The 288,358-nt window shown below is 39.5% G+C and overlaps 2 protein-coding genes across 2 annotated transcripts in view; both read left to right on the top strand.

The window, feature by feature from the left end:
- The window catches only part of CLDN1 (claudin 1), a 15,973-nt gene extending 1,512 nt beyond the window's left edge, over positions 1 to 14,461 (top strand). The window contains exons 2-4 of the mRNA XM_026496536.4: positions 7,580 to 7,744; positions 9,972 to 10,056; positions 11,765 to 14,461. Of these exons, the coding sequence (XP_026352321.1) occupies positions 7,580 to 7,744; positions 9,972 to 10,056; positions 11,765 to 11,927 (413 nt within the window). The 3' untranslated portion in view covers positions 11,928 to 14,461. The remainder of the gene's footprint in view (positions 1 to 7,579; positions 7,745 to 9,971; positions 10,057 to 11,764) is intronic.
- A 117,363-nt stretch (positions 14,462 to 131,824) lies between these two features.
- P3H2 (prolyl 3-hydroxylase 2) lies at positions 131,825 to 287,530 on the top strand. The gene is made up of 15 exons (XM_026496551.4): positions 131,825 to 132,476; positions 254,313 to 254,465; positions 255,418 to 255,607; positions 261,582 to 261,713; positions 263,979 to 264,121; positions 264,456 to 264,545; positions 266,287 to 266,327; positions 267,418 to 267,512; positions 274,329 to 274,456; positions 275,009 to 275,104; positions 275,671 to 275,821; positions 276,667 to 276,784; positions 277,722 to 277,797; positions 281,929 to 282,069; positions 286,546 to 287,530. Exons 1-15 carry the CDS (start codon positions 132,009 to 132,011, stop codon positions 286,636 to 286,638), a joined length of 2,115 nt encoding a protein of 704 aa, XP_026352336.2. The 5' UTR covers positions 131,825 to 132,008; the 3' UTR covers positions 286,639 to 287,530.
- The last annotated feature ends 828 nt before the right edge of the window (positions 287,531 to 288,358 follow it).

Raw genomic sequence — 288,358 nt, 5'->3', positions numbered from 1 at the left:
GGAGGAAGGATGATAGGATGGCCTTTTTACTTTTATTTTTTTAGGTAAAAGGTTGTGAGTGCCTTTTTAGAAACTCATTAAATTCCCACTTACTTAGGTCATACTAATTCATGGCTGGAGTACCTTCCTGGAGATACTGTGTTAGTTGTCCTGCACCTTTGTCTCTCATGCCCTCAAACTAACTTGAGAAAAGCTTCCTTAGTCTTTGCCTGGACAAACCAGCCTGTCCACCAGCCCATCTTGTGTGCTGAGGGTGAGCCATGTTGCCATTGCTCAAGCTTCCTTCAGTCACTCTGTCCACCTCCAGCCTGTGGTTTTTTCAAAAACCATACAGCTTAGAGTTTTAAAATCTGTTCTGAATCTGTTTAAACAGCTTGCACACCTGTGGGATTTGGTTAGTCAATGGTGGTTTGAGTGTTGTCGCTCCAACTTTTCAAAGCTCCCATATTAGGATCCCCTTTATACCAAATATAAGAAGTGTATTAAATACACCCCTCTATACAATCATTGAATCTCCCCATGAAAAGACAAAGGCATGTGAGAAAATGGTATTGGGCATTTTGGGTGTCATGTCGAGGACTTGGCAGATGGAGAGGTTTTAAGAGCAATTCCAGAGCATTCTCTGATTCTTCTGATCAAAACAGTTCATTTTCAATATGTTTAAATAGGTTTCCTTTTACTTCCGTACACGACCAAATAGAATCCATGACCAAGTTGATCCACTGCAACAGGTCATCGCTATGCATGATAATGTGTTAAAATGTTTTAATTTCATTTGTTCCTAGTTACTATAGTTGTTACAGGTTTTGAAGGTGTAGTGGAAGAACTAAACAATACCCCCTCCCCCATACAGATTTTAGAGCTCTCTTCCAGATGATTTTTTTTTTTAACTCCAGATCAGATTCCTCTTTTTGTTTTGGTTAAAACCAGGGTTTATTCAAGGTGGAGCTGAGGCCTTTCTCTCAAAACTGATTCCCAGAAGAGGTAGCCTTGACTCACAGGTGCTCTCCCAACCTGCCACTGACTCACTGGGTGCCTTTGAACAGAGACCAGGGAGCCATTTCTCTGCCTGGGCAGTGGTCCTCACTCTCCTCTGATGGAGAGACCTGGGGTGGTGATTCATTGGCTGGTTTTGGTGTAATTTTGTGATGTCTAGAAGAGAACAGGATTATCCTAGATGTGAGTAGCTTTCCTTGTAAAGGGTTGCATTCCAGGAAGTACTTTTAGCTTACAGCTTGGCTAGAAGTTTCCTGAAATCCTATCTTCTTCTCTTTGCCAGTGGATCTCACTTGGCATCTTAGAGTGAAGATATAGAAATCTATCAAGGCTTGTAGCACTAGTTGTGTTAAAAGCCCTTGATCCCCTGCTCTAACTAGTGTCAGCTATAAAAACCACATGACATTAATAAAATATGTAAAGAGTTATAGGGTGTTTAAACCAATATAAGAAATGAGATTCAACAGGGCTTCTTTTAGGTGGTTCTTGCAGAACAATTTCTGAAAATGTAACTGAGAAGCTTCCCTGGGGGGAATAATGTTACACTGTGTATTGTGGTTTACTATGGCTGAGATAATTTCAATTCCATCGCAAATATGAGATGTTTATTGAGGCTGATGACTCCTGCAGCTGAGAGTTGGCACATACAAAGGGCAGTGCCAGGTACAGCTGCAGTCGACTTTGTCTGGATTAAACAGTACATCTTGCCTTGTGTTGATCCAATTCTCAAACTTTTGGCAAGCTTGCGCCTATTTTAGGTACTTAGTTAATTGTTTCTTCTTGCTTGGTTTTAATAGCTAAAGCTGACCAAAGATTGGGCTGTCCTGGGAGGTTGCATTGTGGGAGGTGTGCAAGCAGAGAAGTAAGCATTTTGTAGGAATGCTGTAGGGAAAATCCAAGCACCAGACAAATGGAAGGTTAGGCTAGACTCTCTCTAAGTCTCATCTAACCTTGGGATTCTGTAATTTGTTTATAAGCTCCTCTAGCCTGTTCAACTTGCTTTGCATGAATCCACATGTGTGTAGGTGTGCTTAATGAGTATTGGCTGTCAGTGAGGTTTCCCAGCACTCTCCCCATGATGTCAGGCTCAGTCAAAGAGACGAAATCACTGACTTGGATTTTAAAGTCTTGAAAGTCTTGAAAGCATAGGTGGAGAAAAAGGTACCTACTTATACTTCCCCAGACTGCATAATGCCTCCTACATCCCATGGGTGTTCAAGGAGCCACTGGTGTTCAAATCTGTTTCATGAATTAGTTCTGACTCTTGGAATGATGGAAATAGGGGGAAAAAAAATCCAAGCCTGAGATCAGAAGTTCTCAATTCTGACCCTGGATTTGCACTCACTAGCTATGTATATTATGGTAAGCCACTTGATTTCTCTGGGCTGAAAAGAAATAAAATGGGGCTTATTTTTATAAGCCTTACTTGTAAAATAGGGCAGAGTAAGAGGAATGGGGAGATGAATCCACGATTCATTCATCCACTTAACAAATGTGAGCCAGGCCCTATTTGTGCTTCCAGGGATAACAGCTAAGATGATTTATAAGGTGCCAATGTTGAATCCTTCCAGTGTCAACATTCTTTGTTACCACCTGCCATGATGGAAAACAAAGAAGCAAGTGGCATAGTTTAGGTTTCCTTGATTGGAGTTATGGGTAAGTGGAATATAGAAGCATAAATTTAATCATGAGGCAATTTCTTTGAGAAACAAGCAAAAAGATAGCAAAGCTACTGAGGACATCCTGAAAAGTGGTAAGTCCTGCCTCATCCCAGACCACTTCAGTTACTGACTGGGGTGCTGTACTGAGGTCCTACCGAGTGGCCCCCAGCTTATGTACTAATAAACTGGAAATCCTAACAATGACTCTCCTGAGAAACTGAACTTGAGTGCAAGTGAAAAAGCCATGGGAGTATAGTTTGCGACAGTCTCTGATGAGCTCATTCAGCTGCAGAGAAGAGAACATTTTTGTTCTAATGGTCAGTTCATTTACTTGTCTAATACTTATTAAGCAACCACTCATGCAAAGGGGACTATAAGAGGATGCAGATTTAATTAAAATCAGTTTTGTTTGATCCAAGAATATAAGCCATATGGCCAGTAAGTAACATAAACAATGCCAGGTATTTATAGGAGATCCTGCTGCTTGTATAGTTAGACTTTTACAAACCTTTAGAAGAAAAAAAAATGACATACTTGCCTGTGCTTGTCTTTCTACACTTATGTTGATTAACCCAACTGTAGTAGATCAGTAACTTCTCACTCATTTCTTGTCTTGTAAGTAGAGATCTTTGTAAGTATTTTTTCAAATTATACTTTCAGGTTGAAAGTGGTGAGAACTCCTTAGGGGGTCTTTAATCTCAAGATTATCGGTCTAGCTAAATGTAATTAAAAGACTGCCTCCTCTATCCACTGCTGAATAATGATGGGAAACAATAGTGTAACTTTTTGAATGTTTGCTAACCATTTTCTCCACAGACAACTTTAGTCAGTGATAATGATATTGTAACAATATCTCCAAATTTAAAGGGCCAGGCAAGGAACGTATATGCTTCTAGAGTTGATCCAATTAGACCAGCTCAGAGTTAATGATTCAAGGCTGTCCTGTATCTCTCTGGTCCAAAATGTTATTTTGTGGCTTTCAAATATTTCTCAACTTCTCTCCTCTGCTGATCATCCTTCCACTAGGGAGAAAAACTTTATCTCGGAACCTCATTCAATGCAGAATTTTACAATTTTTGAAAATTAAAAAAAAAATCAAGTTAAGCAAAAAGTATGATTTGTTCCCTTCTTGTCTAAGTTTCTGGCTTTCAATGATTACAACTAAGTTTGGCTTTATATAGCAAAATGTTATTATCTGCAGGCTCACTAGGGAGGCATTTCTCAGTAGTATATCAAAGATTAAGCTAACCACAAGAGATTAAGTATTTTTCCCTATCATATTAGTGCAATTTTGAAAAAATAAAAACATGTGCTAATTTGAATTAATTGAACACAGATTGAATAATTCATGTAGCCTGCCAGGTACTGTTCTGAGTGTTTTAGACTGAAAAATTTCTGGCCCAAGACATCAAGGAGCTCACAATTACATATTTTAGATCTCTGACTTAAAAGGCTTCCATAAGACCTTAATTTGAAGGATTCATCTGGTTCCAGCTTAAAACTGTGCAATTTAGATTCTATCTCCACATAAAACCCTCATAACTTGTAACACAACACTTGCTTACTCTGACTTTGTAATCCATTGTTACATATACCTGACTAGTGAGTTTTCATGTTGTTATGATTCTCACCCTGTTTTTTTTTCTTTAGCATCCCCTCACCCCACCCCTACATATCACTATAGTTAAGAATTCATCCAGCTGTCTCCACTGGAGCAAGATGAGATTTTTGTGTTTGATGCCCATTCAGTATTGTAAAATACAAAGAAATTTTCTAAGTCGGTGGATGCCAAGATGTAGATGAGAAATATTGCTTTGCAAAATAATGCTCTTGCTTGGGGCACCTGGGTGGTTCAGTCAGTTAAGCAGCTGCCTTTGGCTTGGGTCATGATCCCCGGGTTCTGGAATCCAGCCCCGAACTGGGCTCCTTGCTCAGCGGGGAGTCTACTTCTCTCTCTGCCTGCCGCTCCCCCTGCTTGTGCTGTCTCTCTCTCTGACAAACAAACAAACAAACAAATAAATAAATAAATAAGTAAATAAAATCTTTTAAAAAATAATGTTCTTGCTTTATCAGATTTTTAAAAATAAAACACGATCCCCTGCTCTAAATGGCTTCTATGGCTCCTAAGAATTCTTTCCCCATATCCTCCATTATTTTTTGTACATTATTCAAATAAGTCATGATTCTGTAAAGAAATAAAACATAGGGGGGTTTCGTCAGTGAACAGAACAAAATATCTGCCTCGTCCCCTTTAGAAACTTTGTGAAAGAGGTGGAAAAAATAAAATGGGTATGGCATACATCACGTGTGCTTTCCTGGAGAATTTGAAGGGGAAAAACTCAGAGATGAAAACTCTGAATGTTAGATCATTCCAGGTGAGCCCGGATGGAGCCAGGAGTAGTTTATCTGTGTGTGCTCCCTGCCTGGGTGGTTTTATGCAAGTCTGACTCATGAGACTGAGAGGCCCAGTCGACTCCTCGTGAAGAATACCTTGTGATCCAAGTGCTGGGACCTGCTGGGCTGGTGGCCTGCTGTTTTTCCGTGAAGTGCACATCAGAATGATTGTTATAGGAGCTGGGTCAGGTTAGGGGCCCTACAACTGAAACAAAGTGGAAAACTTGGAGAGAGATCAGAGATTCACAATAAAGGTGATTAAGAAAGGTTGGAAAATTGAGTGTTTATGAGAAAAACAAAAGTGGCTGAGAGATGTGGAAGGCTATGTGTATTTGAAGGGTTAGCATAGGAAGACTGTTTACTAATTGTGCTCTCTGTACTGAAGGTAAAAACCTTGCCACCCCTTCTTTAAAACCCTACAATGACTTCTGATTACACTTAGAATAAACACCGAACACCTTACCCTAGCTTGCCAAGCCCTGCAGGATCTAAGCTTTCTGACCATCACGCTAAACGCACCTCCGTTTTTGTCATATTCTCTCATCCTTCAGTAGAGTGACCAGCTGTCCCCATTTGTTCAGGATTCAGGTCCTTCTTAGGAGGTGGGACTTGCAGTCTTAAAACCAAGACAGTGCCAGGCAAACAGACGGCCAGTCATCCTATCCTCCTGGCATGGGGATTATCTTTGTGATTTTTAACATCTCTCCTTCCAGCATTCTTTTGCCTGCAATGCCTTTCTTCTGAGTGGCATTGAGGACCAAATCTGAAATTTGTGCTGTGTGTAAGAACTTAGTTATTTTACTTTTCAGTTTCCTGTCGCATAATGATTGTCTTGGCAAAAACTCTTGGTAAATCAGAAGGAGGGACACACCGTAATGGTGGATTCCTTGGTACTTTCCTCTTCTTGCCACAGTATTGTTTGTGATCCAAGGAAGAAGTTTTATGCTAATCCTATAAGCAGCTTCAGTTCCTGGGAAACCCAAGGTCCATGGAACATGTGTTTTGATTCAGCAATTCTTACACTCCCCTGGAATCTTATGAGAAGTGTGTGGGTAGAGTGCATGTGTGCCCCACATGTTTACAAGGAACTGGATATGTAAGGGGTGTGTCTCCGTTTTGCTGTTTACTTAAATCAAGTAAAAATGTATCTTGGCTTCCAAAATCTCTCTCAGATACAGTAAAAAAATACTTTTGATTCTTCTTAGAAAGAGGTTATTGTGATTTTAGCAGAGATTGTCTGGTTATGGCAAGGATATATGTATTAACAAATTGCAATTGAATGTTTTAGAAATCTCTGGAGTTAATTATGATTGGTACTGTAAGTTTTCAACCGTGAACATCATAAGACTGAGCTTAGGTATCAATGTGGTAGTGAGATACAGAACCCTGCCATCATGTCAGCCACTTTTGAAGACTGTCAAGAAGTAAATTGTTCCAACTCCCTGGTTAGAGATATCATCATTCACACTTTACATAATAGAAACATGGTCCCAAAGAATAATAAGTAGCTCACCCAAGATAACATGGTTTGTTACAATGTAAATACTATTTATATGTGGAAAAATAATTGTCACATGTAAAAACTGTCAATAAGATAATGATCTTTACCCGAAGGAGGAATTAACTCTAGAATTAATCAAACTCATTTAACCCACAGTAGTTTCAGCTCATTTTTTTAAATCTGTGCCTTTATACCACAATGATATTGTCATGTTTTTATTCTTTAAGAAACATACTGGCATATCTCCCAAAGCTGACTGTATCATGATTTAGTACACCAATGACAATAATAGGAAATGAGAAAATTAGTGGAATCTTGAGAAATACTACATTAAATTATTGTCTGCTATTTTACAACATGACAGTTTAATAGTTTTGAACACTGGTGATATCTCTGAATATGAAACTACCATGTTCCAAAGTAACATCTCAAAGGTTATTTTGTTTGGTTCTAAGAAAATGGCATTTATATCCCCCACCCCCAGACCAGTCACTGGAGATACAAATGTTACTTATCCAGCCGTGGTAATCTTGGAGAAATTCATTACTTCTCTTCCAAATTCACCTGTTTTTTTTCTGAAGCTTGATGACTGGAGTATAAAGCTGTTGACTATTACCAAAGTATATTGTAAGCCATTTTAATTATAACTGGTTTAACATTAAGGATAATACATATGATTGTTATTTCAGAATTAAAATACTCTGTTAGTGAGGATTAACAATGTATTAGTTCTGCTAAACCTATTCAACCAGATCATTAATTATTTTTCCAGAGGATTTGAAGTTCATATTGAAAACATAAAAAGTGAGAGCTGGAGGGCTTCTTATTCGCATCCAGCCAGGCGTTCGTTTTCCTGGAGTGGAAACTGTGTTGGTTACCTGCAGAAACATCATTGGAACTGGGGTCTCGTGACTCCTAGTTCATTTTTATCTTTTCCACACAGTATCGAAATATTCATGGTCTTCAATCACTCTTCTCTTGTGGGCCTAAGCGTGATTTTTACGTGTTCTAAAATATTTCCCACCAGGTACTTTGCAAGCAACCCGTGCTTTGATGGTGATTGGCATCCTGCTGGGACTTATAGCCATCTTTGTGGCCACTGTTGGCATGAAGTGTATGAAGTGCCTGGAAGACGATGAGGTGCAGAAGATGCGGATGGCTGTCATTGGGGGTGTGATATTTCTTATTGCAGGTAAGAGAGGCCCTGCCCCCGTGACCTTACTAATCTGTCTCCGGCGTGGGTAAAGACCTAGCTTTGAGTTTCCTTAGATTTTGTTGGATTTGTTGTACTTGGATTGATTCTTTCAGTTCCTTTAAAATCTTGAAGGCATAGAAACCTTATGTCTAGTTGACTTAAATGTTCTCAAATAGGATCCAAATGAAATTTTGAGATCTGTGCTCATGGTGGGCAGGTCTATTCACTGAGGTTCCAGGTGCCAACTGGTTTGCTAGAACCAGTGTCCCAGGCAAAGAGAGAGATTTTCTATTTAGCAAGCATTAAGGAACAATTCTATAAAATTAGAAAATTTCTGGAGTGTCTCCATAGACATTACGTGGCAAAGATGAGGAGTTATGACAGAGAATGTGAAGAATGTGTGAATCATACAGGTCTGTGAGAAATGGACGGAATTGGGATTCTTGAAGAAAAATGAGGACAGCATTCCAGATAGATCTGATTCCAGAATAAACAGGATGTGCTATAGATAAGTGAAGACCAAGGCCAAATGGAATGGACGTAGAGGTTGGAATGGCAGGAAATTAGGTTAGATGAGTTAATAAAGAGAAAACCTTGATGAAGGAATGAAGTTATGTTTTCCATAGAAAACACATATGCGTTTGTTGCTTTATTCAAGTGTCGTTTGAGGAGTTTCACATGTGACCTTTGAGAAAATGAGTACCAGGAAAAGACACGGATGGTTCCATTATAAAACCCTATAATAAGGATTATATTAAATAAGATAATATGTATGTGTGCATATAAAACAGTAGGTGTGTGTGTAAATACATAAAATAATAGACTACTATATACACTATATACAGTGTATATACATCATATAGTATATGCAGTCTATTATTTTTGAAAATGAGACCAGTGATATAATCTACCATTAGGAAGAGCTAGAATTAGAATTTCTTTTCTCATTTTCTCTTTGGAAAAAGATTTTCTAGGAGCCTTTATCCCAGCATCATATGCGTATTTAACCAATAATGAAGAAAAGAGTGTCTGTGGCTTTACTAAGGATTTGGTTAAAGGCATCAGTCTTTCAGTTTATTCAAAATAGCTCCTGTCAGAAAAAGCATGAATGGCATTTTATTCCCAATGGTTTGATCCCAAAGGCTATGAATAAATATACTGCATAGCACCCTTCCTTTGCTTGCTTTCTTGTAACTCCTATAAGTGACTGTAGCACTCCCCACTTCTGTTTCAGGGACTTCCTAGGGAGTAAGGGTGGTAAGTTCCAGAACATTCTCATGGTGTATCTGATTAGCCAAAAGCAATAAGCAATAGTGTTTTCTGTCAAGTATTAGAGGCAATTGGATTGGACCAGATGTTGTGGGGGGGGGGGGCAACCCGGGAGAGAAAGAGGAAGTAGCATGGAAATATTTAATCTGTTTATATTGATGGTTTTGTATAATGACTATACAAAGAAGTTATTTAATTTCTTTGAATAAGAAATATTGAGATATTTTATACTTCTTATAAATGATAGAAGTAATTATGTTGACTAGTTTCCCTGGTATTACTGAAATATGAAACGCATGGGAAATTGAAAGGATGCTGTGTAAATTGATCTGGTGTAGGACCTCAGCAAATCTCCAGACATGACATGTCTGGCCAGTGGGGCGGTAGGATTTGGGTGGTCTGGTCCATACTGAGACAGGTCCTGTTCTTCCCTGCTATCTAGTTGTTTCCTTCCCTTTTGGTCCTGCAGAAATGTAAATTCTGAATTTTGGTCAAGAAAAATGTAGAAGGGCTTTCATCTTCCCTTTTGCAAGTGACTCTGTGTATACTAATAAGGACATTGGTTTTATCAAAAGTAGTGTAGTACACTAATGTGTAGCAATATCTTTGAAGGAGTTCTTAACTGACAACAACCTGTTGAATTGTTTCAAAAAAAAGCATTATGTGTGCCCGTGACCTTGGACTATTTAAGTGAATAAGGTGACATGAAGAGTATAAACCATGCCCAACTTCAACCTAATATTTTTGCCTGTCTTAACAGAATATTTGGAATAAATCATGTCTGAATCTTTAATTTCCCTAAGTTAAAATTGTCTAAATTAAAACTGACTAAATTAAAAATATCAGCACTATTGATGAGATTTAATTCTTATAAAATGCTTATAAATTTAATGGGCTGTATATCTATGCTCGTTGTTTCATAATGATTAATAGTCTTTGTTTTGAATTTCTGTAGGTCTGGCTGTTTTAGTTGCCACAGCATGGTACGGCAACAGAATTGTTCAAGAATTTTATGACCCCATGACCCCAGTCAATGCCAGGTAATGCTATTCATGTGTAAAATGATTTGCTCTCTGAGAAAATACCCTGTTTATCTCCTTCAAAGTCCAGCTAGTACCATAACTTCTCAGATTTACTTTCTAGAACTTTGTGAAATTTTAGTCAAACTTGAAAATAATCTGAAAGGCCTGTGACTCATGTTAAAATGAGTTTGACAATTGCTTTAACGACCTATATTGATGACAAAATGCACTTGAAAGGAGAAAATTCCCAAGCTCTGTACTTTCCAACTATATACTGTACCTTTTTTCTGGTTCATTTTTTTTTATGTCAATAAAGATGTTAACATATTTAAAATGTCCTCTTTGAGGTATGTCCCAATACGTCCAACACTTGATTGATTGAGTGAGTTTTTGTAACAACACATGGTTTATGATTGATTGAAAAAAATAGTACTACTATAGGGGTTAATGAATAATACTTCATTCCCAATAGTTTAATTTTATTTAGGAAAACACAATTTAACTTATTTATGAAAAAATAAGTTGAGATACCACTTTGAAATTTTATGTTCCATCACAACCATAAAATTGGCTTTGCTAAAGTCATTTTTATTTATATTGTGAGTTATAGAAATAAAAGAGCTGATTCTGGGCTCTCATGTAACAACACTCTTTGATCAGGGTCAAGGCTCTTTGTCTCACTGTGTTCACATCATTAAAGCTTAATAACTTCATTCAGAGTCAGGATGTTAAGGCATAATTATTGTTTGCCGAGTGCTAGCATGAATGGATACAGAATCCCCGTGGTCAGAGAGATAAGGTGTGCTTCTCTTCATATAATCACCTACACTAGGAGAATATAAACTGCAGTGATCATGATCGTGTTGGAGCCTTAGATCTATAAGACTTACAACGTAGGGACAGAAACTGAGAGCAGTCAACAGGCTTAATTTTTACCAGTAATGGATGTGAAAGCACTTTATAAATTGCTTGTTTAACTGTCTATGTATTATTTACATTGTTTCCCATGATCCTGAAAGCAATCTAGTGAGGCAGGGGGGATTTAAGAGAAGCAGAAATTTAAGGTTGGGGGGTAAAGTTACTAGCCAGGAGTGCAACAGTACAGAATTTACATCAGGACTCAAGGCCAGCCCTGCTCTGCCCTATGTCCGCCATCATTCACAGAGCCTCTCCCCAGGAGTCCGGCTCCATACACCCAGCTGTATCAGCTTAATCTAGAATGGTCCATGGATTTTTTAGAAGTCTTTTTTACGAAACCATACATTTCTGATTTCAGTTTATAGAGGTACCTAGGATCAACTATTGAAAATTCTAATAGTCTCCCTCACTTGCCAGCAATTTCTTTATAGAATATGGTTGCTACTTGGAAATAGCATAATTGTTAAGTCTTAGCCTGGGAATCACGGTCCAAACCCAACTTCTAAATTACATAAACGTGCTTCACAATTTTCCTACATGTAGTAATGTCTTTGGAAATATTTGTGTGATTAACCTGGTGTTGCAGGCCATATTGCCTGAGCTAGTATTGCAAAGTGCCTACAACTGCAGTGTAAACATTCTGGTGTGTCTGTGTTCACGAATCTTAGAGTAATTCCCCCAGGGGATCAGGGGGAATTTTTTTCCCAGTGGAAAAAAATATAATGAATATGATATTGAAATCCTTCCTTAATTATATTACAAAAGTTCCCAATGATTTATTGACTAAACTAATGCATTGTCTTTTCAGGTATGAATTTGGTCAGGCTCTCTTCACTGGCTGGGCTGCTGCCTCTCTCTGCCTTCTGGGAGGTGCCCTACTTTGTTGCTCCTGTCCCCGAAAAACAACATCTTACCCAACACCACGGCCCTATCCAAAACCTGCACCTTCCAGTGGGAAGGACTACGTGTGACACAGAAGTAAAAGGAGACAACACTGTTGGAACAAATAGAAAATGGACATTGAAATACTGTCATTGGCATTAGGACCTTAGACTTTCAACTAGTCTGAACTGTGATATTGCAAAAAACAACAACAACAAACAAATGCAAAAACAAAAAAAAATTTTTTTTTTTAAATTTGCATTGCTAAAAATGGCTTAGTCTTATTTTATCTCTTTTCCTCAATACAAGAGGGAAGCCTTTTCCATTTTTATTACTGCTTCCCACTGAGTAATCATCTCAAATGTGGGGAGGGGGAGCTCCTTAAATATGTATAGATATGTACATATACATGTTTTTCTATAAAAAGCTAGATAGCAAGAACTCTTATCATTATGTCGGTACCAGTATACTTAAAATATATCTAAAAAAAGAAAAATATATTTAATTCTATATTGATTAAAAAAGCAGTTTATTTGGTATATTTTTCTTCTTCTATATGGACACATATATAATAGGTGAAATATCATTTTCCCTCTTTCATCAGCTTTTAGCATCTTTGAAAGAAGACCTAACCTGCTTTACCAAGTATAAATTTTTTACTTCTTCACATGTGCCCTTTTCACGTGCTTCTTTTATATTATTTTGATTATGATCTTATAGAATGTGGTTTCATCATCCTTAATGCTTTTTTTTTTTATGAGGTTGAGCTTAAATCTTGAATCTGATAACACATTTCATATGCCTACACTATAATTCCTTGAGTCAGGAAGAATCTCTTACAAATCAGAACTTTGGGAGACTGTCTTTCTGCAAAACCAGATGATATACTCCTGTTGACCTTCCCACACGATTTCTGTACTCTGACCTACAACGCTCTTATTTGCTTTGAAAATATTTGTCTGATTGAGTTGCTGTGTGCTACTTTCCCAAGTGTTGTAACACAATTTTATTGATCAAATTTTTAAGCTACTTATTCACAGTTGTATATCCCCTCAAACTATATTTTCTCCCCCAATCCCTCTCAACTGTGTTGTTTCCTCATATGTAATTATCGTATAGTTTACCTCTTTTTAGAGAAAAAAAATGGCTCATATGTCTATTTGTCTGAATGAAGTACTAGACTTCCTGTAGTGATAATCTGATGACAAATATCCTCTCTCTAGCTGTAAGCGAGTCACTTAATCTTTCTCCTCTTTTCCCATCTGTCAAATTGAGATAATGATACTTAACCAGCTGGTAGAGGTGGTGTGAGTATTAATTAGTAGGGATTATGCTCATTCTTTGAACATGAACTATGCTTAAGTAGTGTTTTTATTTGCTCAATTGGCTGTTAAGTCACTGAATCAAACCTATGCACACATTTTTACATCGTTCAGCACCTTCCTTTCTTCATTGGACCATTGCCTTTCTATGAGCTGTGTCTAACATGCCATTGGTTCTCTGTTCCATTTTAACAATTGCTCTTAGTTTTCCTGTCTGAGGAATTGCTACTTCACTTGAGCGAGATGATGTAATGGAAAGGTGTTGGCTCTGGTGTCTGGAGACCTGATTTGAGTCTTGGTGCTATCAATTACTGTGTGAGTTTGGGCAAGGCACTTGGCTGCCCTAGATTTAGTGCCTCATCTGTAAGAAGGAGATTGTAATTCCTGACCTGCCTTCCTCACAGGGCTGTTGTGGGGATGCAGTAAGATGGGATACATGTAAATGTGGTTTTATAAGGTTAAAAAAAGTGTGTACTGTACTGGGGAAAGAATTAAGGATTTAAGTGCATTGGTTTTGGATTGCTTTTCAAATCCCTGAGAAGAGAGAAATTCTAAGAAATGGGTTTCTTGCCTTAATCTCTCACACGATGAGATACTAAAGTGAAATTCAGCTTACTGAATGAAAAAGATTCTAAGGAAGTCTTAGTTTCTTTGATCAGTATAGCCTGATGCTTTTTGTATCTAAGCTTTCTCCTTTCAGTAATGCAGACTTGACCTAGGACAAGTTTGCAGATGTAATGGGTGAAACAGAAGTGTAAGCATCAGCAAAGCCAAAGTACGGAAGATTTTTTTTTTGAATTATGATAATTTGCAAGGGTATACAGGTGAGTTTCTATTAAGATTCTATCAGAAGTGTTGCCATTAGCTGGCAGCTAGCACTGCTCAAATAGGTAGTTTGAGAATGGTAATCCATAGTGAAACCACATCGGGGGAGTTATCCAAAGGACTGCATCATATGAAGGTATGCACCAGTAAAGCTTAGTATGTCTTCCAAACCTGAAACTCTGTGTTCTTAGAAGGTATAATTAAGAGCCTTTGCTACATACAAAGGTTCTAATGATGTCTGAGTGTAAATGCATGGTGGTTACTGGTTGCTAAACTCTACAGAGAAATTGGTAGTCCAAAATGGCCAACAGAATCGGTACACCAGAATTTATCCAATTTTGATATTTTTGTACTCTGCTTCTGTGCCTGGAAACAGACAAATAGATATTATGGAGTTTTGTAATGGGAATTTGTATAAAGCATTACTCTTTTTCAACAAATCGTGGGTTTTTTTTTAATAAAAAAATAAATCCTTAGCTTGTTTTCCTAATTATTTATTTCAAGATGGCCGTGCTTGGAAGATGATATGGTTTGGGATAGGACCTGACTCACTGTATGTTCCTGGGAAAGCGCTATTGTGCCTCTAGGCCATCTGTCAAGTAACTGAGTGACTCTGCCCACTTGAATGTCCTTTTTCTCTCAAACTGAGTTTTTTCCTCATCAAGGCTGGTGATAGAAGAGAATGCCAAGAGAAGTTACCTTATTTTCCTCATCCACAAACAAGGGATATGCTACAAAGGATGACTAAATGGTAAAATAGCCTGCTGGAAAGTATTGTCCAAGCTTAAGGTGGTTGCGTTCCTCAAAAGGTGGAAGAGGGACAGACGGTAGGCTAGAAATCCATTATCGTTTTTACAATGACTATTATCAAAACTACCTTTGAGGAAAGCAAGTGATGAAACACATTCACTCATTATCTGAAAATATCAATAATTGATAAAGCCTTAATTGTAGCCTCTCCCTGGGCAATTTTCATATTAAAGAGATAGGCTTGTCAACAAATGATTGCAGCTCTGTGTGGAATTTTAGACCTCAGCAAGATGAGTGAGAGACTAAGGTCAGTTTGATCTGAACTAATTAAGCACAAGCATCAGAATCCACACTCTTTCTGCAGAATTTGAATCTCTAGGGGTGGAGTCCAGGCCCATGACATTGGAGAGGAAATAAAATGCCTAGGTGCTCCTGACAAGAACTCTTAAGGGAAAAGCCTGGATTGTAAATCATACCAAGTAGACATCCACTTCTGTGTGAGGTCATCCTTGTTGGATGGCATTATTCTGCAAACCATGCTGTTTCCCCTTTCCTCATGTAGCACTTCCTATGTGGCTATGTGGCCCGGTTCAGGGAAAATTCCATGCCATTTTTATATTCCCCATTTTTAAGCTTGTTGCTAATCTTAATATAATCTGGTAGTGAATTCTTTCCCTTCTCCTCGCATGTGGCAGAGGGGTAAGATTTCCCAGTACCCCTCTCTCCTACCCCAGATGCATTCCATGTGCCCCCAGCCTGCACTAAAATCTCTACAATTAGCTGATACCATGGAAACTGACAGAAGTCATTACAGATTCTAGGGTGGTGGGGAGACAGCTTGTTGAGTCCAAAAGTAATCAAAAACACTCTCAATGCTCTAAGCCTCTGCAAACCTCATGGCATTTTGTATACTCAACTTCCATTGACAGGTTTTTCCAACATGGCCGGTATTGGCAATTGGACAGGAGATAGGAATTTATTCTATTAATATTTACTGAACATCTATGATAGGTCCAGTGCCATTAAATGCAGACAAGGCTAAATGATGTAGGAAATGAGTTTGACCCTTTCCTGGGCCTGCGCAGGGTGAATGATGTTGAGTGGGAAGAGAACTGAACTTGGAATCTGGCAACAGTTGGGCTATTGGTCCGCACAGTGAGCTGTGGAAATCTCCATCCATTGTTTTTTTTAATCTGTAAAATGAGGAGCTTGGCCCCATGTGGCGGTTCTTATCCATAACAAAATCAGAATCACCTATGAAGTTTTGATAGGTTCACGGCAACTAGGACCTCTAAGAGGAAGGTCCCTCCCTGGTGGTAGCTTCCCAAGAGATTCCATAATACATGATCTGGACTATAAACCAGTGGGCTTTGTCAACCTTCAAGATCAATGGTGCACAAAAATTTTTCTGGCTAAACACATACCCAAGTACTTCATAGATTACACTGTTGTCTAATTACCCTTTCTCTAATGCTTTGGTTTTATTTTCTGGAATTAGGGTTTTTTGTTGTTGTTTTTCGTTTATTTTGGTGAGAGGAGGGAAGGAGTTAAAGGGAGGTGGTTTTCAGAGACTATTGTCATCTTTTTTAGTAAATAGCTTCTTTTCTTGTCATTTTCTATAATTTTAAATCACCCCCCCAAAATAGTCATTAATAAAAAGCAAATTGTTTTAAAAAACAGCCTTCTATTTAACAAATAATATTATCTTAAGAGGACAAGGGATTATAAAGCCAAGTCTGAGTTATTTTCCTCTGTTATATGAAATTTTCAGCAAAGTCCTTAGCCAAATCATAATGTTGATATATTTATTTTTAATTAATTAGTGATTTTATTTCATTGATTTCATCATCTCTATGACATATTGTTTTGATTATCTCCCCCCCCGCAAAAAAAGAAAAAGTGAACACACACACACACACACACACACACATTTGGGAAAGGTAAAATTTGAAAACTGGACAAGTATTTCTTAATTAAGTTGACCTGAGCTAAAGCACTTTATTCTCCCAAAGGGGCTTTGTTTTTTTTTCTTAACTTAGCACAAAAATTAATTCCATATGGACTAAGGACTTGAATATGAAAGCCAAAACTCAAAAAAATTCATAAGGAAAAAAATAGGAGAACATTCATTTACCATGAATTACAGAATTTTTTTTATTAAATAAAACACAAAAGCAAGCAATTTTCTAGAAAAAGTTATATACAACTCCATCAAAATGAAGAACTTCTGTTCATCAAAAGCATAATAGGGACATACAAAGACAGTCCATAATTAGGAGGAGATATCACCACACAGCATGTAATAAAAATTTAATATCCAGAATATAAAAAGAACACCAATAAATCAGTTTAAAATATACAACTCAATAGAAAAATAAGAAAAGGTCATAAAAAGACATTTCACAAAAGATGAATGATGTATGGTCATTAAGATATGAAAATATGCTCACTTCATTAATAGCTTTAATAATAAAACCTTATCAATAAAATTAATGAAATACCAATAGGCATATTCCATAGATTGGCAAAATTTAAGAAGTCTGATAATATAAATGTGGAAGGGGATGTGGATCAATGGTGGTGGCTCTCTCAACTGGCCCAACAATATTTGAAATATTGCTATACTGTAAGTTTAAACATACAAACTCACATAAAAATGCACTACTGGAGAAACTCTTACATATATACTGGGACACATGAACACAAATGACCACTGTAGTAACTATAACAGCAAGAAAACTGGAATCCTTTAAAATGTTCCTTGATGATAGAATAATAAATTGTGGTGCATTCATACAATGGAATATCCTGTAGCAGTGAAAATGAATAAAGTATAGCTATACATAAAATAAATCATTTTATTTATTCAATGACTATGTTATTTAGAAATGTAAATTTGAGTGATAAAACAAAACAAGTCCCACAGGGACACACTGAGCATAATATCATTTTTATAAAACTCTAAACTAAGTAATATATTGTTAAGGCATATAGATGTTAAAGATAAAACTATGAAAAAAGAAAAGCATGGGAATGATAAACACAAGATTCAATAGTTTACCCTTGGAAGAAGACACGTGGTGGGATAGGTGAAGAACTTAGAGGCATATGGATGTTGTTGGTTATGTTCCAGTCCTGGGTTAGGTAGAGGGTTCACAGGTATTCATTATATGTAATTATTATTCTTTAAAACTTGCATATGTTATGTATTTTTTGTTTGTATCCAATAGTGTATTAGGAAAGACAATGAACATTGGGGTGCATGTGCCCATAGGGGAAGGGAAGGGAATCTGAAGGGGGAGAAATCAGAGAGGGAGACGAACCATGATAGACTATGGACTCCCGGAAACAGACTGGGAGTTTCAGAGGGGAGGGGGTAACAGGGTGATGGGTGTTAAGGAGGGCACGTGTTGTGATGAGCACTGGGTGTTATATGTAACCAATGAATCATTGAACACTACATCAAAAACTAATGATGTATTAAACAGTGGCTAACTGAACATAATTTTCAAAAAGTAAAAAAAAAAATAAATGAAATAAAAGCCAAATTAAAAAAAAAGACAATGAAGAAATATGTTATAAAACAAAGAAATGTCAGTAGGCTTTCACTTTTATGTCTCATTGGATAGAATGGTGTTCCCACGGCCACATTCCATAGCAAGTTGGGAAGTTGAGTTGAACAGACGAGCACATTGCTGCCCATCGATATCAGATTTTGCTTGCCTCATTAGTTATGTCAGCTCAGCCAACTTACTAATGTGTCTCAGCCTCAGTAATAATTTGTGTGTGACTTAACCCACAGAGTTTTAGTAGAAATCAAATGGCATGATGTATGCGAATGTCCTTTATAAACCAAAAACACTGAACAAATGTAAGGGATTATAGTTCACAGGAATAATTCTCTTGGTAAAATGAAAGCCATTACCTTGACAATTTCAAGAGTACAGTTGATTGGACAGGGTCTTTTCTCTGATTTCATATATTAACCTACCTCTGTGTCTGTCTTCCAGAATAATACACGGACTCAGAATTGAGAGACCCACATTACAGAATTAAAAAGCCAGGTTACCATTTAAGGCACATTTCCTGATGATATGACTTTTAAAAGATGATAAAACAGAAAATGCACATATAATAAAAATGTCTAGATGTAGCCACTTTACTATTTTACTTCTTCATGAGACGTTGGAAGGGAAGCAATTTTGCTGAAATGTTATCAGTGAAACTATCCTCTCCTCAATTTACTGCTTATTCTGTGCCAACTCCTGATCCAAACAGAAAGTAGAGAGATGAGTAAAACATAGTCTTTGCCTCAGGACCACCTTTTTTTGGGCAAAAACCCAGAATGACACCATTCTCAACGTGGTCTATATGAATGATGTCCCCCAGAGGTTTTTGCAATGGCTAGCCCAAAAGCCCACACCAAGGACCCTAAAAATAGAAATTGTGAGAAAAATAGAAAAAAAATTAATCAACGAGGATACGAATCAGGTTGTGAGAAAAATCTTGAATGACCACTAATAATCAGAGAAAGACAATTTCCTATTCTTCGGAGTGGTAAAAGTCTTAAAACCTAAAAATACCAAGTGTTGGCTGGGATATAAAGAAATGGGTTCTCATCCTCATTTACAAGCATAAATTGTTCACCACTCTATAGAGAACCAATTTTGAAATATCTAAGGAAATCCATCCTCTCACTGTGATCCGGCAATGAGAGTAGCAAACGCACACGCATATCGTGGTGGCATGTATGGTGGAGGTGAGACTATCAATGTTGAGTGTTAAGGGAAGCCCAGAGGCAGGGAGCAGGGAAGAGCCTTACGGAGACCAAGAAAGCTGATAGAGAGGGAAGCACTTGACTGAGGCATGGTCAGGCATCTACCAGGTGGACAAAGGAAAGAAAGGTATTCCCAGTGGAGACCAGGGTGTGCAGACGTAAAGGGTTTATGCAGTGCAGTGAACGAAAAGAGGGAGTTATGCTAAGTGACCCAGAATACTAGAAGCAAAAGCAGAAAAGAAAGTGTAATACAGATGAGGCCTATGCAAAGATTCAAACTTCAGAGGAAGGAATTTGGGTAAACACTTGACTATCTGCAAAGATTTAAATAACTTTTTTTCTGAAAATTAATGGGAAGATATGACACAAGCTTTAGAGTTTAAGAAAATTTTACAGTAGACATTTTTTGATACTAGATACCTTTAGCGATTTTTTGTTAAATGTCTAGTATTCACTCCCCCTTCTAATAAAAGCGCTATGGTTTGTTTCAGAGAAATATCCTACATTACCCTCTGTAGGTATGGTTCAGGTGGCCCGTCCTACGACCCAGCAGGATAGGAACATTGGTGTATAAATATTTATGATTCTTTGGAACATCAGTATATTTCATATTCTTGGCAGAGCTGTGATGAATATTATTATAGAATATAGAAGAAAAATAGCCAAGACTCCCTTAGACATGCATATCCAATTTTCCATCTCCATTTCATCCCTAGGAAGATTGGTGCATCTGGTGGATTCTTCTTATTTTGTGATTCTTGGTCTTTCTCTTGAAGAAAGATACTTAATCCATTAGTGAACCCTATCAACCCTACCTTCAAAATTCATCCCGAATCAGACCATTTCTCTCCATCTGCTATTGTAGTCCAAACCACAATTCTCTCCTCCCAACCACTGGGATAACCTCCCAAATGATTCCCTGATTCCAGCCCTGTGCCCTAGAGTTTATTCTCCAAATAGTAGAAAGATTGATCTTTTGAAAATGTAAGTTGGCTAATTCTCCTGTCTTTTCTCTTCACAATCCTCCAGAATTCCCAAATAAGGTAATATAAAATCTGACACTAGCTATCTTCCCATCCTTGTAACTTACCGCTGTCCTCCTAAATCATTCTGTTCCAACCGCTGGTCTCCTAGCCAACCCTGTGACACAACAAGCAAGCATCTACAATTTATTGTTTCTCTCCCAGGTTCTCTTTTCTCCTGGAAGAATCACGAATGTCACCATATCAGAAAAGCCATGTCTAATCACCCTATATAAAAAAGTGCCCTATCACTCTCTAGTCCCTTGTCCTGCTTCATTTTTCCTAACATGACAAGAATGGCAGAATATTATACTGTATATTTATTCATGTGTTAGTATATTGCATCCCTCTCCCTCTGATTAAATACTCGGTGAAAGCAGGAGATTTATATATTTATATGCTTGTTCACCACTATATCACAGATGTCTAGGACCACAGTGCCTAGCCCACGGTAGACCTCAAGTAGTTATTAGTAAATAAATTAATTAAACAAGTGAATAGTGACTATTTTAAGGCAGAGACTATGAACCAAGTTGAACCAATGAGACTTCATTCTTGTTTTACTCTTATAATTATTAGGAGGAAAAAAAACCTCTCTTTTTCCTAGAATTTGCTAGGTGAAGAAAGAAAAACCTAGGGCCAAAATAATAATAATAATAATAATAATAATAATAATAATAAATAAGGCCCTATCTCTGAGAAAAGCAGCAGTGCAGGATGGAGGGGAACAGTGCCTAATAACACAATTCCAGCTCCTCCATGCATCCGTCCTGAAGTTAGCTGTTAACGCTGGACTTTTCAGTTATGGGCACTGGTAAATTTCTTATTTTCTTAATGCTATTGACTTAAATTTCTGTTATTCACTTCTGAAAGTGTCCTGACGAATATAATCACCAACCTCTTCATATACAAATAGATCAAGGTGGGGGGGGCATTCACCAAATTCCCAAAATTAATGATGAAGCCCAGACTTAGGCTTAGAATGTCTGAGTCCAAACCCTGGTCTTTTTCCACTCTATTGCTTAGCTGACTGCACAAACAGATTCAAACCTCCCCCCCGCATGATCTCAGGTTGTTGGACATTTATAAAACAGCCTAGTATTTGGGCCAAGAATCCTAGGAAATTAAGTAGATTGAGATGAAGTTCCTTGTGTTATTTAATCTTTTACAATTTAAACTGCTACCTCACTGTGGGGGAGTCTAGCTCAGAAAAAAGAAAAAAAATTCCTTTAAAAAAAATATCAGGTTTAATCCTCTCAGTCAAACGTAAGCTATAGGTTCCTGAAAGAAAGGAAAATCACTTTTATAAAGACGTGTTTTTCCTCAGAAACTTGTCACATTCATGCTTTTTTTTTTCTTCCCCTGGGTTTATTGCACGTCATAAATCTTTTAATTCCCTGCATTCAGATGAATGTAACTGAATCATTGTTTCTGGGCACTACTGTGGACCTGCCAACCCCCACAAGTTCAACCTTGGGGCCGTCTGAGAATCTAAGAATATGTCCAGCTCAGTACCCAGCACGTAGTAGGCATTTGATGCCTTCTGTTCTTTAAAAATGGACACGAATGTGTAATTTCCACAGTGATGAGGAAGTTTGCAGGGCAGTTTTCCTAATTTTTTTGTAATTTTCAAATTCTGAAACAATCACTTCTTTTGGAGCTCCACGGTTTTCATATATATTAGAAGAGGATTAAAATAAAGCTAGAAAAGAGCAATCCCCACATTATGTTTAGATTTTACTGGATAAGAGAAAACATGGAATTTTGTAGATTTTATATAGAATTCCTTTGTAGAATTTTGATAGACTTTATGTTTTAATCCTCATTACTTTCTTATTGAATTTTTAAGACATTTTTAAAAACTCTACTTAACCCCATTTTTATAAATAATGCAGTTTCTGGTTTATATTCAACTACTTAATATAGTAGGAGCAATGTAAGTAACACATGAATCTGTCAGAACCAATGACTTGGTTGTTGGGATAAAATTAGGTTAAAGAATGTTGTTCTTCAGATGGAGTTTAGAGTTGATCGTTTTAAAATAAGGCATAAAAGTAATGTTTATTGAATATATCATTTGTATGAATATACCAATTTGTATGAAAGTACCAATTTTTTAACTCCCCAAGGAGATTTTTTAAATAATATTTATTTTGTTATATTAGTCACCATACAGTACATCCCCAGTTCTTGATGCAATGTTCCATGATTCATTACTTGCATATAACACCCAGTGCACCATGCAATACGTGCCCTCCTTAATACCCATCACCAGCCTATCCCAATCCCCCACCCCCCTCCCCTCTGAAGTCCTCAGCTTGTTTCCCAGAGTCCACAGTCTCTCATGGTTCATTCCCCCTTCTGTTTACCCCCCTTCATTCCTCCCCTCCCTCTCCCACCAATCCTTCAAAGGAGATTATTTAATCAATTGTCTAAACAGGGTGCACTGAAATGTTTTTACTACTAATGGCTTTTTAAACTCTTTTTATCCAGAAAGCAAAAAATATTACTGAATTAATTCTCATTCTGCATTGAGATTTTGTAGCTCATGTATTCACTTTATTAATATATTGTACTTTTATACTAATCAGCCTTTTTTATTCAACCAAAATTATCAATTAAGTGCCCACAACAAACCATATATGGTGTGCTCTGAGCACTTACCTAACACTAATAAATTATTATTTTTTAAAAATTGAGCTGTCTGCTCTGACATAGTCATAAAACCAGAACTTCCCTATGTAAAGATTATGAGACATGGTTTTAGACTTCAAGTAGCTTAGAGGGTAGTGTTTTCAGTTAAAAAACAAAAAACAAAAAAAAACTGCCCTAGCTGAAAAATCCTCCAGAGTGGGGTAAATCTGAACAGGAAACAACTCTCAAAACTACTCATCCTTTTTTGGTTTCTCCTTCATGATTTGCTGTCAATTCCCTCTCTAAAACGATCTGAAGTTTAAGACTCCAGACTCAATTTGTTTCAAAAACTCCAAACTTGATATACAAGTTACTTGCTCAAAACATCTCCGCCAGGAGTCTAATGGGAATCTCAAACAAAATATGGGCAAAAACATATTCTTGATACCAAAGCAAACCAAATGACAACTTGAGACGGTCTCTCCCTTTTCGGTTTAAGTGTGACTGCTTCTTCAGTGCTCTGGGCCAAAGTCTTTTTTTTTAATTTTTTTTATAATAATTTTTTTATTATATTATGTTAGTCACTATACAGTACATCCCTGGTTTTTGATGTAAAGTTCAGTGATTCATTAGTTGCGTATAATACCCAGTGCACCATGCAATACGTGCCCTCCTTACTACCCATCACCAGCCTATCCCATTCCCCCACCCCCCTCCCCTCTGAAGCCCTCAGTTTGTTTCTCAGAGTCCATGTCTCTCATGTTTCATTCCCCCTTCTGATTACCCCCCTTTCTTTATCCCTTTCTTCTCCTACTGATCTTCCTAGTTCTTATGTTCCATAGATGAGAGAAACCATATAATTGTCTTTCTCTGCTTGACTTATTTCACTTAGGCTTCACTTTCACTCCTCCGGTGCCGTCCTTGTTGCAGCAAATGTTGAGAAATTGTTCTTTTTGATAGCTGAGTAATATTCCATCGTATATATGGACCACATCTTCTTAATCCAGTCATCTGTTGAAGGGCATCTCGGCTCCTTCCATGATTTAGCTATTGTGGACAATGCTGCTATGAACATTGGGGTGCATATGGCCCTCCTCTTCACTACGTCTGTATCTTTGGGGTAAATACCCAGTAGTGCAATTGCTGGATCATAGGGTAGCTCAATTTTTAACTTTTTTAAGGGACCTCCACACTGTTTTCCAGAGTGGCTGTACCAACTTGCATTCCCACCAACAATGTAGGAGGGATCCCCTTTCCCCACATCCTCTCCAACAATTGTTGTTTCTTGCCTTGTCAATTTTTGCCATTCTAACTGGCGTAAGGTGGTATCTTAGTGTGGTTTTGATTTGAATTTCCCTGATGGCTAATGATTTTGAACATTTTTTCATGTCTCTGTTAGCCATTTGTATGTCTTCATTAGAAAAGTGTCTGTTCATATCTTCTGCCCATTTTATGATTTGTTTATTTGTTTCTTGTGTATTGAGTTTGAAAAGTTCTTTGTAGATCTTGGATACCAGCCTTTTATCTGTAGTGTCATTTGCAAGTATATTCTCCCATTCCGTGGGCTGCCTCTTAGTTTTTTTGACTGTTTCCTTGGCTGTGCAGAAGCTTTTTATCTTGATGAAGTCTTAACTATACCTTTGACTGCATTCTTTTACTCACACAGTACATTCAATCCATTATTGAATCCTGTCAAATTCTATCTCAAATCTCACTATCTCTCACCACCTGACTCCAAGACCCATAATCTCTCGTTTGGATTACGGATGTTTCATTAGACCTTTTCATTGCTCACTGGGCTTCAATCCTCATCTACTTGTGGTCTAATTTCTAGGCAGCAGCATGATTATCTTGAAACCCAATTCATATCATGTCATTCTCCTCAAAACCCTCCACAGATTTTACATCTTGCTCAGAATAAAATTCCAATCCCATACCTTGACCCATCGCCTATAAGGCCCCATATAGTCTATGACCTTTGTTTCCCTCTCTGATATCATCTTCTCCCCCTGGCTCACTCTCTCTGAATCAGAAATACCCTCCCATTGAAAAACCATATTCCCAACTCATACATTTGCATTTGCCATATCATCTGACAGCATAGCTCCTCCCTCACAGAGCCGTTAATTCATCCCTCGTTACACTCAAGTTTTTGCTCAAATGTCACCTTGTTCAAAAAGCCAACCTAAACACAACAACATGTAACCCAGACCCCCATCACTGTCTAACATCTCACCTGCTTTTTATCCGTAATTCTTACCACAAACAGATATGTTACATACATACTTGTGTGCGTATCTTTCATCTCTCCAGCCAAATGTGAGCTACATAAAAGTGGAGGATTTTCTGTTTTGTTCACTGCAATATGTCTGGCTTCTACGACTGTGCCTGGCCCAGAGCAGGTATTCAATAATTTCTTAATTAATTAGTAATTAACTTTTCTTCTTTTCCTTTAACATTGTCATATAGTTTGTTCTGTGGATTCTTAACAAAGAAGAACTGTAATAATTCTTTATGTCTGATTTTTTCCATACCCCTTGTATACCATGTAGTGTTACATTTCTGTTTTAAGATACTCATTGTGAGATAGTCGAGGTATGGAATAAAAGATGAAATGAAATATCCTGCCTAGTTATATGTTTGTAAAATTCCAGGGATAAACTGACTACCAGGAAGGGAGTGTATGGAGATGACAATGACAAGGAGGAAGGCAATATGTTTCCTTTGGTCAAAATGCTCCTCCACCTAAGCCTGAATGAGATCTTAGAGTGGTACAACCTAGGTGAGGCTGAATCCTCCTTCCAGCCTCCTACACACGTGGTCATCCCTTTTGCCTCCAAAGGCAAGAAACTCACTGAAGTGCAGGGCCATGGGTGTTACAAGTCAGAAACTTCTCCCGAGTAAGCTCTGTCCTCTGGAGTACCTTTTCACACATTATGAGGTCATACTCTATTTGTCACTAGAGATTTTCTCCCGCCAAGTTCCCCCAAAACTACCTTCCAGATCCTCTGTCAGTCATGATCCCTAACCAAGTGTCAAAACTGTCCGCATTTCTGAAGTTCAACAACAGGCCCTTCTCTCTTCACCCAGCCTCGAGGCCTTGCGGCGATGTTGCCAGGCTTTCTGTAACTTTGACTCAGCTCCTAGATCACAGGGAAGAGACACTGGTGTCTGAGAACCTCCTGGGAGAGACTCTTTTGCCATGAATGTACACGAGGGCTCGATTATGGGAGTCTTGTCAGTGCCAGTGAATAGTAATGCCGGTCACAGTTCAAAGAATGAGGAGCCACCTACTTTGACAGGAGCCTTCTTAACTCTCTCTAACCAGCTCTGGAATCCACAATAACACTTAAATAGCTTTATGATTAAGTCTTTTTCATTTACTATTCTGTGACCTTGGTGAGGTTATTAACCTTCTCAAAGCATCAACTTCCTCAGCTTTCATTGGGAATTATGAGTACCTAATTTATTGAGTTGATCTTAGTATTAAATAGTTATACTTCGTGCTCATAATAGTCACTCTAGGAACCTTATCTACTATTAGTTATTCTTTTCTTTATAATGGCATGGGGAAAACACTATGTAGGTTTATCTTCTAGTATTCTTTGCTATTGGTTCAGTGAAAGTTCCTACTTAGGAGTAACTAAAAGGTAAGATCTGTCAGAAGTTGTAAAAAAAAATTGAATTATTGATCATTCAGATAGAGTTTTTATATTTTGCAAATATATTGTTCTATTAAAAGGTAATCAAGTACTTGAAGACATTCCACTTAATAAATAGTATCATAATCACAAAAGACATTTTATTCAATTATTTAGACAGTTTGATAACTTTCATTTACATTTATCTTTTCTTGGCATTATTATTAACATTTACTCTCCATGGTAACACTGGGTCTCTCAGATATAATGAGATTGGATTTTTGCACAAGTGGGATTGTCCTGTCAATGTGTTACAGAAAATCATAAAATTAAGGTCTTTTCCAGTTCTGAAGCACAATCACCCCCCAATTCTTAGGTTTTCAAAGTTTGATGTTCAGTCTTCTGGAGGACCCTGAGACTTGTTCAGGGATTTTCTGAAGTCAAAACTAGTATGCTTTTTTTGACGATGGTGTGAAACTTCCAGTGTATGAGCATGGATCAAAGCTTTGACATCAAACTGTATTCGTAGTCACTGTATTCTTCTCTGCCACGTCAGTTTCATCCATGCATTGAAGAATATCCTTCAGGAAGTGCTAGGGATTATTGATTTTGTTAAACCTCAACCCTTGGCAACATGCCTAGTTAACATTCTGTGTGATGAAATGAGAAGTATGCATAAGGCACCTCTACTGCATACCAAAGTATGATAGCTGTCTCAAGGAAAAGCATTTGTATGGTTATTTGAGTTGAAAACTGAACCAGCTGCTTTTTTCATGGAACACCACTTTTACTGGAAAGAATGACTCAAAGTCAAGCTATGGTTATTGAAACTTGGGTATTAGGCAAACATTTTCTTGAAAATAAGTGAAGTGAGAATGTCACTTCACAGAAAACAACTAAGAGTATTTGTTGGCAATGAAAACATTTGCACTCTCAAATGAAACTGTATATCCATTTGCAATTTGTAAAATGTGTATCTGCCTCCAAGAGATTGACTACTTACCAATACCTAGACTTTCCTGATGAGATTGGTGGTATTAACCAAGATGAGTTGTCAATATTGTGGAATGACATGTACCATCCCTTTAGATGATAACTTAGTGATCTTGGTTATCTACATAACCACTGTATTTTCCATCATGGCTGTGCCAATTTACATTTCCACCAACAGTATGTCAGGGTTCTCTTTTCTCTACTTCCTGGACTAATTGCTGGGGTTAGGACTTCCAGAATTATGTTAAATAGAAGTGATGAGAGTGGGCATCCATGTCTTGTTCCTGATTTTAGAGGAAACGTTTTCAACCATTCACTATTGAGTTTGATGTTCACTCTGGGCTTGTCATTTACAGCCTTTACTATGTTGAGGTACATTCTTTCTATACATAATTTGTCGAGAGGTTTTTTTTTTTTTTTGGTATCATGAAAGGGTGTCGAATTCTGTCAAATGCTTTTTTTGCATCTATTCAGATGATCATAAGATTTTTACCCTTCATTTTGTTAATGCGGTGGCCATATTTATGGTTTTGTATATGTTGACCTATCCTTGCATTCCACAGATAAATCTTAGTTGCTCGTAGTGTATGACCATTTTAATGTGCTGTTGAATTTGGTTTGCTAGCACTTTATTGAGGATTTTTGCATTTATGTCTTTTCTGGTTTTTCTTGAAGGTGGTAATCATATCCCTGTTCTACCTAGACCAGAAAAAAATTAAGTCATGTCCCAGTCCTCTGGTATAAATAAAAATATCAGCTTTTTGCTGTAAAGTTTGATTATAAAATACCTAATCAAGAACATCTTGAGCCCAGAAAAACATCCTATTTCTACCCCGTAGAATTGATTTATGTACCTAGTCATAGGCAGTGAAGTTGAAAAATGTTAGGAATTCTCTGCAGAGGTAGGGCCTGTCCCAGGATGCTAACCCATAGGAGGGTGCTACAGAAAAGAATGCCTGAAGCCTGAGCCTTGGCCAGGACCCAGAAAAGAGAAAAATCTAGATTTTACAGGTGCAATGACCTCTTTACCCCAAATTACCAATCGGATAAATCACCCATCTCTCATGGGTAAGGATGAATGAGGGAAATGGAGACAAGGCAGGCTTCCCCCCCCCCCCCAATTCCAACATGATAGTTCTTTTATGAGCTGCTGCAGAAAAGCAAGCCAACAGAAAGATGCTTACCATAATATCGTCCAGTATCTGTCCATGGACAGATAATTTTTTTTATTACTGTCACCAGAATATACCTTTAATTTAGTGTTCTGTTTATTTCATTCAACATTGTTTGTATTAATAGTTTTTCATCATTCTGCTTAGTTTCCATAATCATTACTTTATCACCTAATGTTATCCATTAAAAATGAGACATATTTTACTTAAATATTCTCTTACAACTGTACATTTTAATTGTTTCCCATTTTCAATTTGGTGATGATCTTCCTGCATATAGCCCTTTTCCTACTTTTAAATTTTCTTTGCTACATTTACATAAATGGGATTACTGATTATTTTCATAGTACTTCATATGTATTACCAAACTGCCGTCTAATGGATGATACACAAATGCCAGACTTTGGCTTAAACATCACAAGGTAGAGGGCTTCAAATTTGAAAATGATGGTTTTCTAAGACTTTAAAATCCCCTTTCGACTTCATAAATATTCTATACCTTTCCTTCTGTTATATTCCTCCTCCCATTGACCAGTTTGCCAAAGCTCCAAAACAGATGACATCCCTTAGCCTTTTATGGAGTTGAATAAAGCTGAAAACCCAAGGCCAAAGTCAAGGAATTTTCCAGAGAAAGGGAATTGAACATTACTCTGAATCTACTCAGAAACCTTACCCTTTCCTCTTTTCCTCTCCTGCCTCATTGTCCAATAAATCCTTTTGATTTGAGGACCTGCTTCTTACTTGCTTAGAATGTCAAAATTCTGATTGGACTCTGGGATAGTAAGTATCAAGTATCTTGGACAAGTCCTGGTTCTATCTGTAAATCTTTTTGTTATCTTCCAGCATAACTCTATTGTTTTTGTACCTGTAGAATGAGAGTTAGATGTTAATACCATCCACAAAATCAAGGATCTCAATCTCAGTAGTTTGGTCAATTTGCCCTTCATATATTTTCTATTAAGACATTTGTACCCTGCTCTTCAGGTTCTCAGCACTGACAAGTCACCTGATTTCCTAACTGGTTTTCGATTATTTTCCTTTGAAGATCATCCAATTATTTTTTATTATTACTCCTAGTACAAAAATATATCTCCTATAATTATCTTATTGGTCTTTAAAGATCCTGTGCAGGTCAAGATAGCATTTTGGAGCTTTTCTGACGTGACTAACTAGTTTAATATCTCTTTTGTCTTTCTCAAACTTCTCATTCATTCTAGTTTGACAATATCCACATTATAATTATCTATTCGAATCCTGCAGGCTATATACATACATTAACTTTTTCTTATTCAAAAATTCATAGATTCATAAATGTTTTTTTCCCATGCATGTGGATAGAAGTGTCCGTAAATATGAGATCTCAATGTGTACCAGGAAGGTGAATTTGCTGGGAATTCAGTGTTGTTAGAGCTAATAAATTATGTTACTAAAATTAAAAGTGAAAGGATTTTGTTGTAACTGTGCTGAAATTTGCCCTATATTTCTTTGTAGTCCTTTCAGGAGCTAGCATAAAAAGTTCTGCATAGGGTAAACACTAAATAATGTTTCCTTAGTGGGCCTTTCTCATTATATACTCAGATTATTCTTAATAAAATTGTTTCAATTCTATTTTGCTCACACTGTTACTAAAGTTAAAAATTTATAAAATAATAGTAATGGAAGCATCTCATGTCAGGTTTCTGGCTCTCTGCTGAGGACTTAGCAGGCAATAGCTGCCGACAGTGGGTCTAGAAACCAGTGAGCTCTCCTGTCCACTCCACTTCATCTCCCTTAAATGCAGGGACAGAGGCATGGAACAAGTCTGCAGCCGTTTGTGTTTTGATCCATGAATCTCTTAGCCACACCTTAGTCTCCACCTTTGTTCTGACACCTTGAACTTAAAACTTTATTTTTGGACTGCTTAATTGGCCCTTTATAGCAATTCCCAAGGTATTTTCAAGTACTTAATACACACACACACTCTCTCTCTCTCTGTCTCTCTCTCTCTCTGTCTCTCCTGGGAATTACCATAACTGCTTGTTATGGTATCCTTCTCATTTTTTGAGTTGGTCATTGTAACTAGTAAAATAATACTGCTTTTCAATCTAAAGAGATATCCAGGAGATGCATTATTCTGCAAATCCTCTGTTCCTTGGTTATATAACTTGCTGTTCTCTTCTATGGCTTCTGATAGCAATAACCAATGACAATAACTGTGGTAAGCCCAGCAGTAGCCAATCTTCTTTCTCTGTGGTCCAACCAATTGCTGACCCCCTTTTCTTGCTTGTTAATAATCAGAGGAACAATGTGGCTAATCACTCAGGGATTTTTCTGAGTGGCAGCCTTATAGTTCTGCAGAAACTACAAAACAAACCCAGTCAATGAACATGGTTGAAGTCATTCACAACCCTTTTTTCCCTTAATTCTCAATCTAGTCTGTCACTAAGTCATGTTTTTTTTCTCATATATATACTTCAAACCATCTATTTTTTTCCCCACTTCTCTGCCACTACCTTAGTCTAAGCCACTGAACTATTTAAATACCTCCAAATATGTGACCCCCTCACCCGTCTGTTCCCACCTCCTTTGCCAATCCCCTTAGATCAGTCCCTCCCTCTTCCCATGTACTGCTTGACATTGCAGGAAGCTGACCCTTGCAGATCATGATAACCAGGCTATGTGTCAGCTGGCTTCCTACTGGTTCTGCCAATAGGAGATAGTGGCAGGAGATTGGAGGATGAAAGAAAGAAGAAACTAGCTATTTCCCTCTTCCTTCCCTACCATGGGCAGCCTCTCTGGCACTCTCTCTTCTGTGATCTAGTTCCCATTTCCCATGGCTCCAGCTTCTGCCAGGAGACCCTGGACCCTAGACACCAGTTTAACCAACACTTGCTTCTTTGGTCCTTTCAGCCTTCATGTGTTAGAGACTTCTAGCTGTTGCTAACTCTGCGTTACCTTGTTGTCACCTGTTGACTTTAAGAAACTAAAAAATATATATTATTATTATCATTATTATAATTATTTTAGAGAGAGAGCCTGTGAGCGGGGAGGGGCAGAGGGAGAGAGTAAATCTTAGGCAGGATCCATGCCCAGAGTGGAGTCCAATGCAGGGTTCCATGTCACAACCCTGACATGATGTCCTGAGCCAAAATCAACAGCCAGATGTTAACCACCTGAGTCACACAGGTGCCCTATTACCTGTTGACTTTTAGTCCACTTCATCAACTGCCAATTGTCAACAGACTCTTCCCAGACTGAAACTGTCTGACGACTATAGTCTAGCACTGTTGTCCTACTTGTTAACTCCAGTGGCACAAAGTAACAAAGCTATTACCATGAGATACATCAAGAGCCAAGACTACAAACCTACTCCTGAAACTGAACAAAGTCACCAGTTAGAAGGAAAAATCACCAGCAACATACCCCCCCAAAAAAACCACCAAAAACTGACTTTGAACTGTTTACTCCCCACATAGACCACTAATAATTGTTTGTCATGTGGCTTCTCTCTGGCATTTAACTCTTTCTCTTTGAATAGGATGATTGGTGGGAGCATCTGCATCTGGCTAGATGGACTACATGAAGGTCGATGCAGAAACAGCAGTACACCAATGGTGCTAAGATGAAAGTCTCTGGTGAGCAGGGTCTTTTTGTTCTGTTGTTTGTACAATTACTGAGCAAAGAGTACCAGTATGGGCTTCATCTTTAATTGCCAGACTCCTCTGCAGTGCACACAATTCCCTTTCTGCAACCTTAGCAGTTTCTCGGCAATGTTGGTGGTCAAAAAACTCTGTACTGTTCAAACACTTTGGACCACTGCATAATTTTAAAATGTACAGGCTTTTATATTTATATCCCATGGAAATCATACTTTGAACCTGGCTAGGTCTTCTTTCCCCATAGACTTAATTTCCTATAAACTCATTGCAGTGAAATTGGAAAGAAGCAAAAAGGCCGGAAACGACACCCAGTCAGATGCAATGTAATGTTTATAGTTTGATAATTATGAGTGGGAGACATCGTGGTCTCCTTCCACTGGGGCTCTCACTCCATGACTCCCTGTCTTTAAGCTGAGTTTTTCAGAAAAAGGAATATATAAATATTTGGAAGACACAGTCCAGTCCTTCAGAAGTTCGAAATTAGACAGTTGCACAAATGATGATGCCCAATTATTTTTTTAAATACAAACTTACACAAGAAATAAATGTGTTATGTTGTTGCAAATAATTAAAAGAGATCGCATCTTGTTAGAAAATTTGGAAAAGATTTCATGAGGAGCCTTGAAAGATAATTACGGTTTCATCATGAAAAGATAAGAACAGCAAAAACAAAGACATCCTAGGAATGTCAGAGGTATTTGTGGGGAGCACAGGATAGTCCATTGTCTTAGGCTTCTCCTGAGTAGAGGCAATTAGTAGCTAAAAGGGAGAAAGGGGTTGGGGCCATTTTGTGGAAAGTTTAGAATATCAGAATGAACAATGTACATCCTATCTGATAGCCAATAAAGAAATTTGTAAGGCAAGATAGGAGTTTTTACCATTGTATTTTTGTATCTTGCCGCTTACTTTGCTGCCTAGGTTCAAATTCTAGAATACTTAGACATGAAATACAGCAACACTCAAAATCCAAGAATAAGATCCAGCCAGTTCTTTAACTTAAAATACAAACATCTGTATTATTGCTTGAAGATTTAAGCAACTGGTGCTTTTTGTGTTTTAAATTCTTTGGGCACAAAAATAAATATATTCATACCTGTATGTTTGCATATTTGCTTAGTTTCATTACAAGCCATAAGGCATGTCAGAATAGCTGAAGTCACATTCTCTGCCTATTGTAAACATAAAGAGAAATTCAAGTGTTTTAGTTCAATTCTCTTGATAGAGAATTGGGAAATTCCTGTCTTTTTATGGAACTTCAAGGAGGAAAAGAAGATTGTGTTCTGTATTATATGTTAGAACATTCAGGGAAGATAAAAACTTATTTTTTTAAATCAGCAATTGAAAATTTTATGAGGAGTATCATAAATCCAGCTGCTATAGTGAATTCCTAAGGAAACAGTCGATTATTTATAAACTGCTTTGCAAAAACAAATACAGCATTTGCTAGCCCACTTTTGCAAAGACTGCCCATGGTAACAATCTTTTCTTCACTCTACCTTTCCTCCCTCTTTCCAGTCATTAAAGTAAAACAAATCTATTTTCCTTCTTGTCTCTCTCTTCCCTTGCTAATCTCACCAAGGATTAGCAATTTTATTAATTTTTTTCCAACAACCAACATTTGTTGTTGCTTTTGGATCCTCTCTACAGTATAATTGTTTCTTATTTCATCGATCTCTGTACTCTCTATCTTTTCTAACTCATTTGGATTTAACTTGTTATTTTTTAAGAAAAACAACTTCTTGAGATAGGTGAGTTAGGGTTCATTGATTTCCTGCTTTTTTCTTTCCTAATATGTAAATTTAAAGATACAAATTTACCTCTAAGCACAGCTTTCCCTGAAACATCTAGGTTTTGAAACAGTACTTTTGTTATCATTCAGTTAAACTTATGTTGTAACGGTTCTTTTTTATTTCATTGCTCCATGGGTTAATTTGAAGCTCCCTTTTTTTTTTTTTTTGAGACCCATTACAACAAAAGTAATGTAATTGAGAAAAAAAATGTATAGGACACTATTGTAACCTGTAGTCACCAAGCTGTGTGTTAGATCTCCAGAAGGTAGTCATCCTATATAACAAAAACTTTGTGCCCTTGACCAATGTCTCTCATTCCGACTACACCTCATCCCATCTCTATAAGTATCATTTGTCTCTTTCTTTTATAAGTTCGGCTTTTTTAGATTCCACACATAAGTGAGATCATACAGGATTTGTCTTTCTGTGTCTGGCTTACTTAGCATAAAGTACTCCAGGTCTATCCATGTTGTCACAAATAGCAAGATTTCCTTCTTTTTTTAGACTAAGCAGTATTTCCTCATATGTATATACCACATTTTCTTTATTCATTCATCTCTCAATGGGCACTTGGGCTCCACATCTTGGCTATGGTGAATAGTGCCGCTGTAGGAACGCAGGTATCTCTTTAAGATCCTGATTAATTCTTTTGAACAAAAACTCAAAAGTAGATTTGCCAGATCATATGGTAGGTAGTTCTATTTTTAATGTTTTGTCATACTGTTTTCCATAATAGCTGTACCATGAAGTTCATTTTTAAATTTTTAAAAAATGTGACAATTTTTTTTACCTATCTCCCTTTTAAATCATTAATTTTTATTTTAGTTGCATTTTGGTCAAAGGATATACACTGCAATGTCAATCCATTGAAATTTGCTAAGATTTACTTTATGATACAGAATATAATCAATTACTATAAATGTTCTTTCCGTGATTAAAAAGAATGCACTGTTCGAAGTTTGGAATATAATATTTTATGTGTGTTAATTAGATCAAGTTTTTATCTATATTTTTCAAATATTCATAGAGGAATTTTTACTGTTTTGTTGAATAGCTTTTATTTTATCTTATATAACTTGAGTCTGTGTTTTTAGTACAATGTGTGTTTTTGTGTATGAACTTATATTTATTATATCTTCTTTGTGAATTAAATCTTTCATCATTTTGAAGTGACTGTTTTCATCTTTAGAAATGTTTTCTTTTTTTGCCTTAAAAGTCTATTTATCTGATATCACAATAGCTACACCAACTTTCTTTTGGTTAATATTTGCATGGTATATATTTTCCATCCTTTGACTTTCATTCTTTCTATATTTTTATGTTTTAATTGTGTCTGTTGTGAACAGTATAAAAGTTTTATTTATCCAGTTTAATAGTCATTCTTTTTTAATTACAATATTTAGACTCCAATTAGATTTAATTTAAATTTAATTTTGCTTGTTACATCTGCCAAAGATTATGAGTCTTTCAGTATGATTGTCATTTTATGTAATTCTAAATTTTTACCCTATATGTCATTCTAATGTTATTCTATCATAAAGGTTCTGTCTATTTAGTGTGGGTTAAATATTTTTCAACATAAAATGATGATTTTGATCCAATATTCTTTTTGCCATGAATTGTCATTATTTTTATTATTATTGTCACCTCCCCTCTTGTTTGCCTTGTGTGATTTATTTATTATCATTTTCATCCTTTTATTTTTAACCTTTGTATAGCAGTTTGCTATAAGTTGGTCTCTTGTATAGTTAGACTTTATTTTATTTTTGAGTCTTTGTTTTATCATAAGGGACCTAACCTACTTATGTTTTTTATTCTTGCAAAGGCACAATATTTCTGCATAATGCTAAATCATCAATGGGCTATGAAAAGTAATGTGTTCTCAAATATCACCTGCTCCTTTCAAAATGGGAAAAGCTAAATTACTTGATATATAAGTATCAGTACTATCTTATACACAGAAATATTTCTATATATTTGTATAGTAATTCATAATTTATAATGTATTTGTGTAAACATTATATTAATTATTATATAGAAAGCATCCAGAAAAATGTTTGTTAAATAATACATGTTAATACATTCTGTATTAGCCAATTTCTTATAACATTGCTTTGAGTCGTATTTTAAGTTCTTCCTAAAATCTTGTGAGTAAGCAGGACACATCTTCTTATCTGATTATATAGAAGAAACTGGTCACAGAAATGGTATGATTTGTACAGAAATGCACATCTTTGGGGTGCCTGGGTGGGGTGGCTCAGTCGTTAAGCGTCTGCCTTTGGCCAAGGGCGTGATCCCAGATCCCTGGGATTGAGCCCCACATCGGGCTCCCTGTTCCGTTGGGAGCCTGCTTCTTCGTCTCCCACTCTCCCTGCTTGTGTTCCCTCTCTCGCTGGCTGTCTCTCTCTCTCTGTCAAATAAATAAATAAAATCTTTAAAAAAGAAAGAAAGAAAAAGAAATGCACATCTTTTAATAAGGAGGACTAGAACTCAAACCCAATTCCAAAAATTTCAGCTACATTGCTTTGACCTTGAGCTCTAAGTTTCAGTTCTATTTTTGTAGTTTTTATTAATTCATTCTTTATCTTTTAGTTGTCATTGCATAACAATATGCTCATCAAAGTGTCCTCATTCAAATAAAAAAATGATTGTTTCGATAACACTGTCTACTGTTCAGAGGCGCAGATAAAACTCATATTGTTTGTTAAACTTCTATGAAGATAGATAAAATTAAGCTGTATTATTTTCTAGTTTTTATCCCTCTCAATTGAATGATTCTACTGTATTCTAACATGTATGGAAGAGTGGCAATGAGTTCACAGAAGTCAGATTTTTTTTTTTTAAAAAAGGACCTTTCTGAGCTGCAGACTTAGTCAGGCTTTTTAGGGGGGTGACTGGCATCAGCCAGCCTGTTCCATGGGGTTGGACAGGAGCTGGCCTTGGCTTTTCTGAAGGGTTAGTAACAAGGTGGCAAGCTTTACTAAGACACAGAAAGGAGTTCCTAATTACATTTACTATAATTTTTATGGATGAGACATGCACAAAATCATTTTCTAAAAGTGATGAGGTAGAGAAAACTCTCAGTACTATGGGTTTCAGATAGCTTCAGTACCACTCTGTGTTGAACACATGAAGAAGCAGATGTTTTGGTTGGAATATTTAAATACTTAAATGCATTGAAAGCCTCTTCCTTTTTAGTTTAGTGCTATTTTTAAAACCAACCTTCTCTGTGACAACTGGTCAGATATATGGAGAAAGAAATCTTAGCTATAAAAAGGGAGGCAGAGCTGGAAAATTTCAATGCATCATAATTGTTGCTAATTCTGAATGCATGGTGCCTATCGCTCTGTTCTAATAGTATTTTCTCAAAGGTCCTTGAGGGAATGCTAATAGGTGTTATTATAAAACAATGATGAGAGAAATATTTCTCAGCATGCAGCCTGTCACTGGATTCAATCTCATGACCTGAGATCATGACCTGAGCAGAAATCAAGAGTTGGATGCTCGACCAACTGAGCCACCCAGGTGCCCCTGTATCCTCTTATTATTAGAAAATGCGATGTCTTTTATGTTTATCTTGAATACCTACATTATACAGAAATAGATTCTGTGGCTAAGAGGAGAAAACTTAAAAAAAATCTTGAGGTTCTCAAACGGTGACCAAATGGAATAAACAAAAATCAGATTTCCCCAAATTCAAATTAAGCAACAAGAGACTTTGTTGGTGGCTGGTGGGGGCGGGGGCAGGGGAGGATGATGGGGTTAGTGATAGTCTTTCCAAGAGGTATCAATGATGTTTGAAAAAGCTTAATTCAAGTCTATCAGCTTGTTGCTAAGTACTTCGTTTTTCTTCTCTTTACTGTGGTGGATATGTATAAAATAGGATTTTCATATTGAGTGGTACTCAAATAAACATAAAATAATTTGAATTCTCTCTTTTCCTTTGTTATAAGGTTGAAGGGAACACATTTGAAAATAAATTTTTATCATTTATTCCAACAAGTCAGTTGTGAAATCATTTTAGTATCTACTGTATTCAAAGTATTTGTTATAGCTCATGCTTCTCTGTTGGGTTTCTATCAATACGTTATAACATTAAAAGTATTTCTGTGGTCTGATTAGTTAGGAAAATGTACCTAATATGTTAGGAAGAATTTATATAGGAAAGAAAGAAAAAAAAAGTATACATATGTTTATGTATGTCCCCACACATACACATACACACACACACACACACACGCACACACACTTTGGGATGAGACAGTCCTGGGCTTTAATTTTAGTTCTGCTAACTAGCCGTATGACCTTGGACAAATACATTAACTTACCCAAGGACCTTTATCATTGCAAGGAACACAGAGATGCTACAAGTGGGAGCACTCCCATGGACTCTCAGGATTGGAAGGAACATCAAGATAACTCTTTCAACACTTTGATCCTGGAATTTTTTTTATAACATCTACACTTCAAGCAATGTTGCTTGACGTTCACTGATAGGCCAAGCAAAAACCAATTGAAAGAGATGTAAAGAAGAGAATATCTCTGTGTCCCAGAGTAAGATAGTTATTCAATGTATTATCATATTATTCAACTTTCACAAAAATGATAATATCTTATTATTATTCTGCCTTTAGGCTCAAGAAAACTAGATGACCTGACCTAAATCATAAAAGTGAGAGAGTGAATATACAAATGGACAATAGCCAGACCATACATAAAAACAGACCTCCTGATCCACAACCTGCAGCAACTTGCCCAGGAAATCAACTTATAATCTACAATAAACAGCCAAAAAAGCCAACCTGCTACAATGAAGGCTTGTAGGAAGCCAGATTTTTTATTTCTAGTAATAATCCAGGAAGTGAAACAATAACTCTTGTAATAATTGACCCCAAGTGACGAAGACTCCATTATTAATTGACAGCTTCCTTCCTTTTTCCCACTTCCACCTTACCACCAACCAGAGAAAGTCAAATATGCACCCCTAACCCATCACATAGGATGCCTTGCTCCTAGTTAGCCCACGTATAGCTTCTGCAGGACAATAACCTACAATCATGGTACACATGAAACCTTCCATTTTTTCCACTATAAAGCTCCCCCACTCTGCGTGCCTTTGAGTCTCTATCAGAATGCAAGCGATGGTGGCTGACTCCCTTACTATAACAAACTATCAGTAAATAGGTTTTGCTTTTCTTATTCAGTTGGTCTTCATGTATTTGCTTCATTATTAAGTTAATAAAAAGTAGGATTTAAGAAATTATTGCATATGTACTATAGGCTACCTAAATAAGAACATTCATTGTGACATAGTTTATAATAGACAAATGTCCATCAATAAAAGACAAATAAATTGTGGTACAGCTATACACTGGAAAACCTTACAATCATAAAAAGTGAACAAACTACAAATATAGACAGCAACGTGGATGACTCTTTCAGAGAAGGTGCATTTGTGATTATTAGGAAGACACATATAGGGGGATTGCAACATACCAGCATCTGCAATTTATTGACCTGGCTGGAGGTTTCATGAGACTTTCTTCATTCTCAATCCAGACTCCTTGGCTAGAATATATGCCGTTCCTAGGATAAAATTCACAATTATTTATTAAACTTGCAGTTTGGGTACAAAGGAAAGGAACACTCCAACTACTGGGAGATAGGTTCTTGTTTTATGCTGAGGAAAAAAAATTTTTCTGGGAGCACCAACTCTCTTTAAACTCTATTCCTAAATTCCAGTCTCAAGGCAGATTTGTGCATTTCCCACAGCCAGAGTTTTCTACTCTGCCACTGCTGGCAAAGAATGACCACTTAGCAAACTTGCTCTGGGACTCAACTGGATTCCTGAAGGAATTTTAACCCATGTATGCAGCAGGCAAGGAGGGACGAGCCATTTCTTAGAGTGTGACTAGGTTTCTATTGCTTACCTAGGCTCCTTCTTAGCTCATCCCATTAGGAATGGGAAAAAAATAGCTCTGAAATTGTATAGAATTTTAAAACTCTGTTGTATAATTGCTCCTCCCAAAGAGTTATGGGTGAAAGAACAGCTGGTTCCTGGTGGGGTGTTGCTGAAGTTTTCATGGAGATGTCACGCTGACTTAGGCCTTCAAGTCATAAAAAGTTCCTTTGTTTAATCTTTTTAACATGTCATATGGCCTTTTCTAGCCTTTGCCTTTTCCTTTTTCCTATTTTGAAATAATTTTAGACTTACAGGAAAGTTGCAAAAATAGGGTGGAGATTTCCCACATATCTCCCCCCAGCATCCCCCCGATGTTAACATTTTAGAAATATATGTATATGTATTGACCAAGCATGTACATACCTATGTGTTTACATTTCTGTATCTCTGTGTGTGTATGAACCCCAGGTTCCATGTTGATATCTCTGATCCGATTTCAACACCACAAGCTTCGTTCTGATCAAGGGTAAGATTTTGACGGCAGATCTTTTTATATGAATGCAAACAAAAACATAAAGGTTCAAAAACCTTAACTCTGCTGAAGGCCAGATTTTGCATGGATCAGGAGGCAAGAGGAGAGTCGTACTGTGAAAAGTGCTGCCAACAGATGGGCAAGGGAAGGGAAGAACTGAGGCTCATACAGGCACAAGTATAAGGCAGGGCCACACAATGAAACCAATATAAAACATTTGTTTCATTTATCATTGAACAAAGGACTCCAGCATAAATCTACATTCTAATGAGTACTTCTTGCCTTATTAGGAATTCTGTCTCTATAATGAAGGAATTCTCTCCTCTTCATGTATTTTTCTCATCTCCCAAGTCTACGTTCTCTGAACACTCAGAAATGCATGATATTGCTTCCTGAAAGTTAGAATCAGCTAGGTTAAAATCGATTTCCTCTCTCATGGTCTTGGCGGCATCTGGGATGTTCTCTGCCAAAATTTCAGGCAGCTGTGTAAAACATGGTGCTTGGGAATGAACAGACATGTGAATTAAGTGTGTGGGTGCTATTGTTTGGTGAAAATTTATAGGTTTCCCTTTTGAGTTTCAGATTTATAAACAGCATGAATAATAATGTGCTTGGTATAAAATTGTAATTTTATTCAAAAATGCACATCTAACACTGCAAAATATTATTATGCTTTTGTATTATGTAAGTGTCTTCTATGACTTATGCAACTATTACACATAGGAATATTCACTGATTCTGGTGATTAACTTAATTATACCAGTTTCTTGATGTGTAGGATGGTTTGTCCCTTTCTGTTGACTCAACACTAATGCTTTACAATCTTGTGAGCTTTCACTCTGTTCTGGGTATAAGCTAAATGCAAAGTTCAATAAGGTATAGCACATATATGCCTCTTTCGTAAAGACATTCATTGTACACCCAGCAACTTCTGGCTTCAGCTCTGGCAATGTAAAGAACTTAGAAGTCATTTCTCCTGTCCTTACGACAACAACAAAAAGATGGACAAATTGAAAATCGATTATTTTTCTTGGACTCGCCAGAAAGAGAGATCACCAGGAAAACTACTGCCCTGGAAAGACAGATAAATTCAGAGAGAAGCAACTGAGCCTCTTACCTGAAGTGGAAGGTACTAAACTAGTAGGAACACTTAAATGATGATTTTAATGAATTGCTAGAGGCTGAATATAAACTAGCATGAGAATGAGAAAATCCTGGGGGCCGCAGTCTTAGGGAGATTCCTACATCTTTGTAGGTTTTACTTCCAGGTACCCCACCAGGTTCTTAAGTTGAAGATCCAAGAGAGATGCTCTCATGTCTCTGGCAGCGGGAGGGGAAGTATAATCATTGTGAAATATACAAACATTCCCCAGTAACAAAGGCCTACTGGCAAGGAAAAAAGACTACCAGAACCTTATTCTAGTTGAGGGAGGTCATTCTTCCCACTTCAGTCCCCTCTAGCCTTCCTGTATCACCTGAGTGGGTGAAAACTATATCACTGAAGAAACTCTTATGAAGGTCATGGCCAGAAACAAAGACCCATTAAAAGATTGAGATTTAATCATAGGATTACAGAGTGCTTCCCTTCCCCCACACTTTGCCACCAACAAACTCCAGCACAATAACAGTGGATTAGAGCTGAAATAGTTACAAGACACAGACTTCCTCTGAGGAAGAGTACTTGGAGCCCAAAGTCAAGACAGGAGACAAAACAGAGACAGATGGGAATTGGAAACCTCTGGCATTTACAATTGCAACAAGCATTAAAAACAGTCTAATTCCAAGGCAGGTTAGCATAAATCCCTAAACTAAAGTGCTATTTACCTCACTTCCTATTATGTGATACATGATATTCTGCTTTAAACAAAAAATTATAAGATATGCCAAAAGGCAAAAAATATACAGGCTAAAGAGGTAAAACAAGTATCAGAACCAGACTCAGACATAACCCAGATGTTGAAAGCATCAAAGAACTTAAAATAACTATGATTAATATGTTAGACTTTCATGGAAAAAGTGGACAACATGAGAAAAACAGATGGGTAATGTAATCAGAAATATGGAAATTCTAAAAAAAGAATCAAAAGTAATAGAAGTCAAAAATGCTGTTACAGAAATGAAGAATGCCCTTGATGGTCCTACCAGAGACTGGACATGGATGAGGGAAGAATCAGTGAGCTTAGAGATAGATCAATAGAAACTTCCCACTTTGAAAAGCAAAGAGAAAAAAAGAAGAAGAAGAAGAAGAAGAAGAAGAAGAAGAAGAAGAAGAAGAAGAAAAATAAAACAACAACCCCGCAACACTCAAGAACTGAGAACAATTTCAAACAGTGTAACATATGCACAATTGCAATACCTCAAGGAGAAGTAAGAGAGATGATGAGTAGTTTATGTCTGAGGAAAGATATCAAGATCCGCTCTGAGGGCATGGAAGAGACCACATTGCCTTAGTGAAACAGAAACAGAATATAACAGATCACAAATGGGATAAACAGATGAGACGAGATTTCTTTATTTTTCAGTCCATTCCAGAATTTGCATTTTTTTTCAGCTGGTTGACTGCAGGGGCCTGCTATAGTAAGAGTCAGAGGCTGTCATCATGATATCTAAGGGTCAGCCCAGACAGGTTGAGCCACAGCTTTACAGTTTTGTTTGTGCAAACACCTGCCATCTGCAGCATTCCGCTCTGTTGCCCCTTGTTTTTCCCTATCACACCAACCTTCTCCAGAGACAGAATCATAGCAGGAATGAGGAATAAAAGAAGGTACAGCAACAAATACCTTGTCTGGTCCTTTCTCAAGCACCTTTGATATCCTTTGTATATATAATGCAATCCTTAGGTATACAGTTGAGAAGAAAGCATGAGTTTTTCCAATATTATTATATCCCATATTAAAAATTTCCTTATCCAGATCCCTGGCCTGGCTTTTGAGGCTCACTAGGCTAGGTTATTATCTAGCATAAATTAAAGGCTTTTTAGCAACCTTGTTCAGAGTGGCTTTTCAGGAGATAAGCCTGGCAGCAGAGCAAATAGGAAATATAGAAGGAATTCCTATGAAGATGAGGAGGGCCTGAACTAAGACAGTGGATGTTGAGGAAGAGTAGACTGATGAGGGAGAGAGGCCATGGAGCCAGAATGAACACTGAGCAGAGATAGAAAAAGAAGCTTACATTTGAGGACTTTGTAAACAAACTATATTCCCTAGCAAAGACACATTAGTATTATTGTTTATAGGAAACAGGACTTACAAACACTAGTGGAACAAGGATGAAGTAAGCCTAATGGGAATCAAGTCTGTATTTTAAAGAGTCAGAGAAAAGTTTGCCAAAGGTTAAGGGCAGCAGGTTATGAAAAGCCACACAGGTTTGATGTATTTGAACCTGATGCCACAGACAGGAAGGAGCCAATGGAGATGCTTGAATGACATCAGGCAGCCATTTGAAGGATGAGTGGGAGGGGGGAAGGTTGGAAGTAGAGATCAAAAAGCCTTTGCAGGATCTCGGGCTTGGAGGGAGCAGCAGTAAAACCAGGTAGAGGGAAAAGGGAAGTTGGAGAAGACTCCAGAGTGATCAAAGGCACGTGACATACACCTTTAGACCTCAGTTTCTCAACTTTAAAGAAGAGTGGTAATCTGACTACATCGTTACTGCAAAGCTCAGAGCACCCGTGCAGCAGAACGGATGTGAGTACACAGTAGAAACCAGACTTTGTGGGTTAAAATCCCAACTCTGCTACTTAACTAGCTGAACATCCTTGTGCAAGTTGCTGACCCTCATGCACCTCCATTTCCTCATTTGTGGAATGGAACTTAAAACAATACCTACTCCATGGGCTTGTGTGAAGAGACTCCTACACAAAGAACTCCATTCAGTGCATAGTAAATGCTATGTAAGTGTTGGCTTAATTATATATAGAGAGTACCTTGCGAGTACCTAATTCACTGCTCAATAAATGATATAACTTATATTTTTAAAAATATAATAGTTGGAAAAAAGTATAATAGGTGAGGACTTAAAGGCCACTAATTCAATTTCTCCTGAGACTCTGCCTCTAAGACTCCCCTTACAGCATCCTTGTCTCACATATGTCTAGCCTCTGCTTGAACAATTCCAATAGGAAGGAGCTCAGAAAGAAATTTCACGGAACTCCAGGGTAAGATTTGTTCCCTGCCTCAACCTTTTCTGGCTTCTGGCTAATAACCCTGAGTTATTGCCCAGTTACTCTCATTAGGGATCATAAAACCAAGGCCGACCACTAAAGGACCCTGCCCTTCCACCAATGGTTGCAGCCCTATTTTCTTTAGTTTGTGGTTCTCCTAGGGTCTGAAAGGATCCGCCTCCCTTTTCGCTGTGCAGGTCTCTTGGACATTGAGTGTGATCCTCTGTCTTCTATCACAGCCCTATGAAAAGTATAGACTTCCATATCCTTGTCTAGTTAAGCAACTTCCTGCTGTACTAAGTGGGGATGATATATGTAAAAAACCTAGAACTTGATAATTAAAACAATTCAACATATACTTATTGAGCATATACCAAATATTAGGTGCTGAGTTACAAGATGAGACTAGAATTAAATCAAATGTCAATCTTTCCTTCTAGGACCTCAACTCTTCTTGGAAAGAGAGACTCCTATGAATAAATAAACTGTAGGGCAGAGTTTGAAATCAATTTGATAGTAAGAGGCCTTAGAATTTCCCTTCTGAGACTCTTGATGTTTACTTCTCTTGCCTTATTCTGACAGTGGTCACTCAAATCCTGAAAGAGGTAAAAATAATAAGATTTGTCTGAGAATGTGAATATTGGCAAGAATATCCACTGTGGTTCTCAGCTTGGAGCATTAGAAATACAATTATAAAAATGATAGAAAATAAATGGTTGCAATGACATTAGAAAAAATTATGGGTTTCTTTTGGGGAAAAGTTTACCATGAATTTGAAAGCTTCACTGAATACCTAAAACCATTTCTTCTACCATCTTATTTAACTTGTGAGAAAGTTGAAACCAAGACCAACGGAGAGACTCACCTACATGTGTATAGGTGTATGCCAAAGTAAGAAGAGTAATGAATTGATGATGGGGCATCTACCAAAAGATGTGTTACAAACATTTGGAAATCTGCAACTAGTGTATAGTTCAGGGCAAACAGAGATTATGATGGTGTCTCGTGGGCGCTGAGGTACCTAAAATTCTGCCAGTGAATTAAATCTCTACAGGCTGTTTAGAGAGAGAAGATGAGAGCCAAAGTCTGTGTTACGTGGTAAATAATCATGGCTTGGTGAAAGAAGGAAGAGAGACTTACAAAGTAGAAAAACAAAACTGCCTGTAAAGTAGAAGGGAACGGGAAGAGAATACTTTCATAGAACCTCCGAGATACCATATCTCTGGGTTTCAGAAAGAAATGAATTGTCAACAAATCCAGTCATCTGAATAGGTCAGGGAAATTGTTGACTGAGAATTGACCAAATGAGGTCTCTAAGAACATTTGGAAGTCATTTCAGAAGAGTAGTGACTGCAGATGCCAGAATCCAAGGTACTAAATTGGGGATTGAGGCTTGCCTTTCATATTAGCAAGTGTTATCACTCATCTCTTTGGGCAGTGACTGGGAAGACTGGAGCAGGACCCTTGACCTGCTGCCAGCATGGAATGACTCTTCTTCACCTCAAAGGGAGAGCTTCAGAATTTATAGAGCTTGATGCTGCTCTCTGCTACCAGATTGCATGGCCCCTTTATTTTAAAAGATCCTTGATTGCTATACCTAAAATTAATGTGTATTCTTTTTTCTGGAAGTTTCCAGCTGGACCCATATGTTCTACCACCAACATGGTGGTATTTTCTAGATCCGGGTTACTTCTTAATCCATGCTGTTATATTCAGTTAATAGCCTTATGCTGAGTTCTGTGTGTTAGGCCCAATGCCATTGTATGCCACTAAAAGTATAGAATTTAATAAGGCATAACCCCTGACCTGTGGGGAAAAGATGAACAACAAATATCCAATGAGTTTGTACAGATGAATGTAAAGTATTGAGAGAACAAAGAAGATAGAGATGAATTGCCTGAAGGTTTGTCAACAGAAATTGTATTTTCTTCAGAGAAGCTCCCAGTCTGGGGCCTCTTGCTCCCTTTCCCCTCTCCCTTCCTATCCACACCAAGCTGTAGCACTTCATGGGTAGCAAGTGTTCCTATACAGGTGGAAAGACATCATTTCAGGAACGTGTTCCTGATTTTCTTGACTTGCCAGTTAATGCACCATGTGACTCATGGTGCCACAGGTATTTATTGCTCAACAAGCCAGGTGTGATAGCTCCGGCAGATCCAAGTCCCACAGCCATAATAAAGGGTAGCATTTTCATTTAGTAAACAACTTGGTCTGTAATTTTGGTTTTGTTTTCTTACTTGATTGAGCTGTTGCCTAAAAATATAGCCTTTTCAAAGCACATATTTTATTATAAATTTATTTCTAAAAAGTCTGCCGGCTTAACTGCAAAATTTGGAATACATTTTCCTTCTCTATTTTCTTGAATGTTTAATTAGATGCAGTGTTTCTTAGAATCCTCTAATATCTGCATAGGAGTGAACCTTCAAATGAGATAATCTGGGCCTCCTATCTGATTCTTGAATCAGCTCTTCATCATTTCTACCATGTGGACATCTGGCCTTCCAGTCACTCAGCAGTGGGTGGCATGTAACTAGCCTTATGATCAGTCCTTAATACTGGGCTCTCTTTATGAAATGGCCTATTACTTATTTTGTGTGTTATGTTTGCTGGATTTTAGAGCAGATGCCTCATCATAACAATCCTATTATCTTAATGTTGCACAATTTTCAAATTGCTTTCACTGGCATTTCCTCATATCATTCTTACATTACTGTGAAGGGGACAGAACTAGTTTTATCACCATATCACCAGGAAAACAGTCTCACAGGTCCCCAGTCCTACTTTATGTGTACTACCTCACACTATGATGACTGTCAAGATCCTTTTCAACATACCCACATGACAGTCTCAAGGACCTTTATCAGCCCTCAGTTTATGCTATTACAGATTCCTCAGGGACAAATGTATCATGCCCTTGTGTTCGAATTAACTTGATGTTCCTCAGTGTGGTATGGAGTTCACTAGGGGAAAGAAAGAATTATATACTCACGCTATTGCGCTTCACCATCACTGTGAGAAAAAGAACACTATTGATTTTTCACTTGGGGATACATTTGGATCCTTCAAGAGGTCAGACCTTTTAAAGAGTTGCCAGAGTTTAGGCCAGGAGTCATGTCAAATAATAGCCACTGTGGACTTAGTGCCTACTGTGGGGCAGTCACTGCACCAAGTTCTCTGTACCCATGACCTCCCTTCAAGGTGAGCTAATGACCACTCTGCATTAAGTGTCATTAATTCTATTTTAGAGTTGAGAAAACCAAAGCTTAAGCAGTTTGAACAACTCACCCAATGATGGATAGCAAGGGATTTCAGGTTCTGGGATTTAAATCTAGACTTACCTAGCTTAAAATCCTGAACTCTTAGATGCTAGGTTGGCATTTCTTAAAATGTGCTGCCAAGACCATGTGCCTTGGATTTCCTGAGATATCTGTCAACGAATCCGTCCCCTGGACCTTTTCTCAAGGCTACCGAATGGGAATTTCTGGAGAGATGGCCCAGGCATCTTCACTTGGAACACTAAGGTTTGAGAACCATTACATTCTGCGATCCTCCCTTTCAGACGCTTTTACAAAGGGGAGGAAAGGGTGTGGAGAAGCTTTGGCTTCATTGTACACATGAGTGCTGCCACATTGTAGTGATTGTGACCACTGTTTACTGGGTTTGTGCCCATCAAAGGGTTTGTACCTGGCTATTTTGACACTGCACAGGATGGCATGAATAAAGTATTTGGAATTGGAAAGTGGAGAGTTTTTGCTGCTTTCCACACCCCTATGTTTAGAGACAACAAGGATAGATGAAAACTTAAAAATCCCAGAACTTTCTGTTTTGTAGAAAGACTGCACAAATTTTTAAATAGCATCTCTTCTTCTTGTTCCAAAGCCTCTTCAAAAATGCCGTTCCCATCTTCCTGGGCTATTCCTGCCACAGTGCTTTCTCCAAAAATGGGGAAAAGAGTGAGTATACCTCACAGAACCATTGAAGAGTGTTTACGGAAGAGAGAGTCGCCAGGAAGAAAATTGTCATTTGCATTTGTTAGGAAGGTAGTGCAATGTAGAGAACACGACTCCTCTAAAACTTAATGAAATGTACAGAAGGAGATGCCTATGGGATGAGAAATAGGATGCCACAGTGTCTTCAGGGTTTAGAAACGCATCCGATATTATACATGAGGAGCCTTCATAATTAAATTATCAGTGTGAGTTTGCACATTAATATTGCTCCTTCCTGCCTGACTCTTGTGTGTAGGTTTTGCTTCTTTCTTTTTTTTTAAGACCTTTCTTTTTAAAAATATTTTATTTATATGAGAGAGAGCGAGCATGACCAGGGTGAGGGGCAGAGGGAGAAGCAGATTCCCTGCTGAGCAGGGAGCCCTATGTGGGGCTCAATCCCAGAACTAGACTCCAGGATTCTATCCTGGGATTCCAGGATCATGACCTGAGCTGAAAGCAGACACTTAACAGACTGAGCCACCCAGGTACCCCTGTAGGTTCTGCTTCTCCAGGGATCCCATACGCCATACTTCTTTGTGACTCCGCTAAGCCTTAGTGCAGTGAAATACACCCATTTGGTAGTTTTGTTAATGTTGATCATGAAAACCCAATTGTAATTTTGGGACAGTGCACTTTATTTTTTTGTATTATGTTCAGTTAACCAACATATAGTACATCATTAGTTTTTGATATAAAGTGGAGAATCTTGATTTTCAAAAGTTGATGCAAAAGTAAGATATTACTTTTCTGGATGTATACATGGATCTCTCTATCTATTATCTATCTGATTAGCCAGTCAGGAGGGCTGCCTTGTATAGGGGGTATACACCTCATTTTTACTGATGAGAAAGCATGGCTCTGAGTCATGAAGGTAATTGCCCAAAGTGATAGACCTAAAGCCAGAGTTAAAACAGTAATTTAAGTCACTCCAAACCGAGGGCATTTTTGTCTTCAAGAAACTTCCAGGGGAAAAAAATAATTCTTCAAAGGAGGATGGAAAGTATAAATTACTATTGTTATTGCTGTACACTCCTGATATTAATAAGCCTCATGTTGACTTAGCTTCACTCCTTCTCAAACGCTAATGCCTGTGCCAGGGACTTCATGATAATAAACTGTAAAAGATTTCCTGCTTCTGAATGTTTTGAGATTAAAAGTGCAAAACCTGCTTGCGGGGCTAGGTATTGTTTTCATTTCTTTTCCGCGTGGGTGGTCTGCTGTGATTCCCAAGACCACCACTACTGCGGGGCTGGAACACTAGCTGATGGTGCACTAGGGAATTAGGAACTGTTGTTTTGTCTTCCAAAACAACCCCTGAACTAGCCAGGCCCAGGTCAACATGCACACACACACACACACACACACACACACACAGGCACACAAACACACACACCTGCATAAAGAGATTAGCCTCCAGCTTCAACTCCACCCACTCAATCCCTTCATCAAAAGGAGCTTCCTCTGCCTTTCCAAGGCTCCCACTCCCATCTGTGGACATCTAGAAATATATTCGTGCTGATATCATGACACTAGGGACAGGTTTACAAAAGGAAACCCCAATTCAGTGACCGAGATTTCACAAACAGCAGCCTGAGCATAGGGTCAGGGAATTTACATTTCTTGAGGTAGAAAATGCAACTACCCCAGAACTGCATTTACCCCAATTTCTGCTTTTCTGCCCTGCAATTCCTTGTATGCATTAAGCACAAAAAACAATTCCCCACTCATCATAATATGCTGCCATTGGGCTATGTGACATGCATCAGGCGTACGCAGCAAATCAGGCGCAGGCCTGGAGTCTGCCCAGCTTCTGGACTCTAATTTTTCATATTTCAATTTACTGTCTGTGCAGCTCTTTGGAGAAAAGCTCTACCACTAACTACCCATAGAACTTTTACAGTGTGTAGCTTTACAGCAATGTTCTTGTTAAATAATGCTGTGCAGTCCCCAGAGGAGATGCCAGGTTGCTGTGGGAGTCAGCCATATTTCAACATTCCGAGTGAGGGAGAACTAACCGAAGGCCAGTGGAAGTACCTCTGACATGTTGGTTTTAGAGAAACTTGAATTGAAAAAATGCAGTTGTATTTTCCCTTCTTTTGTTTGCCCCAGTGAACTTTTGTTCCATTAGAACTGTTCTTTCTTCAGAATCTGGCATCTGCTGTTCAAACCACCCACTCATGCTCAGACATGTTTATGAACTTTTCTCAGAAAGTTCTGACGTTACTTCTCTGGGAAATTTTGTCAGAAGCTTTTCCATGAGGCCAGGCTTTAATGAATTCACAATGACTCTTCTAGCTACTCAGAGCCTCCCTCAGAAGCTGCAGTGAATGGGGTCAAGGTGCTCAATCTCCACCATTTACAAAGAGAAATGGAGGAACAATAATAATCTCAAAAGATCAGTCTCGGGCTCATTCCTAGGATACTCTCCCGTGAAAGGTGCAGCTTGGGACCTACATAACCTCACCCTAGGTTCAGAAATTCCTCTGGGAATGGGGAGAAGAGATGAGTAGCCTCAAAAGGTCATAATAGAGGCTAAGGGAAGAGGGAGGTAAAGATAGAAAGGATCATAGTTGAGCGCCTGGGTGGCTTAGGCAGTTAAGTGTCTGACTCTTAATTTCAGATCAGGTCATGATCTCAGGGTTGTGAGATGGAGCCCCGCATTGGGGCTTAAGATTCTCTGTCTCCCTTTCAGGGAAAAAAAAAAAAAGGGATCATAGCAAAGAGGAACAGAAGGGAATATTTTGGAAGAAAGTCGGCAATGGGGGTAGCATTGTACAAAAGGAAGAAAACTCATGCCTGTTAAATAGCTATTATGACTTAGGTCCCTAGAAAAGCACTTTAAGCATTGAATCTAATCTAATTCTCATAAGGAAGATTGAGTTGTTTCATATCACCCACCCCCCAAGTTCACATGCTGACGTCCTAACTCCCAGTATCTCAGAATGGGACCTTACTTGGAAATAGGGTTATTGCAGATGTAATTAGTTAAGGTGAGGTTATTTGGGTGGATCCCAATCCAGTATGACTGGTGATCTTACATAAAGGAGAAATTTGGTCCCAGACGCTCCAAGAAGGAAGACAGTGTGAAGTGACACAGGGAGAGGACAACCATCTACAAGCTAAGGAGACAGACTTGGAACAGATCCTTCCCTCACAGCCCTTGGAAGAAACCAACCCTCCTGAAAACTTGATTTTGGACTTCTTGCCTCTAGAACTATGAGGCAGTATATCTGTGTTGTTAAAGCTGCTATTTGTGGTACTTTGTTATTGCAAACCTAGCAAACTAATACAGAAGGTGTAGGGGTCAAGGGCAGGTCACCCCAAGATGAGCCACTTCGGCATGAAGATTATTTTGAGTTAAAAGCAGTCAAAACCCAGCAGCTTCAGAAAAAGCTCTTCACCATCCTCACAACCGCCTGAAAAGAATTGAGATCGAGGACCTGCTCATTCTGCCTGACTGTCTTTGGAATTTCCATATCTGTGTGGATTCCTTGTGTGTACAAAACTAAATTTGATTTTCTCCTGTATATCTATTTCATGTCGATTTGATTCTTGGTCCAACAAGAAGGACCTTGAAGTGCAGAGAAATTTCGTCCTCCCTTCCACCCTGTTATCATTTCACATAAGAGGAAAGTAAGGCTTGAAGAGGTTACTCAGGCTCACTCATAACAAATGAGTTGGAGCTTGAACACAGATATGCTTGAAGCCAAAGTCCAGTACTTTTTCCTGTCACCCAATTAGAACTTGTTGCTAGAATGAAATATGGCCTCCTTTGAAAAGAACATGATAATTCTGTGGTTTTCAAACATTTTGTCTGGAGATGCCTTTGTTCCCAGTGTAATGAAGAAGTTCTGTGCACTAAAACTGCAGTGGGTGACTGATGTCAGACTCCTGTGACTGTCTCCAGTAACCTCAAGGAGAAATAAAAAACAGGAAGAACTGGAAAACCAGTTCAACAGATGCAGAAGCAATATTTTTAAATAGTCAGAAGTGATAGAAACATAATATTATGTTCAGATGACCTAAGGGTCCTTCGCCTGTCTATGTGGTGAAGCAAATTATTAGAACCGTAACGAATTAGATCTTCTTGTAATGTGCAAGTATTTGGAGAACTGCTTGTAAACACATATACCCCTTTCCCTTTTCATATGTATAATCCCCTGTAGCTAACAAGCTTCGAAGCAGTTCCTCAGAGCAATCCGAAAGGCTGTCTCCTGGGACATCGACCCCAGTAAGACAACAAAGAAAGCGTTTACTAACCTGCTTTGGGGTTGGTTTTCCTTCAGCTGGCACTTCACTATGTAAAGCAGATAATGGCAATGATGTTCCAGTTGGAGTGGGGTTGGTGCCTATGGTCTGACCTATTCATCCTTCTCCCCATCACCACACGATGATGGTCCTTCAGAGGCCCATGAAACCCAGCATTCGAGAACACTGCTTGAAAACCACCTTATATAAAGGGACACTAGGTGAACACTAACGTAGTACCAAAATTAGGCATACCAGAAGGAGAAGAAATGGTCATTATTAAATGTTATGAAATGTACCATATAAAATAAGACATCATACCCTCTCTTCCAGCATACATAAAGGATGTAAAGCCTTAAAAACATCTCGACATCAGATGGATGGATTATGTCAGAGAAGAAAGAGCACGAGACAGGAGGAAACATGTCACTTACTAGCAATGAGATGCAGGGCAAGCTCTTTCCTCTCTGACTCTGTTTCCCTGCCTGTAAGGCCTAGGTTATTGTGTATGACCTGTGTACCTCCCACACTCAGAGAAATGACTAATGATGTGAGAAGAGCCTTGCAAATCATGGAACAAAGTACCCCACCATGATGAAGATTACTCTTTTGGTGAATTCTCTAAGCATAAAGAAATTCTGTTAAGGAAGATCGATACTCGGTTAGTTAAATATGCTGAGGAATCAAGGAGGGACCTTGGGGTGACGGCTCCTGATTCCCAAACCAAACCAGTACGAGTTGGGCTGAACACCATGTCTGGAAAGTCAGCACACCGTGAAATTATGAAGTGTGATCGTTAACCGGACCATTCTGCACAGACCTTCATCTTCGCATTCAGTGTTCTCTTTGAAGTCCCTGACCTTCTATGTGTCACTGAACTGCTGAATGACTACTCAGAACTGAATTGAGCATCCCAGCCCACCCTGCTGATGCAATCAGACAAGGTTCACCCCGCACAGCCAGAGTCCCTGGTCTGCATTCAGCCTAGCAATTCAAGTGGAGCGCGTCGGGGCTATTAAAACGTGTAAGACCTGCATTCAGGCATAAGCCACCGACTTCAGGAATAAGAACGACCAACGTAGGGTTCGTTTTTGTTCTTCTAGTCCTATTGGAAACTCTTGGAGATTCATTTATTTTTAATGGGGAGTTCAACTAATACTCCGCTGATAACAAGGGAAGGGCACCATTTCACTTTATAGCTAGATTTCAAAAATTCCAGAATTTAAGAGGAAGGGAACTTAGAGGTCACTTGGCCCAAATCTCTCATTTTATGGCTGGACGAACTAAGTTCCCTCAGTGGGTAAGCAGGAGAGCAAGCTTTAGAACTCACATCAATGATCTCCCAACCTCATGTTGTATTTATGGACTACCAGAGGATGGGCATAGTAGCATCACGGGGCTGCTCAGGAGGTTGAGAAGGTGAGATCTCATTTGTACAACATATTTGGAGCCTCAACAACACAAATTGTATAAAGTGCCTAAGTGCGTGGCTCTGTGCTGGGCATAGAAATTGTTGTGTTAGCTAATGGTACTTGTGAAATAATGTTTTGGATATATATTTCGAGTAGATGCATGTATCAATAAGGTCAATGTAAAATATTACACAGTTCAATATCGGTACATATATTTTCATAAATAGCCATCTGATGACTTAGTTGGTGATTTCCAAACTTTGATAAATCACATAAGAACAGCTTCCAAGACATCACAGGCATTCTAAATGAGTTCTATAAAAACGCAGCTCCTCACTGGAATGAATAATAGCTTCTCTATGTAGGTATGTATTCTCTAGGTATGTATCCAGGTATCTATAGAATACACCTCAGTAGCACTTTAGGAAAATCTTTATTAAATACAGTTTCACTTCTTCACATTTTATTCCAAGAAACTGAGAAGGGAAATGATTCATCTAGTTCTCACACTTGCTCGCTACAGAAATATGGGCAGATGCCTGAACTCATCTGTGCCTTAATTTCCTCCTGTATAAAATGGGGACAGTAGCTCTACCTGCCTCACAGGATTGTGCTAAGTGAAATAATGTGTGTAGAGCACTCATTAGGGATGAACTCCGTTTATCACTATGTGGTCAGTTCACACAGAGCAGAAGCTGTGCAGCTAAGACAAGAATCTGTGGTTTCTGACTCCAGTTTCTCTGCCTTTCCATCTTCTTCTTTCCCTTTTCATCTTTGCCCCACTGAAATGTTCTGAATTCTCAGTAGTGTGTGGCTACGTCTTCCCTCGGAGAACTTCTTCCCCTCAATTTGGGACACCAATTCCTCCGCATTTCCATTTTATTTTAAATTAGACTTCATTTTAGAACTAATTGAAACTTTTCTAAACATCTAAATAATTAAATGTAGGTATTGCTAACTCTCATTGAGCAGTTATAAATTGATAATGTGAACTCTTGTCTTTTTGAAGGAAATAACACTTCACTGTTTTAGAGTACATTACCAAGATAAGATGCTTTCATACTCATTATTTAATGTGATTTTCAAAAGAACCCTGTGAACTATGTACAGCACACATTTGATGGTTGAGGACCTGAGGCCCAGAAAAGTTAAACAACTGCAAAGTCTCAAACAATCGTAAGTGGCAGAGTGAAGACTAGAATCTAGTTCAAGTGCCAAGAACTCAAATTCCTATAAAGTCTGGACGGGAACAATACAACAGGGAATCGTGAAGTCTGTGGAAAAGCAGAGCGCTCCAAACATAGAAATGTTGTCTCAATATTCCCTGGCCTTCTGATTTTTAAAGAGAAGCCAGAAGTATTTTTATTTGAGATCCAATTTTTAAAACATTTTGAATTCCAAATAAAACATATCCTTGGGCCACCAGAATGCAACTCTTGATCTAGACTGATAAATTCCTCTCCACATATGCCTCTTTCTCCTTCCTGGACTGAATTTATTTCAGAAGAGATTATGCTTATCAAAATGTTTCTTTTTCTCTCAGGCTAGAACAAGCCAAGTCAACTTTTTCTAAACTCAAAACCTAGATTCGGACGTCTAACACCTGAGTCAAACTTAACATAGTCCTCTGAATGATTCTACCACCACCCAGGTGCTCACACGGAGACCCTAGGAGTCATCCTTGATGACTTGATGACCCTGTCCTACCCTCACATCCCACATGCAACAGATAAGAAAGTTCTGTTATTTGTCTCTGAAACTAAGCCCTAGTCCAACTCTTGTCTTGTCATGACACCGCTGCAAACTACATTCCAGCTACACTTAGTTCTACTCATCCTGTGACAGCAACATTCCAACTGCTGACTCTGCCTCACTTTTGTCCCCGAGATTTCATCCTCTATACAGCAGAGGGACCATTTAAAAACAAAAGGCAGATAGCATCACACACATCTTTGCTTAAAACCTCTTCAAGGCTTCCTATCGTAAGCAGAATAAAGCCCTAAGCTGCCCTACACTATAGGGTTTCACCCTAGCTCTTTTTTTTTTTTAAGATTTTATTTATTTATTTTACAGACAGAGAGAGAGCACAAGCAGGGGAAATGGCAGAGAGAGAGGGGGAGAAGCAGGCTCCCACTGAGCAAGGAGACCAATGCGGGGCTCCATCCCAGGACCCTGGGATCATGACCCGAGCCAAAGGCAGATGCTCAACCAACTGAGCCGCCCAGGTGCCCCCACCCTAGCTCTTTTGCTTCTTCTTCTCTCCCAGTTGGTTGCTCGGCATCAGCCACATTGACCTTCTTTTGCTCTCTCAAACACACCATACTCATTGTCTTCTAAGACCTTCACTACTTCTATTTTTTCTTCCTAGAATATACTACCAGGCCAGCTTACTGAGTGATGCTATCCATGGCAGAAGAGGGCAGGCTCTGGTGCTGGGCTTCTTCAGATTCCAGCTCTGTCACGTCGGGCAAGTGGTTTCGTGTCTCCATGCTTCAGTATGCTCATATGTGTAATATGGAGATAACAAATAATATTACCTCCCTCATAAGGGTTGCCATGAAGCTTGAGTTAGCTAATAACTGTGGAGAGCTCACAGTCCTTGCACACAGTAGGAAGCCGGGTTATACTCAGATGTTGTCTCTACATCACTGACTGACTTCCTCTTACTCAGTTCTCAATTAAAATAGCACCTCCTCAGAGAAGCCTTCACTGATTGCCTCCTAAAAGAGCCCCCTCTCAGTCTCTTTCACATTATTCTTTTTTTTAATAACACTTATCAGCAGCTGACATTTTCTTATTTACTTATATATCTACATGTTTATAGAACATCTCTCCCCATTAGAATGTAGGTATGTTCCAAGAGGATAGGGATTCTCCTTTTTTTTTTTTTTTAAGATTTTATGTTTAAGTAATTTCTATACCCAACATGAGGCTCGAACTCACAACCCTGAGATCAAGAGTCACACCAAGAGACTTAGCAAGCCAGGCACCCAGGGATTTTATTTTGATAAGCACCTGGAACACTAAATTCAAAATGCCCCCATACTAACAAGAGTGCCTGATACATGTTGGGTGCCTGATAAAGATGCTCCCCAACATCGTTGACACACGGGGTGCTTAGTGAGGATTTGCTCAACTAAACGGCACTGAATCCTTCTCAGCATGCTTTCCCACGTCAGAGGAAACTGACACCTTCAGAACTTTAGAGCAGTCTGGTCCTGATTCCCTAATAAAGCATGATCATCCCATTAGAATTTTATCCTTCTTTCCATAGTCAAGTCTGGAACAAAACAAAATGCTAAGCTTTTTCACACATTAGACACAATTGCACCCTGAGTGTTTTATGCTATGAAGAATTCTATGTAAGAAGTTTGTTCTTAGGCTTTCCCACTTTAGGTTACAGGACTCTAGTTTTCCATAGACTTCAAAGAGAAATGCTGAAGGGGGGCGCCTGGGTAGCGCAGTCCTTAAGCGTCTGCCTTCCGCTCAGGGCGTGATCCCAGCGTTCTGGGATCAAGCCCCACATCAGGCTCCTCCCCTGGGAGCCTGCTTCTTCCTCTTCCACTCCCCCTGCTTGTGTTCCCTCTCTCACTGGCTGTCTCTCTGTCAAATAAATAAATAAAATATTAAAAAAAAAGAAATGCTGAAGCACTCATTATTAAAATATTAGCAATGGAAAATCTTTGTCAAATAAAACCTCTCCATCCACAATTGCTACTACCCAGAGGTGTTCTAAATTGTATTTGAGGGCAGTAGCTTGCTTTTAAAAGTGACAGTTACTGTATCTGGTTCTAATAACATTGTGTATGAGGACATTCAACACAGGATTACAGAAGAAAGGATGTTGGTCTAACCCCTCATTTAGCATAGGAGCAAATTAAGCCTGGAGAGGGCACTACTTGGAGTCAAGAGCAGACTCAGGCGGTTTTGTTCCCATTCCAGAAGTTTCTCCACTATCTAAACTGAATTTACATATTCTTTTTTTTTTTCCTTTTTGCCGCCCCATTTTTTTACTATAAAAATGTTCAAGCAAATGAATAAAAGGAAAAACAACAGTGTAATGAATACTTTTATGTCCATAATCTAGGCTGAACAATTGTTAATATTTTGTTAAATATACATTATTAATTTTTTTGACTGAAGTGGTTTAAAGTAAATTATCCATAGCACAGCATTTTGTCTCTGTGATACGTGTCTAAAAATAAGGATATTTCCTCATATAACCACAATATAATATCCTACCTAACAAAATTTAGGATAATTCCTTAACATCATCTAATACCCAAATCACATTCAAATTCTTCCAAGTGCTGCCATAACTTCACGTACAGCTGGTTTGTCTAACTGGGATCCAATCAAAGCATTGCCTCTGATAGTTGTTTCTTAACTCTTTTTTAGTTTAAAATATTCTCCCTTTTAATGTCATAACATGATTCAGTTTATTATTTTGATTTTCTAAATATTGACTTGTTGAAAAGACAGACAAATTAGTCTATAAAATGTCCACCCTCTAGTGCCTGAATGGCTCAGTCAGTCAAGCCTCAGCCTTGGGCTCAGGTCATGATCCCAGGGTCCTGGGATTGAGACTCATAGGGGGCTCCTTGCTCAGTCGGAAGCCTGCTTCTCCCTCTCCCTCTGCCCCTCTTCCCCACTCGTGTTCTCTCTTTCACTTGCTCTCTCTCAAGTAAATAAATAAAATCTTTTTAAAAAATTTTTTTAATTAAAAAAAACAAAACGTCCACCCTCTCAGTTAGTATAAATTCTCCCTTATTGGTGTTTGATTTCTTCTTCTATCCTCCATATTTCTTATGAATTGGAACTAAGATCTAAAGACTTGATTAGATTAACATCAGAGTGCCTCTATTTTTGAAGCTATAAATTAGCAGCCATTTCTCTATTATAATTAATTGAACCAAACCCTGAAATTGACTTACAAAGAATAACAGGAAAGGCCAGCAGGTGGTGTGGAGGAGAATATCCCAATTATATCACTGCATTTCAGGATCTGGTATTTAGCTGTGGTCCTCAGAACCTGAATGGATTTAAAGGGACACACAAAGGGAATGAAATGCAAACCAGAATGTTACCTTTATGAATTGTCCTGAGATATGTAAGCATTAAACCTACTGGAATATTACCATTTAGGTAAGACTAGTGCATTTCCCCTTCTTGGCAGTGGTTTTGGAGCCTACTTGCATATCAGAATCATCTAGGACTCTTAAAAAAAATACCACCATCATAGATTCTGATTTAATTGGACTTGGAAGACTGTGCATTGATATTTTTTTAAAATGTCCCGAGGTGGTTCCACAATGTTACCAGTGCTGGGAAACACCGCTGTAGGTAGGTCTAAACCAGAAGCCAAATTGTTATCAGAAAGTTGTTTTGGAAATATAAAAGCAGAATTTGGGATGTTAGTGATACGAATAAAGTCTGAAGAGACAATATCAATAGGTGGTATTCCAACATGGAGCACAGAAGAGTCATTGGAATATGCTTACATTAAAAACAAACAAACAAACAAAAAACCCAGAAAGCTGGATCCCTGCTTTCCACTTCATTCTCGTCTTCCCCATCCACTAGGGTGGGTCCCCAGATGCTGCTTTGGCAAACAACAAAGGTGATTCTGATGTAGGTAATCCATGGTCCCCGCACGAAGGAATGCCAGTCTGTATCCTCTGGGATACACTTGCTCTGAGGAGTAGATAAGACCAGTGTTGTTCTCCAACTTAAGCTGCCTCAGAAGGAATTGCAAGGCATGTTGAAACACACCTCTCTCCCCTAGCTTCTGATTCAGTAGGTTTGGGGTGGAGCCCACAGTTTGCATTTCTAACAAATTTAAGGAAATCATTCCCAGCCAGGGAGATTTTGCCTTCCAGGGGGCTTTTGGCAGTTACTGGAGGCATTTTTTTTAAGACTTAATTTTTTAGAGCAGCTTGAGGTGCATAACAAAACTGTGTAGCAGGTACAGAGATTTTTCCCTGTACCCGTGCCCCACACATGCATGATCTCCCCCATTATAGTTACTCCACCAGCAATATTTTGTCATTTCCCAGCAATATTTTGTCATTTCAAGCTCCTCCTAATTTTTTTCATCTACCCTTTAAATCTCAGGCTGTTGGAGACTTCTTCAAAGAACATTCCTCCATTTCTTCCTTTTTGGAATCCTTTACAGAGCTTTTACATGTGAAGAGATTTGTGTTTCGGTACCTACTCTTGAAACCCATCTCCCTTGTAAGTCATGAAATAATTGCCGGTTTTGCTCAGAAGTGTTTGGAATGCTTTCATCTATATAGCAGTATAAAAAAGAACTTAAAATATAATTATTTGGAGACCATAATAGTATTTATAATAATATTTATTCTTTTAATTTTCATGATTTTTCTTCATATACCCCTTGTGCCAAAATACTGATTTCTTAAAGATAAAAAAAAAAATCTTCTTAAAGTCTGGTGCACATATCTATGTTATGTTAGAGTATGATATTAGGTTTCATAAAATGAGAAAGGGTGGAACCTCTTTTTGAAGTGAAGAGCTCTTTTCACGGAGGCTGGAGAACTCGTCCTGCAGGTTTGAAGACAGCCTCTGGGGCACAGAGGCAACCTCAAAGGACCACAGGGCTTGAGGGTTATAATCATGACATGCTTATTCCCAAGTGCAGGAGCGAGGCCTGACGTTTCTTTTTCAACCTTGAGTCAGATATTCTCATTATGATCTATTATTGTTCTGATTTACTACTAATGCTGATTTATTGTTGCACCCACACTTTCCATAATGGATAAGAAATAGATATTATGAGCGCTTGTAAAATCACACCAAGAAACACACCATCTAGTGAAGCAGACTGATAGGTGCTCAGTAGGAGAGCCCGAGCATTATCCAAAGAACTTTAAAACAGAAAACCCAAGGGTTCAAGTAGACACAAGTTATCACCTGTGGTTATATTTGATTTGAGTGATCAGAGGAGCCTTCGAGGAAGGAATTGTCTTGAAAGGTGCTGGGATTTGAAAACGTAGAGCTGGTGAAGAATACTTGAGGCTGAAAGAACACTCCAAGCAAAGATCTTTGGATATCTGAAGCTAGATAGTGCCACAGTACAAGAATTAAATGCATCTCGCATAGCTGCGGGGCTCCAGTGATGAATACGGAGGCTTAGTGGAGAAGACAATGGAATTTCTCATTGACATGAACTTAACAGAAGCAGTCATCTGACTATTAGAGCTCATTGTAAGGATGGCTCTGAGTCTGGCTACTTTAGTGAGGATCTTGGTGGGTCTGTTGGTTTAAGGGTCTCTAGAAACTGTTGCTATTTTTTGTGCTGCATCCCTAGGGTAGAAAGGAAGGGGGTGAGATATTGCAGGCCCTGGTGTCTCCGTCCTGGAAATGGAGTTGAGCTCACTCTTAAGGAACACAGTTAAAGCCTCACCTCTGGGTAAGACTACAGTTCGCACACTTGTTACGCCAGGAAGTGTCAAAACACAGGCTTCCTGTCTTCATTATTCACTGGATTTTTCATTTTGGGGTTGTCTTCTCTAAATCTTTTGCTCACCTATGCATATTACATTAAGTGGAATGTAGCTAAGCCTCCAGTTCTCAGCTGTAAATAAATCACTGTTGCCGAAACTTTTCAAACCTCTGCCTGCTTCCTTCTATCCCAAACATGCTTTCTGTGACAGGATTGGGAATCTGTTCAGAAAGATAAAGCAGAAGGACATCCAGTCATATTTTTTAAGAACCCTTTAGTAAGCAATTGAATTAGGCCTTCAACGTAAGCAGACTTATGCTCCCGGTAGCCACTCTGAGGCAACCGAAAGAGGCCTAGTCAGCCACTGGGGCTGAGCAATCCCAGGGGTGGAGCCCTGTTAACAGTGGTATTCTGATGATGGAATCAGCTGAGAATGAGCTCCCTGAAAGATCCCAGAAAGTCTGATGTCATTTAAGATCTCAATTATCCAAGTAAAAGATGAAGAATGTGAAGTGGGAATTTCCCCTGTCAGCTCCTTGGCACAGACCCCAAAGGTTGAATGTGCTGCCAGAGGAAGCCGTTCTTCCTCTAATTCTGTGATGACTCCTTCATCAGGCACGGTGATGTGAGTGCCGTACCTTAGATTTATTCGTGGATCTTTAAGTCAGAAAGGATGGCTGGAGGTCAGATCTGGTTTCAGCATAGGTCCTCATATAAAATATTCGGGAGCCCTCAGATGGAACAGAGGAGGTCTGTGATGGGCGAAGCACAGACTTTGGAATCAGAAAGTTGATGTTGAAATCCCTCAGCCACCACACCTAGCCATGTGACTCTGGCTTACCTTCTCTGAGTTTCACTGGAAAATGGAGTTTGGGGAGGGCAAGGTATGGCGGCCGTTTGTAACAGCATGGTCTCAAGAATCCAATGACATAATGTATCTGAAAGAGCTCCACGGGGTAGTGCGTCTCAAACTTTAGTATGCATACAGATCACCCAGAATCTTGTTAAAATGCAGACTTTGATTCAGTAGGTCTAAGGCAGGGCTGGGGAATCTAGCATTTCTACCAAGTTCCCAGGTGGGGCTTGTCCATAGCACATTTTGAATAGAGAGTAAAGTGGCAGATAAACTTTGATTATTTTAGCCTATTTTAACAAGTTTTCTAAGAAGGGTATTCTTTAGTCTTTACATTTTAACTTTTTCCCCTTCTTCCCCACTCTTACCCCAACCGTGTACATTAACCCACACACTAGTAATTATACAAACGCTTGCTTAATAGAGGGAATCTTGCTCAAAATGATAACCAACAGTTTCGCTGAAGAGTAGGCTTAGGGGAAATCTGTTTTTTCACGAGGTATTTATGTACAATAATTCACAGTTATCTCTGTGTACACAAATATTTGGGAATTATGATGAGGACAAAAACATTTTTTAACAAGTGTTTGGTAAGTGGCTGAAGAGACTTGGAGGGGATTGTACGAAAAGGATCCCTTGGAAATCATTCTATAATATTTGTATATCATGTATATTTGTATAATCTGTACATTTGTGTAATATTTAACCATTTTCAGGACACTTTCTCATATGTGGCCTCTAATCTTCACAAAATGGTAAGATGGGCAGGTATCATTAGGCCCATTTTACAGATGACAAAACTAGAAGTCGGAGAGATGAAACGAGTTGCTCAAGGTTATGCTCAGACAGTTGCTACAACACTAAGACAAAGTCCCATTCTTCTGATTCTGAATCCGGACCTCTCTCCTTTGTGGCCCTGTCCACAGCACTTAGCATCCCGACCTAAGAAAGTTATGGTTTGGCTTGTTGAACGCTGCTTATGAGTCAGGCTCTGGGGAGTAGAATGTGAAAGGTGTCAGACATCACAGATTTGGTTACCGCATGTACACCCTCAGCAGGGAGCCCGGGAACATGGGTAACTTGCATGGGAATCACATGAGAACCTACTCCAACCCTGCATTTGCAGATGATTCATTTGCTTGTTTCATTTGCAGCCAAGAATGCAATGTCCTTTTCGTTTTGGAATGTTTACAGATGAGAGTTAGAGCTTGGGGGTGGAGGACAACTTGATTATTACAATCATCTCAAATGGTGCCTGGTTTTCTACTCTTCCAAAATATTCTTCTTACCTCCTCTCTGATATGCCCCTGACTACTCAAACTCTTTTCCCCTGTTCCTATGAATTCTGTTGTGAGTAACACCTAGAAGGCAGTCGGCATCGCATGCTGATACGTTGCTTGTGGTGATGTTTTACTCCGGGGTGTGTGTGTGTGTGTGTGTGTGTGTGTGTGTGTTTCTATTTCCTTGCCAAATGAAACTGAGAGTTCTTTGAGAGCAGGGACAAATATTTTCATGTTTCATCATGTTCACCTTATATTGAATGATGAAAATAAGAAATGGAGATACATGGTGAAAACTGTATTGAATGTGGAATCAGATCATCTGGGTCAACTACTCATTAGCTATGGAATACTGAAAAGGACACCGAAACTCTGAACTTTTGCTGCCTCTTGTAGAATATGAGAATATTAGTACCTATCTCATACTATTGTCATGAAAAGTAAGTGAAATAATCTATGCGAAGTACTTCGCAAACTCATTAGGAGCTGTGCAAATGTCAATAATGTGTTTGTACTTACTTTTAGAAAAATGTGCCTTAAATAGGAGGAGTCTGCTGGGGCCACCAGTCATATAAAATGCATTTGCTTCCTCCCAGAACACTTCACAATTTTATGTCCTGCTATGCAAAGATATATAGCCACATGAAAATAATATTATTAATTTGCTTTTGCAAAAGTGGGAAAGATAAAAGATCTATAATTCAAAGAAAGATGATATAATCCAGATACCAAAAATGTTCATTAAGAGCTGTCAACATTGTCGTTTCATGGAACCCAGATCCTAGAAGTCTGGCTTTCACTTAGGAAATTCCATTCTATTTTATTTTATTTTATTTTATTTTATTTTATTTTATTTTATTTTATTTTATTTATTTTTATTTTTTTAAAGATGTAATTATTTATTTGAGAGAGAGAGAGAGTTCGTGAGTCAAGGGAGGGGCAGTGGGGGAGGGAGAGAGAGAATCTCAAGCAGACTCCCTGATGAGCACAGAGCCGAATGTGGGGCTTGATCTCAGGACCCTGAAATCATGACCTGAGCCAAACTCAAGAGTCAGACACCTAACTGACTGGTTCCAGGTGTCCCTGGAAATTACCATTTAACTTCCCAGTATTTTGTGGGAATATTAAGAGAAATGGCATAACTACCAAAACCTCTGGGGGGGTGGAAAATTTGTCACTTTCTAGAATGGGGATACTAATATAAGCAGAACACACATACCTACCAGCTCCCTGAAAGTGATTCTAAAAACCCAAACCCAACCTTCCCTTCCTACTTATCCACTTTCTGTTGGTATCAAAATGCTTCCTGTTTCTGTCCCTGAGACCATTCCATAGCATTCCGTCTCCTCTCTCACCCCACCATTCATTCAATGACAGTTGCCACATATTGAATACCTACTAAATGTCATGAGCCACACTGATGATCTTCATATCTGAAATCTTCAAATATATCTTACAATAAGGTTCTCATTGTTCCGGTGTTGTAGAAATCAAGAGCCCAAGAATCACGTACCTCATTTACAGTCCTTTGTGGGTCAGGTAGGGCCAGAATTCCAACTGGGTCCCTTTGTCCTTGTTCTAACTCACCATACCCATGAATTTGCAAATTTAGGACCATTTTTTCTTAATTTGAAATTTACAGCGTAACTTAAAAATGTTTTTCCCTATACCCCAAATCCTATATATCAACTGTATACAAATCACACTTTGGGAAACATTTTCCAAAGGCTACTGGTGCCCCACAAGCACACCTGTCCTCACAACCGAGAAGACAAAGGCAGCCTGTGAGGGAAAGTCCAGGGAGGATGAAGCCCGCACCCTGTCTGCCTTCACTCTCCACCTCCTGATTTCCTTTCAACACCTGCCCAACTCACCAGCTCTACCCATCTACTCCATTCTGGAAATTTCCACCACCACCCAGCCTCACCTTTCAGAATCCTTTTCTGTGTTCTGTGTGTGGACAATTCCCTTTCATGTCCAAACACATCAAAGACAAAAAAACACATGAAGTAGTAACTTTATTTATTTATTTTGGGGGGTTTGGGGGTGGGGGGAAGTAGCAACTTTAAAAAGCATAGGGCTTTAGTTGTGCCCAGTCCATAGTCTACTTGAAGAAGAAGATATTTTCTTTTTTTTAATTTTTTAAAAGATTTATTTATTTGACAGAGAGAACATAAGTAGGAAGAGCAGCAGGAAGAGGGAGAGGGAGAATCAGACTCCCTACTGAGCAGAGAGCCCGATGCGGGGCTCAACCCCAGGACCCTGGGATCATGACTAGAGCCAAAGGCAGGCGCTTAACTGACTGAGCCACCCAGATGCTCCAAGAAGATACTTTCTTATGTGGATGGCATATTCTTCTCCCGGACGTCAGAACACCCTAAACTGTTCATTCTAGAATTCACTGAAGCCATTCTGGCCTTGGGTCTCTGAGCAGCACGGTGTGGACCAAGACCTCATTTCCTCTTTCTGGTTGCTTGGTTGTATGACGGAACAAACACTGAGCTGGTTGCAGTGCTCGGTCTACCACAAAGTGGCCCCGTGTCAACGAACAAGTGATCTCACAGCTTTATGCCCCAGTTATTTACAGGTAAAATGGGGAAACAATTTCTACAAGTGGTTTTTGTGATATTTAAATGGGATAACATGGGTAAAACACTTAGCCTATCATTTGGTAGAGTTCTTATCAAATGTCATTTCCACTTTGAGTATCTGAAACATAGTCACTATCTGACTATGATTGCTGGTTCCACACTGCAGGAATACTTGTCTTCTTTAGTTACATTTCAACTTTCTTTCTAAGCTCCAGTGAAGATCTCTCTACATTATGTCAGCTTCCTTGGTAAGGCCTTCATGCCAAATATCTGACTTCTGAAGGACTTGAAATTTTGTTTCTGTTTTTGGCCTGTAGGCAGCTAATTTAAAAGCAGAATTTATTTGACTTACCATGAATGTTTAAGCCCTTTCTGGCTTGAAAATCCATAATTCCGGGGCGCCTGGGTGGCTCAGTCGTTAAGCATCTGCCTTCTGCTCAGGGTGCGATCCCGGCGTTCTGGGATTGAGCCCTGCATCAGGCTCCTCTGCTGAGAGTCTGCTTCTTTCTCTCCCACTCCCCCTGCTTGTGTTCCCTCTCTTGCTGGCTGTCTCTCTCTGTCAAATAAATAAATAAAATCTTTAAAAATAAATAAACAAATAAATATCCATAATTCCTTCCTGATAACCTATTCAAGTACATACCAACACTCACGAGAGACAAAATAATTCACATGTTAGGTATCGATAACACATATTGACACATAAATATTTGACAATATTTGTCAAAATGTTAATATTTATCAACAGGAATATAATGGGCACATGGAAGTTCATGATACCACTCTACTCTGATGTAGGTTTGAAAATTTCCCTAGTAACATGTAAAAGAATGATTTTCTTTAAAAGTTTCTAAATTACTACTTGAACCCCTCTAAAACTACAAGTGTTTCTCCTACCTCTTACCTCCGACTGTCTCCAAAATACCTCGCTTTACTCCAACTCCCATCCTTTATTCTGACCAGAAAACTCATTTACCTTCCTACATCAATGGAACAGTTGATAAGTCTCTAGAGCTTACACATATTCTTTCTCTTTTGCATGACATGCTGCCCACATTCCTGGCCAATGAGTGGAACCACTTCTCTTCTGAACACTGCTAATGGTGGTTTCTTCCATGAAGGTTTTCCACTGCATCCTATGGTTTGAGTCTATCTCTGTGTGGTCACGATGTATAAGGATGTGTGCAATGTTTCTATGACAACTTCTACCTTCTTTGTTTTTCCAAAGGGGTTAGTTTCACCTTCACTTTAGTTTTAAATTCCTCAAGAACAAAAATGATGTTTTCCGCTTCCCTAAGAATTTGCCACAAAATCAAATGCAGTATATTAGCAGCATGAGCCCTCAAGAAGTGTAAATTCAGAAATTTTTGTTTTCCTGTTTGGAGATTTGAAGAAATCTATGACTTCTCCAGGAAACCAAAGTGACAAATTTCCATATAATTAAGACCGGGGTAGACGTGATGTTGGGGGTCTGATGTTTGGACAGCTTATACGAGAAAGGCCATTTTCTGACTTTATCTCTCCTTTTACTTTAAATGTGAGAATTTGCTTTTGATCCTATCTCATTACTACAGTCACCCTTCGTTCCTTTTTTGTTCCCTTCCTACTGATTTAATAGCTGAAGAGAAGAAGAGAAATATTTAATATAAAATGATAGTACTTTGAAGGTGCTTAGGAAGTATTTGCTGAGCAAAGAATTGAATTACCGTTACCAGTACCCCACACAATACTCTTCTTTTTTTTTTTCCCCCTTTGAGGAAAGGGGAGTCTTGTGTAAGGGCATTGAGAGGTAAGCTAGGTTTAGTATATCGAACTTAAAGAGAAGAACACTCTCTCTCGAGAGGGCAAGAGGCAGTAGAGCTGTACAGGAAAGAAAGAAACTTCTTTTCAGGCTCCTGCTACAAGCCTAGTCAACAGGGAAAGTCAGATTTCTGATGAACCCTGAAATCCCTCAGACTTTGGTCCCCAAAATCCAGGCAGGAGAGACTAGAGTAGAATATCACAAGGATCCCTTCAAATATAAAACTCTGAGTCTCATATTTTAGCATAAAAATATATTTCAGTAATTTTTCTTTATCATTATTATGAAGGAAGAAGGGAGAGAGAGAGAAGGAACATTTGGAGAAAGAAACAAGGAAAGAAAAAACTGAAAGAGAAAGAAGTAACCGAAGACTGGTAAAGAGAAATTGGCTTCTCTGTTAAAGAGAAAAAAGACTGAGAGAGAGAGAAAGAGAGGGAAAGAGAAATGTAGCTGCTTGAGGATGATTTAAGGTTAAATAAATAATTAAATGAAGTAATTCCAGAAGTTATGTTCATGTGTCTCCTCCTACAGGCGCGAAGATTGTCTTTCAGATCCTTAGTCACCCAGGCCTTTCAAGTAACAGTTGGTTTCTGACAGTGTAAGCCTTGGAGCAGAGCTGAGAGCGTTATATCCTCCCAGGAAAACGTGTTACGTACTACCCCGAATAATGAGATGAACTACTTAGCTTATAAATATTGGAGATCTGTGAAATCACTACTGATTTTATTTTTAAAAGCTACATTAAAAGACCTTGTATTATTGAGACACTGTAATAAAAATTTAACAAGACCACACACTCTAGAGGCCATATTAAAATACAATTTTTGTTATGATTTCTTTGGAGTCCATTTTCAGCCGTGCTGGAAATAACCAATAACCATAAATATTTATAACAAAATAACATCTTTTATAGAATGAAGATTTTATGAAGCCATTTTTTATTAGTTAATCCTTTGAGTAGGGCAGAATTACAACATGGCTGTCCTTTCAAATGAATAAATGTCAAAACCAAGACACAAAGAGAGACCATAACACTAATTTGAATGCAAATTAGTGGCCTAGGTTCAGGTATCACACTGACGTGGAGCTGAAGGACTCCCTGTTGAAGAATCAATCCCCTTACTTGCATGAAAGTTGCTGAAATGTTTTTCTCCCATTTCTGGTCTTGAAAATTGCAATGATACATCAAAGCGCAGAGCAGTTACAGCCTTTCCATCATATTCCCTGATTTTTAGACTCAGGAAGTAACATTTTTTTCGATTCCGTATTCCTATCACGGTTTACCTATACCTCTTTTATGATCCATTTAATATTTACATGTGATGATTTTTGGATTTATATCTATTCTGTGATCTCCTTGTGGGCAAGAACCACATGTTCTTATTTCTTGGCTGTCCCAAATTTTCACTAGGATGAAAAGGAGTTATCATTAACTAACTACAGGCTAGTTACTTCATTTACGAAGCATTACATAACTGTCTCTCTTCTGTTTCATCTTTCAAGTGTTTGTTACATGGTTAACCAACTTGATAATAAACTCATGTTTTACATTTTTTCTCTGTCTACTGTATCAGTCAGTGTTCTCTAAAGAAACATAGCCAATAAAATGTGTGTATGTGTGTGTGTGTGTGTGTGTGTACATACATACTGGAGGAGGAGGGAAGAAGAGGGGGAAAGGAGAAGAGATTTAAAGGATTCACTTGTGTAATTGTGCAGGTTGGCAAGTTTGAAATTTGTAGAACAGTCCAGAAGGCTGGAAACTATGCTGGATTTCTCCGTTACAGTCTGGAGGCCGAATTTCTTCAGGAAATCTCAGCTTTTGCTCCTAAGGCTTTTGACTGATTGGATGAGCCCCACCCGCAGGTAATCTCCCTTCAAGTCAACTGACTGTAAAAAGTTAACCACATCTACAAAATACCTTAAAAGCAACATCTAGACCAGTATTTGACCAAATAATAGGCACTATAGCCTACCCTAATTGACACATAAAATTAACCATCATATCTACCTTTTCTCAGACTCTGGTTTTAGAAGAAGCCAGGCTCAGAATGTGGTAATTAATAGGAAAAGAAACCCATTATCCTGGGTTATGTGATTTTTCTCCGGCAATAGGAGGCCAAGGACCTGGCAGATGAGAACTTCGAATGTCGCCTTGGATACCGAAGGCCTCAAGAATAAATCTTTCTATGCAGAGAAAGGATGGATGGTTTAGAGCATAGGCTCTGGAGCTAGACTATAGGGGTTCAAATGCCCGTTTGCCACTTACAAGCTATGACACTCAAAGCAAGTGGTTACCGCCAATCAGAATGATTTTGTTTTGTTTTGTTTTTTCAAAATGGGGATATTAGTGATGTCTGCCTCATTGGTTTTTGTGAGAACTGCATTAAAACACGTAAAATGCTTACGACAGTCTGTTATGGACTAAGTGCTAAGGTTGTGATCTGTGACAGTAATGATGAAAATGAGCATGATGTCGATGGTGATGTCGTCGATGGTGATGATGACGATTGGCACAGTAAGGGGAGAGAGTAATTCAGAAGGTAGAGCTTTCCGTGAATAAGGCCAGGACATGATAGTTTTGTGGAAGCCTTGTGAATGACAGAGACAGATGGTATGAGCCTGAGAGGAGCTGAAGTTCTGAAGAAGGAAGAGGAAATCTTTAAGTTACAGTTGTTGGGAGGAGGCAGGGAAAACACTTGTCTTCACCTGAGCTTCCTAGAAAACATACCAAGGAAATACTTTAGTGTCGAGATAAATAGGAATGTGAGGTGTGTTGAAATTAACCCAGATTATATTTCAGAAAAAGAGATATTAGATCAAGTGTGTAGCATTTGGAGAACTTCAGAATGATTGCTCTTACTTAAAGCTTTATCTGTGGTTGGGGTTGCCTGGGTGGCTCAGTCAGTTACACGACTGACTCGATTTTGGTTCAGGTCATGGTCTCAGGGTCGTGAAATCGAGACACCCCCCCCGCCCCGCCACAACTTCAGACTCCGGGTGCAGGATGGAGTCTGCTTGAGATTCTCTCCTTCTCCCTCTGCCCCTCACTCCCACCCCCCCAACTCTCCCTCTCTTAAAAAAAAATCAATAAAGCTTTCTTTCTGTTGCCATTATAAGGAAGTGAAAATAGGGGATAGGATGGTATGGGATAGAAACTGTGTGTGTGTGTGTGTGTGTGTGTGTGTGTGTGTGTGTGTGTGTGTTAGGGAGTGAGAGGGCAAGCCACATGTACAGGAGCATAAAGTAATGACTCGGTCTCGAGTAATTATTATATTTTTAAAATGAAATTGAAATAATATTTTCATTTTTAAATCTTGCCTTTTTCATTTACTATTACATCTTGATAATTTCATTATGCCATTAAATATTCTTCAAATTTATTATTTTATTGAGGATGTTATATTATACCAATGTTTCATAAGGTCTTTAAACGATTTAGATATTTTTCCCATTTTAAATCATATAATTGATGATAAATAAATAAATTCTGATCATATTTACAGGGTAATTTTCTTCAGTAGTTTAAATTGTTTCCAATGTTTTAGGTTAAAAAATATCTTATTTTTTATTCAGTTTTGATTATTAGGGAGATCGAAATTTTATTTCATATGTTTAATTGGTAAGTCATACTTCTTTTCTGTGTGTTTGTATCCTTTGCTTATTATTCAGTTGGAGAGCTAGAGTATTTCTTCTTGATATAAATGAGTTTTTGTGTATTGATTATATGGACATTTCACCTGTCATATGTATTGCAAATATTCATTCCTAGCCTGTATTTTTCTTTTCAATATCATTTATGAAGTTTTGATACCAGTCTTTCAATTGTCTGTCCAAATTGTCTGTGATACTTTCACATGCTGATTTAATTTATTACTTTCTATTTAGTAGAGCCTCCTCTATCCTGTAAGGGTAGAGTCAGAAGTAATTGTGAAAGATGAGTAAAGATAATTTTTAAGATGCATTTTAATGTTATAGTAATTAGAATAGTGTGATATTTTTATAAGACCTTAATATATCACTCAGACCTTAGTCTGAAGATTTGACTGCTGTGAAAAGAAGTGTAATTTCTGGTGTGTAATTGTCATTTATCAAGTTTTTTCCCCTAAATTTTCTGGCTTCTCATGTTGGGTTATTTCTATTTGTGCAGGGGGTATACATTCTTGGAAAATGTGGAACAAAATAATTATTATGTTTCAATTGAGTAATGCAGTCTTTTTTTTAAAGAAAAACTATAGTATTGCATTTGAACTGGACCACACCTGTTGGTTCAGGGGTTCGATACTTTACTGAAGGTATAATGGTCCACCTTCTATTCATTTCTGTCTCTGAAAGTACGACATTTCTGTTTGTGTCAACTTGAAATTAATGTGGAAAATACAGTATCAGTTAGGGACCTAGAACATTGTCTTAACACTGCACCTCATAAAGCTGTGTAGTGACTTCTTTATAACCCAGAAATGGCTTTATTGTTTCTATGCGGCAGAAGCTCTGTAGCTCCGCGGAGGCAGGGGGAAGGGTCCTGAAATTTCTGACCGTTTTCTTACTTGACTTTGTTATTTTGTTTTATCGACATCGTTTTAACTGCTGCTGCTACTAATACTCAACACCAAAAGCATTACAGAATTCAAACACAAATAAAAATTTACTCTGCTTTTGTAAATTTCCATCTTGCTCTTTTATTTTGATAAACGTGGACACATAAACACATGCCATATCGTAAAAACAGCCATTCTCCTTTTCCCTTTGACAAATAATATCTGTTGAGATGCCTCTCCCTGGAATTTTAAAAAAAATATTTATTTATTTATTTGAGAGAGAGAGAGAGGGAGAGCAGGGAGAGGAGCAGAGGGAGAGAGAGAGGGAGAAAGAGAATCCCAAGCAGACTCCCTGCTGAGCACGGAGCCCAATGTGGTGCTTGATCTCACAACCCTAAGATCATGACCTGAGCTGAAATTAAGACTGACGCTTAACTGACTGAGCCACCCAGGCCCCCATCTCTCCGGTATTAAAAAAAAAAAAAAAAAAAAAAAAAAAAAAAGATTTCAAGAACTAGCTAAGGGCTACTTTATGTAATCTTTAAGAAACTTTCTAAAATATGATTTAATAAATGATATCTAAGTTACTAAAGAAGGAATGCCCAGTGTCAGACTTCTTTTAAAATACCTAGTAAATCTCAAATATCATGATATTCTATTAGAAGAGCTGCTGGTCAAGTACTAAGTCATCCGTGGCTCTTCATGCTGCCGGACAAACACTTATAACCTAATGGTCACAGTGGTGGCTGTGGCGGTGCATTTGGAAAGATACTTTCTGTCTGTGGGATTCTACTTCTCTTATGTGTGAGCTGAGTCTATGTCTACCCATGGTTCTTCACCAAAAAATGGGAAAGAAAAATGAGATAATATCTGTGTGTTAAATATCTAGAACTCACTGTTCAATAAGTATAGAAGAGATCATTAGGCATGCAAGATAAAATAAAAACAATTTTTGCTTTTTAATCAATGAGGCAAAGGGGAGAACAAAGGGACAGAGCATTTACTTCCATTCATTTATTCATTTATTAATTCATCCAAATGTCTTTGAGACCTACTCTATCCCAGGAGTGTATAGGGACTGAAAAGTTGAAAGTGGTATAGTCCTTTAAGGAACCATCTAGTGGGAGGAACTGATACAGGTGCAAAGAGCTGTAACAGAACTCATGACATGATGAGATTGAAAGTGACTATCACCAGGAAGGGGGAGGAAAATAGCAGTTGTATAAAGGGAAAAGGGAAGTAGGAGTTTGTTGAAACTGACTTGTAGTATGTAAAGCTATTGGCAATATTCTACTATATTTATGAACCGCTCTAAGAAAAAAGATTAAAAGATGATACCAGCACTATAATATCAGAGTTTGCTAGTATTTCTCTTAATTTTTATTAATTTTAATTAATTTTCCTTAACTGACATATGAAATTTAACCAATATTTTAAGTATACAAAAACAATATTTTAAGTATTTTAAGTATACAAATATTTAAGAACGTGAATCTGTTATTCCATGGCCCCCAGCCACTAATTCTCCATCCTTCCTCAGGGTACCCACCGTGGAGGCTTTGTGCAAATTCTTGTGGTCTCCCTCTATGAATTTATGTGCATATACAAATATATTAAATACATATTTCAAAGATAAATGAGAAGTATTGCTAAGAAACTTTTTTTCCCCAGTTATGATCATTTCTTGGAAATTTCTGCATCCTTTCATCATCTTTTTAAATCACCATTGCATAGAATACTACAATACGATTTATCTTTAGAATAGGGCATGGATGTCTGAATACCCAGGGTGGCTTATAGGTTTTCCAAGAATGTATGGGAATGGAGGAAGGAAATGATTTCCAGATCTTTGACTTTCAAATGAACTTTTCCCTGAAATTGATTTGCCTGAGAATGATCCTATTGTCTGAAAGTCTTCCTTTCCTGTCTCCACTTTTGCAATCAATCAATGAACAATCAATCATCATTCACCTATTTAACAGTAGAAAAGCACACTTCTCCCTAATCTTTATTGGATCACTGTGATGCAATTGCCTCAAGATAGAAATGATTTGGGGGTGCAAATCAAAAGACAGTTGGAGAATGCATAGCTTCTAGGGGGAAGGGAACAGGAAGAACAAGGCACAGAAAGTTTAACAGATTGAGAGAAAACATCGATTTTATCATGCAATTGGAATAGCTTAGAATTGGAAATGAGATGGTTGTCCCAGGTACTTACATGCTATTTGAACTGAAAATGAAGTAAAATATTTTTGACACAAATAAAAGAACTATCATTGCTATCATTTGGATTATATGGCAGACAGTTTTCATAAATTGAATGAGTGAATTTATAGCACCTAGATTTAGATGAAAATATATTTAAAGCATGTGCACCATATTAAAAACATCAGAAATCATATATTTTGCAATAAAACATTATTTTCTGAAAGATTTTATTTATTTATTTATTTATTTATTTATTTATTTATTTATTTATTTTGGGGGGTGGAGGGAAAGAGAAAGAGAATCACCAGCAGACTCCGCCCTGAGCACCAATCCGGGGCTCAGTCTCAGGACCCTGAGATCATGACCTGAGCTGAACCCAAGAGTCAGATGCTTAGCAGACTGAGCCACCCAGGCACCCCACAATAAAACATCATGATTAAAATAAAGTAGATGTCATAGTTTCTCAAAGGCCATTTGAGGAACAGGTGAACAAAATTTTAAAGATCACTGTCTTATGCTACTCTCCTATTGGTAGACTTCCATCAGTCCTTCAATCAGCAGATCCTTACAGACCACCTATTGCATGCCCAACAACTATTTTAAGAGCTGGAGATACATGAGTGAATAATAATAAACAGAATTACCCAACTAGCTCAACAAAAAACCCAGTTAAAAACGTTGGAGAAGGCAGAAAATAAATACACATATTTGTAAAGCATAAAATACACACTATGTCAGATGGTAATGACGAGTGTGCGATTTTAAATAGGGTGGTCAGGAGAGGTTCAGTGAGAAGGTGACATTTGAGTAAGGGCTTGAAATAGGTCAGGGACCAAGTGAAGAAATACAGGCAGAGGGAACAGGAAGTGAATAGGCCCTATGCCAAGGTTTTATCTGGAGCTCGAAGATTTGAAAGGAGGGCAAAGTGTCTTGAGTAGGGTGAGCCAGGAGGGAGTGTTGGTGGGGGGTGGATGGGGAGGGGAGAAAGTCAATGACAGGGAGTGCTGGGAGGAGAGGAAATGATGCTGAGGTAAGGTTTACATGACTTTGTAAAAATGCTGGCTTTTACTATGAGCAAGGTGGGGAATTCTAAGCAGGAGAGAAACAGGATCTGATTTTCATTTTATAAGAATCATTCTATCTGCTCTGTTAAAAGTAGACCACAGTAGGGAATGGAACTCTAGAGACCAGTTAGGAGGCCGGTTCAGTCATTCAGTTAGGAGATGGTAGTGGCTCAGACCAGAGTCCTTAGAATGGAGGAGGTGCGTGGTGTTTGGAATCTTCGTATGTCTTTAGACTACAGACAAAGTAGGGCGTTATGAATCTCTGGCAAATTGAATAGAGGATATGAGGGAAAGTGTTTCAAATATGGCTTCTAGAATTTTGGCTTGAGCTCCTGGAATGATGACATTTCTATTTACTGAGATCTAGGAGATGGAGGCAAGGACAGGTTTGGAAGAGAAGATCAAGAATTTGTTTATCAAGTTATGTGTGGGATGCATATAAGATACAGAAAAGGAGATGTCAGCAGGCATCTGGAGGTCAGAGGAGGAGTAAACTACCTAGAAGCATAAGTTGTCAAGTGGAGAGTAGCAGATGCCGAATCAGAACCAAGAGGCCAGAGGAGGTCACCAAAGAAATGAGGATAGATGGAAAGGAATCCTGGGGAACTGTGATGCGAGGAGTCAGAGGAGATGAACAGGAACAAGTCTCAGTGAGCACGGAGGAAGGGAGAGAGCCAGGAGAGCACCAAGTTTTGGAAAGCCAGAGAAGTTAGTTTGCTTTACCGTGTTTCCCATTTTTCATTACTATTTTTTAAAAAATGAAGCAACGAACATAAATCTTCGCGAACATATGTGACTATTTCCTGAGGATTCATTCCAGAAGTAGAACTGCCATGTCAAAAATATGTACATTTAGAAATCTTATAGATTCTGCCAAACCGCCTTCCAAATCTGCTTTACCAGTTGCTCACTCTTCTAGAGTGTTTGAGAGTGCTCATTTCCGTGTGTTATTACACATTCCGAGTATTTCCAAACTTAAAAAATAAGTAAAAATACCTGATTTTGATTTGCGTGTTTCTGATCCGTGTTAAGTGTGAGCATCTTTTTTATCGGTTTGTTGTCCATTTGTATTTCTTCAGTGAATCCCGGTCCAAATCATTTGCCCATTTTTTTATGGACTCGTTTTCTTATTGATGTATACATGCTGAAGCACTTTTATATCCTGAATGTAACTTCCAGCCTGTCACTTGTTGTTTAACTTTGTTTATGGTGTCTGTCATCACAGAGAAATTGAAAATTCTTATGTAGTTAAGTGTGTCAAACCTTTTCTTTATGGCTCTGGGGTTGCGCTTTGCTTGGATTTTCCCCACCATCTGGTTATAAAAATTACCCTGCATTTTCTCCTTAACACTTTTATAGTTTTGTTTGTTTTTACACTTACCTCTCTAGGCCATAAGGCATTTATACAGATATACGGCTTGAAGTTGAAAATAATTATTTTGTTCTGAATGCACATTTTGGAAACGCTGTTCATTGAATATTTGCTCTCTTTCTCCCACCGATTCAAAATGTCTCTTTAATCATCAGCTTCATTTCAGTATTTTCCATGATTCTGTTTCTGGCCTCTGTGTACTGTTCAGTTGGCCTACAGATCTATTTCTGCACAATTTTACATCTTTTAATAACTACTATTTTATGATACCATTTTTACATTTTGTTGTCTATTTAAAAATTTATTTTATTTATTTTTTTATTTAAATTCAAGTAATTAACATAGAGTGTATTTACATTTTAAACAAGTTCTTTATCTTATCTTTTGGGGGGTTATTGTTTCACATTTTCCCTTTCATTTAAACATTGGAACCAATTTGTAATGTTCCAATATTCAAACAAATAAAAATCTTCTGGGACTTCCCTGGGGTTTTGTTTGATTTATAGCTAAATTTGGGGAAAGTGTGCCTATTTATAATAGTGAATCTTCCTTCAATAAGCACAGCATACCTTTTCATTCTTCCTTGTTCCTTGATAGGGTTTTAGAATTTTCTTCACGAATGTCTTATCCATTGAATGTTAGGCATATTCCTAGTTAACTTACAGTTTCTCCTAGAATTTTATGAGGAGGAATATTTTGAAAAGGTCCCAATATCAACTGTAAGAGGAGGGTCACCTCAGGTTTTCAGATCTCCTATTGACTCGCTTTTAATATTCACATGGCATTTACAATAATTAAAATGTGTCTTTGGGTAAATTTTCTGGTTTTTCCAGTCCAGTACTTGTCAACTTAAGCTGACAGTGTAATAAAACAGACCACTAGATGGCAGAATAAGCCATCTTTCCCAGACTGGTGTAAACCATTCTTGACAAGAAAGGGATTCAAAACCCCGCTGAGAATAAATTATTTTAGAGTCCACAATGCACCAGCATACAGTGGTGATTTATAAAAAAATCAATATAAAATAGATCCCCAGTGATTCCTGACTCCAATACAATTGCCATAAGTTGTACTTTATTAAAGTCCTCAAATAAACGTTGTTGTTGTTGTTTTTAACCTTGAATTCATCTTTCTCACTCCACTGCAGAACAGTGGGTATTTTGTAGAGTTTATTGTTTTACTTCCTGCTTTATTCTGTTTTTTTTTTTCCTCCCTGCAAATAACTTAACTACTACAGAGTCTCAAGCATCATCTCTCTGCCCAGAACCCCCAAACTGCATTCATGACTCCGCACTCGCTTTCATCCTCAGGTGTCATAGTTTTAATAATGGACCATTATTAGGTTGCTAGTATTTATCTTCCTCCAGGGACCTCTTGGCCAATACTTTTCAAGAAACAGGTTGTATCTCATTAGTAGGTTGGCAAATTAATTTAGTTAACTGCATCTAGCATCATAAAAAATGAAATAGAGTAGAAAAATATTAGAGTGTGAGGACCATAGGAAGGGAAAATATTCCTTCTGTCAGATATTTGTGTTAGCTGAGTATATGCATCTATGTGAGTATGTGTACCAGATGGTGATAAAAATGTATTTTTTACTGTGGGTCACAGTCAAAAAAGTCTGAAGAAGATAAAAAGAAATCCTACTAGATCTCTCAGATTTTACCTTAAGTAATATAATGGAGGAACCCAAAGCTCCACTTTCTGGACTGTAACAGGTCACTTCATGTCTAGCCCTTCAGTCTTTGCACAAATATTAAACTCCTGTACTATGCCTTCAGGTGCAGGGGACCAGGAAATCTACCTAGAGGTCCTGCTATAGTTTTAGAGGTCCTCGCCTCTCCACAGATGCTCAGGTGTGTCAAGTTCTCCCACCTCTCCTGCTGTAATTAGCTTCAGAGTTCCGCCAGGCTGTCCTCTAAGCTCTGCCCTAGGCTATCTCCTTGCCTGACTATTTTGCCAGAGTGAGTCTAAACCCTATTCATGCTGCAATCCCATTGGACATTCACGTATATGTCTTACTGTCACTTAAAAGTGAACACATTTGAATCATTTTTTTTTAAGATTTTATTTATTTCTTCAACAGAGATAGAGACAGCCAGCGAGAGAGGGAACACAAGCAGGGGGAGTGGGAGAGGAAGAAGCAGGCTCCCAGCGGAGGAGCCTGACGTGGGGCTCGATCCCATAACGCCGGGATCACGCCCTGAGCCGAAGGCAGACGCTTAACCGCTGTGCCACCCAGGCGCCCCAACACATTTGAATCTTAATTCATTTTATTTGTCCTAGATCAGCTCATATCTTGATTTTTACAGTATTAACAGCTTCATCTATCTGGTGATCACTTAGGCTTGAGATCTTAAAATGACTATTAGGTTAGATGTTAAGAACATTATCTTTGGACTTGGAAGAATCTGTCTTTGGGGTGCCTGGCTGGTTCAGTTGGTTCAGCGACTGACTCTTTTTATTTTTATTTTTTTAAGATTTTATTTATTTATTTGAGAGAGAGAGACAGCGAGAGAGGGAACACAAGCAAGGGGAGTGTGAGAGGGAGAAGCAGGCTTCCCACCAAGCAGGGAGCCCGATGCGATGCGGGGCTTGATCCCAGGACCCTGGGATCATGACCTGAGCCAAAGGCAGACACTTAACGGCTAAGCCACTCAGGTGCCTGCAGGAACTGAACTCTTGATTTCAGCTCAGGTCCTGGTCTCTTTCAGGTGGTGGGATCAAGCCCCACCTCAGGCTCAGGCTCAGTGCTTCGCACTCAGCATAGAGTCTGCTTGAGATTCTGTCCCCCTCTGCCCCCCCATAAATAAATAAATAAATAAATAGAATCTTCCTTTGAATAGCAGCTTACCGCTTTTTCTCTGTGTGTCTGTATGCAGGTTACTTAGCCTCCCCAATTCTCTGACGTTCACATTTATGCACTGGCAATGATGATGGTGCCTATGTTATAGAGGCATTGAGAAGACCAATGCTACAACGCTTCCATAGCTCTTAACACTGTGTGTGGCAAATAGAGAGAATGCAGTAAACGTGAATTATTATTTTTAATAGTAGTAGTGATGATAGTAAAGCAGCAATCCTGAAAAAACTCAATAGAATCTTTCATTCACTTTGGTATGATCTGAATTCCCTTCTTTAAAATCTGAATTCTTTTGAGTTTTTGATCCGGTATAGTAAGTAGCTTAATGTCTACTGCATGGAATGCATTCAGTAGTAAGGTATGCTTGTGATATATATTTTTTTTAATTTTAATATTCTCTAATTATTCATTTTATGTAACTAATCTTTTAATAGTATTTTTCTCAAGTACTTATTTTTGTCTTACATATTAGAGAATTATTTTTTTCTCAAAGTGTTGTTTACATTCCACAATTTTGTAGTGAAAATTGTGAGGTATTAGTGTTGTTTCTTTAACAAAAAAAAAAAAGGAGAAATATGTATATATGGCTTGTGTTTATAGAGATGAGATTAATAAAATCCACTTCTTCTCATTATGAAGTTCATGTTTTAAATGTAAAATGAGAAGAGTCAGAGCCTAAATGTTGGAAAACCACTCTCAAATGACTTAGAAGTCTTTTTTCCCCCCAAATACTTGATGTAGTTTGAACATTTTAAATTATCTGGTTCCTTGACATTCTCAAGATATTCTGGCAAGAATATGCCGTCATTGTCGCCAAAAAAGAAGTAAGATCCTTGGAGACACTTTGTTCCCTACGACACCCCTACATGTAATCCAGTTCCTGGCACGGTGCTCAACAATATTTACTGAAGGAATGAGTAAATAAGTAAAAGCAATCTCATCCCGAACTTGCTAATTAATATCCCGACAGTAGTCAAGTTATTAACCTCTGGAACATAATTTCAGTCTTCCTAAAACGGGAGAAAGACTACGTTACAGGTCTAGCATCATGTGCAAGGGCTGTAGGAAAATGTATGGCAGATAGTAAATGTATCATTAGTTTCCTCCTCCCTTTTATTGATGGAACGACAAAACTGATGGCCAGGTTAGTCCTGTTAATAGAGGTTTCATTGTTTTGGTAAGCCTATAAATGTTTAGGATCAACTGTAATTCAAGACTGCAGTTTAAGCACTGAATACTACTGCTGGCTCTAGAAAGGATTTCAGGCCATCTAATCCTATTTCTTCATTTCATAGATGAGGGAACTGAGGCACAGAGAGGTGGGGGTATCTCTTTCCCAGATGCCTGCAGTAAGTTAATGGTCTCAGTGGACCTACGTTCCAGATATCTTCATTCCCCTTCAACACAAGATAATCTTCTCTCTCAGTCTTTCTCTCCTTCCCTCTCTCCCTCCCTCTCTCTCTCCCCCCCCCCTTTCTCTCTCTCTGTTTCTCGCTTTCATTTCTCCATCCCTCCCTTTAGCAGGCGGCTTTCCAGTGTTGGTGTCAGATGATCATCGGCCAAGAGGGACCCACGAGAAAAGCCCTTAAGACCGCAGGCAAAGTCAAGACACGGCATCTGTTAATGTTTTATTCTCATGTTAAACATCAGCTAGAAACTTAGGAAGCGCTCTCTGGGGTGGCCAGGGTTCTGCAGCTCACGTGCAGCCCATGCCATCCACCCTGGCCTTTGAGACTCTGCAGCACTGATGGGAAGCTACAGGGAAAAGCTGCTCCATATGTTGCCGGCACCTGTGTTCAATAAATGTTTGGGCCTTGCATTCACGAAGTGCTTAGATATTTCATTAGCTGCTTTTTCTTCAAAATACTTCTTATTTACTTGTATTTATGTCCATTATTTTAACTACATGTCCCTATATTATACATTAAAAATGTTTTTGTCATAAAAATAGTCTCTAAGAAATAAGTAATTATTTCTATTCATTGAAAACGTTGTCTTTGTATAATTGCATTGATCTTTTCATTGAAATATGTTTTGCTTATGTAACCATTTCCCTTCTTCAGATTTTTTTTTTTAAAGATTTTATTTTTATTTATTTGACAGAGAGAGACAGTGAGAGAGGGAACACAAGCAAGGGGAGTGGGAGAGGAAGAAGCAGGCTTCCCGCGGAGCAGGGAGGCCGATGCGGGGCTTGATCCCAGGACTCTGGGATCATGACCTGAGCCGAAGGCAGACGCTTAATGGTTGGGCCACCCAGGCGTGCCTTCTTCAGATTTTTTTTTAAAAAATCATTGGCTTCTGTAAAGAAGATGTTTGTAAAAAAATATAGTTGATATCATCTTTAAATTTTAACTTTTCTATTTAAAAATCAATAAATTATCATTCATTTTAATAACTAACAAGTAGGTAAAATCAGCACCATCATTTTGAGAATTTTTAACTTCTTTAGGAACTGAAATTTGACCTACGAAAGTGGCATTAATTATATTTTTAAACGCCAATCATTTAGTCACTCTAAGGGTTATTGAGCATTTCCTGTTTTCCAGGCCCATGCTAGCGCATCTGTTACTGTATCGCTTGTTACACAAAGGCTTCATAGTAGGTATTATTGGCTCTGCGTTCCAGATGAGTAAACTGACATTTGAAGAGGTCCAAATCATATGATTAATGAGAGGCAGGGTAAGATTCAAATACAGGGTATTTGGGGCTTCTTTGATTGTCCCATGAAGTCTCAATCAACTAAAAACAGTCCACATTTATTTAGCAGTGACCATGTGCTAGATATCATTGTAGGTATCCTCTGTCTTCCTCACACCACTTCACACACAGCTAGGCATTATAACAATCTGAAACAGGATCTCAAAAAGCTCAAATCTCCTTTCTGTAGGGATATGTTGACCATTTGAATCTCAGTCTGATTCTAAATACTCCATACTTCCTGGTAGTTCTTAGGGATGTGAGATAGAATTCAAAAGGTCCATTAACCTGGATCAGAAAAAAAGTCCTCATTTTCATACAAATTTTTAATAAAATTTAACAGTCATCAACTATGAATGATAACAAAAAAAAAATGACAGTATTATTGGATGTCCATGGTAGCCGACTGTGTCTAGCATGTAAAAATGATTAAGATTCAAAAACTTCCAGCCTGGCTTTCAAAAAAGTCATTATGCCCAGCATTGGGCTTCATGAATCAACAGAAAAACTTAAAACAGTGAGCTCAGAGCCTTGCGAAGGACGTAGACATGCGAACATTAAACATATACAGAGCGCTTAGGGGCTGTAATGGAGCTGGTCAGACAAGGTAAAATCACCAACTTTATCCCAGACAGCTCTTTAGGAATAGAGGCAACCAGGAGGCATTTCTTTTTTCTTTTCTTTTCTTTTTTTTTTTTAAGATTTTATTTATTTATTTGAGGGAGAGGGAGAGAGAGAGAGCACGAGCTGGGTCGGAGGAGGGAGGAGGAGCAGAGAGAGGGAGAGGGAGAAACAGACTCCCCCCTGAACATGGAGCCCTGCTCGGTGCTTGATCCCAGGACCCTGGAATCATTACCTGAGCCAAAGGCAGATGCTTAACAGACTGAGCCACCCAGGTGCCCTCCAGGAGGCATTTCTTAAAAGAAGGGTTTCTTGAGCTCCGTCTTTGAGAAGAATAACAACTCACCTTGCAGCAACAGTTCAGACAATGAGCGCGAAATCTTGGTAAAAAGAACAACCTGCGGGATGCCTGGGTGGCTCAGTCAGTTAAGCATCTGCCTTCACCTCAGGTCATGACCCCAGGGTCCTGGGATCCAGACCCACATCAGGCTCCTTGCTCACTGGGGAGCCTGCTTCTCCCTCTGCCTGCTGCTCCCCTTGTTCGTGCTCTCTCTCCCTCTCTCTGACAAATTAACTAATTAAAAAAAAAAAAAAAGAACAACTTGTGCAAAATAACTAAATGTGAGCGGCAAGGCGTGTTTGGAGAACTGAACACAGTGTAGGACGAGTGGGCTGTAAGATGCATGTGAGGCTGTAAAGCCAGGCAGGGACCGGTCATGCTAATCACTCTGCCTTAATATAGTGCCGAGTTCCTGGAAGAGGAAAAGCTTTGAGAAATATCTATTTCTCATGAGAATTACCAGTATGTTTAACAAATAAGTGATCAGGGCTGATCTCTACAGGTCTTTATCATTCCCTGACTACAAGCACTGCTTGGCCTCAAACCCACCTCGAGTTTCAGGTGCTTGATTTCTCAGAGACACAGCAGAGACAGCTGAGGTTGACAAGATGCCCCTGAGAGAGAAAGAGGGAGCAGGGTCCTCTTAGTGTGGGGTCTTGGGCTCCGGAATGTTAACCAGATGTTCCAACAGAGCTGCAGTTTGTTTTCCTTCTGACCATAGTTCTCCCTTTATCTGGAAACAGAGGCTGGAAATGAGGGGGCTTGCAGGAGCGCTAGGAGCCATAAAAAGGGGGAAGAGGAAAGCCTTGGCTCTTTAAATCTTGACTTCCGTTCCAGATAGTGGTGCAGATCTTCCTGCACGGCTCCGAAAGCAGTCCACAGCTTCAGTTGGAAAAATAACATTTTCCAAAGCTTTTGAGCAGCACGGATGGGACCCAAGTTGGGACAGAATGGGCTTGTGCACCAGTAGGGGCCAGAGATAAAATTTATTGCAGTAACAGCCCTTTCTATGTGTCAACCACTATGCTAAACATTTTACAAACATTAGGTCATTCTTTTTCCTCACAGTAATTCCATGAGGTAGGTATTACTTTTCCTAGTTTGCTGATTAGAAAGCTATGCTTTGAGAGGTTAAGTGGTTTCTCAGACTTCACCCTCCAGGTTGCCTGTGTGAGAGCCAAGATTTAGACTCAGGTCTGGCTGACTCCAAAGCCCATGCTCTGTACATAGAGAGGCAGGTTTACAATGTGAAAAGAGCACTTTTTAAGGAGTCCGTCTGGATCTAACTTCTCACTCTGCCACTTAATTTGCTGTGAAATCTGGGTTAAGCCATTTACTCTTTCTCTTGGCTTCCTCATATGCAAAATGGGATTAATAATAATTTTATTTACCGCAGATACTTCTTGTGAAAATCAACTGAATTCATGTGTATAAAAGAACTTTTGATGTTGTCAACTCCTATGTAAAAAAAGTTTACACATTTTTAATTTCTTTCAGAGCGTCAGTTTTCTTACCTATAAATTTGGAATAATACCGGTGCTGCGTATCTCGCATGAATGTTGGACGAAACAACCAAGATGATCTATGAGGAAGTACTTTATAAGCTGTAAAGTATTATACAAATGAGGTAATGTGCAAGCAATCACCTTATAATTCTAATAGGCTGTAAGGGATTATAGTGATTACTGTCAGTTCCTCTGAGACTAATAACATGTATCACTAGTTAATATTCTCTCACTTTTATTAAGTTCCTTCGATTGCTGTGGCATATATATGTTCCAAGTAACTTGGCATAGAACTTCCTCCTATCCAGTTCTCCCCCTCCCAGCCGCTCTGCCGCTGTGAAACAAGATGACGCCATTATGAAAGCAGCAGCCTGTTCTTTGAATGACCTGCCCAAGTCAGAGCCTCATGTATTACATATCCTAAGATCTGCACATGCATTAATACTATAAAAGAGGTTTTGTGCAAGAGACAAATACAAACACCATGAGGTCACTTCTTCCAGAGTATAACAGGATGCAGACTCTTGGAAGAAAATAGTATAAATGTCCTTTTGGAAAATTTTGTCTCTGAGCTCAGAACACATTATAAATTTTTCCAGAACCCTCCAACATAAAGTACATCAAACAGAGTGCCTTTTCTTTTCTTTCCTTGATTTCTTTCTCTTTTTAAGTACTATTTTGAGAGAAATGAGGAAAAGCCGGGAGGAGCTTTAATGGCTAATGATTTCCAATGTCAGTTTCTGCTCTTAGGGCCCCACAGGGTTTGCAGAGGGAACTCTGTAGTGGGTCCAGAATCAAGGTCCCAGTCCCACTTTCCCAGCTGGGTGAATAGTTCAATTTTTCAGCCCTCTTCATGTGCCAAGGAGGTCAGTGTGACATGCCGTTAAGTAAATATTGAGGTAGAAATCAAGAGAGCTGGCTCTATTAAATAATTCTACAAATAATTGTAGTATGACAAAATAACTACTTTTAATGAGGTCTGCTAAGTTTCTGACACCACTTGGCAGAAGCTTAATAAACAGTGTTGAATGATGAAAAAATATATATAATAACATAAAATAGTAAACGGTGAGCAAAATTTCAATGCAGGCATTCTGATCACTGTACTTCTAGATTTCTGGCAGCTCTGGCTATAGCATATGACTTGTTTTTGGAAGAAGAGGTGACTCCAGAGAGGACGTGAGACCCATGAGTTGAACTTTGGCTGGTTACCTCCACTATGCTGTGCTGCCTCCCTGGTGAGTGAATTACCTTCTCTGAACTTCAATTTCCCCATCTATAAATGAATCTAGATAATCTAGCTTACATCCAGCTCTGGAAGATCACTTCCAGCTCTGTGAACCTACTTCTCCCGTACAACATATAACGATTCAACCCTAGACCTCGAATATTCAGTAAGCACTCAAAGCTAAGTCCCCACTCCAGGAAGAGACATCAAACACACAAGAAGTTGTATACTCTCTCCTGACAGAGCGTCATCATTTCTTCTGGTGTCTTGTTTAAGAATTTGGCCACTTGGTTAACTGTTGACTCCTTATCCAGAAACACTAAGTAGCAAGTTGAAGCCTTTTGCTTTCATTTCACACCTTGAGTAATTTATTTTTATTAATTAGCATTAATAATTAATTGATTATTTTCAATGAATAATTAATTATTAAATTTTATTAAAAGATTCAAAAACTGTAATTGTTGAACTTCAGACTTTTCTCTCTAGACCAGTGGTTTTTATTCATGATTGCACATTAATGTTATGCAGCTTTTAAAATAGAAGGATTGGGAGGGGCATCTGGGTGGCGCAGTCGGTTGAGACTCAATTTCGACTCAGGTCATGGTCTCAGGGTCCTGCGATTGAGCCCTGTGTCAGGCTCCTTACTCATGGCAAAGTCTGGTTGGGATTCTCTCTCCCTCTCCCTCTGCCCTCCTCCTTCTGCCCCTGCTTGTGCGTGTGCTCTCTCTCTTTCTCTCAAATAAATCAATTATTTAAAAAGAAGAAGAATTTGGGGCGTATTCAGTGAGACTCGGATTTCATTGGTCTGTTTTAATCAGGGTGGATTCCAGGCACTTTTTTTTTTAAGACTATTCAAGTGATTCTACTATGTAGCCAGGGTTGAGTACTACACTAGAGCAGTGGCCCTTAAATTTTAATGGACAAATGAATCACTTGGGAATCTTGATCAAGTGAAGATTCCGATTCTATAGGCATGAAGCAGTGTCTGAGATTCTATATTTCTAATAAATTCCCAGGTGATGTTGATGCTTTGTCCCCTGCCACTAGCAGTGTGGTCCATGGACCAGCAGCATTAGCATCATCTAGAAAGATGTTAGAATGCAGAATCTCAGGCTCCATCCCAGATCTACTGTATTAGGGTTAGCCAAAGGAACAGAACCAACAGGAGAAATATACAGATAAAGAGATTTCTCTATAAGGAATTAGCTCATATGACTTTGGAGGCTGAGAGATCCCAAAACCAGGAGAGCCAATGATGAAGTTCTAGTCTGAGTCTGAAGGTCTAAGAACCAGGAAAGTTAATGGTACAGTGCTTCTAGTCTAAAGGCCAGCAGGCTGAGGCTTGGAGGAAAATGTTTCAGTTTGACTTAGAAGGCAGGAAAAACCAATGTCCCAGCTCAAGACAGTCAAGGCTGGAAGAATTCCCTCTTACTCTAGGGAGGATAAGTCTTATTATTCTCTTCAAACTTAAATGATTGGATGAGGGCCACCCACATTAAGGGAGGGCAATCTACTTTACCTTGTCTAAGAATTCAAGTGCTAATCATATCCAGAAACACCTCATAGAAACACCCAGTATTATATTTGATCAAATACCTGTCCAAACCTTGGCCCCGTCCAGTTGCCAAATAAAATTAACCATCACATCTACTGAATCAGAGTATGTGTTTTAACATATTATGCATATGCATACATACAATGCACAAATGAAATATGAGAAACACTGCACTATAATAACAATTCTCGGCTTTTTGTTCCATTGACTCCTTTACACTCTTAAAACTTATTGCCGATCCCAAAGTACTTTTGTCTACATGGTTATATCTATTGATATTTCCTATATGAGAAATTAAAACTGAGCATTTTTTAAATTACCTATTTATTCATGAGTTTTAAATAACCACAACCTATACTTATATGCTGACATAAATAACACATTTTAATGAAAAATAACCATATTTTTGAAAATCAAAAACTTGCGAGTAGAGGAGCGTTGTTATACATTTTTGCAAATCTCTTTAATGTCTGGTTTAATAGAAAGCAGCTGGATACTTGTACCGGCTACTTGCTTCTGAATTTAATATGTGGCAATATTATACATTATGTAGTCTCTGGAAAACTGCAGTCTACTCCCACAAAATAATGAGCGAAAAAAGACAAATAATACCGTAATATTTATTGTAAAAATCGTTTTAATCTTGAATATTTCCTGAAAATGTCTCTGGGGCTTCCAGGGTTCACAGGATGACACTGTGAAATTGCCGCCAGAGACAATCTAGAGAACTTACGTAACTCCTTCCAAAACAGTCAGCCTTGGATCTCATCAGCAAACTTGCCACCATTCTACTGAAATCTGGGGCAATTACAGCATTTTCTAGAGGAAGCCAGCCCCTTTTTCCACCAGCAAATTACACAGTACTGCGAGCAGTCTGAAAGACCAAAGATTAGAATGTCAGTTTTGCAAGCTTACTAACCCCTCATTGTACACAAAGTTTTCTCAACCTCAGTGCTGTTGATATTTTGAGTCAAAAAATGCTCTGTTGTTGGGGGCTGTCCTATGTATTGTGGAACGTTTAACAGCGTCCTTGGCCTCACCACCATTTCCCTATTGTGATAACCAAAAATGTCTGCAGACATCACTATATGTCTGTCCCCTGGATGGCACTATTATGCCTACCTGAGAAGCACCGCATAGACTAAGGAAAACAGAGGGGTTTTCCTCCAGAGGGAGGGGTAGGGTAGGAGACAAGGTTTGGGGCTCTAATGTTGTCTTCTGCGGGGGGTGGAGGAGCCTTTAACTGAAATAGGGAATAGAGGGGAAAGAAAAGTCTTGAGAGGAAAGACAACAAATTCAAGTTTGTGGTGTTGATTCTGAAATACCGAAGGGCTCTCTCTGCATGGTTAGAACATGAATAGAGTTATCAGAGGAACTGCTACCAAAAGACTAGGAGGAGAGGTTCTCCAGAGTCACAATGTAACTTTCAGAGAACGTCCTGTGATCGAGTTTAAAAAAGAAATTCCTTTCATTTTTTTATTATGTTCCAGGTGATTCATAAGATCTCTTATAAATAGCTGTTATTCTAGCTAGTCTGGCCCTTTTACTGATGAGAAACTGTGATTGAGAGAAATTGAGTAACTATTCAAAGTAAAAAATGCATAAGTCTGATTCTGGGATCTTAGGGCTTTCTGTAACCCCTTTCTTTCCTCTCTCTCTCTTCTTTCTTTCATTCACCAAATATAAATGGCTGCCATGTTCCAGGAGATATGTATGCTTCTGGTACACACTAGAGTAATGGAAAGATACAGTCTTTGTCCATTATGGAACTTTCAATCTAACAGCAAAGACAGAAAATTAAACAAGGGTTAGTAAAATGTGTTAATTACTATTGTCGAGAAATCACAGTGCCATAGGATCCTGTGGCAAGACCACTTAGTCCAGTCTCCAAAAGGGACAAGGTCAGAAAAGGCTCCCTATAGGAAGTGACATTTAAGATAAAATCTTAATGTTGAGTAAGAATTAGAAAAAGAGGAGGGGAATGAGTATTTGAATCTGAGTGAATACTATGGTGAAGGATGGCTCTCAATTTTTTGCCATTAATTTTTAAGTCTAAATTCTTCTATTTTCTTTAATCTTTTAGTCCAATAACATTAATAGCATTTTGTTAATATGTAAGATAAATATGTGACTGTACTTATTGAAAGTACCCTCCTCTGAATTTCCATTAAATTATAACAGGAAAAGCAGTATGGAGTGGTGAAGCTTTGAAGCCTAGATTCAAATCTCAGATCTATAACAATGAGGCATTCAGTAAGACATTTCCCTCTGAAATTTTCACTTGTAAAATGGCAATGGGCTATTGTAAAGACCATATAAAATAATATATGTGGAGATGCTTTTGCAAATGGAGGCTTTTATTAATAACTGGACTATGATTCTGCCGGGCCGAAGGATCAACATGAGGAAAGTCATGAAATGTGAACACAAAAGCCATATTTGAGAAAAAGCAAATAATTCACATTAGCTGGAGCCTTGAGGTTTCATGCAAGAAAAGACTGAAAAGCAAGTTTAATCAGTCTGGTTGTGGGTCTTAAATATCAGAAGGCTTACTAAATTTAATAGGCAATTTATCCCATATAGATTATCACTCTTTATTGCTTTGACACCAGAGCAAGAGCCAATATTCTCTGGGGAACTTTATTGCATCTGGCCGTATCTATAAAGCTTTTATAAATAACAATATATTATATGCTGTCATTTTCACAACTGATTCAGAAGCAGTGTAAATATTTCTTCAATTTCCAAGCATGCTTGATTTGAAGTTGGGCTCTAGAAAACTGTCCAGCCGATGCAATAACATTTCTAGGGTACAGAAAGAGAAATATAAATAGTAGGCTAAATTTAGAAATATTTTAAGATTTTTCCAGACTGTGATATGTACTTGTCCAGCCAAGCTGCTTGTGTGTGCGTGTGGGGCCCTGGGGGTGAGAGGGTCACAACAACCAGAGTCTCAAGGACCAAGAATGTGGCCTCGGTGAAGTTGCGCTGATATAATGGAGGACACTGAGGTGAGCACAGGTGAAGATCTGGAGAAAGCAGCAGTGAATTGAGAGTCCTCAGAGAGAGGAAACCTAGAGGCCATAGAATGTTCTGGTCTCAGACACAAAGAGAGGATCTCACTGAAAAAACCTTTAAAAAGTTATATAGTCCAGGAGACCAGGAATGCATCTAGTACTGTATAAAGAACCCAGATCCCGTAGGCAGAACACATGCTTCTGAGGCCCAGCCAGTAACTATGAGCTGGAATCTTCTACAAGTCATTTCACCATCCTGAGACTTATTTTCACCATCTGTAAAATGGAACAAAATTAGAGCCTGATACATAAGGTTGTTGTGAGAAAGAAATAATATTACATCTTCAAAGACTTCCCTGCATTTGAGGTATTATATAAAATATAAGTTGCAGACCAGAGAACTCAATAAATAACATTATTAAAAACAGGAAATGATTAATTTTATCTTAACTTTTTTAATAGTATATATATATATATTTTTTATATTTGGAGCACGTTGGTTTCTTAGGCTCTAAGCTACCCAAATTTTATTGTAAACACGTATAGTTTCTTTCCAACAAAATTAAAAGAAAATTGCCACTCGAAAAGTATAATAACTCAAATAAAAATTAATTTAGTAATTAAAAAAAGAGGAGCATGAATTGATGTCTCATACTATATATTGAGCCAAACGTAGAGTTAAAAATGCTCAACGTATGGTCCTTGCACAAAGTGTTGTTTAGACTTCAGAATTCTTTTTCTAATGAGAGAGAAGAAGAGCCTAAAGTTCAGAAAGTATTTAAAATTAACTTTAGAAGACCTTTCTATTCCAGCGATGTACATTCATTGCTGTACCTCCTTCACTGTGAAATGAGTTTCTGGGACAGTCAGAACATGGGGCCATAATATTTTCCATCAAGAAACTAAATGTCTGGAAGTGAATCTTCTGAGACATATGGTATGAGACATTTATTAAAGTTTTACATGCATAGTCATACTGCTCACTAGAAAGCTTTGACTATTTTAAAGTCTCATTATTCCTAGAGAATGTCCATTTCCTCACTGCCTTTCCAACATGGAACATTAAAAATCTTTCATTAAATTTTAAAATTCTACTAGAGTATAAACAGATTCTTACTATTATATTTTGCATTTCGTTGAAACTAAGTGAACTTTTAGTCTTAAGAATTTTGTTCAATGTTGTGAATAAAACTATTTGGTCAGTAGGTATTAATATTCTTCACTTATAAGATATTTACAAATCTTTCCTCACCCTTTTGCAAATAATGTGAAAGTGTCCATTTTCATGCATCCTGAGTATTATGTTTTCCAATCTTCACCTCAAATCTTAAAAACAAAATCTTATAAGAAAAAATGGTTTAATTTCTTTCATTAGTACGTATTTGAATGAAATTTGGACAAACATTTCTATAAGCTAACTTATGAGAAATAAAAGGGGAAGGAATTAGACTGTCTGCAGAATGAATTCGTGCCTGGGATGGATAGAATGAAGGTAGATATAGACAGGAATTCAAGGGGAATTTAAAAGTCAGAACTTTTTATTTTTTTTCTTTTTCCACATCTTTAATATTCTTAGGGTAAATTTTTTATTGCTTTTTTAGTTATTATGTTCTATTAAACCAAGATACGGATCATACAGATCAAATACTAATACAAGAAGTAGAAATAGGGAAATACGAAAGTAGAATTAGGAAAAACAATAAAATGAACCATCTACAATTTGTTCCACGTCCTGGATGACCAATAAAAGAAAGGTACTATATTCCAGTACTAGATTCCAGGACCTTTTCTTCTTTCATGATCTGGCGCTATGCCACTTTCCATTTTGCACTTAACCCTTGATTTCATTTCCATCTTACGACCTCTCTTCTGCCCTTAGGACTTGGCATGGGAACTTGGATTCCTTGGCTTTGAACTTTGACTGAAGACTTTGACTCATACCCACCTTTCCAATTCCATGCTCTTGGATTCCTCGGGTAATGTTCTTTGGGTCATAACTTTGCCCTTATTTTAGGTCACAAAGTTCATGTACAGCACTCACACTGGGCTGCTGTAAGAGTTTATCTGGAGAGTTTGGGTAAAAGAGGTAGTGATAGGTAAAAGGTATGGGCCTTGTTGATGGAGAAGATTACCTGAGCCTTGCCTCTTTTCTTCATTTGTACTCATGTATATAGACCACAATGACTCTTAATAATAGTAATTATCTCTCATAATCCGTAAGCATGACTCTGTATCTTTATCACATGGGATTCCAAATGCAAACAAAGGCCTTCAACTACACGTTTACTCCACTAGATCCTTCAAGATATAGCTCGAATATTACCTCCTTTACGAAGACTTACTTGATTCACCCAGACTGTTAATTGTTCTCTTCTTTGCCCTTCTATAGTTGTTTAAAGAAGTGAATAGGAAGTGCTGTGTTATTTTGCAATGTTTCCAATTAAATATGCCTCTCCACAGCAATGCTACAAATTCCTTCTGCTTCACCAAACCTAGCCAACGGCCCTGCATACTGTAAGCCCTAGGTAAATCCTTCCTAAATAAATATTGAGTGATGCCAGTGATGAAAGCAAAACAAGAACTATCATCTGCATTCCATAGACTGGATGAAGTAATTGACGTGTAAGAGACAGAGAGGCCTGCCCCAGGGTCACCCTGCTAGGCAACATCAAATCTTAGACTCAAGTCCAAAGTCTCTGAAACTAATCTTGGGAATTTTTTTTCCCCTTCACAATACAATCTTCAAATTGAAATGGAATAATAGACCACTTAAACAGAGTAGTCCTAAAGAACTAGTGGCCAAAAGCTCAGACATGCTGCATCAGGGCATGAAAAATGCACTGTGTTTCTGTTCCCAAAGCAAATGTTTCTAAGGTTAACATTTTTCTTGCATTTAATTACATATGAGAAAATATTATATTCTCCCCTGAGCTTATGCTGAGGGATGAAGTACTAAACACTCAGTTTGTAAAACCCAGGACTTGTGGCTTCAAAGAAGTTCCCGACTGGAGAAAAGATTCAAAGATTAGCAATCTTTTTCTTTTTTTTAAGTTTTGCAAGTCTGTTGTTATGCATTTATGGCTATGGTCAGTGTGCATAATGTTTTATTTGTATTTTAAATGGAAATTCCTTAGGGAAGCTGTACAAAGAAGGTTAACCTCATATTTTTCCCCCTTCACAAATTAAGAAAAAAATGCAGAGGTTATAGAACAATTCAGGGGCAGAGTCTTCATGTTCTGACCTTTCCTTGGCTCACTGAACTGGATAATGGGACAAAGAGCTGTTTTACGACTATGCCTCCCCTTCACTCCACGGTGCTTTGCAGGCTCTTACTCTATGCAGTGGAGCAAATGCACTTAGAAATGGCTGTGCAACATTCACATTGGAGCTGGTGTTCTCACAGCATGCCTTTGAAGAGCAGCAGACCTCCAGCCTTCAAACAACATCCCCACATTGAGATTAAAGCTCTGTCACTGATCTCTCACCTACTGCTGTCCACTCCCTGACCCCCACCACTATCCCTCTGCGTCTCTTAAATTTCCTCTCAGTGAACCCATACCCATAAGTGTCCCAAGACTCAACTTAGTACCATCTTGGTCTTATTTTCCACCCTACATCCAATATTACATCAATCCTGTTGCTTCTCAGCACTTAGCCTCTTGAAGCATCCTTTCTTCCTTCTCCACTGTGACTTGGGTCAGGTCACAGTGCTTCTGTTGAGCCTCCCCACCTCCATTCTTATCGCAGTCCCATCAGTTCTACACAGTCCAGCCAGACTAACAGAAATAAGACCATGGCTATCTTGATGCTCTAAACCTCTTCAGCTCTTTCTGGCTGACACTCACCCCTCTCCTCCTACCTCACTGGAATTTCTTTCACCCATCCTCTAGAATAAATTTCAGACACCTTAATATGGTTCAGGAGGCCTTCATGATTTGTCCCTGTGTCTCATCACCTTCATTTTTCCGCAGTGCTTGGTGTATTCTGTGATCCATCCAGACCGAACAACTCACAGCCCCATGCAAGCACCTTGCAGCTATTCCACCCAGTTCTCTGGCCCGTGTAAATGCATCTTCCTCTACTTGGAACATCCTTTTATCTTATTCCCCATCCCGTCCCTTCTCCTTGCACCTTTAGCCTGAATAACTCCTTGTGTTTCTGACCTCGGCTAACAAACCAATTCCTTCAGGAAGCCTGCTAAGTTCTAAAAGCTGAGTTGGGGTTCATGTGCTGGGCTGATAGCCAACTGATGTTTATTCCTAGTGAATACAAATGGCATTGTTAAAACTGCACGTTGTTTGCTTTATTATACTATCAGCAATTTGAGTCCAAAGACTATGCCTTTTCTTTGGGTAAGTCCACAATAGTTAGCATCATTGCACATAGTAGGCCTTCAATAAATATTAGTTGAACAAATAAAGGATCTCACCAGTGAATAAAGGATTGATATCAAGGAGGTCTCAGTAAATTGAAGTTGTGTTGAAGTTATGTATATAATCTAGGAGGATTGACATATCTAGAAGGATTGATACCTCCCTAGCCCTCGCCTAGCACGTATCAGTATCACAGGATAGGGGAAATTGATCACATTGTAGAACCTTTGCAAATGTTTATTTTTGCTGTTTTTCATTGGGAGTAGAGCTGAAGACCACAGTGGAACTGTGATGAACAAAGCAGCTTAAAAACAATTCTTGGCATTTTCTCAGTTTCACCAATGCTCAGGTTTTACTCTGACTTTGTCTTTAGATATTATCAACCAGTGGAACCCCTGGCCAAAGTGTTTTGGCACTGGTTAAATAACCACATGTTTATTAAATGAAAAATGAGTCAGAGTCTATAAATTAGTTTCTGGTAATGGTTTAGGGATATGCTTCTCCAGCTTTAGCATGCATGAGAATTCTGGAGAAGCCTGGAGATTCCCGAGTCCCCACACTCAGATATTTGAGATATGTCTCATGAATTTTTATTTCTAACAAGCTCTCAAGGAAAGCAGATGCTAGCAGTTCACAGACCATTGCCTAGAACTGGTTAGGCGACAATCAACAGTTATTTATGGAGGGCTTACAGTGTGAGAGACACAAGTAAGGCAAGATCCTGCCAAAAGGGTATCCAATCAATTCCACAAATATTTATTGTCTACTGTGCCACCAAGTGCTGGCTTACACACCGGATTCAGACATAAATAAGAAGCCATCTCTGCTCTCTAAGGGCTCCCAGTGCAGTGACAGAAACTGACACTGGTTAATGAGATTCTGATACAGACTATGGTTGGTGAGATAAGTAGTTTGGCTTCAGTAGAGCTTGGGCTAAATGTATATAATGGGCAAAAATAGAAAAGGGGGTTTCAGACCAGAGCAGGAAGGGCTTCGAATCTCATTTTAAGGAACATGTTCATGCTTTTGCTTGCCATGGGGAAAACAAGATCTCTTCTTAAAAAGGGGGAGTCATATTAACAGTTTCTTGGAACACTGACAGTAATTTCTAATAGCAATCTGCATGGTTATATGGACAGACTGAGGATAGAGACAGACACTAGTGAGGAGAGGATTGCTATTGCTGCAGCAAGAAGTAATGAAAACATAGAGTGGGGAATGGTGGTAAAATTGCCATTTGAATACAAATATATAGCCCCCTTCGGGAACAATGATAGAGCTCCTGGAGCTTTCTTACTCCTCAAGAATATTTCAGGCCCTACGAAGGCCTTATAAATCAATTTATTGGCTCTTTCTTCACGCTGAAATAAAGGGAGAAATCAAATCCGTTTTGTTTATTAATGTATTCCCAGCACATAATAAAGTTCCTGGAGTGTACCGGTGCTAAATAAATATATACCGACTGATGGCCAAGCTGGAAAAGGCCCTAAGTTCGCCTAAACTTATTCATTTATTATTTGTTCATAAATGGCAAAACTGAGACCAAAAAAGAGGAATTGACTAAAATCATACATCTGGTTACCAGTAAAAGCAGGACTAGAACCCACGTGTCTTGACTTCTAGTTCAGTGATTTTGAACATCACACCAAGCACCAATCAGGCTTCTATTAAGATCGATACTGTGTTAGGGATAATGAGTTACTCCTGCATGACCTCATTGTTTTCTGTTTGTCTGCCACATGCTGTGGTCTGGCAGACAGCAGCTCATCTAAGTCATCTGCTTCCAGCCAATGGCATTCGTGGCTAAAACAATAAAATGTGTTTTTCTCCAATCTGTATCCCACTTCAAGTGGTTTGTTTTTCTCTACTCAGTATTTCACTACAAGTCATTGCAACTTAATTCCACAAGCCTTTCAAACGGAGAAAATAAAGTGATTTAACAACCAAGAACTGCTGAGAGATATTAAATTCTCAAACCACATCTTCAGTGCAAAAATGTATCACATGGACAGTGCACTGGAGTCTCTTGGCCAAACCTTGTAAAATGCCTCTGTCGTGAATGTCCCCAGCCCTGTCCTCAATAAAACCCTTCAATAAACGTACCGCCCTCCCTCACCGTGTATGTTCTGGAGAGAATAAAGAGGAAGGGGGCAGTAGTACTGGAACTCCCAAGGAAAAATTGGCCAGTTTCCTACCATTTGCATTTCTCCATCTGTTCAATGCTATGGTTATGTATATGCTTCACAGTAGTACAGAGCTTCTCATATCTAAGATAAGAAAAAGCACTGAGTTATCATTCCGAAGTCAGAGATGTTGGTCACTACTCACAGAGTGTGCGGCCTCAAATGTACTTTAACTCTGAGTTCATTTCTTCGTATGTTAAAGCAAACAGTAATATCTCACTGATTCACTAAGAACATTTTGGAAGAAAATGTATATGAAATACTTGGGAAGTTTTGAAACAGTCATGTGTTTAAACATTTACTAAGACAATCAATGTCTGGGATGCCTGGGTGACTCAGTCTGTTAAGCATCTGCCTTTGGCTCAGGTCATGAACCCCAAGGTCCTGGGATTGAGCCCCGCACTGGGCTCCATGCTCAGCGGGGAGGCTGCTTCTCCATCTGCCTGCCGCTCCTCCTGCCTGTACGCTCTCTTTCTGACAAATATATGAATAAAACCTTAAAAAAAAAAAGAAAAGAAAAATCAATGTCCACCTGGATCATTTCTATGTGGTCTTATCATTGATGGTAGGGTATGAAGAGGGATGATCTTTTGAGTAGTTTGTCCAAGGCTTTCTAGTATCACTAACCTACATGCTTATATTTCCTTTTAACTAAGTGTTTAGTGCCATAAGATTCCCTTTAAATATTGCTTTAGTGGCATCCTGCAAATTTTGAGGATGTTTTTGTTTTTATTCAATTCAAAATACTTTCTAATTTCCTTTTTGAAATCTTTGACTCCTATAGGCTATTTGGAAGTGTAGCATTTAGTTTCCAAATACAAAGGACTTCTGCAGATATCTTTTGCTGATTAATATCTAATTTAATTCCATATTAAATTTAATTTCATTCCATATTAACATACACTATAAGATGTGAATCCTTTTAAATTTGTTCATATTTGTTTTATGACCCAGAATATAGTCTATCTTGGCAAATTTTTTGTGTACAGGATTGTTACATCCTCTTGATTAATTGAATCTTTGTCATCATGAAATGGCCTTCATTTTTCCTGGTAATATTCTTTGCTCTGAAATCTTTGTCTGGTATTGATATAGACATTACAATTTTCTTCAGATTTGGTATTAGCTTGTTGTATATATTTCTGTCATTTTATATTTATATTTAAAGTTAGTTTCTTTTAGGCAGCATATAGTTGGCACTTACTTTTTATCTAGTTTGACAATCTTTGCCTTTTAGTTGGTATGTTTAGACTATTTACACTTAATGAGATTGTTAATATTTTCAAGCTTAAGTTTTTCATCTTGCTTTTTGTTCTCTATTCATCTCATCTCTTCTTTGTCCCTTTCCCTTCATTTTTCTGCCTTCTTTCTGGCATTTATTATGATTCTATGTTCTCTCATTTGTTGTCTTGTTAATTACAACTCTTTAGTTTGTTATTCCAGCCATTTCTTTACCTTATCACAATCTACACCTCCCAGTGATATTATACCATTTTATAGATGAGAATGTTATAAAAGTATACTTCCATTTCTCCTGGCCTTTACGTTATTGTTGCCATATACGTTATTTATATACATATTATAAACACCAAGCTACATTGATGATATTTTTGTTTAAAAAGCTAATTACCTTTTAACTAGAATTAAGAGATAATTTCACAAAATCACATGTATTTAACTCATAGAGTTACCATTTCCAGGCTTCTTAATTCCTTTCTTTTCATCTAGTATCATTTTTTTTTTCTTCTTGAAGAACTTACTCTAACATTTCTTATGCAAGTCCACTGGCAATGAATTCTTTAGGGTTTTGTATGTTTCAAAAAGCCTTAACTTTGCCTTGATTTTGAAAGATATTTTCACTAGTGATAAAATTTTAGGTTGACATTTTTTTCTCTAAATACAATCAAGATGCTACAACATTGTTGTCCTCTTTGCATTGTTCCCCACAAGAAATTTTCCATTATCCTTTGTTCCTTTGTACATAACCCATCCTTTTTGTCTGGATTTTTCTTTTTCGAGGTTTTACTTATTTATTTGTCAGAGAGAGAGACAGAGCACAAGGAGGGGAAGTGGCAGGCAGAGGGAAAAGCAGGTTCCCTGCTGAGCAAGGAGCCCAATGTAGGGCTCCATCCCAGGACCCTGGTATCATGACCTGAGCCAAAGGCAGAGACTTAACTAACTGAGCCACCCAAGTATCCCTTTTCCTCTGGATTTTAAGAAAATTTTCTTTTGTTACTGGTTTGGAGGAATTTGATTATTATGTTTCCTGGTGTGGCTGTCTTCATGATTCTTATGTTTGAGGTTTACTGAGCTTATTGAATCTGTAAACTTATAGCTTTCATCACATTAGAAAAAGTTTGGTTATTATGTCCTCAAACATTCTTTTTTGTCCTGCCTTTTCCCTCTTTCAGTTCCTTGAGTTATACGTAAATTCAGTAGCCTGACATTCTCCTACAGCCCACTGATGCTGTGTATTTTTAAAATTTTTTTCTTTTTTTCATTTCATTTTGATAGGGTCTATTCTTTGGCCTGGAATTCACTAATATTTCCTCTGCCATATCTAATCTGTCATTAATCTGTACAATGTATTTTTCATTGCAGACATTGTAATTTTATCTCTAGAAATTCAATTTGGGTCTTTTAAAAATAACTTCTATGACTCTACCTAATAAAACCAGGATTTCCTCTAGGTTTTGAACACACAAAACACAATTATAATTGTTTTAATGTCCTTTTTAATAATTTCAAAACCTGTGTCAGTTCTGGTTTGGTTTTGACCCATAAGTTTTTCTCTTCATTACAGATCATATTTTCCTATTTTATTTTGTTTTGTTTTGCATGCCAGGTAATTTTTGACTGGATGCCAGACATTATAAATTTTATACTGTTAAGTATGTGTTATGAGTTTGTGTTCCCCCAAAGAGATATGTTTAAGTTCTAATCCCCAGTACCTTAGGATGTGACCTTATTTAGAAAAATATTTACAGAGACATCAAGTTAAAATGAGGTCTTTAGAGTGAACCCTAATGCAATATGACTGATGTCCTTAGAAAAAGAAATTTGAACACAAAGACAGAAATGCACAGAGAGAGACAATGTGCAGAAATGAAGGGAGAACACCATATGAAGACAATGGGCTGAAGTGACACATCTTCAAGCCAAAGCACACCCAAGGCTACCAGAAGAGGAGAGAGAGGCGGAGAATAATTTCTTCTCTATCACCTTCAGAGAGAGCACAATCCTGCTGATGCCTTGATTTCAGACTTCTAGCCCCTAGAAGTGTGAGACAATAAATTTCTCTTGTTTTAAGCCCCACATTTTGGCCCTTTGTTACGGAAGCTCTAGGAAATGAATACAGTGCTCAATAGTTTGTGTCCCTTGAGCTTTGTTCTGGTATGTTGAGTTACTTAGAAATAGTTTGATTTTTTGAGTCTTTCAAGTGTTTCTAAGAGAGAGCAGAGCAGTATTTATTCTAGAGCTAATTTTACCCTACTACCGAGATAAGACCTGTCTTCTGAGCACTCCACCCAGTGCCCCATAAATTAGGAGTTTTCCTAGTCTGGCTATGTGGAAAATGGCACTCTTCTTGCCTTCTGTGAGCTCCAAGCACTATTATTGTTAATCCTTTCAGGTGGTTGTTTCGCTGGCCTCAGGCCATTTTCTCATAACCATTCATTTATTATACTCTGCTGAATACTTGAGGGAGACTCTGCAGATCTCTGGTGTTATCTTCGTGTACAGCTGTCCGCTTCCTGGCTCTCTGCCATGCAAACTCTACTGACAGTGTCTTCCCAGACTTTCAGCTTGGTCTCCTCAGTCATTGAGCCTGTAGGCTCCTGCATCCTGAAACTCTCTCAAGGCAGTAAGCTGGGGCAATTGTAACGCTCATTTGCTTCCCGGTGATCGCTGCTCCTTGTTGCTTGAAGTCCAGTGTGTTGAAAACAATCGTTTCACTTTTTTTTTTTTGGTCATTTTGTCCAGATGTTTAGTTATTTCAGATGTATGTGGTAGAGGGAGGAAAAGTAAATTTAGTCTTTGTAACTACACTCGCTAGAGGCAGAATGCAATCTTTGCTCTAGCATGATTGATCAAACTTTGTTTTCATTATCGAGTTTTAAGAAATTTCTTTCAACTTTTTAACTCAGTATTGGGTGTCAATACATAAGGACAATTCAAGGACATATCAGGCTTTTGAAATTGCCTGATATGTTGCACTAGGTTACATAATTGTATGATCAAATAAGTACTATATTACATATACTGACTTATTGATGGAAAAATGTAGGAGATTTGTCAGAGGAACACTTTTTGCTTCAAGCCATTTTTCTGGGTCAAAGGCAATTTTGCATGCTTTTTCATCTGGAAGCTCCAGACTTGTCAGGGCAAAGTGAAGCAGAAATGCTAAGACATGATCCCATATGTTGGGATATATCACATGAATATTCACTCACAGATGTACTTGCTATTGTAGTACTGCTACAGATTGACCCCACTGTATACAGATATTGTATGACATTCTATTTTTGCACAGTTCCTAATCAAATTTTTAACAAAAGATGATGTTTATAATCACATATCCTCTAATATTAGGTATATGTATATATATTTTTATATTAGATATATTTCTGTAAGGAGAAATTTCCTCTTCAGGTGTTGAGGAGAACTTGAATATCTGTTGTATTTTACACATCTGATGTCTGGAAGAATTTCCTACTCACTATCTTCTGGATCAGTGCATTTCAGACCTTGTATTGCCTTCCACTAACCCATATGCCATGTGCTGGGTGTTACAGGATGCATTTTTATGATAATATGAGCTTTGGTCCTGCATCTTTATTCTTCATTGCTGCATGGGTAGACATAGGGGTTGTAGGAGTATGCCTGAAAATTATTCCAAAGGAAATATTAGCACTAGCTTACTTTTTCTTTTAAATCTTTTAATTTGAAAACAACTTTAAATTTACAAAGAAGTTTCAAAATGAAAATTGTAAAAGAACAATTGTATTTACCCTATACCCAAATTCCCTTACTGCTAACATTTTACTTCTGTTGCTTTATTATTTTTCAGGCTTTCTCTCTTTTTCTCCAATTATTTACTTATTTATTATCATGTGAACTCATGAATTTCTTGAATCCATATTCCTACGTGTCCTTGTACATGACCCTATACCTTTTTTTTTTAGTACTCTACTTTCAGGACTAACAAACTGTTCATCCAGCTCACTTTGACCTGCCCCGACACTGGTCCATCCATAATTTTGACAGTGCTGATTCCTACCAGTGGAGATAGTGTTAGAGGCCAAGATCTGTGTGCTGGGTGTGCTCATTGCTAATGGTATGTAGCACTGGAACGCTTTTAACTGAAGTAATTCCATGACGCATACATATATTCCACTGAACCCAAACTAACTGTGTCCCCAACTCAAATTCCTTGTAGCCACTCTAATGCCACACTTCATGAATGGATGTGTAACAGAAGGAAGTAGAGTGAAAATAAAATTTTGTAACCTTTTTAGCAACATAAGACCATAGGGTTACAATGCATGGGCTTCTCCCAAGCTTCAGGAAGAGTCTGTAGAAAGTTTACCTTCATAAGCTACATGGTAAATCTTCCTTGATCTGCTGAAAAGTTGATTTCATCTCTTACTATATAGGGAAGGAAGGCATCAAAATAAGAAGACTTGAAAAATCAATAAAATTAGATTCACCAATCTAATTTTTATTCCACACTTGTGGATTGCTCTAAACTCTTCGGTGGCTTCTTACTGTTCACCATCTTATCTTTTCCTAATGGATTACTTTTCATCCAGTGTTTTATTGACTCTTGCATGTTCAAAATTCCTAAGAGAAGATAAATAACTTGAAGTTATTTCATATCAACCCCATTACGCAAATATATGCTTTTATGAAGTTTATGGTGACAAGAGCATAGGCTTTGGGACCAAACAGAGCTTTGAACTATTGTTAAATAACTACAGCTAATTGGAAGTAAGTAGTTCAAGGCCTAGGGTGCATGGCTAAGATGTCCATCACTTTGCTCTCTACAGCCTTCCAGATGATAGGTATTGCCATTGTTACTCTGTCAAAATGCTGTGCAATGAATACAGGAATTGAGGGCAAATGTTTAAAGACATTGCACAGCATTTTGACAGAGTGATTTCATGCCTTCTGGAGGTATGATAAAGCAGGGGGACTATATTTTGTATATCTTCTTTCTAGACATTCATTTTGATTTTGTTTTTCTCAAAGTATCAGTATTTGACAAATGGGTGGTGGGTTGAAACAACCAAAAATGTGGTCCTTTCCAGAGAAACACAGGGCCAAATGGTCCCCAAAGAGCCTTTTTTGTTCTAATATATTCTACCACTTTACTACTCTAAGAAGCTTCGTTATAAAAACAGCAATTGTCCAACTCTCACTTCCCTCTCAACTAAGCAATTTTTAGGTGCAGGGGAAAACACAGCTTTCGCCAAAGTTCTTGCCATTTGCCAACCAATTTTGATTATGAAAGGCTGTCTGGGCTCTAGTCATGTAGTAGCTAATTTGGACCTGTCCAGACAAAATCAGAAAAGGAATTATGAGGCTGGTTTTGGTACAAAGCAATGAATAGAACACGTGCTATGTTTCCAGTTATTTTAGGAGAAAACTTTCTTTAATTCTAATTCAGGAAGCAATGCCAAATTTCCAAAGGGATCTGCTCATTAGTGTTTAATGCAGAAATAGTGGAAATATATTCTTGACTAAATATAAGAGACTAAGTTGCTCACATGCTCTAGCATTCAAGAAATTAAAAGTGTATGGATGTTTATACCTTTATGGTGCCTACTCTGAATTCCATACAAAATAATCTTATTCTAGTGTGTAAATAATCTGCAGACTTCTGGTTGGCGGAGGTATTACTTAACAGAAAAATCACCAGACTGAAATTTAGAAAACCAATTCTAGCTCCATTTCTGTCAATGATACTCAATCATTTACCTCTCCAGGATACAGAGGAAACATACGTTAAATGAGGGAATTGAACAGGTCAATCTAAAATGTCTCCATTTCTAATGATCTGTGTTCCAAAAGTATCTTATTTTCTGTTTCTAAAAGGGAACATTTTATCCTAACTTTTTGTTAGACATTAACAGGTAATTGACCCATATGCCATTAGAAAATAAGCAATTAATACAACAACAAAAATAGCTTAATCATTCTATTTTTAATTTTTTCTAAACTGAACCCCTCCCCCAAAAATGCCCCAAAGTGGCCCATTTTTGTGATTAATGATGATGTTACTAACCATTGCTCATAGATTGCAGCTCATTCTTCTTTTTTTTAAGATTTATTTCTTTATTTTAGAGAGAGAGTGGAGAGACGGTGTGTCAGCAAAGGGAGGGGGAGGGAGTGAGAGAGGAGGAGAGAGAGCGTGAGAGAGAGAGACACACACACACACAGACAGACAGACAGAAGCAGGCTCCCCACTGAGCAGGGAGCCTGACAGGGGGCTCAATCCCACAACCCGAAGATCATGACCTGAACCGAAATCAAGAGTCAGACACTCAACCAGCCGAGCCACCTAGACACCCCTGAATGCTCATTCTTATAGTAGAAATGCATTCATACAGATGTCAGAACAGATGCCAGCCAAGCATGTAACTTGTCCCTGCAATTCTTCAGGAAGCCCAAAAGGACCAGAGAGTCCACCACACAATGATGGCAGAGTCACCAGGTGCCATGCTCTCAGATCCTTTGGGATCAGTTGAGCTACACCCATCTTCATCTAATTGGGCCTTGAATGACTGCTCTTTGCCAATCCCTGTAAAGATGGGAGACCCTGTACAAGTGGATCATCATGCCCCTCAAAGGCTAGAAGGCGTACAGGAATGTTTTTGAAACCACTTCAAAAACACGGCACACCCTTTACCTGAATTAATGGAAGGGATTTGAAGAAGGACACTGAATCAACAAGTTGAGCCGAGCTGCTAAGTAATACGCTTACTGTATTCCATGCTCCCAGACCAAGCTACAATTAGAGAAATAAAACTTATTTTTAGATGAGGGCCCCAGAACCCAGAGAGGTGAATCACGTTTATTAATAATTCATGGGATTAAAAAAAAGTCACTAAGGCAAGCTCAAAGACCCCTGACACCCAGAGTAGTGTTCTTTCTACAGTGTGGGGAGAGGAGGGTGGGGGCCAAAGAGAAAAATCTGCCTCAGCCAAAATGTCACTCCAATAAGTACTAATATCACTCAAACAAGTGCTTTCAGGGTCCTTGATTGTTTATTGCAAATCCTCAATTTTCCTGTGAAGGAGCCAATCTGTGTTACTACTCCAGCCAAGGCGACCCACCCTTTGGCAGGTTCACCAGAATCTTAAGGGTGCAGCTACAAAGGGCTCCTGTTTACAGTAGAACCATTCAAGAAATCTGGTTTTACTTTCACAAACAAATAAAACTCTTTTTGCCTAGAGAGTGTGGATTAAATATGTATTTATTCGTTATAAATGAGAAATAGTCAACAGAAAGCTTTCTCTACTGTGTGAAGAGCAACTTTGTGCTCTACTTTTCTGGTTATTTTGAGCCTCTATATTGACCTCTTGATGGGGTTGCCACGAACAGGCTGAGCTTCCCACCTCTGACCTTCAGTTCACCTCTGAGGTCCTGAGGCTGTATTTATAGTGTCTGACGTGGCAGTGAATCTATCTAAATACTGTCCATCATCCGGTAATGTATAGTGATTATCTATTATTTGGATTCTTACAATCCTTCCTCCAGATTAACATCAATTCAATCTATCTTCCATATCACCAATATTATTTTACTGAAATGTACCTTTGTACCCAAACTTCTTAGTAAGATATTCTGGACTCTTTACTAAGTAGCCCCAATTTCTAGGTCCATTTCCTGCCTTTTCCCTCTACAATCCATACGATTCGATAACACAATACTAAGCATTGGTATTAAAAATGTCTTCATGTTTTATATCTCTACGCCTTTTTTTCACACATTACTTCCTTTGCCTGCTATAAAAACTACTTTTCCTAGTGGCCAATGCAAAATGTTCTATCTACACTGTAGTTTTTTTACTCCCCTTCCTTAATGAAAGTAAGTATCTCCTTCATGTGTATTTCCGTAAGAGTTTATATTTACCTTTTTAAGTGTGTATGTGTGTGTTCTTTAGATACCGTGAACTCCCCGGGAGCAGGAGCTAAATCTTGTTGTCTCTGATGTCCTCAATGTCCTATACGGTATTTGAGAAATTGAATTAATAAAATTCACCAACTATTGTGAAGAGCGTCTTGTGGTTGATCTTTTTGTTCGCATACGTATTTTTGGTTGGTTTAAGATCAGTAGAGCAAAAGAAAATATAAACAACACCCATGAGCCTACCAAACTGATAATAATGCTCCGGATTTTTAAAAACAAAATTTTGCACATCAAGCTGTAATACCATCCCAAACCTCAGGTCTCTCTCCAGAAGCAGTTGTTCTTGTGGATTGGGCGTATGTGCAATTTACATGTTCATATCTTTTCTAAATATATACATGTATCAATATATGAAATATATCATTCTTCTACATGTTTCTAAAAGCATATATAAATACTACCATACTGCACGTATCCTCTTTCAACTTGGTTTTTCAATTATTACCTGTAAATGCCATTTCTTACAGTCTAAGATGTTTATTTTGACATGTGGTATTCTCTCACATAAATGTATCATAATTAATTTGGTGATTCCTCAGCTATTGGGACTCTTTCTCACTTTTCTCTTTTACAATCAACATTTTAATGAGTATCCTTGTAAATGTCTTCTTGTGGACATAGGTAAGAATTTCTCTAGGAGTTATACCTAGAAGTGAAATTCTTAGGTCACTTCTGACGCCCATTTGCTCCTCCAGGGAATTTTATAAACTAGCAGTATATGACATAGTTGTGTCTCTATAATCTTGCCACACCAGTATTTGCCTTATTGTTGTTTTATGTATTTTTGGTCAGTATTATGGGTTATCTTCCTTTCTACCTTTCCTGGCTCCTAAGTAGTAACTCCATGGATCTGATACCATGAGATCCCTCCCTGACAACGACTCTCTGACATATTCTTTATTCACTTGGTCTCAACAAGTTTCGTTTTTGTTTTTGTCTTGGTAACTCTGAAGAATTATTCTTTCCCATTTGCTGCTACTTCTCCTCTATTCCAGACTAGCTATGGTTGGTCATCACGTAACATCTTTATAGTTCTACTTTTGTCAGGTAGCCTGAGACCAAACATCACCAACAGCTATCCCTGGACTGAATTCTTTTTCTTCCCTGCTAAAAGGTGACCAGATTCTTTCTGACACTTTTCCTAGTGCCTCATCTCCACTTCCCGCTCTGCTTGCTCTCCCCACCCGGATTACCACGAGATACCTATCTACATTCCCGTCACAGTTCTTCTGTGCCCTAATAGGTCGCTAGCCATTCTCCCACTTCTCCATTCCCCTGATGATTCTCATAGCCTCTTCCTGACCATAATCTGGCACTCCTACAATGGTTAGCTGATTCATAAACTTTTCAATGTCTGTTTTTTGGAGCCTCTGGGCCATGGCCCAGGAACAACAAGCTTCCCTCTGCTGCCTCCACCCACTTTTAGTCATCAACAGCAACCATGGCTCTTGGTTTATCCAGCCTACACAGGCTCCTGACACTCATGTCCTGGCAGTTTAACCCCCTATGGCTTCCAGGGGTGTTGGCTTTTTAACACCTGGATAAAAAATGTGGGTGGAGTGCACATACTGTGGTTCATCTCAGACCAGGCACTCCCTAGGGATGACAAATACCTCTAGGAGACTCCAGTTACCTGCCCCACCCACAGTCTCTAGAAGGAGCAATCTTTTATTTCACATATCCCAGCTTCTTCCCCCTCTCCTCCCCCCCCACCCCCACCCCTACCACAGATGGATATCTGCTCAAACATGGCAAAACCACTTGGTGGCCAGATACATATAATTTCTGTGGCCTGGTTTCTAAAGATTATCTAAGTCATTGGTTTACTACCCTGGCTGAACATTAGAATCACCTAGGAAATTTTATAAATTTACCAATGCCCAAATACCATTCCTAAAGATAAATGCTTAATGTCCCAATGTGGGATAAAGTATACATATTTAATAACCTCCCTCCTCCAAGTGATTCTAAAAACAGCCAGCACTGAGAACAGAAAACCATCTAAAACATACAGTTTACTGTCTAAATTAACATAACTTTAGGGAAGTCCAACCCAGGAAGATGAAGTTCCAGATGATTTTATTGTTTGTTTCAAGAACTATCCCCCAAATCCATTTATTTGAACAACAGACTACTCAACCAGCTCTCCTTACTTCTTCTTAGGACAATAGGTAACTTCATTAAGTTTATCAGAAAATTGTTTATTCAACACTCTTAGAAACCCTTGCCCCTCTATGTCTACCAACCCTAAACTGTTACATCACAAACTTTTTAATCTCAAGTTAGCTTCAGCATTGAAAGATTGACCTTAAACTAGACCTCCAAATCCTCATATATATCCTACCCTTGCCATCTCTCTCTATGAGATGCTATTGACACTGCCAAAATATGAGTCCCCCTTATTGTGTTAAGCAATAAACACTGGTCTCTTTTTTCAAGAGGTTACTTTGGTGGTCAACAGGTTATCTTGGAGTGTTTCCAGGGAGTTGACAGTAGATAGATCACTCTCTAGGGCAATTTATTGTCTTTCTAATCTAAGAGACCCAGATACTATGGTCAGCTGAAGGTAGGTGCTAGACCCAAGGGGTATAGCCAAGGATCATGGTCACAGCAGATTATGTGCAGGATGAATATGCCGAGGAAGCTGGTAATAAAGAGGAGAATTGAGCAAAAACATGCAGAGAGAAAAAGCAATGGGAAGAAGAGTGTGGCCCCTGAGAGATGGTCTTCTCAGTATCTGGCATTCTGCTGTGTGTGAGGCCTGACCATAACACTTTATTTCCTCACTTGGAAATCTGGTTACGTGATTGTGGTATTACGACAGGACAGGTAACTGCCCATGTATGTATTTACTGATTTTTGCTACTTTACCAAGAAGTCCCAATTATCAATTATTGATGTATCAAGAAGGGAGAAAAAAAAATGTCCCTCTCCCTTGCTTACAGATGAAAAAGAATTACAAGTTTTCGTATATCAAATGAGTGTGCCTATATCTGCTGAGTCAAGGGGTAAGTACCTCTGAGCTGGACTGGAATACATTAGTATATCCCAAGCTGAGAAAGGGGTGAGGGGAACCACCCCCTCCCACCATGAAGACTATTGCCCACCTACCCTTTGATTTGAACTAGTTTTTGTTCCTTGCAATCAAAATCTATTATTAGTATAATAATCTTATTGTTATAGGGTATGCAGAAATTTCTAAGGCACTTAATAAAGATTGACTTTAAACTTGAAAATAACCCTAGGAAGTAAATGTAGTCATCTCCAATTTACCAATAATTAAATGGATGTCCCATTTTATAACTTAAGTTGAGCTTGAATAACTTGGCGCGAAGTCAGATAGCAAGGTGAAGGCAGAGTAAGTCTAACCAATTCCCCAGTCCCCATATTATCATCCACACCTTCTCTGGCTGCTCAGGATACGAGGAATGAAGCGGGCAGGACAGCAGTTCCACAAGGGGACCCAAAGTTCCAGCCTGCCTTCCACAGCAGTTCGTACAGCCATGCTCTGAACAGGAATGCATGGAGAATTATGACGGTTAATAGAACTTTTTTGCTCATGGCTTCAAACATCCCCAAATTTTCAGATCCGATGAAACTAAATAAATGGAATATTTTGGCTTAAAAAGAAAAAAAAAGAGTGAAAAACTTCTTCACTATTACTTTCTCTTAATAATGACTACTGTTTTTAGCAGCTGCCTCTACAACTGCACGAAGTATCCATTTGAAAAAATAATTCAGTTGTTTTTGAGTGTCAAGGAGAGCAATTTTTTTCTGTTAGGGTGCCTTTCAGTCCCAGTTAACTATATTAACATAATTAATTATATTCTTTTTAAAGAATTAATGTAATACTAAGACTTCTTTATGAATCAAAAGAAAAAAAAACTATAATTGCACTACAGTCAACTCTTCTGTAGTCTTTTATCCATAGTCATTATAAGTACTATAAGGTAATTATAATTAGAGATTATTTCTAATTTTATACCTTTTGATGTTAATACTCAACGATGTGATCAATTGTGAATTTCCATTTTCTCTCTTCGAGGTTTAAAGCATAATGGTCAGCTAGAATTATCTAATAGCGATGGGGAGCCATGGTTACCTCCATTTTTTACACTGATATTGTTTCAATAAATTACCCACATGGAATGATTATAAAGATGTTTGCTTTTCTTTCTGAACACAGCCCGGTATCATTAAACAACTAGTAGAATCCAATGTTTCCTTAGTCTGTTTTTGTTACAAATTCTTATGGCTTTAATAGGAAAATATTGGCGCAGTCATGTGTAAACTGTGCATATTTCTGTGCTCTTTTAGAGCTTTCAGAGACTTGTTTGCTATTCGGGCTTTATCCGTTCATTCATCTACCTCAGCGAAGTTGGTCATCTACTGACACTATTTATTTTTGAGTGTCTAGCCATCCTATCTGTCCTGTCCATTTGTTCATCCATCAAACGTGCTTGGGAAACAAAATAAATAGAACTCCCTGGCTTGAAGAGTTAAAGGGGAAGACATGCACATAAACACCTATTTGTAAGAACATGATACATGAATTTGAGAACACAAAGAGACAGAATTCACCTACAGTATTTTGGAAATACTGGGGAAGACATGCTTAATACTGACAGGATACATTAAGGAAAATTTGTTAGGGAAATGTTGGTCAAGTTGAATTTTTCTTTTTTTAGGTCTTATTTTTTTTTACTGAGGTATAATTAGCATGTAACAATATATTAGTTTCATGTCTATAACATAATGACTTGACATTTGTATATATTGCAAAATGATCACCAAAGTCAGTCTAGTAAACATCTGTCATCCTATATAGTTACACAATTTTATTTTCTTGTGGTGAGAACTTCTGAGATCTCTCTTAACAACTTTCAAGCATGCCATACCATATTATGAACTACAGTCACCATGCTGCACATTACTTCCCCATGACTTATTTATTTTCTAGCTGGAAGTTGGGAAGAGAAATAATAACAGTTAACATTTACTGAGTTCTTAGGACAAGCCAGATAGGTTTTAAGACTTAACACGTACTAACTCATTTAATCATCTGCACGACCCTATGATTTAAGTAGTAGTATTGTCCCATTACCTCATTTAATCTATATTTTAAATGTGGGGAGATCACACAGTAGTTAAACAGTTGACCTTTGTCACCTGGCCAGGTAGCACAGGAAATTAGAATGGGATTTTCCCTGCTTCATTTTGACGAAGGGGCCAATAAGATAAATATGAGTTACCAAAGTATAAAACAAATCCCTTCCTATCAATTCATTTTATTTTTACATGAAATGATACCTGGGCTATGGAATCTCTTGGACAGAGCAAAAATAAAAATACTGGAAGAGAAGGTGCAATCATGGGATTTGTAGACTTTTCTTTGGAAATATGTTGTTGGGCTCTAAATCTTCATCCCATCCATTTGGTGTAGGGAGTCTGTGAACTCCTTACTGCAAACATAGGGGGAGGGATTTCAAGACAATAACTAAAAGAGCTTTAGAATGTGTTCTCAAAAATTGGGCATTACAAAGCACTGTGCCTGTCTCTCTCCTGAGAAAGCATTACCGGGCTGTAAACTAGGAATTCTAAAGAACAAAAGCAGGCCTGGCTTTGGGGGTAGGGCCTGGAGAGGGCCTCTGCCCTGTGATCCATCACTGCCCAATGGTTAAAGGATGCTTGAATTTTTCCAAGGGTCAGATAAGGGTCACATGAAAGAAAGCCAGCAAAGAATCTGTCCAAAGCGTCCTGTCCAAAAGGGTTGCCTGGAGGAGGGAGAGGCACGAAACTATATGTGTCGCCCTGGATAACCAGGTGCAGAAGAAAGAATTCCAGATAACAATCTGCAATAAAGGTGTCCAGGGAATTTAAGAGAACGATCCAGCAAAGAATTGCCACAGAACTCACAAAAGCTTCATCAAGAGAAAGATTTGAATCTTATCATTCATATCCATGGAGCAGAAAACCACCGTATCAAGTAAAAAAAATATCCTACTTGTAATCTTTCCTTTTTTTCTTGCTTAGATTCCAGTAGGAAAAGAAAACCGGAAGCAGCTAGTTAGTGAAAAAGTCAGAACAGGAGGACCTTGTCACCCTCATCCCCTTCCCCACCGCAGGCCTCCAGCCTGAACTAGAGCGGAACTTGGCCAGGAGAGCAATCAGCTGTTCCATCAGGTGCAGAAATTTGGCCAGTATCTTGGACAGACAGTATAGCATCTGAATTCAGACTGTGTTTATACCGAAAATAACCATAAAACTGTAACCTAAGAATTGAAGCCAGGGGCCTATGGATGTTCATCCCAGACCTGGGAAGAGTTACTCTACTGACTAAAATTTTAAAAATAGTGGGAGACACACATACAGTTATATTTCATTGATGTCATGAGTTCAATAAGCAAGAGCTACTAGTAAATGTTAAAGTCGTTGTTTCCAACTGTCTTGGTCCCTGGAAAAGAGACCGATCTCCAGATGTTCATAAAGGCAACATCAAATGGTAACTCTTGATGAATTTCCATGTTTCTGCAAGTCTGGCTTTTCTATCTAAAAATTATTTCTATCAGAGAAGGAATATTGAACACTGAACTAGGATTAGAGCAACTTCGGTTAAGCCTCTGGTTATACATCTTGTATATCTTATCTGTAAAGTAGGACAAAAATCACTGTCTTGCCTACCTTATAGTATTATTTTGAAGAGCAAATGACAATAAAGTTTGGTAGTTTACACAATGCAATGATGTGTGTGTGTGTGTGTGTGTGTGTGTGTACCTATACGGATAAAACTTAAAATAGAATTTGAAATAAAAATGAAGTGCAGAACAATATGAAGAAGATAAAATTATATATAAATTTAAGTATCCCCCTGACACAAAAGAACACTATCTATGTATTGTTCATGGAGAGATATGTGCATATACGTACATAAATGTGCATAGATTCAAGATACGTGTGTGAATGTGGATGAGGAAAATAGTCAAAGAGGACTTAATTTTAGCCAGAGGGTGTTCATTCCTTTCTTATAAAAATGACAAAATGTTAACAGTTATTAATACCAGGCTGTGAGAACTCAGAAATGTATGTTTTTCTTTGTACTTTTTTGCATTTTTTGGAAACTTTTTTTTTTAATAAAATCCAGAATCACAAACATACACATGAAGAATGAATTAGGAAACAGATGTGACAGTGGTGGGCAAACTGTAAAAAGGTTTAAAAACCTAAAGTAATGTTCCAGATACATTGTAACTTAAGAAAACATTTTTCTTATTTATGTAAGTATAGTTGACATACAATGTTATATTAGTTTCAGGTGTACAATATAGTGATCCGATAATTCTATATGGTACACAGTACTCACCATGATAACTATAGTCACCATCTGTCATCATGCAATGTTATTACAATATTATTGACTATATTCCCTATGTTGTGCTTTTCATCTCCATAGCATAAGTTTTTTTTTTTTTTTTTTTTTTTTTTTTTTTTTTTTAAAGATTTTATTTATTTATTCGACAGAGATAGAGACAGCCAGCGAGAGAGGGAACACAAGCAGGGGGAATGGGAGAGGAAGAAGCAGGCTCATAGCAGAAGAGCCTGATGTGGGGCTCGATCCCACAACGCCAGGATCACGCCCTGAGCCGAAGGCAGGCGCTTAACCGCTGTGCCACCCAGGCGCCCCCATAGCATAAGTTTTAATTTTGAGATTTAAATGGTGTCTAAGGCTCTTTTTACATCCCATTGTAAGAAATAACAAATAATAGGAAAAACCCTACAATACATGCTTAAGTGACTAGTCGACAATTTGAGTGAAAAGTATTTTCTTTTAATTGCAAAGGTTAATATATCATCTGTGACTTAAAGGAGTCTGGGAGTCTGTGCCATGCAAATATTAGACAAATGTCTAAGCATGGGCCTCTATTTTTGAAAGCTCTTTTCTGAGCTCAAATCATGAGAAAAATTTGAAATTTTATAATTACATAGCATGCCCTTTCTTCTGTTTGTAAAAGTAATGCAAGATGTGTGGAAGATTCTTAAAACACAGGAGCGAAGTTCTAAAAAATTAAAATAACCCATAAGTCACTTTCCAGAGACAATAAGTTCCTTCAAGTATTTTTTCTATAAATATACAGTTGGTATTGTTTCAGACATGCTTATGTGTTTTGTTCTTATGTCAGCTCTGACACCTCTCATTCAATTTCCTCGAAAGCATGCTCTTACTATGGTATTCCACTGAATGTTGACGCCATCATTTATCTGACATTCTCCTCTTGATGAACAGACAGGTTAGTTTCAATTTCTTAATATTAGGTATAACATTCCAATGAATATCCTTACTTATAAATAGTTCTGCATGTTATTGGCCACTTCTCCTTAGAATAAGCTCCGAAGTGTATTAATATTAAGGAAATGTAAAACCTTTCTAAGATATTGGAAGTATCTGACAAATTGTTCTTCTCCCCAAAATTAAAGTCCAGGTCCACAATCCCTTATCTATAGAGTTATGTATGTTTTGGAATTTAGAAATTTGGGGATTTTAGAATGATAATAGTTTGCATTAACTGTATGGTAGGTACCATCCTTCCTCGGGTATAGAGAACTACATGAAATCAAACACATTAATATTTCCTTAGCAAAATGCATTTGTTCTCATTAAGTAGAATACATCAAAACTATAAGTAGCTTCTTATCAGTTCCAGTCTGTTTTGCTACCAAAAGGCTATGAAAAACTTTTAAACGTTGGAAATGTAGATAAGGGATTGCAGATCCATACCAATTTATACTTTTTTCCTATGTGAATGAGAATAGTAATTCATAGAATTTTTAGTCACTATGATTTTTAAATTTACAATTTGAAAAGCAAAAATAGACTATTTTAAACATTTCAACACTTTTTAAAATGTTATTCATCTGCATTGTCTTTCTTTTGGTATTCCTATTATGTCTTTCGGTCTTTTACAGTTGAAGCATTCATCTTACCGATTTACAGGGACTCTCTATATTAAAGATAATGATACTTTGTATGTGATGCACATTGAAATTTTTCACAGTTGATTATATAGATTTAATTTTAACATTTAAAAGTATACAGTTAGGGGCGCCTGGGTAGCGCAGCGGTTAAGCGTCTGCCTTCGGCTCAGGGCGTGATCCCGGCGTTCTGGGATCGAGCCCCACATCGGGCTCCTCCGCTGGGAGCCTGCTTCTTCCTCTCCCACTCCCCCTGCTTGTGTTCCCTCTCTCGCTGGCTGTCTCTATCTCTGTCGAATAAATAAATAAAATCTTTAAAAATAAATAAATAAATAAAAAATAAATAAAAGTATACAGTTAAATCTGATCTCTTACTTTATTTTTTTTTTTTTAAGATTTTATTTATTTATTTATTTGACAGAGATAGAGACAGCCAGCGAGAGAGGGAACACAAGCAGGGGGAGTGGGAGAGGAAGAAGCAGGCTCCCAGCGGAGGAGCCCGATGTGGGGCTCGATCCCAGAACGCCGGGATCACGCCCTGAGCCGAAGGCAGGCACTTAACCGCTGTGCCACCCAGGCACCCCTGGTCTCTTACTTTAACTTAGTTTCTTTTATGTTTCTGAAATTCCTCCCCACTTACAGATCAAATACTGACTTATTTTTTTTCTTGTTCTCCTTTCGGCTATAGATTTTATTTTTAACTTTGATTCTGTTGGAATTTTATTTGGTATATGTTTGATAAAAGGGAGGGATTTTATGTTCTCATTAAAAATGGAGCTATTTCAGAAGATCTTCGGAATTCAATCTTAGGCTGTATTAGTATGTGTGTAAACCAGAGCCCTCAGGTGTCTGATTTTTAATTGGCTTAATGGAAGAAGAATGTTCAACAACAAAACTTGAATGCACAGATGTAAAATATTTGCAGATGTAAAATTCTCACAATTTGGCATCATTTACAAATACTTGTATGTCTTAATTCAAATTACACTTTATGTTTTGCATGGATTTGATTCAACTAAGTATGGATAATAATAAAAATTCCAACTCCACACAAAATGTCAAAAATCAATTTGATCCTTTCCTTCCAACTCTTACTCTCAGCTTGCCCTAATTTTTGCGTTTTCTATTATCTTTAATATAATCTAACTTAGGTTGAGTTTTCCCAGAAATAGTCTCTGAATCAAAGATGTGAGTACAAGGAGCATATTTGAGAGGTGATTCTAGGAAGAACTGGAAGGGAAGTGGGGAAGGGAAACAGCAAAGGGAAGGAAGCCAGTGAAGGATGTGTTCTGGAGCATGTTCCTGCGGTGGCCAGTTGAGGCTCAGTTCTACTGGAGGCATCTCACAAAATGGAGAACATACCTGAGTTTTATCACAACCAAGAGCTAATTTTGCTCCTCTTTCCTTCCCTTCATCACATCCTACTTTTCGTCTGTAGTACCATTTTCTAAGCAATTGCAGTAACTATCTCAGTAATATCTCCTCTTCCAGGGGTCCAGGGTCTCCCTACTTAAAACAATAGCTTTTCGTGCTCCAGTCTAGTCTTTTAAATGCACAACTGCCACGTGCGAGGGCTTCAAATGATGGCCATTCCCTATAAACAGAATATAAACCTTCAGAATCAATGGTCTCCAAAAATTACTGTCATCTCTCCTTTTTAGCTATATCTTACTGCTTCTCATAACATATGGTCCAAGAAAACTGGGCTCCTTTCTATTTCCAAAGTATGCTCCATGTTTTCTAAAAATGTACATCTCGTCATACTCTTTTATCTCCTTAGAATGTTGTTATCTCTCCCTCATATTGCTGTATTGAAATCTTACCTATCCCAGGCAGTTCTGCTCAAGTATTCTCTCTTTCATGAAGTTCTCTGGTAATCCTTAGCTGAAATAATATGGTCTTTTGGAATTTCTTAAAACACAAGTCATCTTTTACTTTGAACTGTTTGCTTTTATGACTCCTAGGTTGTCTTTTTTTGGGGGACAGGGTCTATTATGTATTCTTTCTCCATTAAATCAAGAAACAGACACATAAGAGATATATATTAAAACCATGCAGTTATTATGAATCTTGCTAAAGATGAAAGAACTCAGAAACAACAATAATTGTTTTCAAATATCATCAGAGATGTCAAGCCAATGGACATAACTTTTTTGTCATAAGGATGATGAAAACAAATTGATGGAAGTGGCAGGGGCCATACATATTGGAAAAGGGGTTTTTCGTCAGTTTTTTAGGGTATATATCAGCTGAATATCTGTTACCTTTTTATTTATTGATTGGTTGATTGGCTCCTTCAATTAATTAGTCAATTGACAGCATTAATATATGTTAAGCACTGTTCTAGTTTCTGGGTATATAGTGGTGAACAAAATATCTGGTTCCTGCCTTTGGGGAGCTTGTGATTTACTAAAGGAGAAACATGAAAACCAAACAAGGGCATGTACATTGTGGTCAGTGCCATGAAGAAAAGTGGTAGTGTCCTTTGCAATAGATTATGACAGGGATTTAGTATTAAAAGGGGATGAGGTGACTGGGTGATGGGCATTGGGGAGGGTACATAATATGATGAGCACTGGGTATTGTGTCCAACTGATAAATCAATCATCAAACACTACATCAAAAACTAATGATGTACTATGTATTGGCTAATAGAATTTAAATTAAAAAAAGATAATTAAGATTAATTTTATTGTGAGGAAAAAAAGAATACATTCTGGCAAATGGGAGGGAAAAAAGGAAACAAAAATCCATCTGAGAAAGTAACATTTAAGATGATAACCAGGAACGGGGGAGAATTCCAAAGAGAGAGAGAGAGAGTTTCATGGGGAAAGCACCTGAGATCTGGACAAGGTTAAGAAAACAAAAGGTGTCCTGTAAAAATAGAATAGTAAATAGGAAAAATTCTGCAAGAGGTAAGGCTGAGTTTGGCATTGGCTAGGTCATGCATAACCTTGTAGAAAAATCAAGGATTTTGTATTTTACTCAACTATGGTGGGAAATCATTGAAGAATATTAAGCTGGGGAATGACATGATCATAGTTACATTATTTTAACAGATCATTTTAGCTGTTGTGTGGAGAACAAATTGGAGGTGGACAATCATGGAAGCTGGAGACCAGAAAGAAGGCCATTGTAATTTACCAAGTGAGAGATCATGGTGGTTTGCTCTAGCGTTGTGGCCTGGACTAAAGAGAAAAGGGGAGAATTAAAGATATATTTTTAATTTTGAATGGACAAAGCTGAGTGATTAGCTATTGAGTATGAAGAAAAGTAGATCTCAAGAATAATTATAAGTTTTTTTGATTTGAGCAATTAGGTGGGTATTGGTGGATTTAATGATATAAAGAAGATGAAAGAATTCAAATGAGATTGAGAGTAGAGACTTGAGATAAAGAGATACTTCCTCTTTTCTCTGGGGTTCCAAAAACAGCTCAGATCTACCCAGTGGCTCTGTCTCTGCTGTCTCAAGTTTCTCCAGTCTGCCTTCTGAGTCCACCCCTGACCCTTTGTTGAATTTCCACTGTGTTTAGACCCATCTTCAGACTCTACAGGACTGCTGGATTCAGATTCAGATCCTTTGTTCATCTTGACCTGTAGCCTAAAAGTAAACAGTATCTTCTCCCATGGAAATATGAGTATACCATAAGTGAAATGGAGAGTAAAAGCAAAGCAACTTCTAACGTCTTGAGCAGTTGAACGATACTGATATTTTCATCTCTGAACCTTGAGAAATTTTGTATATGTTTTCTTTGTCCTCAAGAACGTCTTCTGCCTGCATCTCTGCTGGACTTTCATGAGGATATATTGGTTGAAAGTGTGGCATATTTGAAGTTAAGGTTTTTCAAAATTTCAAAGCTGTAGTGTTGTTGTTGGTTTTTTTTTTTTTTTTTTTCTAATGCCTTATGTGCAAATACACTCCAAGAGCTCTGGCTGAAGTGGTAGCAGGGTTTCTAAAAATCTCAGGGATTATACAGCACCTGTAAAGATTTCACAAATTGCAGTTCAATCATACTTTTAAGGAAATCAACAAGGAAGAGTTCAAAACTCAGCATTGATAAGGTCATTAGCCCCAGAAAAAAGCCTTGGCTACAAAAGCATTGTTTTCATGCTAGTTCACTCACCAAATCTCTATATGCTTGGATACTAACATGTCAATTTTCAGTCTAGGCCTGTAGGTTTCAGCTGAATCAGGGATCTGCACTGAAGGATTTTAAAATGTTCTCTCAACCTAGAACATCCTGTGAGTTTAACGATGCACGTTTGTCTCTGATTCATGCTCATGATACCTTCTTCAATTTTCCTTTTAAGTATAAGTCAGTGTGCGGTTGCAAGGGGAGGGGGAGGTGGTGGGAAGTTTGTATATGCATGGTAGTAGGAGGCTGTGTGATTTGGCTCACCACATCAGAAAGCTAGGCACCGAAATCTCATTCGCTGATTTAGTTTTGGGTTTACTGTGGGGTTGAGGAGAAGGCAAATCCTCAGCTCTTGATCCGTTTCATTATCAGTAAAATTTGAGAAGTTTTGATCTACATTCATGGGGAAAAGAACAGAGATTTTGGGTAAATGCATAATTTCTCCTCATTGTTCTGTCCTTAGAATGTCAGATGAGAAGGCCTCCTAAGAAGATATCACCGTAGGAAAAAAAATGAATGAATGAAAAAACTTATCCCTGGGACTTAATATCTTCAAGGCTTGTCAGAAAGCCTTAGTATTATGGCATAATTTCCCAAGAAAAGGATATGGGTTTTGCCAATTAAATGAGACAGCTAATGTAATGCAAGGATTAACTCGTGTTTTCATCTGTTATCCTACAATAATACAGAAGCAGATCCCTGGAGAATTTCAAATTCTGTGTGATAAAATCTGAGGTCTGGCGGTCTTTTCAATGGAGAGTGTAGAAGTTAGTTGGTCTTGTTTTCCTGTGGGTAGATGAGGAATGAAGTGAGGGGAAAAATAGAGGAAAGGGACATTCAACGGAAAGTCTTTCATATATCCCCAAATTTGAGAATTGTTTTGGTTAAGTTTATCTCTCAAAGTGCAGCAATACCTCTAGAAAGTTAAATATATTGCTTTAATCAAATTGTTTCCCTCTTAGCTTAAGTTTTGAATACTGAGGGGTATCTGATGGGTTTGTGGGAAAAGGGGAGGGACCTTTAAGTTTAAATATCTAGTCCCTGGGTATGGGTGAGCCGGTTGTCTTTGGTTTGCTTAAAGCTATTCTGGGGGTGAGTGAGATCTTGAATCTTCCACTTACATAAGCCAAAGCCCTTATATAGGGAATGCCCTGGAGTCCAGACCAGGTGGGGAGACAATATCTATCATCCTACATGTGTGGAAGGGCTTTTAAAATGATGAAGTGTTACAAAAATTAAAGTGATATTATTTTCTGAAAAACAGTGATTATTATTGTCGATGAAATGACCACTCTTGGATCAAAAGGAACACCTCTGACTCCTTAGAAGATTGGCTTCCGTCACTGCAATATTTTTAATAAGGGGGATTCTACATCTTTTGAGAGTACATTTGACTTCAGGAAACATCTATGCCACCTGAAGTTGAATCCGGGAAATAGGTTAAGGAAGGGTTTTTTTTTTGTTAAAAATTCAGTTTTGATTATAAAATAATATGCAAAATTATCTCTGCAAGTCTTTCCCAAAGCATTGGTGTCAAAATGGGATCAGCATTTGGCATCCCATGGTGTCTCCTTTGAAGGAAGTTGACTATACAATTTCTTTTATGTTTATTTTAACAACTCAACCTATGATTATAGTTTGTGTGGTAGAGCCCGAGGTCTGGCAGTCTTTCAGATGCCAAATGCAAGTTAGCAGCCCATGTTTTCTTGTGGATATATTAAGATTGAAGTTAGGGGAAAAAAGGAAGATTTTTATTTATACAACTTGCATCATCAAGTAAGAGGAAGGAGTTATCTAAAAAGTTTTTAAGCATATATGTGTGTATTTGTACTGTAACTGGAAAGTATTAAAAGTGTGAAAGTGGTTTGAAGATAATGTTAATTTTTAAACATAAATCATCCCATCCTCCGAAAGTAAATCGGTCCAGGTCAGTTTACTACTTACATTCTGAACTCTACATGGTGGTAAAGGAGTCAGATTCAGTGCAAAAAAGGACTTAAGATATCCGTTTGACTAATTATTTATTAAGTTTTTTTTTTTCACTTGAGCTACTGCATCACCGCGTATGTGTCTTACCTTCTCCATTTACCAAGTGGTGTGGGAAATTAGGGTAGCTCTCCTTCTACTCCTTATTTTCCCTCAATCCTGGATTCTCTTCATGGTTCCTTCCTACAGGTAAAGACAGAGGGCAGAAGGAGAATACACGTGCTGGGCAGACTGAGCGGGAGGCTCCCCAGGGAGCTGGGGCATCTGGGTCAACTCTGCAGTGCCTGGAATCGTTACTACGCTACGGGTTGTCTCAAAACAATAACGCCAGTCTCCTGCCCTACTGGCTGAGGCTGGCTGATATTTCTAGGCAAAATCAACAAGCTCTCAGTAAGCTGACACTTTTAATGACCCCCAGGGAGCTTGGAAATTTGCTTGGGAACCAAAGTTTAACTTTCTCCCAGAAATAGATGTGGGGAGAGGGGAAGAAATACTTTGGGGGACTATGAGAAATGTGATGACATTGTATTTTTACAGTGAAAGAAGCAGAGCATACTTAGAGCTGAAAGGGATTCCAGAGGTCTTGTTCTATGCCTTCCTTCACTGATGGGGGTAAAAGAGGCCCACGATATCACAATTAGTTCATGGCAGAGCCATAAGGAGATGGGGGGTATTCTGAATTCCTGTGCAGGGTTATTTTATGTGCATGTCTCTTTTGAAATACAAATTCGTTCATTTTGTTCACTCATCCAAACAGCATTTTCTAAAACACAGACATGGTGTTGAGATTTAGTAAATCTCTTTCTTCCCAGGAGACTAAGAGGATGATGATCGTGAGATACCTCTTTTTTTTTTTTTTTTTTTTTTGGCTTAGGATTTTCTTTCTTCCTTTTTTTTTAATTTTTTTTATTATATTATGTTAGTCACCATACAGTACATCCCTGGTTTCTGATGTAAAGTTCGATGATTCATTAGTTGTGTATAACACCCAGTGCACCATGCAATACGTGCCCTCCTTAACACCCATCACCAGTCTATCCCATTCCCGCCCCCCCCCTGAGGCCCTCAGTTTGTTTCTCATAGTCCATAGTCTCTCATGCTTCATTCCCCCTTCTGATTACCCCCCCCCTTTCTTTATCCCTTTCTTCCCCATGAGATACCTCTTTGAATAAGTTTCCATTTGGGCAATCTGAACATGGTCAGCTACTGCAAATGCAAGGTAATTTGGAAGTGAACACAGCAGGAGTGGGCTGGAGATGGGACAGCATGGTTGAAGAAACCCAGGAAGGCACCCAGCCAGGCTGGTGAGGAGAAACAGGTGGTCAGGTAATCAGGAAGCTGGAATCTATTTCAGGGGAGTTAAAATGAGTAGTGAAGTCAGAATCTAAAGTATTCAGGCATGGTGAGTGACAAGTTCTCCAGCAGACGCACATTGTTGATTTTATAAGGGTATTGTCAATGTTTTTGAAGGAATTCCTTAAAATCACTATGACAAGCAAAATAATCAATTTTAAGATATAGTTTTGGTATTTTAGCTTTGATAATTTTATATTGATTACCAATTTTTTTGAACATGAAAGTTTCTGTGGGAACAATTTCTTGATTCAAAAATAAAGTAAAACTATTTTTCTCTTTCCAAACTTTTTCTCAAATACATATATATGAGAAAATATACACATATGCATACATATACATACATGTATACACATATATACATACATATATGCATACATACATATGCAGCTTTCTCTCTAATTTCCTTTTACTCTATAGTTGATAGTAAATCAGATGGGTTATTAATCTCTGTGTCTACAAATGAGATTTTGGTAAAAGATGGCGCCCTGATTTTTATATATATTTAAACTAAAAAAAGTATATATGATATCCTTCTATTATCTCACAAGCAATTTATCCTAGATATGCCAAGGCAAGGCCATCAATGAGACGCTGAGATTTCTGGGGCTAACTTGGGGAAGGACTATATATCTTCTTGAGACTTAGAGAGACCTTATCCTACAGCAGGCTGGATGGGCTGCTAGAACCTATCAGATACTAGAGAACAGAACAGAAGAGGCTCAACAGTCCTGGGGGAGGCACAGCTAGATGCTATCCAGAGAAGCGGGGACGCTAGCGTGTAGGGGACCACAGGTCTGACCAGTCATGATGTAGACATTGTTGGAAATGTCCTAAAAGAAGGAAATGGTGGTGTGGACACAACAGACTAGAATAATAAGAGAGACAGGCACCTAGCTCTAGAATGAGGAGCTCTTAATAGCTCAAGCTTTATTGCCCTAATATTCAGCTCTTTTTATTTCCCTGTGATCCCAAAAGAAGATGATCTGGAGTCTAACAGAAGGTTGAAGTTGGCTAGAACAAAGCTGCTGTTGACAGGTGCTAAGAAGAATTCATGGATCATGAGGAAAGTGGGCTCTGGATTCGGATTCAAATCCCGCCTCTGTAACTTATTTCCTCTGTGGACTTCTTTTTTTTTTTTTAAACAAACAATTGAAAACAACAAAAAGCCAACTTTGCCTACCCAAATTTCTTTGTATAGTTCACATAGTATTATATCCTTAGTTTCTCCCCATCGCCTAACTCCAAGGATCAAATAAAACCACAAAATGTACCCAGCTCAGAACCCTCAATTGGTATTAGTTGAACCTGAACAAGGATGAAAGTCTAATGCTATCAGGGAATTTAGTGTAGATTCCTTACCACCTAAGTAAAATCTTTATGTTTCTTCCGGTATGTTCTGTATTCAACTTTCTCTCTAGTTCCGCAGCAGCCTGTGTTTTTGTTGGAAACGGGTACCAGGTACGATTGAATGTGAAGTGGTCTTGTCTATTGTTTCCCCATGAAGCTGAGGCCAGAGAGATGAGAACACCAACAGCTCTGCTGTAGCCAGGATGGGCCCCAGCACAGAGCTTCTACTTGGCGGCCACTAAGAGCGAGGTAGACCAGATCCGGAAGGAAGGTCCTGACAAGTGGTCAGAAGCACTTTGGTGGACCAGAAACAGGGACACAGAATCAGCAAGCAAGAGAGGAAATTCAGCCAGGTGACCAGGAGCAAAGCAGCCATCATCAGGGGTGGCTGTAAGACGAGACAGAGGGCACCGCAGAGGGGAAATGTAGCTCATTCCCCAGGATTCTGTCAATAAGAATGAGGTGCTGGTTGAGGCAGGTTACTAGCATTAGTGATGTGTGACAGCTGGAGACAGGGGCTTGGTTTAGGAAGAATCCAGTTACAGAGAGCAGAAGCAAGGTGGGGCCCATTTCAGAGGAAATAGGCTGATCATTATTCTACTTAGACAAGTAGAATGTTGGAGGTGAGCCCCTATTTTCCTCATTTGACTTGCTGCAGGCACTTCTAGAATAGTGCTTCAGAAGTTTCCTAGCTGAGAGTAGGCAGGGAGGCTTGATTGGAGGGTGTGGGTGGCAAAAGTAATAGAAAGACCACTTACCGCCTATCAAAACCCATAGTCTCCAAACCTGCTTTTCAGCGATAGAGGTAATATTTGGGTTTTTATTGCTTCCATTTCTGCATCTACTCAAGTGGTTCTAAAATTGAAGTTGGAGAATTGATTAATCATCAACCCTAATATCTCAACATCAGAAGACATGAGTTCAGTTTCCAACCTAGATTTCAAGGGCACAGCAGGCCAGGAGGAGAAAGTGGGACTGACTTTTTCATGGGAGAAAACCTTCTTGGATTACTGCATGACTGGGCCCAGACTTTGTCTCAAGAGCTTGCAGCAGGGCTGAGCCTGAAAGGTGGGATCAGGGAGCCCCTGCTACGGAGAACTCAGAGAAGGAGATAGGAAGGGGGTCTCAACGATAGGCAGGACATGAGGATAATCTCAGAATAATGGATCCCCCATACATACACAGTAATCTCTCACAGAATTTCTCACGAGTAAGTTTTTCTTCGTGTCCCTAAACAATAATTTGGGAACCTGGCATGTCTTCGGTAAGAATGAATTAAGACCTATTGACTCTCATGGTCATGACAGTTGCTACATGCATTGTGTCATCTGTCAAGTTGAGTTCAGGGTCATATTCAGCCTCTGTCTAATACATTAGGTTTTACACACACACACACACACACACACACATACACACACACACTGTCCATATTTATTTTGCAAAAAAAAATTGTATGAGTCTGTGACTCTAGCTGAATGAGGAACATACAACAAAGTTGGTGACTAAAGAAAAAAATGTGCTTTGTACAGTTTAACTAAAGCAGAATTTTGATGGAGCCATGAAGATTTTTGAGGAGTAGGGACAGGCAACACCAGCAGGGGAGATAATAAATAGGCTTCAACCCTGGCCCTGTAACTTGTAAACTGGCAGCCTTTGGCAAACCATTCTTCTTTTATAAGTTCCATTTTTCTCACTGGTAAAATTATAATACTAATGTCTTACTCAAAAAGAGCCTTGAAAGTGACATGTCTAAATGTTTGTGAAAAGAACTGGCATAACCCAGCACACAGGATATACCCAAGTCTCTTGATTTCAGTCTGAATTGTATTTTTAGCTAAAATTATTTTGGGGAATAATTAGCATTCTTACTTCACTTTTTTCTTGTTCAACTAAAATGCGAGTCTCCCGAGGAATGAATTTAGAATGCCTCCATGACAGGAGTGCAGGGACCAAGTGTTTGCAGCGTTTTGTTTGATTTGGAATTGTAGAGCTCAATTAGGAATTAAGGTAAGCACAGGGACAGAGCTATTAAGGAAATTGGAAGGGAACAGACAGTCCTGGAATGTGGCAACTCCTGTTTGATTTTAAATGTAAGTTAAATATTAATTTTTCTAAAAAAAAAACCCATGGAGGCCTTTCTTTTTCCCTTAAACTGATAGATTGTTGGTGGCTTGCCTCTCACACTAACTTATTTGGAGGGGAAAAAAAAAAGTCTTCAGATGATCCTATTTGAGTAAGAAAAAAGTCTTCCAAACAGCTCCCTTGTCGCCAGCGTCAACAGCAGCTGAACAGGGTTGGGTTGTTGCATAGTGAGAATTATTCCTTTCATTTTAAAGGAATCAAAGATGTTTGGGGCAAGCAAGAGCCCTGGTTACACATGATGAAAATAAGCAAATATTAGATTTGCTTATGGAAACTGTTGATTAAGCCTCCTGCTGAAGTCTGAGGACACTTTTTATTGTTCCGTCAGGATTTTGAAGGAAAGAGAGAAGTCAGCTTTGAAAAACCTTGCTGATTTGGAGAAAATAAGAAGCATCTAAGGATCTCCTCTTTTCCGAATTCCTTCCTGCTGCTGGAGGTTCCCTAAAGCAAGTGGGTACGATGATGCTGTGGACTTGCAAACAGAAGTCAAAAGGAAACTCAAGCTTCTGTTGAGATTCATTCCAAATATAATAAAAAAGGAAGTGACTGAATCCCTTTTAAAGCTTTTGGATGGATTCTCTTGTGCTTTGGCTGTTCTCTGACTTTGTAAAGAATGGGGAACAAAAGCACAATCGCACTCTTCATACCCATCTTAGCAGACACTCCAACATCTGCCACTTCCAATGGCTCCATTTTCCACATCATCTTTTTTTCTTACTTTCCTGCATTTTTCTTCCGTTTCCTTTTTAAAAAAAAAAAAAAATTCACAATGCTACCATCATCTGGTACTCCATGACACAAAGCATGCATGTTTTACATTTCAGCCTATAAAATGAATCATGCTACTCCCACCACTGCCTATCTGTGGGACCTGTGAGCCTAGGCTTTCTCATTTGTAATATAAGAAAGTTGAATAAGATTTGCAGTGTTTAAGCTATGTTCTAGCACAACGTTTCTCAACTTGGGCACTGTTGATACTTTAGGCTGGGTAATTGTTATAGGAGACTCTCCGGTTCATTGTGGGATGGTTAGCGTCATGCCCGGCCTCTATCTGTTAGATGCCAGTAGTACAACTGTATCCTCTGTCCCAGTTGTGGCAACCAATAAGGTCTCCTGGGGGGGGGGATTACTAACTAAAGCAATGGTTCTCAAACCGGTGAATATAGACCCCCTGGGGAACGTGGTAGAAACATGAAGGTCCATACATGATTCTACTTCAAGAAGCCAGGGCCTCTGTGCCTTTTACTAATATTTGGATACACAACAAAATTGGAGAACAACTGTTTATGAGGAACTGTATTGATGAAGTGCCTCTCAGACTATGATTTTGCACAAAGAGCCTCAGGAACTTGTTAAGAGTTCAAGGAAGGAAGGAAAGAACCAATCATCAAAGGATTTGTTAGAAATGCACATATTTCGGCTCCATCCCACACTTGGTGAGTCAGAAATGCTGAGATGCAACTAAGTTGTCTAAGAAATGGCCCGGGTAAACAAAAGTACATTCTTGGTACACCCAGCAAGATGTAAAGACGTACAGATGTATGAGAGACCCAGAGAGGACTGCCTTTCTCAACACAGGTTGATGCCATTGGGCAGAGCATTGCCTGGAATCAACTTCTCCATCCTGCATAGCTCTTATCACCTTATGGTCATGAACATTTGTTCTGATCCAGCCTTACAAGGTAGATCAGATTGTCCTCCTTGGGGAGCAGGTATCTGAGGGGTGGCATATCTTAGACTCATCAATCCTCCATAGCACTTGGGAGTCCTGACCCATAGACTTACTCTTTGGACTATGGTATTCACTCTACTGGTGGTTCTCAATCTTGGTTTCATCTTAGAATCATTTAAGGAACTTAAAACAAACAAACACACAAACAAAACCCCCAAAACTCAATGCTGAGGCCATACCCCAAACCAATTAAATCAGAATCTCTCTGAGAGCCAGATGGCAGTATTTTTGCCCTTCTCAGGTGATTCCAACATTCAAGCAATTTCGAGGTGTCAGTGAAACGCTTCCTATAAAGTCACATAGGATTTGTGTAGAGGGAAATAAGGCAGAAATGTATGTAAAAGGTTTGAAAACACATGGCCAGTTTGGCAGATCAGTAGGATGTCTGGTATGGCTACAGACTCTATTTGGTTCTATGCCAATACTGGTGCTTCCCCTTAGTTTTCCTGGATTCTTCCACTAGAAGCTATCTTTGCAGGTTCTGCATTTCTACAGTACTTTGAATCGAATATAACACGTACCACATTCTACTGTCGCAGGGTTCTCATCTCACAGATTTGAAGAATGAGTCTCTTGAACACAAAAGGGTGAAGTAAAGTGAAAGTTTATTAAGTGAAGGTGAGAACAGAAAGGAAAGAAAAAAAAAAAAAAGCCCTGGAGTGAGAGGTATCCTGAAAGGGATGCCACTGAGGGCTTTTATGGTCTGTCTTTTACAGAAAACTGAGGAGGGAACTTGGCAAATTTCTTGTCAATATCATGGTGGATTTGTGAATATCATGAGCATTTCCTGTCTATATTTAGAACCAACTGGCTGACTTACTATATCATGAGAACAAACAAGGTGTTCCCTTCCCTCTGGTTAATATCTTGTCTGTAACATTTCTCCACATCTGGGATTTCTGTGAGCCTCCTTAAGTAGACCCCTGCAGGAGCCTAGTCATGTAGCCCCCTACCTGTCTCTCCTTACCTAGTCTTTCCTGTCCCTTACTCACTACCTTGGATTATAGTCCCATATAGGAAGTTTGTCTCCTATACAACATTGTGAGTTTCAGGGATATGAACCCTGGCTTATTCAACTCCCCTTCCCCTAGAATACCTAATTGAGAGTAGGCATCCAAAGATAGGAATTTAATTGACATTTATGTGGAAATGACACAGAATGCAGGGATAATATATACCAAAGCCTCCTGGCACTTTATCCCCAGTCACACAGGAGGACTTCCTAGCCTGGTGTGCTTCAAAACCTTCCACAAGTACACTGATAACTCTGGACTCTGAGTCTTAATCTGAAAAGAGAGACAATCCCTAGAGAAAAAATCTGGGCAGATGACCCAAGTGCAAATTCTGGCATACTGAACATTCAAAGCATTCAGGACACACTCAGGTCCAAACTGGAACTTTTCCACCAGTGGGATGAGCCAAAATGAGTGAGGTTTGGTGGAAAAAAATAATAACAGCACCATTCTTTGGTGTCCCTTGAAATTACAAAGCCAAGCCTGTTCATGGTCAGAGTGGTCAACCCAACAAAATGAATGAAGGAATGAGCATAAAACTGGCAACTTCCTTAGCATAGTGGGGATTCCACACGAAAGACTTTTTTTGAACATTCATTATCAACTACATGGTATGTGTGGCTCTTTCCCATCCCCCTTCTCTCTTGCTCACCATCCCAGTGGCCAAGAAAACTTTGGGGAAATTGCCACAGGCGCTAGAACACAGGAATGCCTTCAGGAGGTAGGCTGGAGGAGTCAAGGGTCCAGTGAGTAAGCTCTCTGGAATCTCTGTGCGAGTTTGGAGCCAAGGAACAGGAAAGAGGGGAACACCGTGGCTCAGAAGGTATTTATGGGAGAGTAGAAGCAGAGGAACAGGAAAGCCTCTAGCGAAAGTTGCGTTGGAGTTTGGCAGCCGTTTCTTTCAGCTTTCTCATCCCTAGATTGATGTTCATTGCTTAAGTCCTAGGGGTAGTGGGTTTTTAAACTGGCTCTTTGTTCAACCCTTAGAATAAGAATTTATATCTGAAAACCATTTGATGTGTTGGGACATTTGTCTGTTGTAGGAGATGAGGAAACGGAGGTCAGTTACACAAGGTCACACAGTTGGTACACTAACGGACAGACTATAAGGACAGTCTCACTTTCCTCCAGGTTCTCTAGGTGCTGTGATACCGCCTATGCACAGAAAGGTGGGCGATTTTGCTTCTCTCTTGCCCCTACCCCTGCTTCAGTGCAGACACACACCCCTGCAAAGTGGGATGAGAAGGCACGGGAGGGACCTAGGGAACTAGCAGTAAGCTTTTGATTCCATAGGCCCAGGATTGAATAGTTTCTTTTGCCTTTTCACAGTTCTATACATTTGATCTCATCGCCTTTCTCCTCAAGCCTCCGCACCTGGGCCGTCCCCTGGTGCTTTCCTCCCAGTCTGAGATGGAGCTTTAGGGCTTCCTCTGAAGGTGAAGGACTCTGCAAACTGCGAGGTCATGCACAAATTCCAGAAATTGATAGAGTCCTAACCTTCATAAGCCGGATTTCCCTCCTCTCTTTAAAGGGAGTATTCCCATCCATTCTGCCACGCGCAAGGGAGCCCACGTGGAAAGCTCTCGTCCTGGGCTGCCTCAAGCGGTGCCCGCTCTCTGGCTGGCACCGGGCAGTGCGGCGTCTGGCGTGCGGGCGGCGCGGTACGGGCCTGCAGGGCGCGCGCTGAGCGCCGGCGGGCGGCTCGCGGAGGCTCGGGCAGCAGGAGGAGCGTGTGAGCTGTGGGCGTCCCTTTAAGAGCGGCCGGCCGACCCGGCCTCCGCCTCTCAGTCCGCTGAGCGCCGGCGGTCACCTGGGGCTCGCGGGGCAGCCGGATTGCGGCGGGGCCGGCGCTCTCACCGCGAAGGTGGGAGACGGCGCCCTAACGCCAGGTGCCGGGAGCCGTCTGGGAGCGTGGCCGTCCCGCGCCTCTCCGCGCCAGAGGATGCGGGAGCCCATCTGGGCGCCGCTGCCGCTGCTGCTGCTGCTGCTCCCGCCGCAGCTGTGGGGCGGCCCCCCGGACAGCCCGCGCCCGGAGCCGCAGCGCGAGCCCGGGCCTCTGCAGCCCTTCGACTTGCTCTACGCCAGCGGCGTGGCCGCCTACTACAGTGAGGACTACGAGCAAGCGGTGCGCGACTTGGAAGCGGCGCTGCGCAGCCACCGGCGCCTGCGGGAGGTCCGAGCGCGCTGCGCCCGCCACTGCGCCGCGCGCCGCCCGCTTGCGCCCCCCGTTGCTGGCCCCGCGGCGGAGCTGCCCTTCTTCCGCGCGCTGCTGGAGCGGGCGCGCTGCTACCGGAGCTGCCAGAGCCAGCGCCTCGGGGGCCCCGCGTCCCGCCACCGCGTCAGCGAGGATGTGCGCAGCGACTTCCAGCGCAGAGTGCCCTACAACTACCTGCAGCGGGCCTACATCAAGGTACGCAGAGCGCACAGCTAACGCCCCCTGCGACTCCGGGACGCGCTCTCGAGCCCTCCCCACCACCCCAGCCCCCGAGCCGGCGCTCTGCTCCTTAACCTTTCAGTGTGGGTCTCCTTGAACCTGCCTGCCCCCTGTTTGTGTATCTAGGTATCTGATGGCCCAGGCTCTGTAACTAACATTAGGTGGAACCTGCACAAGCCATTAGCTCCTTGGGCATCAGCTTGTCTGTGGAAAAGAGGACTGCATCAATGAGATGTTGAAAGTACCCTTTCAGCACTAATTTCAGAGGCTTTGGCAGAGCTGGGTCTAGTATAAAGTCTCTCGCTTCATTTCTCGGTCTAACCTCACCCCCGTTTCTCTTCCTTCTCCACTCCGTCATCCCTCTTACACTTCAGTCTGCACCTTTTCTCTGAAATTTACAAGAAAACATCCCCATAAAGCAGAGTTAAATGTTGACTTGCTCTGGAACAAATTAGCTATCCTCTATTCTCTGCACCTACAAAACAAAGATCAAAAGTTAAAGAAAATCGTGCGGTGGGAGAGGTGGACCTGTGTGGAGCAATCTCACTGAAAGTAATACCCGCAGTGCTGACTCTGCGTCCTTTAGTAGAGGGCTTCCGATTTCTGGAGGTAAGCATTGGAGTGACTTATTTGACTGCAGATGCCCAGTACTCTCCTTCGGATTTTGTGTGTGGGTGGGTGGATTCATCCCGCTTGAAGTTAGTGTCAGGAGGAATACGGTCTATATGGGCATTTAATGCACATCCGCAATTTTGAAGATCCATCTGGATGCGTCAGCAGAGAGAATTTAGTCTGTGTTTCTGGAAACCCACCCCCTTGCAATCCATGCTGTTCTGAATTTACACTTTCTCCCTCCAGCCTTCCGCTTTCTGGCTTTTTATGTCCGTGCATCAGTGTCTCCTCTACACCTGCCGAAGTGGCAGCTTTGTGGGTTGGCCTCCCGTAGCTTTAGCCAATAGGACAGGCTGCATTTCTAGCCTGGCAAAAATACACACCATGTACAGATCCACGTGCGGGAAGTGTGGGAAGGACACTCTAGACATGTGCAGTTGTTTGTGGAGTTCAGGAAATCACAACTGAGAAGAACCCTTAAGTCCCAGTGCTATGGCTGAGAGGCTGGGGTTCACTAGACTAATATCTTGGGTAAGAAATAAGGCTCAAGTCTGAATCCTTTCCAGGATTTGTCTTTTGCTTGCTTTTGCCCCTTGATGAATTTGCTAAACCAAGCAGTAAGTATAAATCTGATTTTTTTTTTTTTTTGATGAGTGGCCTAATTTTTGGTGGTCTTAGAGAAATCAGTTGATAGCAGAGAGGAAGGAGACCTTAAGTACCTGGCAGCCCAAGATATCCTGAGCCAGTTCCCAGAATAGAATGTGGGTGGTTGCTTTTGGTCCCCATCGTACAGTCTTCCCAGGAGTCTCAGATGTGAGGTTGGCAGCCCTGCTGATAGTTCTGTCACACATCTTGGGGAGATTTTCCTTTCTCATTCCTCTCCAGTCTTATAAAAGTAAATAACCATGAGGTTAACTCTTAAAATGTAGGTTTCTTTAGTTCTGTAATTAAGCTTGCATCACTGCTAAGGTTATGTTGATCAGTCAGTCGGCTTCAGTCCCCCAGTCGGAGGTCCAAGAAGGTGAAGCTGTAGGTTTGAGATGCCTCACATTTTTGCAGTGGATTGGTTATAGGAATTAGTCACTCATGGGCACCACTGTTGGGTGTGATGTGATGAACCAATGTAGTTTAAGAAGTTTGGCTCCCAGTGTGTGAACCCATGTGCTAATTTCTGTTTGGCCAGCAGTGTTTCTGAGAACAGAGTGCGTATCTTCTCCCTACTCACCTCTACTCTAATAAGCAAAGCTTCTTGTATCTACATAATTGGTAGTCTCTTCAGGAGGAGATATTTGTATTTGGAAATTCGTTTTTGATGGGTGAGTTTGTAGGAGTGCCTCTGTGAACGTGTAATAAGGTGTACCATGGTTCCCCCCCCGCCAAGAACGCCACAATTTCCGTCTTTGCTTGGCTTCCTGGGAATTTTAATCATAAACACATGCGGGCACGCTCGCACCCATGCATGCAGTCACCATCCTTTGAGAGTAAAATGAAACTCTCAAATAACAACAGAGTACTGTCAGGCTCGGACAAGTATGGATTCGGAAGTGTTTACTCCCTGGTGATAAAAGGTCTTGGTCCCCGGATGTGCTCGGGGATGAGCATAGCTCCTCATATTGTTGAATTACTTTTGACCTCAGGGATCCAGTTTGCCCTTGAAAAGGATGACCCTGGGCCACACTGAATTCAACGAGGACTTTACAGCCAGAATTGGAGAACTGTGATTCCTATAATACAGTCAGAACCAGTGCGCTTCCTCGGGATAAGGAAGCACAGTTATGAGCATGTCAGGATCTACCAACCGTAGAAGCTCTCGGGAGCCTGCTCCTCCACTGTATCCCAGTTAGGGAGCCGCGGATGGAAGCAGGTCCTTTCTACTGGTGTGTTAGAGAGGAAGATGTATTGAGAATTACGAAATCCGAGTCCCAGCAAGCCCAGTTTCTCGTTTCACTGAGGAGGAAAGGAAGAGCCGGAGAGGGAAAGGGGCTCATTCAGTGTAACATATTTAATGGCAGAGCCAACATGATTTGATGAAATGAGCACAGGACTGACAGTCGGGAATCTGGCCTTTGCCAGTAACTGATGCCCATGCCTGCGCTGTGCCCTCTGCCCCCACTGGGTCTCCTCAGGTCCCAGGGACTGCTGCAGTCCCCAGGGCTATCCTTCTGCCAGATTTGGACAGCTCCGGGGATGAGTAGGTCCTTGTCCTGTGGTGTAACAGATACTCACTGCATTTATCTTAAGCTCTGCTCCATAGAATATTCCTCGAGAACTGGCATGTTGGGAATTTGTCTGCACAGCTATGAGGCAGAAGTTCCATTTGGTTCCTAAGCCACGCCTTTCTGATTAAATGCAGGGTGAGACTCTTCAAGCCTCGATTTTTACCATTTCAGATTGTGAGATCTAACTCATGATTCATAGCCTGAAGCCTAAGATAGAACTTTCTTCATAGTATTCTCTGCTCAGAAACCTTTAGCGGTTTCTCCTTGCTGCCTTATAAAGCCACATAGTTGAATGCAGCATCCACAGCCTGGCTCCCCCTTAACCTTCCTGGCGCTGTCTCCCCCACTCTCACCCTCCAGCCAGAGGGGACAATGGTGGCTTGGTCTTCTCCATCTGATACTTTTGCACCCCTGGGCTTTGTTTATTCTCTAGGAGGCAGGTGGGCTCTGCCGTGGGAGAGATCTAGAATTGAAATTTACCTCCTGAATCTCTGGCTGTGTGACCGTGAACAAATCACATGAACTTTCTGAGGTTTGCTTTCTCCATGTGCAGCATGGGGAGATAATAGGCCTTACCTGATTGGTTTAGGTTAGATTTAAGAGAACATTGATGTAGGTACTCGGGACAGGGCCTATTTCTCAAAACACAATGGAGACTTGTTTCTTCTTATTATTAGTTATAATAGCTTTTTCCTTCTCCTTTTTTTTTTTTAAAGATTTTATTTATTTATTCGACAGAGAGAGAGACAGCCAGCGAGAGAGGGAACACAAGCAGGGGGAGTGGGAGAGGAAGAAGCAGGCTCCTAGCGGAGGAGCCTGATGTGGGGCTCGATCCCACAACGCCGGGATCACGCCCTGAGCCGAAGGCAGACGCTTCACCGCTGTGCCACCCAGGCGCCCCAGCTTTTTACTTCTCCTTCTGTACACGTTCAAATGGTAACTGTCCCAACACAGATATACCTGTTTCTGTGAGGCCCTCCTTCACGCCCTCTGCCACTCCCAAGAGAACACCTTTTCTGCCTCCTTTGAATGTCCACAGCAAGGAATTCCTTCCTCTCATAACATGTTTCATTTTTAACTTTGTTTTTTGAGAATTCATGTACTTGCCTATCACTTACGAGAGCTCCTTGACATCAAAGAACTGTCTTTGTCATTTTCGTAAATCTCCTAAAGTGGGAGTTTCCAGATCTGGATAATTATTAGATGAATGATTATTATTAATCATCTGCACGTTAAAAATATGATTTAAAATTAGAGATTTAGGTACCATAGGTCTGGGTTGGTCCTCAGCATCTATACCCCCCCCAAATATCTAAAACAGAGGTCAGTAGCAATAAGTGCTCAGTGTATGTTTGTTGAATGAAGGATAGCTTGGTTTCTTGTGTGTGAAATATTGTGGGGAAAGGTCTCTGAGTGGCAGCAGGAGGTGTTCTCACACTAGTTATTTGGTTTCCTTGCTGGTCAGATGCTGGAGAAAGTTACAGAAAGGCTAGATTCCTTGACTTCTTACTCTCTTCTACTTGTAAGCTCCGGCTAATGTTGCAGAACTCTGTTCCTTTCCCCTCCATCGTTCTTTCCTAATTTAATTATTACTTAAAGCTATGGTTCAGAAAGCCCTTGACACGTTGTGCCGGCTTTACGTACATTTGTTGCATTTCAACAGATTTAAGAAAATCGTTCTTTCCCTTATCTCTGTGCTTGGTCATCAGGAATACTTTGACAGTGACTCTTTTTCTCCCACTGTTCCCAGCCATTCAATAAAAAAACAAAAAACAAACAGAAAAAACTAGTGGCGCTTATTTATTTTTTTTTACTTAAAACAAGCTTGCCCCCGCCTGTTTTGTTTCTGAGTTGGTGCTTTGGGCCATTTGACCTTTGTTTTTCTTCTCAGGATTAAAGGGGGGGTGGGGGGGAAGGAAATAGCAATTAAGTTAGGCAATCCTATCTCCCTCCTGAAGTCATCTCCCTAAACTCCCTTTTTCTTGACCATAATCTATTTTATTAGTGGTTTCTAGAAAAGAAAAAAAAGAAAAGAAAAGAAAACTCAAGGAACTTTTTCCACTTTTAATCTGCTTTATCAACTTTTTTTTCTTTCTAGATGAATGCCTTAACAAAACAAACAAAAAATGGAAACCCTAGGTCACAACTGTTAGTTCAGAATAAAAATCTTTTTTGTATCCCATTTTAAAATCTTTTTTTTTTTTTTACCGATATGTAGACTATGTACATTTTGTCCCCAAATTATTTCAAATCGGCAGTTGACTTTATGTCTTCTTGAAAGAGCTTTTCTGAAATTGTCTTAGGGATTTTTTCCTCTGGGGGTGAGGCCTTTTTTTTTTTTTTGGTCTCACAATTGAGCTTTTTTAATGCTTGAGTCATCAAAATCCACTAGTACCATCTTTCTGTCCCATTTCTTGGGAAGGAAACATGGGAGGTTGTTTGTCTAGCAGCTTTTAGGCCCTGTGAGCCAAGGAATCAGAATCTTAGTCATCTCCCGGAGGGCGCTGGCCATTTGGAGGCCCTGCTATCTCTTCAGCGGTCCTCCACTGAGATTACAAATGGTAAGTGCCACAGAGGCTTTAAAATTCAATTCGATGAGAGTAGCAGCTGCTTACAAATTTTCTCCTTAGTCCTGTGAATCAGGGATTCCTTCACAGGTTTTAATAAAGGAAAGCAATAAACTGCTTGTCTCTCTTCACAGACCCCATCTCTGAGAATCGAATGTGTTCTGTCACTAATAGCATTTGCTCACTGATAAACTCCGAAGGGATAGCTGTGTGGAATTCTTTTGGGAAAGTTTAATAAAATGTCAGCTTGCTTCGTGGGGTAAGCTTGACTCATTCTGAAGGGCGGGCGGGTTCACCTAAAATGAAAATTTGCTATAATGGTCCCTTTGTATTGCCAAGGAATTAAATAAACTGGATTTCTTTGAATCACTTACAGATCTTAGAGCTGGGGGAGAGGGCTAAGTATTTTACTCAAGCAGTGTGGTTTAGCAAGGGCAACAGGTACTATTGAGCGGAACTATATAATGCTACAGCTTGAAGGACCTTTAGCAATCATGAAGTCTGTCCCTACTTAATAACTGATGACACTGACCTCAGAGTTCCCATGACAAATCAGGAAGGGTCAGTAGGTGGAGCTGGGTGGAGAGTGTTGGTGTTCTAATCTATGGCCAGTGCTCTTTCCAGACTCTATGTAATGGGCATGGCGACCTCCCGAAGGGCGGTCTGGTGAATCGGTGGTGCAGCTGAGACCTGCAATGGACCTGTTGTCTTCAGAGGCAAAGCAGACACAGGGCAGAACTTCCTGGGCAGCCCTGCCCACCCTGCATTTTCATTCACATGATACGTAGGCCACTCAGCCAAGAGTCATAGTTGTCTGGTGGAAAATTTTGCATTTCTCATTAGGAAAAATAATTTCTCCTGTCTTTTTTTCCATTCAGCTTTTCTCCTATAATTCTTTTGCTGTCCTTTTATCCATCCCTCCTTTGCTGCTGTCTGACTTCCTAGCTATGTAATTTCCATGAGAGCTAACCCTCATTTGCCAAATGGCCCAAACACATTTTTTGAAAAGTGATTTGATGCGCTTTAGTGCTGAGTGTATGATTTTTGGTTTTCAGGACTGAAGAGGGTTGCAGACTATTGTCGGAAGAAGCTGACCTGACCACACCCCTTTCTGCTTTACTTTTTTTTCTATACTTAGTTCTCTCTTTCTGCCTCTCCTCCCTGATTCCTTTTCCTGTCAGTGATCCACACAGTGCAATCACATCTGAAAAGGAGAAGGTTGAGGGGGTTGATAGAGAGAAAAGCAGGTAGTGGTAGAGTCAATGTCTGGTTTCTGGCTCCAATGAAATGAAGGCCATAGAGCCTCTTGTTTAATTTCATACACAGACATTGGCATCTACTTCCATGAAACTTTTTTTATGTCTCTTTCCCCCATATTCCTCGTGCAGGTCTTGGGCGTATGTTGGGAAGATGTTCCCTTCCCCTTCCAGCTCCCCATCTTTCTGCAGGGGCTTACTGCCACATTCATGGAACATCAGTGTTCCAACCATCCCATTTTACAGATGGGAAAATAGAGCCTGAAGGAGAATCAGGTTGTCCAAATTTATCCAGCAATTTAATGGAAGAGCCAGGATTAGAATCCAAGAACCTCGAGTCCTACTTCTGTGACATTGCCGATGACCACTGTTTGTAAGACTCACACTGAAAACACAAACTCAACCAAATTAAAGTGAAACATACCGTTTGCTAAATGGAATAAACCCGGAAAATAAAAGCTCCCTTAAGTAATGTTATTCCCTGAACTATTATTCTGCCCACTTCTAAGAAAAACTCGGGAATGGGGACCTGGGTTAGTGATCTTCCCCAATACGCCTAATGAAAATGAATGAGGCAAAGCCTCTTCTTTGGAAGGGAAATGAAGGACTAGAGCCAGAGAGAGAGAGAGAGAGACTCAAGATGTCAGATTTTCCAGGCGTTCAGGGGTATCAGAATGATCCTACTGGAATTCATTATCTGCAAAGAGTGGATTCAGTTTTTGTGCAAGTAATGGGATACTGCGGAGGATTGCAGTGTAATTAGACTGGAACTCAGGAAGGGACTGGAGAAAAGCAAGCGATATAATGAAATAAACAAATCCAAAGCAAAACAGAAAAACTGTTAACAAGCCTTCAATCACAGAAACGTTAAGTGAGCCAATTCTGATTTATTTTTCCTGCTTGAATACTAAATTTTTAGCTCTTACTCTGCCAAGATCAATAGGCTTGCATGAAGAAATCAACACATAATCAGGACTCCAGACACAGTGAATTACCTTAATACCAGATTTGGCTGTTTTTAAAAGAATGACCTCAAATTATAGGATCAAAGACTAACCCAGAAGACCATACTAATTATTTCCCCACTGAAGCAAGAGCAGTTTCTTAATAATATTTTTTAGATTGAATCCAGGATCAACAATCAGCATTTGATTCTAGTACATGGCATTTAGAAATGGCATCAGGGACAGAGACCTTCACAGTCAATCATTGTTTCTATAGGATTGCCAAGGACTCGCTTGTGCAGTGGAGTCTGCAAGGTTTCAGTAGGCATTTAAGCTGGAGTTTCCAAATCTTGGCTTACTGATATTTTGGGGTGAGTAACTCTTTGTTGCGATGGGCTGTCCTGTGCATTTTGGGACAGTTGGCAGCGTCCCTGGTCCTTGCCTACTAGGTAGCAGTAGCGACACATTCAAGCCCTCCCAGCTGTGACCAAAAAAAAAGAGAAAAAAAAGTCTTCATACATTGCAAAGTGTTTCTTGGGGGTCAAAATCACTACACACTGAGAACCACTGATTTAAATATTTAGCCATATTTAAGATAGGTGCACATTAAGGTGAGACAAGTCTAAATCAAGTTTTTGACAATACAGGTTAGTAAGCAATGTGCTCACTGATCATGATATTTATGAAAATGAAAATGTTTGGCTATAATTTGACACCTTTTATGAGGGGAAACCCATTGGAAATAGAATTGCTTTCTCCAAGATGCAAATCACTGGGCTCATATCCTATAGCTGGCCCTCCCTTGTGGGCACACTAATTCAGCTTGTATGAAAGAGCAGAGGTTCTGGCTTCTCTCTACTTATCAACTGAACGTGATAGGACAGATTGCTTTAACAGTACAAACTAACACTTTTTAGTTCTAAACTCCAGACTCCAGAATTAACTTATGGCTCTTTCTACTTGGAGTGTACCCAAACTCAATCATTTAAAAGTAATTCCCTGCAACTCTTAGTTTTCTTGGGGTTAGCTCTGTGTCATGCGTAATCTTAGAGAACAGCTTGATTCAAACGCTAAACAGAAGAAGTCTGAAAAGTGGGGACTATAAATAAGAAGGTGTCCTGGGAGAGAAGAAATAACATAGAGACTGAGACAGAGAGAGAGTTAGAGGGTGCCCTAGTCTGTTCGGGCTGGTGCAACAGGGTTGCGTGGCTTATAAACAGCAAAGATTTCTCTCTCCGGGTTCTGGAGGCTGCGAGGCCAAGGTCATGGCACCCACTGATTGGGCTGGTGTCTGGTGAGAGTCCTGCTTTGCTGTAACCAAGCGGCCAGGAAGCTTTCTAGCGTCACTAATACAAGGTCACTAATCCCATACAGGAGGACTCTGCCTTCACGACCTAATCGCTACCCAAATGCCCGCCTCCTGATACCATCACCTTGGGGACTAGGTTTCAACATAGGAGTTTCAGGAGGATACAAACATTCAGAACCCACCAAAGGGAGATACAGAAATAAAAGGAGAAAGATGGGGAGAGGATAGAAACAATTAAGTAAAGGAAAACAAGAGCAATGAAATCAAAAGTCCAGGCAGGGTCCCCCCACGTGAAAGGGTGCTGCATGAAGCAACATGTGGGCGTCACACGCTGACATCCATGTCTGTCCCCAAACCAATCATTCGGAAGCCCATACTGGTTTTTCTTCAGTCCTGCGTTCTCAGTAAAGATGTTTCTGCTTTGAGAGAGCCTGGGGTAGCAGGGCCACTCAGTTTCCTCAGTGACACAGAGAAGGAAGGCGTCCCCCTGGGAGAGATGCTACATGAACAGCATGAATGACCAGATGATATGATCCCCTTCAAATCAATAAATGCTGCAGGAAACCAAACAAAAAAGAGAGTCTTAGTAAAAATGTTCAGTTTTAATTTACATGAAACTATACTACCTTCCCAATCAGCAGTTAAAGAATTTTCCAAGCTCTTTTAGGAGATGGGAAGATGGGGAAAACATTTTCTCGACCTTCAAGTGGGTTGTAGATCATTGCGGGAGATGAGTGTGTGTCCAGTTATAATGTGAATCCATCCGATGAGAAACGTAACCCTTCTATGTGAGTATGTGGGAGCAGTGCAGGGATGTCCTGTATCAGAGCGATGGAATTAGATAGGGAAAAAGGCAGAACGTAAAAGATTTGTGGCATGTGAGGAATACCATTTAAGAATACTGGTAGTTTTAAACTTTGAGATAAGAAAACAGGACTACAAGAGAACTATTGGAAGCTGGTGGAAAAGCTGGAGAATTAATTGAATCCAGAGTACAGGTTGTTTTAAGAGTACATTTGATTGATCATAGGTTTTAAAAGAATGTGTGCTAGTCTGAGGCTTGGAAAAAGTCAATATACGATAGTATATGAAATGCTACCTTTTAGGAAATTTTACTAATAATTAACAGGATTAAAATATACTGCCTCAAAGCTAAGTGCAAGTGAATTGTGGTTTCGGTGACTTTTTAAGTTTGTTAAGGGAAATGTCATTTTGCCGCTTGAGGTTTCTTTGAAATCCTGAGTAGCTGAACCTTCCATTTTATGCTGTGCCGAGTTACTCACCGTCTTGATGATTACGTGTCTATCTCTGTGGAAAGATAATAAAATTACCTTAAAAAAAAAAACGAAAAAAACAGGGAAACCAAACATCGGACTTAGCTTTGAAGCAGTGTATTTTATAACTATAATTGTAGTAATAATAGATGTTATTTATTTACTGTTACTTTGTTTCAAGTATTATGCTAAAAGCTTTACAAAAACTTTCCCATCCAGTTCTCATAATAACCCTAATACATATCTCAGTACAGTTGACCCTTGAAGAACACGGTGGTTCAGTGCGCCGACCCCCACTCGGTTGAAAATCCTCATACAACTTTTGACCCCCTCAGCAACTTAACTATGAATAGTTTACTGTTGTCTTGAAGACTTACCAATAGCTTAAATAGTCAAGTAGCACATATTTTGTATGTCACATGTATTATGTATTGTATTCTTACAATAAAGTAAGCTAGAGAAAATGTTATTGAGAAAATCATGAGGAAGAGGGGTGGGTTAAGGGGTGGCTCACGGGGTTAAGCGTCTGACTCTTGATTTCTGCTCAGGTCATGATCTCAGGGTCCTGAGACTGAGCCTACGTGGGGCTCCATGCTCAGCGGGAAGTCTGCTCAGGATTTTCCCTCTCATTTGCCCCTCTCCCGGCATGCATGCGTGCTTTCTCTCTCTCTCTCTCTCAAATAAATAAATCTTCAAAAAAAGTGAAATTACTAAGAAGGAGAGAATACATTTATAGCACTGTGCTGTTTTTACTGAAAAGTAATCTTTGTGTAAGTGGACTTGCGCGTTCAAAACTGTGTTCTTCAGTGGGTAAGTGTATAATTGTCATTTTGCTACAGGGACCGTGAAGCTAAAAAGTTAAATAACATGTCTGAGAATATACAACTAGTACAGCATAATCGAGTCAGAATCTGAACACAGGTTTTTCTGAGGACAAAATCTGAGTTCTCATGTACTTGTCACGGCCGGTGTGTTGGCATCCAAAGGACATGTATTCAAAAAGTCCTGCCTTTTATGTGTTGTGTGACCCAGGGAAAGCTCACGTATATGAACCTGAGTTTCTTATCTGGAAAATAGGATAGACATACCTATTTACTGGGTTCTCATGAGAAGTTATTGACAAGTTTGTGGGCTCACCTAGGTTGGCACTGACGCAAACGTACTTATCTTTGCCTCTTGGCATCTGGGCACAAGGCAAACTTGTGAGGAAAAGTGAAAGACAAAAGGAAAGTTAAGCCACTAGATCATGATAAACTGAGAGGACAATTACACATGCAGTACGTTCAGAAAACTTTGGGGCACAGAAAACCAGAACCGGACCTGCTCAGCTGGAGCTGGTGGCTTCAAGATCAATTCTCTATACAGTGGAGCACCTCCTTTCACCACTGGGCTGAAACAAAAATCATCCTCTGACTGGACACTTGGGACTGTGTTGCAAAAAGTCCTTTTGCTCTGTTCTCCACTATATTTTTCTGACCCTTTGGTTTCACAATTTCCTTGAGATTGTGGCCTCTTCTTTGTATTTTTCCAAAAATATTGACTCTGTTCAAACACATTCCAAACCTTCTCTGTTTCCTATTAGGGGATAAAATCTCTTCCCACAGACCAACACATCTTGGGAATTTTAAGCCCCTGTAAGCCTCTTCCCCACCCCGATCTTGAGTACCCCTGGGGATGGCCTAGGTTTGGGAATCCAAGAAAACATCTCTTTATCACAGACACCAAAAATGTGACCGCCTTTTATGTAACAGGTAAGTGGGCGAGTGGCTCAAGTAACAATGGGCAGGGTGATTAGTCTAGGGTCAAGCAATTTAGGCTCTGTCTCTAGGTGGTTTTTTTTTTTTTTAAGATTTTACTTAAAAATCTTAAAATTTAAGCAGAAAGAGAAAGAGCACAAGCAGGAGGAGGGGCAGAGACTCCCCACCGAGAGGAGCCCTATGTGGGGCTCAGGTCTCAGGACCCTGAGATCATGACCTGAGCCAAAGTCAGATGCTCAGCTGACTGAGCCACCCAGGTACCCAGACTCTATCTCTAGTTTTATCACTAATGTTTCTCTCTAGGCCTTGAGGTGTCCTTTTGGACAAAGGGAACATTGGACCAGATGGCTTATGAGAGCTGGTTTCTCTTTGTCAGCTGGAGATTCTAAAATACTTCAGTGGACTGGTACAGTGATTCAGCCATCTACCCGTGGAAAAGAAGAAAGTGATGAGATTCTTTTTTTTTTTTTTAAGATTTTATTTATTTATTCGACAGAGATAGAGACAGCCAGCGAGAGAGGGAACACAAGCAGGGGGAGTGGGAGAGGAAGAAGCAGGCTCCCAGCGGAGGAGCCTGACGTGGGGCTCGATCCCAGAACGCCGGGATCACGCCCTGAGCCGAAGGTAGACGCTTAACCGCTGTGCCACCCAGGCGCCCCAAGTGATGAGATTCTAATGGAATACAAAGGAGAATGAGATCCCAGAAGTTTGAAAGGTCACAGGAAAGGAAGTCCTTCCAGGGTGTCTGATGCTATCCTCATCTTTAGATGGTCAATCACTGCAAAGCCGAACCTGAAAGAAGGTCACACAAGTATTAATTCGGTGGTACTTTAGGGGGTATTAGATAAAGTTGGGTATGTTCAGGAAGGAAAAAGATAAAAGACTCAAAACTATGTTTTGTAAGAAAAAAGTTGAATAGGGTTGAAAAGACTAAAGAAAAAGGTTTTAAAAAGATTATCTGCGACCGTCATCGTTGATCTTTATGGCACTGAGGAACTGAAGAACTAGGCCCACGTAACAGAAGTTGCAGAGAACTAGATCTTGGCTCAAACACGGGAGACTTTCCTAACTAAGAGCTATTCAGATCTCATCGGGAACCCCAGGAGAAGGTGTTTGAACACAAGTCTGACACATGCTTCATAGGAAGGCTGCATTTAAGAGTCAATCACTGAAGTGATACTAAGATAAAATTTAATGTTTTTTTTTTCCAATCCACAGTTAATAAGATTCCACAAGCTTATGAAATGAAAATCTGTCTTATACCCACAGATGGGCGATCATTAAATACTTTTTCATTAGAAAAGTCCTACATCCCTTTTTCTGTCCTGCTTTTTAAGTATGGTTAATGTAATCTTTTTTTTTTTTTTTAAAGATTTTATTTATTTATTTGACAGAGATAGAGACAGCCAGCGAGAGAGGGAACACAAGCAGGGGGAGCGGGAGAGGAAGAAGCAGGCTCATAGCAGAGGAGCCTGATGTGGGGCTCCATCCCATAACGCCGGGATCACGCCCTGAGCCAAAGGCAAACGCTTAACCGCTGTGCCACCCAGGCGCCCCTGGTTAATGTAATCTTAGGCCAGGGTGACCAGCACATTCCGTATACATAACTTACATAATGTGAAAAAGGAAAGAGAAAAAACAAAACAGTACTAAGCCTTAAAACACCCACAGGAACTCACCCTCGTGGACTGTTCAGCAGTAACAGTATCCGCTTGGATAGTCCACGCCAGTCCTCTGATTTCTGCCTCATGTGTCTCTGAGGTAACATCCAAAGAGGATTGAGTCGCAGTTACAGACTACCACTGAAAGTTTTTAAATGAGGTGTATAACAATGGATCAGAACATCCCTGCTTAAGAATTGAAGATGGGCACCCCTGTCTTAGCAAGCGCATCACAGTGTATTTGGAAAACCCAGTTTCATTTAGAGACTTTGTCGTGCTGTTCTAACTTGCTTCACTTGCATGCTGTCCAGAGGCCTGTCTGAAAACCTGGCCATATTCCACACTGTACTTTCAGTTCCCAGACCTTTGCCAGTGTTACTTCTCATCAGTTTCCTATGTCGGTTGCTAGGGGGTCTGTCCAGGACTGCTTATTTAAGAATACCTAAAGGATGTGAAGTATTCTGAAATATTTATAGAATCCCTTTATCTGCCTCCCTCCTCTCTAGATGGGAGGGGAAGTCATGCCTGCTACTCCTGGGGAAGTGGAGTGGAAGTCCAGGCTCTCTGCTCAACCAGCTGACCAGCGAGGGGTGGCCATGGTTTCTTCCCCTTGTGTTTGGCTGGAGTAGGACACTTACTGTCACAGACATTTCTATTCTGTTATACCTAACCTCGCTGGTCCTTTAAAGTGACAGAGCATGCTTTTGGGGGGCCTTTTTTTGTCTGCCTTCATTGGCATTTCCAGGTTGTAGGCTTTTCCAAAGTCCAATCTGGGATATTCGAGAGACAAAGAGACAATCTGGAAAATTTACTATTAGGTTCAAGTGCTGGATCCCTAGCCAGTCCACCTTCTTCTCCCACCTTTCAGTCTTCCTGTGTTGGTTCGTTATGGTATGTCCAGAGTTTTTAGGTGTAGTTAAGGGGAGATCTACGGAGAAATGAGTTTATTTCATCTTGTTCAGAACCAGAAGTTTCCATGCAGACTCTTAAAGTGATCTTTAAATTATCATGATGATGATGAATACAATTTGGAACAGGCCTGATGTCAAGACTCTGGCAGAGCTGTTACCAATGCTTTCCTACAAGAAGCTGTGGAAAAGTCTTTCTGATCGCTGACAAACGGCTTTAGTCAACCTTCCACCAACACCAAATCAAACCTAAGTAAATCAGCTGGGCTGTGCCACTGTTCATTGTACTCATAGGAGTATTCTTTCCTACTCCTGCTTTCAAAAGTCCTGCTCATAAGGAAGTCCCAGCACTTTTGGTGAGTTTCCACTAGCCTGCCCTTTCACTTGTTTATGGGTCCCTAGAGGAGACCCCTCTGGAACCCCGTGATTTTACTCTTCACAAATATGTAAATATTTGACCATCCTGGTCTGTTTTCCCACTAGGATACCTAATAAAGATTTGCCTATTATGTTATGTATGGGAAACCAATTTACATAGGACTTAAAATAAGAAAAAAAATGCTCCTAAGTGATGATTCTCTCTTCTCTTTCCCATTGTCCCAGAGTGAATATTACATTGCCATAATCAACCCCTGCCTCGTTCTACAGATTGTTACATGTGAGTCTTTGACCTAGACATTGACGCATAGCTGATATTACTGTTTGATTGTACTTGGTCCAACTTTATACATCAGTTTAAGATTAACGACATGAAAAAAAGATTAATAACATGAAGCTGGGTGTGATAGTTTGGAAACAGAACTAGAGGAAGGATTTGGAAAGCTCTGGGTCTATAAGATGCCACGTGGCTATATGATGATGAACTTCCCCCTTCTTGGCCTCAGTTTCTTCATGTATAAAATGAGGTGATTGAAATGTATAACCTTGAAATCTCTGCCAGCTTTAGTATATCTTAGTGTTTGGCAGGATATTTCCTCTGATAAACAAAGTCATTAAGTGTTACTAAATTGTGAAACCTCCAGCAATTAGTTGTTTGGTCCTTGATTTGGTCTTAATAAATCTTGGCATCTTACTCTCAACGTGAAAAACGTTGATATTTTGTCACTTAGATGGTAGGCTTAGGCAATATAAAATACTGAATATATTACAGAGGAAAGTCAAATGGACATGCCCTTTGGAATCATAGAAATAAGCCTTTGTAATAGCATCAGCGTCCTGAAGAAATAGTTGGACCTTATCACTCAGCTCAAAAACTGTATCTCTCTTCTCTAACTCCAGTATTAGAAAAAATGTCGTATTTGCTGCACAGTTCTATAGACTGCCCTCTGAAATTCTGTAAGCTAATAGTTAAGATTCAATTTTATTTAAAATTCTCAGTTAATTAGTAGCTTGAGCTTAACTCGACCCTAGGATCATTTAAAACCTTAAATGGCACATAGTCTGATTATAACCATACACTAATTCCACAGATCCCTGAAAAAGACTTTAACTTCTTTGAAACTCAGTTTCCCTTTCTGTAAAATGGGGATAATACTAATATTATTCTGTCTGTGGATCCGATTTACTGTTAGGGTTGAGGAAAGTATTTTGAAAATGTCCATATACAAATGTACAAGCAAGGTCATTTTTATTTTCTTTTTAAAGATTTTATTTATTTGACAGAGGGAGACACAGCGAGAGAGGGAACACAAGCAGGGGAAGTGGGAGAGGGAGAAGCAGGCTTTCCGCTGAGCAGGAAGCCTGATGCGGGGCTCGATCCCAGGATCATGGGATCATGACCTGAGCCAGAAGGCAGACGATTAACGACTGAGCCACCCAGGCGCCCCAAGCAAGGTCATTTTTTATTCATAAAAGAATATGTGCAGCTTATAAAATTGTTGTACCGTGTAAAATTGCTATTGCTATAATAATAAAAGTTTTGGTTTGTTTTTCACCACACCAAATTGCTCATGGTTACTTGGACAATGGCAATATCCATCCTGGCCATAAAGCTCAATAATATGGCCTTAAAGTATCTTTCCAAATGCCTTCAAGCTTACATAAATCAAATATGGATAGTGCAGACATGAGAGAACATATGTAGAGATTTCTTTTGTCCTTGACATTTTTAAGATCTCTGACTTCCTTTAACGCATTCCAGACCCATGCATGCCTTTAGCCCTGGGAGGTGGGGAGTGGGGAGTGGACGCTTTTGCTTAAAACAATACTTGGAGCAGGAATTGTTTGATAAGGCCAGTGGTTAGAATATTTGCAGCTTCTTGTTTTGAATTCCTGTGATAACATCAGCTCCCAAAGATTGTCTGGCAATTTGTGGGAGATGGAGCAGCAATAAAAATTGGGCCTTCAAGTAAGACTTTCTAGATACGATACATGAGGTAGAAAGAGAGGAAAGAATGTGGACTCGTGAGGGTGGTCTAGTTGGCCCCGTAGTTTAGCAAGTGTGTGCTTGGGGGGTATCTCATTATTTCAAGTCATAACTGGCATGATCCTAGAGCTGAAGTTCTGTCAGTGCTGTGCTTTCTTAGGGTTTTTTGTTTGCTTTTGTTTTTTTTATCAATAGCTTGTTTGTTTTTTATGAGTCATTCCCTTATTGACTTCTTTATTGAACTGGACGTGAGAAACTGGCACCATTAGCAGAGCAATTCCGTCCTTGAAGGCAGGCAGCATATTGTGACAGAGTCAGGACATGCTTGATAGGTCCCAGCGCTTAGCTTCCTCAACTGGTTGTCCTTGCTTTTGAGTGGTGTGAATTACCATAGAAATGAAGAGAATCCTGTCTCCTGTTTGCATCATGCCTGGAAATTTGGGAAGTACATTCACATGCATGTCACCACTTCCTCAGGGGGGCCCTGTGAGAAAGCTGAGATTCTTGGGTTTGTCCAGTCAGACACTGAGAGAATGGCAGTGTGACTCAGTGGAGGTCGTCTCACTCCAACGCCAGTGTTCCTGCCAACATATCACAGCTGCTGTCTGTTGAGATTTGAAGCATTCTTTGTAGCCACAAAGCTATAAACTCTAATTAAAGTTTCCATTTCAAGGCTCTCATGATGCCATTCTTCTGTGTCTTTATCTTTTGTGATATGTGGTATTTCCAAGCCAAAGAGACTATAATTCAGTCATTTGTCTCTTTCCTAAATATATGGGAACTTTTGGCCCCATTGGGTGTCTGTGCTCACAGATCTATGACAGCATGAGAAGGGGCTGGGTGTGAGAATGCTCTTTCTAGCCAGCAGCTAGCATGATGGCACAGATGAATGTGGGATCACCAGAAGTTTTTCCCATCGGAGGTGGAATCCATACCACCCTCTTTCTTTCTGGAGCCCTCTGGGTAATACTCCCAGTTGTCCATTTCACATAAATGAAATGACCTTTATATAGACCTAGATTACGTGACCAGTCCTTGGGGTATGTTTGTGTTCCTTTTCTAAAATCGAACGAAACATTCTATTTGTGTTTGGTATACGCACCGATAGACAGTGCTAGATCGCCTTCTGTGATCAGCTGAAGGATATAGAATTTTCAGAATCTAAGGCAGTACATTGAAAAAGATGGTTTACAATTACACGTTTTTGTTGTTTTGATTTCGCTTTTGCCTTTTATTCTATATTTACATGTCTTTCCCTTGACTTGCAGAGTTAGAATTATGACTTGTTTTTGCTTTTCAGTTTTCCCCTAAGTTGACATATCTTCATGAACTTAGCCCTCTCTTGTTGTTGCCACCATGTGACCCAAGAGGAATTTCAACTTAAATCTCTACTCTGAAACTTTTGGATGGAATTCGTGCTTTCATGTTGGGGAATTATGAGCAAAATGTTGAAGACCGTATCGTTCTGAGGAATAATTCTTCATATTTAATGGACTTTGAGAGAGTTTGGCTCTGAGAAACAGTTCATTATTATTTATTTATTATTATTACCATTTTTTAAAGTAATCTCTGCACCCACTGTAGGGTTCGAACTCATGACCCCAAGATCAAGAGTCTCATGCTCTACCAACTGAGCCAGCCAGGTGCCCTGAGACACAGTTCAACTTCAAGCTCGTATGTATATCTTTGTAGCTTTGGGCAAGTTATTTTATAATATAGTTATGAATCTGTTTTATCATCTGGCACATGAGCATAATAATAAATCTGGGTTGTTTTGTCTGTAAAATGAGCAGCTTCTAGAAGTATTATGAATATTAAGTGAGTTAATTCATATGAAGTACTTAAAGATGTCCAGGAAGTCATAAGCATGAAGTACACACTAACTTTTCTGCTAACACTAATGGACCACACTGTGGGAAATACGGATTCTATTCTCTTAGTAAGTTTTCAAACTTGTGATATTGATAGGTTTGGGCCAGCTGGTAGAATTGTCCTGATACAACCAACCAGTTGTGGTGGGTATATTGTACTCAAGTACAACCAAACTGTTTGTTACATCAGGGCTGGTGACCTTGAATCAGCCTTTCTGAGGCCACTGTTGTCCCAGCGCGTATGGAACTATGCCTGGGTCCCATGGATATTGCAGGGAAAATGTGAAAGGCTGTTTTGCTTGGCTGCTAAATTTGGTTTCATAAATTAGGACATATCTGTCTAGAATGGTTCTTGTTGCCACCAGCAACCAGGGTCATAGAATTGAAGGACATCAGATATGCAAGAGAAATGGAAAATAACTTCCCAAAGTAATGCTTTCTGTAAGAATCCCAAGGCTAGTTGCAATGCTGAAGAGAGCTAAATAGGAAACGTAGCCTGAGGCTTGAGATTTCCTGCTTGTAACTCAAAATGGATGTGGAAACAGACGTGAGGATGTGGTCCATGATTTTCCTTCCTGGGTGGAAGGAATAGCATCAGTATTAGGTTGCTGATTAGCATTTTTTGCAATGTATGTAGTCCCACAGTTGCAGGCAGTAGAACAGAGATTAATTTCCAGATCAGCTCATTCTCAAGTCTGGTTACAAAGCATACCAGATTGTTAGCCATTGCTCTGATCAATGTTTGTGAAATTCTCAGAATGCATCAAAATTATTTTGGCTTATGCTACACAGTACCATTTGTCTTCTTGGAAGTAGAGATGAAAATGGAGAAAGGATGTGAGTTTTTTGTCATGGAAAAGGAAACATAAATAACTTCATTGGAATCGTTCAGTAAACAATATATAAATTTACAACATTTGATCTTCAATTTTCCTGGAATTTTCAGTAAAGATTATTATGGTGAGTTTTGCCAAACTTAAACAAAGGCCATGAGCTTTTCAATCATTTCCAGTGTATCTACTGTTAATCCTGGTGACAATGATATTAAACCGAGCCCAAAGCAAGCAGACAGGCACTCCTTTTTGTACAGCCACTTACTCTAACTCCCACCCCCTGTCACATTGTGCCCAGTGCCACTACTGATCCCCCTCTGGGCCCCCAGACATCTTCCTCGAAGACTTCAGCTTCTGGCTCTGGAAGTTTCGGCATGTTCCTGGCTTTGTGGCAGCTCTCCAACTCCCAACCTCTGAATTCAACAACCATGAGGACATTGCTTTGATAAGTTTCCTTTAATCTGGTCAAATTTCTTTATCTGATTTTGCCCTTCCTAGTTACCTAGTATTTCAGAACTTCCCTTGATGCCTTCACGTCCTATCTTTATTTACCATTCTGTCCAAACCATCTCCCTGGCCAGCCTCTTTAAATATTCACTGGTGTAGAGAGAGGCAGGTGGGCATTTGCACTGCAATAAAGATTGACTGTCTCTCGTTCTCTGACCCTCTCTCTTGTCAAGCTTTTGAAGTAGTTCAGCCCTCAGCAGTGACAGAGGAGTGTCACACAGCCAGGCCTTTGGGGTCTACCACTTATTGTCACCATGCACTCACTGCTAGGGCTCCGGTGTTGTTTGGGGGCTTTCCGCTGTTCCTCAGTATTTTTTCTCAGAGCTGATGTTCAGAATCATTTTAAGTCCCAAATCTGTAGTTCTTCATTCTCTGCATGACTTTATTTCCTACATTATTAAGGCAAGTTTTAATAAGGGACAGAATTTAGGATGGTATATTGGGAAAGGAGAAGAGAGGGCATGTGTATGAGTCCCTAAGAAGGTGAAATTAACAGGCGTTTGTATCTTTTTTTTATGGAGAAGAAACGAAATGTTAAAAGAGGAGGATCAGAATTGACCCAGCAGTTTGGAGCCTAGGGGACTGATGGATTGTGATTCATGAACAAAAATAAGAAATATAAGAAAGAAAGTGGGGGAAGGACGTGATTTTCCTTGCCATTTCTGTTCCTCTTTGTCCTTTAAAAAGTCTAATTATTTGTGTTTAATAACCTTAAATAAAACAGAAAAAAATTATTGCTTGAAATGAATGAGCTTTCAAAATAAAAGGGCACATACCAGAAACCAAATAGAGTTCAAGCCCTTGCTTCCAGAAAGAATAATCCTCTTAATAAGTCAGGTTTAAGCCTGCTAATGTTAGATAACTAGGACAGTATCCTGCCTTTGGAAAAATGCCATAAATCCTTTGCCCTTCCTAAAAGGGAAAAAAAAAAAAGCCATATAAGTGAGATACAGCTCTTAATGGGACTACTTTCTAGATTTTATATCTTGCCTTAAGCACCAGCTATTCTGCTAAACTGACTGTCTCCTCTGAGGGTTTTGTTTTTTAGCAAGTCAGAGATTGACAGAGTTGGTGAGGAAGTGACACATGGTACAGGGGTTATTTTTGTAGCAACTTGGCCAGAATATCTGCATGGCCCTTGTGTACGATTTCAGCTGAGACATTTCCTCTTTGATAGAAATACAGTTTGGCTAAGACCTCCTGGAACACGTGACTGCACATCCTTAGTGATACGTTAGGAGCATGAGGGATCCAGATGGTTCCTACCATGACGCTTAGGTTAGGTTCTCTCTTCGCTTTCTCTAGTGTTTTCCTTAATATTCCAGCTTCTTTTTATCTTATCTTCCTCACTTCACAGAGTATGTCAAAACGTAAGAAACAGATACTGAGTTTCCAGCATCTCTTTGCTCTCATACTGTCAGAATGCTGTTTTCCTCTGCCAGCCTGTAGATTCTGTAGAAAGGTCATTTGACATCATTGTGTTCAGTATTATCCGAGTGGTCTATTTGCCAGGGGTCTGGCTTCTGCCATTGTGCCTTTTAAACTTTTATAGACTGATAATTTAAAAAAAAAACAAACTTTCTGGCATACGGATCATAAGGTACATATACTAGTGGCCGATACCTGTGTAATGTGCATCTCTTCCTAACCAGTTGTCAGTGGAGATGCACGCATGTTATAATCACATTTCCTTTCTTTTCTTAAACTAGGACTTAGCCTGGGACAGCCTATTATGTTCTTGCATTAACCGTGAATTAGGGAGAAGCACGACGTTGAGGGAATGTGTTCGTTAAATTAAATCACTGTTATGTTCACTTTGTGTTTCCACATAGCAGATGTGACCCCTAGAACCACTTCCATCAACCTGAAAATTTTATTTCAGGCCGGAAGGCATTCAACAGATTTAAGCTTAACATTGTCTCTAATTTACCTAGAAGGTAAATTTGTGTCTTCAAATCAGAATTAATATGAAAGCCAACAGGCATAATCTTTGGATTACCTGTTTTTTAATTTATTTGTGGCCAATATTCCTCTTCATTTGTATTATAAAAACTTGCTTTCATATTTAATTCATTTACAGAACAAATATCGTATACTGAACATGACAGAATCCCTGTCTTCAAGGTTCATAGTTTTGGGAGAGGCTAGGCAAACACATTTGTCAAGTTTTAAATACAGTCTGTGAAAAGGACCATGAAAACACTGATTGCAGAAAGAACAACTCCGGGCGAGTCAAGGAAAGCTTCTCTGGGAGGTTGACATTGAAGTTGTGCCTTTCCAATGAATGAGGGTTGCCCAGATCGGAAGCAGGGCTGGGTCCTCCAAATCAGAGGAGTGACCTGGTTAAAGACTTGGTGGTAGTTAATTGCTTCGTAAGGAATTTTGCTGGGAGTATAGTCTTTTTTTTAAGGTAGTTCGTAAGGTTTTCTGAGTCTATAATCTGCTCAGTGAATTGTAGGAATAGATCTATAATAAAATGTTTGCCTATTTACGAGATCAACATTTTATTTTCAGTAAGCACTTTACCCAACATATTTTTTAAAAAAGATTTTATTTATTTATTTTAGAGAGAGGGCGAGCGAGGGAAAGAGCAGGGGTGGGGGAAGGAGAGGGAGAGGGAGATCATTTCCAGCAGACTCTGTCCTGGGCTGGGAGCTGGTCCAGCAGCTAGATCCCATGACCCTGAGATCATGACCTGAGCCCTAATCAAGAGCTGGAGGTTTAACCAACTGAGCCACCCAGGCGCCCCTTTACTCAAATGTATTTTTTTAGTGCCTATGATCTAGTAGACCCCAGAAGGGAAAAGAAAAGAAAATAAATGCTGTCTTCTAAAAAAAAGACCCAATTATTTGAGGACGTAACCATATTTATTTAAGTGAGAAACTTGTTTGACCTGATGCATAAGGAGAAATGAAAAGATGCTGTTGGGCACAGAGGAGGGAGCAGTTCTCAAGACTTCCATGCAGCCCAGATCACCTACCTACAGAGAGGATTCATTGACTTCACATTCTTTCCACTTTATGGCACAGACAGCAGACCGCAAGCTTTACCTCACCAACCACTGACACTCTGCCAGGCCCAGAAAGCCTTCCCCACAAAGGCCCCATTCATCATTTCTTCACTCTGTGATTGAAATGTGATGTGGTATCAGGCAATACTAGAGCTAAATATGGGATCGAAAACCCAAATTGCACTAGGGTGGTAGCTTTGTGGTTTCCAAGTCTTTTTTAGCAGACCTCACAAATTGGACACCCATCTTGTTCTGCCCAGATGATTATGACTCCATGGGCTGGGAAGGCCCAGCATGACAACCAGCACTTGTCTCCCAGTTTCTGACGTGCTTCCCCTCACATGGCTCAGAGCCTCCATGGCTTATTCCTACAAGTGCTGCATCACTGTACGGGTAAGATCCAGAAAGAAGGCAGGTAGAGGATGGGGACTAAGGTGAGCCTTCTTGACGGCCTTGTAGAGTCTGGAGAGACCATCCAACTTGTCCTGCCTCTGGTTAGGAGGACAGAGCAGAAGGTCACAAGGAAGGAGAGATTAAGCAGTTCTTAATAATCTGGTCTCAGGTCCTGGAGACGCATCCTGCATGCTCTTGTTTCAGATGGCTACTTTGAAATTTTTAATGAACTTCAACATCTGATTCACTCTGTTGGGAGCTTACTTGGTCATTTTGTATGAATGGGGGTGGCAGGGGGCCTGGAAGATAAAGAGAAAGAGCACGTGGCGTGATTGTGGGGCTCCTGGGGACACTGCCTGGGGACACTGCAGGGGCTGTGGGGAAGAATTCTAACTAAATTAGGTCTACTTCTTGCTCCCTCTGGCTCTGGTGCGTGCAGAATACTCACAGTATTGTATGTAGGGGACCAGTAGGGTGGTAGGGGTGAGAGCCAAATATCACACATTCCATGGGTAGGAGGTTCATTCCTGAACATTCCCAAGTATTACAGGGACTGTTGTCATGGCAGTCATATATATATAAATGCTATGTAAAATTTTTCATTTTAATAAAAATGCATCATATATATTTTTTTAAATTTTTTTTTTTTTTTTTAGTTTCTTATTTTTTTTAAAGTGAGAAAATATCCAAGCCCAGGGATTATTCTTTGGATCAGTATTTGATGTTCTTACAGGTCCGTAGCTGTTACTCAGGGAAGAAAAACCAATTTCCCTTTACCCCTAATTAACGTAAACTTTAACTTATTCATGCATATGAGTAGTAGTAAGTAAATTCGCAATCTCTGTAGGATAACCCATGCTATTGACTCTCTTGAAAACTCTGCAAACTCTTACCCATCTACCCAGACCCAGTTAAAGTTGTCTCTTATGAGGTCACAGCCTTACAAATGCCACCAGGTAGAACAGTTTCCTTCCTATGCATGTTTACAACACTTCTTATTTATCTCTATACAAATACTTTTCAAATTTGATAATTGCTGTTTAAACATTTCTATCACCTGCTACAGTTTAAGATCCTTCAGGGAAAGGTCAATGTTTCATCAGTCTACACTCTTCTTTAATGTAAATTAAAGACCTTAGTACACTGGAGGAACTCAATGCTTGATGAAAAAGAGATTAGTAATTCCAATTCAGATTTGTGAACTTCCATAATCCCCCTAATTTTTGTGGGTTTTGTTAATTTTGTTTTTTGTGAAGATTTTTGGGTAGGGAGGAAGTAGGAAGAAAGGGCAGAGGAGTGAAAGAAAAAAGACAAAGACAAAAATTGTCTGGATTGTTGTAAATTAAAGACAGAGTTGACCATCCCGCAGTTTCAGAGATAACTAACCTGAAAGATGCCTTATTATATTTCACACATCTAACAAATATTAGAAAGACAGACATCAGTCCAAGTTTTTAAGAAGTTCTTAAAGTGAATGCCTTCTAACTCCTCAACACATGAATTGTACCGTGAAAGTCAATTTGATTTTATTCAAAGTAAGTTTAACAGACACCAAACATAAAATTTCCTATGGGACACATGGAAATAATCTTCATTTCAATAGATCTAAAGTCTCACTAATTGATGAACATAAAATTTAATGTCATTTTTAAAAAAGTTCTTTCTTGGGTCCTTAAAATGAATATTTCCTTCAAAAATTTTTGGAATCACAAAAAAATGTTATTTCCTTAAAACATAAATGTACCTAATATTACATCTGGATAATCGTGCTAGGGGGTAAAATCTCTGAGCAAGATGGAGTGAAATAACTGTCTTGGACCACATTGAAAGCTGCTGAGATGTCTTGGGAGGAAGGGAGAGAAGGTAGATTATTCATTCAGCCCAAAAGTTCCATATTTCTTTGCTGATCTGAAAAGTGATGTGAACTAAGCCTGTGCTTCTTTGTACACTGCTGTCTAAAAACAAAAACAAACAAAAAACATGTGGGTCTCCCTTGTGCCTGGACTGTAAACAAAATCAGTAGAGTTGGAATGGAAGGATAAAAATTACATCTAATACCGTATTTTTATCTTGGCTCATACTTGGTAACTGCAGTTTGGGGGTAAAAATCAACACAATGTAAGATACCAGATCAGGGGTAATTAGTTAAAAACTTGGACTGATGTGTGTCTTTCTAATATTTGTTAGATGTGTGAAATATAATAAGGCATCTTTCAGGTTAGTTATCTCTGAAACTGTGGGATGGTCAACTCTGTCTTTAATTTACAACAATCCAGACAATTTTTGTCTTTGTCTTTTTTCTTTTACTCCTCTGCCCTTTCTTCCTACTTCCTCCCTACCCACAAATCATCACAAAAAACAAAATTAACAAAACCCACAAAAATTAGGGGGATTATGGAAGTTCACAGATCTGAATTTGGAATTACTAATCTCTTTTTCATCAAGCATTGAGTTCCTCCAGTGTACTAAGGTCTTTAATTTATATTAAAGAAGAGTGTAGTTTGATGAAACATTGACCTTTCCCTGAAGGATCTGCTTTTTTTATTGTTATTATGATATGTCAGTCACCATACAGTACATCATTAGTTTTTGATATAGTGTTCCATGATTCATTGTTTGCGTATAACACCCAGTGCTCCATGCAATACATGCCCTCCTTAATACCCTTCCCCAGGCTAGCCCATCCCCTGCCCCTCAGCCATCAGAAAGAATGATTACCCAGCATTTGCATCAACATGGATGGGACTGTAGGAGATTATGCTAAGTGAAATAAGTCAAGCAGAGAAAGACAGTTATCATATGGTTTCACTCATTTGTGGAACATAAGGAATAGCAGAGAGATTGTTAGGAGATGGAAGGGAAAGATGAAGGGGGGTAAACAGAGGGGGAAATGAACCAGGAGAGACTATGGACTCCCTGAAGGATCTTAAACTGTAGCAGGTGATAGAAATGTTTAAACAGCAATTATCAAATTTGAAAAGTATTTGTATAGAGATAAATAAGAAGTGTTGTAAACATGCATAGGAAGGAATCTGTTCTACCTGGTGGTATTTGTAAGGCTGTGACCTCATAAAACGCAACTTTAACTGGGTCTGGGTAAATGGGTAAGGGTTTGCGGAGTTTTCAGGAGAGTCAATAGCATGGGTTATCCTATAGGGATTGCAAATTTACTTATTATTACTCATATGCATGAATAAGTTAGGGCTTACGTTCCATAGGTCTAACCTTCCTCATAAACATCCATCCTACTGAATAGTGGGCCAGGGGCTGGACTGGGGAGCAGGACTTTAACTTGTCAATTAATTACATTTTATCCCCTTCTGTGTTTTTCTGTTTTGAATGGCTCAATCTCTTTGGGAAAACGCTCCGTCTTTCAGATTTCCTCTCTCTTCCCATTCTCCTTTCCAGGATAATAGAATTTTTTTTTCTGGATATTTGAGAGATTTTATGTGACTTCTTGGTAGCCGGGAAGAAGATTTGTCCGGATTCTCATGGAGTCTTTATATCTGGCCCCTGGACTGGTGTTCCCTGAGGTACTGTTGGTCCCACTTGACTTTATGCGGAGAAGAGTTTGGATTCATAATTTCCCTGGTCTTCAACATTTATGAAACTGTGGAATGCCCACTGCAGTCTTGTTCCATGACTGCTCGGCTCTGCACAACCATGATTGTGTCAATTCTGGAGTTTCTTCTGTGCAGGCAGGACTACTAGATCCTTTCTGGCTGTATGCAGGTGGGAGGCAACCAGGAGCACTGTTGCATGGTAGGAGTAGAAGGACAACTGGGTATCTGGAGGCCAGCAGTGTACCCTGGTGACTCCCACGGAAACTAACACCTCATATTGTGCTACTTAGGTTCTTTCATAGATACCTGGTTCTTTCTCCACAAGTTTCCCTGAGCTGTCCTTCTTCTTTGCTCTTCCAGGGAGAGACTGTTCAGCAACACTGTGTCAGAGATAATGAAGTACTAAAATAAGACAGGGATTTTGAGGAATAAGAGGAAATAGTGAGCTCAAGACACATTTAGGTTAGAGTCCAACAGATTTTGTTTGAATTTGGGGGATGAATAGTTCAAGGTGACCTCAACATTTGTTGCTTCGGTGATGGTGATGGTGTTGTTAGTGTTGCCATTGGTCAGAAGAAACAGTATATACTATAATGAGTTTGGGAGTTAATTTAGTGAGGCTAGTTTTGGTGATTGTCTTAGTCTGTTTGGGCTCCTCTAACAGAATGCTATAGATTGGGTGGCTTATAAACAACAGACATTTATTTCTGACAGTTTTGGAAGGTGGGGAAGTCCAAGGTCAAGGCACCAACAAACTATGAGTCTGGTGAGAGCCTACTTCCTGGTTCTTCGATGGCGATCTTCTTGCTGTGTCCTCACATGGTAGAAGCAACAAGGGAGCTTTCTGGGGTCTCTTTTATGCCACTGATGCCAGTGATGAGGGGCTCCACCCTCATGACCTAATCACCTTCCAAAGGCCCTACCTCCAAATACCATCATATTGGTAATTAGGTTTCACCACAGGGATTTTTTGTCAGGAAGGGGCACAAACATTAAGAATAAGCAGTAATGGAGGCACCTGGGTGGCTCAGTTGGTTAAGCATCTGCCTTTTGGCTCAGGTCGTGATCCCAGGGTTCTGAGATCGAGCCCCAGTTTGGGCTCCTTGCTCAGTGGGAAGCCTGCTTCTCCCTCTCCCTCTGCCTGCCACCCCCCCCTGCTTATGCTCCCTCTTTCTCTTTCTCTCTTTCTCCCACTCAAATAAATAAAATCTTTAAAAAAATAAGCAGTAATGAATAATGAATTTTATTTAAATCTTTTCAGTATACTTTGCTGTACTCCACGGAACATTCTCATCTCTTTTTGCCTGTCCAGTGAAAAGTATTACCCTGGACATTTAAAGACCAGACCGTTACATAGTATTGATTTGGTAAAATTACTGGGAATATATAGAAGTGTGGAGTTTTAAATTTAAGATGAAAGTAAGGTAAAGAGAACGTTATCAGCAAAGTAAAAGTATACTGCATTTCTGTAATCTGTGGAAATGAATGCAGGGAGGACATCCGCAAATATAACAAATATGCCAATAATTCAAAAGTTATTTTTGCATATAAATGTTATTATTTTCTCCATCTAGGTTTTCTGACCTGTTTCAAACAAAGGGTTAAAAGTAATTGCTATTACACAATAAAAAATATGCTACACTAGGTAAAAATGTAGTCAGCCCCAATAAGAGTAATAATTCCACAGAGTCATTCGTTGGCAAGGGGCAGGTTTAATCTGTTAGACAGTGTGGAGCTGCAAACGATTAGATGATTTGTGCAAGCACCTTTCTAGCAGTTGGGAAATTAATCATCTTCCTGCTGTGGAAACGCTTCCATTCTCCATTCAAAAGCCTGTGTATTTACCTGCATATATCCAGAGACCTGTAACATCTCAGGGCGTTAGCTATCTTTAAGGATGTCTGTATCAACAAACAAGAGTATGTCCTCATTTTGGCCCTCTTGATTAATGTCATAGTTACACTAAAAACGCTCAATCAAAACAGTAGACAGCACAAGTGACTGCATCATTAGATGGTGCTGGGGGCAGGAAGAGCACAGGGTTCTAGCTCTCTCTCCTCCCCATGATTTACTGTGACCCAGCAAAAAACACCCTTTTTCTCTGGGCCTCAGCTGTTACAACTGTGAAATGAGGGAATTTCACCAGGAGCAACGGAATAATAATCCAGTATCTGCTCCAAGAACAAGTCTTTTTTTTTTTTTTAATATTTTATTTATTTATTTGAGAGAGAGAAAGCGCACACTCAGGGATGAGCGTGGGAGCTGCGAGGGTGGAGGAGGGGCAGAGAGAAAGGGAGAAGCAGCCTCCCCCCTGAGCAGGGGGCAGAAGTGGAACTCAATCAGGACTCCGAGGTCATGACCTGAGCCAAAGGCAGATGCTTAACAGACTGAGCCACCCAGGTGCCCCCAAAACAAGTCTTTTTTTTTTTTTTTTTTTTTTTATTAATGTTTAAAACAAGTCTTTAAACCAAGTCCACATACACTCTCTAATTCAGTATTTGGGGTTAATGTAATCCTAATTTTTTTCTCCAAAAACTATGTTGTTGTTATTGTTGATGTTGTTGTTGTTGTTTAATCTCAATAAAAGCTGTGAGAGGTATTACTTCTATTCTAGGATTGAGGAGACTGTGACTCAGAAAGTTCAGTTGAGAAAAGATTAGAGCTGAGGTCTGTCTGATCCCAAAGCTTGTGTGCTTTGCATTGTTTCATATTGTCTTGCAGAAAGAAAAATAAAGAAATGGAATAAAGGCATTTCACAGAGTTGGCATGTTTTTATATATTCATATTTTTTAACATTTAACGGGATTCTGAAGCTGCAAGACCATTGGTTAGAATAGCAGTTTTACTTTAAGCGTCCATAGCTATTCATTTATTCAGTTGACATTTGGATTTTATAGAGTCTTCACAGTGGGGCTTCTTTCCCTTTCCAGTATGCTCTTAGGACTTATAAATAATGTGACTAGGATTCTAGGTATGTCTCCTGGCCAAGAGATGGAGAAAATTAAGACAGCTTTCTGAATAATTTAGACTAAAATAATTTAGATGTAAAATAATTTAGGCACAATAATTGAGACACAAAATTTGTAAAATGTAGTTTAAAGGCTGTTTTAAATGATGGGGAAGTTTGGTTAAAAACTCATGATATTAATTGCCATCCAGATTCCCTTTTGGTAGCAGAGACTTCTTATTTCTGTCCTCTTCCTATTCTGAAGCTTGTTGGCTGCAAACACATGGTGGAGGTCTTGGCGCAGGATGGAGGAGGGGAGCGGTGAGGGATTATTCGGGAATTCTAGCCCTATACTCAGTGTGCATAGTATACACAATCAGCTTATTTGAGTCCTGACCTTCTCATGGGTTGATTCAAATGCCAGCTCTGCTCCTTAAGAGCTGTTTGACCTGGGCTGAGTCATTGAGGGGGTACAACACTCTTTAAATCTCCTTTTCATTAACAACTCAGGTTGCTTTGACAGATACCTATTGAATTGGAGACAAATTCTTTCTTCAAAATAATGAGCATGGAGCACATTAAATAGGCCCTTCACCCATCAATTGTTACTCTAACAAAAACATCCACATTTTCATTGTAAAAACTCAGCCAAGTTTGTGGTTATTGTGTATTTGTTCGTTTTTAAACAAGCTAGTTAGCTATTTTGTCTGAACGTTGCTACAGGCCCAGTGGGAGGGACAAGGCAGGATTCTCTTTTTCGGAGCCCAGGGTTGCTCTTGGGTGCAATTGGCAAAGGGGAAGAAAGGTTTGATGCTAATCCAAAATGTTTCTGAAAGGCTATACATGATTTGAGAATGGATTAGATCTCTATGGATGCCTAGGGAATTTTTATACTCCGTTAATTTTAGAAAGAACTTTTATTTAGAGCTGTTTTTATGCCTGTGATGGGGCAGTCCACACCACAATTACACATTTTTAGAAGGGTGGATCCTTTGATGACAGATATAATTTCTACCCCCTCATTTCTCCCCAGTTGAAAGATTACCATTTAAAAATCCTTTGAAAAATGGTGTGATCCTTTTTGCACATGCAGATTTTTTTTTTTCCAGTCTTGAGATTTATGTAGGCTATAGTTTTTAGTCGAAAAGGACACACCAGGGAGTTGAATCCTTTCCTTATCCAAAATAGAAAGGGCGTGGGTTTTCTTCCTTGGATGTGGACGAAGCACACCTCCTCCCTAACACTTCTAATGATTGTAGTGTTTTCTGCTGCTGGGACTTTACCCTGAGCATCCCATCTTTTCTCCCTGTCTTTCCCTTCAAATACACAACATGCTTTTGTACGACGCATGGCAAATATGATTTCGGAAAAATTATGCTGAAGAAGCAAGGCTGCAAAATGATTTTCATAATTGGGTTTTCACATTTTCAGAAAATCAGTTTTCTCCTAAGAAAAAGGCCTGGATGTCCTTATTCACTAGTTGGTTTTTATGACTTCAGGTGATGGCGGGTAAGTTCCATGATTTTCTGTGCTATGGGATTCTGGTTATATATACATAGTCACTTACTTAAACTTGGAATATTGTGTTCTTTACCAAAATATGATGATAGTAAAACTTCAGTTTTTGTTAAAAAATATGTGTGCGCATGTAATCTTTCCTTTAAAGCGCTTCTCCATTTATCCTAATGATATACTGCTACCAGTAGTGGTAATTAATTGGTCTTGAGTATTTATTCTATGCAGAGGGCTCGGCTAAGTACATCTCCTGTATAAACTCACTTATTCCTCATAAGAATCGTGATGTAGGCATTATTATTCTTATTATCATCTTTTTAGAGATGAGGAAACCAAGACTTCTTCTGCATATTCATATAGTTAGGAGAAGGCAAATTCAAGATTTACATCCGGGTTCATTACACAAGGTCAGTGTTTCAGCCATTAATTTGTTTAGCCTTTTGGCTGAAGGCCTTGAATTGGATGTCTCGAAAGCCTTAGCAATTCAGAGCATTTTTGTACCCCATGAACTGTAATTTTGTTAGAATGAGTGAGTGGCTGAGTATTGTCACATTACTCTTGCTACTGCACTGGTCCTGTCACTGACTCTTTGAGTCACTTCAGCTTTTCTGCGTTTCACATTATAACTTAGTTTATGTTCTAAAATAGAATTGGCTTAAATTTGTCCTTTTAAGATTTTGAGGCAAACAGCACAGGGCAAGGTGATGGTACCTAGGGCAGACATATGGCCGATGTGCCTTTTCTCCAGTCTAGACTCGTGGGCTGGGGAAGGGCTCCTTGTTCTTGAAGGCCCGAAAAAGAGAAAATGGTCAAACTAGGTGATAGTTCACTTCAGCAGTCAAACTCATTTCCCTGAAAAAAGTTTGAGGCCCTTTCCCTTTCTTCCAGTCATTCTTTTTCATTCCATTTGTATTCAATTTCAATTTTGTAAAGATATAGCATACAACTTAGTGTAGAAAGCCGTATATTATAGCCACTTATTTTGGGGTCAATGGTAGTATGAATAGCTATATGTTTCTTACATAGTCATTATATACTAAGATAAGAAAAACAGATCAGATAAAATCTTAAAGACTGCTATTGAAATGTATATTATTGTAATCTCAATTTTTAGTCTTTTATATGTCAGAACAGCTCATGGACATGAACTTACAATGATAATAAATGATGCCGTAAAACATACAGAGATTTTATAATTTACAGATTGATTTTTATTCATCATATTATTTGAGAATTTGTACAGCTTTGTGAAAAAGATAGGAACACTTACGATTTCCCTGTTTGGCACGTGGAGAAACTGCCAGTTGTTTGTTTGGAGACATTATAATCAGTAGGTAGTCTAACTGGGTGTGAGTGTTAACCAGAGCTGTAAGCTTGGTAATCCAAACCCTAAACTTCTTTTCAGGTAAATTATTGTTTATGTGGGGATGAAACATCAGCATGTTTCTTTTTACTTAATTAAGAGGTTCTAGAAGGTATCTGTGAATTCAACAGATGGGAAGGCCATTATTTTTATTCCATCACAGAAGTTGCCTGGATAAGTGTTCTTTCTTTCTTTCTTTCTTTTTTTTTTTATAAATGATTTTCCCCTTGAGTTTCACAGAGATCATTTAGAGTAGAGTTAGAAAAATTGCCCAAATCTCAATCTCTTTCAGCTTTGCCAACAAGATCCTCTAAGGACAATGAGATAAAGACTAAAACTCTTATCACGGTACCCAAAGTCCTTCATGCAATGCAGCCTTGCTCCCTGTAGCCTCAGTGCCCACTACTTACACCCCGTAACTTCTTCTGCAGCTTGAATCAGAGTGTTGGCATTGTCTGGATTCATTCTGCTCACTTATGTATCTGTGATTTTATTTATGCTCTTCTTTGCTTGCCTGGCAGGTCCTAACGCTCACTCCCTGAACTGATTTTTCCAGACTGTATAGTCACTTCCCTAACCCATCCGTGCTTGTGAATTCTCTTACTATTTGTTTTGTCTGCCTTTACTGTAAGCATAATATATAAACTGCCTTTCCCTGCTATGTTGTAAACCCTGCGAAGTTGTTTACTGAATCGTTTTATAGTCTAAGCACCGTCCTAATTACTTTTCATGCGTTATCTCATGGCCTATCATATATCTCTGAAATTGCTAGTAACACTCTCTGCCATAGATGGGAAAACTGAGCACTGGCAGGCTGACTCTCTAGGTCACACGGGTAGTAAGTAACAGACAGCATTTTGAATTCAGATCTGTCTGCTTTAAAGCCAAGGCTTTTTACCATTAAAACAAACTGTCTCAAGTCAGTGAATTAACGAAGTTCAGTGTCTTACTTACTTCTCTGCACCAGTTCCTAGCAACCAATGGATGATGTTGGTGGATAGTCAGTGAAGCAGGTGGAAAGTGTGATGCAAACTGGGGGAGTGTCTTTCTGTGTCTTTTTTTTTTTTTCCAGAGAGAATGTGCATGCGAGCAGGGAAGGGAGAGGGAGAGGGAGAGAGAGAACCTTAAGCAGACTCCACGCCTAGTGTGGAGCTTGACATGGGGCTCAGTTTCACGACCCTGAAATCATGACCTGAGCCGAAGTCAAGAGTCAGTTGCTTAATCGATGGAAATATCCAGGTGCTCCGAGTCTCTTTGTGTCTCTGGGACGTTAGTGGACTCCCAATCTCAGGAAGATCCATTATTAAGGAAAGAAGGTATTATGAGCTGTAGCATATATCTAAAGGGATGCTGCCAAATCATATTCTACTAAAAATATAATTTAAATGTGTTTATTGCTCATTAGTTGCTTATTTATTGTTCAATTTATGGTTTATTATTTATGTATTAATTCTCAAAATAATTCCTGTGGTAGGTACTATTATGTCCCGCTTTACAGATACGGATGATTGAGGCACAGGGGGCTTAAGGTGATGTCCATGGTTACATAGATAGTGAGTGACTGAGCTACGACTGGAACATGGTGGACATTCAGGCTCCAGAGCCCAGGCCCCCCACCACTGTGCCTACAGCTTCCATGCAAAGAGCCCTCCCACCCCTGTGCCAACGAGCAAAGGGCCCATGGGAGCTGTCTGACCACTCTTGCATCTTTTGACTAAAAAAAAAACAAAACAAAAAACCCCCCCAAACCCCCAATGTGTACCTACTGGTTTCTTTGCAGCTTGCCCAGAAGAGCAGAAGCAGAGTCTTGGTTTCAGGAAGAAAGTGATAATCTTATCGAGAATAAATAAAAATAAACAAATGAAAAGTTTCAACATGCACTCAGAGTGGAGGGAACTGTGCCTATTTTTTCTTTTCTGTGAAATCAAGAGTGAGGAGAGTAACACTGGAAATTGATGTTGCCCTTTCTAGTTTGTGAAAACGGATGTCATTTGGTCTTAAAATATGTTTCCCTGTCAGTGGGACTGTTATTGCTCATAGCTCTCCTTTGCTGGATTATCAGGCTCCTTGTATGTGAACCCTCTAACCACTTGCCTTTAATAGGTGATAATGAATGATGGTTGCATTAGATAGTGGAAGAGCAAACCCCACCTTCCATTTATTGAGATCTTACAAGGGCCAAATGATTGACACACATTTTCTGGTTTTTCTATTAGTAGTAATCATATTAATTTTAGTCAATGATAAATGTAATCAAAACTGCTAAAGTGAGCAGTTCGATAGCTCTGACTACAGACTTTTTCCATCTTTCAACAAATGTCTTTTGAAAGGTTACCAAATACTAGAGCCTGGTCTAAGCAGGGAAAATGATAACTAAAAAAAACTAAGACAAAACAAATACTTAAATAAGAGAACCCAAGATCTCTGGATTCATGGAGCTAGCTGACAGTCCAGGGACTTCAGGAGCTAAGTTCTGCTCCCTCTTAGGTGTTTCTGCACTCTGCCTACCTCCAAACTCCAGTTATACTCTAGTCTGTCTGAGGAAGAGAATTGAAGAAAGGGTTTAGGGGAGCTCCCTACCCATGTCGGAGGCAGTTGGAAGGGTCCTTGATTGATTTGCCTTGGGCCAACAGGAGCAGTTTTGAGTCATCTGAAAATTGTTAGATTTAATGACGTTTTGCTTTTCCTGGTCTCATATTTCCATAAGTTGCAGTCGGTACTTGAAATTTGGATGAAGAGAGGATAAATGCTAATCATGTTATGACTGGAGTTTGGTCTTCGGTGAATGACTACTGGTTTTTCCACGTTTCCTCCTTGTTTTTCTTTCTAAATGTGTGTCTAAAGCATATTTCCTCTGCTTACTGTTAAAATTAATACCGTTCACATAGTAACTAAAATCTTTGTTTCGAAACTGTTTATCATTCATTCTATCTTTTGAGCCTCGCAGTAATGACGTGAGGTGGATATTTGCCAACCCCTTTCACATGATGAGGTATCCAAAGAGGTGAAGCAGTATTCCTAAGTTCACCATTAGGCAAGGAACATTCCATGTTTTTTGTACTAGACAATATTGCCATCACTCAGGATAGTTTTCAAGACCATTCTGTTTGCTGGTGTGTGTGTGTGTGTGTGTGTGTGTGTGTGTGTGTGTGTGCGCGCGTGTATGTGGAGAGAGAGAGAGAAAGAGAGAGAGACAGACAGAAAAGAGAAGGGAGAAAAGGGTGGTGGTGGGGAGAGAGAGAGATCTAGGATGGGAAAGAAAAAATTCAATCTCAGCTGATTTTCCAGATCTGGATCCAGACCTCAGACCCCTTTGCTGGCATAGGAGGATTTTCCTCTGTCTGGACAGGGGATGAGAGAAGGACAACCATGAAAAAGAGCCAATTGCTACAGATGACTAGGCAGAGAAAATGTTGAGAGTTGCTAGGAGACCAGTTGTGCTGTCAGGCTCAGGAATGAGAACATGTCGGATGGAGGGCACTGGGCTGGAATTCGTGTTATACACAAAACGTTCAATCACGCATGCCAGTGGGACTGAGTCAGACTCGACCAGAGCTAAAAACAGTCAAGAAAGTTTTCCTACCTCTTTTTTGTTTTTCTCTTTTTTGTATTTGTATATTTTTCAGAGACAGACCCCTAGTTAAAGATTCCACGGTGGCTATGGGATGCTTAGAAAATGTTAGTGCCTCTCTGAGGTAGACAGTACTGTGTTTCAAACCACCATTCAGAATGAGAAAATGTCTCCAAAAATAGTAAGGCAAACGGGAGTTTTAGCTTGCCTTTCTTCAGAGTTCCTTTGAGGTAGTTGCAATTATTGATCAAGTGAATCATCATGGCGGAGTTAAAGTCAAGGCGGCTCATACTGTTCAGAAGAAAAGACCAACATGGTGTGTCCTTACCTGTACTTGGAGGAGCTCATTGCTGATTTCGGTGCTCTCACCAAGCAGCCAGTGCAGCCCTGAGCTTGTCATCTTTTCTCTGCAGCTTTCCTTCTCCTCAGATAAATGAGGAGGGAATTGTGCTTGACAACACCTTATGAAATATTCAGCTTTATTTGATTCCAGGACCACAGACACGTATCAGTCACTGGAACAGCTTATGTTCATCCCACATACCTGGTTCACAAGCTCAACTTGGAACGGGAGGATACGTGCATCTGGGAGCGGACACTCACTTTGTAAGAGTATATCCCTCTTAGCGTGTTTATTCTTTTCTACCTTGCATGGCAGTAGCTTCTTTCATGTTCTAGGTCATGTTGCTGGAGCTATGATAGCTGCCTCATCTTTGTACGATTAAGGGAGCACGTCACTGTATTGTAGAATTGCCCCACATTCCATTTCCAAGAGCCAGGAAAGAACATCAGGGAATGTTCCGGCTTCTGATAGTTTACGATCGAACACATCCTCTTTCTTGTCAAAATTCCAGGAAGCAGGGAGCACTTGGCTCTTGAAATCCAGAGTGTGCTCGTGCCAAAATATCTCAAAATTAAGGACACTTTCCTTAATTACTTCAGTTTTAGTGTGTGTTTGTGTGTGTGTGTACACACACGCATATATATGTATATATGTTTATATACATATATACGTATACGTATATTTATATTTATATATAACCATATTTCAAAATGGCTGGACACCACCACTGCTGGCATTGAAGTTTAAGCCCAGGAAGAATAAACTCAAAGTTGTCTAAGAACTATGGACTGAACAGATGAAATACAATCTGCTCAATTCACGTCTAATAATACCGTGCGGAGCAACAGTTTATGTGACCATGAGCAGTACAAGACCAAGCTGGGATTAAGTATCCCTGGGGGATTTTCTCTGAAACTTACCTGATACAACTTCAGATACTTTAGTTTTGGGAAGTTCAACTATGCATCATCACAAAGTACAGATTCAGTCATATTATTCCTCTCATCTAAAATCTGTAACAATCCCTCTATAGTATAAAGAGCCTGCCTGCCTTAGTCTGGAATTCAATGCTCTCGAGGTTTGTCTGACCCATCCTATCATTCAGCCCGATCTTCCACTGCTTCTTTTCGGGGACCTTAAGTACCAACCCAGAGTCACTCCTCCTTGTCTCTTCCTTGGTACCCTCCCTTTTATCCCCACATGTGTACATCCTGGCCTTTTTGCAGATCCGTTCAGGAAGCTTTTTCTGACCCCTGCAGTTTGGAAGGATGCTTTCCCTCTGTGTGTTTATCCTCTCAGTGACTTTATCCTTTCCTACCCTGGAGGACCGTAATTTGTTTCACGTTCTGGTTGTCACTCCCAGGCTGTGAGCTCCTTGAGAACAGAGATCCTCTCTGTTTTCCGTCTGCATTAGGTACTAGTAAGTGATAGTGGAGTGGGTGAGCCCTATCTGGAGAAAGGGCTGTTTGTCAAGTGTCCTCCTTCAGGGTGAGTGGAGAGCAGCTTATGCAAAGTTGGAGGGAGGGGAGTTTTAGAAAGAAGTGATTGTAGTCAGAGCCGTTCTGATTGTCCAAGAGTTGGAGCCTCTGTGTGTGTTCTTCTCGCTATTGTGCTGGCCAGGTCTTTCCTTTCTTCATTTTCGAGAGGTCCTAAGAGGATGCATGAGGAGGAGAGAGAAATAGACATGAAACAGTAGTTGACAATTGAAATAGATGCTGGGTAAGGAGACACTAGCTTGCCTTCTTCCCTGGTGCCCCACCCTCTGTGTCTTGTTATCTTTCCCCCGTGGCTGTAAGGAGCTGGGATTGGTTCTGTAATATTCATACAAACACAGCTTTTGTAAATGTGAGAGTAAAATTGTGTTTGAAATAGTGAGACGTCTCTTTCCTCTTTACAGAGAAGCCTTAACTGCGAGATTATACATTTAGAATCATCGTGCTTAGATTTAGATCTGGACTCACTGGAATAAATGAGATTTTATGATGAAGTGGTCGATTTGCACTTCAGTGAATAAATTCAAATAGTACAAGGTGGAATGTTTCCGTTAGAGTCATATAGCTTTTTGTATGCAGACTCAAGAGTAAACGCATTTGTCCGGACTTGCAGGTCAAGTGTCCTGTCTTCTGTTTGTGCAGTAGTATTTCTTAGTTTTTTGGTAAATCATTCATTTTATAGTCTGTTTCAACAGCTGATCCATCCACAAAAAGTAAACTGTGCTTGAAACTATTCTTTGTAAGTTCTGTGTGTCATGTTAAAAATTCGGGCAAGCTTCATACAGCTGCAGACATGATACACCACACCGTCTTATTTGCAGCTCATGTGAGCTATGGGCTTGGTTCAAAAAGAGCAGAAGTTTTGGGTTGCGCTTCAATGGTCTGTTTCCACCACCACAAGCATCTCTTCCTTCAGCTCTCCTTCGTGGGGCATCCATACACCCCTGGCTTTGAAACAGAAATTCAGCTTGCCTGGTATCAGCCCAGCTGTAGACATTCTGGCCCCACTCTTTGCATGTGTCCTCCCTCTGTTGACCGCACTGCAGTGTCTGGGAACGCTGCTGTCATCGTCCTTCCGTCCCTGCCCCCCGAGCTGTGTGGGCAGCTGCGGTTCTCAGGCCAGATGAAGGAGTGCCTGGGGGCTCTCTGTGCTTGACGATCTTCTCACCGTCTACACGCACGCGTGCCTGTAGTCCATTAGCTCAGACTTGCCTGGAAATTGAAAAAAGGCAGATGGTCTGTGGTTTCTTTTGAAAAATAAGGTTTTATCAAAACTGCTTGACAGTGGAATGACATCCAAGTCATTGTAGCCTCTCTTCTCTGTGTAGCCCCGAAGAAGTGGGCTGAGAGGTTAGAGCGAATGACCCCGCGGGCTTCCTTCTAGCTCTGCTGCAAGTCTGCACCGAGAGAGCCAGCATTCAATGGCTGCAGTAATTTTTCATCTTTTTCACTGAAGCATCACATCCACAGAGAGAAGCGCACAGCTCCTAAGTCGCCTTGTATGCACCCACTTCCGAAGACCACTTACATCACCCGCAGTCCATTCAGAGCTCTAGATAAGATCTCTCCGCCCAGTAGTGCCAAATTCTGATCATCAGTGCTTTCTCAGGGCTGATTATAGGCTACTGTTTATGTTATCTCCATGTTTTTGATGTGATTTTGTTTTTGCTCTTTGCAGAGTGATAGAAGTGTGGTTTAAAAATAGTATGAGACTGTTCACAATAGTGGTTTAGGAATAATATTTAGTGAATACATTGAAATAGTACAAGTACTAAAAAATAGTACAGGAAAACAGTAACTCTGTTACAATAGTGGTTTAGGAATAATATTTACTTTTTCTGAAATAATACATGTTCGTTGCAGTCCATTTGCAACAGACCATAAAAAATTAAGCAATCAGTGCTCACTCAACATCATCTCCCAGACCTAGCCATTCATAACACCTTAATGTGCACCATTTCAGATACACCCCCGCTAGACATATATGTCTACTTAAACAAAACTTGAATCATATGGTGCATATTGTTCTCTAAGTTGTATTAATTAAAAAGGTATAAAATGAAATCTGTTACATTTTTAAATGGCTGTAGTGTAACTATCCTATAAATATATTTTAATCTATTTAACAAACACGTGTTCTACTTCTTTGAGCTGGGTACAGTTTTGTGCTCTCACAAAGATTACTGGATGCTATCGCTTTATTGAAATATTCATTTCCCCTCATTTCATTAAGGCATTCCTTAGGGGTAGACTTGCTAAATCAAATAGTTATGCACACTTTAAGACATTTCAAATATATTGCCACATCACCCTTGAGGAAGCTGGCACCACTTAATACTCTAAACAGAGGCAGATGAGAATCAAATGTTTTCTCGAGCCACTGCCACTTTTCTAGATTATACTTAAGTAAAGGAAACTATGATAATTTGATGGATACAAAATTCATCGTGTCTTAACATGCATTTTTTTTGATTATCAGTATGAAAAATCTTTAAAAATATGTTTACTGATGAATGGTCATGTCTTTTGTCCATTTTATGGAGGTATTGATTATTTTTCTTATTGCTATGTAGGATTTATTTTATGGGTAAGGATATTAATCCTGCACATATTTTTCCTAATTCATCATTGTTCCTTGAATTATTACCCAAACTCAAACCTGAGATCAGAAGATTTACCCAGAATTAATCTGAAATTAATCTCAATACTGAAAAGGTAAGTTATCTTTTTAATTACTGTCAGATGACTTTTTCAAGTTTATAACTGTGAAACTGTTTGTTTCCACATGCATGTGCCTAGACAGACCCATGAATACTACAAGAAGATAATGACTGTAATCTTTCCTGGAATGGGAAGTAGGGAAGTAACCCAACAGTGCTTTTAAAATTCTCACTGGGATAATTTGGAGTAAATTTAAATTGTCCTGTATTTGACCTCTCTAATAAAAATTCATAGTGGCTGTCAATCAACATTTGCCCATTGATTAGTGTAATGCAGGATCAATTAGGAATTATAGAAGTAGACTGGACTTACATGTCCTTAGAACTGCGCGCAGATTTAACTGGTTTACCAGGAAAAAAAACAAACTTACTGAATGTTTTAAGTTTAATTTGATATTTCTAGGTGTCAGATTCCTTTTAGGGACTGGTACTAAAAAAAGCCTGTTTGTGTGTGTGTGTGTGTGTGTGTGTGTGTGTGTGTGGTTTATAATTAGAAACCTCAGAATTAATATAAGCCTTTCAAAGGATTCTTATTTCAGCATTTACCTAGTAAACATGTGGATTCTGTCTGGATGCCCAAAACAAATCATGAAAGCTAAAGTCAGTGTCATGGGATTTTGCTGAGTTCATGAATTTCAGTGCAACTATGTCATTCTGGAACATGTTAGAATTTATTGAGGAAATTAGGTACTTAGATTTGATGTATCTCTTGGAAACTAGTGGGAAAAAAAAAATGTTCTAGAATCCAGAATTAAAGCCAAAATAATCTTACTGTCTAAAATTTCTCTAATAAAATTTTTTCCTTGATTTAATTTATTTTGCTTTTAAATCACTTAAAAAGATCTCGTGCAGTCTGTACATAGTTTGATTGTGATGTTCTGCTCTGGCCAGTTTAACGACGAGAATTTTAGACTCACTTAACAGAAGTTAAAGAAGTGAGGGCAACATAAAAGCGTGAAACATAAAGCTATGGCAAAAGGTGGAATTTGAGCAAGTTTGAGGTAATGGAAATCCCCACTTCAGGCAGACAACGTGTTTTTACTAAAGATAACTTCTTGAGAAGTCTGGCTGTTAATATGGCTTGTTAGAAATAAGAGTGTTTAATGTGGGAAGGAGAAGTGGCTATGTATATAATCAAGATTACTGTCCTATAAACTCTTGCCTCCTTGCTGTAAGTGTGAATCCTCGCTCCTTGGTTACAGTTCCTCGTTCTGCTGAAGAGGAAAGGGGAGGCAGCGTGATTAAGGCAAGTCCTGCAGACTCCTTCAATTAATGTTTGTGCCTTCGGGAACTCCCTTGACATTCCTAGAACTTAGTTACCCCAAATGCAAGACGAAAAAAGTTGAACCAGATAATTTTTAGATCCCCTCCTACACCTTGTCATGTATTATGACTTCTAAGAAAACGAGATAGATGTCATTAGATGAGCACAATTTCATATTCTCACCACCAATTCCTCCAGCCCACCAGCTTCTGAAGATAGGTAAATATGCTGCTGGTTCCCTTCTATCTCAGTAACATCAATAATAATGTGAAATAAATACAATAAAGGTAAATAAATCTGTATAAAGATCAATATGCTACTAGAATTTTTGACTAGTACTTTGGGTCTAGTTTATTTCCTGTAGCTTTCCAAAGAAGTTCATGCTTGCAATTCTTCTCTTCCTCCTCTTCCTCCTCCTTCTTCTTCTTTTTTTTTTTCCTCTTGCATCATCACTGTCTCTCAGTAGCTACTGGATGATTGCCATCAGCTCACAAAACTTCATTAAAGCACCTCTCTTAAAACAAATAAACCTCCTCAGACCTCAGTTTTTCTCCAAAACTTCGTCCGGACTTGCTGTCTCTTCCACCTCTTCTCGCCTTGTCTCCACAACTCATGCTAACTGGGTTTCCTGTCTGCACCACTGCATTACTATGGTGCTCATAAATGTCCTCGGTGGTCCACAGCCTGCTACAGCCAGTGGTCAGTTTTGTGCCTCCAGCTTTCTTGACCTCTCAGCAGTATTTCACTCTCCTGACATTGCATCTGGAACCCTTCCTTCTCTAGGCTTCCCTTCTCTTACTCTTGCTAGATTTCCTTCTTTTAACAGGCTGTTTTCTATCTCCTTTGTGGGCTCTTCCTTTTTTACTAGACCTCTGAGTGCAATGCCACACCATTTCAGTCACTGAAGAGAGAAGCAGAATTTTTTTTTGATTTATAATTTTTTATTATGTTATGTTAGTCACCATACAGTACATCCCTAGTTTTTGATGTAGTGTTCCATGATTCATTGTTTGCATATAACACCCAGTGCACCATGCAATATGTGCCCTCATTAATACCCATCACCGGCCTATCCCATCCCCCCCCCCAATGCCCTCAGTTTGTTTCCCAGAGTCCATAGTCTCTCATGGTTCATTCCCCCTTCTGTTTACCCCCCTTCCTTCTTCCTTCCTTCTCCTACCGGTCTTCCTGTTTCTTATGTTCCACAAATGAGTGAAACCATATGATAATTGTCTTTCTCTACTTGACTTATTTCACTTAGCATCATCTCCTCCAGTCCCGTCCATGTTGCTACAAATGTTGGGTGATTGTTCTTTCTGATGGCTGAGTAATATTCCATCGTATATATGGACCACATGAGAAGCGGAATTTTAGCACACAGGGATGAAGACTGGGAAAGCAGGAAAGGTGAACTGGTTACAAATTTTACAGGGAAGAAGTTCTGTCTGATTGGACCTTAGGGTAGGTGAAGAGATTTATTTACAGAAGGATCTCAAAATGTCCCCTCAAGTATATATCTATGTTGACATTAGGAACAGATTTCTAGGGACTGTGATCCCTCAATTTTTTCTAGCCTTGACATCACTGAAAAGTCAAAGGGTGCAAACTCAGTGAGGTCGGTGAGCTAATTAGGCCCCATATTGAAGGTGGCAATTTCCTTTTATTGGAAACCAGTCTTAGCAGTGTCCCAGAAGAGAAGCCAGGAGTGTATCACCATAGACTTGCTTGTTCTTCTTGGTATACTTTCTCCAGAGGATACTACTCTAGGGTCTGGGGCCAATCCACATGGCAGCTGACATTCATTCCGTAATTCCCCAAGTATTTATTGAGCTTCTGTTATTTGGAAGGCACTGATGGGTGAGGCTGTCTTAGATAAATATACCGGAGAATAGAATTTTTTTTTTTAAGATTTTTTATTTATTTATTTGACAGAGATAGACAGCCAGCGAGAGAGGGAACACAAGCAGGGGGAGTGGGGGAGGAAGAAGCAGGCTCCCAGTGGAGGAGCCTGATGTGGGACTCGATCCTGGACCGCCGGGATCACGCCCTGAGCCGAAGGCAGACGCCCAATGACTGCGCTACCCAGGCGCCCCCGGAGAATAGAATTTTTATTGTAACTAATTAAAGTGCCACCTATGAAAATACTGACCTCTTTACTATGAAGTACCTTTTCCATGTTTTCTCAGGACACCACCGGGCATGGGATGGTTTATATAGCAAGCGTTTAGAAGTTACAATAGGGGAGTAAATCAATGGATTTTCAAAAAAAATATTTGCCACTTCTTTCTTGATAAAAGTCTTAGAAATTATACTTTAATTTCAATTTTTGGATGTGAAAACATCCATAAATAAGAGAACTGAAAATTATTGCTAAAGAAAAAAATATACATTATTCTGATCAGTAAATATCAGACTGAGCAAAATAGGTGATCCTTTTAAGTGATAATTCCTCTCATTCATGAAGTTGCAATTTGGCTTCTCTAAAACTGCCCCGTCTGTGCCTCCATCTTCTTCCAGGAATATTGCATTGATCAAGCAATAGTTTTCCAAAGAAAATGAATCTCCTACATAGTATTACTCTATGTGGCTTTGCCAGGTCTTGAGAAATGTTAAAAAATAGGAAACAGTTCAGTTTTGACATCAGTAGAGTTTAGAGTGAGCCCGGTTTACCAAATCTGGCATTTCTAAGACTCAACTTCCGTGAAAGAAAAAAAATGGGGCTAACTTCCCACCAACATCTGTGTGCGTCCAGTAGAGCTAGACCACCCCAGTGTGGCCAGACTACCAGGGAACCTACAGAGTGACCAGTGGGGGGTCGGTTGTCGTACTAGAGTTTTATAATGTTTTGAAGGATGGGACGAGGTTGTCCCCTTTCTTTCCAGTTCTTGTATTTCGCTGTTGCTTTAGTTTTAATTGTTTGTTGCGTCTCCCCTAGGCTCATTTCCTTCTTAAAGTCCTTCCAGAATGAGAAAAGATTTTATAAGCGATTTATAAAATTTACCTTTGCTTTCATAAATAATTTTTTTAAAAACCTCGTTATCAGCTACTTTGGGGTGGGAAGAATCGTAAGTATATGCTTATGGTAGTTAAATGTGGCAGCCCCACGTGTAAACTAACATTGAGTACCGGCGAGTAACACAAAACCATTACTTATCCAAAAGAAAAACCCTAGAGAAATTGAGATGACAGAGAATGGTGGGAAGGGCCTGAGGATCTCTCACTGGGAGTTTTTGTGTCACTGTTTCTTTTTTATTTATTTGTGTAGGGGAGGAAAATAATTAGTGAAATGTATATGAAAATCACACAGGATTTTTGTCTTTGCTTCTAAGGAAGAGACATGGAGGTCAAGTTTCTAGAGGGTAGAAGAGAATCTCACAATAATTCATGTTTCTTCTTCCTCCTTCTCTTTTCTCTTCCTTTATATTTTGTTCAATAAATATTTCTTGAATGCCATATGTTAGGCATGGGACTAGGTAAAAAGATGGATCAGACTCCAATCATAACTACTAAGAGCTAAGAATCTGATAGTGGAGATATCTACCAACACACACACACACACACACACACACATGCATACACACACACAAATTATAGTTAAATGTAAAGATAAACCATTTGTGAATATCGTGGAAAGAATTACTGTTCAGCTAGTGACTGTCAGAGAGCTTTATCCAGAAGGTGACACGTGAAAGGTTAGAAGGGAAGACATTCAGAAGACATTCTAGACAAGAGGAATGCCAGGAACAAAAGCACAGATGGGAGATGAGGGGCTCTCTAGTTTTTTTTTTTTTTTTAAAGATTTTATTTATTTATTTGAAAGAGGGAGAATGAGAGAGAGAGAGAGAGCATGAGAGGGGGAGGATCAGAGGGAAAAGCAGACGCCCTGCTGAGCAGGGAGTGCTATGCGGGACTCCATCCAGGGACTCTAGGATCATGACTTATGCCGAAGGCAGTCCCTTAACCAACTGAGTCACCCAAGCGCCCCCACTCTTTCCTTCCTTCTTTCTCCCTTCCTTCCTTCTCTTTCTTTCTTTCTTTCTTTCTTTCTTTCTTTCTTTCTCCCCTCCCCTCCCCTCCCCTCCCCTCCCCTCCCCTCCCCTCTCCTCCCCTCCCCTCCCCTCTCCTCTCCTCTCCATAGACAAAGCCAGAGATGTAGGTTGGAGCCAGATTGAGAATGAGCTTGAAGGCATATTAAGAAATTTATATTGTAGATGGTAAGTCTTAAATGATTTAAGCAGAGGAATTTTATTGTCAGATTTCTTTCCTAAAATTATGTAGACAGCAGATTGCAGGAGGACAGACTGATGGAAGACGGACAGAGGCTACTGTAGTAACCCAGAAAGGCTTTTTCATATCATGGTGACAAAAACAGATATGACAACCAAATATTGCACTTTATATAAAATTAAGGAAATGGCAGTATAAACCAAACTTAGTATTTCTTTCCAAATGTTATGTTGACCAGGGTTTTGGTTGAAGAGAGAGAAAGAGAGAGACAGTGCAAAAATGAGCAAGCCATCAATTAGAATGGCATAGGTACAGAAAAAAACAATTTGTCTTTATTACTGTAACTCTGGCTGTTGTAAAAGAGAAACTCCTAAATCTCAGTGGTTTACAACAGTAAGAATTATTCTCACATATAAAGTCCCAAATGCTGGTGGGTTGTGGTGGGGAGTACCGTTCCTCTGCCATCTTTAACAAATGGCTTTCAAGGTCATCTTGGGTGTTGACATCTGTCGGCTAGTTGGTAGAAAAGAGAGGAGAAAGTACAGGATTACATGGGAGGCTTTTCTGGGTCAGGCCTGGAAATGGTGCACAACACCTGCATCCATATTTCGTTGTCTAACTCAGTCTTGTGGCCATAATTAACACAACGGGACTGAGAAATATACCCTAGCTTTGTGCCCAGATCAAAAGGAAGCGGGTTTAGTGAACAACTGGACAATCTCAGAAATACTGACATGGCCTGCACTGACCCTGGGAGAAACTGGATTCTGTAATGGGGGCCATAAAACTCTTCCGGCAGCCCTGGACATCTTGCATTCTGGGGCATGGGGTTTTGAGGCACGGACATCGTGTTCCTTCCTCCTGTCAGGAACGTGCTCAAGATACCATTTAATTGGAGGGGGGAGGGTAAATTTACAAAACTGTACAGAATTTCATCTTTTTAAACCGTGGACAATCTTTGTGTTTCTTAAATATACACATTGAGATGGTCACCTCAGTGAAACGTGGGATTGTGCCAGATTTTTCTTGGTGCCTATTGCAGTGCCTGTCAGAGTGCCTCACACACTCTGAATCTCCATACAAAGAGGCCAAATAAATACATATGTGAATGCGCAAAGACGAGAAATACACAGGAGCTGTTAATTGTATTTATACCAGGCTACAAAATATGTCCCTGCTTGAAGCTGCCCGTTCCAATCTCTGACTCTCCACGTCTTGATGTGATTCACTTGTCCATCCAGCATTGCCTTGTCTTGTGACTCACCCCTCAGAAAGGATCAGAAACAAAATGACCTAATTATATCCCAGAATTTTTTTATCGAGAATGTTTATTCTAAAATTATTTTGTTTTAATGTTTACTTAGGGTTGGTTTAAACTGAGCTGTTTAAATATGTCGTTGATTGCAAGCAGTCTCAAATCGAACTCATCACACAAGAAGAATGGGGGCTCCTCAGTTTCCTTCCTTGCAAGACCACTGCTTTTCTCTTTCCAGTAATTTGCCTACAGATCCTTGGGTGACAGCTTGAGTTTCAGAGACAGCTCGGAGGGTCTCTGCTGGTTACCACACAAGCTTCGTTCACTCCAAGGATAATATTAACTATAAAAACAATCATGACTTCGATACATTTATATGTCACTAAACAGCCAAGTTGGAAACTTGAATAGAGCATTATTATTTTAATCTCTACTAAAACTTACACCTGGTATTTAATAGAACATTAAATTTGTAATCAGAGCCTTTCAAGATTAAAAATGCAAAACAGAAGTCTGGAAGCAACTGTAGATATGACTTCTAAAAATAACTTTTTTTTTTTTTTTTTGCCAAGCAATGTCTGGTACGGTTGTCCTATTTAAAGAGAGCCATTAATACTACAGTCTGTCCTTAATATAATAGCCAAATGCATTGACCACAGCAAGCATTTAGCAAAATGCCTTTGGCCCCAAAATATTTGCTTTTGCCTTTGGCATCCTGGGAAGTAGAATCCTGGGCTCAGGCATGGAAATGATTAATTCTGAGTGTCTCATGTCAGGATAACTGTTTAACATTTTGATAATCCACAGCTCATGCTATCTGCAGACTGTCCGTCACAGTGACGGACTAGAGGCAGCCTGTCCTTTACCAGTAGTTGCATTCCACACATGGCACAGTTTTCATAGGTTATGAAGCAATTTGTAAAGGTAGCGCTCTTAGCTTTAAAGTAAGACATCTCAGGACCCATTTATTAGAGAACGTGGTTTGGTCCCAATACATTACCTTAATAGAACAGCTTGACATAACTTCTTTAAACAGATAAAGATCTTGGTAATGGAAGCTGAGAACTAAACATAAAACTGTACAATAGGATTTGCACATGGCTTTCAACCACTGCCTGCCTTCACACTCCTGTTCGTGCTCCTACTTCTGGTATTTTCCATCCTTGGTGTTCTCTTCTCACCAGTTCATTACCTCTGGGTCTTGCTCCCTCCTGAAGTCATTGGTGATGGTTGGGGAGGCAGGTGGGGTTTTCAGATAGAAGAGGTGTTTGTATTAATAATTGAAATAATTACCTGGAAACAAGATACTGTTATTAGCCCCATTTTACAAATTATGAAACCAAGGTACAGAGTGACTAAGTAACTTATCCAAGGTCACATAACTAATAAGCAGAAGAACTGGGATATCAACACAGAGAGTCTAGCTTTGCTTTAAATTGCAATGCCCATACATGATACTAGTACCATGGTTATTATTCATCTATAAGTATTGATTGGAAACCTAGTAAGTCCATAACATACAAGTATAGATAGATATCTTATGTAGAATGATAGAACAATAAGTGATGTATGGCTTATGGGGTTTCAGTTATGAGAGCTAGTTCTTGAGAAATCATTTAATGTATTCATTTGAATTTGTTAAATGGGTTGTTCCATGCAAAACATTTTGGGACTAGAGAGTTAAAGTGATGTATTAAGGATTGCAGCAGGAGGGGATATCTGTCATATACGTAAGTTTAGGGCAGAAGGCACAGAATTAGGAAGTGCCAAAAGGAAGATAAAACTAAGAAGCTATGAGATTCACAGGGAAAGATTAGGATTCAAGAAAATAAGGAAGGATTCCAGAATAAAGAGATAGTATTTCAGTTGAATATTGAAGGATGGGCAGCATTTGAATACAATTGATACAGGATGTCTGTGATGAGGGGTGGAAGGCATGCCAGGGAGCTGGGGGAGCATTTTGAGGGGAAGAACATTATGTTGTTTGACTCTGCACATGGAGAAGTGAAAGTATGCTGACATTGGGAAAGTGAATTGTCATGTGGTGGAAGACCTTGAGGAAAAAGAAAGTCCATCTGTCATTTATTGAGTACCTAATATACGCCAGACATTTGACATGTTTTTTTGTCATGTATTCCTTACAACAGCCATGAATAGTTGCTGTTTTCTGTATTCTGCCAAGGAAAAAAACTGGAGCCTAGACAGACCAAGAATCTTGCCCAAGGTCAATTGGTAATATGCTAGGATTCAAATCCAGGCTTGCATGAATCTTAACACATGTTGTTTTCTTTCCATCATGCTCTGTTTCTTCTGAAGGCAATGAGGAATCCTTAAAGATTTCTTAAGAGAAGAATCCATGAGTATATATACTCCTTAGGCACTAATTTGCTTAATGATCAGGAAGGAGACAAAGCTAAGAGGTACTAGGGGCCTCACGTAGAAGAATGGGGACAAAGAAATGGTCTGCCGGACACGGTGGAACTAAACTCTGCAAGGCTTAGGATTGTTGAGATACAGTAGGAGGGGTTGGTAAACATAAACTGGGTGATCTATTTCTGTCTCTGAGTTTTGCAGTTAAACCTACATTCTTATCCTCCTGCTGCTAGCCTTTGTAATTTCTGACCTTTCCTTGAGCCATTGCCTGTTCTTCCAGCTTATTTGACCAAATATAGAACCATATTGCACTAAATAAAATCTACCCCTAAGCTCCTTGTATCAGCCTTTCAATGGATGTGTTCTTATGGGATAGTAGTTCTCCCTCAGTTGAAATTAATACACAATCACGTCCCCAGCATGGCATACTATGTGAGTGTTGTCCTGGTGCCCAGGGAAAAGAACCTGGATGAGGGATTTTCGGGCAATTGCGGGGGAAGTAAGGAGGAAGGAGAAAGAACAGAGAAAGAAGATGTTTTAGTTTTGTTTTTGATTCCAGCTCAATTCCGTTATGAAGGCCCCATGGTCAGAAACAATGGCACTGGATGGGCTAAGAGTCCTACCATCAGGAATGACGCCGGCTCTCATTGTAGTATCGGGTCATTGAGATTTAAAGCAAGCCAGGTAATCATTCCTGCTGTCCCAACTCTCCCTCCACTGCTAGCAAGTTAATAGGTGGATTTTGGCTTATAATCCACTCTGAAAAAAAAACGCTAAACATTTTATAATGGGATTCATCCATTTATGAGACCATGGAACAAAAGAGCACAAATTATAGCTTGATGTGAAATCTTTGCTTTGCCCCTTGGGGATATACTTCATCTCCGGAAGTAGAGATCATAGCCTAAATTAGCCTATGGTGACTAAAGTAGAGTATATCATCAGCTACTTAACAACAGAGAAATGATGACCAAAAGCACGCACAACTACTGAAAAAAAAAAAAAAAAAAAACAAAAACCTAACTGGAATTAGAGCAAGTAAGAGGGAAATACTTCTATGACTCACTCACTGTTTAAAATATCCAGGAAATTTTTCTGTTAAGTCTGATTTGGCATTCACGGTACCTCTGATTCCCACCAAATTAATGTGTGAGCTTGAATAGATTTTGTGTTCACTTGTAACTTTCAGTAACTTGGCAGTTTTGGCTGTTGAATGATTTACAAGTTAGATACGAACGTCCTTAAACATCTTAAGCCTGATTTAAATATAGATGCTTTAAGTTAGGTCTTAACTATATAGTTTATTAGTGGTGGTAGTTACTGTATTTTTAAAATAGCTACTTCTTTCCCTTAACCTACAGGCATTTGGGGAACCTCTAAAGGAGTGAATTTCAGTAACTTTGGCACCGAAGGCTCCAACTAGGCTCCATAGTAGGGTTGGTACCAAACCCTCCGAAGGCTGCTTAAGGGCAAACATTTCCAGCTATTTGTTATAAAACCCAGGTATTTTTCAGGCACTGGATTATATTTAAGCAGAACAGTCTCACCAAACTGTACAAAACTCTGTAGTTAAACTAATTATATATAACCAGTTTTTAAAAGAAAATTCTTGATTTTGGCCAAAGCCTTAATATCTGAGTAGTCTAAGATTATTACTTTGAATTTTTCCTTCATTACTCTGTCATAACTGGTAAAAAACATTTTTATCTTTGCTCTTAAAAATGGACGCATGCCATGCCGGGGCGCCCGGGTGGCTCAGATGGTTGAGCGTCCAATTCTTGGTTTCTGCTCAGGTCATGATCTCAAGGACATGAGATGGAGCCCAGCCTCAGGCTCCCTGCTCAGTGGAGAGTCAGCTTAAAGATTCCCTCTGCCCCTCCCCCGACACAGTCTCTCTCTTTCTCTCTCTCTCCATCTTTTTCTCTCTCTTACTCTCTTTCCCTTTCAAATAAATAAATAAATAAATCTTTTTTAAAAACTGGAACCATGCGTCTTAGGGTTTCCCAGTGTAACTCACTTAGACTCATGATGGCGTTCCTTGGGCTTACAAAATCCGATAATGAGCAGAAACCTTCACTTTTTTTTAAAAAAAGATTTTATTTATTTATTTATTTGACAGAAAGAGAGAGAGAGCACAAAAATGCGGAGTGGCAGACAGAAGGAGAGGGAGAAGCAGGCTCCTACTGAGCTGGGAGCCCGATGTGGGGCTCGATCCCAGGACCCCGAGATCGTGACCTGAGCCGAAGGCAGACGCTTCACTGTCTGAGCCACCCAGGTGCCCCAGACCTCCACTTTCATGGTGTTATAAGCAAGAAGCCAGTTAGGCATGTGAACAAGTGTATGCGGTGAAGGGAGCTTGGTTAGGGCTCGTGCAGGATGCTAAAGGAAGCTCAAGAATATATTTGTCCTGGTGTCTTAGTTTGTCTTTCACATCCTAAAGTGCCAGCCAGACAAGGAAGGCAGCATAGTGGGGCGTGTGCTGCACTGTAGTTGTTGGAGGGCGGGATCCGGGGTAGGTGAACTGGCCTGGGAGGGCCGTGGAGCAGTGACGGAGGGATATGATGATGAATAAGGAAATGTCACTTTTTCCAATTCTGGCGATTCGTGGCTTTCTCATTCCTTGGTCTTTGCTTCTTTCACGTTGACACCATGGCTGGAGATACAGGGGAGGAAACGGCCTCCGTGACTGAGAAGAGTGACCTTTCCAATTTTCCATTCTCCAGTGTTAGATGACAGTACGTGCTTTTGGTGCTGCCTGACACAGCTGTGCTGGCAGTCCCTTATCCGTGCAGATCGTCCTTACGTGATACATTTGCCAAACACACACGGAGCACTTACTCTGCGCACCAGCTTTGTCAAAGTGTAGGGGACACAGACCTGCTGCTCAAGGACACACAAGGAGTGGGGAGGGCAGGTAATTATGCTATCGTGCGGTGCTGGGGGGTAACGGAGGCATGCCTACAGAAGCACCGACTAGGAAGCCACAGCGGCCTCGCCAGTGGCCGGGAAGCAGGTGCTATACCTGCCTTGCCTGCTTCCTCTCTGGACCAGCCTTTGTCCCAGGGAAGTGGTGGGTACCAAGAGGCAATCCAGAAAGGTGGTTATCAAAGCAGAACTTCCACACTGGATGTGCATTGTTGGAAGCTAATCAGAATGCACTCCTTCCCCAGTCCATTAAGCTAGTAACACAGCAGGAGAAGAAGAAAGCCGCAGTAAGTCACTACAAAGACTGTTGGGCAAAAGCCCGCCTTTGTTTGATGAGTTTCCTTTGTATGTGCCTTCTCTGGTCTTTTCCCAACATCCTTTTATTATCAGGGAGGAACACTGTGACCCTCTGCACAGGGTTAAAATAACAGAAGTAGCTCAAATGAAGGTTGAATTTTGCTGACCTTTTTACATCCTCCCTATAACTGCTGTCTGTATCAGCGAAGAGGTGGGGGAGGCATGGGGGGGTTATGGGAGGGACACTTCTCCCAGCTTCCAGCATGTTGTTGAAACCCTCAAGGCAATTAAAGTCTCTTTTGCTCTTTTAAGTTGATGTAAACATATCACCCTTTCCACTCCCGGCCATTCCCCTTCTTCCCCTCATCCCTACTCTGTCGCCAAGTTGTTTCTAATATTCTTGGGATCATTTACTCCCCATTCCATCTCAGAACTTTGACCCGTGTACGAAACTCCAGAAGTCTGTCTCTTACAGTTCCTGTGGATCCCTGCAGTTTTTCCTCTGTTTGGGGCATACTTTTACCTTCCAGGAGGTGGGTCATTAGTACCCATGATCTTCACTGTGAGGTTAAAAAAAAGTCCATAAGAAATTTGATACATGCTGCTTACTTATATACAGAATATCATTTGCTACCATCTTATTAATGGAAAAGGACTAGGTCTTCAACAAGCTGATTGACAGACATGGGCTAAAATCTTCCATGTCCAAGGCATTATGCGGGCCCCTTAATGTACGTGTAGAAAAACATGGATTCTCCTAAATGATATTAAGTCAGGAATTGCTGAGGTGATCTCGGAAGTTTCCGTGTTCTCCCCTGTACTCTTTTTTTGGGGGTAAGGGAGGTGGAGAAGAGGTCTTTCATCCTGTTTTTGTGACCTGCCCCAGCTGCTTCTCTGTCTCTACTACTCCCATCCTCCACAGCCAGATCCTGAATTCTTTTCTCATTTGTGAGTATTTCAGGTGGAAGGTCAGCTGTGCATTAGCCCTGGGAGTCTCTGAGAAAGAGAAGGGAGGAGGGGTGAGCAGCCCCTGTGCGTGACTCTCGGCATCTTCCTCACGCTCTGAAACTCTGTCTATACCACCCAATACTATCCGAGTTCATTTTCCTCTTCACTCCCATGTTTCTAAGGGAAAAATGCTCTTAACAGTCAAAGTTTTTTTTTTTCTACTGAAATGTAGATGAATTAAAAATTCTGCCTAAAACAAAGACCTCACACTACACCATCTCTGGTTGGCCCCCCTTTCAGCAACTTTGAATTTTGTCTCCTACAGGAGAGACCTATGACAGCTTCTTTATTCTCCTCAGTGTCCACAGCATTAATCTGGATGGACACCTATAGGAAACCCCTAAGGGAACAAGTGATCTCTTCCGAGGGAGGAAGAATGCAGCAGCGTGCTGTCCCCAGGGGAAAGGGAAGGGGCAGCTCTGAGGGAGGGGGGCCTCAGGGGAGAGCTTGAGAGGGAGCTAAGGCCTCCTCAGGCCTGACTGGTGGCTTTCAGTTATGTCCCCAGGGACTCACCCTCCTCTAGCTCTCTCTGAACCGGAAAAGCAGTGCTTCTCAAACTTTCCTGTGCATGCAAATCATCTGCGCAGTTGTGTTCAAATGTGGTTTCAATTCAGGAGCTCTGGGGTAGAGCCTGAGATGAGCATTTTTAACACATTCTCAGGTGATGGTTTTGCTTCTGGTCTAAGGATCACTTCACACTCTTTGAATAGCAAGATTGGGACGTACCCTTCAGTATGTAAAAGGAAGTGGGGTGAGAAGATATTTGAAGTCAAACCATCCAGACTTTGCAAAATTGATTTATAGGTGGTGCCGAATTCCATCTTTCTGCTCCAGTTCCCCTCTGCCCCCCCACCCCTTGTCTGAAGGTTGGCAGCAGCTCCATCAGGCCTCTCTGCTATAAATGAACCCAAGTTACCCTGAGATGAGGTCACATTTTCCAAAGACATGTTTCTAGTCTGTGGTGAAGGGTGGGGGGGCTGTCTGAGCAGTTGAGGCCTGGGAAGTGTAGCTTGTGTAAGACAGAGCAGAGTCTGGGCAGAGCTTGGGTTTGAGGACATTCCCCAGGCAGAGAAAGTAAGGGGCCTGAGCAGCTGCATGGGCTTTTCTAATCCAGTCTCCTGGACTTGTGGAAATAGACTCTGCTGGCCTGTGTCCGGCATCCCAGTGGCCTGCAGCTAGAAAAAAAAGTCTCTGTCATTTCAGTTGGCACCTCCAAGTTTAGAGTTTAAGTTTCTTAGGGAGGGATGAATTAGCCAGATTTTCATCCACACCTTTTTGAAATTATGCTCCCTGTAGATATGGCCTTTCAGAGTACACTATTGTGATTCATAAGAAATATATATTTGGACATTCTGATGGCCAAAATATATTTCTCATATATATTTGGTCTTTGTCTAAGGTTCCTGGCTCACAACTCCTAAAACCTTGGAATTTCCTGTGATAAGAGCCAAAAGGTCTTCTGTGATGTTAATGAGATGACTTTTGGAAGCCATTAGGTAACCTAAGGATAGGGGCTGGTTGCCAGGAGAATCCACCAAGTGATTAGAGGGTTGGAACTTCAAATCTCACCTCCCTGGGAGGGGAGAGGGACTGGAGACTGAGTTCAGTTGCCAAGACCAATGATTTCATCAGTGATGTGTACGTAATGAAGCCTCCGTAAAAACCCAAAATGGACTGGGTTTCTAGAGCTTCTGGGCTGGTGAACACATGGATATGTGGGGTGAGCAGCATGCCTGGGGAGAACATAAATGCTCTGCCCATTCCCACATACCTTGCTCTGTGCCTTTCTTCCATCGGGCTATACGTGAATTGTATCCTTTTATAATAAATTGGCAATCTAGCAAGTAAACAAGCTTCCGGAGTTCTGTGAGCCACTCTAGCAAGTTAATCATACTCAAGGAGGGGATTATTGGAACCTCCAAACCCTAGCCAGTAGATCAGAAGCACTGGTAAACCTGGACTTGAGAATAGTGCCTAAAGTGGGAGGGATGTGGTGGTGGTGGGGTCTTGTGGGACTGAGCCTTTAACCTGTGGAATCTGATGCTATCTTTGGGTGGATACTGTCAGAATTGAGTTGAATTGCAGGACACCAAGTGGGTGTCCAAAGAATTGCTTGTTGCTATGGGGGAGCCCTCCCACCCCAATGTTGGAATTGGTCTCAGAACCAATAGAGCACCTTGAGCCCCGATATCACATATTCTCAATACAATGAAAATATTTTTAAAAATTCCCAAAATTCATTTGAGAAGAATCTAGTTAAAATTACATAACTTTTTGTAGATATTTACTGAGCATTGCTATGTGGAGTCTCTGTGTTGAGTACTTGGGAATACAGTTGTTAACCAAATGAGGTGGTAGCTGCCCTCATGGGACTGCCTATAGTTTAGTTGCGGAGACAGCCACTTAACAATTGATATTAGTCTATTGGGGCGTGGGGGGCTGTCTTAAGAAAATAGCACAGACTTTTGTTTTCTCATAGTTCTCGATGCTAGAAGTCAAACATCAAGGTTTCAGCTCATTCAGTTTCTGATGAGAACCCTCTCCCTGGCTTGCAAATAGCTACCTTGTCTTGGTTCTCACATGGTCTTTCTTCAGTGCATGTACGAAGGGAGAGATACAAATAAAGATAGAGATAAAGATAGAGATAGGAGGGGGGAGAGAGAGAGAGGATCCTGTGGATCAGACCCTACTCTCATGATCTCATTTAACTATAATTACTTTCTTAGAGGCCCTGTCTCTATATTCAGCCACCACACTGGGTTTAGGGGCCTCAACACATGCATTTTGGGAAGTACACAAACATTTAGTCTATAATATAAACACACAAATAATACCTAATTACAAACTATGGCATATGCCAAGAAGGAAAAAGATAGAGGCTCTTTTTAGAGCATATTCCTTGGAACTGTTCCTTTACCTTTATCCACCAAAAATACAAATCAGTAAAGCTAGGAGGTTAAAATTGAGAATGGTAGTATATTTTATATTCATTTTTGGAAACCTGAGTCTATTTTATTCATACTTGCTCCAATGTCCACATAATAATTTTTGACTTCCTTCAAGAGAATAGGATTGTTTTGTGATATATAACTAGGACCATTGCCTGACTCTTGAAATGTAATTAACAGATGCCTTATGTATCTAAGCACTGGGCATTTTAGTATTTAGTGAAACTAGGGAAAGGGAAGAATAACATTTCATAGCTGACAAGAGTTCCTACTCCCAGATTTTGCTTACGATTTGTTTAGCATCTAAAGGTCCTGGTTACACGAATTGAAAACCTTTTTGTTGTCATGGTTGTTATTCATGTAAAAAGGTATAATTAAAAACACATCAATGTGAATTTCAATTTTTCAGACTTAGTTTTACAAAAATTAAATATAATGTCACTCTTTGGGCAAAGAAAAATCAACTTGAGAAATTTCTAGTTTTTATCCAAACCAAAACAAACCTGGATGAGTAAGAAGGAGACTGCTGAACATGAGACCGTATATTATGTGCACCTTGTTATTATTCTGAACTCTAAAATGCACTATTAAGACTTGTTTACAAGCACAGAGGTCAGTGTTCTTTTTACCATGCAATGCCCAGGTCACACATCCTGTTTCTGTTGGGAACGATGGGAGTCCCCTGATTGGTTGAGGCCTCTCTTTCAGAGAATAGGGAAGGTATGTATCCTACCCCCACTGCCGAGGAAAGGGAGAGGTCTTGGGGAAGCCTAAAGAACATAAAGTTTGACTTTCTTACTGTACTTTTCACAAGACCACTCTTAGAGAATTGTGTTCAGTTTTTGAATAGCCATTTAAGATAGATATTAAAGAGGGAGAATTATTCAAGAGGGAGAATGAGACACTAAGGGAGCATACAACTCTATAATGTGAAGAAGGGAGATTATTAAGATTAATTCCCTTGGTTCTCACCCATAATGCTGGGTGGGATGGGGAAATTAGAGCAGTACCTGAGAGTGTGTCCACATGCCTGATGGCCAGGTAGAATCCTTGTGGGGATACACAACTTGGATTAATAGGTGAAAATTTCAGGATCCTAGAAATTTCACAATGTGAGAAAGAGCTTTGAAACAATGAGGACTGTTCATAAATGAATGGGCTATTTTGGGTAGAGGAGGAAATGTTGTTGGCCTCTCTGTAGGGGTTCCAATCAAAGCCCGGTGTGGAGTGAAGATAGTATACATGATAAAGAAGATCCTAGTCCAACAGCTGAACTGTGGGTTAGTAGTATCTCTCCCCGTGCTGAGATTTTATGATTTTTCCTCCACCCCAACGATAAGACAAAGCTAAGTCAGATTTCCCTTCTGAGATGAGCTCTCAGGTCAGTCTGAGTAGCAGGTGATGATTTCACCAGATCCTCAGAGACCAGGCTAGCCTACTTTTAGATTATTCATCATGTCAGTTCCTCTGACTATGATCTTCTGTAGACCACCATAATTACATAAGCCAGATTCTTTCATTGCCTAAATAGCTTTACTGATAATAAATTAAGCATTTAGAAACTAAAGTATGGATGGGGACGAGGGACTCTGATTAGGCATTTTTTCAGTGACCTCACTGTTGCACTAGTGACCTCAGAGTGTAATGTAGTATCAGTGGTTCAGATCATAGTAGAATGAAGTCCACTTAGAGCCTCCTACATACATGATCAATTGATTTTCAATTATGGTATCATGGCAATTCAATGGAGAAAGGGTAATTTTTTTCAGCAAGTGGTGATACATTAGATAGCCATGTGCAAAAACAGTGAGACTCTATTTATCTTATATCATATACAAAAACTAACTCATCGATTACAGACCAAAGTATAAGAATTGAAAACGTAAAATTTCTATAAGAAAATATAGGCACAACATCCTAGTAATTTTGGATTTGGTGATTATCTCTTAACTAGGGAATGAAATACACAAATTATAAAAGAAAAAAATAAACTGGATCCCATCAGCATTTAGAAGGATTTCTCTTCAAAAGACACTTAAAAAAGTAAAAAGGCAGCATGGACAGGAGGAAGGTATTTGCAAAATATCTGACAAAGGACATGTATCTACAACATACAAAGAACCCTTACAAGGCAGTAAAAAGACAACCCAATTTAAAAAAACAGGAAAAGATTTGAGCTGACACTTCACCAGAGATGGTGTATAGGTGACGAATAAATATGACAAGATGCTTACTGTCATCAGAGAAATTAAAGACTTTTATATGAATGTTTTTAGCAGCTTTATTTGTAATTGCTAAAAATTAGAAACAAATGTCCATTAGCAAGTATATAGTGAAACAAATTATAGTATTGACATAAAACAGAGCACTTCTCAGCAACACAAAGGAATAAACTATTGATGTGTACAACAATGTGCGTAAACTCAAACTGTATCTGCTGAGTGAAAGAAGATAGAGAAGAAAGTGTACACTGTTTCATTTGCTTTATATCATTCTTTGAAAATATTCAAATGAACATGAAAAGATAGAAAGCAGATCAGTGGTTGCCTCTGAATAAACAAAGGGAAAGGGATGGATTACAAAGAGGTGCAAGGAAGCTTTTAGTGGGGTGGATTCCTTATCTTGATAGATCCATTATCTTGATTGTGGTGTGTTTCATAAAGGAACACATATGTCGAAATTCAGCAAATTGTATTCTTTAACTGGTGCAGCTTATCAGTCATCAGTTCTATCTCAGTAAAAAGATTTATATGTATACATGCATATGCACACATGCACACACATATACAGATGCACACACTCACATTACGTGTATACACCCACACATGCACGACCATATGCTCTTAGTCAAGTTAATAAACTCTCTGCCCTCAGTTGGACTGCGTGTAAAATGGTGATATATTACTCTTTATCTATCTATCTATCTATCTATCTATTTATTTATTTATTTATTTTATTATGATCTGTTATTCACCATACGATACATCATTAGTTTTTGATGTAGCATTCCATGATTCATTGTTTGCGTGTAACACCCAGCGCTCCATGCAATATGTACCCTCCTTAATATCCATCACCGGGCTAGCCCATCCCCCCACCCCCTCCCCTCTAAAACCCTCAGTTTGTTTCCCTGAGTCCGTAGTCTTTCGTGGTTAATTTCCCCTTTCCTTCTCCTACAGATCTCCCTGCTATTCCTTATGTTCCACAAGTGAGTCAAACCATATGATAATTGTCTTTCTCTGCTTGACTTATTTCACTTAGCATAATCTCCTCCAGTCCCATCCATGTTGATGCAAATGTTGGGTAATCATTCTTTCTGATGGCTGAGTAATATTCCATCTTATAGATGTATTACTTTCCTGCTGGAGAGCAATGGTGCTGAGCACAGAGCAAGAGCTCAGTAAACATTAGCTAGGATTTGGTGATCATTTTAAGCCTATTGATACTATTCTGCCTCTCTGTTTTTACTTCATTTTTGAGAGCATCTATTACTAGGAACAAGATTGTGCTTCTTCAAGAGCTATTTTCTGGAGTTCTTCATTTGTTTGTTTTGGTTTTTGTTTGTTTGCTTGTTTGGTTGCAAAATCTGACTCTTATGGAAGCCTGAATAGAACAGATGGGCGAAGAAGCCTTTCACATGCCATTCACAGGCTTGAGAAGGAAAAGCCTTGTGCTCAGAAACTTTCCAGCCTCCTCCACAGCTGAAATGCCTCCCTTGGCTGAAATGCTTCCCTCAGCATTTCTGTTTTGAACACCCTTTCTTGAGGGATCCTAACCCAGCTGCAAGAATTCACTGTGGGTTGAAACCTGGCAGATTAAATCTTGGGGAGGGAAAGTGATTTGAAAGTAATATTTATTCTTAAAGTGAAAAACAAGTATCGCACATTTTTATTATTTTCTGCGTTCCAATTAAATTGTTGGGGATTTTGCCTCTCAGTGATAATTAGACACTTGGATTTGCCAAATGGCAGATTTCTTTTACTTCTTTTAATTTTTTGAAAGAAAATAGCCTCAGCTATAACTTTTCAAAATCAGCTCTTCTTTCACATCTTATTATTGCTCACATCTTATTTATGTCTACTTGTGGTTTAACTGAATCTTGCTACAGAAGGACGAGAAAATCATTTAACTTATTTTATATTAAATTTTGCATTATTTGAGCAAAGACTGAAATGGCATTTTTTATTTTAATGCCATAAAACTCTATGTCATTTTTCTCCCATTCCCATTTTGTTAACAGAGAAAGAAAACAGAAACCTTGCTGTGTACTGGTTGCCTATCATTGAGACTATGGTGATTGTTTTCTTTGGTTGTGTCCTTGCTCTTCTGTCATTCAGAGTGACCTCTCAGCTCCCGACTGCCTACTTTGGATCCCAAACTGCACCTCCATCAATTCTGATTAACATCGTCCTGTACCTGCAACATTCATCATACATCACATCACATGACGGTACTATTACCGATACCATAGATGGTGGATTAACATAAATGGTGTTATCCACAACTATGAGGCTGCCTACTTGGGTTTTCAGGTCAGGAAATTGCTGCTGATTCATATCTTAATCTCAAAAGACATCTGACAGTATTTTTCACTAGATTCTAAGATTCATGGCCAGCTAGAGAAATGGTTTCTGATTGGTATTTTGTGGGTTTGTAACTACTTGAAAGGAGTCAAATAATGAATCCCTACCAAACCAGAAGAAGGACTCTAGTAGTAATAAGCTTGCTTGCTTGCCGGTAGCTTAAAGTGATAACATTTAATAAGACAGAGATGACTTTGTAAGATAACAGAGAAGAGAGAGCCAACTTACTATAGAGAAGAGTCTCTGTGATGGAGGGCAAATGGAACTCAGTGGACTTGTTCTCCTAACATTTTCCAAAAAACTCACACATACACCACACTTAACTACACAACTTCAGAGAAAGACTCAAGAGTTTTAGTGAAGTAATGGGAATCAATGATAAGACATGTTTGTCAGACAAAAACTAATGAGATCTTAGACTGCATTTGAAGAAGCATATCAGAATTTCTGTGTTCATTTCTGGGTAACTTCTCTTTAAAAAAACAAAAAACAAAAAACAGATATTATTTTTAAGTAATCTCTACACCCAACATGGGGCTTGAATTTACAACCCAGAGATCAAGAATCACATGCTTTACTAACTAAGCCATCCAAGCACCCTCCTGGGTGCCTTCTCTGAAAGAAGACATACAACTAGGGAGGATTAGAACATACAATTTGACAGATTCTTTTAAGAACTGGAGGGTTTTTTTTTTTTCCTGCAAAATAGAAGACTGTGTGGGAATATAATTGTTGCCTTCAACTATCTGAAGCGCTATGACCAGAAGAAGAGATTACATTCCTCTTTTTTTATTCTTCCCAAGTACAGAATCTGAAGCCACGGTGATAGTGATAGGGAAGTAGATGGTTCAGTGTTAGGAAAATTGTGTTTTGACTTAGATCTTTTGTGGGACAGGACAGACTTCTTTGGAAAGTAGTGATTTTCTTCACCCAAGGAAAATTCAACCAGAGACTGCACAAACACTGGGTTCGTTTAGATTAGCATTTCTCACAGCACGTCCTGCAGATCATTACCCTCGTGCGATAGTCCCCAAGATGAGTCAGCCAGCTTTGAGAGACACAGAATGGAATATCACACAAATTTTCACAACGTATGTCAGCATATTAGACGTTCTGAAAGTCCCACGATAAAGACGCCTATTTAACTTTGTGTAACCTAGCGTATCTCAAATTAAGTCCTAAAAATGTCCCCATGTTGTGGAACAAGTATACTTCAGAAAACACACTGAGGAATACAATTAAAGCAGGTGGATCTGATGGCTTTGATTCCATGAAACAATTTTCTTCATATTTACTAACACATACATGTGTTGATTAATATGTGTGTGTGTGTATGTGTATCCATGTATCAGAGGGTGGATTTTAAAGCATGTTTATATATAACTGACAATTTTGAAACATAGTTTTCATCAGAGTTGATAAATTAATGGCACGATGAATAAATAATCCTTCAAGGATCCCAAATGCCTCAAGAAAACTACAATTCTTAACTTTCCCTCAGAGAGGTCATGAAAGCCAAATATATTCACCACACATCATCAACTGCTCATCAACAGAAAAGTAAGGCCATAACCCCAGAACTATTTTTTTCCTTCTCCCCTTCCCTCCCCTGCCGTTTAGGCAAAAAGCCAATTTCTTGAAAGTGGTGAGGGAGGGCAGGAATGGATGTGAGAGAATATAGGGTTGAATCACTTCTTAAACATCTGGTTTTATTTTTGTGCAAGCACCATGCACAGAACTTAATTAATGTGACTGAAAATAACCGTATGTCTCTTGAAACATGAGGTAGACCTTGTGTATGTGAGCTTCTCTTTCCTGAGTGTTCTGACCCTGTGCTCCTCATCACCCAGTCAGGTTTTAGTCAGGAGCAGGAGTTATGGACGTGCATATAGCACTTTCCTTTCCTCTTTTCTTTTCTGACTTTCTGTTTTTCTTTTCCTGTAGTTTTCTTTCTAGAAACTACTACTTTGGCAAGGGTTGAGGACTGAGTCATGGACGTGCCCTTACTCTCGTCTTCTGTAATTTGAAACCAGAATCTGAAGCAAATTCCAATACAGCTGTGACAGGCAGCCATTTGGCTCTTGAAACGCTATCCACACACATATGCACACACCTGCAAAGCTATTTTTCTTATTCCTCTGGAAGCTTCTAGGACTGGGAGGGCATGTAGATAGGAAGCAGCTAGGAGAATGCCTTTCCTGTCTCTACAGAATTTTTCTGTTTGTTTGTTTTAACTTGTGAATGGTACCATGCTGATCAAGAAGAAACGTTTCCAGAATATAGAACACACTGCAGCTGATCTCCAGCTCTTATCCCATAGACACTATAATTCTTTAAATCTGATAAGCTGCTCCAGGAGAATACTTGTGTGAATATTTTCTGTGACTATTACATATCAATACCTCAATACAGTTTAACAAATAGATGAAAATTAATAGCTTTGAAATAGGCCAAAAACATGATATCAAGCTGAAATTTTAGCTTTTCCCGTCTCTGTCTCTCTTATTTTAATGTACTTGGTTATTAACATCAGAGTCCATCAATAGTCTACCAAGTAAAAAGGATCTCTAATAAAATGAAACAAAATCTAGTGTTATTTTCAAACCATTCTTAAATTAACAGAATCCTTTTTTCAAATGAAATCTTTTGAATGATTGTGATTTTAAAGATATATTTATTTATTTTAGAGAGAGAGGGAAAGAGAAAGAGTGTCTGTGAAGGGTGGGGAGGGGCAGAGGGAGAAGGAGAGAGAAACTTAAGCAGACTCCTCCCTGAGTGGGGACGGCTCAAGTCCATCTAAGATCACGACCTGAACCGAAACCAAGAGTCTGACACTTAACCAACTGTGCCACCCAGGTGCCCAACACCCCATTAAAAAAAAAAAAAAGAAAAAAGATTTATTTATTTGAGAGAGAGAGAGAGGAATGATTGTGATTTTAAAAAGAAGGGAAGAGAAGAAGGAAGGAAGGGGAGAGAAGGAAAGAAAGAAAAAAAGAAACAAAGAAAGGAGAAAAGAAAAAAGAAAAGGAAAGAAAAGAAAAGAGAAAAGAAAGGAGCAGTAAATGGAGAGAGCTGTGATGGTTAAACCATGCCTCTTCTGTGTCTGTAGTCCTAGATTCACGTCTGAGGTACCCTGAGGAACTTGGTGTGGAAACCACTACTCTAGAATATGGGACATCAGAAGGCCCGTATGCGCTAGGAAGGATGAAGTGAGCTCTGTGTGATGAAGTATAAGGCAGATCTAGATCGAGAGCCGAAAAAATTACCTCTTGTTTTTGAATAATATGGCCTACCATAGATTTTGTTTTTCTAAATGTTATTACAACCCAAACCAGTGAAGCGTACAAGTGTATTCTTGGACTACGTATCCCAAGCAGCAGTAGGCCTCAGGGTAATCTAGAGCCTTATTAAACACAGGTTTTGGACTCACAGTCCCAGAGGCTCTGAATTGGTACATCTCAAGGGGGATTTGGCATCTGCATCCAAAAAATTAAAATTAATTGGGGTGCCTGGATGGCACAGCGGTTAAGCGTCTGCCTTCGGCTCAGGGCATGATCCCGACGTTATGGGATCGAGCCCCACATCAGGCTCCTTCGCTATGAGCCTGCTTCTTCCTCTTCCACTCCCCCTGCTTGTGTTCCCTCTCTCGCTGGCTGTCTCTATCTCTGTCAAATAAATAAATAAAATCTTAAAAAAAAAATTAAAATTAATTAATTAAAAAAACCTCTGTGGGTGAGTCTTTTGTACCCCTGGGTTTAGAAACTACTGCTCTAGGTTACTTTTTAGCCCTCCCCACCAAAAGGCAGAATTGTACAGTCACTGGATCTTTAGTGTGAAATAGTACTTTTGATTACCAGCATGATTCTGGTACTAGAGAATAAAGATTAAAGGCCTACTCTGTCATTTTATTCCTAATGCCTGTAATTTTTTTTCACATTCTTGATGCTGTCAGTTCTGTCCACTGCTTATATCTACTATAAGAAAAAATACTTACAAGATTAAAAAAAATGAATAAGACAAAATCTTACTCTAAAGAGGAAGATGTATTAATCTCTCTAGAACAAAAAACAGGTAACTTAAGTACCATAATAGAGTGAAAACACAGCTGTGTGAGAACTCAGTGGGGTGGACTGTGTCTAGAAGTATTACGTGAACATGGGGTAAGTAATAACTGAGTCCTTCCTTGGAAAGAGTAGATTTCTTTGCTGTGTCAAAGCAGGTGTATATAGAAAGGAGTCTTAAAGCAGAGGAAACCGAATGAGTATGGCTAGAGGTTCATAGCATGCTAAGAGGGTAATGAGGAGGCCGACGTAACTCAAGTCACAGAAGAAGCAGAGAAGGTCCTTAAGAGTGATGGCCAAGTGGTCAAGTTTGGGTTCTTCTTGAAAGTCTCAGGCAGAAACACCATGTGGAGATGAGGAACGTTTGGGAATGATGGTCCACCGGTAAGCAAAGAACATGAATGGGATGTGGCTATGTTCAACATGCTGGGAGGAAGATTTGTATTCATGTTGAAGGAGTCTGGGAACATGAAGAGTAGATGGAGTTGGGATGAGAACACTCAACTGACATTGAGCTGGTGACACTGTGGCGATTTGGGAAGACTGAAGATGCTGTGGGTATGAGAAAGCGTACAGTAGGCATGGGCTTGGTCTGATGGTTCTGATGGGCCAGAACGTGGTTCGATGTGTGGTAAAAACATAACTCCTTACCCTTAGCTACAGTGATTTTTAACTTCAAAGACCGCATATTTGTTTTAAAATGAAAGATAAATTTTTTGACTATTTGGTTCTTAAAATTACTTGAGCAGTTTTTACTTTTATAAGGAATAATTTGCATTCATTGCCAAGGGGGGGGGGACCTAGAAGATAGAGAAAAGTAAAATGAAAAAAGTGAAATAATTAGATAATCTGAAGCCCAAGGATAATACTTGATAGCATGATGAGGTATCTTTTCAATCTTTTTTCTCCTATGCTTAATGAGCATTCGTTTCAAAACTGGTACCACTCTCCTACTATTGTTTGTAACCTAAGTTTTATAACTCCAATGTATCATAAAGTTTTTCAGTATTCTTAAATATTCTTTTATATTTCTAATTAGAATGGCTGAATATGGTTTCATGATATAAATTACCAAATATTTCTTTAATTCTCCCTAATGCTGAGGTACCTCAGACGTTCTTTTTATTTCTTTTGATTAATTTGATTAGTTTCTCTTTATATAAATTTTTTGAGGAAAATCCCTTTATATCGATTTTTATATCCATATCTTACTGTTTCTATAAATTTTCATCTGTGTGGTTATTATGTTGAAATATTTATTTTGAATTATTTGCCATTACTGGTGAATGTGGTAAGCTATTCCAGCAATAGCATCTGTGATTACAGTGGCCCAGTCATCTAAAACGGAGGAGGGCTCTGGAGTTCTGATCCTGTTGCCATCATCATCTACCATGGGTCCCCTTGTCCAGAACAATGGAATTTGGCCACATTCTACCTGGTCTGACTGTTCTTCATTTCCCCATCTTCCACATAATTAAATCCATATTTTGTGGTCACAGAAGTGAAGGGGTTATGTTTATCATTATCTCATTACCTCTTTGGTGTTTGGCACAGATTATCTTTAAGATATTCCTTCAAAATAAGTGGGACACCTTGTATAGTCAGGTTCAACCAGAGAAAGAGAACCAGATATATATAAAGAGATCTTCATTTCAAAGAAACAGCTGCCATGATTGGGGGCCTGTCTTGACAAGTGTGAAATCCTTAGAATAGACCATCAAGAAGGGCAGACTTGACCTCTATTTTTTGTTTGTTTAAAGATTTTATTTATTTATTTGACAGAGATAGAAACAGCCAGCGAGAGAGGGAACACAAGCAGGGGGAGTGGGAGAGGAAGAAGCAGCGGAGGAGCCTGATGTGGGGCTCGATCTCATAACGCCGGGATCACGCCCTGAGCCGAAGGCAGATGCCCAACTGCTGCGCCACCCAGGGGCCCCGCAGACTTGACCTCTTGGCCTTTAGCTGAGGCTGCTCTCTACAGAAGGAATTTTTTTTTCCTTAAGGAAGAAGAAATTATCTTCTTACAGTCTTTCAAATGATTGAATCAGGCCCACTTGGATTATCTAGGATAATCTGCTTAAACTGTTAGGAACTTGAATCACATCTACAAAATACCTTCATGGCTACATCCAGGTGACTGGGGACTGTAGCCTCACTAAGTTGACACATGAAACTGACCATCACACCTCTGCATTTAGTTTTCATGATCTCTCTGTCTCTGTCTCTGTCTCTCTTTCTCCACTGTAATTAGAACTAGAATATACGAAGGAATTTGGGGGCGGGGTGAGGGGAAGATAAAATCCAGTAAACAGGAAAGCAAGATACTGGGAAGAAGAAAATGTAGTTGATTTTTTTTCCCCTCCAGATGCCTTTTCTTACAATGACAGCCTTATTTTTCCTTGTTGAAGAAGAAGCAAGTTTAGAGATTTTGGCTTCCAGGAGGCTCAGATCCAATTGTGAAGCCCAGTTGCATTAATTTTCTCATCATTTAGAAATAAATCCAAGTTTCTTACCTTGGCCTATCTGTCTTCACTGATCTGGGCCTTGCTTGCTTACCCAGGCTTACCATATATTATCGGGTTCCAGAAAAACCAGCAGAGTTTTTTTTCTTCCTCAAAGATGTCCAGGGGCTTGTTTTCCTTTTGCCTTGACTACTTTCTCCAAGTCTTCTTTCTCCAGGCCTTGTTGCTGGGGTCCCACCTCAAATATTAGCTCCTCTGAGAGGCCTTCCTGGCCACCCTCAGGAGTCCCCTCTTCCCCAAATTCCTCTATCTCACTCTCCAATTTTAATTTTTAGTTTGAAGAGTTATATCTATAATAATCTTAGTGACTTCACAGTTTTCTTAGTTATTATGTAACTCTATCTGCATCTTTTTGAAAACAGAGACTCTGTTTTTGTTTTCCACTAAATCACAGTGACTTGGACGTCCTCTGACATTTAGTTTGGCTTCACACCGTACATACAGAATGAATGGATGCATCCCAGTTTCCTTTCCAGATACAATTATTCCCTCATCCCTGTATATTCTTTTTCTTTGTCCTTCCTTCTGACACTGAATTTTCTCATGTATATTTTTATTGGAAGCTACCTTAGAATATTATTTTTGGAAGTTGTATGTATATGATCCGTTGATAAATGTGTGATTTTTGAAGAATTAATCAGGTGTCCCTGGTGAGGTGTCTCATGCTCCAGTCCTGAGTAAAACCTAATCTATCAATGCCTTAGAATTCCTTTTTTTTTTTTTTTATGTTAGTCACCATACAGTACTTCATTAGTTCCCGATGTAGAATTCTTACAGAGACCACAAGGGAGACAAATGTCAGAACTGTAGTCTGTGTGTGATGAGTTCTAAGAAGAGGTGTGGCAGCTGTTAGGGAATTGGGAGCGGAGAGAATGTGCCTTGGCTGAAATTTTCTGTATCATTCCACCACACTGACTTTTCTGTACTGTAAAATCTCTCCTTTTTGGCATCTGGTTGGGCCGAAACTAATATGTCATATGTTAGGATTATGAAGTGTGGTGAGAAAGCAGTGAGTTTCTGGGGAATAAATTCTACTTCTGCCTAATTCTGGAGAAGTTTTAGCTGATAATTTTCAAAATCTTGAGAATGGAGTTGGGCACCTAGTCATTCTTTTGTTGGTACTTTTGTTCTACTTTTATTTTGTAAACACTTGTTTGACCCTACATATCTTTTAGCAGATGTGCAAATGCTAACTAAAAATAAAATATAAACAATTTTTTTAAAATTTTATACTTATTTGCAAAGTGTTTACTCTTAACTGGGAAGTTCTGTAAAGCAAGATATTTCTGTTGTTCTAGTTTGATTTCTCCCTGGAATTCATCCAGATAACATTCCAAAAGTCCTATTTTAGTAGCAAAGACCTGATTTTAAGGCGGATTTGATAGGAAAAAAAAATTAAGTTAGTTTTTTACTTCACTATGTGTGTATTCCAAATGTAACACTATTTTATGGGCAGATAGTAATTTCAAAATTTGAATATCATAGCTGGCAGATATTTTATGAAAGATTTTGCAGTCTGTTTTCTCTATTGCCTGACTTCTCTAGTAGGAGAAACAGGAGGAACATGCATTTACATGGATTATCAGGATATCATTAGGGCAGTTTTTGATCATGGATTAATGACTATGTCCTCTCTAAGAATATTTCTGAATTGGAAATGCACTTCATGAGACTTCACCAACTCTTATGCTGATAGACATAAAAAGATGTACAATAAGCCAGTCAGTGGATACCAACCACGATGTAACTCAAAAGAAAAAACAAACAACCCACCTCATCATATTTTCCATGATTATCAGAAAATGCTTGTGATTTATGATTCTCTTCTGCAGATGTGCATGTTCCGGTTTCAGAGGAGAAAATTTCCCCAGATGTCATTTGCTTTTATGAAGTCACTCTTGCAAGAATATAATTTTCTGTCTATATCTCAAGGCAGGAACATCACCTACATTGCTAGTATTATTTGAATTATGAGATAATTCAGTTGACTGGGTTTTGTTTCTTTCTGGAAAATCTCACCAGCATAGATAAAGGCAGGCAACTCGTATTTATTTACATATGCTTACTATTTAAGTGGTTGACCTTGACCCACAGTCGGTAGCTTTGCTAATGCTCATAAATTACAGAAGGAATGTCTTCTCTCGCTGAAGTTGGTTTAGCAAGTGTAACCCTAAAATGGTAAAGGAGAGGAACGTCGCAAATGGAGGTCCAAATTCAAGCATGTTATTTATATAAATTTTTGGATTACCTTTGTGCAGGATAAAAAGACGTCATCTAATGACTACCCTCCAAGTGTCCCATCTCATTGGTTAGATGGGACGCTGAATTTGGTTTGTGTTATCAGTGGCAGGTCCTGGACCTACACAGTACACTAAACACAGACCATAATGATTGCCAAAGGAAAAAAAGAAGACGGAATTCATTTTGCTGTAAGGAATGGGAAAGTTGAACTTGGAGGGATGATGATATGATTTGAGAACTGTCCTTGATTTCTGGAATGACTGTAAAGTAGAAATGAGGGGCACCTGAGTGGCTCAGTTGTTAAGCGTCTGCCTTCGGCTCAGGGCGTGATCCCGGCGTTATGGAATCGAGCCCTGCATCAGGCTCCTCCTCTGGGAGCCTGCTTCTTCCTCTCCCACTCCCCCTGCTTGTGTTCCCTCTCTCGCTGGCTATCTCTATCTCTGTCAAGTAAGTAAGTAAATAAATAAATAAATAAATAAGTAAACAAATATTTTTTAAAAAGTAGAAATGAGGTGGGATTTCTTAGAAATGGCTGGGGAAGTCAGAGCCAGTATAAATGAGGATTTTACAGGGTCGCAGTGCAACACAGTCCGATCTCTTCCATGAGCCCCTCATCCCTGGAAGAGTTCCCATAGGTCTGAAAAGTCCAGTGGCAGCAGAGATACATGAGGAAATTGATGGGAGTATTTCTAAAGCCACAGATTTAAGGCTTCATGTCTTCTCCAGGCACTGGCATTTCCTGAGTATTTATCAAAAGCAAGATGTCCAAGAAACTAGGAACAGAACAGATACCTATGTTCTATTTTCGTTAAACTTTAGATGAGCAAGTAAAGATTATAGAGGTTTAGTATTTTGCCCACTAGTTGATAGACCTGGGAGTCCATGTGAGGTCTTGTTGGCTTCAAAGCTTCTTTTGTTAGTTTTGATTTGTTTTTGTTATTTCCTCTTCCTTCAAAATGAGCTTGCTGACTTAGCAGTCTAATTAATGAGATTTCCTTAACTCCTTCCTCTTCTGTAGTTTCTGGAGATCTAAAGGGGGACTGTGAAAGCAACGGAAAGAATGTTTTGCTGAACGTTACCCCTGAGTTCTAGTTCTGATTCTGCTCTTGATCCTCAAGAACCTTGAACAAACTTCCCAGCGTCATACCATCATCCCTGAGCTGCGGTGTCCGCATGAGAACGTTGGGCTTCTGTGGCCTCTGGGCCGCCTTTCAGCCCAGGCTCTAGCCTCCTGCAGCTCCAGGATCCTCCACCTGACTTGGAGAGACATGGCTAGCTCACGATTTGTGGAAGCCTGTCCAGATTGATTACCATTATTCTCATTATCATTCTGAATATGAGCACCTGCTTGATATCAAGAATAGGATAAGGGCTTGAGAGAAGCATTGTATTTTCCTAATAAAAATCAATAGGCAATTCCTGCATAATGAAATTGTGCCAAACTCGTGCAGGATTCCTGCACTCTGCCTTCTTCCCTCCTACCCACATCAAGTACTAACTCAAGGAGAGTAAGAAGCTGAGAGCTGTGAGTTAACATAGCAAATCAGCACCCCTTCATTCATTAGGGTGGCCTCGTCCCTTCCATTCATCAGTGTGTTCCACATGGCCTTCTGGACAGCAGAGCGGCTGCTTCCTTCATTTGATTTGCTGCTTTAGTTCTTAGAGGATGAAAACTGCCTGCATTTCCATGAAGGTCTGTAAGAAGCCTCAGATGAGATTTTACTATGGGTAATAGAAATGTGATAAATTCAGTGCTGCATCTTAACACACACACACATGCATATGCACACATACACATATATATACGCACATACATTTTTATTCTTCTATAATAGTGATGATATAAAAATGGTTTGGGAAGGGCACCTGGGTAGCTCGGTTGGTTAAGCATCTGACTCTTATTTCAGCTCAGGTCATGATCTCAGGGTCTCAGGGAGCCCCACATCAGGCTTGAAGAGTCTGTTTGAGATTCTCTCTCTCCGCCCCCCCCCCTCCGTCTGTCCCTCCCCCAGCTCGCTCACTCTTTCTCGCTAATAAATAAATAAATAAATAAATAAATAAATAAATAAATAAAAATGGTTTTGGAATTCTGTTTCATTCTGTATATTTCCAAGCACTTTCCTTTGCTTACTTTCTCACAACCTTTCGCTCATAGGCCATGTATCCAGTTCTGTTCTATTACTAGAGATTATTTTAGGAAGAAAAATAAAATGACCATCTCTAGTGGTTACATTTCAAATGAAAAAACCTATCTGCCTTCATTTTCAGTGTTATAATGGATCAGCCTTCTTTCCTACTCTGGCTTCCTACCAAAGTGTTATTGTATTTGAGTGAAAAACAAACACAAGGGTTCACCAGTTTCTCCAGAATGTGGAGCTCCGGGGACACATTTTCACAGCTTCTTGTTACTAAGACAGTCAGCGTGCTGGAATCCCACTTACCCTTAAAAGGGAGCAGTAACTGCACCAGTGTAAAATAAGAACCATTCCTTTGAATTCGGGCCAAAATTTAGTGTAGGGACTGCAAATGGTGCAAAATAGAAAATACAGCATTTTTATCCATACCGTTGTTCTGAAGGAAGATGTTAAATTCATTTTTAAAATCTTCTCTCACAAATCTAATAATCTCTTACATTTCTAGTAGCTTCAAAGTTGGTAGACTATTTTGATATACTTTGATATATCCCACAATAGTCCTATAAGATAGATGGCCAGCCTAGTTATAGTTTATAACCACATAATTATGTATATATTAATCGGTATGAATTATTAACATATAATATATTTAATATTATATATAAATATATTATAAATAATAAATGTATTATTTAATTAATTAATATATATAGTGTGTTATAAGACAATGAAATTTGCTGGGCTTCCCGACCCTAGGACATACAGAGTGAATGAGTAAAAATTTTTGTAATCATATCATCTGATTTCAAATATTGTGCTCTTTCTGCTGTCTACACTGCAATTTCATGGAAACTTGCAACAGATTATGGACTGGACCAGTTAAAAAAAAAAAAAAAAAAAGCATCACATGTGCCAGTGACCCCCAGCCACCAACACAGTGCCGAATCTGAGATTCCTGTCCTTCTCTACCTGGTTAGTAGCAAGTACACCTACTCCAGGTAGATCTTCAACGAAATAAATTTCTTCCTCCCCCTCTCTACTCTCTACCATTGCGTTCAGATAATAGGGGCCAGTTTAGGGTACTTAAAGCAGCTAATTGCCAGATAACATCCAGACAATTATAGAATTTAATCATTAAGATATTTCCCTCTGGGAAATGTGTGTGTGTGTGTGTGTGTGTGTGTGTGTGTGTGTGTGTGTGTGTGATTCCAAACTAGGTAAGAAAAATGAAGTAATTGCTTTCTTAAATGTTGGGAAATATCAAAAAGTTGAACTTCCCATGACCATGAATTTTTAAGTTCTGTTTACAGTACTGCTTTCCACTTAACAATTAAAAATTTTCCTTGCAGCCAATAAAGGCAGTTGGTCCCTCTCCCCGTCCTTGGGGACATCTAAAGCCATATAAAAGCAATTGGGAGAAATTATTTAAGTTTTAAAATGTTAATGGAGGGCAAACAATGGCCAGACCAGATGTAGAGCTGTTGACCTGGGTCTTTGGGGCCTTTCAGGTTGCAGGGTAGTTATTACTGGCTTTCAGCATTTGCAAGTCAGGCATGGAAACTTTTAAGCAGGCTCTGACAAAAGTACTGGTTTTAATTCTGTAATTGCACTAAGTTGAAGCCAGCTGTGAGCCTCTCAGGACCCCTTATTGGACTGAGATTTTAAACATTTTGCTGATTAGGCAGTAAAATTTTCTTCTCTTCACTCCCACCGTCTTTGTGAAAATGTGCTCTTAAAAAGCTGAAAGGAAACAGGATATGAAAATAAGAAATGGAGAACGTGTGTTGAGCAGAGATTTTAGTGCTTACCTAAAGGTCACACAACCCACCATATGGAGCTTAATTTATGACTATTACGCATTAGCTTTGTAGTAGATGCTCAATAAATATTTGTGGAATGGATCACATGTTGGTCAGCCTAGTTTTTGTGTATAGTGCAATAGAAATGTATCCAGTCTATCTACAAGACCAGGAGCTTTCCACAGGTAATAAATCAGTTTGTCCTAAATCAGGGCCACTTTATGTAAGGACAACAAATTAAAAGATGTGGATGACTTAAGTCAAAACCATCAGCACTCCTAGAAAAATATTACCTTGCATATTAATGATCAGGAAGATGAAAGCATTGACTCTTCATAAGCAATGTATAGAATTTTTTTAGTCCATACACTGATGACCATTCAGATCAGATTCCACTTGTGATATTATGATTTATAAGAAATCCAGATGACCAAATATACATTTCTTGAATATTTGGTCTTAGTCTATGGTTCTTATCTCATGGCTCCCAAAACCCTTGGAATTTCCTGACTGATAAGAGCAATGGGAGCATCTTAGGACATTTGGTCTGTTGTCCTCAGTTCCTATAATCACTTCAGATCCATAAAGGTGAAATGGGTGTCTTGTTTTTCATAACAAGCCCCTGTCCACCAAAACTGAGTTTATGTCCATGAAATGACTTTTGGAAAGCACCTAAGGACAGGGGCTGATTGCCAGGAGAATCAGCCTTGATTAGAGGATTGCAACTTCTGTCCTACCTCCTGATTTCTGGGAAGAGAGGGGGGCTAGAGGTTGATGCAGTCATTGGTGGCCGGTGACCTAATTAGTCATGCTTTTGTAATAAAGCCTCCATTAAAACCCAAAGGATGGGATTTGCAGTTCTGGGTTGATGAACACTTGGAGATCTGGGGAGAGTGGAGAAGTCCAAGAGAGCTTGGAAGCTGCATACCTTACCCAATGCGTCTCTGCCATCTGGCTGTTCCTGAGTTACATCCTTTTATAATAAACTGGTAATCTAGTAAGTAAATTTTTTTTCTAAGTTCTGTGAGCCACTCTAGCAAATTAATTGAACCTGAGGAGGGGGTCTTTGGAACCTCTGATCTGTAGCCAGTGGGTCAGAAACACAGGTGACAACCACTTGACCTCTGAAATGGGGGACAGTGAGGGCAGTCTTGTGGGACTGAGCTTGTAACCTGTGGGATTCATTGAAGTTGTAGGACACCCAGCTGGTGTCAGAGCATTGCTTGTTGGTGTGGGAAAAGCCCTTCACTCCCCCCCCCCCCCACATAGTGGAACTGGAATCAGAATTTTCACCATGTCTTACGAAACCATGGTTCACGTTGTGTCTCAACTCTGATTTTCCAGAATTATTCTACAAGTGCCGGATTCAGTAACCATTAGTTGGCATTCTTTTTTACAAGCCTGAAGTAACTTCTTCGTGCATACAGGTTTGAGGAACATAATCATTTATAGACCCAATAAAAATTATTTAAGGGTTCTGGCAATGCTTTGCAGACAGCCCCATCCCAGATCTTTCAAAGCTGCCCTGAAAAAATTATGCTGCCAGATGTGCAGCTGTCCTGTAACTGGTGGTCTCCTTCCACATAAAGTGGAAGACAAATTTCTGCAGTGCCAGTTATAACGGACACGATGACGCACATGTTGAATCGTTACGTGGAAAGAATTAAAAGGCTGAATAGCCCTTTAAGAAATATGTAATGCAGCTATAGTCCCTGTTCTCATTTCTAAAGAGTTCTCAGTGAGTTTTCGTTCCTGTTCCTTATTTCTGGAGTGTATCCTCATCATTTTAACTACCTCATATAAATGAAATATAGGGAGCAGATGACTTAATGCCTTCATTTTACTTACTCCTTCCAACCAACACATACTGAATACCTATAGAGTGTTCTAGGCTCTGGGAGGACTAAGAATGAGTAAGTCCCATTTTCTATCCTTGACAAGTTCCCTATGAGTAGAAAATCAACTCAGATAATTTCTTATATCAATTTCGCTCTCCTGGAAGTTCCATGCTATTTTGGAAGTCTTTGGGGGATTTACCACAGTCTACCTGACATGAGACTGTTATGTGTGTTACTTTTATGCTCTTTGGTAGACTTAGAACACCTGGAACGCAAAGACTGTGTCTTCCTTATCTTTGTATCTCTTTCCCACTGTAGTTCTTAGTACATACTATGAACTTGACATATTTCTAAATGATCCAATGGTTTTGCCACTAATAATCTCTAAGAGTTTAGGCTAATAATCTAGTATCTTTGGGTCCTGTTTCCTCATTTGTAAGTGAGGATAATATACACTACATCTTAAAAAGTTATGATATCAGAATTAGATGCATCCAGTTTTGCAAACTATGAAGTGCTATACGAATCTGTAAAATCACTCTTATTGACACTGAGTATGTGCTTTCTTTTAACTGTGAGTTGCCATTGAACTACAATTGACAATGATGTTTGAAGGAATCTGGGAGGCCTTGTTAGTGGAGAACTCAACCATAATATGTCCCATAAAATTTTCCTTCCTTATAACGCATCATTTGTTAAAAAATAAATTAAAAAAGCCATAGGTTCTAATGAAGCACGCTAAGTCCAGTTTGTTTTTCAAAATTTTTAACCTCTGTCTTGTCTAGAAAGTGTGAATTATTGTGGCATATGGTTCTATTCAGGGTATGATAAATACTGTGTGTACTTTGGGAAGGAAACTATAAGGTATGTTTCTGGCTTGTCTTGAGGAAAAAAATAAATGGCCTATTCAGTTATTTCCATTTCTGGTTTCAGTGATTAACGCATCCTAGAGGAACAACTTTTTAAGGCTACAATGCCAATTACTATCCTTATTTCATCCCTGGAGTTTCAGATGGAATGTAAACTGAAAAACATTTAGCTTTTACTTTAGATGACTTTTTTTTCTTCTACTCCTGCTTGTGTCTTTCACATTTTCTTTCTCTCTCTCTCTTTCTTTCTTTCCCCCCATTCTAGAGTGAGTTCTTCTGTTTATATCTATATTTCTATCCAGAAAGACCCCAGGGGCGATTGAAATACTGCAGGACCATGACTAGGATTTGGGGGTGGAATGGATGCTCGGGAGGCCAAGAGAGGCCCCAGCAACTCCAATACCACCATGTTGCTCATCACAGCCTCCAAGAGGCTTGGGGCCAGTCAGGATTCCATGTTAGTGCCAGGTCTTGTCGGTAGAGGGGAGGGGCATCTTCTGGGACTTTGTGTGTTGTATTCCTCCACAAGATGGTTAGTCAGGTGCAGCCACAAGAGGGGACAAGGGAGAGGTTCAGGAAGACAAAGTGTTATATTCACAGGTCCTAGAGAGAGAGTCACCACATGTACTGAGAGGGCCATTAGCAGGAAACCAAGGGAGCTGGTTCAACTAAGCAGTTGGGGAGAGGAGAGGGAGAGAGCGAGGACCCATGGCAAGCATTTTATTGGGAGTCAGGGTGGAGTAGGTAAGTATGAGACAGGAAAGGATTTCATTGGTGTATTTGAATGTTACTGTATCACAATCAGGGGAGGGCAAGAAGGAGAATTTGCGGCAAAGGCAGTCTTATCACACTGGTGCACCTGACCACCTGGGCAGGTGTTCATATCCTCTTTGTGGGGTTGTTGAAGCAGCAGGAAGACATGCAGTTTTTTTTTTAATTTAAATTCTATTTAATTAACATATAGTGTATTATCAGTTTCAGGGTAGAGTTGAATGTTTCATTAGTTGCATATAACACTCAGGGCTCATTACCTCAAGTGCCCTCCTTAATGCCCATCACCCAATTACCCCATCCCTCCCAACCCCCAGCAACCCTGAGTTTGTTTCCTATAGTTAAGGGTCTCTCATGGTTTGTCTCCCTCTCTGTTTTCTTCTTACTTTATTTAGGAAAATATGAAGTTCTAAAATTCGTAATATCGAGTGTTTGTCAACAAAAGTTTGCTCTAATTTGCTCTTGGATTTGGACATATCTCAATACCAACTTCAATTCAGTTTTATTTTTCTTATTTCCCAAAAGGCTTGTTTCCATCATCGATGCAAACTAGCTGTTCTTAGCCGTGTTCTTATATTGGAGGTCTTTGAGGTCAGTGGAGAAGTATAAATTTAGCACGGACTGGAAGATGGCTTTTTACGAAAATAAATGGTAACAACTTGTAAATCATAGTATTTGAACCCACATGTTGATGCTCACACTGCTTTGGGAATAAACCATTGTGTTAATTTTTAAGAAAAATCCTGATTTCATTTAATAAACATCGAGTGTCTGTACCATGTGACCCTAAAATAAGATGTAAAATAATGTAGACATAGTATCTATAGCTGAATTGCTTGTGACTTGATCTTATCAAATGCCTTGCCATAAAATCAGCATTTGTATTTCAAATGTGCATCAGCCATCTAAAATGACTTTTAAAAGCATGCTGATTAATAACTACATGAAGAAAGCAGTATCATGCAAATAGGATACATGGGTGTGGGAGACTGAAGGATTGAGGCTGAGGGATAAGGATTGATAGAGAGTAAAGAAGTCTACTTGCTAAAATCTGAGATCACAGTATCTTATTATTTTCTGCAATCTCTATTCAGAGTAGTGATTGTTCCTTGGAGTCCATATGTTTTGTTGAGGCTCAGGGGTCTGCGTAGCCCTCAAAATTATATGCGAAATTGTGTACATATAAGCATCTTTCTGGGGAGCAATCTAAAGCTTACACTAGGTTCTAAAAGTAATAATCCAGTATTATTAAGAATCACCAATGCAGATTTTGACTTATAATTTGCTTCCCTTTTAGGGAAGGGTGGAAAGATCCTAGAATTGGGATAGAAAGGCATAAATTATAGCCCTTAATTCTTTCCATTCTAGCAGTGTGACTTCACATGGGAGTGATCTACAATATCTTTATCCCTAAAGTGGGTGGATATTCCCTTCCTTTCTGAGAGTCAGACAGTATGGGCTATAGGGTTGGCCGGAATAACGAAAAGATATGCAAACACAGGGATTATTACTATTGTCTTAAATTGTTTGGGCTTCTACAACTGCTAATCTGTGATAACTTTTCTTTGTTAGTTGAAAATTTTATTATATTACCAAGTAATGTACCCTTCCTATCTTGCCAGTGTGGTCAACTTAATTTTCCAAAGACTTTTATTCAGTTCATACATTTTCCATGCCTGTGGAGGCCTTTGTTTTTAAATGAATCAATGCAAGTATCTAAAAAACCATGGTCATTGCCTGGTCTACATCATAGTGGGGGTAGTGGGGGCAGGTGGACCACTGCACCGGGGCAGAGCAGAGGGTGTCCCTGGCCTGCGTCAGAGGCTACAAAGGGAATTTGGGAGAACTAGTTTTGTTTTCTTTGAATAAAGGTCAAATGTAGGTTTAGAGAATGAGATTGAGGAGGAAGTAAAAAAAAACAGAAATGAATGTGATTTGACGTTAGATTATGAGTTGAATTCCCTATCTTGTCTCCATGTAACCATGCAGATATTCTTTCTTTTTTTTTTTCTTTTAAGATTTTATTTATTTATTCAACAGAGATAGAGACAGCCAGCGAGAGAGGGAACACAAGCAGGGGGAGTGGGAGAGGAAGAAGCAGGCCTACAGCGGAGGAGCCTGACGTGGGGCTCGATCCCATAACGCCGGGATCACGCCCTGAGCAGAAGGCAGACGCTTAACCACTGTGCCACCCACGCGCCCCCAGATATTCTTTCTGAGACTCAATGTTACTGTTTTTTAAATGGAGATAAAGAAGAATAATCTCATAAGATTATATTAAGCATGAAATAACTATATCTGTAAGATGCAGCTCATCACCTACAACGTGATGTACCACTTTGCATGTTATTAGTCATTGAGGAATAATCATTTCAACACAGTTCCAAAGTGCAAAATAATTGGATCATTCCCTTGGAGTTTGTTCTGATGGGATTTCACTAGTATTTTATTTATTCAAATATATACATACATATATATATATATAGGAGTCTGTATGGATCATTTCCTATTTGTTTGGGGGCCCATGAAATATGTAGCATGCATCATTAGTTAAGAGCAAACTTCTCAAATGAGAACTCAGAGACAAAGTAAAAAGTGAGAAAGAATTTGGAAGAAAAGGGAGAGTCATGTGTTCAAAAGACAGAAACTAGCAGGGAGTATTAGAGAGCAGCAGAGGGGAGGTGGTGGCAGCAATCAGGGCTTCCAGAAATAACTTTTGTTCTGAACATGGAAAAAATGGGAAGCCAACTGATTCAGAAGTAGAACAGTGCAGACAGTGATTGCAACAGAATAAAATAATTCACAGAAAACATTCATGCAACTGATAGTTTCGGGGACTCTTTACCGCAACTTCCTATGTGTGACTTAAACAAAACTACCAAACAGTTGGGCACATACCCTGATTGTATCTCTCGGTACCTGCCCCCACTCCAGCTCTCACTGCTAATTAGCAGCACATGTTAAGGGGAAAAGTCCAATAGGACATTCCAATGTGAGATCTGGGTTTGCTTCAATTCCCCGAATCCCCTCAAGCTCCACAGATGGTTCTTGGCCATTTGCTTTTTGTTCAAAAGGGAATAACTTTGAGTTATCAATAGCTCAGTACTCCCACCCTGTTGTCTTTTAGGGTACATTAAGGCAAAAGGGCATGATAACAGTATCAGTAAAATAGCAGAAGTGAAAGGGAAGCCCATAGGAACCTTGATGGGTGACAGGAAATTGATGTATAGATCATAGCTGGTGTATCAAAAGGAACAACAAATAGAATATCCTGCATATTGAATCAAGAGTTCAAAACCGAAAACAAGGGGCGCCTGGGTGGCGCAGTCGTTAAGCGTCTGCCTTCGGCTCAGGGCGTGATCCCGGCGTTCCGGGTTCGAGTCCCACATCGGGCTCCTCGGCTGGGAGCCTGCTTCTTCCTCTCCCACTCCCCTGCTTGTGTTCCCTCTCTCGCTGGCTGTCTCTCTGTCACATAAATAAATAAAATCTTTAAAAAAAACACAAAAAACCGAAAACAAGTTCTTTAAGGAGTTAAGATTCTGTAGTTTTTAGAGAATTAAAACTTTTTGTCGCTTTAATAAACTTTATATTCATATAAAATTTGATCATTTTAATGATATATATGATTGGATGTTATATACAGTAATTCACTCAATTCCCAAATATAATGGGTGAGTAGGGTGTCAATCATCCTCATACCTATTTTATATATAATGATCCAGAGAAGTTAAAATGTTTTCTTTTCTTGTGTGTGTGTGTGTGTGTGTGTGTTTAAGATTTATTTATTCATTTGAGAGAGAGAGAGTGTGCTGGTGGGGCAGGGGCAGAGGGAGAGGGGGAGAGAGTCTCAAGCAGACTCTACACTGAGGGCAGAGCCCGACATGGGGCTCGATCTCAGACCCTGAGATCACGACCTGAACCAAAACCAGAGTTGGACATTTAAGCGACTTCGCCACCCAAGCGCCCCTAAAATGTTCTCTTTAAAGTCATGCAACAAATAATATAGGAGTCAAGGCTCAAATGCTGGTCTTCTGGTGACACATCCTTTGTTTTACCAATTATTCTTAATTGCCAAAGAACCACATGAAAAACAAAGGAAAAAATAGTCATTCTGACAGATATTTTCAAATTTTTTAAATATAGTTATTTATTTTTAATTTGCATGCAGTAAATATGCCCCTTGTGGTGTAGAGTTCTATTACTTTTGACAAATGGCGAAGGGTTGTGTAACCATTATCAAAACTAAGATACAGAGCAGTTCCATCACCCCCTCAAAATTTCCTCATGCTGTCCTTTTATAGTGAACACCTCTCTTGCCCTTAGCCCTTTACAACCATTGATATCTTCTTTGTTCCTCAGGTCTTGCCAATTCCAGAATGTCTATAAATGGAATCAAACACTATGAAGTTTTTTGAATCTGGCTTCTTTCTGTTTTCAAATATTTTATGTGAGTGATTGGAATCACATGGAGAATATGTGATTATTTCCCTATTTTTAAAAAATTTATATCTACCAGGGATGTACTGTATGGTGACTAACATAATATAATAAAAAAACATTTAAAAAATTTATATCTGGAACTGTGCAATCTCCAAGAAACTGCTGAATTCCTATGTTTATTATGAAACCTGATGTCCAAAATCTGAGGTAAATCATTATTCAAATTATACCACTTACAGTCAGTACCCAACACGTCTACAGTCAGTACCCAACACCCGCCCTGAGAATGCTAGTCTGACTCTCACTTTCATTGAGTGTCTCTCCATCATTATCAAATCCGACTTTCCATTGAGATTATGAGGATAATTATTGATATGGGATTTGGTATATCACCTCGCTCTTTAGTCAGCCTTCTGCACGGTTTATTTATACAAGAGTTCCATGCAGTTATTTTCAGATGCCTTCACATCATGCTGAGTCTTGTGTTGCCACTTGATAGGAGACCACACTAATGCTTTTTAGAACATGGTGTTCATTTCGAATATTGTTTTAGAAAGTGTTTTGGAACATGAAATTGTAGGGACACCTACGTCAGGAAAGTAAAGATATATCCAGAAGCAGAAAATATGGGCTTCCCTGGTTGCCAAGGCATTGTATACAAATTTCTGTTTATTGCGTGTTTGACTATAAACTAACAAAGCTGTTGAGAGGGAGAGAACCTCTTCATCTTGAGTGATGGAATATGAATATTTCTCCCTTCTGCTTGGAAAAATAATAAAAAATATGGGATTTCAGGCGTGATGGCTTCTGCAGTCTTTGGTAAATTGCTTAAACCATGGGGATTAAAAAGCAGGAAAACCAGGTGCAGGTAATTCGATAAGAATAGTTTTTCTTCCTTGGGAACTTTCAGAACTAGAGCCAAGTGCCACATCCAAACAGCATGGAGTGGGAAAGGAATGGTTTGCAGATGAAAATTGAAATGTTCCTTCCAGAACAAGACAGAATGGCTGCAGGTAATGTAGTAGACATACATTAAAAGCACCACAGCAACTTGTGAGATAAAACATGTGAGATTTTCTCTTTGTGGTCATAAATAGCAAAAAGGTTAAAAAAGAAAACAAAACAAAACAGATGATTTACTGTCAGGGAGTATGAGAAAAGTACCAAATTGGATTAGATATTTACTTTCTTTAATGATTCCTCTGTATGACTTTTAGTATTTGCCTTTAATATTAAATATGTATTTAATATTAATTTTTAATAAAGAGTTATATTTTGGTTGTTTTAATTAATAAAAGGCAAACAGTGCAATACTGCTAGCTGAGTTAAGTCACAACCGCAAAAAAGCCAAAACTTAATAGTCTGTCTTGGGAATTAGGTGCCCTCTGTAATCTAGTGACAATTGATCTAATTGTAGACAAGGTTTCTACATTCTCTATGTAGATAGACATAGACATAAGAAAGCCTAAAATTTTGATCTTGCAAATCCAGATCTTCAAATGTACCATGTAAATGTTAATATTATGCTACTCTTTCCCATGACTTCTGAGTCAGTGTCCAAGGTTTCTTCTGTGTGTATGAGCCGGCGCTCTTGTCTTCTTCCCTCCCTCCCTCCCACCCTCCCTTCCTCTCCTTTTTTGTTTTACATTTCTACTAAAAATTTAATATTGAATTTGTATTCTGAACTTCTTCAAGTTAAATCACAGAAATTATGGAACTGGAATCTTCACATGTTAGCTTGGGGACAAAGAATTTATAACGCCCTCAGAATTTTAAGGCCATCCACATATTACATTAGGTACTTGAGCAAATGAGTCAGCATTTTGACACCAGATCACAGAATTATAGTGACTCAGAAGAATTATTTTATCCTTAAGAATAAACAATGTGGACCAGGGAGTTCTACATAAACATTTCTAGAATTGAAGAGATAATGAATGATTTATGCAAATCCGCTTCAGAATCGAATATGGGAAAGAAGTGCGTCTGCCACCACTTTGGACACAGGTGTCCGGGACATCAGCTAACGGCAATTAGTCACCTTTTTACTTCCTCAAGAATAGGGAACTTGTCTTAACCATTCTTCTATCTCCAGATGTAGAAGTAGGTCTGGCCTTTAATAGGCACTCTGTGAATATTTTTGAACAAACTAAAAGAAGGCAGCAAAGAAAAAGCATAGATGTGGGGAAAAAGAAAGAAAGAAAGAAAAGGAAAGGGGAAGTATGGCGAATAATAGGTAACAGCCTGTTAACACAAGATATCTGGTTTCCTGTCTGATCACACTACCTCCCTCTGAGATTCAGTATATCACCACTGAATTTAAGTTAAGAACTTTCTTATCTGAAGAGTTTTTTAAGAAAATATTTCTTCTATGGTTTGATAATTTTTTTATGTTTTGGTAGCTGATAACATTTTATTTTAATATTTGATCTGTTCGGTTGAGTGCATTTCTCCTGTCCAGCTACATGATGTTCTCTCTTAACCCATAAAGATGATGGCACAATGTTCATACAGCCTCTTATGTTGTTCTAGAAAAGTATTAAGTTTGCATTAGTACTTCTTAGGGTTTTTATTAAAAATTGTTTGCAGGGCACCTGGGTGGCTCATTCAGTTAAGCATCTGTCTTCAGCTCAGGTCATGATCCCAGGGTCCTGGGATTAAGACCCTGCATCAGGCTCCCTGCTCAGCGGGGAGTCGGCTTCTCCCTCTCCCTCTGCTGCACCCCCAGCTCGTGCTCTATCTCTTGCTCAAAAAAATAAAAAAATCTTTTTAAAAATTGTTTGCAATTTCTTTCTCCTTCTCTTAAAAATAATGTTGTGTCTTTATTTTTTTAAAAAAGTGAAAAGACAGATAATCCTTGCTCATAATTCTTGTGATAGATTTACTTTCATTCCTGTTTCTGAGGCATTCAAGTGTGGTTCGTTTGAAAATCTTTGATTCTGGTGTACTCGAGCTGGTTTTACTTCCAGGAAAAACTCGGCAGTGTATTTTTATTGATGATATGTAACAATATTATTATGCTTTTTTCTCTCTTTGGTCACATGGTGATTTTATTTTTTTTTAACTTTTTTTTTTTTAAAGATTTTATTTATTTAGTTGACAGAGAGACAGCCAGCGAGAGAGGGAACACAAGCAGGGGAGTGGGAGAGGAAGAAGCAGGCTCCTAGCAGAGGAGCCCGATGTGGGGCTCCATCCGGAAACGCCGAGATCACACCCTGAGCCGAAGGCAGACGCTTAATGACTGTGCTACCCAGGCGCCTCCTAACTTTTTATTTTGAAAAAAATATTGGACTTATAGAAATCTTACAAAAATAGGACAGAAATCTTGCAAAAATGGGATGCTATTTGCCCAGTTTCCCTTGTGTGATCAGCGTATATAACCATGGTACAGTAGTAAAAACCAAGAAATTAATATGTGGTGTCATACTTTTTATTAAACTGCAGAATTTTTACCCATTTCACCAGTTTTTCCACTATTGTCATTTTTCCTCTGGGACCCACATTGAATTTAGTTGTACCCCCTCAGTCTCCTCAATTCTCAATTGAGGTGACAGTTTCTCAGTCAACACTTGTCTTTAACGACGTTGACATTTGTAATGAATAATGGTCAGCTTTGGTCAGTTATTTCAAGTTGAACTTCTAAAATCTGTTTGTCACATGGTGCCTGGGTGGCTCATTCAGTACCTTCAGCTCAGGTCAGTCATGATCCCGGGGGTCCTGGGATCAAGCCCCACTTCAGGCTTCCTGCTCAGCAGGGTGTCTTTTTCTCCCTCTTTCTCCCTCTCCCTCTAGCCTCCCCAGTTCCTGCTGTGTCTCTCCCTCTCTCTCAAATAAATAAAGTAATAAAATCTATTCATCACAAATTTTGGTTGGAACTGTAAATGTTCATACCACTCTGCATTTTGTTCCTTTGTGAATTATCTGATCATATCTATTAGTTATTGCTTACAAGTTACAAAAGCTCCTTGTATATTACAATATTAACATAAATTACACTTGTATAAGAATATTTTTGCCATTATGAGTATGTTGTTCGATGTATGTAAGGGTTAATTTGGTTTTATTTTCTTAGTTTATGTGTGTTTATATTGACAGACTTTTTCCTTGTGATGTCCTCTATCATTTTAAACATGAGAAATTCTCTCTTATCTAGAAATCAGAAATATTTCATTCTAGTTGTTTTATAGTTCGATTATTTTAAGGCATTTAGTATTTAATTGATCTGTAGTTTACTTGTAGTGTCTTCCCTCACTTCTAAGCATAAGAAATAATCTTTATGCAGGTATCAGAAATATTCACATGTGTTTTATTCCAGTTTTTAAAAATACATAATTTGAAAAGACATTTTAGTGCATGTAACTCTTCAACCCATCTATAGTTTATTAGTAGTATAATACTGGGCTAAGGTTAAAGTGATATTTTCTAAAACCAATTTTTTCTAACATCATTTATTGATTTCACATACTGTTCTCACTTTTTGAGAACAGTTTTGCCTCACCTTTCCTATATGAAGTACTTTCTATTCTAAGATCTGTTTATGGGCTATCTGGTTTTTTCCACTGGTATTCTGTCTGGGTTTCCCTCATGAATTGATTATTTTAATTACTGTGGCTTTCTTAGAGCAAACTCACTCTCATTACTTTTGATTTTCAAAATGTTCTCTGTTCTGCCTTTTCATTTTTCTATGTGAACATCAGAATCACTCGGTGAAGTTCTAAGAGAACCTTATTTTTCTAATTATTTAGATCATTTCTCTTAGGGAAATATTATAGTTTTAAAGTTCTGTGCATGTAATTTGCAGATATTTTATTTTCCCATTATACATTTAAAATGTTTATTAAGGTAAAAGAAGAAAGCTACCATTTTTTATATAATTATCTATTTTTATATAGCTACTTAATTGAACTCTTAATAAGTCTAATAATTCAGCAAATTTTCTTGGTTTATCAAGTAATGATAAATTTTGTTTCTCCTTTTCTATAATTTTTGGTTGTGTCTTGTTTTATTGGTCAAGTTTCCAGAACAGGGTTAAATAACCCTGTGGGTAAGGATTTCTCTAATATTTTGTCATTACGATTTTGAGTCAGAAGCTATATTGAACGTAAGGCACAGATCAGATACTTTAATGAAAAAAGAAGAAAAAAAGGAAGTCACCAATTTCCTTTTGCCTCCTGGCATTTCTAGAGGATTATCAGTTGTGAGAGACTGACCTCGACTTGGCATGTTAATATATAGTCCTCACCAAATGAAATTGTCAAGTTGGGGTTATTTAAGAATAAATACAGCCAGCAGTATGCAGTTTTTAAAAATCCCTGGATTTCTGTGATCTAAGACTTTATTTCTTATAATTAGCAGTTAGAGATTAAATAACAGGTCTACATTGATATAAGAACTTCATAGTGAATTGAATCTCAGGGGCAGGGATTAGGAGCTTCTATTCAGGTGTGGAGAGCTCCATTAACTCAGAAAATGAACAAGAGGTACCTGTAATATGCCACATTTACCGTAGACATTCAGTAAATACCAACTACCCTCACTCCAGGTCTTAAGAGATAATCAAATATTTACTCAAGAAACACAGGCCAGGGGGAGCCTGGGTAGCTCAGTTGGTTAAGCCTCTGCCTTCAGCTTGGTCATGATCCCGGGGTCCTAGGATCAAGCCTCACATCTGGCTCCTCGCTCACAGGAAACCTGCTTGTCCTTCTCCCTCTGCCTGCTGCTCCCCCTGTTCCCTTCCTCTCTCTCTCTCTCAAACAAAATCTTAAAAAAAAAAAAAAAGAAAAGAAAAGAAAAGAAAAAAAGAAACTCAGGCCAACACTTTAGGAGTTGGCAAGAGTCTTAAAAATTAAAAAGGCCTGTAAATGACTTTGTGAGTCAGTGGTAATTTCAGGCTTTCTGCCTCCATCTTGACTTCCTGGAAATTTCTCCCTTGCTTTCTTCCCTCTTCTCTCCCTTAGACGCTCTTAGCTGAGGTCTAGATACATCATCATTTTCTTCTCTAATATCAGCAGAGATATGTTTGGGCTTTTAAAGAATAGATTTTGTAAAGAAACTAGGAAAAAACCAAACAAAAATAAAAATAACAGTAAAATCACAATAGAACACAGGGTCCCCTTATAAGAATCATAGAATTTCAGTTAATTCTGGTGGTATTATTCACTGAGTACCAAACCCTATGCAGGGCCCTACAAAGATTAGGCCAAGCCGCCTATAAAGATTAGGTCGAAAAGACCATTGGTCTGAGCTGTGGCTGCTCATTGGGCTGCACCACGTGAGAATATCTCAACGTGGAAACATGCAGCAGAGAACATTCCTCTTCAGGCATGTCAACTGCAAATCAGAAATGGAGGATTTCTGGGTTCCAGAGCTTTGCTGGATGTGAATTTCCCTGTTCCTCCAAATCCTGACTTTGCATTAAGTCCTTCACCCTGACTTTTCTCTCTGTAAGAATAGGAGTCAAAGGGAATCCCAGTCACCTGTTTTTGCTTTGGGGTAGTCTGGGTGAGATGGCTTTCCAATTCCTCTTGCTAAGTATGATAATTATCCCTTTGAGGATAACAGTTACATTTTTCATTTGTCTCTTACTAGGCATGTTACTATAAATTTGGATTCCAGATCATAGAAATTGTGAGGATTATGAATCATGCTTCTAGAAATGTGTGCAAATAGATGGAACTTGTTGACAGGAATAGAAAAGCCACCTCAAACAAAAGGCCAAAGAATAGAGTACAGAGGGCTCAGGGAACAATGTAGGCAGAGAGGATGGCGGAAGCCTGGTTTTAGAACTGTTTTCTGTGATGGCAGAGAGGAGGGTGGATGCCCAGACCCAGCACAGAAGACGTCCTGTGTGCAAAACACATGAACCAGCATGGGGGCAGGGATCAGACTGGGAGTGAGGAGAGCAGCAAAGTGAAATCCTGAGAGGAATGATGAATGGAATTAATAGTAGACAGTCTATTATGCATTTAAGATTCACTAAATATTAACAGTATATACTGTATTTAGAGATCTATTTTATTTTAGTGAAAATATCACTAGTACTTGTAAGTACTTTTATGGGTCAGCTAATGACCTCCTTCCCTATAACCTGATGTTACACGATAAGGTCAGAATGAATTATTTTGTTCTAATACTTTGCAGGTACCTAGGATTACAGTATTTTACATAAGAGTGGAATTAGCTGGTTGTGATACCCTTTCTCTGGTTGCCCTCGTGGAAGAATACAGAAGGGTAATACCATGAGGCACGTTTATTTCATCCCAACCTCAGATTATTGTCTATTTGGAAGTTTCTCTCCCCAGAGCTAAGCAGCAAGAATTTAGTTAGGCATCATAGTCAGACTGCCTGCACTTGAGTTATATTGTTCTTTCTTTTTTTTTTTTTTAAGATTTTATTTATTTATTTGACAGAGAGAGAGACAGGCAGTGAGAGAGGGAACATAAGCAGGGGGAGTGGGAGAGGAAGAAGCAGGCTCGCAGCAGAGCAGGGAGCCTGATGTGGGGCTCAATCCCAGCACCCTGGGATCACGCCCTGAGCCAAAGGCAGACGCTTAATGACTGAGCCACCCAGGCGCCCCGAGTTATATTGTTATTTCTAACCCCACGTGTTGGGTTTGGCCAGCAAACCCTGAGAGGGCGAACGAAAGGATTACTCCTGACGTGGTAGTTAGTAGGAGAAAGGAGAGGCCTGGGGACCGGATGCTCTAGTGACCAAAGGCCTTGAGCCAAGCTCTGTCTCCGCTTTTATTGTGAGTTTAATCAATACAGCACGTGCAAGCAAGGAGCTCCCGAAGTACGTGACCACTACAGGTGCCTGTATTTTAAACATCTGCTCCCTAGGTGAGAACCTTGAGCCGTAGTAAGAATCCGGCCACTTTCAGCCTCAAACGAGGCCCAGTATTCTGGGCACCCCTCCTTTGCTTTTCAATTAGTCCCATCCAGGGAGGCATATGCAAGTCAGGTTTCATCTATCCAGGCACTGTGAATCCCCATACCCATTAGCTTGGGCAATTTCTTTTTAGTGCTCGGCACCTCAGTTTCGCCAAATAGATATGACAATATATTGACAGTATTACCTGCTGGCAGTAATACCTAATTTATAAGATTGTTGTGTGGATTAAATAAATTAGTGCTTGTAAATCACCTAAAACTCTGCTTGGCTATAAAAAGTATTGATGTTTGAAATAGGAACTTAGAGATTCTCTTCTTATCTAAACTTGTTCATTTTACCGCTTCAAGTACCCAGCGAATATTCATTCAGCTGATAAGGACATGAATTTCACTGATTGAAAAACCACACCCAGATATAGAATAATTAGTGTCTATATGATCTGTTCAGTACAACAATACTATGAGGAAAGAATTGTAAGAATTCTCAAGAATCTCATTTTTAAATAAATAGGCTAAGAGAAAGGACGTTAATAAACAGTTGGATTTATGAATGGATGCATGGATGGATAGATGGATGGGGAGACAGATGGACAGCCAGGTGGATAGGCATTTGTTGGAATGAATATTATAGATTTGTACAATTTGAACTTTAAGTATGGACTTTATTTTTTTAAACTGGATGGGAAAGAGTTTACACGATCTGGGAACAACACATTTACAGAGAAGAGAAAGCTAGTTTAAAAAAAAGAGATTATGAAAGAAAAAATGTGTTTTCTTTGGATTTATGCATTATAACAGTGTTGAAAATCCAATAATTATAAAAAAATAAAATAAAAAAAAGGAAGACTTTAAAAACAAAGTGAAATAGGCCAACTTAATTTCACTTTTCCAGGTTTAAGAAATGCCAAAAAATAAACAGAGACAGCGGCAAATTATTATTTCATGAGCTACAAAGATGTGTAAGAAAAGAAATCGCATTTGTACTTTCTGATTGTTTATTTCTCCACCAGATTAAAGCATTTACAAAAATGGTGTGAAATCTCTGAAATCACCCAAATGTTTTTTTGTTGTTACGTTAACTTTTTAATTCAAATTTCTGATTATTTGGAAACATTTCATGTTGGGTATCGTGCAAGCATGTGTTTCCAGACGCCTGTAGTTTGGCATTATTTTAGGCTAACCATCTGGAAGACTCCAGCCTGGTGTAAGGCAAAGCTCGCCGGTTAGGGTCTTGAGGATTGAGGTTTCCCAAGTGACTTTAGGAAAATCATTCTCCTTTTCTGGGTCTCAGTTTCTTCTTTATAAAATTGAGGGAATTGGACTAAATGATGTCCATAAACTCCTTGCAGCTTTATAACCTACCAGTTTTCATTCCAGCATTTTAACTGGGACGTCGTAGACATGGCTTCCTTTTTGTTTTGCATTTTTGACGCAGTCCACTCCTCCTTGGAAAAATAACTCCTTAGAAGGCTTTTCTGAAAGGGCAGCTAGGCTTCAAGGCACTTCAGCGGGCTTAAAATAATCAGCATGTGTCTGTAGCAGCCGCCCAGCCAGACCACGTGCAGGAAAAATCATCCCACCCCTGGATGGGCTTCACACTAGAGACCCATACTTAACTGTGACCTTATTTATCTTTGCTGTGTATCTGAGACCAATCACACATCACAGGCTTTCATGAAAGGGGAAAGCTCTGACTTTTAAGATGAGACCCGAGGTCAGGCCTATTCAGCCATGAAAAAGATGCTTATGAGGGAAAGTCCTTGAAGGACTCATCGGGGCTTCTTTGGAGTTACCACTGATACTATATTTGGGAATCCAGTAAGTTGGTTTTTAAAAAGGGCCGAACTTTACATCAAAAAAATAAATAAATAAAAATAAAAAATTAATTAAAAAAAAAAGGGGGCTGGATTAAGATAAAGAAGAAGAGACACATTTACTTAGGAAAGAGTTCCAGTTCTCCCCCCCCCCTCCCCGCCCCCGCACTGGCAAAGAATATTTTAATCAAGTGTACTTCTTCCTAAATCTCTTTGACTTTCACATTATTAAGATGACACATTTGTGTGCTGATTTTATGTCCAGTGCTAACAAGATAACTGATGCAAGTTTTCTTAAACCACTCCCTTTGTTTTCACCAGAAACCTGGTCTTGAATGTCATAGCCTATCTGGAGGTGGCAGCCACCACCGCTAATGGAAAAGACTTGGAACTGACTTGGGAGTTTCCTACTTTGTTACAGAAGTAGACCAACTGTGAGGCTTTCTAATCAGAAGTCCTCAGGCTGTGATTGGGACTAGTGGCAGAATTGTGTCCACGGGGCAAGGTGTGGTAAATTTCATTTTCATCATTGCATTGACATCCAATGAATGTCTACCCTTTCTAAACACTGAAGATAACAAGAAAGATATGACAGGTTCTTGTCATCACAGTAGAAAAGACAGACTTCAATAGAAATAATTATAGCAACGTCAGTTGTGCGTGTGTATGTGTATGTGTGTGCACGTGTGCACACACCCACACATTCTAAGTAATAGCATAGATTTTTCCATGTGTTCCTCACAGCAACTCCTTGAGGTAGGCCCTGCCGGGATCATCATTGCTATTTCATCAACTGGATTACTAAAGCTAAGAGGCCAGCACAGCGACTTGTCTGAGGTTCTGAAAATGGAAGACAGACTCAGGTCACTGCAAAGTGCCAAATTAAAAATACTGGAAATGACTGTAAGCATCTTGACACGTAAGGATGTGAGGATAGAAGGAAATCATCACATAAGAATAAATCAATAAATAGTTGAGCTAATACCAATGAGTATTTTTTGACAATTTTTCAGTTCTGGAAACTAACCTTCACCTCTCCAAGTATTCTGAATATGGAATCTTCACATTTGTACTTCTGGACTAGAAAGAAATACCTTGTATTTTGGCATAAAAATTTCTTCCAGGGGAAAATGTGGTTAAAGGTAACATCAGTATCATTCATCTCTGTTGCCTGAGAGGAGTCTGTGTTTGTAGACACTGGGAGAGCCAGTCCCCCTTGGTTTTCCTCTCTTCTGTTTGTCTAGCCTTTCCTTAAACGCCAGGTTGAAGAAGTGACTGTACTGACTCTTCTCAGTGACTGAAATGAATGGCAGTTATCTTGGCTTTCTTAAGGGAGGCCTTGGTCAAAATGGATTCCAAGTCTACCATGTGTGTTTTTGGATCCAGAGGAGTGTTATAGGATCCAGTAGTTTCTTCCTACATAAGTCACAGCAGCACTAAGCTTTATGTATCTATTTTTATAATAGTCTGGCCCATGACCACATGAGAAGTTTGCAGGTGTCTGTATTAGAGGGAAAGTTAAAAATATTTATTCTGTCCTAAAATAATGAGCAAAAATCCCAAGTGATATAGGCAGACATATATCCATAGTCGTTTAGTGTTCATTCCCCCCTTACGCCTGTATGAAGGTAAACTAGCAGTGGGAAGGTCCAGAGTTAGAAAGGCCTGAAATACTTATCGGAGCTTTGGTTTTCTCATCCAAAATGAGATTGTTAGCACCTGCCTTGGAGTGATGTTAAGAAGACTAAATAGGACAACCTATTTAAAGTGCTGAGCACAGGGGTACAATACATGGTGACCACTATTATTATCATTATTACTTTGCAGAAATGTGCATCTGTATACAAGTGATATTGAACTGAGACAGTGTGGAAAGCGCATGGTCTTAGCTCAGTAAGACAGACCACAATGTCTAAGAGCATAACTTCAAGTAGCTGCCCTCTTCTTAGAAATTCTCTTTGCTGAGTAGAACACTTCTTCATAAAGTTTCATATAATTCTTGAACAGCTACCTGTAAAAGCTTTCATAATAAGGGGATCTGTTCATAAATATCTCTAGAATTGGCCACTGTATCTTCACACACTTGACAACTCATGGCAAAGATAAACTAAATGCATTTCTTTTCACTGACTTGTCCCAATCTGTTAAACTTAGGTGAATGTGTGTGTCTATGTGGGGGTGCGTGTGTCTACAACATTAGCAAGTTTTCTCTGGCATTAAAACACTTTTCTGCTCTCTTGGGGCCAATCTGCACCATTCCAATGCCCTGAGTCACTTGGCTTTAATCACAAGGACAAGATCATTCAAGTCAAAGAGAGAAACCTTTCGGGAAATAGGCTGTTGAGAGATATAATGTTCAATTGTTTGCTTGTGAATCCACAAACAGAACTCGCGTTCTGTTCCAAGCCTAACTGGGCCGCAGCACCCGCAGGACTCAGCATCCCCTACCGCACCTGCGCAGTGCGTCGTGGCATGGGGGATGTGGCTCCACGACAAACACCGGACTGTGTCCTGCTGGCATCGAATGTGCTAAGGAGAAATCCAGAGGGATAATGTCTTTTAAAATCTATTTCCCATTACCCAGGCTGTCTCAGGGACTTGTTTTGGTGATTGTCGGGAGTCAGATATATTTACCATGCTGCTGCTGATTCCACAGGGTCAACAAATCTTTCGCATCCCATGTGTGTGCCATTTGGCTCTGGAAATAGTGCCTCTTTTTGAAATATTTTTTGGGATGATCCCCAAGCTTTTGTAACTAAAGAACCAACAGTAAAATATTTTTTTTCTTTCCTGAGAGAGCAGCTGAGGTGGCTTAAATTTATACTACTAAGTAGAATTTCTCTGCTGCGGTCATGGCTGTCTGATTTATGAAGGAAGAAGAAATGACATTGCCATATGATATGCTGCTCCCTTGAACAAAATCCTGTAGACGATGGAGAGGCCATTCCTGACTGACAGGACAGCTGGAAAGGATCTAAAGAACAAATGCAAGGGAATGGAGAGAGAAGATGGGGCAGATTCTATGAGAGAGAGTGCTGCCATCTTATTTGCCTTCAGATCTAAGATATCTGTGGCCTGTGATAAAATTATTCTTTTTTTAAAGATTTTATTTATTTATTTATTTGACAGAGAGAGAGAAACAGCCACCAAGAGAGGGAACACAAGCAGGGGGAGTGGGAGAGAAAGACGCAGGCTCCCAGCGGAGCAGGGAGCCCAATGTGGGGCTTGATCCCAGGGAGCTGGGATCACGCCCTGAGCTGAAGGCAGACATCTAAGGACTAAGCCACCCAGGCGCCCCTGTGATAAAATTATTCTTAAAGAAACAACGCTTTCTACCGACAGGACTCATTGTTTTAGGGTACGTATGTTGGCAGGGCTGCCTTAGACCTATTTGGAATGGTCATGACCAGTGGATTGAAGACCAGATGCTACAAATTCTAAGAAACATTCTCGTCAGCATAAGAAAGGGCGTTGGAAAGGCTAGAATTGCCCAAAGCTAGAATTGGCTTCTCTGGAAGATAGTGAGTTTCCTGCCCCTGAGGTAGTCAGTAAGCAGTCACATGACCATTGATGGAACTTAGAAGAGGATTCAAGCACCCGAAGAGAGGGTGGAGGTTTGGCCAAGTGACACTTAAGGTCTTTTTGGTCTCTGTGATTCAATGGAAAAGGCAGTGGGAATACAGTAAATATATGTTAGATTTGTAATTTGCAAACTTGTCATTCTTTCCACAAATTACATTCCAGATTAAAAAAATAAAATAAGATCTAAGTAATAACCATTATTATTCCTCTTGTACACATGAGGCAGTTAAATTAAGACAGATTCGAATTTATCACATACCTAAGCCAGCAGTAGAAGAGGGAATCCCCCCAGTGATCTGTTGTGCATTTCTTCTCCCCTCAGGATAAATGAGCCGTAGATGTAATGACCAGTGAATGAGGTGGAGGATTGAAAGGGCAGCAAACTAAAGAGCAGGGCATTTCACAGAGACCTACCATCACACCTGAACTCTAAGGGAAAATATTTGGTCAAGAAACAGAATGCAAATACCCCTCTTGCCCTCACCACACAGACATACGCAGGAACTTCTCTATATCCAAATTTTTCTAATTGCTTACTTTGTGTGGACTTTTAATCTTTAGCCCTATCCTTAGGGCAGCGTTTCAGGCCAGGCAAGAATTAGCAATTATAATCTTGCCCAAAGGTATTTCCATAGGTACTGGTTGAACCCTAGCTCATTCCAGGAATACCCCCAAAATACTGAAGTGTTGACTTCTAGATCTATTTCTGTTGTAGAACACAATCTCTTATTGGCATGGGAGGAAGATCCTGGGATGGGAATGAATTATTCTTCAGTGTGTGAAGCAAGGTGGGGACAGCCAAAGTGTCTCTGGGTAAGGCTTGTTATATACTGAAGTACCCTTGAAAAAATTTTCAATTTATTATCTGAAGTGGGTTAAATTGATTATACTATTTATGCCTTTCATTCTTAGAATTTATATAATCTAGATATGTAAACACAGCAAGCTAGAAGTTGCCTTAAATATCAACTTGTCTAGCAGAGGAAGTAGCAGATTCAGGGATATTGATTGGCTTGCTTAAGGTTACTCAGCAAACTGCCAGCAGAGCCAGAACTAGGATCCATGGCCCTTGCCTCACATTTCCCTCATTATATGAGTGGCTCCTTCCTCATACATTTCGTAAAGAATTTTGTGCAGCTCTTGGGGCGCCTGGGTGGCTCAGTTGGTTAAGCGTCTGCCTTTGGCTCAGGTCATGATTCCGGGGGTTCTGGGATCAAGCTCCACATGGGGCTCCCTGCTCAGCGGGGAGCCTCCTTCTCCCTCTGCCCCTCTCCCCGCTCATGGGCATGCGCAGGAGCGTGCGCACGCGTGCTCTCTCTCTCACCCTGTCCCTCTCGTTCTCTCTCTCTGTCAGATAAAGAAATAAAATCTTTTAAAAACATCTTTCTGCAGCTCTAAAGACATCGACTTGAGGGCATGATGTTCTCTATCGGAAAGAGTGGTATAGACCAGAATGATAGATAAAGAAGGCTCCCATACGATGTCCAAGGCCTTGGAGATGCCACAAGACCCCAAGAAATAGCAGAGAAGACAGTGAGCCTCTTATTTTGACTCAAGCCACAGAAGATGTTGTGGGTCAGGGTTAATGTCTATGTTCATTTAAGTATGTTCACAATGTAAACCTCTCTGTTAGCCCAATTTCCCATTTTCCCACCATCAGCCTCAGCTACAGCCAACTGAAACTCCTTTCTCAATGCAGAGCATGCTATTTTCAGTTATAGTTACTTCACCTAGAATACCTTTTTCCATCCATCCTCAGCTGTCAACCCCTATCCATCTGTCAAAGTTGACACCAAATGTCCCCTCCTTTATGAAGTCTTACTTCTTTTTCCCCAATGATATGCTTTCTCACATAGCCATATGCTAGGTCCCTTGTCTACTTTCCTCTAAGAAAGAATAAAAATTATTTGGATAAAAATTGGAGAAAGTAATTTTAATGACAAGAAAGTACAAGGAATTGTCTAATTTCATGAAGACATGAAATAGGTATTCATTTATTCACTCATTCATTCTTTCAGTTTAACAAACCTTTTTTGAGTGAGCACCCACTTCTCTTATCTAAATCACATCTTTTCTTCAAAGACCAGCACAACTATTCTAGTCTTCATGAATCCCTCCCTAATTCCTCACCTGTAAGTAATAAATGCTTCTCATAAATCAGCTATGTATTGTCTATATTTTGCCACCACACATCCCCTCCCCCCAGTAGAGAGTAAAGTCCCAGAGTAGTTTTTTCTTGGAGAAAAACATGAAGAGAAGATAACGCATAATTTTTTGCCATTTTTTTTAATGGGACCACATCAGATTTACTGATAACTTACACCAAATTCTTGGTCTCAGTATAATATTTCACAAGCAAAAAATTATGAGGTGATGATTTAATTGACTCTCTCTCTCTTTTTTTTTTTTCTTCATGAAGGATTTCCAGCCATCAGCATTTGGCAGCCAGAACCATTCCATTTACCCTCTGGTTCTGGAAAAGATATTTGAAAACGCAGCAGCATGCAAAGCCAGGGTTGTTAAAACCATCAATTCCCTGAAGGATGTCAGAAATCCTAAGGGGAAATATTTACAGGGAGAATCTGTTTTCTCTGGAATTCACAGATTTTATTTGTCTATTTTTCTCTTCTAACATGTCTCACCCTTGCCCCATCCCACGTGGCTAGAAGACAGATCTGCTTGTCTTTCCGCTGATGAATCCATCCTTCCGCAGCTGGCTTAGTCTTTGCCTTCTTAAGTAGATGTCTTTCAGTTACTCAAAGTTTGCTGACAGAGCCTCAACATTATCATTAGTTTATTTTTATTTTTTAAAAGTGCTTTAGAATGATCTACTAGTTCCAATTTAACCAAACTCTTTGAAAAATAGTTGTCTGGAGAGTGCTATGTTTTTTCACCAGCTACCTGAATTTTAACAACTTGGTGACCTAATAAATGCCACCCACTTTGAGTTAAGTGTTGTGTGTGTTACCACATCACTTTTCTTTTGCACTTAACTCACTGTCTGATTTTTGTCTGCTTATTTACTTGTTGTAGCTCCCACAATGGTATCATCTCTTATTATATTGATGTATGTTGAGAAACACCCTCATGCCCTATGTGCCTATCATGTATAATCTGTGGCTAGCCCACAGTGACAGTAAGTGTCCCATGAGTGAACAGCTGCATGAACAGCTTTTCATCAAGTTCTTATTGAGAACCTAAAATGTGCCCAGGAGAGTTATTCACCAGAAATACGATTACCAATCAGAGAAACAGAAATGCAGCTTTTTGTGAGTTGAGTATACCTTGAAATTAAAAAAAAAAAAAAAGGAGATGGTTCTGTTTTGTTTTTCTACAAATGAGTTCTGTTCTTTTCTTTCTTCCTTCCTCCCTCCCTTCTTCTCTCCTTCCCTTCCCTCCCATCCCTCCTTATCCCTCCCCTCCCTTCCCACCTCTCCTTTTCCTTCCTTCCTTCCTTCCTTCCTTCCTTCCTTCCTTCCTTCCCTTTCTCTCTCTCTTTCACAAAATCTCTTAATCTTCTGTATGCTGGTAAAAAAAAAATATCTTCAGAGCTCTGTCTCCAGAGAACCAATGGAGAACTCATGTATGTCAATGGGTGATTGTGATAATGTGAGGGAAGTACTATGAGAAGTTCAAAGATCTATCTAGCATGTGAGATTTGGTTGTTCATGGCAGATACCGTAGAGGAAACAATGTCTAAGCAAACTACTAAAGATAAATAAGAAACAATCAGGCAGAGATTTGAAAGGAGAATTTCCCAAGAAAAGGAACACTATAAACTCCATAAGACAAAATGTAACCAGACCACATTTAGAAAGTAACAGAGAATAGTGAGAAGTCAGTCTGGGCAGGTAAACCAGGAGCAGTCAGGCAGGAGTTTGTGAGTCATTTAAGGAATTTGAGCTTTCTCCTCAGGAGAGCCTTTGAAAGTTTAAATCAGAGAAGGATAAGATCAGATTTGTATTTTAGAAAGATCATTCTGGCTTCAGTGTGGTAAAGAGATTAAGGGGAGCAGGAGTTCACCAGAAAGTTCCTCACAGCTATTTTCCCTTGTGCCTTTAGGTGTTAGGCCTTTCATGCATACTGTGTGCTTACACACACGTGTGCATGCACGCACACGCACAACAGAGCTTTTTCAGAATGTCACTTATTTAAGTTATATAAATCAAAATCACTGGTGTCATTAGCAGACCTTCTTCCAAGATTAAGCTCTTCCTTGATGGGAGTATTTCTTTATTCAGAAAATCATGGTAAATATAGACTTTTGCTTACTTTCTCATTCTGCTTCAACACACACACATACCATATGTTTGTTTTTGAAAATTAGAAAACAAGATAAAAAAATAATTATTAAGTCCTAAATTAAGTCCCCTGACTGTGCTAGAGTATAGCTAATATGAACATTTGGTGCATAACATTTTTCTTGCAAATTTTGTTGCATACATGGATTCATACCGTACATAGTGTTATGCAGTCTGCTTTTTCTTTTAAAGAGTTTATTGTGAACATCTTTGCATGTCTTACTATTCTCAGTGGGTGTATAATATCCTGCCATATGATTGTGCTGTAATTTAGTCCATCCCTGTTGTTAGAAACGTCAACTTTTAATTTAATCAGATCAGTTTATATGGAATCTTAGAAAGTTTGCTTCACAAAATTTAAGATGACATTTCCCAGGCAGACTTCTCTGGTATTATGGGTTTTCAGCATTTTTCAGGAACTTTACCAGCTAATTAAAATAATACTAGGAACGTATCTTCCCTTTGGGAGTTTTCCGTGTTATGAAAACTTTTTACTTACAATAAAATGAAAGGAGATGCTTAGAAGAAGAAAGTCTTGATCAAACTCCTTTTGGAATAAACCAAAATGGGAGGTTTAAGTACCATAAATAAAAACAGATGTGCCACTCCAGAATACCTAGGAGAGAAGATTCATTTGCCCCAAAATGTTTAGTCATATCCTAAGAAAAAATAAAAAGGAAAGCAGGTATTTTAATTTTTACTCGGAATTCTATTTTTTCTTAATCTTGTTTCCCATCCTGTTTTAATGTCAAAGGGTCTACTGAGGTGATGTCATGATACTTCCGTGGTGTGAACCTGAATTACAAGAGTGCCCTAGAGAAGTCGCTAGCACTGTCTTGAGAGTGGGAGAATAGCGTGGAGAGAGAATAGCGTGGAGAGAGAAAGGGCCTGAATTCTGGTGTAAGATGTCATTGGGTTTAGAGTCACATTCAATTACTTATGGTTTTCAGTTTTCTCGATTGAAAATGAAGTTATTGACTTCTGCCTCACTGTTATTTTTATTTTTAAAATGTGCTCTATTCGTTTGCTAAGTCTGCTATAAAAAATAGCACAGGCGGGGTGGCTTAAACAACAGGCATGTACCTTCTCGCAGTTCTGGAGGCTTGGGTTTTTCTCTGCTTGGCTTGCAGACGGTTGCCTCCTGGCTGTGTCCTCACATGGTCTTTTCCTCGTGTGCCAATGAATCTGGTGTCTCTCTCTGTGTCCTAATCTCCTTTTCTTATAAAGACGTTACATTGGATTAGGGTCCACACTAAGGGCCTCCTTTTAATTTAATTACCTCTTGTAAGGCCCTGTCTCCAAATGTAGGGGTTAGGGTTTCAGCACCTGGGTTTTAGGGACTCCAGTTCAGCCCATAACATGTGGTAACGTGTGTAAGACATTTATTTCAGGTCTCTAGCGCTATATGATCAATAATGGTACCAACTCTTGTATTTAGCTTCCTTTTTGTCATGGTCGAATTGGGATAGTAATATATGATGATGACCTGGGATAATGTATAGTAACTTTCTTTGTGAAATAACTGCTAAAGCACTGTTGTTTGTTCTAGGTACACACATACAGACTTACTTTCTTCCCTTTGAGAATACATGCACATTGCACCCAGGCATTTGCTCTTAACTTCTTATCCATGAGAGCTGGGAACAGAAACAGTAGGATTTAGCCTCCCATTGGTCTCCCTTTTATTCTTTTTTTTTTTTTTAAAGATTTTATTTATTTATTTGAGAGAGAGAGAGCATGAGAGCCCAAGAGCAGGGGGAGGGAAAAGCAGACTCTCCACTGAGCAGGGAACCTGAAACGGGGCTTGATCCCAGGATGCTGGATTCCAGGATGCTGGGATCGTGACCTGAACTGAAGGCAGCTGCTTAACCGACTGAGCCACCCAGGTGTCCCAAGTCTCCCTTTTATTCTTATAGGTCTCAGCATCCTCAGCTTCCTGAATAGGAAAGCACATGGTTAATAATTGTCAGTTCATATAAGCATTCTCATAGAGGCTTCTGCTCACATGAGGGAGGGGGCAAAGATGAACGGAAGTATAACAGACTCTCTCTGCCTTGCTGTCTGGAGTCAGAGGCAAATGGGAATTCCTCTAGTGCCTCATGGGAGTGTTTTCAAATGAAAAGAAGGAAAGCTACTTAGATTATTTTGTCATAGGACCACATGTTCCTCTGGATAGAAAGAGTAGAGGTGGCAACTCCCAGATGGAAGGCTATGTTCATTTTAATAACTTGGCTGAGATTTCTTTCTGGTTGAAAACTGGACTTGCTATGGAGTCTGTAAAACATAAACGGCTTTAGATTAACAGAAAGTGGGTCTTCCAGAAATGGGTATGTGGCAGTTTAGCATTTTATTGGCATGTCCAATCAAGGACTCTGGGCATGTGAGTATGTGGCCTGGTTCCATAATGCTCGAGATCCAACAATGGTTGGGAATTAGACTACAGGGAGTAGGGTGTACTGGCACTGGGGGCTCAGTAGGATTGATTTAATCTATCTGTCTCACTATAGACAATTCCATGTTACTAGTATAACTTAGTAACATAGACTTACTCCTCCACAGTGACACAGTGATGTTCCTGGAAGGTAGTTTCAAAAGGTTCAGCTTATTCCAGTGCTCTGAAATTTTAAACTCTCCCCCAAATATGACACAATATGTACTTAGCTCCAAGCCAACAGGAGTTTGGTCTCAGCCTGATTTTTAGGGATTCTTAGCTACTCTAAACTCCACTCTCAACACTTGTACTCCCAACAAACTAATCCTTGGACACGGATGACATTTTTCTTTTGGTATGCCATTCCTGGCACCCATGCCTGCTGAAATCCCATCCATCCTTCAGGCTCCTTTACAAATGCCATATTTGTAAGATCTCCATAAAGACTTTCTAGATCCAAACCCACCTATTTAGACGTGTTTTTTCCTACTTTGAATCTTTACACTGTTTGTTTTTACTTCTTTTGTGGTCCTTTACTCAACCCGGAATTATAGGTATTTTTCTGATTTCCCACCCCATCTCCCAGATTAGGTACTAAAAAGCAAGAACTATCTCAGTTTTCTCTCTACCATTCCTACCTACCCACCCAATACCCAGCACAGGACCCTCACTGAATGTTGATCAGGTTGAACTGAAAGAGTAGTCTGAGCCTCAGAATTCCTAGACATACAAAGCTTATAGTACCCTCTGCAGACAAAGTGGGAACATTGGACTCCATTTACAGAAGATCATAGTGGCACTCTTTTCTTAGTACAGACCAAATATCCAGCTGCTAAACTACAATATAACATTTCCAGGGAAAGGAAGCCAATGTAAATTCACAGTACGTGTAAGGTCAAAATCAGAAAGCCTGAGTTTTTTAAACCACTGAATATAATTTTACATTCTATTTGATACGATTTTTCTAGGCTGTGTTTCAATTCAAACCAGTCTCTTCATTTGAACACAGTCTCATAGTTCTCTTCTATACTCATTAGCAGCCACTTTGCAGCATTAATTGGCCTTATTCTGGGTGCCATGGAGAAAGATATTCCTTATGACTTTTGGAGGGATATATTTTGGGTGTGAGTTTTTTTATATGCTCTTGTCCAACATGGTACACTCTTTATTTTCCTGCCGAATGAGGATTGGCCACTTAGGCTTAGACACAATGAAGTTTACTAGAAAAATCAGTAACTCTGGAATTAGAAGACCAGGTTGTGGGGTCCAGCACTTTTATTAGGGTCCATGTGGCCCTAAGAAAAATTTCTCACTCTATATTTTAGTTATTTTATTTACATAAGTATAACAGAGGAGTCTTATACCAAATTATGTCTAAGGACAATTTCAGTCTTAGCATTTTGGGATTCTGAGATCATTTAGGTGATGATTTTACAACTAAAGCCATTCTTCCATCAAAGTTAATGAAGTTTACCTGAAGTGTATGTGTGGGTATATGTGTGTATATACAACCAAGTAGAATCTCAGAGAGCTGATTAGTCTTTTGAGCCACTCTGAAGCAGAAGGATGGTTCTTTGGTCCAAAAATTTTGAAAAATGTAGAATACATTTTGATTCATGGGAATTAACTATCATAGTACTTGAAAGTCTAAAACGTCTTACCCTAAATAGATGTGTTTAATTTTATCTTACATTTAATTCACTATAATTTTTTTTTCTTTTAGTAAGTCTTATGAATGTCCAGAGTAATACAGTTCCTAGCAAGGGTTACTTACAAACCCAAAGACATTTTCCCATTCCTTCTGGGTTATTCTGAGCCAATTATAATAATTGTTCATGTTGTCACTCTGGAAAGTCTGGAAGTCCCACTTTCTGTGGGCCAAAGACCTCAAGTGTGCCTGAAGTGTAGACTTTGCCCAACACTCAATCCACCAGATCTCCAGCCAAGATTCTTCACTGCTAAAAAAATGACCTCTTTTGCATGCCTTCCCATTATATCAAATGTAACCTAGTTCAAAATGGAATGATTGTTTTCTCTATCCCATAACCAAATTTCAGAACCACCTTTAAAAAATAGTGAATTCCATTGTTATTTCTATCAGATTCTTAATTGCCTGGCTTTGACTTTTTTTTTTTTTTTAAAGATTTTATTTATTTATTTTGACAGAGAGAGACAGCCAGCGAGAGAGGGAACACAAGCAGGGGGAGTGGGAGAGGAAGAAGCAGGCTCCCACTGGAGGAGCCTGATGTGGGACTCGATCCTGGAACGCCAGGATCACGCCCTAAGCCGAAGGCAGCCGCCTAACAACTGCGCTACCCAGGCGCCCCGGCTTTGACATTTTAAATATAACCTTAACTTTTACATTTTCTTGACTAATGCTATAGACCAAATTGTGTCCCTCAAAATTAATATGTTGAGCTCTTAACTCCCAGTGTGATGGCATTTGGAGATAGGGACTTTGGGAGGTAATTAGGTTTAGATGAGGTCATGAGAGTGGGGCTGTCATGATAGAATTAGTGACCTTATAGGAAGAAACATGAGATATTTTGCACACTCTCTCTGCCATGTTAGGACACAATGAAAAGGCAGCCATCTGCAAACCAGGGAGAGTGCTGTCACCAAAATCCGACCATGCTGGCACACTGACCACAGACATCCAGCCTCCGTAACTGTAAGAAAATAAATATGGTAGTCTACAGTACCCATTCTATGCTATTTCATTATGGTGGCCCATGCTGACTAGGGTAACCAACTTGCTGCTTCTTTATGTGAGAGAGTATTATAATGTTCCCCAAGAATTTTGCCTCTTCTCCGGTCTCCCCTTACTCCCAGTTTATCCTGCAATAACCAGGCTAATCTTTCCAAAAGGGAGAAGATAACTGAGTTGATAATATCCCCCCTTTTTATACCTTTCGTCCTTCCGAGAAATGAAAAGTATCTCAGACTTACCGTTTCTTGTTCTGCCTATAAGGAGCTTGGATGTTACCATTACATCCTCACAACAAGCAAAAAGTAGAACAGACTGAAAAATCAACAGCCTTTCTAGGATCCATAAAGGAGGTGAGGACACAGGGCAAATCACTGCCCCCAGGATTGAAGGGAGAGGTGAATACCAGTTGTCACGGCTTACACAGCAATGACTCATGAGCGGAAATCACTGTGGGAACAAGTGGGCGGTACTAATAGGAAAACTTGAACTCTGGTTGACAAATTGCTGTAGGCTCAATGTGGACAACTCTGAGTTAAAAACCCCAGTGGGACCCAGTCATAGAAGTCTTCCTCAGCACTGTGAGAATTACCTCTAAGAACTCAACCAAGTTTTCACAGTAAATATCAGAGAAAGATCCCTTCATGTTTCCTGCAAGAGAGAGGGAAAATGAACCATTTTGAAATAGGCCAGGGCACTCTGTTCTTCTTAACAGGGCTTGGCCTGAGAAACTAGTTAACCAGAGCTTAAGTTGCTGGAGTATTTTCAGAGCATAACCAACCTGGGGGAAGGGAAATAGCCAACTCCAGTTAGTTCTACCCTTCCATGTGGGAGAAGGAAAATATCCAATTCTAGTGCATATTAGCCATCCTCTCCCACCTAGGAGGGGAGAAAAAGAAAACTGAGAAAGACTTATGATGTTCGTAGTCCAAAGGCATAGGCTCAATGAAAGACCAAGACCTAAGTATAGGACTATAGAATGCTTCCCCTCTCCTTACACTTCTCAAACACCTTACTAGAGGTTTGTTTACAACAGTTCCTTTTACCTGGTATGTAATGTCTGCTTATCAAGAAAAAATTACAAAGCAACAACTAAAAAAACACACAACTTGAAGAGATAGCTTAAGTATCAGAACTGTTCATGGCAGAGATGTTAGAATTGGTGGATTGGGGTTTTAAAATAATTGTGATTAGGGACACCTGGGTGGCTCAGTTGGTTAAACGTCTGCCTTGGGCTCAGGTCATGATCCTAGGGTCCTGGAATCCAGCCCCTCATCGAGCTCCTTGCTCAGTGGTGAGTCTGCTTCTCCCTCTCCCTCTGCCCCTGCTCACGTGCTGTCTCTCTCTCTCTCAAATAAATAAAATCTTTTTAAAAGATAAAATAACTGTGATTAATGTGCCGAGGGTTTTAAGATAAAGTAGACACCATGTAAGAACCGATGGACAATGTAAGCAGAAAGATAGAGATCCTAAGAAAGAACCAAAAACTAAATGTTTGAGATCAAAAATATTGTAACAGCAATGAAAAGTGACTTTAAGGATATTAGGAGACTGGAAATGGTTGAGGAAAAAATAACAGAGCTTGAGGTTATTTCAGTAGGAACCCCCAAGTTTAAAAATAAAAGAGAATGAAGACTGAGAAAAAAAAGACAAATGTCCAAGGACTGTGGGACACTATGAAAGGTATACCATACATGTATTCAGAACACACCAGAAGACTAAAGAGAGAAAGGAACAAAAGAAATATTTGGAACATTAATGACTGAGAATTTCCCCAAATACCTGAGACATTAAGCACAGATCCTGGAAGCTCAGAGAACAATGAACAGGTTAAAGTCAAACAAAACAACAAAACAAACTATACCTAGGGATGTCATTTCCAAATTACAGAAAATTAAAGATAAAGAACAAATCTTGAAAGAACTGGAGGAAAAAACACCTTACCTATAGAGGAACAAAGATGAGCTTTATATCCAACATCTCCTTGGAAGCTGTGTAAGCAAGAAGAGAACGAAGTGAAATATTTAAAGTGTTGAGAGATAAAAACCTAAAATTCTGTACATTGCAAAATTAGCCTTCAAAAATGAGAAGAAATACTTTACCAGAAAACCAAAATTGAGAGAATTTGTTGCCACTAAACCTGTCTTGCAAGAGATGTTAAAAAAAATTTCTTTAGAGAGAAAGAATATCATGTAAGTATGAAATTCAGGTCTGCATAAAGTAAGGAAGATTGCCAAAAAAGGAGTAAATGAAGTTAAAATAAAAACTTTTATCTTTCTTATTCATATTTGATTGACCAAATAATATTTTGCTCACAATAGCAATAGTGACAATGCATCGGATTGTGTATGCGTATGTATATATTACACATATGTGTGTGCTTAGGTATGCTTATATATAAGTGAAATGATGCCTGATAAAACAAGGGATGGAAGGAAAGAATTAGGATTATTTTGTGGTTATAAGGTACCAACATTTGTTGTTAGTAATACAGTGTTTTTGAAACTGGACTTAAATTTTTTATAAATGAATATTGTAGAATTTAGGGCAACCACTAAAACATATCTTAACTGATATGTTAAGAAAAGAGAGAAAATGAAATCATATAAAATACTCAAACCACAAAAGGCAGAAAAAAGAGTGGAAAACAAAATAAGGAACAAAGAACAAGGGCAACAAATATGGTGGACAGTCATTAACCTACATCAATAATCACTTTCAATTTTAATGGTCCAAATGCACCAATTAAAAGACAGAGATGGACAGAGTGAATAAAAAAGCAGAAACCAGCTATGTGTTGTCTATAAGAAATCCACTTTAAATTTAGAGACACATGTAGATTAAAAGTAAATGGCTGGAGCAAGTTATATCATGCAAGCATTAATCAAAAGAAAGTAGGAGTAGCCATATTAGGTTCGAGCAGAGCAGACTTCAGAGCAAGAAAAGTTATAAAGGATTTTTTTAAAAAGGGCATCACATGATGCTAAAGGGGTTAATTCTCTAAGAAGACATAACAATCCTTAGCATGTATGCACTTGACAAAAGAGCATCTAACTCCTGAGCCAAAAATTGATAGAACTGCGAAGAGAAATAGATGATTCCACTCCTATAGTTGGTGACCTCAACATCCCTCTAACAGACAGATGCGGCAGGTAGAAAAATCAGCGAGGGCATAGTAGAACTCAATACCACCATCAGTGAATTAGATATAATGGGCATCTAGAGTTTACTTCATTCAACAACAGCAGAATACACGTTCTTTTCAAGCTCTATGGAAGATTTACCAAGATAGACCACATTCTGGGACATAAAATGTACTTTAATCATTTAACTAAGTGGGACTTATTTCAGGTATGAAACACTGGTTCAACAATCAAAAATCAATTAATGTAATCTATCACATTAATAGGCTCAAACAGAAAAATCACATGATCATCTAATACAGAAAAAGCATTTCATAAAATTCGACACCCGTTCATTATAAAAATTCTCAGTAAATTAGGAAGATAGAGGAACTTCTCTCTCTTTTACTGAATTAACTGAAGTATATCTACCAAAAACCTACAGCTAACATCATTCTTGATAGTGAGAAGTTTGAAGCTTCCCCACGAAGATCAGGTGCACAGGCAAGAATGCCCCTCTCACTACTTATTTTTAACTTCTTACTGGACAAGTCCTTGTTAATGCAATAGGGCAAGGAAAGGAAATAAAAGGCATATGATTGGGAAACAAGTGATCAAACTGTTCACAGATGACGTGATCAGCTATGTAGAACATAAGAAAGAATTGAAAAAAAAAGATTTCCCGGAACTCATAAATGATTATAGCAAAGTTGCAGGATAGGAAGTCAATATACAGAAGTCAATCACCTTCCTGTACACCTGCAATGAATAAGTGATATTTGAAATTTAAAAGACACAATAATATTTACATTAGCACCCCACAAAATGAATTACTTGGGTGTAATTATGACAAAATATGTACAAGATATAGATGAGGAGAACTGCAAAACTCTGATAAATGAGACCAAAGAACTAAATAAGTAGAGATTCCATGTTCCCGGGAAAGGAAGACTCACTACTGGCAGTTAGTTGAGAAGATGTTAATTCTATAGATTCAATATAATCCCAATCAAAATCCTAGAAGTTTATTTCACAGATACGCACAAACGGATTGTAAAGTTTATATGGAGGGGGAAAAGTCTCCGAAGAGCCAACACAATATTGATGGAGAAGAATAAAATTGGAAGACTAACATTATCCAACTTCAAGACTTACTATAAAGTTACAGTATTCAAGACAGTGCGATTTGGCAAAAGAATAAACATATAGATCAATAGAACAGAATAAAGAGCCCAGAAATAGATCCATATACAAAGAGTCCACAGATCTTTGACAAAGGACCGAAGGCAATACAATGGTACAATGTCCCCAACAAGTGGTGCAGGAACAACGGGTCATTCACATGCAAAAATGAGCCTACATAGAGAACTTATGTCTTTCACAAAAAATAACTCAAAACTGATCATAGACCTAAACTCAGAACCGTAGAACTTGTAGAAGATAGTGGATGAACTTGGGTATGACAGTAGGTTTTGGATACAACATCAAAGACACCACCCATGAAAGAAATATTGAAGGCTGGACTAAAGTAAAAACTTCTGCAAAAGACAATGTCCAGAAAATTAGAAGACAAACAACAGTCTAGGAAAAAATATTTACAAAAGACACATTTGAGATAGAGAGTTGTTATCCGATATGTAAAGAACTATTAAAATTCAAAAATAAGTAAACAACCTAATTAAAAAATGGGCCAAAGATCTTAACAGACATATCAGCAAACAAGATACACAGATCATATGATAAATAAGTACATGAAAAGAATCCTCCATATCATATGTCATCAGGGAAATGGAAATTAAAACACCATCACAACCTACCTTTTATAATGACCCAAATCCAGGATGCTGACGACATCAATGCTGGTGAGGACATGGAACAGTAAGAGCTTTCATTCATTGCTGGTGAGAATGCAAATTGGTGAAGCCAGAAGACAGTTTGGCGGTTTCTTACAAAATTACACTGCTCTTACTATACCCATCTAGCAATCTTGCTCCTTAGTATTTACCCAAAGGAGCTGAAAACTTGTGTACCCAAAAAAGCAACACATGGATGCTTATAGCAGCTCTTTATTCACAATTACAAAAACTTTGAAGCAACCAAGCTATTCCTCAGTAGGTGAATGGATAAACTGTGGTACATCCAGATGATGGGACTGTTATTGAATGCTAAAAAGAAATGAGCTTTCAAGCCATGGAAAGACATGGAGGAACTTTATATTTCTAAGTTGAAAGACGCCAATCTGAAAAGACACACTGCTGTATGGATTGCAACTATATGACATTCTGGAGAAGGTGAGACTATGGAGAAAGTAAATAAATCAGGGGTTGGAGCAGGGAGAAAGGAGTAGAGGGAGAACAGAGGATTTTAGGGCACAAAAATGCTCCGTATGATACTGTAATGATATATGCCTGTCGTTATACATTAGACACTCCACAGAGTGCACGATGCCAAGAGGGAACCCTACGGACTTTGGGTGGTTCTGATGTATCAAGGCAGTTGACCACTCTGGTTGGGAATGTTGATAATGGGAGAGAGTGTGTCCATGTGCGGGTAAGGGAGATACAGGAAATCTCCATTCTTTCCTTTCAATTTTTCTGTGAACCTAAACTTACCCTAAAAAAATAAAGTCTGAAGAAAAAGGTTTTCCATAGCTACCTCAAATATTGTAGTTTGTATTTCTCAAATCCTTTTTGGAATGAGGTAGGGGAGATTTTCATGACTACACTCACATACATACACACATAGTTATATCTGTTTCTCATTTTCCAAGAATAAAACCCCCTTGGTTTAGTGCTCAAAGAATCCCATAGTATAGCCTTGTTCATCCTCCTTCCCCATTACTGTTTAATCTAGATCTTGCATATGAGCCAGGTTAGTCCAATGACTCCTTTATAAAAACATGATTCATTCTCATTTCTCTCTGTTCACCCAGTTCTGCATCTGAGACATCCACGTGTTTTTCATTCTTCATGACCCAGCCTCAGTCCCACTTTCTCAATGAGAGCTTCCCTGAACCTCCCAGGTTACTGTGATTTCAAATTTCTCTCAATTTCTATAGTGTTTTGTTGCCTATTACCTACTTACTTCTGCCCTTTAATCCTGTAGAAACTTAGTTCTTGAAATTAGTAGTTTGTGTACATCTCCTTGACCTACTGGACTGTATTTAATAAAAGATCAAAGACCATTTGTAAATATTTTATATGCTCGCAGAACATCTATCATAGTTCTTTCTATGGCAGAGGTGATCAGCAAACACTCGTCACAGGGACCAGATAAAAATGAGTTCACCTCGACTTTGAAATAACAGGGATTAAAATTCCCAATGTGTGGGGCGCCTGGGTGGCACAGCAGTTAAGCGTCTGCCTTCGGCTCAGGGCATGATCCCGGTGTTATGGGATCGAGCCCCACATCAGGCTCCTCTGCCATGAGCCTGCTTCTTCCTCTCCCACTCCCCCTGCTTGTGTTCCCTCTCTCGCCGGCTGTCTCTATCTCTGTCAAATAAATAAATAAAATCTTAAAAAAAAAAATTCCCAATGTGTGTTGGCAAACATTTTAATAAAATACTTGGATTTTAGCCACAGCTTTGCCATTAATTTTCTGTGCACATCCTTTTCCCATTTGAGGCCATGGTACTAAGTAATTGAAAGGGCCTTTCTTTCTAGCCCCGGTTATCTAGGCTAATGGAAATTAGTATTCACAGGCCAATGCAGGTGCCACAAAAGGAACCTAAGATTGAATGCTATACCTGATAAGTTCAGTAAGTAAGTGAATCTTTTCCAAGCTTTAACCTCCTCAGATAATCAGATGGATTGGAACTTCTTTCCAGTACAGTCTGTTGGCTGAGGTACAGAGAAAATGCTTGTGTTTATATTTAACTTGTGTATATGGCAGGGATATTGAATTTACGATACAGCCTGAAGGTTATGGCTGTGGCTGAATGCTTTCAAAAGTGCAGGTGCGATGCCAGAGGAGCTTATGGAATGCTGGAACAACTCGAGCATCAAAACCCCCTCTTTAATAAGACCATGTGGCCTGTCAGGTTAGGAACACCCATTAGTCAGCTTGATAGGTTGAATACCTGAAGGGACCCTAGTCTCTCCTTGAAGTCCCCGCAGAGAAGGGTCTTTGGAGTGAAACTCCCTTTGGCTTGCAGCCATGGTACATTCCTTTACATGAGATGAAATAAATGTTTTGAAATACATTTTGAAGTAAATCTCCCCACCCTTGTTGGGGCTAGAGAGAGTTTGTACTTCAAAGAGGAATGAGGCATATTTATACTGAAAAGGTACAAGTGGAAAAGCTTTTGATTTGCTTGTTTGCTTTTCTTATATTGCTTACAGTGGAGTGGTTTGGGTGGAATGTTAAATTTGTTTCAAAAACACAAAGTAGAAGGGAGACGTTGGAAATTATAACGACAGCATTTTCCTATATGGTCACTAAACTCTAAAGCTCTCCCCAAATCATCAATTTTGCCAGGCTCTCTCCAATGTCACCCAGCACTGTTAACACTTTTTAACAAGGCAAGACCCAATTTATTACTTCTTTTCCCTGACTCTGTTACCCCAGCCGCAGTCCACTCAGGAAACACGGGTGCTTTGGGGAGAAATAGGAAGTAAACATGCACTTTGAGTCTCAATCCTGGGGGCTCCCGTTCCTTCTTGCCCATGACAAATATTTTATGCCCATCACTTTGTCATTTCACAAAACAATGTTGCAGGCCCACGAGGCTTTGAAATCTTTTTTTTTTTTCTTTATTTCATATTCTCAAGAGCAGAAAAATCAGTGCCTAGTCTATATTAAGCTATTTCACTGTTGATTTTTAAAGGATAGCTTAGAAGCAGAAAGCCCAAGTCCATAGTTAATTGCATTTTGGAGTCATAGTTGACAAATTAAGTCAAACGATTGCAACTTTGTACAGTTCGGGGAGGAGGGACGTGCTCTGGCTGCCGATGACTGCAGAGACATAACTCTGGTAGTGAGCAATTAGGGAGCTGGCTCTTGGCTCCAGGGAAGTGATGGCCAGCTAGAACTTTTTTTAATAGGTCACTAGGGAAAGACAACATTCATCTCCATTTATCATAATGAAAACCAGGCAGAAGCAAAGCATGACTGAACTGTTAGAACAACAAAATTTGTTTTCATACCGGGAAGTTCATTAAGGGCCACTCCGTTTCTCCCAGCACTAGTCCCTACATGGTGCTACGGCTCACTGTTTGTACCCTAATGTTCCCTTGTAAATAATGATCAAGGACTTCTGCACTGGCCGCGAGGTGAGGTAGGGATTCATCTTCTAGCTTCTTGAAGAATTTCAAAATAGGAAATGAGGAGTCACTCAATAAATGATCATTGTTATTACTTTTACTTTGATTAGTTCTATCATGAAGTGCTTTGCAAACTACAACAATATACAGGGTAAATTCTGAATAACAACCTCATGAACAAGATCGTGCTTATCAACATGGGGGTCACAAAGGAGAGGAGAACAGTTCTGAGCTCACAAAAGGGGGACATTGGATTTCTGTTTATTTATTATAATCAGACACAAATAAGATTCTTATTTGTTAAAGGGGTGGTTACTACAATGGTCATGGGATGTTGGCAAAACTGGAATATGAGATGAGTGACATCTGCCCTTCAAAGAAATTTCTGAAGAAGATTAAGGCTGTGTTTCCAAAAACAGTAGCAGGCAACAAATGTCAAAGAGATCTTGGCCCAAACCTTCTTTTCGGTAACCATTAGTCATCCTCTGACACCTCAAGGGAGACTTCTGGACAATACTGCAGAGGTTAAGATGCCTGCCCGGTTATTCAATCTTATCCTGTCCTAATGTTTAGAACCAAAAACAACAGTAACATACCAATAAGCCAACACACTAGTTTCATTGGCTCTGTGGCAGAGATGACTAGCCCACATTCCATCACTAAGACAGTACTCTCTCCTTACCAGCGAGCATCCAAGTCTTGGCTGTCCTCTTGTTAGGAAGTTAGACAATACAGTCCACAGATGGCTCAAGGGATTCTGTCCAGTTAAGCACAAACGTATTTTTTTGGCTAATATTCTGAGGTTTTCTTCTTCTTTTTCAGAAATTTCAAGGACTTTTTGTTTTAAATAGTCTCTAATCTGACATGGTAGGTTCAAAAGTCCAGCTTCTTCACTTTAGTGTTTTCCATACCCTGAAAGATGGTTTTTATTTAGATAAGAAACCTTCTAGCAAACTCAGCTGATAGGATCTGTTGTTGCACTGAGGTCATGAGGTTAACCTCATTTGATGGTGGCTACTTACCATTAGTGTTTAACATTAAGTTGTAAACATCAACTTGAAACTTACCAGTGTTTAGAAAGAGCAAGAGTCTATTAATTGGGCCCAGGACCATAAGTAATTGAAGGAAAGAATATAAGCAGCTTGGCAAAAGAAAATGCTTTAAAAATACATATTCTTCCTTTCCAACTTACTCCACAGAGAAAACGTTACTCTTTAGAAATGTCATTTCCCATCTAATTCTTACCAAATAGCATTTTGAAAGCTATAAATATTTACTTATATCCATGACTACATTTTAGACTAACTCCATAAATGCAAAGATAAGTTCATTTTCTGCATTAACATGAGAACCTAACTTGTGATTTAATATGTATTCTTTAAAGCTAGAAATTTCTTTTTTTTTTAAAGATTTTATTTATTTATTTGACAGAGAGAGACAGCCAGCGAGAGAGGGAACACAAGCAGGGGGAGTGGGAGAGGAAGAAGCAGGCTCATAGCGGAAGAGCCTGATGTGGGGCTCGATCCCATAACGCCGGGATCACGCCCTGAGCCGAAGGCAGACGCTTAACCGCTGTGCCACCCAGGCGCACCTTAAAGCTAGAAATTTCTAAATACTCTACATGAAGATGTAGGAAAGAATTTAATTCCTAGGAATGTCCATTACTAGAGGGGTTTATCTTGTGAATAAATTCTACCTCTCCTGTGTCCAAAAGGACTTTGAATTACCTAGCTAAAGCAATTATTTCTATCATTAGATTTTTGAAATGGAATAAAAAACAAAGAAAGTCAAAGAAAATAGGGAAATATACTAGCTTCAATTGATATACTAAAAACCCAGCATAATACAATACTGTATATGAGAATAAAATTTAGCTCTGAGCTTCTTAGCAGCCAAGATGAAAAGGGCAATGTACTATATTATGCCGTCCTCAATGTCTGGTAAAATTAATTTTATAAATTTGTCAAGAGAAACAGCAATTACTTTCTATAACTGAATTATAAAAATAATTCCATATATGGGTCCTTTTACAAGTTATAGTAATAATATTAAGGAAAAGTAACATCTCCAGAGATTGTGAAATAAGAATGCAAAGTTGTTTTTCATGTAGCTTTTTTTTGACTTTCTCAAAATCTGACTACATTATATGGAAATGTGTAGGAATTTTCTAAAATAAAATTGAATTCTCATTAAACAGCCTGGTCCTTACATTTGAAGCACTGTAAGTCATTGGATTTAGTTTAATCCAGTAGTTTAAAAAATGCTTTCAAATTTTGTTTCAAAACTTTAATAGATTTTTTTTAAGATTTTATTTTATTTGTTTGTCAGAGAGAGAGAGAGAGCACGCACAAGTGCACAAGCAGGGGGAGCGGCAGACAGAGGGAGAAGCAGCCTCCTTGCTGAGCAGCAAGGAGGCGGATGCAGGGCTTGATCCCAGGACCCTGGGATCTTGACCTGAGCCAAAGGCAGATGCTCAACCGCTTGAGCCTCCCAGGGGTCCTGAACACTTAATAGGTCTTTATTTTAAGGATATTCTTTTAATATGTTGTTCAGTTTTTTTAAAATTATTTATTTATTTGGTTTTGTAAAGAAAAAATAACTGAGTTGGCAAACACTTGAGGTAAATTTGGAGACTTTAGCAAATGCTACAAAAATGTCTGGTGTCACCATTATTAAACAAACAAACAAAAAACAAACAAACAAAAATCCCCCAAAAGACAAAAATCCTTACTGCTTCATAAAAGAATATTTAGTTTTTAGCCCATGAATTGTTGGTGTTTAGCCTGACGCACATGCCATACTCTAGTGACTTCCTTTTCCTCCAGCTAGTGTGTTTATGCTGCTAACTAAAACTTGAAAATTCTGCTGTGACCTAGAAACAGGATGTCTTTAGTACCTACTTACTCACTTGTCAGTTGGTAAGAAACCTCATATGGGGTTAAAGATTCTCTAAAGTTGCTATATTGTGAAATTTAAGTAAAGAGGCAAGGCAAAAAAAAACCAAAACAGCACTTAATCAAAATGTAATGCATGATGTTGGATGAATTCCATAAGTTAGGGTGGTGAAAGCAGAGAGAGAATTCCCTGCTTTATTGAATATGTGGATGTTTGAGTAGAAGAGAATGGAAATTACTTATCTTGGGCTAGATGTTTTACCCTGATTGTATAAAAAGACTTCAGAAGCTAGAAAGTGACCCTAAATATTCTATCTCAGAAGTGCAGTGTTCTTTATATTTTTGCACGTGCTTTACAATTTCCTTTCTTGCAAATGTCTTACAAGCTGTCCTACATTTCATATTCAGAATGTTTGAGCTTCATATTTCTCTTACTTCAGAAGACAGGGAACTTCGATATTTTCCCTAAACTATGTTTGGAAATTTTAGAGCTGTTTTCTTGTGTACTATGTGTCTGAATGGAGAGACATCACTAGAGTAAGAATAGGCAAAATGGGGAGAAAGAGAAAGGAATGGAAAAGAGAGAGGAAAAAGACAGGGTACTGACCCATGCTTGTCCTGTTTTTATTTTGAAAGTAAAAGCATTATCTCTTACCTGAGTTACTGCCATGTACTCTTGCCTGTTTCCAAAGATCTGTTCTCCACATAGCAGTCTGGTCATTTTATTTATTTATGTATTTATCTTAATATGTTACTTATTTGAGAGAGAGAGAGAGAGAGAGCCGGGGAAAGGACCGAGGGAGAAGCAGACTCCCCACTGAGCAGGAAGCCCGATGTGGGGTTCAATCCCAGGACGCTGAGATCATGACCTGAGCCGAAGGCAGACGCTTAACCCTATTTATTTATTTTAAAGATTTATTTATTTTATTTTATGTTAGAGAGAGAGCACATGCAAGCGATGGGGGGGGGGCAGAGGGAGAGGGAGAGACAGAATCCCAAGCAGGCTCCGACAGAGGCCAATCCCCTCCCCCTACCCCCCATGCTCTCTCTCTCTAATAAATAAATAAAATCTTTTAAAAAAGAGAGAAGTTCTTCTAGAACCTTTCTGGAAAAAGTTTGCCTAACGGCAGAGATGAAGAAGTTATGCTAGAAAGTGAGTTGAGGCCAAATCCTGGAGGTTTTGAATGTCATAGTACATAGTTCTGGAATCTCTTTTGTGGTCAGTGGATAGCTGCTGAAGGTTTCTAAATAGTCAATGTGTCCTTTTGAAATGCTTCTTTATTACTCGCTATGGAAAACCATTAGTGCGTCAAAAGAATTTCATTCACTCACCAGTGGACAGAGTAACTTGTGAATGTCAGCAGGGTGTTGGTTTAATCAGCATTCATTTCTTTTTTCCATGCAGTATGACTGCCACGTACAGTCCTGCTTCTGGGCTGGCAGGAGAAAATGTTTGCCTTAGTTCTTCACAGCCTGAGATGAAATGACCCAGTGCGTCTTGAAGGCATCTGGCCAGTATTTCTCCTATCTCAGTGGAACAGTTGGCTCCCTCCAAAGTTTGATACCATGTTGCCATCAAATCATTCCCCTTTCCTCAGTTGCTCTTTATTTTGCAATATAGTTTTCTAATGTATAAAGTTACCCTCTCCTGTGGTTTATTTTATTTTGGTCTTCAAGGAAGTCCAGTGAGGAGCTTTTCAGGGCAATTTGCTTTTTGTTTGTTTCAATGAAGTGGTGGGTAGATCCTTCCTTAGCTGAAAACGAGTACTTACAAGGCCTTATAATAATCTCCATCCCGAAATACGGCATTATATGCAGCATACACGTGTTCACCTGGACTTTTCCTACCACTTCATAAGTATATACCTAATTTCTAAAGTAGACTACAAAGATATCAAGATTCCAGTTAAAATAATGGCTTGTTTTACAGACTTGGGCAGCCAATTCCAGTGTCTTGAACTGGCTCAGAATGATTTAAAAGCCATGGCCTGTTCCTGAATAAGTTTTATGGTTTAACCTTAAGTCATGGAATCTTCTTATTATTTATATTGGGGAAGATGATATGATGCTCAGTACTAGGCTGTAAATGGGGGGGGGGGATAAAGGGAAAACATCAAATATGCAAAAAAACCAAAAACAAAACCAAAAACAGACCCTACAACTCTGGTAAAATTTAAGAAAAGGAACCAACTTGTCAACGATGGCTGACAGTTTTCAAGAGCTATTGAAACATATTCTTCATTGAAAATCAGTATCGGAAGCTCTCAGTGTGAATTGGTGACTTCGGAGAGGTGGTTATTAAACTGACATTCTTGTAGTCCGGTGGAGCTTATGAAGCATACTCACACGTAATACACTTTTTGATTTGTGTGTAAAAGATTTACTTATTAGAAGTTCTTTTTTCCTCTTTTTTCAGACATAGCATAGATCTCATCTATAGGCAAAGTAGGTGGAAAACAAACAGAAAGAAGTCATATGGGCCCTATTGTGAGAGAGCTCTACTAGAAAAAAGCGAACATACTCAGGGGGGTGCAAAGTATAGCAGAGTATGATCAGTGCCCATAGAGGAGTAGCGAGAAGATGGTATTGCTGGACTGGACTGGAGCTATGGTGTTGAAAACGGATCTCTTAGAGAGGCAGGATTTAGGCTTGACTTTATGGGATATGTTAGATTTCAACAAGAAAAGGCCAAGGGACAGAGGCTTTCTAGATCAGTGGAAAAGCCTGAGCAAAAGATGAAGGTAAGAAAGTGAAAAACATAAATTTATGTTCTATCCATTTTAACGGCTTGTGCTATAGAACCAGAGTCTATCAGTGCTGATCTGTGTTGTTCATGATTGATAGTTTTACTCTGAAGTGAAGACGGTAGCCTCGTGAATTATGTGTCCAGGGGAGTTACAGATTATACCATCATCATTGTTTTCCTTTTTTAATATTAATTCCAGAGGTAGAATTTAGCGATTCATCAGTTGCATATAATACCCAGTGCCCTCTTTAATGCCCTCACCCAATCATCCCTTCCCTCCACCCATCTCCCCTCCAGCAACCCTCAGTTTTTTCCTAGAGTTCAGTGTCTCTTGTGGTTTGTCTCCCTCTCAATTTTCATCTTATTTTAGTTTTTCCTTCCCTTCCCCTATGTTCATGTTTTAGTTCTTAAATTCCACATGAGTGAAATCATATGGTATTTGTCTTTCTCTGACTGACTTATTTCATTTAGTATAATACCCTCTAGTTCCACCCACATCATTGCAAATGGCAAAATTTCATTCCTTTTGATGGCTGAGTAATATTCCAGTGTGTGTGTGTGAGTGTGTGTGTGCATACATACATATATACACACACACACACTACATCTTCTTTATCCATTCATCTTATACCATCGTTATTTACATCTTTGAAATGAATAGATGATTTATAAATTATATTCTGTTGTTCATTTTTTAGGGATTTTAATGATTTCTGAAGCATGTTCTATATATATTACACAATTAAATCCTTCTGGAATCCTATGCAGTAGATGGTAGTGTGGGGGTTTTATGAGCTTTTTTTTTTTTTTAAATATTTTATTTATTTATTTGACAGAGATAGAGACAGCCAGCGAGAGAGGGAACACAAGCAGGGGGAGTGGGAGAGGAAGAAGCAGGCTCCCAGCACTGCAGGGAGCCTGATGCGGGGCTGGATCCCAGGACTCTGGGATCACGCCCTGAGCGGAAGGCAGAGGCTTAAAGACTAGCCACCCAGGTGCCCCTGAGCTTTTTTCCCCTTAAAGGAGAACTGAGTTATAAGTGTTTAAATGACTTTTTTCAGGTTTACTTGATCAGTAAGGGTAAACACACACCTAATTTAGAACCTATTTTTTGTCCTCTATACCTATATACTCATCACCGTGTAGATGTCCATACAATTCATATTTAGTGAGTGAGAAGTTGAGAAAATGTAAATTAAGAAAGAAACCACATCCAAAAATTAGTGATTTTGACAGCCAAAATCATCCTGGGAGTACAGAATTGAGTTCATAGGTAAAAATGCCAGGGCAAGGTGACAAGGCAAGATTTAATGGAAGGAAGGCCAGTAGCTAAGAGTATGCAAATTCAAGGGGAAAAGAGAAGGTTTTAATATTATTAGACAAAGTTAAGGATCTCAGATCTTAAAATAGGGCAGTTTTTGTTTTCTGTAGTGACGGCTAAGATTATTTATATATCACAAAATGGCGGTAACTGGGGACTTGGGAACTCAGTACTTCTATTTCTCACTAATACCTGAGTGGCAAGACTGTCAAAAACTGACTCCTTTGAATCTGATACGCTGTTCCACGATTTTATGTTTACTTTTTAATAACAATGAGTTTTCATGTCTTCATACTCCAAAATAGGTGAAACATTATTGGGATTTTACCATGAAAAAGATTATTAATATGAATATTCACTTTTCTGATACAGGGCAAACAGATCTGTCTGTAAACATTCTCTATGTCCAAAGCAAAGAGCGAAATGTCTTAAATCGAATAAATTTATTCCATTTTGTTAAAAAAATGCATCATTGCCCTACACGGAGAATAGTGTATTGTGTGGTTTAGGAGATTTTGTGGTGTCTATGTAGTGGTTATTAAAAATTCTTCCTTTTGTGTTAATGAACATCAGAATTGTAAGTCTGGAATCAAATATTTCAATCAAAGGAGTGTGGTAAAGCATTTTGTGTGCTGTATTCAGCATTTCTTATGCACAGGAACAGTTTACTCCTTTTCGTTTTATATTCTTCACATTCTAGAGCCTGATAAATTTGGTGGAGTGGGAGGTAGCCTCATTCCTGCCCTTTGGAAGGCCATAGGTTTGTTTCTACTCCCATCGTCAGGATTAAAGGCAAAAGGAACAAAGAGAAAAGAGAAAGTAAAAGATAAAAATGTCAAAAATATGAATTAGAGGTGGCACAGCCTCGGCAGCTTTGTATTTTGATCAAGCATGAAACGAACAGAACAAGAAAGATTGAGTTTCCCAGAAATGCAGATGGCTCAGAAGAGAGTGGGAAAAGAATGAACTTGGAAGAGAGCACATGTAGCTGTGTTCACCAAGGCCTGAAAACCCACATGTCATTTTAGGAGCCGTGTTTATTAACCTCCCACTGGATAGTATGGAGATGGCGTATAGTAAAGGTGAACCGGAAGCTGGCCTCGCCACTTTGGCCGTTAGCCCTTGGACTACTACTGAGCCAGGTTAGAAGCCTTTGCCTTCATTTTGTCCTCTTTCTTCCTCCGTAGCTTAACCAGCTGGAAAAGGCGGTGGAAGCAGCTCACACATTTTTCATGGCCAACCCTGAGCACATGGAAATGCAGCAGAACATCGAGAATTACAGAACCATGGCGGGCGTCGAAGCACTCCAGTTGGTAGACCTAGAAGCCAGACCACATCTGGTGAGCACCGGGGACCCTTGCCCTAACCAGAAGGAGCTGTCTGTTCCTAAATTTCACCGGACTCAAAGCAGATTCCTGTGAATGGGCATTTGAGGTTGATTCTTGATTTCTAATACAATAACAGTTTTATGCTTTCAGAGTTCTCAGATAAAATATTGTCAATATCAGGGTTGAAAAAATTGAGAGAAGGTGAAAATGCCCTTAGAAAAGCAGTATGATATGGTGAAAAGTAGAACATGATATAAACATCTGTCACCCCCTCTGAACCTCAGGGCTACCTCCACCCCTTTAGTTTTACACACGGGAGTTGAAGCCAGTATGAATTGCTCAGGTCACACATGGTTTCCCAGCTCCCAGTCCGTTGGTTTTCCATTGTACCTGTACTTTTCAAATTTTGCTATTTTAAAGCTATATAATTTTTCACTCAAATGAAAGCTTAATTGAAATCACAAGACGTTGGAAGGGCTTTTTTTTTTTTTAATTGAAGATGTCACTATTCTTGACATGTGACTTCCAAGATGATTGAAGAACAAGATAAGAGAAGATTTTAAATATAAGCCTTTTATTATATTATTTATTATTATTATTATTGTTATTAAATTGGGCCAGGCCTGGAAAATGGGTGTGTCATGGCCACCCACATCCATCTACCCAGACTTTGTTGCATGCCCATACCTCCATTCAGGTGGGGTTAGAAAATACTGTCTTGCATATTTGTGCTCAGGAAGAATATAAAATCGACTGGTGCCACAGCACTCAGCTTGCTCAGTAACTCCATTCTTATTTATAATTCTCTGAAGTCAGGGAAATTACTTTTTATCTCTCAGTAAAACCCTTCATTATTCTTCCATAACACAAGAGCCCAGTGCCCCCCCGCCCAAATGATCCTGAGTCTGCCTGAATCTTGCTATTTAAGTGCCCCATATATATATATATTTGTGCTTCTTTGCAGGAAAGTTACAGTGCAGGAGTTAAACATTATGAGGCTGATGACTTTGAGCTTGCTATCAAGTATTTTGAGCAAGCTCTAAGAGAATATTTCAGTGAAGATACGGAGTGCAGAGCCCTGTGCGAGGGGCCTCAGAGATTTGAAGAATATGAATACTTAGGGTACAAAGCTGGTCTCTATGAAGCCATTGCAGGTAAAGCTTATTTTTTTCCTCTATTTATTTCCTGATTATAGGAAATGCAGTCTGCAGAACTATTCTAACAATACACAAGTATAAACTGTAAAAAAATGAAAGATATACTAACCCATCCTATCTCCTGTAAATAAATCTACCTAGTTTATATTTTGGGACGGTGCTCCCAAACTTTTTCAGATGCATATGTAAATGTTTCGGTATTTATTTATAATTATTATTTCTTTTTTATAAAAATGAGACATGCTGTGAACACTGATTTTGAGCATATTTTTGTTTTTGTTTTATTTTATGCTTAACAATATAGTGTGGACTTCTTCTCATGTAAGTAGTACACGTACATCTACCGTATTGCATTGAATGGTTGTGCGATATTCCAATGTAGGGGGAAAGCTTAATTAATTTGCCCAGCCCCCTTACTGATGAATATTCAGGAAGTTACGGGTTTCCATTTTTATGAACAATGTCGTAGTGAATACTTTTGTATAGTTTTCTTCAGTTACTTAAAAGAGGATTTTATTATCTATGAGAATATAATATGTATTACAGAGTGTCATTTAAAATTGTAGGTAATGTGAATTATACATTAATTGGGGAGAATAGCTAGTTAACCATTTATGATGGGAAGCATATGAAAAACATACAAAAATAAATTCTATTTATGTTAATAATATAGGTGTGAAAATAAAACTGTTGGAAGAAATGCAAGAGGGGCGCCTGGGTGCCTCAGTCGCTAAAGCCTCTGACTAGAGATTTTGGCTCAGAGCTTTATCTCAGCGGGGAGTCCACTTGAGGTTTCCCTCCCTCCCTCCCTCTGCCCCTCCCCCCACCCCTGCATCCACTTGTGTTCACACTCTCTCTTTCTCACTCGCTCTTTAAAATAAATGAATAAATCTTTAAAATAAAAGAAGAAGAAAATGCAAGAGAGTATGTGTATAATGGGAGGAGAGGAAAACCAGTTCTTAGCATGGCAAAAGACAAGAAATATGAAGAAAAAGGTAGACCTTATGTAAGATTTGAAATACAAAAAAATACAATAAATGAAGCCGAATTACAAAGTGACAAGTGGGAAAGTTGCAAAACATTTACAAACAGTTAATATCCATAATATTTAAGCAGAACCTGTAAATTATTATTATTAGTAGTAATTTATTTCTGATTTATTGGCAGTCATAATAATAAACAGCATTTATATAGCAGTTAAGATATACAAGGCATTTTACATATTTATGTATCCTTTAATCCTCTAAACAACTTGTAGGTGGATGGTAGTGTTATCCACCATCTTCTCCTTTTTTTAAATGAGGAATTTATACCTCAAAGCAATGGGATTAAGGTGAAGCTGGGAATCAAATTGATGTTTTTCTCAGTCTAGGGTGCATATTTTAAGGTCTACATAATTGAAAAATGGGCAAAGGATAATCTGTTCAGTACTAAATGTTAGAACACCATATGCACTCAACAGATATTTGTTTAAGTTATAACTATATTAATAAAAAGCAACAATGTTCGACTTCACCTATACCTGTAGAATGGCAAAGTAAGGAAGGGAGTTTGCTCTCCCCAAATGCCGGTGTTTTCAGTCTCCATGAAAAGCACCCCTCACCTAGCAGTTCAAACCAAGTCTCAAAGAGTTATCTTCCAATCCAACATTTCCCTTAATTCCTATTCTCCTTTGATTTGTTACCAAACTCCGATAGGTGCTACCTCCTGAGAGCATGGAAGATTCCTCGGTTCTCTCCACCACTTTTGCTACCAGCCTGGTTCAAATCCACAGTGTATTTTAACAGAGCCACTGTGATAGCCTTCTTGCTGGTCCTTGTGTTCTGATGAGGTTTTACGCTGTAGGCAGACAAAATGGTCTTCTAAAAAAAAATGAACCCCCCCCTCACCTGCCAAAGGCTTCCATTGCATTTGGAGTAAAACCCAAAATCTTTAATAGGACTTTCATGATTGTGCACTTGTGTATATTTTCATCCCTTCTCTTTCTGTCTCTTTGATCCACTCCTGTGGCGTTTCCTGGAAATGACATGTTCATTTCCACTCACAGACTTTGAAAATTGTTGTTTTCTTCTATCACTTGCTTAATGTCCTATCTTCTTAAGTGCTTAATCCTCAGCTCCTAAGTATATTGAATGGCAAAGAGTAGGTGCTTAGTAAATATTTATTAAATGAATGAGTGGAAGGAGAAAAAGAAGGGAAGGAAGGAAGGAAGGAAGGAAGGAAGGAAGGAAGGAAGGAAGGAAGGAAATGACATATCCATCAATCACATTTCAGATGAAAAGGATTCATAATACTCTGTTTTGAAAATGTAGGTCATAGAGGGACAATTAGGAAACATCTTTCAAAATTTAGATTAAGAAGTAGATTGAAAATCAATTTGTTGGGTGACCTATTTGCCACATACTCAATTACCCAAAACCAACTCAATTCATCTAAAATCAGTACCAGTATTTGAATTATTGAGAATTTTTTTTCCCAAAGATTTTGTTTTGCTAGGCCTCTGGCAGAGTAATTTCCCTGCGTTTTTGTGAGCACTGCTCATTTGAATGTCAATTTTATGTGTGTTTCACATTTCAACTATTAAGTATTTCTTTACTCAATCTTTTATTCTGGAATGCTTTTCCTTCATTATAGTTTATTAGCTTGTAGTTGTATAAGGATATGTGCCCTGTCTCCACGCCTCCATCTCCTCTATATCGGCCTCCAAACAGCTTTGGCAGATGTCCTCCATCTGATTTAGGAAAACTGACAGATTCCCACAGAAACATTTAGTGATTTGCTCGAGGTCACCATAGCTTATTGGTTGCTGGAAGAATAGAGATGTCCTAACTCGGGCTCTTAATCTTTAATACAACTATCACCACCATTACCCCCACTTCCAATAAAGAAAATTTTAAAAAAGTCTTGGCTCCTGAAGCTCAGTCAAGTATTATATATTACAGAAACATGACAAGTCTTCTCAAGAATTTGATGCTTACCCAATTTATTAAGAGAAGGAAATTTTAAAAAGTATTCCCACACAAGTGTCTTGGATCTCAAACGTTTTAAAATATAGTAATTGCACAATAACACTTGATATACAAAGGAGACAAGAAATACAACTTATAAAATGTGTTATCCTAACTCTGTAAATTCTTGTCTGGTTCAAAACTGTTCTAGGGGGTGCCTGGGTGGCTCACTCAGTTAAGCATCTGCCTTCAGCTCAGATCATGATCTCAGGGTCCTGGGATTGAACCCTACATCCGGCTCCCTGCTCAGCAAGGAGTCTGCTTTTTCCTCTCCCTCTGTACCTCCCCCTGCTTGTGTTCTCTCTCTCTGTCAAATAAATAAATAAAATCTTTTTTTAAAAAAAACGAAAACCCCCACCAAACTGTTCTAAATTAAAAGTGAAACTGGCTTTTATTTATTTTTTTAATTCTTTTTTTTTATTATGTTCAGTTGGCCACTGTATAGTACATCATTAGTTTTTGAGGTAGTGTTCAGTGATTCATTATTTGCATGTAACACCCAGTGCTCATCATAACATGTGCCCTCCTTAACACCCATCACCCAGCTACCCCCTCCTTTCACCTCCCATCCCCTGAAATCCTCAGTGTGTTTCCCAGGGTCCATAGTCTCTCATGGTTCTTCTCCCTCTCTGATTTCTCCCCCTTCAGATTTCTCTCCCTTCCCCTATGGTCCTCTGTACTGTTCCTTATGTTCCACATATGAGTGAAACCCTATGCTAGTCTGTTAGTCTTTCTCTGCTTGAGTTACTTCACTTAGCATAAGCCCCTCCAGCCCCATCCAAGTCCATGCAAATGGTGGGTATTCATCCTTTCTGATGGCTGAATTAAAATACAAAATGGGGGTGCCTGGATGGCTTAGTCAGTTAAGCATCTGCCTCTGGCTCAGGTCATGATCACTGGGTCCTGGGATCTAGTCCCACGTGGGGCTTCATTGCTCAGCGGGGAGTCTGCTTCTCCCTCTGCCTGCTGCTCCCCCTGCTTGTGCTTTCTCTCTTTCTCTGTCTCTGACAAGTAAATAAATAAAATCTTTAAAAATAATAATAAAATAATAAAATACAGAATAAATTACGAAGCGAGACTATTTGAATTTTAGAGTTAGAAGAACATTAAAAATACAAATGGCTTCTCAATGCAGTTATTTATTACCGGCTGTGCTTGGTGACGCCCTGAAGAATGTCGTTTTGTCACTCTCTTTTCGTTGCTCTTTGTATCTCCTGTTGAAAAACACCTTCATTCAGACTTTGGGTTCTTACTGGGTGTGTTTTCCACTTCTTCCTTTTGCTTGTCATTTGGAATTAGGAGGAGTGTGTGTTAGAAGGTAAAGAGGAATGCCAATGGCCAGCTAACTAGGAGAAAACAGTTGGAGATTGTTTGTCGTTTTTGTAAGAAATAAAACAGCTATTTATTGGCTATTTATATAGCTGTTTATTTCTACATGCTAAACAAATAAGCAGAACTCATTCTTCCCCTCCCATCCTCCAGCTGCAGTTAAGAACCAATGGATTGTAGGGATTCTGTCCGTGGTGCTATGTTGGATTGAGTTAGCCAGGTCCTGCAAAAACTGGCCCATTTGCCTACACACCAGAAGACACACACGCCTTTTCTGTTGTGCTCTTGGGTCCCTCTTCAAGTCACCAAGAGACAAGCCAAACTCTGCCCAACAGAGGACCTTTGAGAGGATGCAGTTTGGTAAATTAAAATGTAATCATGAAGTCAGACGATTTTATCGTCATTCTCAAGAGAGCCTACTCTGCCCAAGCATGAATAAAATCTTCTCTTTCTGGAGAAGACTATCTCCATTTTCATTGTAAAAAAACAAGTTGAGGGGCGCCTGGGTGGCACAGCGGTTAAACGTCTGCCTTCGGCTCAGGGCGTGATCCCGGCGTTACGGGATCGAGCCCCACATCAGGCTCTTCCGCTATGAGCCTGCTTCTTCCTCTCCCGCTCCCCCTGCTTGTGTTCCCTCTCTTGCTGGCTGTCTCTATCTCTGTCGAATAAATAAATAAAATCTTTAAAAAAAAGAAAAAACCAAGTTGGGGCAAAACGTAGGAAGTGTTTGCTTCTCTTGGTCGTTAGCTACTTTCGTTTGCTCAGCTCATGCATGGATGAGCGAGAGCCCAGAGCTAAAGGGAGCGTGACAACCCTACACTTGAGAATCCTCACCTGTTTACAGCGAGAAGGAGGGGGACAAAGAAAGGGGAACAAAGAGAAAGAGGCAGAATGTGTATCTAAATTCTTGAGCTTTCCTCCATATCCCGTTTTACCAGTCCCTATGTGGCAGGATTTCCAGTGTTCAGGGGATGGACTATTTTGTAGCTGGGTGGAATAGATTCCTGATCAATAGATGTAAAATATATATATATATATATATATATATATATATATATATATATATATATAGCTATATATATATAGTTATATATATAGTTATATATAGTTATATAGTTTCTATTTCCCCTTAGGAAAAGTTCTTGAAAATGTTAACAAGGAGAAAAAGCTCCCCATATGCAGGGCAGCCCTTTCTCTCAGCTACTCCTTAGCATAACCAGGATCTGAACTTCTGATCCCGACACTTCGAGCCGCCCAAAGCATCCAAAGGGAGGCCCCGGAGTTCTGAAATAGGAAAGGCATCTACTCAGATGGGCACGGGTGGGCTGAGATGGCCTGCGTCACTTTCAGGAGACGTAGACAAAGGGGAACAGCAGCGGAAAGCGCTGTCTGGAGGAAAGGCCACGGTCACAGGGTTTGGAATCGATCTACTCCTCAGTACTCTCGGGATCACTGACCAGGAGGCCTTGGCAAGACACTTCCTTCCTTTGTGAAGGTTTCTGCTCATGAAGCGAAGATAATAGATGGCTCTAAGGGTGTGTCGGGGTGAGGAATGCCCTGTGTCACTGTGCTCTGACCTTGAAATCTGGATGCTCCAGCCCGCGGAGGGACCCACCCTCACTCTTGTCTTCCAGATCACTACATGCAGGTGCTGGTCTGTCAGCACGAATGCGTGAGGGAACTTGCCACTCGCCCTGGCCGCCTCTCTCCGATTGAGAACTTTCTTCCCCTGCATTATGACTACCTACAGTTTGCCTACTATCGAGGTAAAGCGTGGATCGTCCCGGGAGACCCTTGGGGAAGGGGTGTTGTTCACCATTACAGACATTGAATTTTCCTCTGCATTTCCCACTTTACCACTGAGGCAATGGGGGTTTCTGGGCTTTTTTCTTCCTTTCACATCACTGCAACTCGGGCCAAGGAGAGTAGGTGAAACCACAAGTGGGCAAATGCTGTGATAATATCCTGAATGTTATACTAGACTGACATTTTACATGATTTTTAAATTTAGTTTTTCAACTTAACTTTAAAAGGTCATATATTCAGAGGTTCAAAGACAAAATATTACAAAAGCCTCCCTCTCTTCCTTTTTTTTGCAACCCAGTTTCATGCCCTACAACTCAATGTCCGACTTATGTTTCTTTAAAACACACACACACACACACACAAACACACACACACACACACACACACACAATCCCCAACTTATTCCCCCCTCTTACACACAGAATGTAGCATGTTACATACACTGTTCTTTACGTTGCTTTCTTCACTTAATAACATATATGACTGGGGAGGGGGCGCCTGGGTGGTACGGTTGGTTAAGTATCCAGTCCTTGATTTTGGCTCAGGTCATAATCTCAGGGTCTGAGATCGATCCCCGCATCAGATTCTGTGGTGTTTGTGGAGCCTACTTAAGATTCTCTTTCTCCCTCCCCTCGCTTTCTCTCCAATAATAATAATGATAATAATAATAAAGATAATAATATGTCGGGGGTGCCTGGTTGGCTCAGGCAACTCTTGATCTTAGGGTTGTGGGTTCAAGTCCCATGTTGGGTGTAGAGATTACTTAAAAATAAAATCTTGAAAAGTATTTTTTTAATATGTTGGACCTATGAAATTACCATTTGCTTAGGTCAGTAAAGACCAAATTTTGGCGATTTGTATGGTTTAACCTAATTGTATTGGTACATGGAGATCTTCCTCATTAGTTTTTCTTTATATCCACGTATCATTGTACTATAATTTATTTTATGTGTCTCCTTACTTATGGGGATTGTGTTGTTAGTAACTGTTTGGTATTTCAATCAAGGATCAAATGAGTAATATTTTATGTAAGTTAGTTCATATACACACATGAATATCTATAGAATAAATTTCTAGAAGTACAATTGCTGTGTTGAATCGTTTGTTCATTTAAAATTTTGATGGATGTTGCCAAATTTTCTTCCATATGTAGTACATTTTTCATTGCTCATCAACAGAATATATTGTGAAAATTTTAGATATTTCCCAATCCATTAGGTGAAAATTTTTATCTCAGTAGTTTTAATTTCTATTTATCTAATTGAGAGAGATTGAGCATCTTTCCTTATGATTAAAAGCAATTGATAGAATTGGGATTGCTAAAATCAGTTTTAGATACCATGTTGTCAAACTCAGTACAAAAACAGAATTAGCTCCCAAAATTCTGCTCTGCTTATCTGTATTAAATAATGTAAGTTGTCAACCGACATCTTCAGGCAGAAACTTTAAATAATTGGTACAAAACATCTAGCCCCAAAGCAGACCAAAGATAGTACCTTTTAAACAGCTGAAATCATGTCCTTCCTTTTGTGTGTGGCTATTTTTTTGAAGTGTAATGAACACAGAGTGTTAAATTAGGTTCAGGTGAAGAACATAATGATTCAACAATCCTGTACAGCGCTCAGGGTTCATCACGATAAGTGTAGTCACCGTCTGTCACCAAGCGAAGTTATTAAAGTCTTATTGACTGTATTCCTTATGCTGTACTCTTCCTCTCTGAGATTTTTTATAACTGGAAGTTTGTACTTCTTGATCCCCTTTATTTCCCCCATCCCCTCACCTACCTCCCTTCTGGCAACCATCAGTTTGTTCTCCGTATTTGAGATTCTGGTTTCATGTGTGACTATTTCTGTGTATGCTATTAGGCCTCACCTTATCTTCTGTCTTACTCATGTTTAATGCTGACCTCTCACAGACATGTTGAAATATTTCTTAAAAATCCTCTAGATGGGGGGGGGGCCTGCCTGGGTGTCTCACTCCGTTAAGCCTCTGCTTTCGGCTCAGGTCATGACCCAGGGTCCTGGAATCAAGGCCCGCATGGGGCTTCCTGCTCAGCAGGGAGTCTGCTTCTTCCCCTCTCTCTGCCCGCCACTTTCCCTGCTTGTGCTCTCTCTCCTTCTCTCTCTCTCAAATAAATAAATAAAATCTTAAAAAAAATAAATTTAAAAAAAATCCCCTAAATGGACCTAGCCTGACTTTAATGCTACAACTCCTTGGTCTTTCAGTTGGTGAGTATGTGAAAGCCTTGGAGTGCGCCAAGGCCTACCTTCTCCTCCATCCGGATGATGAGGATGTCCTAGACAATGTGGATTACTATGAGAGTCTCCTGGACGACAGCAGTGACCCAGCATCCATTGAGGCCAGAGAGGTGAGACCAAGGTCCTGAGAAGCAGCTGCGTTCTGCTAGATGCTCTGGGCAGAATTGGTAAAAATGTAGCACCGCTCTTAAAGATATCTAGCCATTGAGTCAAGGTTCTAGAATGCAGTTCTTTTGTACTTTAATTATCAGTGCCAGAAGCATAGTTTTCTCCTACACGAGAGCTTGTGAAAGTCTGTTGAGATGGAGACTTTTCTGGCAGCTGTGAATATTTTTTTTAGCTCATTTGTCACTGTCTATTGAAAAATATTTCTACTTGAACATTTATCATATTTCTTAACTGTTATTTAAATATAAACTTTCATTCATTTTTTTTTCCCTCTAGGATTTGGCAATGTTCGTGAAGCGTCATAAAATGGAATCAGAACTAATAAAATCAGCCGCAGAGGGTCTGGGATTTTCATACACAGAACCGGTAAGAGCAAAGAGAGAAGAGGAAATGTGTTTTAAAAGAATTCTCAGTGAACTTCTTATGTATGATTTTATTTCCCAGCTTGATTTATTGAAGATTCTTTTTTTAATTCCATTTGCCAATTCTATTAATGTATTATTTTTAAAAAAATCTTTTATTATGTTCAGTTAGCCAACATATAGTTTACTGAAGATTCTTATCTCCTGCCTTGTATTAACGAAACCTGCGGAGGTGGGCGTGGGTTTTTACTCAATATATGATAGACATTAAAGGACTTTAATAGATCTCCATATAACTGAGATCCAAAGTCAAAAGCAAATATATTTGGGGGAGAAGGAAGTGTTTGTACCTGATGCATTTGCCTCAGGATTGTTTTATGTCTTAAATTCTGGACACAACATTTTGTATTTCTCTTGCACTTTTTAAAAACTAAAAAGATTTTGTACAGAACAAAATCAGCCTCAGTTGTACTATTCATCATGCTGACTTTTCTCAACTTGTCTGTGTTGACTTTTAGTTGTTCTTTGTATGAAGACATACCTTTTGCCCAGCTAGTACAATGGTATTGATAGATTTCTGTTCTGATTTTTATTTAAGGTGTCATAAGCAATTTCTACATTTTTACAGTTTTTAAAATGATTTTTAACTACATATATAGAATTGATGTGCAATAAATAAACTGTTTTCCTGACACTGAACATTTGATTCGTTTCTGATTTTTTTCTACCATATTTAATGCAAGAAGCATTTTCCCTCTGTATTGAACTATGGCCTTTGAATAAATTACCAGGAATGGGATTATTCTGCCATCAAAGGATATGAGAAGTTTTAAAGTTCTTGAAATTACTTTTCTAAGAGAGTTTTCTGATACCTTCACTGATTCTCGAAATGCATTAAAGTACCAGGTTACTATAAATATCTCAGCAATGAGAAATAACATTAAAAAAATCGTTAGTGTTTTTTTATGTACAAAATGGTATATCATTGTTGTTTTAATTTGTATTCCTTTGATGACCAACAAATATAAACTTTTCATATATTGTCATTAATTACTTTTCCTGTGATTTGAATTATCTGGACATTCCTTTTTTTCATTTATCTGTTAGCTAACTATGTAAGTTCTTTACATGTGTACCTGTCATATTTTTATAAAAAGCACTATTTGTGATATATCCTATTTGTAACATTTTTTCATTTATGTCTTAGTTATGTCATGTTTTTATTGGCATATTTTAAAAATTAAGATAATTTTTAAGTATAATAATTCTAAATGGCATTACTAGTATGCTTATACCCGGCCCTACTTAATAAAAATTTTTTAAATTGTATTCTCCCAGGAGACTTCAGAAAAAGTTACTTTATGATTCTGCACAGATGATTAATCAAGTTGGACTTTTTGTTTGTTTGTTTTATTCACAAAACATAAGGGAGTTGGACTGAATGACGTTTTAAGTGTCTTCCTGACACCAAATTCCAAATCACTTCTTGGACAGAAAATATAAATACTTCAGCTACTCCCATGCTATTTTTAAAAACCCATTTGTGCGTCATGTCGTCTTTGTCAAAATTGCATTGGCAATTTTGCTTTTCTTTTTATTAATTAAAAATATTGTATCTTAATACAGTGTGCAAGTTTCCTAATGTTTTAGGTCTTTTGAGTGTTTTAAATGTATATTTTCTTTCTGTACTTTATGTTTTAGTGACAAAGATACTGAGGTTTTTTTTTTTTTTTAATTTAAAACAGAATTATTGGATCCGATATGGAGGACGACAAGATGAGAATCGGTGAGTTCTTCATTCAGAATACAATCCATTTACTTTTAATGAGAAGAAATACTTAGAGTCATACCTGTTATAAGGACCTTAGCTTTATGAAATAGGCAAAAAGGTACAATTAAATGAGTGTTCCGCACTGGGAAGTAGGAGCTCAGCCTTCTGGTCCCAGTTCTTCCTCTCCGTCTGTGTGCCCTTGAGAGCTTTGTGTTCCTTTCCTGTCTTAGTTTTCCCTCCAAGTAAGGGGTTGGATCAGGTGATCTCTGAAGGTGACACATTCTGTGGATTCTGTTTTTGATTAATAGAATAGAGCTTAGTTTTTCCTTGTTAATGCTGAATTCCCTTACCGCGTTTGAAAACAGGAAGTTCAGAAAGCTTCACTGCAAACTAAATTATGAGGTGTCACTAACTCAGTCAGAAATGAAGAGACCTCATTTTTTTTAAATGGTAGAAGTAAAAAATCAATTTACATGATATGAGCAGTTCGAGGAATCACAGAATGTTGGAGTTAACATGTTTGAGCTGACCTGGTCCGGCCTGTTCACCTTCAAATTCAGAAATTGAGGTTCTGACAAGGCAGAGGACTCTTTGCAAGTGTCACCACAAGGGACTGGTGGATCAGGATCTTCCTATTCCAAATCTTGTGGTCTTTCACTAGACAACAAGGCCGCAATCCCGGGTGGCCTAAAATTATTACAAGAGATCCAAGAGTGGACATGCACAGCTGGATTTGTTCAATCTGTGTATATTGAAAGGATAGCATGCTGTGATCTGTATGTTTGCCACGTTTGAAACTTGTGTCTTCTTTCTTGGAATAGTTGGGAACCTCTATCCAAGGTCATGGTTTATTTCAGTTCAACCATTGTTTGGTGATGCACTCTGTGCTCAAGACAAAAATACAACAGTTTGAGCATTTTAAAGATGCACGTGATAATTTTTTTCTGCTCTTTTGAGACTTAATGTCTAATCTCAAGGGGGTGAAGTTAAGGATACAATTAACTGTAAAAAAAGCTGCTAAGAAGACTACCTGAGTAAGGTGCCCTTTGCCTTTGAACTTCCTTATTCAGTGGGAAATTCCATTCCAACTGTTTTTAATGGGCAGGGTCCCTTCAGGAGTGAACGTGGAAGGGGCAGAAGTTCACGGATTGTCAATGGGGAAAAAGTCATCACCCAAGATAGATCGAGACTTAAGAGAGGGTAAGTATCTGTGCACTTTTACTTAATAGGAGGGAAAGGAAGAGGTGGGAGTTGGCTAGTTGTTATTTAAATTAAGGCAGGGCCCACTTTCTCTGGAAACTAAAGAATAGGACTAAGCTACTATATTTCATAACATTCTGAAAGCAAGGCTTAAAAACAATGTCTCAGATTTGTATATCATCACCTTTGGTTTCCAACGAAAATGCTTCCAAATTTCACTCCCTCATCCGTTTCCCACAGGAATCCTGTGAGCTAGGCGGGGACTGAATGATCAGTTGAGGACCTGGGGCTTGGAGAGGTCATGGGGTCTTCTGTCACCTAGTGAGGGAGTGCTAGCTAGTGCAGACTAGACCGCGCATCAGAGGAACTTGAAGAGACAGTCACATGGCTATTAGATGAGTTCATCTACGGTGCATGAGGCACCTCCATCTGAGCAGGACTCTGAGTGACAAGTAGAAGGGAGGGGAGGGAGCCGTTTTAGTGGATCAAACAGTGAAACAAAGGCACAGAGATGGAGAGAGCAGAACATTATATACCTACATCAGATCAGAATTCATGGAAACATATGTAGAGTGTTGTCAAAAGTAGTTTTTAAATAGAGCTATACATTGTTATCATAATAAATTATTGACGATAGTGGTATTAACTCGGTAGTAATCCTTAACAGTTATTACGGTATCTATATATTTTATAATTTCTCAGGCAAATTAACACACAGTTCATTTGAATACTGGAAGCATCTCATGTGAGACAAGTGCCCCCATTTCACAGGCAAGAAAACTGAGGCTCGTAGAGATACAGTGACGCATCTCATAACTCATAACAGGTCGGGTAGGCATTCAAACCCAGGCTCTTGAATCCAGATCCCACTTTCTCTTACTCACCTGGAGATGGAACATAAAAGTGTCTAGAGATCCAAAATGTACCTTTCCTTGATTAAATAATGGCAAGATAAGAAAATTTTAAAAACCTGCATTGAGAAGTACAGTACTCCTTTCCCCAACAAGAGAGTGCGTCAGCACATTCCTCTAGCTGATTTGAAAACTTCTGGCTCTCTGCAGCTCTCACATTTCCCAGCCCTTTCCTTCCTCAGCTTCCAAGTCAGTTTGAGGCAGTAAACAGGATAAAATGCTCATCTGATCTGACCTGGACCTCAGTTCCTAGCCACAAAGCCCAAGCTGTTCTACAAATGCCAGAGAGTTGCATGGTCAGCCAGAGTTTGTGTTGCTTTTTAAGCTGAGAAATCACCCAGGAAGTACGTGCCAATAAGCCAGCACTTTGCTGTGAAGGTTTGGGAAACTCCAGGATGGTTGCCAAACTTCAAAGCTTTTTTTTTTTCCCCCTGGCTCCCCAGGACCCTGCTGTGCAGTAGTGGACTGGGGGAAGGCTGATACGAAGAGTAGAGCAGGAGACTCTACAGGACGGGGAGAGACCGTGATTGGCTGGGCACCAAAGTCTATTATTTCTGTAGAATTTGCTTAGTTGAATGGGCTGCTGCATCTTAGGATGGTCTCTGGGAAACCACTGGAAAGCCTTCTGTGGAGTCACTAGTGATCTAAATAGTTTCTAAATTAAGAACAGTGGTAGGCAGAGGCAAAGTTCCCAACCAGAAAACGCTTTCCTGTCTTAGTCTGGCTGAAAGCAGATGTCAGGGAGGCAAGAAAGGATGCGTGCTTCACAGAGTAGAATGTAGCCAGCTTTTCTCCTCTTCCACAGAGGGTTTGCCATCTGCCCTGGTTACCCAACAGTAATTAGTAGTACTCACACTGGACAGCTCGAAAGCACTAGGGGAGCGACCCAGACGGACTCCAGTCCCCAGAATATGCATATCGTCACACTAAAAACACCCGTCACTTATCCATTCTCCTTTCAACCACCAGTTTCCAAAGGTCCTGCTCCGTAATCATCCCAGTCAGTAGAGTAGAAATAACATTGAACTTGGAATCAGGAATCCGAGTGTCAAGGATTGGTCAGTCTGATGTGCTGTGGTGTGATGGACACCTGGAGACTTGAGGTCTCTGGGCTCGGTGATCCTCAGCTGGAAAAGAAGACTAGCAACTTTCAGACGAGGAACGGTGTGAAACGTCTTCTGTAGACCTTAAAGGGCTGGGCTCACCCAAGGGCTTGTTGCTTAGCACACCCTGGGGCGACGTGTGTGACGCTGTAATATTTATGGTAAAATGTGGCTTCTTGCCATGTGAGCCACAGGCGGTGAGCACAAAGGAGTATTTTCCTAGACGATCCCTCTGTACTGCAGCTGGAGAGTCAGAGGCCGGCACATACTTTATGAATGAGAGAAGAATTAAGTTGTTTAGCTAAATCTCCTTGAGCTGTGGTTAGGAGTTGGCCGAAGCCATCCCATCAGGCCCCAGGAACCACAACTTATTGGACTACGGTTTTATTTTTATTTTAATGTTTTCCTCTGTCTGGTGTGCTACCAGTCATTTGTAGGCTGGTAGACGTGCGTGTTTCAATGGCAGGGTTTCTTTTTCCTTCTTCTTCTTCTTCTTTTTTTTTATAGCAAAGAACTTTTTTTATAATATTTTTTTATTATATTATGTGAGTCACCATACAGTACATCCCTAGTTTTTGATGTAAAGTTCCATGATTCATTACTTGCGTATAAGACCCAGTGCACCATGCAATACGTGCCCTCCTTACTACCCATCACCGGTCTATCCCCTTCCCTCACCCACCTCCCCTCTGAAGCCCTCAGTTCTTCCTTCTTCTTTTTTTTTTTTTTTTCCCTTTTGGTTAGCGGGTGGGTAGTTGGTTGTTTTTTGTGAAATGCATGAGTGGGAAACCTCTGTATAAAACTCTGTGCTTTTGGGGCTCCTGGGTGGCACAGCGGTTGGGCGTCTGCCTTCGGCTCAGGGCGTGATCCCGGCGTTATGGGATCGAGCCCCACGTCAGGCTCCTCCACTGTGAGCCTGCTTCTTCCTCTCCCACTCCCCCTGCTTGTGTTCCCTCTCTCGCTGGCTGTCTCTATCTCTGTCAAATAAATAAATAAAATCTTTAAAAAAAAAACAAAAACAAACTCTGTGCTCAGTGGTGATAATGTTAAGTACATGAAAGGCAGGTTTCTGGCACAGATTCTCCTGAACCTATGAGCGGGTAGGTAGTTGAGACTCGTGTGGCACTCTGTCCCTTCCCCTGATCTTTGTACGTTCCATGTGGTGTGACTGGAGGAATTGGCAATATCCCCATAGCCCTTTTTAAAATATACTCCTTCATGTTTATTAAGATGCCTCAGTCAGAACTTAACACGATAGACCAGGCATATGTTACTAGAATACTAAATAATCAACGTAGGAATAGCAAATACTTCCATAGAACTGAAGAATGGTAGGCATTTTCCTAAATGTTTCAGTTGTACTGTTAAAGTAGTCTTTTGAAAATAAGGTAAGTATATTTAAAGTTCATATACTCTCAAGAGAGGAAAGGAAAAAATCTGACACAGTACAAACCAACCTGGTTCACTAGACCCTTGGTCTGTCATCCATTTCTGTTTGACTTTTGTATTAGAAAATGCTCTTCAGTGAACCGACAAGTATCTTGCCTTGCTTTGTGAAGGAACATCTCTTTTACCTTTCTAAGTGGGAATGGAATATGCAGTGTACTTTTCCAAATATTTGAGAAACTGCCTCAATTTGGCTATGGATTTTTTTTAAAGGTTTTATTTATTTATTCGACAGAGATAGAGACAGCCAGCGAGAGAGGGAACACAAGCAGGGGGAGTGGGAGTGGAAGAAGCAGGCTCATAGCAGAGGAGCCTGATGTGGGGCTCGATCCCATAACACCTGGATCACGCCCTGAGCCGAAGGCAGACGCTTAACCGCTGTGCCACCCAGGCGCCCCTGGCTATGGATCTTAATCAGCTATGTAAATTAGAGCAACTTTTCCCAAACAACCTGTGTTGTATGTTAAGAGGTCCTGTTGGGGAGAGGATGAGTCTACTGGTTTTTTATTGCTACCAAAAAAACCCCCCAAAATCACAAATGTAGCAGCTTACAATAACATACATTCACTATCCCACAGTTTCTGGGGGTCAGGAATTTGGGGGTAGCTTGGCAGGGTCCCTTGCTTCAGGGTCTGTGACAGGCTTCCCTCAAGTTGTTGATCAGGGCTGCTGTCTCTTCTAAGGCTTGACTGGAGAACTATCTTCTTCCAAGCTCAGATGATAGAATTTGGTTCCTAAAGTCTTAGTGGACAGTGGTCCTCAGTTCCTAGTTGATTGCTGGCTGGAGGAGACCTCATTCTTTGCTGTGTGAGTCTGTCTAATGCAGTGACATACTGCAGTGTAAGCTGAGAGGGCAATAGGCTGAGTCCTCTAGCAAGATGGAAGTTGTAGTCTCATGTCATACAATCACAGAAGTGATATCCCATCCCCTTTGCCATATTCTGTTGTTAGAAGCAAGTTCTGGTCCCCACTCACACTTGAGGAAAGCAAATTGCACAAGTCCATGAATCCCAGGAGGCAGTGATCATTAGGGGGCCATCTTAGAGTCTCTGGGCCATAAGAGAGGAAGGAGGGAGGGAGGGAGGGAGGGAGGGAAGGAAGGAAGGAAGGAAGGAAGGAAGGAAGGAAGGAAGGAAGGAGGAGGGAAGGAAGGAAGGAAGGAAGGAAGGAAGGAAGGAAGGAGGAGGGAAGGAAGGAAGGTTGGCTTTTGTGCTTGATTTAGGGTGAGAACTGCTTCATACTGTATTAATATTCAGGACATTCATAATGCCTGTTCACATACTGAAAGTTCAAGAAGTCCTCTTAAAATCTGTGTAACCTAGTACTTCCCAAACACATTTGATCAAGAAACTCTTTTTTCATCAAAAACTCTCTGCGAAACAAAGGCAGAGAAACACTGAATTGTGTGTGTGTGTGTGTGTGTGTGTGTGTGTGTGTGTGTGTGTGTGTATTTTTTTCTATTCATCCAAAAGATTGGTACTAAAACTATACCTTGTGGTTATATTGCTGGGATTCAAGAAATTCTGTATTTATAGATTTTGATAACAATCTTAAAAATATGAATAAGGGCAACTAGTGGGTCATGTAAATAACCACCTGATAGCAAGTCCCACCATGAGATTTCACCCCATGGTGAGTGAGGTGACTATCCCATTGGCACCAGTTAGTGATACTTCGGTGGGTAAAGACTAACAAGAAATGAATTCGAACAAACTTATAAATAATGTGTCAGGAGCAGATAAAGGTCCAAATTTATCATGGCACACTACGACTTCATAGTAATTTCAGTAGAGAAAAGTAGTAGTGCAATGAGTCATTACACACCAAAAATACTATAAAGAATGCTGGCTCAAAGAATCTGGGCCAGATCAGTGAGTAGAACATTCATGTGGAATGTAGCTTTTCAGTTTCTGCAAAAGAACATTAACCATTTCATTAATATTAACTTGAATTTAGTTAGTTTTATGGTCTTGCTTTTATTTAATCTTATAAATTGCTTTTGGTATTATAGTTATACGAATCTCTAAAGATAAATAAATATGGCACTCATAGTTTTATAATTGCAAGTACGGGAGTAAAATTGTGGTAAAGTAATGTATCGGCACTGCCGCTCCTTAGGGAACTTTTCCTTTAACAGATAACCATGTATTATGAAAGATCGGGAAACACTGTCTCTTTATCTTAATACTCCATGAATTGTGGGCTGTAGTGAATCTTTCATCGTAACGGGACTATTAATAAGCTTGGTGCTGTTCCTTAGTTTCACTAATTCGTTCTTAAAGGACTAGAGGGGACATCAATTTCAGTTGGGTTTCTTCTTCCTTCATGTGTTTTATGCCCGAGTGTTAGTGATCATTGCTTACTGGGGGAAGAAGGGAGCAGCTGAGCTTCCCCCCTTGCCTCCCTCCAGGGAGAACTGTCGTTACTGACAGACACCTGTCAGGTCCCTTAGGAGTCTTATAAAGAGCAGAAAAATTTTTTTCCTTTCTGTTCAGTTTTTTAGTTCAAGCTGGTTGCACTGTTACATCTGAAGCTTTCCTCACCAGCAGGGGCTTTGTCTTTCAGTCCTATCCTCGGTGAGGAAAGAGCCTGGTCAGGTCTAGATTTTGTAATTAACTACCTAAAGCATGATCCCAAAGCATCACCTTCTGAAAAGCGCGCATGGGCTAATCTCATAAAGTTGTGATTTGTATCCAGAGAGAGCAGGTGCCTGTAGGAAAACTTCCCATGCAAAGAAAGAGATAGAAAGATTTGCCTAGAGAATGGAGAAAAATAAATATTCCACAAACAAGACCACCTAGAGTCAGTTAGGTGGCAGGAAGGAGACTAGGAAGGAGTTAGCTGGCTTGGGTGTGGCTGTTCTGAGGGTGCATTTACCAGCTGAGTTTTCTAGTAAGGATATTTCTCTCCATACCAGTGAGACTGAGGTGTGTATGTCACGTGTGGGGGCACAAACATGTGATCAAGTAATGTGATGTTGTAACAGAGTTAGGACCAAGGGTTGTGGAAAAGGACGTGTGCAGTTGCCAAGAGAATTCTGGAAGGTCTTCTCCGAGCAGCACCCTGTGAGATTCCCAGCCTGCTTTGCAGGATCATCGCTGGAATCAACCGAAAAGATAGTGTGTCAAACCCACAACACTATACAAATGTGATACCATTATTGTGATGTTATGGAGAAACCTGGTCGTCAGACATCTGCCTTTGTCCTGAATCCATATTGTACTTAGCAAGCATTCTTAAGTATTCATGAACGAACTGATTCTCATGAATTTCACATTGAAAACTGGTGGGTGTTCTGTGCTTCCCCCGCTTGGGAACAGAGGTAACAGAGAAGATGATGTGTTCTGTCTCTTCAGGTGGCCCTCTGCTCTATGAGAATATCACGTTTGTCTATAACTCGGAGCAGCTGAACGGGACCCAGCGGGTTCTTCTGGATAACGTCCTGTCGGAAGAACAGTGCCGGGAGCTCCACAGCGTGGCCAGTGTGAGGACCTGAGTGGGCAGGCAGCCTGATGGTGTGAGCCCTGGAGCTCTCTGGTCCTGGTCTCACTTGGAGTCAGGGAACCAGGCCTGAAATGTCACTTTCATTAGGACAAGGACATTAATGTGGACATCGATTTTCATAGCCTGGTTTGGGAGGATTTGAATTTCGTCCAGATCTGGACACAGCTCATGGATCTGGAATAGTTAGTGGCTTAACACCTAGGACAATAGCCATTCAGCATGTGTTCTGCCTACCATATAAACTCACTGGGAAATCTCTATATTTTAATCAATAATTAACCAGTATATTAATCATTTATAGCCTACCTATTTCTACAAAAACTGGTATTTCTGATGAACACGTAGAATGAAGTTTACATGAAGATATCTCTTACGATGGGAAGAATTCATGATACCAGGATCCTGGTACAAAATAGGGATGGTTCTGAGTATTGACTGTGGTCCTTAGCTTCCTGGCAGTCAAGGCAAAAAGGGAGAGCTGATGAAGTCATCGCTGTCATTAATAAAGCATCTTCTTGTATTTTGCTTCCAGGGAATCATGCTTGTTGGTGATGGATACAGAGGAAAAACTTCACCCCATACACCCAATGAGAAATTTGAAGGTGCAACCGTCCTGAAAGCACTCAAAGTAAAGTAGTAGCTTTTTTGGGGTCTGGGTTCCTAAGCACGCATCGAGTACCTTCTGTGCATGGCAGAGACAGGAAGGAGGAGAGTCAAGACTGTAGACCCATCAGGAGAGGTGAAGGGAGCTAGTATGAAATGACATCTCTGTTGTTTTAAATCATTCCTTGATTCCTTCGTTGAGTCATCAACTTATCAAACTTTGTATTTCCTAAATTCGTATCTGACAAATAATACACAATCTCTCCCTGTCCTCGAGGAGCTTTTGGCGCAATGGTGAAAACATACCGAACATGATGGTTCTGTACTGTATCAAGGGTTGTTGGGGAGAAAGAGGAATGTTCTCTAAGTGGAGAGAAGAAGAAGAGATTAGCTGTCAGTGTTCCTGCTGTGATTAGGAAGGACGAATTTCAGTGGCTCATTTTACTGACCCAAATCTGTGAGCCTGTGGTCCTGTTCCCGCTAGTCAATGCAGACTTGTCCATCCTTATCTTGTCTTACTGAACGTAGTGTCTGCTTTTCTCAAGGCTTCTGGTCAACCCAGTGCCATCTCACGTTCTTCTTTGTCTTCAGTTTGGTTACGAAGGCCGAGTCCCACTGAAGAGTGCCCGTCTGTTTTATGACATCAGTGAGAAGGCTCGAAAGATCGTAGAATCCTATTTCATGCTGAATTCAACCCTGTATTTTTCCTATACACACATGGTCTGCCGAACCGCCCTGTCTGGTAAGATTCCAGAGTCTGAGCTTGTTCCCTCCTATTCTCAGTGAAATGAGAAAGGAAACAATGTAAAAGAAAATTCTGTTAAATTTTAGACTCCCGGTTTAACAAAGTTCTAAATTCCCAAAACAGAAGAATCTTGTTCAGTCTTAAGTCCCCCTTCCCTCCTCTTCTCCTGTTTGGCCCTCTCAAGTTCTAGAACGCCATCGCTCTGCCTGTCTTTCCTTTCAGAACCATTTCCCTACTTGCTTAAAGTCATACAGAGAAAGACTTTCCTGCTTGAGGTTTTACTTTCCAGGGAACCCAGAACCTGGAAATTATGGTCCCCCATCACGCCCCCCAAAGCATTAAGTGGTTGCATAGAAGATGGAGGGATTATTGAAAGAAATGTTCTTAAAAAGGCAGAGACCCCCTCTCTCCCAGCTGTCACAATTTCTCCCCTAGACCTTCTTTCCCACAATGTGTTGAGTAGGAGGGGAGGAAGAATGTCATGGGAGGGGACTTTGACATGTGAACTTTCAGCTGAATCACTCTTTTCTTTTTACACTTTCATTTCACCCCTCTCCTTTTCCTGCCCCACATGAAGCGGGAATGCATGGAATTTCTATTTTGTATCTTCATATCAGGAAACTTCTATAGCAGAACAGGCAGGCATGGTTTGTCCATGGTTTTATACCAGGTTCACACCAAAGCAAGACCCGTCTCTTGACTTAAGCTTAGTCCGTTCGTTCATCTCTGCGGGTCTATCTCGTGTTTCCTCAAATTTACAAAGGGCAGCAGCGATGGGAGAAGACAGGTCAGCTTTGCTATTGGAGGCGTTACTGCTCTTTCATTCAGACCTGTTCTGGCAGGTCAGCAAGATAGGAGAACTGACCTCAGTCATCCCATCCATGCTGACAACTGCCTGTTGGATCCTGAGGCCAACGAATGCTGGAAGGAGCCTCCTGCGTACACCTTCCGGGACTACAGGTAGAACCAGCACCGCCTTCACAACCGGGCTGTGGCCCAACAGTTACCAACTACCCGTGGAGACTAGTAAACTGATCTGTTTTGTTTGTCATCATACCCATCGCGATGAAGCAGAGATTCTCAAATACCCTCCGGACCCAATTGCCACAACCAGGAAGCGACTTGATCATCTCAGAATTTTACCTTAAAAATCCAAGCACGTTTTGTTGTATCTTAATCCACAAAATGCCCATTTTGTCTTCACGTAAAAAGTAAAGTTTTTCTTTTTGATCATTTGGCTTTCACTGAAATGTATCCCTTGTGGGATACGTGTCTCGGTCTGAGAACCCAGGGATCTGCTGTCCCAGTGCACATAGGGATCTTACATTACCACTCACCTGTGTCGGCCTCTTATAGATAAGAAACTAGAAACTCGGAGGAAAAATTGGATGATATTTTGGTGTCTAAAGGGGAAGTCATCATGTATATAATAGTGGTTCATTACTAGAGCAGAGTGAGCCATACAAAAACATTTATGGAGCACCCCCTATCTGCAAGGCAAGACTACACCTCTTGGAGCTGTCTGCCTACCTCGGGGGGAAAACACATCCTTTAGAGTTACAAGCATAAGCAGGAAGAAGAGAATTATAAGTAGCGTGGGCAGGTTCGGAGCGGTAGATTAAATCTAGTTAGGTTTTCTTGGGAAAAAGTGAAATGTGAGATGAAATTTGAAATATAATAAAATGTTAGCATAAGTGAAACAAGTAAATACTTCAGGGGTATGACCCAACCTATATCTGATCTTGCTCGTTAGGGCTAGGAGGGTCAGTTATTTCGATGTCCAGTTCAAAGGAGACCGAACCAATCAGGCTGGCCAGTTTATCACGTCTCCGGTATTCTCTGACAAAGCCATAGTAAGCATATAATAGTACAAATGGTTTTCTGTTTCTTCTTATAGTGCTCTCCTGTATATGAATGATGACTTTGAAGGAGGGGAATTCATTTTCACGGAGATGGATGCCAAGACTGTGACTGTAAGTAAACCTATACAGGCAACTTTATGTAGCGTTTCTTCATCTCAATCTTGCTGTTCTCCGAGGACTCACGGACTGTGGGATTTCAAATATCTGAGCTTGAGAATTCAAGAGGTGCACAGGGGCCCAGCAAATGTATACATCATAAAATGTTAGAGATGGACTAATCAGTAAAATCTTCCAGTCCATTTTACAGATGGGTAGCTTAAAGAATAGGTATATGCAAGATTTGCTGATGATCCCATACCTAGTTAGTGTTAGACTTGGAACCAGAACTTAGGTCTTCCGATTCTTTGTCAAGTAGTCTGATGGAAACACAGAAACACCTGTTTTGAAGTCATCCATGCCTCGGACTAGACAAATGGATTCTATGGGATAGCTTTCGGCCAACCTAGTGTTCTTCATGCTTGGATTGAACATTGGACTTTAGACCCCTAGTTATCAAAATTACTATATATGTGTGTATGGATATATATGCTTGTGATTGTAAGTAAACCTGGACCCAAAAATTGATTTATACACATTACACACACACACACACTGTAGAGGAGCTTCTAAACACACCTTCATAGGTAAAAATTAACAGTTAATTTCAACTACGGTCTTCCTAGGCAAACCAATGCCTTTGGAAAACCAGTCTACTGAGTTATAGACCATATAGCCAGCATCCTTTGGACTTTAAACCAAAGAGCATACACCGTGGTCGAAAAACATGTTTTCCAATGGAGGATATAATTGAATTGTAAATAGATTATGAGCTCTATCTATCCTCCATACAAAATCTAAATAGTTGAGGCATGGATCTGACAAACTTCAAGGATTTTGCCTTAGACATACTATTTTCACAACTTTTTCTGAGTATTAATGTTTTCCCTCTCCTATTTTGCATCCTTTTCTAATAGCGACACACCCATAGATCATTCGGTATACTGCTGGGGTATAAGCAGATGATATAAAAAAATTCTGTACTACTGGATTTAAAAGAGAACCCCATGGAGATTCTGGTTAAAATTGTCCAGAAACATTGGAATAATTAAGAAAAATAGTTCATACAATTTCATGGAATAATGTTTATCTAAAAGGTTATGATGCCTCCCTCTTTGTTATAAAAGCTTACCTATCAACAGAGTATTTTAACGTTTCATGATCTAGAAAATTTAAATCAGGATTGATGATCCGGGTTGCTTCTAATCCTGACGCAAAATTATCAGTTTTTTAAAAAAGTCTCTGTGCAGAAAGCATTTGATTTCTGAGCTCTACTAACACTAGAACAGATTTTAAAATGCTTGCAGCTCACACAGTTGGAAAGAAAAATCAGACAGGTGGTTGAAAAGATTTCTTTGCTTCTACTCCATCTAGTGGCCATATTTGGAAATGCTCAATGTTTGAAAGCAAGTAATGCCTGGAATAGTATGTGAGAATCAGTAATTCATTAAATGTTGAAGGCAAGTTAACTGTAATTCTGCTGTTTAAAGATGTGAAAGCAGATACTACTGCTCTTTCATATAACTATACTTCTAAGAGAAAGGTGTAAGTATTTTAAAACATACTGAATCTAACCCCCACCACGATCCCTAAAAAAGTAAAAGAAAAATTGATTTAAAAAACGTTTTGGAAAACAAAACAAAACAAAACAAAAAAACGTTTTGATTCAAAAGCTCCAAGTTGATAGATTCACTTTCCCAAGTTAGCTCTACTTCAGGTTAATACACACGGTAGAGGCTTTAGAGCATTTTGTAAATGATTAGAATTCTTAGGTAATCAGTCCGAATAACAAAGAGAAATGGATAGTTTCACCCTTCAGCTTTCCTTTCTTTGACTTAATGGACAAATGAAGCAGAGAAGTGGCCCAACTTGGGGCTACATGAGGGAAAAAGTCCTCTAAGTTCTTTACTTTGGAAAAATCTGGGAATGACACAATTAACTGAATGGTGGCTAAAGATTTACATTCATTCAAGACAAGCACAGCACACAGGCTTGTCTGACTTTGAATCATCGGTTAGATGGAAAGCAAAAGGAGTTCTCTTTTATCATACTTGGAAGATACATGGAGTATTTTCAACAGCAGCATAGTTGTGAAACATGAGTATTTTGGGATTTGGGTTTCTCTGTGCAAGTTTGAGAGAGACAGAATGCAATAAGTTCTATTTGCTTCACGAAAAATTAAATTCAATATAGAACTGTGTTCCAAAAGTATGTTTACAATCATCTAAACTTCAGGACATATTTTCCTGTAGAAGTCATGTCATAAATGAAGCTTGTTTATTCCTTTCCGTGGCTGATCTATAACAGGGGACGCTCTCCATTTGATAAGATTAGTTATACAGACTTTTGTGAACCCACAAGACCTATAAACAATTGCAGATGCTTCAGGCAGCTGATAGCTTCTTCTCCTAAACTTTCCCAAGTTTTTCATGTGTAAAAATACTTTCAATTCATCCAGTTCCATCAGAGATAAAGCATCAAGTTATTCCACATCCTGTCTTTAATATTGTAAAATGTTACTGCTGACACTTGATAATCACATAGAAGCAAGGGTGCCCACATGGGGTTGAGGGAGCTTGGACCAGCACCGGGGAAGGAGCTGCCCAGAAAACTCGAAACTAGATTTTAAAGCTGCATGTAGACCAAGGCTTTCCTATCCTACTTCGTGTGTTTCAAGTCTCATTTATTTTGTTGTTTCTATGTGGAAACATTCAACAAATTCCTTCTCCAGGAAAATGAAATCAAATTGATACCAAGGGCACCCATAAGTAGTGAACTCTCTAGGTTTGCATCCGAAAAGTCACCTTGACAAAGCTGCATAAGAAAATCAACTCTCTCCAGCAAGGACAGATCACTTCTCAATTATCGTGACTGGAAGAGTAACCAGAAGCTGACTGCTCTTCTCTGCTTGTCACACACACACCTACACACGCACACGTACACATGCACACACAAGTTTCAGACTTTTGGACCTCTCCATCTCCCTCCAACCTTCCATGTGTATCTTACAGTCTAGGGGTACCTATGTCAGGTAGCATCCAAGGACCTCAGGAAATTTTCCAGGTATTGCTCCTGAAGCCCATGGTGAACGCACATAGCCATCCCGTTCTATCGTGAAGGAACCAAAGTTCTTCAAATGGGCACGTATCAAACCAAGAAAGTGCAGAAGATAGCTAGTTAAAGTGAGCCCAGCTCCTCAAATGGTAGAATGGCATTTTTTTTTTTCCTTTCCTTTACTTTTCTAAGCTCTACTATGGAACGAGTGTTTCTCAAGAAAGCAAAATAAACTCTACTGACATCAGACACTTTTTAAAATACAGACGCCAGGCCCCTTATATTCTGTTGCTTAAGTTCAGTCCATTTGGAGAGCCCGCTCATTCGATCGAACACGCGGGCTCCCTAACTGTGCCTTTTCCCTCTCTGCCTCCTCGACCTGAGCGTTAGTGAGCAGCTTCACCTGAGCCCTGCACCAGCTCGAAGGGCTGTGTCCGTCATTTCAGAGCCTGGGGGCCACGGAAGAGGCCTCCCCAAGAGGAGAGTGTTCTCACCACTGGAGGTGTTAAAGCATTCACTGAGGACCACTGGGCAGGAATACTGTAGTGGGAATTAAAGTATCATAGGAAATTAGACCTGACTTTTCAAAATCTTTGTGTTGTGAAAGGCTCACAAGCCGTAAATGTACAAGTAAGCCTTGAGAAGAGGTGCACCCATGGAACCACTACCTAGGTCAAGAATAAAAATGTACCAGCACTCTAGTGCACGCCTTTGTTTTTGTCATTAAATGGGCATCTGCCATATGCCAGATACTGTGCTGGGACTGAAGGCCGGGGAGTGGAGTGAAAAAGAGCCTTGGTCTCCCTGGAGTTCGCCGCCATCGTGTCGCCTGTGTTGAGCGGTTACTCTGTGCCCTAGACTGTGAGAGCCATTTTACCTGAGTACTTTTATGTCTGAATCGCACATTATGCTGAGCTTATCTTTGTTTTATGGGTGAGGAAACTGAACCAATCTATGTCTCCTCCAGCCCCAGGATTCCATTATTCTTTGATTCAAAACCTGACCTAAATAATCCCATAGAAGGTAGAGAAAACGGTCGTAGAAATGCTCAGGATATGGAAAGGAGAGTCTAATTTCCACGTTCTTCCTCAGGCCTCTATCAAACCAAAGTGTGGGCGGATGATCAGCTTCTCGTCTGGAGGAGAGAACCCGCATGGAGTGAAGGCGGTCACCAAGGGCCAGAGGTGTGCCGTGGCTCTGTGGTTTACCTTGGACCCACTCTATAGAGAATTGGTGAGTCTGTGACCCACCCAGAAGGCCAATTAGATGTCTCAAAGACATGCTTTGTGAACTGATTTATATGAAAAGTCCTTTAATTGATCCATAACCCTTTAGGGATCTTAGAGATCATAAAAATCAGTCAATCAATCCATCAATCAATCATTCAGTCAAACTATTACAGAATCCTTTCTTTCTGGTTTCCAACACTGGCTGTGTCTTCTAAGCAAGAATAGATTTTCCTCTTCAGATCCACGATGAAGCAATGACACAACTGCTATGTGTAGTGTAAGTTTGAGAGAAAGAAGAGGGACTAGGAAGGCAATTCTAGATCAGATGGGTTCTAATAAGGGAATGTTTGTGGAAATAGGAATTGAAGTGGTGTCTGGCAGTCTCTAGTTAGTCTTGAGCTTATAAACAAACTGTGACATCAGGAGAGAGGAACCACTTTCTACTGGGCACCAAGAAGACTGATTTATTTTCTCAAGAAATCATTAAAAAGAGCACTGAATAATTTATGAGACACATGTAGAAGACGGTGAGTCAACCTGAAAGTTTGTCATTATTTACTATTAATTTAAACATTACATACTAATATATTGTTACTATGATATTGGAAGTAGACACTTAACCTGGATCTCATCCTTCTTGATGCCCCCCCAGCCAGAGCTTACGGTCTCTCTCTTTGGGGCTGCAGAGAGAGGAGTTGAGACCAATGGATAGAAGCACGTGGAAGGAAAATGTCGCCTCAACATAGGAATGACTTTCAAATAGTCGCCACCGATTGGTGGCGTTGTCCCCCTCGGGAGTAGCAAGTTCCTTGTCACTCCAGTCAAAGCCTCGGCAACAGCTTGGCATGGGACACTGACGTTGAAACTGAAAACGTCACGGCAGGGACTAAACTGGGTATCTTCAGTCTCCTCCAGCCCCGGTATTGACGAGCAATGAAATTCTAGTCTTTAAAATGGCATTCGATCCAGTTTTCTCTTTGGATACCTAAATCAGATACAATTTAGTCAGAAACTGTTTAAAATTCATTCCTCTGTCTCATGCTTTTTGCCATCGGATCCAAATCACACAGTTTTTAGGCCACATTCTGTAAGCATCCTTTCACGTACTTCACAGATGTTTATGGAAGATCTCTGTGCCTGGGCAACTGTTAGGTAGGCCCTGGGGTACAGGGGTGATACAGCGCAGTCCCTGACCTCGAGGAGCTTGGAGAGGTCAAGAAGTAGATCCAAGACGGCCGTGTGCACTTCGTAGGGGGCATTAAGGAAGACTGACTGATAGAGGCTCACTCCCCACCGGGGAGATGGTAGCCAGACACCCAAAGGAGCAAGAGTGGTCCTGTCCTGGTCCTGACTGAAGGTGGGGGGAGCAGGCAGAGCACACGGTTTTGAAAACTTCAAGGCGCAATGATCGGTCTCCCTCAGCTGTGATTCCTTTCTTTCCTTGTGCTTGGCCACTCCAAAACGCCAGCACCGCACCGCCTCCCACCTGCGCTCCTGCACCAGGGATTCTAGGCAAATGAGCAGACAGAGGGAAGATCACAAATTCTTGGAACGTCACCGCACTCTCTCTCTCTTTAGTGTTCAGTCCAACAAACATTGAGTCCACTTCATTACTCAGTATCCCAACCCTCTCTTCCAAGATACTTTCTATCAAATAAACTAACACAAAGTAAATTCTCTTGGCTTCTTGCTAATCCAGAGTGTGAGACTTCTCCAGAATCCTGGCAGTAGCGGCATCTAGTGGTCACAGGAGAGAATGACCAGAACCTCTTCAGCAACCACTAGACCATTTAGCCTATGGGATTCCCGTACTTGGCCCTGCATTGTCATCAGCTGGGGAGTTTTACAAACCACTGACATCTGTCTCCAACCTCAAACATTCTGGCTAAGTTGATAGGGAGTGTGACCTAAGTATGGAGAGCTTTAAAAGCTCCCCAGGTGATTCAAATGTGCAACAAAGTTGGGGAGTCCTGAGTTAGGCACCTCTTCTCAGATTGAATCCGTGAGCAAGGAAAGCCTATGAAGGAGTTAACAGAGCTGGCAGATTTCCCTGCTTGTCCTCGATTGTTTTAAAGATATCAATTCTCAAGATAGTTAGCATTGCAAACTCTGAAGGATGCACAATATGCGTTCCTCGGACATGGAGTTCCAGCTCATGAACTTCTGCCCTTTCAGGAGAGACATGACTGCGTCTGTTGCACAGTCAGATCTGAGAGTTTGTATCAGTTTTGTCCATCAGTTTGTTAAGCAGCAAGTTGTCCTTCCCATGTTCATAAAGTGAGTCCTCAGGCATCTTACTTAGCATGACATCACTTTAGCTTTGTTATTTAGTATATTTGGTCCTTTTGATTGCGTTTATGAAGGCATCATTTTCAATGATGAGGTCTTGAACGTAAAGGCTTTGTTTTCGAGTCATAAAATAGTTTTTCCATAACTTGCTGCATTGGGCATTGTGCTAGTGACTAGCAATAGGGGGCATGGACTATGTAAGACATACCCCTATTTTCAAGGAGCTTGACGTCAAAATGAACACATAAGGTAAGGGCTAACATAATTAAAACACCAGGTTAAGTTCAACAAGACTTATTCGGGGCAAATGCATATGTTAGGGGGTATAAAGAAGAAACCAGAAAGGCTTCATTGAGGAGATGGCATTTGGCCTGTGCCTTAGGGAGAGAGATTTTAAACAGAGATAGGATCCTTCATCCATTTATGAATTTATTCATTGACTATAACGGAGCCCTTGCCATATGTCAGTAGTTTTTCTGGGCAGTGGAAATACAACAGTGACCAAAATCGGCAAGATTTCCTGCTCTCATGGTGCTTACCTTCTCGTGGAAAAAGACAGGACCACAAATAAGTAAAAGAGTAAATAATTGGGAGATTTTTGGATAGTGAGACATGATGTGTGGGAAAGGGAACAGGGTCACTGATTCAAGAGTAAAGGGGAGGGGACAACCTGCAAGAGCTCTCCAGACAAGTGAGTTGGCACCTGAGTGACAAGAAGCAGCCAACTGTGATAAAGGTCTTGGGAAGAATATTCCAGGCAGAGGACAGGTTGCAAAGGCCCAGAGATCAGAGCGAGCTTGGAGTGGTTATTCCACTGAGAAATCCAGAGTGGCCGGAATATGGTCTGCAAACGCAAGACACACAGTGGTCTGAAAAGAGGACACCGAAGAGGAGGGATCCAGTGTGACAAATTAGTGAAGAAACACGAATTCCATTCTCACTGGGGCAGGAAAGCCATGTGCCTTCCCTGACTGCCCCCCATTCTGGGAAGTTACAGGATAGGACAGACAATACGGTACCTCTAGTACGTACGGGATAGGAAGCTCCATCTTGTCTACAGGTCGTGGACTAGAGTAGTGATAAAGAAGGTGAAAGGACATGGAAGGTTGGAGATGCCATGTGGAGGGAGAACAACTGGGCCTGCTGATGGTTTGATGTAGGGGGAAGGGAAAGCGTAGGATATGATGGAAGCATCCAGAAGGACATTTAACCTAGACTAGGGCTAGGGTTTTCTTTGAGAGAGTTGCATTCAGGGACCTTGAGGTAAGTCAGAAAGTTACGGTATAAGTTGAGGTGAGAAGAGAAGGCAAGGGGAACCAAAGAAGAGAGAAAGGTCTAAATCAGGCAACTCCTTTAAGCACGCCAAGAAGATTGGACCTGGAACCTCAAGCAACAGGAGCCCATGCAAGGGTGTTTGGGGGTACGATTTGGAAGCTGCAGCAGTTGAGCTAAGAGATGATGAGAGTCCAAACCTGTGGTTCTCTAGTGGGAGCAATTTTGCCTCCTAGGGCACATTTGGCAAGGGATAGGGACATTTTTGTTTGTCAAAACTTGGAGGGAGAGGCCAGCAGGTCCCTGTAGTGGGCAGAGGCCAGGGCTGCTGCTAAACATTCTACTAGGACCTCCCCCAACAACAGAGAATTCTCTGGTCCAAAATGTCAGGAGTGCCAAGGTTCAGAAATCCTGCGCTAACCTAAAGCAACAGTAATGGGCACTATAAAGGGGTGGAGGCAGGAGGTAGAACAGACGGGACTCAGTGATTTATCAGGTCCAAGGAACCATGGCTGGGCTTTGAGGGCAAACGGGTGAGCAGAGGTGGTCTTTACTGAGACAGAGAATTGGCGAGCAGGGCCGGAATAGGTATGCGCGGGAGAAAACGCTGACTCCAGCTGGAACGCTGGATTGGAGCACTGAGTCGGAGATGCCTATGGAAATGTAACACAGAAAAGGTATTATTCAGTTGAATGCACAAGACTTCCGGGCAAGAGAGAAATCTTGGAAAGGTATTGCTTAGAACATAAGGAAGTCAGGAGAAGGCATCAGTGGAGGGATGGAGATGAGGGTCAATCCTGAACCGGAACTAGCACCAGTCCCCGTACGGATGGATGCCCTGAAGAGTTTGGGAAGCACCTGCCGCTGGGGCTGATCGTGATTCCTGTTAACAGAAATGTGTCCATTACCTGTTTTGCAGGAGCGAATACAGGCTGATGAAGTGATCGCCATCCTGGATCGGGAACAACAAGGGAAGCATGAACTGAATATCAACCCCAAAGATGAGCTATAAAAACGAGGGAAAGAAAAGATCTATCAGATATTTATTTAAATTGTTAATCTTATGAGAACCTTTTTATTTTTGTACAGAGCCACGGTATAAATTAACAGGTTAATTCGAGTCACCAGATCCCCCTTCCGTTCCTGAGGATGCTCGCTTTGCCTCATTCAGCGTTTCTCATCAGGTCCTCTCTTCCCTTCCCCTCCGCACACACTCACACATGCACGTGTGCACGTCGTTAGCTGCAGATCTGAAAGCTCGAGCAGAAAGAATAAGTTCATTCTTGGCAAAACTGCACCTCTCCTGTGCGCTCCAGTTCTAAAGTTAGCGTGTGATTTGGACTCAGAATGCTTTCTGGCCCTGTGCCCTTCACCAACACCCTCTCCCAGTGCGGGGGCCATGAGCTGGAGTCCGGGGAGCCCCCCGTGGGGTGAGCACCGGCTTGCATGTCCCTGATCTGCGGGAAGAACAGTGCAGGAGATGGTGGGGCCCGGCCTTTCTAGGGCCTCGGTGGAGTTACTGGCCCCGGTATTTTCACCTGAGCATAGACTTACACTGGAAGCTTCGAGTCCTCCTCCACAGTGTTCCAGAAAGGACTGCCCTAAGACTGGTGTCTTTAAAAACCGTTGTTCGGGGGGATTGGAGTAGAAAAACTCTTCACCCCGGTGCCTTTGGAAGAAAATCTTCAGTCCCACCTGAATCGGGGCACCACCGACACCTTGCCTGAGTGTGGGGTCCAGTGGTGAGAAAAATGGATTTCGGAGTGATTCCCATCTTCGGCCGCGTGTATTTTGGTGTCCCCTCGTCTTTGCTGCTATCCAGTTCACAGATTCATGCTTGTGTCTGATTGTTGAATACAGGGAGCCCGATTCTAACATCTGGCATTTATTTTTCTTCTCCCAAATGTTTGGTGTGTCTTCAGGTAATGGTTTTGTGGCTTTGGGGACAGCCCAGGGACAACACTGGGCTATGACTAGTTTTGTTGGCAGGTGCTGCAGGACCACAAGGAAAGTGGAAACTCTGCTTCTGAAGGCATGGAAATGGTTAGCAGAGGTGTTCATCCAGAGAACATCTGGTCCTTGGCCAGAATTCTAAGGAAGCCCTGCAAAGACATTATTCGGGGTGGGGCTGGGGTTGTTCTAGCCTCGGGAAGGCTACTAACTGCTGGGAGATTACTTGCCTCTGTGAGGGGCACTAGAAGAGGTAGTAGACCTTAAGAAGACCAGCAGATCCAAATATTCTCTGGAAGATTACATTTATTGGTTGACATATGATCTTGGTTGATGGTTAAACACATTCCTCTTCTGAGACTGAAAAGTTGAGTCACAGCGAGTTATGGGCCATCTGTTTTCTACCCAGCCTTCAGTTGGGAGAAAGGAAGGAGCGTTAGATTATAATCCCAGCTGGATCCAATATGCCCTGCTGTGTGACCTGCAGCTACTGTCTTTCCCTTTCTGGGCTTCAGTTTCCTCTTCTGAAAATGACATCATTGGTTAGAATTGCTTCCAAAAGCCCTTCACCCTCTTGCTTTAAATACAACACAAAGCAAATAAAAGACAAAAACAAAGCCGATTTTAGAAATAGGCACAAATACAACCAAATGTACTTCTGCAAACATTTTGAGACTTGCGAATGGGTTCCCTATGTGTCTATGTGATTTTAAAACTTTAAACCCCACTTTAGGGCTAAAACTCCCTGAGCTTTGAAAAGGTAGATCTCTGTTTGTATGCCG

The sequence above is a fragment of the Ursus arctos genome, unplaced genomic scaffold (assembly GCF_023065955.2).
Source record: "Ursus arctos isolate Adak ecotype North America unplaced genomic scaffold, UrsArc2.0 scaffold_4, whole genome shotgun sequence".
NCBI classification, from domain to species: domain Eukaryota; kingdom Metazoa; phylum Chordata; class Mammalia; order Carnivora; family Ursidae; genus Ursus; species Ursus arctos.
The sequence above is the reverse complement of the archived record's forward strand: the minus strand, read 5'-3'. Positions and strand labels throughout refer to the sequence as shown.

Bases quoted from the DNA above. Each gene is read 5' to 3' on its own strand.
- P3H2 (XM_026496551.4), top strand. From the start codon at position 132,009: ATGCGGGAGCCCATCTGGGCGCCGCTGCCGCTGCTGCTGCTGCTGCTC. The intron at 267,513-274,328 runs GTAAGTATCTGT...CTGTCTCTTCAG, and splicing joins AGATCGAGACTTAAGAGAGG to GTGGCCCTCTGCTCTATGAG. The intron at 275,105-275,670 runs GTAAAGTAGTAG...CTTTGTCTTCAG, and splicing joins CCGTCCTGAAAGCACTCAAA to TTTGGTTACGAAGGCCGAGT.